Source organism: Pteronotus mesoamericanus, unplaced genomic scaffold (assembly GCF_021234165.1).
Source record: "Pteronotus mesoamericanus isolate MK-2021 breed Mesoamerican mustached bat unplaced genomic scaffold, CSHL_Meso_final contig_90, whole genome shotgun sequence".
NCBI classification, from domain to species: domain Eukaryota; kingdom Metazoa; phylum Chordata; class Mammalia; order Chiroptera; family Mormoopidae; genus Pteronotus; species Pteronotus mesoamericanus.
The window spans coordinates 1,184,728-1,473,085 of record NW_026555277.1 but is presented as its reverse complement, the minus strand read 5'-3'; the positions used below and the strand labels follow the sequence as shown (position 1 = coordinate 1,473,085).

Here is a 288,358-nt window from a genome sequence, read left to right as displayed (position 1 = left end):
CCCAGGAGCTAGATTGCTCCTTTTCAATCAGTCTCCGTCCTCTGCTCAAAACCTTCCATTGGCTTTGATTTTACCTAGAATAAAACCTGCATTACCAGTGACCTCCCAGGTGTGACTTGAACCTGCCAGGCCCACTCCTGCTTTACAGCCATTATGCTAGCACAAGGGGAGGATTTTTTTCCCCTAGATCTGCCTGGATAATTTCCTCACTTCTTTCAAGACATTGAAAGTATCACCTTCTTAGTGGGGCCTTGGTATCCAAACCTTGGTATCTCATTTACCTTTGCTTTGTGTTTTTATTTCCTTGTTTGCTTATTTTCCTCCTTGCAACAAATACTTTGACCAGAAAATGTCACCAACCAGGAAATGACGCATATGACTTCCTCTCCCATTGGTGAGAACTAACTCAGATGAGCACACCTAATTGCAAGGGCACCTGAAACATACAGCCCAGCTGTGTGTCCAGAAAGCTAGGAAAGAGAATTTTTGTGGACAGCTAAGTAGCAGTGCCATGATAGCTAGCTAGTTTCCTGGGTTTGTTGTTTAATATTTATTTCCCTTACTAAAATGCGATCTCCCTGAGGGTGGGAGATTTCATAGAGTTTATTGCTTTATCTCATGAACCTGAACTAGAATAGTCAATAGAGTAGTGACTGACCCAGAGTAATTACTCAACAATATTTGTGTAATAAATGAATGAATACCAGATGTTGTGTGGAATAAAAAAGAGAAATGCTAATCCATAAACTTGAAAGTATCTGTTCTCTTTTTTTTGAGGGGGGGCGCAGGGAACAAAACATTCCTATTAATATACAAATAAAAAAACAAAACTCAAAAGGTGACAAGTGGTGATAGGGCATACTGTGTACATAAGTGTTAGGAGAATTTATAGCCAAGGGAAAGGTCCAGCTTTGGTTTAGGTCAGAAAAGGGGTGTTGGATTTGGTTTAGATTTGCTGAATACTATAAATGCCATCTTGCGGTTTTCAAATTGATCCCAGAAACTCCAGGGCTCTTAGGAGCTATTTTATAAGTTCTTAAAATAACAAAATATTTCTATAAAAATGTCTTTAAAAGCTTCTCTTTTAAGTGATTGTTATGCAAAGAACAGTGTTAAATGAATACATGGCTTAATCCATAAAATAATCCTATAAAATTGATATATTTACTTCCTTTTTACCTAAGGATTTGAGAAAATAGTACTTTCAATTTCAACAATAAAGTTCTAGAATTTTCTCCATGAGGATTTCTGAGGATTTTTGCTAGACACCTCACTGTTTTTGTTGCTATTATAAATGAAATCTTTTTGTACTTTAGTTACATTTTTAATTTAGCTATAGAACTAAAAGGCATATAGGTGTTCTACATATATGTATTGATCTTGTATCCAGAAACCCTTTAAGCAAGTTTATGTATCATCTTAATTTGGCAATATATTCTCTAACATCATGCAGATGTTCACAATGTCACAAAAAAATAACATTTTTGTCTCTTTCTAGCCAATTCTTGCATTCCATTTCAAGTTCTTTTCATTTCATTTAAGATATATCATGAGGATATTCTTTTAAAATATTAAATACAAATGAAAAGAGCTGGCTGGCATCCTTGATTAGTTTCTGAATGTTAAAGAATAAGTTTTAAGATATTTAGGGTTTTGGAGGTTAGTTTGATCATGTTAATTTCCTTTCCCCTTTGCAATTTTTAAAGTGGTTTCATAGCTGTTGCTTTCACTCAGGACCGAATAGTGAAATTTCATCCATTGTTTTTACTATAACTATTAAATTGATTTCATATTTTCCTTTTCATGTGTCAACACTGCAAGCTGTACTCAAACCATTATTCCAGACCTACTCTACCAGAAAAAATGGATTTTGTTCAGGTAAAGGGAGATTATGCAGGCCATGAGCTGGACGATTCTCTAGCTCCTAGGGCGAATTTCAATTAGTCTTAAATTTGATTTTCTCTCTCAGTGATTGGTTTAAATGTGTATGAATGACAGGACCCTGGCCAATGACACATGCAGCATGTTCTGCTTGGGGGACTGGCACAAGAACATGGCAGGGACTCATGCTTTTTAAAAAATATATATTTTTGAATAGTTTAAGCATTCCTACTACTATCTTGCACTTATGTGAGGAATCATTCACACAATGGACACTGCAGTGAGGAAAGTGAGGAGAACCTGGTTCTTTGATGACATGGTGATGCTCTGGAATTAACCTAGAAAACATCTCCCCCTTGGGTTTCCTGTCTGTGGAATAATGATACTACTTTTTTGTTGGCTTCTCTCTTACTTGAAGCCAAGGCATCCTACAATGTGGTAGATTGCCCTTGTAAGTTTCCTAATGGTCAAACATTCTTGTATTCCACAACACACCCTACCTGAGCCTGGTATGTTATTTATTTTCTATCATCCAGGATTCAAACTGACCAAATTTTCCATACACATTTGTATCTACAGTCAGTAGTGAGATTGCCCTATCATTTCTCTTTTTTATATTGCCAATGTTCAAAGTCATAAAAGTGTCATAAAATGAGATGGAAAAATCTCCTGCTTGCTTTATTTCTTTGACATTTGTATCAAACTTGAATTGCTTATTCCTTGACTATCTGCTGTAACTTGGCTCACTGTCCACAGCTTGCATTCCTTTTATCTGTTATGGTAGTTTGGGTGTATATTTCCGTGTGTACTTTTTGCAGGAGGAGAGGTAGATGCTCTTTTGACTACCAATTTTATTTTTTAAAGGGTGAAAAGACTATTGGACATTCTATGTTCTAAATCACTTGTGGTAATGTGTGTTTTAATGATTTTTTTAAAGAAAAGTATTGATTTCTCCCAAATTCCAAATGTGTTAGAATAGAACTCTTTAGAATACATTTATGTATCAAAACATGGCTACATTTCTGCTTAAAATAATCTTTACATTACTAACATTCTTTTTTTCCTAGATCACGCCTGTCAGACATTTGTATATTTTATCCATATTTTAAATGCACCCACTTTGAACTTTGTTGATCCTCTCTGTTGTTTCTTTGTATGTATTTTATTAATTTTGGCTTTTATTTTCATTACTTTTTTTTCCTTTTTCCATAGCTTTGCTCTGTTATTTCTTGACTTGGATTCTTAGATAATTATTTTTTAAATCTCCTTTTTCTACTACATAAAGACTATAAGTTTCTGCCTAAATAGAAATTTGGCTATATCCAGTTCAATTTGATATGTGGTGTTTACATATACATTCATTTCTAAATATTTTCGAACATCTATTATGATGTCTAATTTGACCAATAAATCATTTAGAAGTTTGATTTGCTGTTGTTAACATTGGAGAAAGCCAGCAAATGGCAGTCAGGATTCAGACCCAGGTGTCTGGGCCTACAGATGGTCCCTGACCAGCAGACAACACCTCCCTTTTGCCATCCTAAGCCTGCCCTCCCTCCTTATCTACAGAACATCAGACCATCCATTTCTTCCCTTGAGATGAGATTTGCACATATTTTTTGTTGTATTTATCCAGCATTTCCACATGTGGGAGATAGGTTCCTATTAACTCAGTCACTGCGTGGCAGAAACTAGAGCTTTCCCCGACTTATATTTCACGTTAATTTTTCTATGACTGGCAGAACTTACTACAATTCTTGATAATCAGCTATTGTTAAAACCTTTTAATGCTGTTGTCTTGAGATAAATTGGATGGACTCAGTGGAAATGAAGTGGAAAACTTGAGGACATGGAGTCTTAAGAGAAAGATGGTCCAGATAAGGGTGGGTAGGCAAAAGCCAAGTGTGCAGGTCGAATACAACCAACTGGATCTACCAGCTTTTAAAATGCATCCATAAGCCAATTTCAGATGCATATTCTCTTCCTGCAGAAAATGAAAAACACATCCGCAGACCACCTCATTTCCCTCCAGGATTTCCCTGTTAAGCGAGCACTACAAAGACTTTCCTTTCCCCATTCTGTTTCTAGGGAATCTGGAGCACAGTATCTGAGGTCCATCCCCTGATGAATAATCTAGGGCACTGTTTAAAATGTACCTTCTTGTACAGGAAGTATCACTCCAATACTGGGTTTTCTTTATGAAACAAGACATTCTTCAGAAATGTAAAGAAACAGCATATTTTGGGAGTAAAACTTGAGCCTCCTTTGGGTTTTATTCCTTTTTCAAATGTGATGCAGATTTAGAGCAGGGCTAGGAAAATGTCACATTCTTTCATCTCAGTCTGTACCATATCTTTATGTAAATAGTTTTAAAAGACATTGTTGGAAGCCACAGAGTGTAGAATGTTGGGTATATATTTTGTCTCTTAAAGTTTTTTTCTTTTATTTTTACTGTGAGGATGATATATATCTTCAGCTACAAAACTGAACACTTGCATAGTCTTAGAGAAAGTAAAATAATGGCTTAAAGTCATTTTCAATATAGTAGAACCTCATTTATTTGACCTACAAATAATTAGAAAATTTGATGAAGAAACAGTATTCAGCCGAGTGTTTCTTATGCTCTATAGATCAGGAATAATTTTACTAAGTGACTTCAAGATGCAAACCATATATGGGGATAATATTTAAAATCTGTAGGAAGCACATTGCTTTCAGATGTTTAATATATACATAATCAATACTCTAATTATAAATATCTATCCAGAATGTACTCCTTTCAAACTATAGTGGTCTAGATTGAATTTAGTGGCTGAACCTAGAAACAAGTAATTGAGAATGTGTTGAACTCTATCACTCTTTAACAGGCCTATGAATTTAAGTTGATTATATTTTATTATATTTATACAATGTAAACTTATAAACTTGCAAGCTTACTTTGTATTAATTGACACCACTATACCCCTGCTGTCCAATTTCTTTAAGAAATGGTTATCCACTAATTTCTTGTTTTAACTCAGAAATTCGCTGTGGGGAAGCAGAAGAAAGCTTGGGCCTTTGCCCATCATCTTCCTCCAGGTCCTCTTGGTCTCTACACAGAATTCAGAATCAATACCTAATTAGATCTCGTCAAGTCAGCGAAATAGCAAACATCATTTCTGCCTTCCTGCATCAGAATGATTTTAAATGCTCTGTGAAAAAATAAGCCATCATCTTCTCCATTACTTTACAGATCGGTTCACAAAAAATCAATATATATTACTAAAAGCTTTACACTCATTTATCTTTTAATTACCTCTGGAATGTGTAAATACTCTTAAAACAATATCGCAATGCTTTGCTCAATGTGTATGTGTCTGCTAAGTCTCAAATGACTTTATTTTTGGCAGGGGTCTTTGGATTTTCAGAAGAATCTCACATAAAGAACAGTTTTTAAATATGAACCATTTGCAGCCTTTGCAAGGAATTTTACAAACCACAGATCTGCTGGGATCCGGGGGCGAGGTTTTATGATATAAGAAAATAGCAGAGCTTCTCATGCTAGTAGAGTGTTTGGACACATGGCTCATGCCAGGTGGTGCAGAATAAATGAAACAAGACTGTTGACAAGATAAAGATTATTGCAACTAAGGGAAGTGCTGTACCTCAACATGGTAGATTTAGTCTGTTCTGTAATAACAGTAATGTCTGTATTTCAGTCAAAATGAATCATATGTTTCTATCTTCAACCAATCTTTCAGGAATGACAAAAGAAACAGTTAGTGCATATGTTTATTGATCTGCTTCTGGCTCATTGGGGCATCTATTTATGAGACAATTGAAAGAAAAACCTCAGTCCTGACATCAAAGCATATCTGTATGCCACTTTGTGTTCTAATCATTTGTGTGACTGTTTTCTCCGTGTTAAATATGTAAAATGAAGGAACTGTACTCTAACTTAATAAATTTCTCCCCCCTTTAAAATATCCTTCTCTGTTCCCCTTTTTCTATTGGATTTGTATTTTCATAACTAAAGAGGAAACTCGTGATACTTGTGCGCACACCCTCGGTGGTATGCAACATGAGAAAGGCCCGACTTGACTCACTCATCCAGCCAAAGTAAGGGCTGCAATTGTCTGGAAAATGTATATTCCAGTGCATGAATAGGGTTGATTTCATGTGACATTTTTAGCATGACCACAGTCATGGGTAGATGAAGTTAAATAACTGTGGAAAGGGAAAGAACATGGGGGAAAACACCCTATTTTTGTATTACCTACCGTAGCACAGAAAAGTCAGTATTCTTTGTATTTACCCAAGGGAGAGCATGAGCATCAACCTGCATTATCCCATGGCCTGCTATTCCCACCAGACAAGGCAATGGTGGGGGGGAACCATTAGCTTTAGTGAACAAGTCACCCTTGCTCTGTGCAAAACGAAGGGGAAAAGCCACAAAATGAATCAGTGTGTAATATCTGTCTCCAGCAATCCACAGATTTGAAAACCCTTGTTGTTTAAAACTATACAAATGGAGAAGATAGAAATCATATAAAACAACATAAAAGGTTAAGAGGCATTGAAGTAAGTAAAAGCCATGTGGTAGTTGTGGTAAAAAAAAAAAAAAAAAAAAAAAAAAAAGGAGAAAGAGCTGTCCTGCCTCCTGCTGCACACAGAGCTCCAAATGTTAAGGAAAAGAACAATACTGAGCAGCAAAGCAGCATGGGAGTTGTGAGGCCAGATCCCAGAGATGCGCACTCTGCCATTTTCTAGCTGTGTGATCTTGGCTGAGTTGGATAGCCTGTCTAATTATTCGTTTCTTAGATTTGAAGTGGGGTAATACTAGTACCAGGGACTTTCTCCCCTGTCTCTCACTCCTCAACATGCCAAGTACCCCCCGTTTATGACTGTTGGGTTTCCACAGAACTTCATGCTTCACCCCCATATTTACTCCAATCCTGTTTCCTATATTCTCAATTTTATTTAATTACGGCATTATACATTTATTTTGGTTGCCTGCTTTCTCCACTAGAACAGAAGGTCTACATGGGCATAGATGTGCTATATTCACTGCTGGAGAACCCCCTGTGTGTATGGAAAATGTCTGCATGATGAATGAATGAAAGGCTAACAGATGAATGGATGGATGGATGAATGAATGAATGAATGAATGAATGAATATAGTGTTATGGAAGAGGAGATGGTAACTTCATTCAAGCCTACAGAAGTTAAACCAGACAGGTTGCGTAGGCTGGCTTAAGAAATTTGGCCTTCATCTCCCCAAAAAGAATGGATGACAGTCTCCAAGGGTTGAGAAGATTTAGTAATAGGAGGAAAGCAATTCTACCCAGAATCAATATCTTTACTCTGTCAATGTCAGTTACCACCATATTACTGATGAATAGCTCAATTAATCTGTTGCTCAATTGGGATCACCATTCAGGTATTTATGGATGATGCCACTTCCCTTTCCTAAACCTTAAAGTTTTCATAGGAACATGGGGTGTGGAGTCTTCAGGTCAATTGCCATATTCAAAACTGTTGTTCATACCCAGCCTTCTAGAGCAGTTTACTGGAATGATGGTTCTATATAATCTGATTTCCAGGGAGCCTAACACCTTATATGTTATGGTCAGTGAAAAGGAGAAGGGTTTTGCAGACATGAAGGGACTGTCACTTTATTCTCTCTCGATAAGAAAGGGACTCCAGTAGATTGAGTCACCATACTGGCTTTCATGCATGGCTCATTTACCAAGTGTCAGCACTGTGTCAAGAATTTATAAATAGTATTGGATCGGTGAATATAATCCTCACTAAGACCCTATGAGATAAGCACTATTTTTATCCCTGTGACTCAGAATCTGAAGGCCAAAGAGTCTCGAAGAAACAATGTGCCGCAGTGCCACAGTTCGACACGGTAAGTGGCAGAGCCAGGCTTCAAAGGCAGGCTGTCGGGTTTGAGAGCTAGTACTGATGAATTCTGTTATCCTGCTCTCTCCTCCAAGGGCAGTGAGAATCAGAGTAGCTAAGCAAACTGTCGACGTCACACAGCTGTGAGGAGATCCAGTCTGAATTTAAGCCCAAGTAGACCCCATCCAAGCCCATGTTACCAAATTGCCTCCTGACTATTCTTCTTTGTTCTTTATTAATCTTCAGTGATTTGGATGCATTGGCAGTCCCTCCCCTTAATACAAGTCAGGATGAATGGACTACCGGAGTTGGATGAAGTGAGATTCAGTCTACAGATGGGCCCTGGGGTTAGAAGCCTTATGCATAATCTTTTGGTTTACATAATATAGCAATATTTCAAGACACATGACATAGTGCCTGCACAGGCATTTGCAAGTAACCATGCAGCTTGTAAACACTCATTATTGGTTCTTCTTAAAGTAGCATTTCTGCCTTGAATATAATCATTGCAGTTAGTTCTCAGAACTTCTCTCTAAAATGAGAAAAGAGAGGAAAATGTCAATGTTGAGTGGCAGAAACAATTAACTCGAGTAGTGCTTTCACTTCTCGAATGAGAAAATTCAAACTTTATAGAGACTTACTTAAATGAGCTATATCATAACAGCATTTCTGATTTTTAAAGATCTAGGACAAGATGTTCATTTGGAACTTACTTATAAAAAGGGAAAAAAGCAAGGATCCCATTTCTTCAAGAAATTACTTAATCTGAGAATTGGCTCAAAAGCACGATAAGCATGGTTCTCTCTTTTGAAGCCAACAGAAATGGCTTATAATGTTAGTATCAGCTTCTCCAACACATGTTTCAGCTTGCTTTATCAGGCCCCATCTGGTCCCTATTGCTATAAGGTATATCCAGTTGCTACTGTTAAGCACCCTGGAGTTGGGAAAAGCAAAAATATTATAAACTCAAAAAGAAATGATTCTGGTCAGTTTTTTTTTTTAAATCATCTTCATTTGATAGGACTTTCTAGGTTCCCATCAGGAGTTACTAAGCCATTATCAAACCAAGCCAATGCCTCAGAACACTTCCCAGCCACATGCTAATGATTAAGAATGGATCCTCTCATTGCACACAACTGCCATTACCTCATCCTTGTCCTAAATAGGATTTTCTCTCCTCCTTTGATGAGAACAATGCCAAGTATCTTAGTGCAGCAAATAACATTGGGGGTTTTTTTTCACTCTGACAGTAGAGAGAACTCTCTATTAAACAGAGTTGTATTCAGATCCACAAAACCTTGATATATGGAGTCACCACTGTACCTCAAAGCCAAGATGCCATATTACATATTGAGCTAGAGAGAATCTCTAATCAAGAGTTGTCAACCTCTCATGTCTCAGTTCTTCCCATGACATTCCAAATACTGTGGCAGGCTCAGGTAGCTGACAGGAAGAAAATAAGGAGGCAGCCTTTATGCACGTAAGGACATGCTTTATTTTCTTGCAAAAGGATATTTCCACACTCTGAAAAAGAGGAATGTAAGCAAGAGAGCTGGGCTCTCATCTTTCTTTTCGGAAAAATCTGGAATTTGGTGCTGTCTTTTAAGGAATGGGCATTCCATCAACTCTAATTACTGTTGGAAACAATTCTATTGGAACTAGTTGGTAATCCAATACAGCATTCCTCTCCAGACCACCAATTCAGAATTGGCTCCAATGAGAAAGAATTCTGAGTTATTATCTGTGGCATGTACCTGCCAGAAGGAGATAGCTGGGAGAATTGACCAGTTTCTCCGTGCAGGGTGCAGCGCCATATGAGTCAAATGTCATTAGTGTCAACACTTTATATTCATCCCTTCCCTCCACCTCCCACTGTCCTCAGCGACACCAAAGCCCAGAAATGATTGAGATAAAGACTAACTCATTATTTTTGTTCCATGTGTGGTCCTATCTTTCGGAGATATATTCAAGTCCAAGAAAATGAGTATTAACATTTAATATTCATATGTAAATCCCGAGAACTTACTTCTGCCAAGCCAGTGTATCGGTACATACAAGGTCTGATGTTTAGATCTCTGGATCTTTAGAGAGACTAAGACTGAAAAATTTTTCAGTGCCACCCACGCACATAGCAATCAAAATCAAAACAGACAAAACTGTAAAACATGTATAGGAAGTTTAACAAAATGAAAAACTGAAAACTTTATAAATACCTATTAAATGTTTCTCTAATTTGTGGGGAACTTCTGCTTTGCCGATACCCCTAACATGTGCATAAACTGTGAGAGGTTCAGCATGTTGCAAAAGTTGACTAGGGACTCCAGAAACCTGTGTTCAAGGCTTGACTCAGTCAGCAGCTGGGGACCTTGGGCAAGCCAATGAATTTAATGGTCCCTCTCTTTTCTCATTCTTAAACTAGTGATAATATTTACTCCTTGAGATGTAGGAAGTATGATGTCACTTGCCATAAGGGCACATCTTTGTAAATAATACAGTACCATACAAATGTTAGGACTTAAAATGTTACTTAGAATTTAGGTCCTTTATATCTTATTTTGCAAAAACATAAAGAGGATTTTTTTCTGTGTTTTCCAGTTTAAGTATAAAATTACAAACAATGTTTAGCCATTTTTTCAATAAACTTTTGTTAGATTCATTTTAGTATACATTCATGGTAATATTAATGTTATTAATTAATGCATATTAATTTAATATATACTCTTACGATAAATACTGAGAGCTGACCAAGTGTCAGGAAGAATTCTCAGTGCATTACTTATGATAACTTATGCAACTCTCATTACAACCCTACGAACTATAATATCTGTTTTTTCAATATGAGGAAATCAAGGTTTAGGGGTGAATCTAAGATTGTACAGCTAGTAAATGGTAGAGCTGGGATTTAAACTGAAGCTACCTGCTTCAGAATATATATGAATTACTCAGTTAGGTTGACTTTCCAAGTGTTAATTTTGAAGAAAGGGCCAGGTCAAGGGGCCATGCCATTTTTGTTTTCCTTTTAATGTTTTTATTCATTTTCTCAGTCTTGCATTATGTTAGGCATCAAGAATTCAGTCATGTTGCTCTCTCTAGTGGGAGAGACAGACAAGGAATAAGAAAACAAATAAGCAAGAAAACAGAGAAGAGGTCTGTACCACCAGGAAAATGAACCTGGATTATACAGTAGAGAGTGCTTGTTTAGCTGGGGAAGACTCATTCAAGAAAATGATATTTGAACCAAAATTAGAATGTCAGGAACAATTCCACTATGTGAAGACCTGAGTATTCCAGGCAGAGGGAACTGCAAGGGCAAAGACCCTGAGTTGTAAATGAGCTTAGGAACTATTCCCCGATGTAAGTAGAAGCAGGTGGCTGCTATAGATTGAATGTCTGTGTCCCTGCCAAAATTCCCATGTTGAAAACTTAATCCCCAGTGTGATGGCGCTTTGGGGTGGGGCTCTTGGGAGGTGAAGAGATTGTGAGAACAGAGTCCTCATGAATAGAACTGTGCCCTTTTAAGAGTCCCCACAGAGCGCCCTCACCTCTTCCATCATGTCCGGCTGCAGTGGGGAGATGCTCTGCATGACGCAGCTGGTCTTCACCCGACACTGAATCTGCCTGGGCCTTGACTGGACTGTCCATTCTCCACGACTGTGGGGAATAAAATGCTGCAGTTTATGTGTCATCCAGTCTATGAAATTTTGTCACAGCAATGTGAATGGATTAAGATGGTTGGAAAAGAAAGAGAATGGAGGAAGACAAACAAGAAGCCCAATGTTTTTAAGGAACAAAGATGGTCAACGTAACAGGAAAGTGAGCAAGAGGCACTGCATCGGCACGACGCAGTAGACAAAGCAGGTCTTTGAAAGCCAAGCGCAGCACTGACGGTAAATGGACAGCCAAAGTAATGCTTTCGGCAGCTGCAAGATATGATCAGATATGTTTGACAGGTTTTGAAACTGACTTTGTATGCCAAGCAGATAAACAAATGGAAATCGTAAGAATGAAAGAAAAGAGAGTCGTCAGAAGGCTTTTGCAAATAGTGCAGGCGAGAGATGGTTTCCTTGACTAAGGTGGTGGTGATGGAAATTGTGAAACGTGGATAGATTTGAGATATATTTTGGATGTAAAATTGACAAGACTTGGCAGAAGTGAGAAAGAAGGATCTAAGTTTCTAGTTTTTATTACAGAATAAATATCTCATTCTAAGAATGTAATGCATTGCATTGAAAAATAATGAGTTTCACTGTGGACCATTAAGGTAAAAAATAAAGTGTATTAGTAAAGGATAAAAACTTTAAAAATTGAATAATGATTCAATAAGTACTTATTGAATAATTAAAATAGCTTCTCTCCATTTTTCTGACTGTGGATCACTATCAGTCACTCACATGCACTATTCAACACTGGAAATGGTGTGAACTGAATGTGTGTGTCTCCCACACTGCTCCCCCGCAAATGTATATACCTAAGACTTAAACCCCAGTTTGAAGGTATTTGGAGATAGGGCCTTTGGAAGGTAATAAGAGAAGAAAAGAGTGGGACCCTCATGATAGGACTGCTGCCCGCAAAGAGACACAGAGGCACCGGAGAGTGCTAGCGCGCTCCCCGTCCTCTCTGCATGCACACACAGACGAGGTCGCATGAGCACCCAAGCATGAGGCCAGTGGCCTAAAAGCCAAGAGAAAAGGCCTCAGAATAAAACCTGCCTTTCTGGCCCCTTGATCTTGGAATTCCAGTCTCCAGAACTACAATAAATAAACGTTTGTCGTTTAAGCTATCCAGTCTACCCTATTTTGTTAAGGTAGTCCATGCCGACTAAGATGCCAAGTTTACCAGTGAAGTGGAATTTAATAAACTGATAAATCCTAGATTCAATTTCAGCTCTGTTTCATTCCCAGATGACTTTATTAGTGATATCATATGAAACCCACGGTAGTATTTCTACATCCTTCGAATGTGGCACTATTCAGGAACTTCCTACTCCCAACCCACGGCTTCCTACTCTGGAAGTGTCAAAACAGATTTAGTGTCTGAGATAGGAAAGAAGAGAGAGACAGAAATTCACCCCAATACATTAATCTCAGTTTATCCAGACAAATCCAAAGGTAGTTGAGCTGTGAAATACTTTCCCACACTGATTACCTCTACTGTATCAGCAGACCAGACTAAGTAATCTTCTGCATCTTCCCTGTGCTGTTTATTGGTTAGAGATTATGCAACTGAATGAGAAAACCTTTCCAATATAAAAGCAGTTAGCAAACTTTTCCTGTAAAAGACCTAATAGTAAATATCTTCAGCTTTGCAGACCAAATGCTCTCTGACACAACTACTCACTTCTGTTGCTGCAGAGTGAAAGCAACCAGAGAAATAAAGGAATGGGGGGTGTCTGTGTTCCAATAGGACTTTATTACAAAAACAGGTAGAGAGTCAGATCTGGCCCATAAGCTACAGTTTGCCAACTCCTGTTATACTCATAGAACATTATTTTGGCCACATGTTATGTTTTCAGATAATCCACAATTACTTTATACATATCACATATACATAGGGCGAAAGCCGAAATCATAAGTGTCTTTGCAATCATTATATGTTAGAACATATTTATATAAATATGTGACTGTCTGTTAATGTCATTCCCACTGTCATTCACTATTCATCTGGTGAAAGTCCCCAGTGTGCCTTTGGGAAACCACTCCTTCCCATCCATGGACCCTGGTGTGGTTCTAGCAGTTGGCCTTCCCGTAATCTGTGAGTGACCTACACTGTGAGAGAACTTCCATTCTACTAGTCAAATATATATCAAGTCATATATATCAAGGGTAAGACCAAGTCACAGCACTCTAATTGCGTATGCATACTGGGAGAGAGAACTTTGTTCTTCTAAAATGTGAGGGAGGCGACAAAGATGACAAAGCGTGGCACTTAAAAATCATCTTCCAAGGCTGCATGAATGAAGTCATCTGTAGTATCAGTGAATAAGATCAATGAAATAGAGGAACAAAAAGAACATCCAGCCTCACAAGGACAGAATCAGAGGCCCAGGATCAAGCCACAAGTTAAAGAGCAATGATAAACTTCTCTTTTTAATATCTATTAGAAAGTGATTTTTTTTAATGCTTGAGAACAAAGGGGTTTGGGAAAATAAAATTTCACAGTGCATATGATAAAATCCCAATGAAATCAGGCAATTTCAAAAGGTAAGGCAGGCCATTATTATAATGGGACCAATGGCCAACTTGACGAAATAGGAGTAATTTGGGGGCACGGGCTTTTCAGAAAAATTACAGAATGCCAGGCTGCTTGGGAAAGCTTCAGTCTGTTGTGACATCATATTTGAATTAATATTTTAAAAGTGCAGAATATTTCATAGACACGATGGATGAGAGGCAAATGGATAATTCCCTTGTGTCGCATAACTCTACAGACAGGCGGAGAATGAAGTCTGTTGAAGTACTGAGGAATATATACATAAAGAAAAATGGGAGCGCAAATGAGCTTGAAGAATAAAGATGGTCCCCAGGTATGAAAGGCTTCAATGTAGGCTGATAGACTTTATGAACATGTCTAAGAGAAGAATGTTCTAATCAGCAGGGGAAGATGATCAGCCCAGGAAGCAGAGGAAATGAGAATTGCAGGGGAAACAGTCAGCTTCCCCTCAAGCATAGCACCAAGGGAAGGAAGGTTTAGCCTTGAATTTTCTATGGCCTAGTCCTTCTGGCAGGCAATGCCAATATTGAGATGATGATGTAGCCCAATGGACGGTGCAAAACCACCCTTACTATGAGATTATAAAATGAGATGCAACTGAGGCAACCATGCATTCTGCCCATCTCATTAATTCCATTCAACCACACATAATTTTCTTTGGAGCAGTGGTGGGAGAAGGATTTCAACTTTATAAGAATGAAACTGAGGGTCCTTATGATTCTGATAAGATTTAGTTTTAAATCCTGGTTCTAGAAATAATCTCTTTCTCTCTGTTTGTAGCTCTCAGAGACCTAGCATTTTCCCCAGGTAGTCAGCAAGTCCCAAGGCAACAGAAGACAGCAGCCTGGTCCTGACTAAGCTAAAGGCAACATATTGACCTAAAGTATGTTTCAGCTTCTGAGCACTACAGTAGAACCACCCAGTCTACTTTCCCATGAGACCAGACAGAGGAATGCTGGAAAAAATCTCAGGGCTGTCTCAAGGCCTAAAGAAATGATTCGGCACCCTTAACTCACCTCCAACCAATCAGCTCCCAGCACAAGCCTGAACCCCTAACCCAGTGTCTTCTCATTTTACTTTATAGAATCAATAACCTACACACTGTCAGGGAGTTGGAGCTTTTGAGCACTAGCTTCCCATTCTCCTGGTGGCACCTTTCTTAATAAAATAGCCAATATTTCTCCACCGCAGTTCTCGGTGTCTAGTATTTGACTCTGCCAGCGCCGGGTAAACAAACTCTGTTCTGTAAAAAGGAGACTTCAAATTATGTCTTATATCACTATGAGAAGGAGTTCACCAAAAGAGAGAGAGAGATTTCTGATTAGTGCAGTCTGAGTATTCAATTTCCAGGGACGGTGATTTCTCACTGTAAGTGGGTGAATTGAAATTCTGATTGTGTGAATCAGGAAAATGGGTTTGGCGAATGTCAGCCTGCCCCTGAAAAACGAAACTCTTCAGTGAGCTCCCAAAGTCCGGTTTCTGAGCATCTGGAGAGGAATAAGATCCAGACTCTGAAACCTGGTGAATCCTCTAAGCCAATAAATGTCTTCCTTCTATAGAGTCCCTGGTCCTTCCAAGCCACTGAATGGGGGTGAGCCTGCCCGGTCTATCAGGTGGAAACTTCCCAACACAAACACACCTTGTTCTGTCTATTCCTGTGTCTTATAGATCTGCCCTCTGGGATCTTGGTTCCAAGCTCTGGAAAATGGCTTGTATTTGGAGGATCTGTTTTCTCATCCTATTTCCTGCCTCTGGAAGTACAGATGTCAAAAACCCCTTTTATTTTGTACTGCCTCTGTCTCTTTTAGCCCAGGTTGGTGGTATTTCTGCTAGTATAACTTCTTTAAAATTTGTAGTGTTCTCATGATTTTTTTTTTGTTTAGGCCATTAAGAAAATGAGCCTCCACCAAAGTCCTTTTAATAGGCTTTATCTACTAATCCCTATTACTTAACAGAGACAGTCTGTGGGAAATATTCTCTACATGCTTTAAAGGTCTTTGTTCACCTGGAAAAAAAACAAAACTGAAACACCATCTTATGTCCTCCTTACCGTGTGTGAAGTGTTTGACAGTCACACTATTGCCCCTGTCTTTACCCTGAGTCTATATTTTTCAGACAGTGCTCCAGGTTTGATCTTTGTCCAAAGGTCTCTTCTGACTTTGAGACTCTTTTGCTATCTGGAAAGACTGGGAATGAGAATCCATTAAATTTTCCAAACCAGAAAGTTATGGTTTCATTATATTTGTACTAAATTTTGCTTGAAAACTAAAAATATTTTTTAACCTCATCTCTCTCTCTCTTTTATATCTTATGATGCATGACTAAGAGAATGAAGTTGGCACTTTGAATATTCTGCTTAGATATTTTAGTAGGAAAAGCACCAATTCCTTAGGCATTTTTTTCTATCTTCTATATCACCACACATAACTCTGCTGGTTGTCAAACTTCTTTTTTCTAATCTACCATAATTATTTCTAACTTTCGTTCCAGCCTTTGTCGGTAGCTCCTCCACCTTTTCCTAACAGAAGCCTCAAATCCCTTCATTTTCCACTTACAGCCTAATCCCAAAGACAATTACACATGGTTGAAGTTTTTGTTATGGGAACACCCTGCTCCTGGTACCAAATTCTGTTACAACAATCTATGGCTGCATTAAAACCACTCCTAAAACATTGTGACCTAAAGCAATGATTATTTACTATGTTCATGGGTTTTGTGGATCTAGAATTTAGGGAGGACACAGCAGAGATGGCTCCTCACCTCTTTTGATGTCTGGCCACAGCTGAGAATATTCACTTGGCAACAAGTGATTCAAATGGCTAGTCATGGAAATCATGTGGAAGCTAATTAGATGTTTGACAGGTAGGCAGGGGTGAGGTCACGCAGTGATGGACACAGTAGGGATTGTTTACTGAGATACCTACTGATGGTCTCTCCATGCACCTGGGGCTTCTTGCAACATAGAAGCTAGGTTTCAGAAAGGAGCATCAGGAGAGAGAATATTTCAAGAAATTCAGGTGAAAACTCCAAGATTTTCTGACGTAGCCTTAGGAGTCATGCAGTCTTACTTTCACCACATCCTACTGTCCATTGTAATCATGTATATTATATATTTTATTGATATTTACCTGTAAATGGAATTCAAACTGAGTCTTTGAGCCTAGCCCAATTTCAAGGGAAGAGAAATCAGATTTCACCCATTAATGTTAAAGGTGTTCATGTCACCAAAAATGTCAGATGTAGATATTATTGGACCACCTTTGGAAATATGTCATAGATCATTTAATTAAACTAGCAAATGAAAATAAAACATGAGAAAATTAATTTTAAATGCCATGAGCTTATGAAGAGAAGAAACCTACTATAGAAACTAAAATGAAGCTTAGGATTTTGGAGACTCATATTCCCTCTATCTTGCCACAATATTGCCTCCTTAGCAAGAACAAGATAAAATAACACAGTAGGGCCACCACATGATATCATTTGACACCCTGCTTCCAACAGGATTAGATGGATTTTACCTTTAGTAAGGTATAAGGAAATATAAATTAAACCGCAGTGGGTTGACTCCATGTCTACTCTCTTGCTATTGGTTTGATTAGAGAAGACATGCATGTCCTCCCTGGAAAATGCATACCGCACTTCCAAAACCAACTAAGATCAGGAGGAAGCCCTTGAAAAGGAGGAAAATAAAACTGGTTTATGAGGAATGTGTCTGATCAAAGATAAAATGATGCAGTGGTAGAGACCGGGGTAGTGTTGGGAATGATGGCCAATCATGGCAGCACTCAAGTCATAGAGTATGTAAACACATAGATGTTTGAGTCAAACATTGTCTCCAGTGTTTTCTTAGTTGGTACTCTTAAAAGCTCTAAGAAAACTAACCAGACGGCAAATGAGTGCAGCGGAGGGGCAAGGAGTTCCCAAGATTGGAGAAGTTTGCCTACATGTGCCTTTTGTTAACTGTAGTTCTCACTGAATTGTCCAATTGTTTATTCGACGTTTCCCAGCATGGCGTTTCTATTAAACATAAAGGACAAAAGCTAAGTTATACTGCTGAAGTCATATGGTTCGTCCAAATTTAGACCCACATTATATCTGAGGAAGAAAGTTTGAACAGCTTTTCAGTCCTTGAATTTTCTGTTTAGTAATTCTGATTAATGATCTCAGACTTCAGTCTCATAAGACTCTCTCTTGTGCCCCCTTGGTCACTTTCCCACCGGTAACTGGTTCTTCACTGGTTATCCTGCAGCCCAGCTCTCACCAAGAAGTGGATGACGATCATCGTCATCAGAGCAAAACCACAGGTGAGAGCAAATTGACCACTTCAGTCTGAAATTGTATGCTGTTTGTGGGTATTTACTTCTGTAACAAGAATTCCAAAGCCCTCCCTTGCCATAATATTGTTTTTTCTTTTCCATAGAGCATTGCATCTCTGAGATTACAACTGAGTTTTTGTTTTATTCCGATGCCAAAACTAAAATGCTAGATAGATAAGTTAGTGAGTTCACAAGTTTAAGCCCCATACAAGCATTACCATGCCAAAAAAGATGTTTAAAAAAAATATGTAGTATCCAAAAAGGCTATTATCCTCATAAATGTGTATAGTAGATCAAAAGCGTTCTTACCAATAAACTAATTATAAATAATCCATTTCCTCTTATGAGGGAAGGAAATGTTTTGTTTCTAACAGCATCAAACAGTCATCACAAATTTAAGATGGTTATTACTTCCACAAAGTGCTCATCACTATTTTTAGAATGCGTGTACTCCCATATGTACCAATGTTTATTGCAGTAAGTTGATACAGAAGAGCAAAAGGCATGGAAGAATGTACTCATACACACAGCGGCTATAAGCGCCACACCACCTGAGTACAGGCGATGCTGCGTCTCAAAGGCCACACAGATATCTGTCCTGGCTTGTGAATGGAATCCCATTCCAAGTCCCAGTATTCATAGCTGGTTTATGTGTGCTGCCCGCCTCAAACTCCATCTCCATTTTTTGCTCTTACTAAAAAAAAAGTCTCAATTAATGTTTTAATTATATAAAAAAAAAATCCTTCACCTCAGAAGGAACGATGAGAGTTTAAGGTTGTCAGTCCAGGTGTGGTTTCAGTGGAAATGCTTGTGAGCTTACTTGTCACCAATTCAAAGGTACAAAAGAATCAAATGTACAAAAAAGAAATGACCAAGGGCACTTTTTAAATTAGTCACAGGATACATATGTGTTCTAGATGTTTCCTTAAATACCTTTGATAAGGTGGTCAGAAATATCAATTTAAAAAGCAGCCAAGCCCAAAGTATAGTAAAACTTCCAGAACATCACTTTTGAAGATGAAGCAAAAGCAATGGTATTCCACCTAGTTTCCACTTAGACAGTTTTTAGTGGACCATAATTATTGTCTTAACTCTTCTGGGCCTGATTTTCTCTCTATTCACTCATTTTTTCTGTAAGTACTTATTGAATGTCCTCAATTTTTCATTTTCCTAGGTATATGCAATATAGTCAGTGATTGGAGCGTAGTTCTCTGCTGTCATTGAGTATCCATATTTGGATCAGGCTGAAATAAGGAAGCTATGCACTCAACATAAATATAATAGATAAGTCATGTGGTATGAGATGATGATAAGTGATGTGTAAAATAAGATGTCTAAAAATGCAGGGGTTAGAAGTTAACAGAAGTTTTAAATAAGATGTTCATGAGCGACCTCATTGAGAAGGTGAAATTAGAACAAAGGTCCCGAAGAGTCAGCAGTAAACTAAGTGTGCGTGAAAAGATGTTCACCATTATTAGCCATCAGGGAAATGCAAATCAAAACCACATGAGATTCTCCTTCACATCCGCTAGACAACAAATGTTAGCAAGGATGAGTAGAAATTGGAACCTTCGTTCACTGCTGGTGGACTATAACATTGTGCAGAAGCTTTGGAGAGCAGTCTGGAAGTTCCTCAAAAGTTAAGTACAGACACCACATGCCCCATCAATTTCCCTCTTAGAGAAATGAAAACCCAAGAGAAATGAAAACATGTGTCTACACAAAAATGTGTACATGGATGTTTATAGGAGCATTATACATCATTGTCAATAAATGGAAAGAACCTAAAAATGTTCATCAATTAATGAATTGAATAAACATCAATGAATTGAATGAATAAAATGTTGTATATCAAAACAGTGGAATATTGTTCAGTTATGAAAAGAAGTATTTACACAAGCTGTAGTGCAGATGAACCTTGAAAACATTATGCAAAGTGAAAGAAACCAGTCACAAAGGACCACATCTTGCATTATTCTACTTATAAATGTCCTTGATTGGCAAATTTATAAAGACGGAAAATAGAGCAGTAATTCACTAGGGTCGGAGGTGGGAAAAATGGTTATAAAATTTATTTTGTTGTGGTTATCGCACAATTTTGTGAATATACTAAACATCATTGAATTGTATACTGTAGATGGGTGAATTGTATGGTATGTGAATTATACAAATAGTTCAATAAAGCTGTTTTGTACATATGTACATATATACATATAAGAGTGTATACATAAAAATGATAATCGACTAGGTGCGTATTTGACAAGATGAGGAGAGTGCATTCTGGGCACATTGAGCAGCTACAAAAATGACCTGTGTTAGAGGAGGAGAGTGGCTGGTGAGGCTGGTGCAGAGAAAGCAGGGAAATGGAAGAGGACAGAGAGGGGCAGGGCTCTAGGCCAGGTAGGCCGGGCAGGTTTCAGTAAAGACTTTGGTACTTTCTCCGGATAAAATGGGGAGAACTGCACATTTTTTGAGAAGAGATATGCAGTTCTCTAAATCATGTTTTTAAAAGGATCTCCTTGGTTTCCCAAGGCCTTCCCAAGAAGAGTGAAGACTGTCGGGAGGTTATAAAATAATCTGAATGAAAAGGTCAAACCAATAGGATTTGCTGATGGATTTTATATGAGGCATGAGAGAATGAAAGGAGCCCAGGGTGACTCCAAGATTTTTAGTCTGGGCAAGTGGCAGGATGAAAGGGCCACAGTCACGTCAGGAAGGACATGGGCAGAGCGTGTGTGAGGGGACAGAAGCCAGGAATTAGTTTGGGGGTTGTTGAGTTCCCGTGCTAACATCCCGAGCAGGGATATGGAGTAGGCTGATACTGAATAAATTCAAATCTTCCTGCCTTTTTTCTTTTCACAATCACCTCAATACCCAGAAATTGTAAAATATCTTTAATAATACTTAAACTTCCTTAGGAGAAACAGTCAACTTAGGTTGCCCTCCTACTGCTAAATGACAGCATTGGGTAATTCCAATGGGAAACATTATCATAATAATAACGTTGGTACAAACAATAATAAGCATGATTTTTAAAGCACATGCTCTATATATTTCTTTGACATCACATCTAACTCAATAGCTCTTCCGGAAAGTATAAAGATGTGGAAGAGAAGTTACTAATCTTGCCCAAAAGCACAAAACTAAATGAATCATCAAACCATGGTTTGAACGCGGGTCTGACTGATGTTGTCCAAAGCTCCCATTCTTGTACAGAACAGCACTAAAATATAATTTGGGAGCCCTGAGTCCCAGACCTGAGTCCTCTACCACTCCCTTGAGAGGTCTTGGCCAAAAGTGACCTTTTAGGAATTGTAGTCTAAACACTGCCATGGATATAAAAACATCTAGTTTATTGATTTTTCTGGAGACTATGTACATTAAAATATAAGGAAGTGCTCCAAGTTACTTTTCACACTACATATGTCCAAACTATACTCACTGGGCCCATCAACCTCAACAGCATTGCCCTGGGTGATGCCAATAGTGAAATACCTCAGTGTGAAATATCTGTGTCTGCTGCCACAAGGACTTTGTGTTGTAAAGAGAACCTGCAGAATAGCAAGCTCCTTTTTGCTTTATTGAACAGAAAAGGGAGGTTTTTTTATAGTGAATGATGATGAAAAAGAGATGAATAGAAACCAGGGCAAAGTTTAGATGAAAGGGAACGCTTAACAAAAAGACGGAAGAAAACTGGATGGTTAAAGTAGAACATTAAATATAAAGTAATAATTCAGATTTCGGGGCAAATGCATTTATTTTCAGAGGAATATTTAAACCAATTTTTAAAATTAGCAAGGAAAATGTTTATGCTACTGGAGATTTGTACATTAAAGAAAACTGGAAGCTGAGTTTTATAAAGTTAGCATACTTTTTCTGTTACCTGTGGTAGAATACCTGAGAACAAACTTAAAAGCGGGGAACCAACAACCCAGAAGAAAATTAAGAAGATGCATGCAAAAGGAGGTTCTTAGCTTTGAAAAGAATATACAAAAGTAAAAAAGACAGGCTTTAAGTTCGAAAAGTATAAAAATAAAAAATTAAGAAGGTATTTATGGATATAATAATTATTGTTCCTCAAAGCATATGTGATAGTTTAAAGTATTACTTTAAATAATGATTTAAGAATGTGCTTCTTAAAAAGCTATTGGTGCTTATCTAGTGATTCTCTTTGGAAGGACTCCAACATGCCCACCAAAGGCTTTATCCACACACCTAGCTGCTGAACACATCCTCAGTGGGCACCTGGTCTCTGGGTGGCTTCCAAAAAGGATTCCTCTAATGTATTTTTGGTGTGATTTTCACATTTATTTATTTATTTATTTTTGCTAAGTAAAATACAAACAAATTCTCTCTTGAGCATGACAAGCCTGCTAAGAAAAATTGGGCCTATTATACACTTAATTGATTCAATTTGCCTTTGATTATGTGGCTGGCATTCTTACAGAAAACAAGGCTACTGCGCAGCTGACCCAGTTATGAAGAAATTCTTGCTACCTGATACAGAGCAAGCTGACAGAAACATGCTTACCAAGGGCTCCTGTCATGGTTAAGTGGTAGCAAACCTAGGAAATGGGGTGGTGTTGTCGTCAAACTCTCCTTTGATGATGATTGCGATGATCTTGATCATATCTGTTGTGCTGAACCATTTGCTTCCATTTAGCCCAATAATATGGTGTACAAATACTTTTTTCTGTTTGTCAATGGAGTTACCTGTCAGTTTCTATTGGCATCTCTATGAAAGATGGGCTAAATATCACAGCCAATCGATTTATTTATTTATTTATTTATTTATTTATTTATTTATTTATTTTAGCAATTCAGTGGCACACACACACAAAAAATGCTGGAATGGTCTTGCGTTACTCATTCAGTTAAACAGAATGCTGAACAATTAAGACTGATAAAGACAGGCCTCTCCCAGGGTTACCTAGAAAGTCATGGCTTCAGAAAGTCTGTAGAAAGAAGATGCGAAGAGCCAAAATTGCGTCGCATGCTCCACCTTGAGGGAGGAGGAGAGAGGAGAGAGAGTTCTGGGATGCCAGCAGAACAGCAGCGGAAGATGGTACCCGGTTCCTTTCCTCCAACACTTGCATTTTTTACCAACAACAAGTTCCGTCCTACCTCAGTGCTTTTACAACTTGCTGGTCTCCCTGCCTGGACTGAAGGTTTTAGCTCGGCTGGCTCCTTCACATCATTTAAGACTCAGCTAAACATCCCTTGTACAGAAGGTTCTTCCTTAAATATCCTGTCACAGGTCCCCTCACTGCCCACTAGCGCTTCCGCCCCCTGGTTCCTGCTTTACTTCCTTCGCTGTGCTTACCAACGTCCATCTTACTATTTACAGGGTGGGGCAAAAGCAGGTTCACAGCTGTTCATATGGAAAATAATACAATTAATAAACAATGGTATGAGAATAAACTTTGTATTTTACGTGCTCACAAATGTAAACCTGCTTTTGCCCCACCTATATTCCACGGAGCTACATCCTCCACAAGAGCAGAGGCAGCCCTGTAATCCAAGGTGAATGAATGCGTGTGAGACAATGAATTGTCAAGGTCACCGAATACGTTCGATTACAGCTTTTCTGACGTTTTAGTCGTCTTCTTTGTCCCTCTACCCCTATGGGCACACAGTGACGCTCGTAAGCCCATACTCTTTCCGTCTTCTCTGGAGACTATTTAATATGGGCAAAGCTTGCCTCTAGGGATTCTGTGCCAGGAGTCCATTTCAGGGGAATTGGGGCTGATGACGGGGTACGGCCCCAAGCTGGGGGACCTGAGCTTTGGCTCTACTTCCCTGTGTGTCCTGGGGAAGCTACTCAACCCCTCTGCAATACAATTGTCTCATTCTGAAGTGAGGCGTTGGAACCAGCCTAGTAACTCTCGGTTGGGGATCAGTACAGGCCACTAGGGAGTATTTTTGAGAAAATGCAGTAATATTGCTTTTTTTTTTTCCCAGTCTTCAAGCGTAGTCATTCCCAAGCAATCATAGGTTGAAATATACAATAGTGTGATTTAATTTTTCATTATGCCTACTTCAAGGTACAGCGAGGGCATTGTACTGATGTTAGAAATCATGCTTGCGTGTAGGTAGGTTACACAATCTATTATGTTAATTCAGGAGAGTAATGAAATGTTCTCAAAATATGTGTTTTAAAATGGAAAGCTTTGGGTCTAGTGACTGGATAACGAGGTAGCTTCAGGGCTGAAAAGACAAAACACACGGCTTCCTGCCTCCTCCTCTGCAAGGTGGCCTCGGTGTGGCACCATGATCTCATCTACTGCCACGTCTCAGACCAGACAGACCCACATGCAAAAACAAATGCAAGCAGGCCTCCCAGACAGGGGCACCAGCACCCTCCCCGGGGAGCTACAGCGCTAGGTGGGGGCCCCAGCCTTCCTGCTGCTCCTACAAGCACATCCTCCAAGACCCGGGGACCCTGGTTCCAGGAAGAGGAAGGGGAGGATGACAGCAGGACACGCTGTCCAGCTGATTGTGAAATCCTGCTGGGCAGCCTAACAGTCCCTCTGCCAGTCTAGACATCGGTCACACGTTCCCCGGCTCCCCCCTCCCCCGCTGAAATCCAGTCCACCCTCCAAATCAGTGGACTGCACAGCTGTGGACCGACCACTCATGGACTGAAAATATTCGGAAAAAAAAAAATCACACTGTTGCTGACATGCACCGTGTAGTTAGGCCTACGATGGTTGCGTGTGCACTAAACATGTATGAGCTTCTTTTCCTTGTCACTATTTCCTAAGCAACGCAGTATAACAACTATTAGCATTTACATTGTGTTACATATAGTAAGTAATCTAGAGATGACTCATAGTATACCTGAGGATGTTACATGCAAATATTACATTTTATATAAGGGACTAGAGCATCCTCGGATTTTGGTATCAGTGGAACCAACCCCTATGGATACTTAGAGACAACTATATGCCATTTACTCTGAATTTTATGTCCCATCAGGATGCTAATCAGCACTTTAGAGTTAGTACTTACAAACTCCTGGCATGTACCCTAAATAGGGTAAAACTTCTTGCTCTCCTCCAATTTATTCCTCAGTTACCGCTAAAATGTTCTTTCTGAACTGCAAATCTCATTTTGTCACTTTTTCAAAACCTTTGAAATGCCCCCAAAGTGAGCAGTCCAGCCTCCTGAGCACACGCAGGCCCTGCCCCCTGCCCTGACTCCACCTGCCCAGTATAAGACCTGAAGCCACGTGGAGCCTGAATTCTGCAGTGACTCATCTGAAATACACTCACGGAGATTTGCTATAGCAAAGGAGGAAAGGAGGCTGTGTTCATCGCGCTCTACCTCCTCTGCTGGTGTCAGACCCTGGGAGAGCCTCTATCCATCCCAAGGGCGCACCTTTCTCTCTGACAAGACAGTGGTAACCGCACAGACGAACCAGAGATTTGTGTTCCTTTTTGGCTCCTAGAAGTGGCTAATAAATAGTGAAATCACCCAAAGGGGGGACACTGAGGGAAAAGAAATGCATTTTACGGATCAGCCTCACATAGATTCCTTGCCCTGTACTGATCACAAAGATGAGCCGTGCTCTCGACCACTCTGAAGACGTACTGAACATCCCTGCACAATGTGTGCTTGCGGCTGGGGCCGGGGCCCTGCTGGTCAGGAGAGATGCGCGCGGTCTCGGCACGGGCTGTGCTGCGATGAGATCTGTGCTGTGTGTGGACAGGATTCCCAGGTTATGGAAATTGCCTGATCAAGTCTTGTTGACTACTGACTGATGTGAAGCAAATACGGTGTCTCATGCAGGATGATGCTCTTTTCTAAAATGTTCCCCAAATTAGTGACGTGTCCAAAACATCTTAGTGGGCCCCACTTATCACATATCCAATACCACACTTAGTCATAGGAAACAAAGGCTAGGCAGTGTCAGGCTCTTATCCTGCGTAAGTGCCAAATATTGGGGTCAAGTGCATTACTTAGCCTTTGTCTACCCCTTGGGGACTTTCCTTCTCCCCATTTCTGTTGTGCAGCTGTCAAAAAAATGATCCTGCAATCAGTCTCTCTCATCACAGGGCTAATCCATTTTAATCTAGGGTCATGTGTGGAAAGTTGGCCTGAGAATAATGTCAGCTAAGAGAAAAGCAGAGGCAAGAAGGAGAAAGAGAAACTGGTGGCCTTATTTAACCAATGGACTCAGGCCTTACCTGAAGCACATGGACTTTTTTACTTAAGTTAGTTTGATGTGAGGTTCTATCACTTGCAATCAAAAGTAAATATTAACTAATAAATACGGATTGAATGCTAACTAATAATTATGGAGAAATAACATTTACTTTAAATCCTCTCATTTTCACTCTTTATTCTCTTGTGATATGAAAAAGGGCTTACCATAACATAGGCACAGACCTAAGCATTTAGGGTATCAGTGAATCTTTAATATATGAAGGAAATATGAATATTTAATACATGGAGGAAATACCTTCTTACCCAACACACAGAGATTTACTGAACTGCACAATCTCCTACAACTAGTCATTTTCAGAGCTGTTATTCCTTCTTGTTCTTTACCATTATGCAAATGTTCCTTCCTGAATGTCATAAAAACACGAGCCTCTTTCCAGAAACTCAGCCTTCTGCGCTCCATGGCCAGAATTCTGCAAGCCTTCACAGCCGTGTTTCACAAAGGCATCCCTGCAGTACCCACAAGAGCGTGGGGGCATGGCTTGAAACGTGCTCTCAGGGTTAATAGGCCCAGGCTGAAATTCTAACTTTGCCCCTATTAACTGTGTGACTTGAACCCATATCTCACTTTCCTTTTTCTGAAAAAAAAAAAAAAAAAAGTCGTAAGACTACAACCTACCTCAAATAGTGGTTGTCAGAGCCAAATGAGCCAACGTACATAATGCAGGGTTCACCCAGTGGCCGGCACTCAGCAAGTGCTCAATAACGCGGCCGTGGGGACCAAGGCCTCCTGGTGTGGTAGCACAGCCCAGCTGCTCAGCACGGGCCACCGAAACTGCTGATGTGTCAGTAATGACTCTGGACCGGCACACAGTTACCTCTCTCTGAAGCATCCTCGCCCGTTTTTCTCCTCTCAGCCATCACGTAAAAACCCAGTCGCTGTGATTCCTGGAAGAATGCCCCAGAAGCCTGCCCTCCACTCCTCAGAGCCCATCCCTGGATCCTCAGAGTTGCTGAAATGAGGAGTTCCCCTACGTGATTTCTCACCCATGAAGAGCCCATGTGATTCCTCCTTCCAATGTTTATCACCTGAGATTCTGTTTCCCTTTGGCCAATTACCTCACACAGCCCCACTTAAACCATGACCATCTGACTTGGAAACATGCCAGGAAAGACTGCAGGAACCGAGCTTTTGCAGGGAACAGAAACTTAATAAGGTTTCCCAGCCATCATTTAACACCTTTGTAAGGTAGGTCAGACTCAACCTGACCAGTCTCTTCAAGTGTAGATCATAGAAACTGGACCAGGAGATTTTTATAAGGGCCTTCGTCTCTGTTTTAAGTTCAGGGAATTTCGGAAGAATTAAACTACAGAGTAATCAGCTCAGAATAAAATAATGCAACCTTGGCTGGATCTGTAACAGCCTGGGAGACGCACAAGGAAGGGACATGAGGTGCCAGCCTTCATCTTCCAGAGCTATATGCCGTGCCAGCCAACGCCCACAGATCCTTCTTCTGCTGCCGCCTGTGTGAGTCACTTATGGTTCACAGAAACTTGGCTCACTCAATGATTGTTGAATGCATCTTTGCAAAGACATGAAATGAGTGCCTCTTAGATCTTAGGGTTTACCTGCTTGCAGAGCTGTAACCCTTCTGAGGATGCATTGTGCAAACCTTGACCCTCCCAGCCTCAGTGCTCCTGGGGTCGATCGCCACCTCCCCTGGCTTCCGCCTGTCCTCAGTCTCTGAGACCACGCTGCGTGCCAAGGTTCAACAGACATCATCTCGCCATGAGAGTTACATATTTTTCCCAATTCATGTCAATGCTTCTAGAGTTCGAAACATCTAATTTGCATTAGATCTGTGAAAAACTGAAAATAAAGAGCCTGTGTTTCAATAATATATTAATCTTGTTACCTTAAAATATTTTATTACATATTTATATCATGTAATTATATAATGGTTATAATGTATAATATGTAAATATATTAAAGACTAAATATAAAATAATTATATTATATTAATGTGCAATAAATTTTTAAACATATATATTTATTGAAATTTCTAAAACTAATGTAATTTTCTATTTGATCCTTCCTATTAATTTCTATAATTAATACCAATATTAGTGACATATTCAAGATATTTATTTTATTTTCCTCTATACTTCAAAATGTTTGTAGTGCAATCCAGCTCTGGACTTGGGTGCTATTGACATTTGTAATGAATTGTGTTAGTGTTTATTATGCTGACTTAAAATATTTATGAGCAGAATAGATGCTGAAAGATTTATGGATGTGAGTTAATGAGTAAACACATGAACTAATGGTCAACTGAATGGATAAACAAATGGGTGAATAAACAAGTCAATGAAGCCAGTACCATCTCAATAGCAGCCCATACTGTGTGCCAGTCACTGCATTTATAGCTTAAGTGGATGTAATCGCAATCATTTTACACATCAACCTTATGAGGTGAGAGAATTTAATTATGTCTCAATTGATAAAGAACGGAGCCCCAGTTCATTTATGTTACTTGCAAAATGTCACTTGAAAATGGCCAAGTGACAAAATGTCACTTGAAAATGGCCAAGCTAGAAAATGGGCTTGGCCAAAAATTCATCTGACTCAGGAGTCCCTGTTTTTTCCACTACATTAGTGTTCTTCCCAGTGTTGAACCCAGATGCACCCCACACATCCACACACCAGCAGGGAATGACTGTGTGTCCCAAAGGCACTGGGGAGTAGCTCAAAGCAGCCAATGACAGGATCCATTGTTGTTATATTTTGTTTTAAAATCCACATGTTTTACTTATATTCCAAAATAAAATGTATTTTATTACTATCAAAAGAACGCAGGTTTGTGGTCACTATTGTTATTGCCACCCTCATACCAACAAGGTGCACTCCAGGTGGGGCAGCATGTGGTACACCTGACAAGTCCATTTTCATGGGTGTCCAAGGAACACGGTGGCATGTCCTGGGGATAACTGGCCCATGTGGGTGTCACACTCAAGGCTCTGTGTATCTGAGAGACAGCCCAAAAGCCCTGAGATCTTGAAAACAACAAAACAACACAAAAATGAGAGACAAAGATGGCCCATGTGAATGGGGGCAAAAAAAATTGTTTCATTCATCTGTTTTGCTGTTGGTAAGGGATGAGTATAGGTTGTCGCCAGGGAGCTCCTCCTTCAATGACTGAAGGGTCCCTCACTGGGGAGGGACCCCACCAGCATGACATCATTCCCTGTCTCCTCAAAGAAAGTTCTTATTGATGAGGTCAAGAGAGGACCTGGACAGGTATGACCAACCTCACCCCTGCCCCTCCCCTTGCTCTCCAGAGCCTGTGTCCAGCAAGCTGGATGTTGCCACAACAACAGTCCCCCTGGGTAAGGATATCTATAATGGTCCAGTGCTCCTGTGACGGGTGGATATATCGGTCTCACTCTGAGGTTCATTTGCTGCTGGATATCTGCCACTTTCTCCAAAATCAGCACTATTAAAATTAAGATAGTATTTTCATCTGCCATCTACTTTTTTTCCTGGTTGATTCCAAACTCAAATGAGCTTCTCTCAACCTCCGGCTTTTTTATGCAGGGCCAGAAACTTTGAGAAAGAAAGAACGGAATCGATGGATTAAAATAGCACACAGGGAGATGTGAGCGAACTCAAAGCATGTGATTTTCTTAGGTCCTTGAACTTCATTATGTAACGTATAAACCAATGTAATGTAATGTAAGGGCTGTTTAGACTTAGCAAATTGAAAAAATTATATCAGACCATGAGGCTAGATGGAACCTGAGTTTGCAACTTACCTTTACTCTTAAGACTTGGTACATGGGTGTAAGCTTAGTTATATATCATTCGGAATTCTCACCTTGGCGGATCAGTGCAGCTGAACGGTGGCTCTGTCCATGGGCACATGGCTGCCTGGAGAGAGTCAGAGCTGTGCACATTAGGCCTTAAGCAAGAGCCTTTCAGGCCTTAGCTGCTTTGAGCAAATTCAAACACTTCAGCAGAGGCTCAGAACCCTGATGTGGACTAGAAGGAAGGTGGTCTTTGCAAGAAATAAGCTAGACTATCACCTTATATAAATAAGAGATCTGTCTAGAAAATATCTGGCCATGTGATATGAAAAATAGGGACATTTATTGAAAAAGATAAAAGGTACAAAGAAAACATTGTGCATAGGACAATATGCCTCAGTTCCCTTCAAAGTAAACATGTTGGGACCTCACACACTTCTCCCAGTCGCCATCAGCTGCCTCATTGTATTTTCCTGAATTTCATCAATGGTCTGATATCACTTTCCTTTCAAAGGTGATTTTAGTTTTGGAAAAATACAAGATTCACAGGGCACCAATATGGATGGTAGGAGGGCTAAGTCACCTGGGTGATTTGATATTTTGCCAAAAATCTCTGCACAAGATGTGATGCATGAGCAGGCGCATTGTCATGATGAAGCTGCCAATCACCACTTGCCCATAGCTGTGGCCTTCTGAATCATCCAAAGACTTTCCATGGAGGAATGTTCAAGATTAATGCAAAATTTGATGCAGATTCATTGCTTTACTCATTCAGTCATTTTGAATGCAACTGCCACACAGTCCACATGCTCATTCAGCAGCATATATCATTCCCACTGACTAGTACAGCAAAGTTGTCATTGTTCACACATGTGCATTCCAGCCCGCTCTCGTTGGCTGCCAGCCTACATTGATGTCATGTAAACTGTTCTCATTATATTAATAATGGCTGGACTTTTTCCAGACAGACCTGGTATATGCAAGCATTTTCTTATACTTTTCATAAGATAGTATAACTGAGATAGGAGTCTATCATAGGGAAAAGTACCTTTCCATATGTGGGCTTTTCAGGCATTAGTGAACAGAAAAATAAGTGCCATTTCCAAAAGACAAGGCCACCAAGTTGTCTATGATCTACAAAACGTAAGTAGGGATGAAGTTAAAACTTTTAGCTCTGAGCTTAGAAAGACAGTGCTAAATCCCCCAAATTCCATTCTGTTTTTAGAATTAAGGAAAAAATTACGGCAAGACCAATCTTGGGTTCAGGTGCGGGAGCTGGGAAACACTCCAAATCAAAGAAAACACCTAAAGAATAAAAGAGGTGCCTTCTGGCAGACAGCACCTGTGTTAGAGAAGGCCATGGTAACAGCAGGTGAAATTATTGCCACTTCACCTGGATCACTTGGAAGGAAACAGGGAAAGAACAGAGGGAAAGCACACCTGAAAAGCATGTCCCACTAATGCACAAGAGGTGCGGCAGACAGAACAGCAGCAGGGCTTGGGGAGCACAGCCACCCTCGGCCCTGAATTTCAGAAGCATCCAGAGGAATTCGAGTTCAGGAATCAGGAAACCGCCAGTTCCCAGCTGAATCACTGGTGAGGGTGAGGGGAACCTTCCCTCGGAGGTAGGTGTCATGGCACTATCCTATGTCCTAGTGAGAGAAGCCTAGGACTGTAGATGCTCACTGGTGGGGGCTAAGTTGTGCTCCCCTGCAAATTCATACATTGAAGCCCCAAACCCCAGCACCTCGCAATGGGACCTTACTTGGAGACAGGCTCTTGACATGGGTAATCAAGTTAACCAATGAGATCATTAGGATGGGTCTTAATCCGATAAGACAGCTGGCCTTATAAAAGGAGACATTTGAAGGTGGGCAGGTGTGCAGTGCAAATGCCACAGAGACATGGAGACAGCCAGCAACAAGCCAAGAAAGAGGCTTGGAACAGATCCTTCTCTTACAGTCTTCTGAAGGAACCAAGCTCGTCAACATTTTGAGTTTAGGCGTTAGCCTCCAGAAACATGAGACAATACATTTCTGCTCTTTAAGCGCCCGGTTTGTAGTACATTGTTATGGCAACCCTGTAAAAACAATCCACTCACTCACAAGGATGTACGAACATTAGGCCACTGGAGGAAGCCTGCACTCCATCCAATGTTTGAGAACTGAGAAATGAAAATTAAGAGATTTTGGATTTTAAAAAGTTTAAATTAAAGCTTGTTATTGCAGCTTCCATCATTACAAATTTCAAAGTTTTCCAAGAAGGAGGCAAAGTTTCCAATGCTGTCTTGTGGGTACATTTGTGTGAAGAGATTCCTACGAGGTAAGTGCTGAGTGCCGAGGCTGCGCTCCAGCTGGCAAAGTTCTACCAGTTGATTGAGTTCACAGGTCATGGAGCCTGGCTGGGCACTAGATTAGACTGGCGACCATTGTGGAGAGCCAAAGACCAAGAATTTCTCCTCATTTTGAACTTCAAATATTATTATTTTTTTACTGTACATACAAGGTGACTTAAGGTTTCCATAGGAAATTAACAACAGAAGAGGACTTAGATTCTGGTTTGAAGCATCTAATGTTGGTATTTTTAACACTGGAACATGCTTATAACATGAGCTCTTTGACAATCCCTGATAGGCTCATTCGCAGGTGTCTATACGTAATTTGGGATCAGAAATATAATGGGGAGTAAAATTTAGTATTGGAAAACACATAGCCATGGTATTGGATTAAATTAATACCCTGTTCTGACTTATCCCAAAACTTTCTGGTGGGGGGAATCTTTACTAGCTCCCAGAGGATCTAGGAGAACAACCAAGAGCAGGGATGGGTATTGGGAAACAGATTTGTGGGACCAGCCTCACTTTTCAGACCACACAACACTAGGACTAAGCCAGCCTGTCTAGATTATTCAAAAGGCTCTATTTAAAAAGCCAGGAACGAAATCCCATAAGAGGAGGCTGTCTTAAAGCAACTCCATTACTGGGAGACAATTAGATTAGACATGCTTCTCTAATCTCCTCCTTGAAACAATGGTAACACTCTTCACAAGAAGCCAAATTGACTCTGTCACCTTCCAGTGTGTGCAGCAGCTGCTTCAATTCGCAGGCGGTTTGTAAAGGAGAGTTATAAGATACTCAGAATTGCCTGTGATCAATCAAAGGCAGGGATGAGCTACATCTCTGCAATGGCTATACCCAAATTGAAGCACACCTTGAGAAACATGTGAAACATCACAAGTCAAGCATCCTCACCGCTCACGGAACCCATTTTCTTCTGGTTACAAGTGTTTGTCTCAAGGAGACGTGCTTAAGCTCTGCGTGCTGATATGAAAAGCTCTCTGTTTGCATCAGCAGACAAAGGGAAGTCTGACAACCCACCCAAAGTGAAAAATGACACAGAACTGTCCTTGGATCCAAATGTGGCCAATACTGCTCAGCAGAGCTGTCAGGGGACCCATAGGAAGTACTTCTGAAAAGCTGTCTCTGTCCCTGCACTGGCTCACCCTCCATGGAAATGACCAAAGCTAAATGCATGTGTCTTTCACCAAGCTCCCTCCCAGAGCAGGGCAGAGCAGAACCTGCATCTGAGAAGCACTCTAAGTGTGGATGGGTAGTATCTGAACAGTTGGTGGGATTGAACATGTTTACAAAGATGGAAGAATTTGGTAAAAGACATCAGCTTCCAGCATGGCCAGTCTAATTCACTTTCCTTCGTGGAGTGAGAGCAAACATGTGTGGGAATAAAAGTGGCAAAAAGTTTTTTTCAAAAATGAGTCAGCAAAAGCTTGCAACCATGTGTAATTCAATTATGACAATATAACAGAAAATAAATGGAACGTATTTGCCAGAAATTTTTATGGTCATGCCAAGCTGATTCTGCTGCTATGGTCCAGCGCTAGTCTAATCACTCAAAGAAATAAAATAATGATTTCACTACCTCTGAATTCTGATCTCAATTCTCTTCTGATCATTTTAATCATCTCACAGAGAGAAAGGTAATAAAAAAATGGAAGGTCTAAGAAAATACCCTTTTTTCACCTTGATTGAAACGATTGTGAGGCACTCAATCTAAACATCTTATTTTAAAAATGAAATACTTGAGTTTTTTAATTCAAAAAGGATAACTTTAATAAATAAAAAGAGAACTTAAGTAATGAGTAAACAAATCACTCATTTTTAATACTTAATATTTGTATAAACTTCCATTTTTTTCATATACTTAGAAATCCAGAATATATAACAGAAGTAGTATAATATACATTATCATTTGTGTTCTTGGGTTTTTTTAAGGGAAAGAATTTTTTTAAAGATTTTATTTATTTATTTTTAGAGAAAGGGGAAAGGAGGGAGAAAGAGAGGGAGAGAAACATCAATGTGTGGTTGCCTTTTGTGTGCCCCCTTCTGGGAACCTGGCCCAGTAGGTTCCCCGGTATGTGCCCTATACTGAGAATCAAACCAGTGGCCCTTTAGTTCACAGGCTGGCACTCAGTCCACTGAGCCACATCGGCCAGGGATGCATTCTTATTTTTATATTTAACATTTTTAATATTGTTTTCTTAGCCATCATTTTAAATGGCAGCCTAGCATTCCTTTTGTAGATAAGCTTTAATTACCCTCTTATAAGATCGAATGCCTCACGATCTTTCTAATCAAGGTGGAAAAAGGGCATTTTGTTAGACCCTTCATTTTTTTTATTACCTCTCTCTCTGTGAGAAGATTAAAATGATTGAAAGAGAATTGAGATCAGAATTCAGTGTTAGTGAAATCATTATTTTATTTCGTTTCGAGTGATTAGACTAGCGCTGGACCATAGCAGCAGAATCAGCTTGGCATGACCATCAAGATTTTTGGCAAATACATTCCATTTATTTTCTGTTATATTGTCATAATTGAATTACACATGGTTGCAAGCTTTCGCTGACTCATTTTTGAATCTTTTTTGCCACTTTTATTCCCACGTATGTTTGATCTCACTCTGCTAAGTAAAGTGGATTGCACTAGCCTGCTGGAAGCTTTTGTCAATTCTTCCATCTTTGAAAACATGTTCAATCCCACCAACTGTTCATATTATAATATGAAAGTTACTTTTTCTTTATTGTTTTCCCATTAATATTAACACTGTTGATAAAGTTAATAATAGCAAGCACATAACTACTTATAAGTATGTGAGATGCCCAGTTCTAAGCGCTTTACATACATTAACTCATTTAATTTGAAGGGCAGGAGCTTTGTCAAGTTCTTGCTTTTTATCCTCCTCATAAAGATGAAGGAACTAAGGCACAGAAATCTCATTTTTCACATTTAACCTCTCAGTCTCTTATAAATTTGTCTCTGGTAAGCAGCATGTAATTGCTATACTTTGATCTGAGAGCCTTTGACTTTTAATTAGGAGATTTAATCAGTTTACTTTTGTTATTATAATCATTTAGTTCTAAGTTTTTCTCTTTTCGTTTAATAGCTCATTGATAGCTCCTTTATCTGTTCTTTAATATATACTTTTTCTTGTTTTGGATTTTGTTGCTGGTTGTTTTACTTAAATGTTTTTAAAGGTCTATATTACCAGTGATAATTCTAACAGTTATCTTTAAGTTATTCAGAAGCACTTCTTGACTTACCTTTATCTAAATATCAAAAGACCAAATTAAAATGTTCAACTTTGGTCCTCTTTCTCTAAGATGGATAACTAGTGTATTTTGACTTTTCTTCATCTGTTAATCTATTTGAAGTTTTACATCACGTATGTTACATTTCTTTCATGACATGGAACAAGACTGTGCCGTGGGATGAAGGCTTCAGAAGTTCATCTTTCTAGGTAGGTATCTACCCGGCCCTCCTCTGCTCTCTTCACTCTCCGCCCCATTGCAGCTCCTCCGGTTCTCAGCAGGTAACCCGTCTCCTCTTTCACGGAGGACACAGAAATCATCGGACAGCATGATTGCCCACTGTTGCCTGTGACGATGTCAATCTTTTTGTTTTCTTATGGTTCCTTTTAATTCTACATTGTAATAAAGTGATGTTTTGTTTACATTTGTTTTCTGCAAAAAAAATTGAAAGAGTAAATTTCTACTGATATATACATAATATGTATGTATTACATAAAACAAATGTAACATCCATTCCCTAATAAAACAAATTCACTGTGTTTGCACTTCTAACTTGCACTTACCTAGTCCTATCATGTGTAAAATAAAAATAATTCCTCTCAAATGTGCATACCACTTAGATATTAGATAAGGTTAAGGGATTTCTTTTTTATATGTTGCTGTGATTATGCTATTGTGGATACGTTTGCCTTAGAAGTTCTTATCTTTTTAGGGATGCACATTGAAATACTTATTAATGAAAGTATACGGCCTTGGATTTTCTTCTAAATAATCCAATGTTGGGGAATGGGTGCTGGAAAAAGTGGGTTGAATAGGGAAGAAATAAAATTGGACTTGTGTTGATAATTTTTTGAAGCTGAATGATGTGTATATGGGAGTTCATTATCCTATTTTTCTTCTTTTGTATATATTTGAAATCTTCCACAATGAAAAGTTCAAATAATCACATTAACAACATTTCAAACTAGCAAATGCCTACAATTATATAAGCACATATGAAATTGATTTTAACACTTACTGCACATCTCTTCCTGTTACAATTTCTTCTATTTTAAGTCTCTAATCATTTGGTAAACAAGTTCAGCTCTTTGGAAAATCTTTTTCAGGAATTACTATGGGCAGTATGTTTTTCCAGAGGGCTGAATACAAGCTATTTAGGAAAACTTAATATGAAAACATGTCTGATGTTTTCATCATGTGACCTGGATTTTCTCGAATGCAGGAAAACCTTACACTGGAATCTGGCTTACTTATATCAGCTGCCAGTGACTCGATAAAATCTCCTTGACTTAGAAATGACAGGGAGAAGATCTGATGACTGTTTTGAACAGTGGTACCCACTCAGGATTCTAGGTCAAGTCTTTTGAGTCACAGAAGCATAAGCAGTGTGTCCTAGAGTAGTTGGGGGAGTTATTCACATGTTCTGCTTGCTGTATTAAAACAAGTTGACATTTTTATCCTGTGATATTACTAAGATTTTCTCTGGCTGACTCACAAATCCTAATATTTTGATTGACTGGACCAACACAAAGAGTGGGACATTTCTGTGAAAAGCAGTATTACTAAACTACACGTTTTAATCATCTAATTCTATAAAATCTTAGAAGTTATACGGTTTTAATTTTTCTCACTGTTCTACATTAGTTTTGATTTTATAACAAAAGGTATAGGAGTTAGAGGTATGTGTGTGTTGGTGGTGTCATTATAGATTTAATAGGAAAACTTGCATTGGGTTCTACTGCATTCAAACACCCATTAATCTGTTCTCTTATTTAAACAGGTTTACTGAGTATATAGCTCACTCCAGGCAAAGTGCTCAGCTTAGGGGTACCCTCCATACATGCCTCCATCAAGTTTCCACCTCAGTGTTAAGGGTTCCTTTGGGCAAGAATAAAAACCCTAAGAGGTGAGGAAGAAATTAGGATCTAATGTTCACATGTCCATGGAGGGAAACCCAAGCTTGTTACTTGCCATGACTTCCTCTTTAGAAACAGCAAATGACTTAGCCTAGTCACTTGTAATGGGGGATTCATAGACCAGCTATGGATCTTGCAAGGACCCATAGAGCCAGTTAGAGATTTGAGTATTCCTTCTGGGAAACAGTCTATCCATAGAGTTCTTCAAAGTCTCAGAATAGTTTGTGATATTAAGAAGGTCGAGAACCACTGCCTTGCCAGTCTATGTTCATAATGCATGAATAATAACGATTCATTAATGGTGATAAATCAACTCCTCTCTTCTACACTTCAGGGGGAATGCTGATGCTCTCTAGTAGCAGCATACAAGGAGATCCATCTACAATGACAGATGACTGAGTAAGACAATGGTTTTTAATCAGTCCTTTCTTGGCATGGCTCACTTTCTCCTGAGGTTTGCCCTTAATTATTAGAATTATTGATATTCATAGAATATGAAAGAGATTGTGCTTGTTAAAAAATAGTGAAAAATTTATTTTGATTGAAATGTTGATAGTTTAGTGCAATGATCCCAGAGGTTAATGGCTGATATTTTTCTCTCTTTAAATTTAAAATTGACATCTATTTGATATTTATTAAACTTAGTTTCTTTAACTGGATTTGGTATTATACAACACATTCTTAATGATACAGGAGAGATCTTTAAGAAAGATCTTGATTGCTTTGTAAAAGATCTTTACAAATGGAAATTTGATGCCTTTGTCTCTAAAAATTGATATTTTCATGGCCACAAATCTGCTTTTACTATAACATTAAATGCATGCTTGACAATCTAAATTTTGTGTAATACCAATACCACAAACTATGTAAACTCTATGATGCAGATGTGGAAAAATCTAGTTAGTATATAAAATAACACTTGGCACCATTAGCAGTTTTATGGCATGAAATGTACATGTTAACTTAAAAATCTGACTTTTGAGCCCTAACATTGCCTTTGAAATATCATTGTATTGCTAATAAAATTTACAATCTATAATAGAAGTTTTTGAGAATATCGTCTGCCTAGTATTGGGCTATAACCCAAAGCATAAAATAATTATCCTGAGGTCCGTACAGATGTAAATAAAGTTTGCATAAATAAATAAATGAGGGAGAAGAGATAAATTTCTCATGTAGAAGAATTTCAAATAACTTATCTAGATATTTCATCATTGAGGAAGGGAGCACAACTCCCCACTCAAGTGTGGTCTAGCATAGTGGCTTCCCTCCAGAGAGGACAGTATGGGAAGAGGGAAAATAAAAGAGTGGCCTTACAGTGGAGAAAGCTGACCTCAAAAAAATCCATAACCTCAGTCTAGTCATGGGAAAACATCAGGCAAATTCTAGTTGAGTCAAAATACCTCAAAAGTAGAAAAGGTATCAAAACCAAGGAAAGTCTGGGAAACTGTACCAGTCAAGAGAAGACATAATGACTGAATGGAATATAGTATCCTGAATGGAATCCCAGAACCAACAAAGGACACTAGGTAAACCAAACTCTAATGCCTTCATAACTATGACCAAATGTCACAGAAAGAACAGTTCTGATATTCTTTCCATTCATTTTCCTGGAGATAGCAAATTCTTTTAAAGGAAACACAGTTATTCTCATCAGAGTGGTTTTTGGGGTTTCATTTTCTTTGGTCTTTTGACTGCTGTTATTTTTTTAATTATATTTTATTGATTACACTACTACATTTGTCCCAGTTTTCCCTCTTTGGCCCCCCTCCACTCAGCACCCCCCACTCCCTCCAGAAATCTCCACCTTGTTGTCCATGTCCATGGGTCATGCATATATGTTCTTTGACTACATTATTTCCTCTGCTGTATGTTACATCCCCATGACTATTCTGTAACTACTATTTTGTACTTCTTAATCCCTTCAACATTTTTGCACACCCCCCCCCCACACACACACACCCCAATCTGGCAAACACCAAAATGTTCTCTGTCTCTATGATTCTGTTTCTGTTCTGCTTGTTTGTTTGTTTTGCTTTTTTAGATTCAATTGTTGATAGATATGTATTTTTTGCCAATTTATTGGGTCTTTTTTAAAATTTTTTTCTTATTTTTTTAAAGAAGACCCTTTAACATTTCATATAATGCTGGTTTGGTGATGATAAACTCCTTTAGTTTTTTTCTTGTCTAGGAAGCTCTTTATCTGTCCTTTGATTATAAATGACAACTTTGCTGGAAAGAGTAATCTTGGTTGCAGGTCCTTCTTTTCCTCACTTTGGATATTTCTTGCCACTCCCTTCTAGCCTGCAAAATTTCTTTTAGAAATCAGCATATAGTCCTATGGGACTCCCTTGTAGGTAACTAACTGCTTTTCTAGGTAACTAACTGCTTTTCTCTTGCTGCTTTTAAGATTTCCTTTCTGTCTTTAGCCTTTGGCATTTTAAATATGGTGTGTCTAGGGATGTGTGTGTCTAGGGGTGTGTCTAAATATGGTGTCTCTTTGGGTTCATCTTGTTTGAGACTCTGTCCAATTTCTTGCCCTCTCTTTTTTGCTTCCAGCACTCCCATGGTGCAAATGTTGGTATGCCTGAAGTTATCCCAGAGTCTCCTTACACTAGCCTCATTTTTTTTTTTTTTTGGATTCTTTTTCCTTCATGTTGATCTAATTGGCTGATTTTTGCTTCCTTAAATTCCAAATTGCTGATTTGATTCACAGCTTCATCCACTCTGCTGTTGATTCCCTGTAAATTGTTCTTCATTTCAGTAGTGTATCCTTCTTTTCTAACTGGCTCTTTTTTATGGTTTCCATGTCTTCTTTATGTTTTTGAAGTTAGTCCTCTATGAGTTCATCTGTTCTTCCCCTAAATTCATTGAGCATCCTTATAACCAATGTTTTAAACTCTGCATCTAGCAGCTTGTTTGTCTCTTCTTTGTTTAATTCTTTTTCTGGAGTTTTGTTCTGTTCTTTCATTTGGGCCATGTTTCTTTGCCTCCTCATTTTGACAGCCTCCATGGTTTGTTTCTATGTTTAGGTAGAATTGCTACATCTCACACGCTTGGTAGAGTAGCCTTATATAGTAGGTGTCCTATAGGGTCCAGTAGCACAGCCTCCCCTATCATCCAAACTGGTTTTCAAGGTGCACCCACTGTGTGGGATATGTACATTCTCCCATTGTAGTTAAGCCTTGATTGCTGTTGGCAGGTCCAAGGTCAGCCACCACCTGTGTTCTGTCCAGGGTCACACAGGATAAGCAATAAAGCTATCTGCAAATGGTTGCTAATGATACTCAGCTTGGAGGTGCCCAGGTGAGGCTGAACTATGAACCAAGGCTGGCTGCTACTAGTTTGTTTTCCACAGTCTCGATCCCCATGATTTTTACAGCCAGAAGTTATGGTGACTTCTCTTCTTTACACTGGAACCCTGGGCTGGGGGACTGTTGTGGGGTTAGGACCCTTCATCCTGACATATTCCTACCAATTTTTATCTGTGCCATACACAGGTGTGTGACCAGCCCATTCTATGTCTCTGCTCCCCCTACCAGTCTCAAGGTAGTTTGTTCCTTAATTCTATAGCTGTAAGACTTCCATTCAGCTCAAATTCTGACATTTCTGAAAGCTGGTTGCTCTATAACTTAGTTGTAATCTTGATGTCGTTGTGTGAGAAGGCAAGCCATGTTTACCTATGCCACCATCTTCCATTCTTGTGAGAGTTTATAAGACCACCATCCACTACTAACTATTAATAACTTACTTCTTATCATTTGGCTGTAGGGTCCAAAGGTCTTGTCTGAGTTTCTCCATTAGCAAAGATTGTGAAAGATGTACATACTCAAAAATATGATCAATTTGGCCTCTTGTCAAAATATTCTAAGTTCACTCAAAATATAATTATTTCATCTCTAATTCATTTTACAAAAACAATCTTACATGTACAATATTATTTCTTGAGAGAACCTCCCTGTCCAACACGTTAAGCTGAAATAAAATCATATTTTCACATAATGAAGGGATTTGACTTATAGGGATCTATCAGAATAAGAACTTCTCTATTCCCTAACTTACCTGGCTGAGTTCCATTTAACTCATTCTCCATAACCATGGAGAGAGATAAAGATAAAGATGAAGTGAGATAGAGACAAAGAGAGGGAGAGAGAAGATCAGAATGTAAGGGGAGAAAAGAAGGAGGGAGAGGGAAAGGAAGGGAGGGGAGAGGGATGATGACAGGAGGGAGAGCAGAGAGAGAGAGGCAGGAAGGTGTGAGCATGGAACATGGAAAGCAAGCAGGGAGAGAGAAGTTATTGTGCAACTATTATAGAATGAATTTCTTTGCAAAGTTATTCAAGTCAAAAAATAAACAAACAAATACCCTCTCTCATAAGAATTCTTCTATGTCAGCTTCAGGAATCAACATAATGTCATTTACTCTTATGACATAACTCATTTAAAAAGAATGATCTTGCAATATCCTGCATTCTGACTTCAGATGCAAATACTTCAAATTGCAAATACTCTACCAGAGTCTGATTACTCAGTTCAGTTTCAAAATATATGGCCACCATATATACAACCCCTTTGGGGAAGAATGTACAAGGAGAATTCCTGATTTAAAAATTAGATTTACTGTGCAGAAGCTTTTTAGTTCCATTCATTTATTTTTGCCTTCACTTCTCTTATCTTTAGGGTCAAATTCATAAAATCTTCTCTAAGACCAAGGTCTGTAAGTTAACTATCTATGTTTCCTTCTTTGTAATTTATTGTTTCAGATCTTACATTTAGGTCTTTGATCTATTATGAATTAATTTTTGTACATGGGGACAAACTGTGGTCTTGTTTGATTCTTTTGTATGTGGCTTTCCAATTTCCCCACCACCATTTATTGAAGAGGCTTTCTTTTCTCCATTGTATGTTTTTGGCTCCTTTGACAAAATTGATTTACCCATGTACTTGTGTTTTTATTTCTGGGCTCTCAATTCTGTTTCATTTATCTGTGTGGCTGTTTTACTGCCAATCCCATGTGTTTTGATTATGGTTGCCCTGTAGTATAATTTAAAGTCAATAGCATGATACCTCTGGCTTCCTTCTTTTTCCTCAGGATTGCTTTGGCTATTCAGAGTCTTTTGTGTTTCCATATAAATCTGATAATTTTTTGTTATATTTCTTTAAAAAAATTACATTGGGATTTTTATGGGAATTATTAAATCTGTACATTACTTTGGGTAATGCGGACATTTTAACTATATTTTTTCTTCCAATCCATAAATATGGAATATCTTTCCATTCATTTTGGTTTTTTAATCTCTTTTAATAACACTTTGTAGTTTTCAGTATATAGGTCCTTCATATCCTTTGTTAAGTTTATTTCTAGGTATTTTATTCTTTTTGTTGCAATTGCAATTGCAATTGTAAATTTCATTAAGGGCAGGGTTTTATAACCAAATTCATTGGTGGGATTTTTTTTAAAAAAGAAGAGTTAAAAGAAAACTTTTTTCTTTTTTTTTTAATTTATTTCTGAAATTTTATTGTTAGTATGTAGTAATGCAGTGGATTTTTGTACATTGATTTTGCATTCTGCAAATTTACTGCATTTGTTTATTGGGTAAAGAAGACATAGTGCATATATACAATGGGCAGAATACTACTCAGGCATAAGAAAAGATTAAATACTGCTCTTTGTGACAACATGGATGGATCAGAATAATATCATGCTTAGTGAAAAAGGCCAATCATAAAAAGCTAAAAACCACATGATTTCACTCCTATGTGGGATATAAAATTGCAACTCGCAGACAATAGTATGGTGGTTACCAGAGGGAAAAGGAGTGGGGGCAGATAGTTAAGGGTAAAGGGGTCCGAACATATGGTGATGGAAGACGATTTGACTTTGGGTGGTGGGCACACAATGCAATACACAGATCATGCATCATAGGAAGGTACACTTGAAACCTATATAACCTTATTAATCAATGTCACCCCAATAAGTGTAATAAAACAAAAATAAATGAATAAAAATTAGCTATATATATTAGAGAACTTGACTCGGTAATAGATGATAAAATATCCAATAAAAATTCATCAGAGATCACCTGAAATCTTTCAACTCTTCTTTTTTTAAAAAATTCCACCAATAAACTTGGTTATAAAACCCTGTCATTAATGAAATTTACAAATTCTATGAAGTTAAATCATGAGAACATGTGAGAGGTTTAAGTTCCAGAAGTTTAAATTTCAAAGGACTTCATATTATTTTACCCTCGTCTTTTAAAACAAAAACACCAAGGACTTTTCCTAGGGGTAACAATTTCTTGGCTATTCTTTACAAAATTTCAAGAAACCAACCAAAAACCTTTAGCAATAGACAATCTATCTACCCTTAAGGAGCATTCACTGTGTCAGCCATCCAAGAAAAGCTCAACGTATTCATGCTTCTGTGCCCTTGTATGTTTTTTTAATAACCTAATTTCATGCCATATCAGGCAGACATTCTTCTAAAACCAGTTTTCTCAGCCACAGAATGGCAACATCACAATAAAATACCAACAGACCATTTTTCAATTAAAAGATTTCACAGTAAGACTTCTCCTGTGAGCACACGTATGCGGTCAAAGCACGGGTTGTACTGACCAGCAGCCTGACGCCCTTTTCCTTCACAACCCTCCTGCTTGAGAGCCAAAGCAGTGACGTGCAGGTGGAGGGAGATGCGAGCTGAGCCTATGAACCTCACGGTTCCATTTTAGAGTGGGATCAATGGAATGAAAGACTCGGTTCCAGTGTGGAACTGGGAGGCACCATCTGGCAAACTGCACTAAGAGAGCTGGAGCAGACCAGGGGAGGCTCATTGCTGGAAATATGTGCAAGAATGACTTACCATAACCAATGGCCACTAGGATGAAAATGCTGTCATTTTGTTCTTGCCCTCCGTACAATTCCTTAAATAATCTAATGACTGTGACATTCTGTCTAGTCGACCAAAGCATGGGAGCAAGGGCACATGGGCACACACACACAGACCCTCACCCGCACAGCACCACACACGCAGGCAACTTGTAATTCTCCAGGCCCCACAGAAGTCTTCAGTTGCCCTGCCTGAGGATGAGCCTCTACAGTAAGAAGGGAGGCCAGGGTCAACTTATGGGTGAGGGTGTCAAATCAAAATAAAATGTTTTTCAAATAAATATCTTAGTAAATGTTTAATTAATACCTTCAAATTTTTCACTCCATTCTATACTAGTACTCTCCCCAGTCCCTCGTTTTTAATAATCTGAGCAAATATTTAAGAAAGCTGCAGTGGTTGGTTGGCCTGCTTTGGCTTATCTCACCCAGTTTTGTACTTTCAAAACACGTATGCACGCAAGTGTGTGCTCTGCCTGTTTGCAGTCGCCTTCTTGTTCCAGTTACGTGATTTCCTAACGCCTCCTCGTTTCCACTCTTTTATTAATTGCAATTCTCCTTTTTTACTCTCCTTGTATTAGGTTTTGTTTTCATTTAACTTACACCTTTTAAATTTTAATCCATTTTAACTCTCTTTAGAAATAGGCATGAAATGCATAGTATCTGTGTGCCTGAGCAAAGGGAGGCAAACAGGGAAGAACAAAGAATATGTCTTGTTTTAAATAAGCACTCATTATTAAAGAAGAGTCTGGTCTCTCCTTTCATATTTTATTCTAATATTTAGTAATGCTCCATGAACTGGAGACTTCCTCACACTGCTGTATTATGAAAAATCAAATTTTTGGAAAACAGAGTCATCTTTTAAGTGCATTGGCAATACTCACCAAGGTTAAATGAAGTGCTAAGGAATATTTAAGTATTGATCCTACCTCCTTGCAAAAACAGATTCATAATTTCAAATATTTGCACAGAAAGTTTAAGTTAAAACAACTATAAGGAGACTATACTATTTGGCAGGCAGGGGGAGGGCGCTTTGGTTGTAAACAGCAGCAATTATTACATCCAAATGTGACACAGCATTATAGTTACCCCCTAGGATCTAGTGTCGTCTTCTTGCTTTAACAATAGACCCCTGTCCTGAGATGTATTAAGGAGTAAAACATCCTAGCCTGTGACTATTTCCTGCCCTCCCTTGTAGCAGAATGGTCATACGACTAATTCTCAGGAATCACATGCAAAAAAAAATAATGATCCCTGAAATGTCTACCTCCTTTCTTTACAAAGAAATTTCTTGCCTTTCACTATACTCTCTTCCCCCTTCCACAGGGCAGATACGGACACGGTGGCGGTGACCCAGCTCCAAATATGGAGACTAGAACAAGACGTGAACATGGAGATAGGATTCTGATTTCCCCGCAAGAGGTCTGGAGATGAGTTGACTGACAGTTCTGAGTTATGTACATCTTAACTCTTACCTGACCAAAATAAACTGTATTTGTAAGACTCTTTGTCTTACAGTAGCTTAATTTGTATTTATACCTGTTAATTTAATAAGATTTATTGAATAGATTTATTGAAATTACATTGGGCAATTTATAAAATTATTAGTAATGTTCAAAACGGGTTTGGGAAATAGGGATTAAAAGACATAGGACACAACCAAAATTCCCCCACAGGCTGGTGAGGCCATTCCTTGCCTCTGAACACTCGAAACTGTGGCGGCCAACCACAAACGCTCCCCAAATAACCTCAGGTTTTAATCACCCTTCTCCAATCCACAGTTTAGATGCTAGGCAGACAAGAATGACAAATGTCCCCCCCCCAGTCTCCCTTTAGACATGAAAGAGTCCCACGCATCATTTTCCTCATTCTTATGCTTAAAAAACATATCACACTAATACAGCCATCACTCATAAAACTGAAAATCTCATCTTTTTCTCGAGAAGAGGAGGATAAAGCTCTGTGAGCCTCTGCCTCTTATACAAATTCCAGCAGCCTTTTCTGCTTTAGAGCAGATGACCATTTCTTTTCTCCATAGGGGGCAATTCCCTCATGTCATGAACTATGAACAAAGGGGTCACATTATTTTTAATAGTAAATCTGATATTAATAGAAGGAGTTGAATGAAAAAGGAAATTAGTGAAGTGTATAAATACGTACTTAGCACTCTAAGGAAGGAAATGGAGGTTGATGTTTTAGTCCCCATTATCTGCAATTACCCTAAGGCCACAGCGGCTATAAAAACTTCCACCCTCCGGTACCCATCCCATATCCCCATTGATTTAAAACAACATGTCTGATGGTCAGAACGCTTACCCAGGACAGAGCTGGATGGTTTACATTACCTCAAGGAAAGGTTGTCATTCATTCTCTGATCTCTAGTAGCTGTTCTTCAGCAGCACTGGAAAAAAAAGTCATTAGCTGCACGCCATGCCCCAAGGGCTTTATTGACTTGTTCTAATAAGGAGACCACGTATGGAGTGGCAGCTTTAATTGGTGTCATCTCCTGATTAAACTTACAGTTACTAATGGGCTCTGAAGGGCCACTCCACCTCCTCCGCTGGTCAAGCTGGAAAGGTAGATGGGCACACGGATGTGATTCCCACACACGCAGCTTTCAGGTTCTGCATTATGGGGCCTCCCTCAGCATCTGGACCATAAGCATTTCTTCCCATCGAAAAAGTTTATTTTTGCTTCTATGTTTCACGTATTTTTAAATCTCACATAAAAGTTGTAAAAGAGCACAAAAATCCTCTGATGCTCTTCACTGGCATCATTTTATTCTTTCTTCCCTTTCCTTCTTTCTCCTCCTTATTATATTCTGTCCCTTACTGTTATTTTTTTTCTTAACCATTTAAAAGGAAATGGCACCCCTAGATACTACAGTGTACATTTTCTTAAAATATGGAATTTTGTTAAATATCCATGGAAAAATATATCAAAATTGAGAAATTAACATGAATGAGACATTGTCTAACTTCACAGACATCACCAGATGTTGCCAGTTCTACAATCAAGTCCTCCGTAGTAAAAGCAAACAGATAACAATAGCACAGACAGTTACTTCATAGACCACAATTCGTGTGTGTTTGATGGTTCCTTATGGTTAGATTCAAGTTATGCTTTGCTGGCAGGAAAACAATAGAAACGAGATTGCCTTTTTAGTGCCTAACATCAGGAGGTACATGCTGTTGATTAGTCCAATTACGGGCAATGTTAACTTTTTTAGAACAATAAACACCTTTATTACATGCGCTAAGACAGGAGGGAGGAGGATTGATCTGTTTTCTGGGCCTTGATTTTCCTCAGCTGCGACCCCAGCTCCTTGCCCCCAGCACACGGCCATCTGCGTGGCCACACAGGCCTAGCCTGAAGCGAGGCATGCGAGATGCTTGCCCTGCTGGAAGTGTTCCTCTAGAAGACTGCTGATCTCGGTATTGCTTTTTCTTTCATCATATTTCTGAATTTTCTTTGATCTTCTCTTTGTTTAAAATCTCTCCCTCCTCAGGATTCAGCTTGGTCCCTGCCTTATGGCCCCAGGCAGCGCCTAGTGGGACTCACACCACCATTGGCGTGGTGTGCTGTCAATGAGCACAATGCAGCGCTCGACCAGGGGCTGGTGTGGACCAGTTCATTGTCAAATGCATATAGACAATGTTGACAATCCTTGTTTTGCTTGTACCACCCTGGGGGCCCCAGGAGAAGCTGCATCTTTCAGCCTCAAAGCTCAGTACGTATTGCTGTCTCCCCTGCATGTGGTATATGGTGAGGGCCAGTCTCAGCGTCAGAAGAGCGTATCCCAGTTTATATTTTGCTTCGTGTGCTAGGGTTTTGTCTTGCCCTGGTCTCATGGTGCTTGCGCATGGTTGTCCTGAGAGATGCCTGTATGTGGGAGTTGGGGACAGAATTTTGAGCCACTTGGATGCAGAACTTGCCTCCCCAGCTCGAGAACCCCACACCAGGTGGGCAGCATGCCCAGATCTTCCAGGCTGGCTTCCCCGCTGAGCGCTCAGGAGTTTACAGCAGCACTAAGGTGCTATCATACACCTGTGGCCCAGCCCACGCCCCTTCCTGCCACAGCCATGTTGCTGCCCCTCGCAGCCCTGTCAGTCAGCAGCCCAACAGCAATGTTCATTTTGACTATTTGGTCCTAACATATGAGCTATCCTGGAAAGTGTTTCATGTGTGCTTGGGATGAATGTGTGCTCTGTTGCTGCTGGACAGAATGTTTGTAAACGTCTATTAAGTCCAGTCACTCTGACGTGTATTTTGATTCCTATTTTTTTTAATTGATTTTTGTCTGAATGATCTATACATTGTTCAAAGTGGGATATTGAATCCCTTACTATTATTGAAATGTTGTCAATTTCTCCCTTCAGGTCAGCTACTATTTGCTTTATATATTTAGGTGTTCCTACGTTAGATGCATAAATGTTTATAAATGCTATATCCTCTTGTTGGATTGACCTTTTAATCATTTTATAACGACTTTCTTTGTCTCTCATTATGGTCTTTGGCTTAAAGTTTATTTTGTCTGATGTAAGGATAGCTACCCCTGCTTTCTTTTAAAAAAAATTTTTATTGTTGTTAATTATAGTTGTCCCACATTTTCCCCGTTGCTCTCCCCTGCCCTCCCACAGGCAATCCCCGCCCTGTTGTCCGTGCCCATGGGTCCTCTATACATGCTCCTTGACTTGCCCCTTCCCTATTTTCCCCCATTTTTCCCCTCCCTCCTCCCCTCTAGTCACTGTCAGTTTGTCCTTTATTTCCATGTCTCTGGTTCTATTGTGCTCACTTGTTTGTTTTGTTGATTAGGTTCCACTTACAGGAGAGATCATATGGTATTTGTCACAATCCCTGCTTCTGTCACTTAGCATAATGCTCTCCAGTTCCATCCATGCTGTCATGAAGGGTAGGAGTTCCTTCTTTCTTTCTGCTGTGTAGTATTCCATTTAGAATATCTTTTTCTATCTGTTTACTTTTCGTCCCTATGTGTCTTTTGATTCATTGAAAGCATATTTTCGTTTCCATTATTGAGGACATTATTATCTTCCTTAAAATACTTTCTTGCTAATTCTAAATTCTGAGTCATCTCAAGTTTGGTCTTCATTGTTTTTCTTTGGACAATGAGCTTTATTTTCCTAGTTCTTCATAATGTCAGCTAATTCTGGGCATTAGCTATTCCTTTAAGGAGATTCTGGGTGGTTATTTTTTGCTGATGAGTGCTGGTTTTTTAGGTTTATTTGTTTGTTTGTTTTAGCAGATATTTAACTTGGTTAGATTTCAACTGCAAATTCACTCTTGGGAGTTAGCTCTAATCTCAGATAAACCTTTTTTGGCTGAGCTTTCTTGAGCCTACTTCAACAATGCACTGCACCTAAATCCTCAGAGGTAGAGGCAGACATGAATCAAATATTCCCTCTCTGGCTCATTCTTATTTGGAAATATTTCTCCTTCTCCAGTGCCTATGTTTTTCCCAGTCTACATTTGCCTGTTTCTATAGCCAAAAAGACTGTAATTTTTCCACCAGTGCCCCTAGCAAGTGCACCCTCCCCAGATTTAAAAAAAAAAAATCATAGACATCTCACAGCATATACAACTCTTGCTCTTGCTTCCAAGCATGGACTCCATAAAATCTGCCTGCTTCTGTTCTCTCTCCAGCAGCCGCCTTTCATATTTCTTTCAGGTTTTATAGTTGTCCACAGAAGAGTTCATCTGGTTGAGCTTTCTTAGTCATTACTGAAAGTAGAAATAACAAATTATACTTTTAAATACTGTTTTTGTTCCATTATTCTTGTTTTTTTAAAATCTTCTTTAGAACTCCAATTACACATATGTTCTTTTTCTTTGCTTGTCTTTCATTTTCACCACTTTCTTTCTGACCCTTTCTAATGTTTTTTTCATCTAATGTTTATTATTTCTTTGTTTTCCTGTTTTTCTTACATGCCCCTCATGCTGTTTTCAACTATACTTATTCTTTCTTAGGCAACTTGTAATTTAATCTCCATTTCTGATACTATATTATCTTTTTAAATTTCCTGAATTACAACACTCTAATTTATTAGGAGAATGTTCATCTGTTGATCTAGTTGGGCTTTAATTTTCTAGGTTTTTTAAAAGTAAATAGATAGTTAGAGAGGCAGACAAGCTGGCTGTTTTTGCCTCTCCGCATTCTGTGGACAGGGCTGGTGGTTGGGTGGTTTATGAGATTCCAGGTTCAAAAGCCCATCTTCAGCCAGTGTAGCAAAGCGTGGTCTCTTTACCAATTTGGGAGGAGGGAGCAAGGTGAGAGAAAAGCCAAGCTAGTTTCTGTGTACCTTTTTATTTTTACTTTTTTAATCTTGAAACTTACTAAGTTTTCTCCTTTTGCTTATTTTTCTCTTTTCTGGTCGGTTTCCAAAAGCCCCATCCATTCCCTCTAACCCTCATTTTCCCTTGAAATATTTTCCCAAGACTGACCCCATAGGTCCTAAATCACTTTGAACCTTTTCCTATAGACTGAGCTCTAAAACAAAAATTCAAATATTTTTGTATTTGCGTGGACTTCCTTTTAGGTAGTGTTATTTTTAAATCAATTTTAGAGATGCCATAAAATCCCATATACTCTCTTTAGTGCAATTTTTCCAGAACCATCTTTGTATTACTCAAATTATGTGACAGGAACAGTGAGTAACAGCTTGGTAGGATTTGGTGTTTACTTTTCTACTGACAAGTAATTTAAAGTTTGGATCTTCTATGTCTTCTAATTATGCTGGAAGTATGGGTTTTATGTAATGTTTTGTTTATTTGTTTGAGAAGTTAGGAGTGGTGCATCTATGTGCTCACCACTGCCTCCCCTACATAAAATTTTATATTTACTATAGTGCTATGAAATGAGAGCCTTTATTACAAACACAGTGCTTACTGTATGGATCAGAAAATGAGTGTGAGAACTCTTACTGTTGCTGAATATTTGTGTATCAACATTTAGCAACTAGGAAAATAACTTCTGGATGAGCTCAGAGGTGGAGCTACTGTGAGGTAGACTCTTGTCAAATTTCCATGTGTCACTTGACCCTTTAACCTCCAAATATAACTGAAGTGTCTTTATGGGTTTCTTTAAGGCTGTGATAAATACCCCCAAACCTCTAAGTGTTATCCTGTTAAATGGCTGCAAGTCCCTTTAAGGAAGATGGAATGCAGATGCACATGCTCATGACGATGTTGAAAGATTCTTCTTCACGGCTCCCTTGGCGTCCACTTCACTACAGTTTTGGAACCAACTCACATCTGGGAGTTGGATAAGGAGCTATGTCTATGAATCAAGGAGGTCTCAAATTCTTTCTTGCTTATATTTTGTTTGAGTTAAACAAATCAAATAGCAGTTTAGTGAGTTACCCCTAACGTCAGTCCCCGGATTCAATGATCAGAAAGTCATAATCAAAGCTCACTCTGGGTCAGGACATTTCATACCTTCTCGATGATGCTTCTGGTGAGTAGATGCCCTTTCCTGTGTCTGACGTCCTGCATACTTACAGCACTGAAACCAGAGAGCCTGTCTCCACATCACCAGCTTCCACCAGCATCATCAGCCTACAGAGAGTGCAACAGTCGCTCCTGATCCACGGTTTCTCCTTCCGCAGCTTCAGTCATCCTTGCTCAACCTCAGCCCAAAAAATATTAAATGGGAAACTCCAGAAACAAACAATTCCTAAGTTTAAAATCATGCACCATTATGAGGAGCGGGAGGAAACCTCACGCTCTCCCACTCCATCCTGCCCTGGACGCGAACCATCCCTTTGTCCAGTGTCTCTACTCTGTCTGTGCCTCCTGCTCATTAGTCACTTAGCAGCTGCCCACTTATCAGGTCAGCTGTTGAGGGATTGCAGTGCTTGTCTTCAAGTCAACCTTATTTTACCTAAGGAAGCGCAAGAGAGCAGAAAACTGCTATGATGGCAATACAGATATTCCAAAGGGAAACCAGTATGTGCTTCCTTTACATAAAAATGTATGTATGTATAGAAAAAAAATTATTCATGAGGTTCAGTAATACCTGCAGTTTTAGGCATCCATGTGCACCCCATGGCTAACGGTGGGCTACTGTTCCATGAAGATATTATTCAGAAATGCTAGTGTTTCCTTCACAAGTGACATTTGAAGGCCTTATGAAGGGCAACTCTTCTCTGCCTTCTGCTACACTATAGGTGGAAAGTGAGTGGTGACTGGATAGCACACAGTAGGTTCACTCCATCACAGCACCCTCTTTGTTATGCAGAAGAATATATCGCCTCTCAAGTTACATTCAAAACTTCCTCTGCTATTCCAGCATATTGAATCCAGAATCTCTTCTGCCTCCCAGATTTTAAAATAAATGAGCCTGATCTATATTTATATTTTTTCCTATTTGTTCTCACATCCTTGGAATCCTTTCCCACACAGACTGCTCAGATTTTTTGTGATACAAATTAACAACGAACTATAATTTTCTTTGTATGTGAGAATCCTTCAGATCCATGGGAAGATGCAGTCTGATTCTACCTAAAGTTCTGCACAAAACAAGAGGTTAGAGGGGAATGAGGAAAATTGACATCCTTCTGCAAAATAGGCAAGGGAGACATGGTATCTTTAAGCCAAGCTGGAACAGTCTTTTTAGGAAAATGAACTTGTTTCAGGTGGCAAGGCAGACATAGCCAAGTTGGGAAGCTTGGGGAGGTTCATTTCTTTCAAATGTTACCACATGAACAGCCGTTCTTATTCTCAAACACCCAGATTCTTTCTCCATCAGTGTTCCCAGAGATTTGGAAACATTGCACATTTAACTAATGTTGTAATGTGGCATAGCATAGAATCCTCTGCGTTTTTGCTTTTCAGCTATGACCTCAGCACTGCAGGTAGAAATGTATAAAACATATTATTTTAGCAGTCATATAAAGTTTTTTGGTTTTTAATGTGTGTCTTGAGACAAAAATGTAAGGACTTGAGCTGCTGCTTCTTCTTGAAGTTCTCCAGTGTTATTGGATGTGAACACCCCACGCTGCATTCTTTGAATAATGCACATTCTTTATACTACTCTACAGTAGTAGTCACTTCATGGCCTTCAATGGGGATTCCATTCTAGGTCAGACAGACAAACAACAAATCGTGTTGCAACTATATGTCATAGGCTGTCAGGTTCCTGTTGTTTAACATACAGGAAGACACTAGATTTCCATTGCCTTCAGCTCTGTCCAGGCCAGATGACAATCTGAGATTTCCCCAAACTCTGTAACAAAACACAACTCACTCCCTAAATAGTCTCTGAAGCAAGGTACTTCATTACCAAAAAGAATTAAATAAATAAATAAACACTAATTTAAACAGAAGAGACTTCAGTTGGAAAGATATAGAGGAACTCATATGCGGTCCATTTCTTCATGGTTCTCAATTCTTCAGCCTTCTCTGAATACGTAGCCTTAGACTGCACGATCCACTTCCTGTGACTCTGCTATTCCTTCCACAAGAGGCAGTGTATATTTTCCTGCCCTGCTGATACTGGACTTAACCATGTGACTTGTTTTGGCCAATGGCATGTTAGCAGATGCTTGCGATGGGCTTGCCCCAGCTGGGCCTGCAGTTGCACATTCTTCTCTTTCGTCATCAGATGCAAATGTCTCCAATGGCCGCCTGTTCGATGGAGATGAGGAAAATGTGGAGCAGACTTGCACATCAACACAGCTTGGATCCACGGCCCATTAAGTCCAGCCTAGAAGAGCCAACCCCCTATCAACCAACATGCATAGGAATTTGAAACAATGTTTATGTTAAATACCATTGAGAGGTGTTTCTTTTTTCGAGGGGCAGGGGGTGGCAGTGGGCAGGGTGGAGAATTGTCGTGCAGAATTAGTGTATTTTGCCCTGTATAATGCACACTTTTTTGCCCAAATTTTTGAAGTAAAAATAGGAATGTGCATTATACATGAGTAGTACTAATTCCATATCTATATAAATGTTTTTAATTCTTTTATTTATGCATTAAAAGTGTATCTAGAAAGCAATAACAATATCTGTATGCAAAATGATACCCTGAAATACGATAATCAGTTTTGTTTCTAAGTACAAATAAATAAAAATTGAATTAAAACAAAGGATTTTTTTTTCCTGAAAATTCGGGCCAAAAAATGTGGGTGCGCATTATATACGGCAAAATACGGTATTGTGGATATAGTTGATAGATACATCATAGAGCTATTAGAATGACTAGAAAATCAAGTTTGGGAATAGAGACAAGGGCCAAAGGAAGCTAGGAATGGCCAAGATGCCACTGCAGAAACAGCCTATTTAGGATGCTACTATTGATGCCGTTATCACTGGAGACTGGCTGCTGTCCCGCCATATCCCATAGTCCCCAGGCACACACTAAGAGTCTACTCAACTGTCTTCCTATCACAGCCCCAGAAAATAATCTCTAGTGACCTCTGCTCTCATTCACCGCTTCACTCAGGCACATTCAAAACCCAAGCTGGAGCATTTAATCAGCCAACCAAGGTCCCGTCTCCCCTTTAATGCCAAGAAGTTCAGAGGAGAAATAACTCCCGCCATGTGGCTTGTCCCAACTTTGTGATTCCTGCCAAATATAAAAGCCATTTAAATTCTGGGTAGCCAGAACATGACAAATGTTCACTGCATGTCTTTCTGCCTGAAGGGAAATGGAAATTCAATGGAACCCTCAGTTCCACTTTCCGTCCAGACTATATCTAAATACAAAAGCAACAGTAATAGCTAAGATGCATTAACTATGTGTCAAACACTGCATCAAAAGCATGATGTTCACTTTTATTACGGATAGCATATCCATCTATAGAAATGAGAAAAATGAGGTTTCCCAAGGTTAAGTAACCTACTCAAGTTCACATGGCTCTGAATTGTGGTAGAGCCAAGACATCAGCCAGGCCGGTCAGGTTACTATGGTAGTGCACTCTTTCTCCAGTGTTAGAGAAGCATTTCCAGGAAACAATGAGCTCTCTATTTATTTAAGACTAAGAGATTTAGTGACTCCATATACATCATCAATATCCTACCCTAAGTCTTAATTCACAGCTAATTATTCGTTTTTAATTGCCTTCATGCTGTAGTCTAAGCCAAGGGTTTTTTGTTGTTGTTGTTCTGTTCACAGAGGAATTAGGAAATACCGGGTTTTTCCCAAGTATCTGAAAACTTTATATTAAGCTTCCTATGTGCTTCTCTTATCCAAAATCTCACAACTTTTCTCTGTCTTAACTAAAATATGATATTTCTTCATTGCATTTCCTTTAATTAACTTGAAAGAGTTAGGTTTTTAATGGTTTTGTAAAGAGAGGAATACATTTCCATCTTACCCGTGCCTTGACTGCCCGTGGAAGTTTCTTGAGGTGGGTACTCTGCATGTGACACCCTATTGTTGCTATTGCTCTTGTTAATAGTCTCTGAGAAGCCTGCCCATTAGTTAAAAGTGTCTTCTCTGTTGTTACCTTGACACTCTACGGAGGAAAAGGAGTCACGATAGAGAGGAGCGTGGACCAGCGGACCAGCGCCACGTGACTAAAATGCTCTCGTGGCCCTTAACTAGCCTTGTGTCATTAGCAATGCACTCAAATTATGTGACATTTACTCCATTGTTTACATAATGGGATAAAAAAGAAGTAGTCCTGAATATACCTCAGAGCCTATTTCAAAGTGGGCACTCAGTGGTAGCAACTCTCATTAGAATTGCTGTTGCTTTGGTATTTTTATAGTTGTTGCTATTTTCATCACCATGAAAATAGCTGTGGGTATTCCAGACATGCACACTGGAACACACTCCTCAGACTTTGTTTCTCTGAACAATGAACAGCAATAACATTGAACATAAAAATATACAAATATTTTTTCATGCAGTTAAGATTCTACTGAAGAATAATAGCCATATCTATTGCCAAATTTTGAAACTCATTGCCCTATGAAATCATTCTTAGGGAAACTTTAGGAGTTAGATATTAATGTGAGCATTATCTGAGTTATCTATGCTGTAGTTCTCACGTTACCATCAAACAGCTGAGTGGGTTAAACCACTAACCAACTACCTGGAATCTAGTAAAAGCCAGGTCCAGGATTTAAAAACTTCTCATCCTATCTTCCTACTTGCCTCACCTCTGTAATCTTTACTGCCCTTAAAGTAGGAGCTCTATTTTAAAGGAGTCCTTGTAATATAACCACTGAAGTATGGGCCATGTGAGTCAGGAATGTGTTTACAATGCTTGGGCAAGAACATGTGAGAAGAAACCAGCAAGGAAGCATTCACATGTGTTGGCCAGACTATTTTCACATGATTATTTTCATTTTCTTTAACACTTGAAGCATGAAAAATATGGTGGCTTCAGGACCTGAAGTCAATATATTTTCAACAACTCTATAAATTATCGTTCAGACAACACATCAAATTAAATAACAGAATTACTAAGTAAATAAGGAGCCAGATGAGTCAAAATGTTTTATAGTTGAGGGAACATCGTGTCATATCATGGAAATATAGAAAGTCAACTTTATGTAAGGTTGGGATTTCTCCTTTTTAAGTTATTACCTTACACCCTGACTGCCAAGTCTCAAAGAGGCAAGAAATTAATGATGTCAGTTTGAATCGAGGAATGGTTTTCCTTTGAATTTTATAACCCCCTCATCAGCTGCACAGCAGGAAGTGAGATAATTTGTATTCATGGAGACAGGCAGGATACCATGTAGACAGGATGCCATGTTGTAGGCAGGGAGAAAAATTACCATGACCTGGTTATACTCACAAAGGTTACTAGGGGACTTGATCCATTTTAGAAGTAGGATAAACATCTCTAATACTATAAAAAGCAAAGTGCATTAGGAACCATAGCTAAGTAATGTCACTAAGTAATACTAACATATTTGGGTAGGATAGGGATGGGGACCAAAAGAAAATTTTATTATTGAATGATAAATAAGCCAATCGGCTGAAGAACTTCAAAAAGGGTCTAGGTGATTCACACCCCAAAAATAACCAAGGAGAGGGTTATGTAAATAGAGGAAGTTTTTGCCTGGATAACATTTTTACTTTAATCACATATTACTATATATTTTCTACTCCTATTTTTAATGTCAAGTGATGTAGAGGAGGAAAGATGCTCCCAGATCCCATTTGTTTGTTTTCTTCTCTAATATAAGTAACAAAGCTGAACTGTGCACCAAACAAAATAAAGTTATTTTCCTCCAATACACATTCCATTAGGCATCTGGAAAACATTTGAGGTCATGCTCCATGATCCTCAGATGAAAGAATTGATAATAATGAGAAATGATAGTGTTCCTCGAAGGAATGAAAAGATTTGAAAATGCATTTTTATCTTCTTTCCTAGATACATTTTCCACTCCTTATTGAAGGCCAAGCAAATGGGCTCAGGACTCAACAACAGAGCACACACATACATGAGGTGGGCTTGGACCATGCAAATCAATCAGGTAATCACAATTCTCCAGGTACTTCAAAAGAGCGTCCTAGATGCTTCCCTTACTCATGGCATGTCACTCCCAGTTCTTCAGTATCACCTTTCAGGAGGCAACTTTGGTCCTCCCATTACCACCTGGAATTAGGGGACCAGATATCAATGAACTAACAGCCCTTCCTACTATGACCAGACCTATCAGTCAAGTGTTCCGTTGCACCTGGAGCAAGAGGAGGATGAGGTGGGACTGCCCATGCCTGTCTATCACAGGATTATGTCTTGCATAGTCACTAATGGAAAGTTCTCAACTCCCAGTTGTCCCCGGATAAATTACATTAATTCAAAAGGCCAAAATGGTCCCTTTATTTTTTGCTACCTTCTATTTAAAAATTAGCAAACCCTTCTATTTTATTTTCACCTTAAAATATTGTTCTGAAGATTTCAGAAAAAGAAGTGTTGTCTTCTACCCCAATTTATTTTTATTCTCTGTATTACTTTTCTCTTCATTTTTAATCATATAATGTTAGCCAAACTGAGGGAATCCAGCCACTTATTAATTCAAATTTCTTTTGCATTTTTTAAAAACAATTGAAATTCCAAAGCTTCAGAGTCACATCCATTTAAAAGGACTTTCAGTATAAAGACTGTTTTTTATTAGCTCAAATAAGAACACTATACTGTAGAATGATTTTGACTAAACTATATCCAAACATTGATCAACACCTGATTATAGATAGAATGTACTGGAATGCACTGGAGACAGTTGCATCACCAATGTGATGACATTTGACTGAGCCGTTTGGTGGAGGAGGAGTACTGAGCACAGAATAACCTGATAATTGACTAGTGACTAGTTACCTTGTACAAGAATCCGTAGAGAAAATTGTGATGATATCATGCATTGCAGAGAGGCATATTTTAAAAATGACTGCACAAAATGTACTAAATCTACTAACTATTATTCTGAAAGGAGGTCAGTAGGATTTACTGGGCTCCCAAAGGAGTCCAGGGAACATAAATGGTTAAGAATTCCTGCTCTAAACCACAGACAGTGGTGTGTCCTATGCTTTTCTTTGGGGAGATGATGGAAGGGCTGGTGAGGGCCAGGGTACCCCTGGAGCGGAGCCAGCATCTTGGGCATGTGACCAGTGCTGTGCCACATGAGCCCATGCTCAAAAGGGGACCTTGTGCTTGGGGTTCATGTTCTGCAGTCACCACCTTGAAATTCTTAATAACTTTATGTTTGAATTTTGCTTTTGTAAATGAAATCCATGGGGAGAATGGGGCAAGCACCAAGTTCTTGAGGTCTTGGCTCATGCTGGGTTCATTTTCTACCCTCTTTGCCTGCCTACCCCCCAAGACAGGTTTGTGCCCATCCATTCCCCTAACCCTGCCCTGCTTTTGGATCAATGGGTATCACATTTTTAAATAAGCGTTTTATTGTAGAATAGTTTTATATTTGAAACAGAAATCTGTGAAGATGGTCCAGAGAGGTCTCATATACCTAACATTTTTAGGTAATGAGTGGCAGAGGTGGGATTCAGGTAAGATAAATGATAGCATATCAAGTGTATGAGGTCCCAAGGCTCACAGTCACATAAGCTGATGAAACCATCCTTTTACCCTGGCCACAGGCCTTGGGAGGGCATGGTATAGGCCAGCTAGTTCTCACGGAAGTTCCTATAACTCAGCTTCCTTCCCCATCTAATATCACTTGACAGCACTCTCTCCCTTCACGCCTCCCTTTGAAGGTTTTGCTTTGTTTTGTTTCCCATAGCCACCTTTCCATAGCAACACTGGATTCCAATACATGCAGTGGCCAAGTCCCTAAAAAATTTGCACATCGAATTGCCTAATATCACTTTTTGGAAATCCAGAAGCCTTCTGTAGTTTTTTCAGAGAAGGAATGTGGCAGGTGACTTCAAAGCAGGAGCAAAAAGAAGGCTCAGGCCTCAGAGGACCCTTACAGAGAAATGATCCAGCTGGTTGCTGTCAAGATCTAACTTGCCCAATCAAACCATTTTTTTTCTGGCAGGAAATTCTCCTTTTTCAGCTATCTGAAGTGTTGACACTATTATTTATCTTAATACCTATAGCAATAGTGTTGGCCATCAGGCTCATATTTGTGCCTAGTTGACGTCTGCTCCAATTAAAAAGTCAATCCAGCACTGCCCTCAGCAGTCCCCAGGATCTCTCTCTTGCTTCAACAATGTTTGGACAGAAGAGACCCAGGGACGCCCCTTCTTCCAGCCTGCGACCACCCTCCAACCTCTTTCCAGTCACCACCTTCAGAACTACCTCAGCCATCCTCAGCCTACAAGACCAGCCAACACCACTTTATAACATTAACTCCTCATTGCCAAACAACCATGAGCTCTCAAATTCATCAGAATTATTCCACCGAGGTGGAGGCCCTGTCGACCACCGGGCCACCCTGCATCGGCGGGCCTCCTACACCTACCTCTCTCAGGGCTTCTATTTTGACTGTGGTGAGGAGGCGCTGGCGGGCATGGGCCACTGCCTCCACACGTTGGCCAAGAGGAAGCTCGAGGGCAGCAGGCATCTCTTAAAACTGCAAAACCAGAGCAGGGGTCTGCGTTCTCTTCCAGGACAAGCTGAAGCTGTGCCAAGACGAGTGGAAGGAAACCCAGGACACCACAGAAGCTGCCACAGTCCTGGAGAAGAACCTGAACCAGGCCTCTGTGCACCTGCAGGCTTTGGGTTCTGCCCGCACAGGCCCTCAGCTCTGTGACTTCCTGGAGAACCACGTCCTGGATGACCAGGTGAAACTCATCAAGAAGATGGCCAAGCACCTGACTCACACCTGCGGGCTGGCCTGCGCCCAGGCTGGGCTGGGTGAATATCTCTTGCAAGGCTCCCCCTCAAACAAGACAAGAAGCCTTTGGAGCCCCAAGGCCGTTGGGGGGCCCCTCTGCATTGTCCTGGTATCTGGCTTCTTCCTGAGTCGCTCCCTGCGACCAATAGCCATCTTTTTAATAACACTGGAGCCCTCTCCCATGCATTGGACTAAATGGAAACAATAAAAAAGCTTTTTGCAGCAAAAAAAAAAAACAAACAAAAACCAAATCCTGACTCATCATAGCTGACAACCTCTCCTGAACTCCCACCACTGATCAGGAGTAAGAAGCATGAACAAGTCTGTCCACAGAAGCCTCCAGCCCTGCCTATTCCGTCTCTCACAGACCTGCAGCCAGCCCCACCCCCCACCACCACAGGAAGAAAATAGCAATTAAACAATACGATTGAAACTCAGTGTGGCACCCATTCTGCATCCAGCATAAAATAGTCATTAATCACCTTCTAGCTCTAGAGCTGTGGGAGGGGAGGTAAAAAGCAACCAGCTCCAAGTATAGCGGTGAAAAAGTATTTGGCTAGATTAACTATCCATTTTTCACCTGTTTCTATGGTTAAGTAAGGCTGACCTCTCTCATAGTTAGAAAAATAGCCAAGAGAGCTCACAATGTGAATTTGAGCATTTCTTCTTCAAGGCTGGCTTTGAAGTTTGTCTAACATTTCATTATCCTCCAGGGCTCTGAAATATCTCGTGTTTCTTGAAGCTGCACTGAATCTGGAATCCATTACGTAGTCTTTTTTTTTTTTTCCTTTGGTGGAAAAAAATCATTTAATAGCAGGTAGTTAAAATCATGTTTGCTAAGTCTGAGACACCAGAGAAAAGCGAAGGTGTATCATCACGTGAAACTATTCCGATTAAATACCCTTCTCAAAATCATCCAATTTTTTTCCCCTTTTAAATGCTTCCAAATCATTTCTTTATTTCTTTTCCATCCTTCATACCTGTCTTGCTGGGGGAGACCTGGCTGAGGTCAGATGAATGATGTGATTTCTGGGAAAGAAAAGGAGACGTACAACATGGAACTCACACTAGGTAACCTTGGAGTGAGGATTAGGAGAACTTCCCAAAAATGACTCCTTTAGACGAATATGTTTGCTCTGCTTTTCTGTTTCCACAGGGCACACGTGACCGGGTCTGGAGGGCAGCGACCAGGCTGAGCCCACCTCAGGTTGTGCATTATCCTTAGTTTGGTGAGAGACTAGGATCGAGCCACAAACACCATTTAATAATAACAAAAAATATTTATATCACTCTTCTCCTGTGGTTTCTTTCTTTCCAGCAGTTCAAAACACAGATTCAGGAGGTGAAGAGAAAAGGTATGCCAATGAGCTCTGTTAACCCAGAATTCGCTAATATTAAAACAGGTGGTTAGTCTTACATGTGGATTCAGGGTTTGTCTGTCTCAAATTTTCTTCTTGAAAATGTCCCCGAAGTGGTAAGAAAGTGAGAGAATGAGTATTAAAGTGAAATTTAAAACCGTCACCTCGATGAACCAGGTAGAATTGCCAGCTGCGGGAATATGAAGGGCAGCGCTGCCCGATTCGGTGGACAGGGAGAGGACTGCGCGGCGTGGCTGCACCAGGACCCTCAGGGCAGGGGAGCCAGAGGGCTCAGTCCCTCAAAGCAAGCGGCAAAGCCAAACCCTCCTCTAGGGCACAGCAGGTGCAGTCACACAGGCTGGCAGCGGCAGCTCCCTTGAGCCCTCGCGGCACACAGTTCGGGGAGGCGAAAGTGGTTATGAACGCAGAATTGTGCAGCAAGCCAAACAATCCCTAGGCGCTTAGCCAAGGGAGTTGGGGGAGAAGCCTGCAGCAGCTCACCTCCGCGAGCTGGGAAGGAGCAAATCCTGGGAACGCACATGTATCGCCTTGACTTATAAGAATTCCCACTGGCTATGGCATGACCCTTGCTCCTCCTTTATGACAATGCATGAAATAACTGTTCAAGATAATAGCTTCACTCAACTCTGAGTAAAAATGATAGGATTATTAGCATGATGTAGCTCATGGTATGTTCCAAGCAATATGCCAAGCATGTTACTCATGGTTAATTGTCACAGCAACTCTGAATAAGGTGCTTGTCTTATCCCCATTTGACAGGTGAGGAAACTGGAGCACAGAGAGGTTAAATAACCAGGTGGGGTTAGGGAAGTTGCCTGTGGTTGTGGAACTAGAAGGAGTAGTCAGGGTTCTGGCACAGACCATCTGGCCCCAAAGTTCATGTTCTTAGCCGCCACATCCACAGATCTCCAAGTCTCAGGACCTTGTCGCGCTTTGAAAATTACTGAGGGTCCCAAATAGCCTCTGTTCTTGTGGGCTACATCTACTAATACTGACCATGTTAGAAATAAAAACCAAGGGATTTTAAAAATGAGTAAGTCATTTAAAAATGAATAATAAACCTATAAAATTCTAACATCGATAAGAAGTTTTTAATGAAATATAATTGTATTACTGAAGCCAAAACAATAATTAGTGAGAAGAGCAACATTGTTTTACATTTTTTCAAATCTTTTAGCATCTGGTTTAATGGAAAAAAATTTAGATTCTAATATCTGCTTCTACATTTCATCTGTTGAGATATGTTATTTTGGTTGAAGTATATGAAAAAGTTTGGCTTTCCACAATAGGTAGTTGGAAAAAGAGCAATATTTTAATATAAGCCTTTTCAAAAGTTGTGGAAAAATACTTTTTTAACCTGACAAAACCTGCAAAGTTGTAGTTTCTTATAGGATAGTTGCAGTGTGGAATATGAAACAATAGCAGTGACCTTTTCTAACTCTTACATTAAAATCCACTGGTTCAACTTGTATTTTGAATAAATCTTTTACACATGCATCATTTGTAACATCATGCATTGGTAATTTGGTTCACTGAGTCACGCAGAGATTTTAAATGTTCAGACTTTATTGTGCAATATTGAGAACTTATGTTGTTAATAGACTACTGAACTTACCAGAAAAGTTAAGTTTTTAGAAGATGTCAAGCTCAGAATGCTGAATAAATGTTTCCCAAAATTCTAATTTTTTTTTGCTTGAAAGTTTGATTCTTTTTATGGGCAACAAACATTGTCACTTGTCTTCTTTGATGTGACAGGTTCACTTGCTTCATTTTCAAAAATAAAAAAATATCTTCCAAATGCTCAAATCTCAAAAACTTTAGCTTCTCTGTCAGTTATTCTTTTATGTAAAGATGGTATTCCGTGAACAAGGAACCCATTTTCTCTGAGACAACCATCACACTTTCACATTCAGCAGAAGTGCTTTATGTGTTAGTCCTACTTCATTGTGCAGAATGTTATAAAGATGGAATCACAGGACAAGATTTAAGTGAAATCAACAATGATTTCTGCTTTACTAAGAACATCTTTACAGAAAACTAACGTGAAATCTTTTTAAAATGTGAGTTTGTGCTGTGAAGGTGGCAATGATGCCCACATACTTTGGTGCTGCGGCCTTACCTCATGCCAAGGCACTGGCAGACTAAGTTATCATTGCTTCTGCACCATGGGTACAAAGAGCAAATCAATGAAACAACAAATAAGCCTTTAGCATTGTTTTCAAAATAGTTTTGGCCTTGCAGGCCCCCTATAAAAGTTCTCAGGGACCAACCACCAGGATTTTGCAAACCACACTGAGACACATTATACTCCCTATAAAGTTAAAAATATACAGGTACAGTATATACACAAAGATAGTACAAAAGAAAAGAAGGAAAGGGTTATGGACTGAATGTCAGTTCCCACTGCCCCCAGATTTATTTATATGTTAAAGCCCTAACTCTCCATGTGATGGGTTTTGGAGATGGAGCACTTAGGAGGTAATTAGCTTTAGATGAGATCAAGATGAGGGACCCTCATGGTGAGATTAGTGCCCTTATCAAAGACCCCAGAGCTCTCCGTCTCCCTTCACATCGTCTGTGTACAGGGAGAAGGTGGCCTCTGCAAGCCAGGAAGACAGTTCTCACTAGAACACAGTCCTCGCGAGAACCCTGCTGGCACTCTGATCTCAGACTTCCAGCTTCCAGAACTGTGAGAAAGTAGATTTCTGAAGAAAAAAAATGACAGATGCATGTACACTCAGCAGGATAACATTGCCAAAGAACAGATCAAAACCATAACTAAACATATTTTCATGAATTTTTAAAAAGCATGCTATCACCTCTATAAAACAAGAATTCAAGGCTGAGATAACAGAGTTGAGGAAAAATATAGGAAGATAAAAAATTTTTTGAAAGATGAAGTAAAACTCAAGAAAAAGACGACAACAGAAGAACAAAACTAATTCTAAAAGGAAGTCCATCCTAGAACATGAAGGAAAATACAGTAAAACACAGAGAACAAAGGACTGAGATAAAACAAGGAAAGCAAAATTAGGGTACAAAGTTGAAAAAATGTAATTGATGTCCCGAAAGTAGAGAACGAATATCATGAAAGAAAAATTGTTTAAAGATGTATTTTTTAAAAATTCAAGAAATATAAGAAACTATGTCTCTACAGATTGAAGGGGTTGACTATGTTCCAGTAACCAACAAAATAGAAAGTCGCAATTGAAATTAAGGGTATTGAGGACAAGTTATTTATCCTTGTGGTAAATATTTACACAGCTAATTAAAAAAAAATCACATCAGCCTAAGGGTAGAAACCTGGCTGGCCACACTCCATGCGGTTGTTTCACGTCAGGTCTAGAAGATTTTCAGCGTAAGAAAGCAGTTGAGAACTCTCTCCAGAGTCCAAAGGAAAGAAAACATTAAATACAAACTATGTACCAAGATACAAAAGTACGGGTAAAAAAATGCTGGACATGTAAAAACTCAGGGGATAAAACACTCATTAGCTCTTCTTAAAGAAATTTCTTGATTAAAAATAAAAACACCTCAGGCAAATAAGGACTCCTATCCTTCGCAACAGCACAGATGGAACTGGAGTGCATTATGCTAAGTGAAATAAGCCAGGAAGTGAATGACAAATATCATATGATCTCACCTATAAGTGGAACCTAACCAACAAGTGAGCAAAACAGAACCAGAGACATGGAAATAAAGAACAAACTGAGAGTGACCAGAGGGGAGGCGGGAGGAGGGCAATGGAGGAAAGAAGGGGAAGGGTCATCAAGGAACATGTATAAGGGACCCTTGGACAAAGGCAATGGGGAGGGGAGAAGAGCAAGGGAGAGTGATGGGGGGACATGGGGACAGCTGTAATTGAACAACAATAAAAAAATCATTAAAAAATAAACAAAATTGACAGAAGAGGGATTGAAAGTGAGCTTTAATTTATACTGAACTGCAGAACTTTGCTAAAGACTAATATGAATGTATAACAATGTTTACATATAACAAACCTTAACAATACAGAATTAAAATATTAGAAGCTAAGAGAGAAAATTGGAGAGAAGGTAGGACAGGTACATGAATACGCTGCTTTCCAATTATTTCTCAGCTGTAGTCAAAAGGGAGTATTTAAAACCAATAAATCAAGTAATAGAGGTGTAAGTATAGATTTAAAGATATGAAGGTAAACACTGAGAAAAATAATATATTTAGTTAAAATTAGATGGCAAAAGAGAAGGGAAGAAAAGGAGGAAGAACTAAATATTTACAAATTTCATTATTATTCAAAATAAGGAATGAATAGATTTTGTGTAACAAAATAGAAAATTAAATGTTACATAATATTATATTTAATAAAGAAACCAATAGAAGGAAAATATAAATGCGTATTACAAAAATATGCAGAAATAAAATTTTAAAAACTGGCATATTGTATATCTGATAACATTTCAAATCAGTAGGCAAAAATAGGATTTAGATTGGTGGGTTAACTACTAGCCACATAGAAAAAATTAAAATGGCTCCCTACCTCATATCTCACACAAAAATGTAATCTGATAAAAAAAAACTTTATGTATAAAAAATAGTAGTACGGAAAGCACAGATCTTAGGGAATTTTTAGATTATTATTTTCACTCAGGATGACCCTGCAAGGAAAAAGACAGCAGAATGAGTACGCAGACATGTTCCTCACCCGCTCTCCAGTCTCTGGCCAGTGTGGCTCCCCGTTAGCAGAAACCCCGGGCTGCCCAAGGACAAGGGGCCAGATGGAGGCGGCCCTTCACCGTGGAGACACTGGGGAGCGGGTCCCGGACGAGAGCACTGAGAATGCACAGGGGGAGAAAGGCAGTCGCTTCAACAAACGGTGTGAGAGAACGATGTACCCACGTACAAAAGGATGAAATTAAACCCTCATCTCATACCACACACAAAAATCCACTCAAAATAGATTAAAGACTTAAACATAGGAGACAAATCTGTAAAGTAGCTAGAAGAGAACATAGGAAAAAACGCTTGATTTCCTTGGTCTGGGCAATGATTCCATGGACATGAAACCCAAAGCGCAGGCAGCAAAAACAAAAACAAGTGGGAGTAACCAGGGGTGGGTAAAAGTAGATTTGCCGTTGTAAGTGAGATTCTTTTGAGTTAATAAAGATTTGTAATAATCATAGCCTGCATGTCTTTTTCCAGATGAACAACGGTAAACCTTTTGCGTATCCCTGTATAAACTTAAAAACCTATGCAGCAAAGGAAACAATAAAAAAAAAATGAAAACAACGTAGGGAGTGGGAGAAATATTTGTAACCAATATATCTGATAAGGGAATAATCTCAAAATGTATAACAAACTTCTACAATTCAATGAAGAGTCTCAAAAATAGTTTTTTCAAATCCTGTCTCAGATGGATGGAGGGAATTGTGTGTGTGTGTGCACGCGCGCACGCGTGCATGTGTGTGAGGGGTTGTTGTCTGTTTTTTTGTTTGTATTCACTACCAGGACACCCAAAGCCTCAGGCCAAGCCTACATTTAATAAGATTTTTGGTATTGTCCTTACCCATTGATTTTCCTTCCCCCTTATTTATTCATGTATTTTGTATGTGCTATCATGGGTACATCTGCAAGGTACTTCGGATTCATTTGGAAAGAGGAGGAACAAACAAATAAGTGCAGAAGCTGAGTCCACTCTGCACAGACAGTTGTCTGTAAACCAAGTCAGCACACATGCTGGAGTCTGCCTGTCTGAGTTCAAATACTAGCCCTGTCACTTAGCATCTACAAAGCCATGGGTCTGACATGGAAGATTTTGTGCATCAATTTCCCCATATGTAAAATGGGAGCAAATAATTCATAGTGTTTCCAATTAGGTATCACACTTTGTAGTATAGGGCTTGGGCTGAGAAGTGGTACCCAAGGAAACACAATTTTGGAAGAGCAGAGGGTTGGTGAAAATAAGAAGTGATCTGCAATTCAAGGTACTTTTGGTATTATTTAGCATGGCTCATCATTCTACATGTCGGAATTCAAAGCTTGAGATCACAAAAGGTTAAGTGGTTTGCCCGGCCTCCCCCTCTTCTAAGTGGCAAAGCGTAGGAGTGAGTGGCCCCCAGTGTCTAAGGAGCAGACGTGCTACCGTAAGAAGCAGAAGTCTAGCTGGATGGAAAGAACGCGGCACTTCAGACCTGACCCTGTCACTGGTCCAGGAATTGTGGGCAAGTGACTGGGTTTCTGTAGGTCTCCATCTGGGAAAAAAGTGTTAAACCGTTTTCTAAGACCCTTCGTAGTTCTTGAAACTTGTAATTCCAGTCATTACTGTTCTCTTTGGGCACATGCCTGTAGCTAAACTGGAAACATTTGCAGCATCGTAGAAACAGAGCTTCATAAAGTCAGAATAGAAGATTTAACGTTTCCTACATCCAGGCTTTGACCCTCCTCTGTACTCTTGCCCAATCTTTCCCAGGAAGAAATCTCTTTGAAGTCGTTCTGGCTCTGTTGATTAAGGAATCCGTTGTTCTAATCCCCCCGACTTTGATCCCCACGCAACCCAGACAGTTTCAAACAGATGAAACCTCTGTTCCACTCTCACGGACCATGCTCGAATGCAGCCAGCAAAGCATGCCGCCCAGCAGCCCAGCCACTGCTGCTTAGTGAAACTAGCGGTGAACCTCAGGGAGATGCTCCAAGGCCACAGTTATCACTATCCTAAAGCCAAGTCCTTAGTTCACCCAGAAACTATTCACGGGTCCCGTCTAAAAGGCAGGCATGTGGTAGGTACTTAGGAAACTTACAGTCTAGCAGAGGATTGGCAACTGTGGTTTATAGAGCACACCAACGAAAGCACAATGACAGCTACGATAAGTGCTAGGCTGAAAAGACCCATGGTGCTACTCAATGGTTGAACACATGTTATCTATGTCATAGGGGTGGGGCTTAAGACTGGGGGACTGAGGGCAGGAAGTGGGCACTGCTCCAGGCAGAGAGAACAACATGTACAAACAAAGGCCAGGGGCTTGAGCATATGAGGGACCAGAAGATGACCAAGACTCTGAGGCACAGAGAGCAGAAGGACTGCGACTAGGTCTACATGGGTTTCTTTCAAGAAACCTCTGACTGTCTTCTCAGTTATATTAAACTCAATGCTCCCTTGATCCCTCTGCCTGCATTTTATTCAGCAAGTGGAAACAGTGGCACAGGCTTGGTTCAGGCTCTCGGCAGGAAGCCATTGCCAAAACATGTAACCAAAGGCTATTCACAACGGCTCTCCAAATGCTCTTCCATTTCCTACTAGAAAACTGCTTTGATGATGCAGTTACCATCACCATTAACCTAGGATAACACAATCATACTGAAATGCATTTTCACAAATTGTTTTTTTCCCAGATGGTATATTTTCCAGTAGAAATGGCTTTGTATATTACCTGCTGTTCGTAAATATCTCATACCATATTGTGTCTTCTGGGAAGAATTTTCACCAGGGAACCCAGTGTTTTGTACTTTTTTCAGAAATTAAAGAGCAAACAGAAGCAATTCTTAAATGAAATATATGTATATATGTATGTGTGTATTATTATATATTATATATTATACACACACACACATATACATATATTTCATTTAAGAATGAAATATATACACACATATATATATATGACATGACATGTTCATTAACAAACATGACAAAAATTATGTTTGTTTTAAAAAAGAGAAACCAAAAGTAAATTACTAAAGAGGATATAACAGTTAAGAACCAGAGGGTATTCTCAGGTTGGTAAGTACAAAAATGGTGATGGCACATAAAAATAACAGGTCCTGAAACTGTAGGGTTTTGAAAACAGCATTTTTAATGAAATTATGAAAATGTGTGTCATACCACTCAAGGTTCATTAGAGTAAATGGTGTATGTTTGATTAAATGGTAGTGCACAAAATGACACATTTATGATAATGAGAGAGTCTGGGAAACAATAAAAAAGATCCAATTATTAAGATGCAACTATGCTCGGTACAGTTTTGGTACTTTTTCTTCTTTTTTATAATCTAATTATTTGGCGAGCAGCACTAGACTAGACACAGTATACATCTTTAAGCTCCCTACCCCTAGAGCTCTTGACTCATGATGGATTCTGCATTTCCACTGTTGACCTCCCAGATGAGAAATGAACATTTTAAGGAAGCACAAAAACAATGGTGTATTTAGACGCCCCTAACCCCAACAATTCAGAGGTGGTCTGCAACGACACAGAAGATGCCTTCTGTAAAAGTAATTGAGAGGAGCGCCTTGGGTTTAGCCTCACTTTGTGTGAAGTCAGAGAAATCATTTAATCTCTCTGGGTCTTGCTATTTTTATCTGAAAAATTTTAACACCACCTAGAATTACAATAGGTACTATGTAATTCTATACGTAAATTCTATATGTAATAGGTACTTCTTGATCTTTGGTCCTCTAGGAATAAAAGCTATGCCTTGGTTCCCAAGGTATAATTTATTTTACCAAGAAGAAAGGTGCCAGTTTAGCAGGAGTGGCTCAGGAGAGGGCAAAGCTGCAGACACACCTTTGGAACTTCGTTGGACTGAGCATGCCCAGTGCCAGACATGGGGCCCAAGGCCTTTACTCACCTATGATGTTGGCGAAGACGTGTAGAGTCAGGAGTCAATCCACCTTCCTAGGACAGTGACTTTCAGCAAGTACTTCACTTAACTTCCCTCAACTATAAAATAAGAATAATAGTTCTCTTTGCCTATGGGTTTTGTAAAGCCCATAAAATTAGGAAATGACAGTAAGAAACTTAAAGTATGACACATGGTAAACACCCAATAAAGGTTTGCTTCATTTTTATCTCACTTAAATCTCACGTGATTCGGGCTCAAGGTCCAGATTCCTGGTGTGCACAGAGGAAAAGGAGGACTGAAGTGTATTTTCCGATGGGACTAGGGAAATTCATTTAGGTGCCAGGACAGGGGCCAAAATGGACAAAGTTGTCCAGGAGAAGTTCAGCATTTCACATTTGTGAAAAAGGGCCCTGCTGGGCATAAGCCATTCTGGAGGATTCTGGGGGTTCGCAGGCCACACAAGTGTTGGGGTGAGGCTGTGAAAAGTCACTAATGGCCGGTCTATGAACAGCTGTAAGAAAGAGACACTAGGTTTCCAGGTCTGAGCTGGATCTAAGCATGAGGCATTCTCGTCTGTTGGAAAAGTTAGGGTCCCAACCTGGGAGACCCAACCACCATGCAGTGGGACTGCTACGGGCTGGGAGTGACTTGGGAGCTTCCTTGGTGCAGGGAGGTAAATCATAGGTGTCGGGATCAGAGTGTCCTGAGTTCAGTTCTAGCGCTGCTTCCTGGTAGTTGTGGGATGACTTCCTGAAGCTTTTTCAAAATCAACCCTCCATCCATAATAAGGGAATAACAATTTTAACCACATATGGTTCTACGAGGATTAAATGAGATACTGTATTTAAAGTGCCTTGCACCTCATTTATGCTCAAAAGTATGAGTTATTATTTGGATTCCTTCAAAACACCTTTCTGTCTTTGACCTCCACCTTCAGCCCCTACCCTTGGCAAAGTGCATGGAGCAGCCAATGGGCAGGGTTGAGCATTAATAAAATGGCTTTTTATCACCATCTTGCACATTACTCCCTCCCCAACAACAAATTCAGGAAAAGCCTGCAAACATGCTCTCCTGAGACACTTTTCTAGGATAGTTTTGAGTCTAAAACAGAAATCCTGGACCATATTACTTCAAACCCCATGGCCTGATGCTTAAATATCTCCTGAGACAGTCACCGAGAGAGTGGATACTCTATGGTGTCAGTTGGAGTTGCCTAAAAACAAACAACAACAACAACAACTTTAGCACTACCCAAACTATTAAGTTGAAAGGAATAGGGCAAGGCTCACTGATTTTTCAGAGAAAAGGACGAAAAAGAGTTTTCCAAGTCCTCTGATGGGAACCCATCGTGGAGAGAAACGCAGTTTATAAAAAGGAAACTTTAATCATACTATAACAAAGACTGACCTTTAGAAGAAAGAATTGAATAATCAGCCTGGAAAATAATTTTTAGTAATAAATTCTCCCAGCTACACAGAAGTCCTTTGGTTGCTGGCCGGTCGAATACTGGTACGGGCTTATCCTAACAGAGTGGCATTGAAGATGCTATTTAAATGCTAGGGAAAGATGTGCCTCCACAATAAGGCAGAGGAATCCGATTTTTCAGCGTGGCACAAAGAACAAAGGAGACAAAGCAAGAGACACAACCACATGACCTGGATATGTAGACGCAGCCACACACCACAATCCCTGCCTCATTGGCAAATCCCAACTTCTGGCATTCAAAGGCTTCTTCTGTTTGTGATGTGGGGATTTTAGTTGGATCACACTGAGGTGCCTGGAAAACACCAATTCCCAATGAAAAGAACAAGAGGCTCCATGAGGGGACTTGTGGGCACTGGCTTAGACCAGTGTCGGCCCAGCCTGGGAAACTTGGACTTAAGAGTTGGCTAATGCTGTCCCACACAGAAAGGGCCCTCCTGCCTGCTTTGAACTTTCATATTTCTTTAGTTGTCAAGCTGTTTGTCCCTCACAATCTCATCTCCCTCAGCAGACAGACGAAACCTGTGATTACCAGACACCAATGCAATAAAGGGAACAATTACAATGGAGAAATGAAAGATGCAAAAGGGCAACTTCAGGGGAATTGTATCTCCCTGAAACGCATGTGTATGTAAGAACCATGTTACTTTTATTTCACCAGGAAATTCAAGACATTTAAATGAAAACATACTTCAAAGAACGATCTGTCCTGTCCTTGATAACCCAACCGCAACCCAGGCTGGCCAAGAACAACCAAGCCCAGACACAGAGAAATTTCCACAGGGGCAGCAGCCGAGAACGTGTTGAATTTGGAATTAAACAATTTGAAGTGATGCCCTGCTCTGCCCCTGCAAGCCAGGAGCCCTGAAGCATGACTCAATATCACCACCCATCTTATCATTATGGGTTGAATTGTGTCCCCCCTCAAATTCGTATGTCGAGGGTCTAGCCCCCAGTGTCTCAGCGTATGACTTTATATGGAAGTAGGGTCATTGCACATGTAATTAGTTAAGAAGGTCCTAATCCAATACGACCCATGTCATTATAAAAGGGGGAATTTTGGAGACAGACAGACATACACCCACAAGAGAAGGCCTTGTGAACATGAAGACAGAAAGCAAAGTGATTGCGTAGGAGCCAAGGAACACTAAAGATTGCTGGCAAACCACAGGAAGCTGTGAAGAGGCTTCAATCAGATTTTCCTCACAGCCTCAGAAGAAGTCAACCCTGCCAATACCTTGACCTCAGCCTTCTGGTTTCCAGGGCTATGAGGTCCCGGTTGTTTAAACCACCCAGTTTGCGGTGCTCTGTTATAACATCCCTAACCAACTAATATGCTTGCATACCAGACGGAGTTAACAGTCTCCATTTTGCTCATCGCACAAGCATTTACAAGTCCCTCCTACGTGTCAGTCACTAGATGGGCTGTGGATGCAAAGAGAATCAGGCCATGCTTCTCAGCGCTTAGGCCGTGCATTCTGGTACAAGAGCACTCGTCAGATGTGGCTACTGAGTATTTAACGTGCTGTAGAGTCTATAACATGTACTAGATAACAAAGACTTTCTATAAGAAGATGAACTATCTTATTAATGCATTTTTATATTGTTGTGTTGAAACGATAATATTTTAGATTTGGGGGTTAAATAATGTACCTTGTTAAAGTTAGTTTCTTCTGTTTCTTTTTTAATTTTTTAATTTGGATGCTAGCACATTTAATATTACACATGGGGCTGGTGGGATAGGTCTGCAAGCTCTCAGACCAGGGACAGGAGACAAAGAAACAAGTGTCAAGGTGGTAATGGCAGCGCCCTCCCGAGTCTGTTCGAGCCTGGAAGAAGGAGGCAGATCAGCCAAGAGGGGACCGTTACATGGCATAGAAGCAGGGCAGACAAAGCCCAGAGTCTGGGCCTTTTGGGGAACTGCAAAGAACTCTTCAGGCTATCTGGCAGGTCCCTGTGAAGGAGAGGAGACAGCAAAAACCCAATACTGGCAGCATTAACTGAGCCATACAAGGTGCCAGTCCTGGGCTAAGGGCTTTCCATACACTCCCTTGGTTCGTTTTCATGGCAGCTCTATGATTTAGCACCTTTTCTTTTCATTTTACAGATGAGGGAACTGCAGCAAGACACGTGAAGTTCTTTGCCCAGAACAATGTGGGGTAAGTTTAAACCTGAGCCTGGAGTCATCAGTGAACACTAGCTTGTAAAGAGGCATGTCTATTATACTAACATATGAAATTAAAGAAGAAGAGCAGGAGGGGAGGGAGGGAGGACATGGCAAAGTTTGTCTTGCATGCAATAAGGAAGCCATGGAAAGATTTTAAGCAAGAGGCTGCCATAATTAAATTTTAGTTTTAGAGCAATAGGAGCTCCGAGGCCATGTAGAGGGGTGGGCTGGATGGAGACTCTGCATTCCCGTGAGAAGCTGATGCTCTTTATCTGCCCAGAAATAGACACGTAAATGGGAGAACTTCCTGTTACTATGGTATTTGATGGATGTAGCAGTGTCAGGAGGCCACAGAGCTGGTCTGACCGAAACGAAATTGTGGTGATGCCGGGTGGGTTCTTCCCTCCCTTCCTCAGGATCTGCTGTTCTCTGACATCAGACCACTCCCGCCATGACGCTTCTGGGCATGAGAACAGCTTGTATCAATGGCATGATTGATGTAGCAGAACAAATGAATAAGACTTCCACCTTGGAGGTCCACCTCAGGGATGAAAGTGATACCTGGTTTCACCTTCAGGCATCCTTGAAGTCCTCCATAATGATATTTTCCATTTTCTGAGGCTGCCTAATGTGTGGAGTGCATCACACCTTCCCTTCAAGATTATAGAGAAGAAATAGCTCTAATGAAACAGTGATTTTGATTCTTTAAAACACTTTTTTTTTTCCAAACACAAAAGCACTTAGAATGTGACAATTCAAAGCTCACAAGATGTTTTAAATCTGAGTCTAAAAGTGAGGCAACTTTATATTAAATAGCTCTTCTCCAGAATATGATCTTAGAGGTATTAGTGGTCCCTAGGTCCCTGGTGGTCCTCAGATGCCCTCTTTTAGTTTATGAAACGTGTGGCATAGCATCTGTCATTTCATAGTTCATGTGTCTGGAAAAAGTATGGGTAAAACTCATAGCTGGTATTTTAAGATGAATTGTGAAAGAAGTTTCTACCCTGAGAGAAAAACTATCTACATTCTAGGAATCCATCTCTTGGCTGATGGATCGAAAAATGGTGCCTCGTCCTCTGCGCTGACAGCCCTCCCCGGGCCAAGAGACGTGCCCTGCCGGCAGAACCCGGGCTGGTGCCAACGCGGCCCCCCGGTCGGCTCTACCAGGCGCGCTTGCGCAGCGCACAGGCTCCGCCCTGGGTCCAGTCACCCTCACAATCTCCTGCACCATCCAGGTGGAGCGAGCCTGATGGTCAGATTGGTAGTGGATCAATGCAAATTGTAAACACAGTCACAGGTCTAAGAAATTATACAATGCAGACCTTCAAATACACACCAGACCACTAAATATAATGGGCCATAATTGACTCGTTATGTGATTTTGATGAATCACGGAGGTTCACAGAGTGAACCACAATCACTTTGTGTCTTGATAATTTTGGAAAAAAATACTAGTAGCAATGAGAAATTTATTAAAGCTGGATGATCAGAAAAATAATTTTAAATACTTTTATTGCTATGTTTCTATGAGAAATAGGAGTTATTAAAGTTTTTTGGGGGAGGAGGGAGGGATTGATTAACGAGACCAAACATTTATATAATACTAACTGAAGGGAGAAATATATGTAAATAATAAGTGTTTTTAAAGGAATTTTTTTACTTTCAAGGGCTCTGAATCCAAGGATTGCATTAACCATCTGTTGCTTGTCAAAGAAGCCACTTTAATAAATAAAGAAGAATGTCTTGAAACCAGCACATCAAAGCCTCAATTACAGTTGTACCAGCTTCTAGTTATACTGAAATTAAAATATGTCTAGTAAATTGTTATTTTAATATGCAGAAGAAGTGTTTTCCCTAGGAGGCAAACATTTACAATAACATTATTCATCCTATTTATTTGCTTACTAAAAATAAGTGTGAAACTTGAGCTTTTCAGGGCCAAACCCACAAGCTCCTAATTAGTTTTATCTAAATTAATGAGGTTTTACTGTACTAATTTCTAAAAGTGCAATACTAAATTGTAGGAAAGGCTCTTGCAATTAAATGGAGAAAGGCAAATAAAATATTTGGCAAACAGCTAACTTGAAGGTCTAATTCCATCCTAAGCTCCAATTAAAATATTTTTACACCCATAATATCATCTATATGAAGATATTCCAATTATGAACATAACAAAATTTATTATCAGCTTTTGTTTCCTGTGCAAAACTGGAATCGGAACCACTATGTTCATATATGAGATGCGCTTTGGTTTTGGTTGATTCCAAATTTACATAAAAAACTGACCCTGGACTGGAGTCAGCTCTTGGCTCTTCCTTGCAAGTTGGTATTTCCTTAAAAGTATCCCTTAAAATTTTCCCCCAAAGGACAAAGAATATTCTGGAATGGCAATCAGGATACATAATGACAGGTTTGAAATCAAGCAAATCCCATGTAGCAACATGTCTTACTTCACAAATTTCATAATGCTTTCAAATGACTCAACCTCACCCTAATATGCATGTTTAGATAAAGGAATGAAAATATTTTTATTTAGACAATAGTTCTTATATAAAGTTATAGGCATGAAAGCATTGATAATTATTGGTAATTTGTTATGAAGGGGTTGAAAATGTGTGTAATACTTCAGTAATTCCATTTTCAGATTACATCAGTACCTCCTGAGAGTAGCCTCCCATCCAACCTACTGAAAACTTAGTAGGAACTTGAGAATGTTTTTAAGTGCAAGCCGTTAAGTTTCCTAAGCAAAAACTCTTCAAATGCTTTCTGAATGACCAACTTTGGGTGTGTAAGCAAAACCTAAATAATCTTACTAGGGCATTCCAATAGGAACATCTTCCCCAAACCTCTTTGTGAATGTCATCTTTGCTCCTGTGTACAAGACCATATCTTAGATTCATTTTCAACAAATACAATTTTCTTGGAAATGTTCAAAATAAGATGATTTAGATTTTCTTCTCTTAGCAATTTGCTTAAACCCATTTCATTGTCTTGCATTCTAAGCTTGGGTTTTTGCATAGTTCTGTTTTGGTGACAACATATTATCAACTGGCATCTCTTTAGAAGGAGCACCCCAAGTTCTTAGGTTGAGCAATGTGTCCCATAAAATTACTCCAAAAGCTAAATCTTAATAACCAATTAGAAAGCTTCTTGAAGATAAATATGAATTTGACAGTTATTGAGATTTTCACCTTCACTCCAGTTCAGTCTAGGGTTTATCTAGGATAAGAGAAGATAGCACATTTTTGGAATGCTAAAAAATAGTAAGTTATGAAAAATTAAACTATCACCATGCCCATGACTGAAAAATAATAACAAATAAGAGCAATTTAGGATAATCTGCAGTGTTCGACAGTCTCCTTAAATTCTGCATCATGAGTCAAACATGTCGTCTCAGATTCAGAGCGCAGATGCCCTTCCCTGCTAAAATCAGAGAAAGTATGCAATGGTGTCATGTAAACAGTTAAATCGTTAAGGTAGGAAGGGATGGAGGGGAGGAAAAAAGAAAAAAAAGCAAAAAAAAACAGAAGACAGAAAATATTGTCTAAGGTATACATTTTGGGGAAAAGCCAGTTAAACTCATATACTTCACATGGTCAGAAAATAAAAATGCCCTCACCCATCTCTCTCTCTCTCTCTTTCTCTCTCTCTCTCTCTCTCTCTCTGTCTTCTCTTTCAGCAATAGAAATAAACAGAAACAAACATATGACAAGGATTCTGTAATCTAATACATGCAGGTGTCTGAAAGTACATTATCTGCCTGCCGCCTTGGGATATCATGTGTTCTGTTTCAGTCGTGTAACCGGCATTGAACATTAGTCTTCTACCTACAAGCAGCCACTGACTTTTCCTGCAATTAGGAGGAAGGTGATGTTTTTCTTCAGTAAAAAGCCATTTGCTCACCTTTCAAGAAAGGGGGCAAGAGAGCCTTTGCAGTGCCTTCCTGGGTCCCAGGATTCTGTGCCAGAACTTGCGAATCAAAGGCTCACAGATTGATTTTTACTTTCATCCATCTATCCTTCCATGCATCCTGCTAACAGAAACGTATTGTGTTTTCCCTACGTGACTGGTCCTGCCTTAGGAGCTGGGGATAAAATGTGAACAAAAAGGGCAAAGTCCCCATCTTCGAGATGCTTACATCCCAGGGGCTTAAACAAATATTTACGTAATTATATAAATAAATATGTAATTGAAAACTGCAATGAATGACATGAAGGGAAATTACAGGATGCTATAGAATCCTGTAATGAAAGGATTTGATTCAGAGTTTTCACATGTCCTGAGAAAAACAAAACAAAACATGCATCTTGGCTTTTTAGGGGTGGTGAGAGTATTTTGTCTGTTAAGCACAGCCAATAAAATACTTAAGCAAAATCTCAAATGACGTGATTTGTGCCTACATAAAACTTCTTGGCCCTTTGTTTGCTTTTAAAACTTTCTATGGCTATCAAAAAGATTTCAGAAGTGAATAGCAAACAAATAAAGTTTGTTTATAGTGGTTTAAGTACGTCAATTTAAAATAAGCTAGAGGGTTTTAAGAGGAATGGAAATAAAAGATTCAGAAGTAGTGGATCTTACCGAAACAGAGCAACAGCATCGGATCAGAAGGAATTCAGAGGATTCTAGTCGCCTTCCGACACATCCTAGCTGTGCTGTCTTGGCCAGAGCTGGAAGCTCGCTGCACCACAGCTCCCTTGTCTCTAAAGTAAATGCCATACTCACCTACACGGTCCTTCTGAGGGGCAAGTGAGTTAAGGTGTACGGCAGCGCTTTGTGAGGGCCAGTACAGAAAGTGCAGTACAGGACGAGAGAGAATACCACATTAAAAAATATTAATGCCAGTGTGAATTGCCTCTCTCGGGGGAATTAGCAGTGCCTCTCCCAAAGCACTTTCTTAGCTCTTTCAAAGATGTCATTGTATCTTTATCCTTAAATTCCGTATTAATCATCTCAGGCGAAAGCTCCTGCCGATATTATCAGAGCCAATTACTTAGCATGTCACACGTATTACCCTGAAAAAACCCCAGCAAATACTTTCTGCAATAAATAATTATATGTGCACTCGGGATTAAGTTTGTACTGAGAGAGATAAGTGGCATTGTTCTGAAATACATACTGACCAGCTCCTTTCTTTCTTTTTTTTTTCCCGCACCCTCTTAGATGCATATTCAAGGATGACAGAGTAAACCCCAAATTGAAATAAGTTCAAACTGAGAAAATAATGCCGTTTTATTCAGAGGAATTAGTAGTAATTCTTACTCCAGTTCATCTCCTCAGCAGACACCCATATTTTCACTGCAGAGGGCTTATGTTACTGATTCCAGAAGGGTGTTGCTCAAGATGCAGGGGCCCCGGGGCCACCTACCTTGCTGGAAAAATGGGTCGCTCTGAGAAACCACGGCCTGGCGGGGACGTTTATAACCAGTGCTGTCGGAAGGAATCCCTCCACGTTTACCTCCCGGGGTTTCACTGCAGGCTCCAAGGGTGTCGGATAGATTTTATACATTCTAATCATTTGCAAACAGTTCTAGAAGGCTCTCTTCTGAAATCAGTTCGGCAACTAAACTAAAGAATGGAAACTAAATAACTGTTTCCATTGTTGACATGTTGCCATCTTGGTTAAGGGGCAGTAATTAAATATAAATCAAGAATTAGAACACAAGATGAAATGTTTTAAATACAATCAAGGAATGAGTTATTTGTGACCAAGTTTGAACAAGAGCTTAAACTGAATTCCCTTGACTCAATTTGCTCTAATTTTTTGCATAAAAAAGAAAGACAAAGTAGAAAATGCCTCAGCTTTATTAATGCAAACATATTTTTATTAAAGAATGGATGCATTTATGCTAAAGAATAGTTTACATGTGTCGGAAAGCAGCAAGCATATCTCCAAGAGGCGGGTTCTCCTCAATATGACTCCATGCTAATTCTACATGCCTTAAACCCAGACCCACACACAGGGGCACATGGACACAAAACAGACGTGTACAGGGACACACACATACACAGACCAAAACGCCAACACCATTGCTCTCCAGCTGCGATCAGCTCTCATTTAAGGCTTCTGTAAGGTGCCCCAGTGCCCCTAACAATACCGGGATTAACAGAACTTTCCTAAAGGAGCAGCATTACCTGGGAAACTAGCCATTTGCTCTGGGCCTTAAATGTATGTATTTTAACAAATACTTTCAATTTCATTCAATATTGACCCTAGGCATTTATGACATCAAAAGACCCATGAGACTGAACAATCTCAGGCTTAGTGAGAACTTCTCATTAGAAACAGTGACCGCCCTGGCGATCCCGACCCTGAGGTGTTACCAATCTGAAGAGAGCAGGGTCAGGTTTCCCCTTAGATCAAGACGGACAGAGGTTCTCTAGACAGGCCGAGTTTATAGACCTCATTGGAGCGCAATGTTGAGTGACGGCAGCAGGCTTCCTTGGTGACACCAAATCAGACTGGAAGCCTGCCAGGCAGGATGCCTCGAACAGGCCCTTCAACTAAACAAGTCACCAGACATCCTGGTTGAGAAAAGGACAGCTTCCATGGAGTTGGTTCACTTTTTGTTCACTCATTCCCTTTCTCCAAGGTCTCTGCGGTGGTAGTGGTGGTGGTGGTTTTAAACGCCTGACTGCCTTGAAGGCTGATTTCATCCGCTCGGTTATTTTCTTCGCATGTGATGTCCTGCAGCGTAGGCTGAGCATCGCCCCGGTGGGGCCGCTGGCATGGGTGGGAAGGGGGAAGGCGGTGGACAGGGCAGGAGGAGGGAAGGGTTATTAGTCGTTGCAAGGATTCTAAGAAAATAGATGAAGTGAATACAATAAGAGGGTACTACTTGATATATTTATGTAAATAAAAGCATTATCTTTAACTGTGAAGTAACTGCCGACTATCAGGCTGTTAGCTGTAAAGCTCAGGGAAGGCTGTGCTGATTGGCTTACTGAGAGGAGACTGAAACGGGCCACGGGGGAGGCGTCTCAGGATTGAATCCACCCGACCCTTTCCTTTTGGCCCTGCGACTTCCACACCAGCATCAGCACTCACCCCTCGCCCCCACCGAGAACTAGGGATCTGACAAGCGCATCTAACGTTCTTGCTGGGTTTCATAAGGCAAACTGGAATGGTCCATCAAATAACAGCCTCAGTGTATTTGCCTGAGAATGGTGAAAATCAGCATGGAGCTCTTCTACCGGGAGGCACTGGGGAATGAGAAGAAAAAAGGGAGAGAGAGAGAGAGAGAAAGAGAGAGAAAGAGTCTAGCACTCCCAACATCCATACTCCCACCCTCCTCATAGTCACAGCAGTAGCAGATTTCAACATAACGTAATTACTTTAATAATACATTTCTTTAGATTTAGAATTGCTCTTCTGAATTTAAAAAGCTTGGTCGGCCAATAGTTTGGCAGTCTCTCATCTGAAATGTGAATCGTTGCTTATTCATCTATGGTCTGGAATTCCTGGACCAATACTGCCTTTGCTGAAGCTCCCTAAGTTCCTTCAGCCGTCGTCGGATTCCAATTCCTGGGAAACCTCCTCGGATGAGCTGTTCCTGTGGATCCGGCCATCACTCTTCATACTGTGGAAAGTCTTCTTGAAAGCCTCCATCATGGCATGGGCCAGCTTCTTGGCCTCCAGCTTGCTCTCGCACTCAACAGCGTGGCAGTCCATCTGGTAGGACAGGTCGTCGTTGATCTCCCTGTAGACCCAGGCAAAGATGTTGGGGCTCACGTTGTGGTCGGCGGTGCAGTAGGCAATGCGGGCCACCTGGAAGGTATCCATGTGGACCGTGGCCTCCCCTTTGTGGTCGAGGTGATGGAGACACACTTGAAATGGTCGGATTTCCAAAAGAGCATTGGCCGGAAAGATGTCTTCTCGGGCTAGTGTGTGCTTCTTCCAGAGCTCAATGACGGGTTTTTCTGTGCAGCCTGGAAAAAACTGCATGCCTGTGGTGGGGACTTTACCGAGATAGGTAACCTGCAGAGGAGAGAGAGGGAGAAACAGGGAGAGGTTCATTCTTGTTTGTTTCAGAGTTCTCTGTCACAGTGTCACAGTGGGAAGGTAGAAAAGCAGCTTTCTTGCTCCCTAAATGAATAACTGTCATCAGAACTTTTACCTTTCTCCCTAACAAAAGATCTGCTTGGCAAAGATATTGAAATTCTTTAAATAGAGTTGGATGTTAGAAACCTGTTTTCTAGAGAACTACTCTCCCTCTCTCTACTCTTCTTCTAAGCTTAAAGTGAAAATTAAGATCTTTTACATAATTTGGCATTTCTTTAAAATCATAGAGCCACTTGGAGTTTACTTTCAACTAAACACAAGCAGAGTCTAATGATAGGAAAGAGTCAAAAGGATAGTACATCTGAAAAACAAAATCCTCATTAAACATCTCCTAGTATGGTTCTCTTTCCAAATCTGTCAATGTTCAAGCCCACTTAAGATACTTGCTTCTAGAAAATGCCAAGGACACACACACACACACACACACACACACACACAAATGTTCTGTTTAAATTATGGCCTAAAACATTATTGTTTTCTCTCCAAGATAATTTTTGAAAATATAGCAATACAGTTGTGTTTCAACCTAAATAGTTTTGAACTGATGGGCACCATCTGGTTATAGTGATAATAAACGAAAGATCTACAGATGGCTGGAGACTTAGAATGCATACTTATCAAATAGCTAGATGGGCAGTACAAAAACAAAGAAAAATAATTCCAAGTGGTTCATATAGTGCCTTCCTAAAAACCTGTTTATGAATACCAAGAATGGATTTTCATTCTTTCATTTCTTATTCATCAATATAGATAGAACTGTTACCATTATGGAAATACATAACACTGAAGAAATCACTTAGGAAATAATACAAAATAGTATATAGTTTGGTGCAAAATTAGTGGCACAGATATAAATACTATGGAATTGGGGAGAAAAAGGCCAGGAAAAAAAAGGTACATGGAAATGGTGAGAGCTAAGAGAGAACATTTGGCCACAGTGATTCCAAATCAATGTTGACATTTAGTGGGACTATAAAGGCCATATACAAAAATTTCAGAACACAGAAGCACTGTTACAACTTCTCATTCTTTATCTCTTAAGCAAGAGTTTATTGGACACTCCCTTTAAAAACATAGCTCCTTAGTAAAGAGGCATAAGTGCTGCACATTCTAGAGGTATTTATTCAGAACCTATTATTCATAATGGCAACCTGCCAGGCAGGCTTGGAGGAGGGGGGCAGCGAAGATGGGGTGTCCCCAAAACCAATAGGAAACAATTGGATATTTGTTCAGAGGCAGGCAAAGTCAAGATTTAAATCCTAGCTCCACCGTACACCAGGTGGATGGTTCTGGGCACACTGCTAGCCCTCGGCACATGCATAGACGTAATTATGATGTAAGGACGACCTTGAAAAGGGCAGCAAGGGGAACTACAAACACCCGGAACAGTCAGTGGAGGGAGCCGTGGTGCCCTGGTGGCAGGAGGCCTCCGAGAGGAGGGTCATGGGATTTCAAGGTATCCAGGACCTCAGCCAGGTCAGAGCCCAGCAAGTCAACCTGGTGAGAGAAGAAGGAGCAGGAAGATAAAAGCTGTAGGGAAAGCCCCAAGTTGGACAACAAGCGGCTTTGAAGTGACCACATATTAGGTTGTGGCATAGGACAGCCTTAGAGAAGAGACAGAAGGTCCGGGACCAGTAGACAGAAGCAGGCGGACCTTGGGGGATGACCCTGTGCCAGTCTGGGGAGTAGGGACTCCTCCGCTCTGAATGGAAGGCCACTAAAAACCTACCACCCAAGGAGCGCCTGGATTTGATCGAGGTTGTAAACTTGGAAGCCTGATGATGCCCCGAAGGAAAACGGATGGGGAGGGCTGACTAATGGCAGGGCGCTCAGGCAAGGGGCTGCCACAGCAGCACAGCCGGGAGCGTCAGTAGTGAGAGAGGACAGAGGAGGCGGACAGGGACGCTACTACAGAGAGAACGCTGACAATATGCTGGACACTGCGAGTGTCCGTGCTCCCCAAAGGGGCCACTGGTTGAAGGGCTCCTTGTCACTCTGGATTGGAGTCACATAATAAAGACTGCTTTGTGAGCAAATGCACAATACAGGGCTCTTGAATACCATTTACTGAAAATGTACTTTCTATATATGATACTTCATAATATCCTTATTATTTTTAACAGCTTTGTTGTTTTTTTTATTGAGGTGAAATTCACATCCCATAAAAGTTACCATTTTAAAGTATATGATTCAGTGGCATGTAGTAGTCAAAATACTGTACAACCATCAGCTCTAACTAGTTCCAAGATATTTTCATCACCCCCAAAGGTGATATAATACCCATTAGGCTTCTCTCCCAAAGCCCTGGCAACCACCAGTCTGCTTTCTGTCTCTATGGGATTTACTATTCTTCATATATCTTTTAAGTGGGATCATATAATACGTGACCTTTCATGTCTGGCTTCTTTCACTTAAGCATAATGTTTTCAAGGTTCATCCAAAATGTACCATGTATCAGTACCTCATTCCCTTCTATGACATCTTTACTTTTGGAAGTTTAAAAGCAAATGGGAAAAACAAGTGTCAGTGCTTGAAGTGAAAACATCTTTTTTAGTATCCACTGAAACTAGACATAACTTTATATTTGATACAACAATCCTTCATAGGGATAGAATCTCCTTTGATTTGCTCTAAGCTTGTACATACCTCCCCCTATCACAAAGGCAATTCAAAAAATAATTACACAGTGACTTCTATTGAGATACACTGTATTTTGCTGTGTACAATGTGCACGTTTTTGCCCAAATATTTGAGGGAAAAATAAGAATGCACATTATACATGGGCAGTACCTGAAGTACCTTGTATCTCTTCTTATGTTTTCTAATTGTTTATTACGTAAAATTCCTTGTACCATAGTATGTTCAAAAAGAAATGCTAAAATTCCTTTATAATACAAAAAAACAAGTATCTAAATATGAATAAATAACTGAATTAAAAAATTAAAATGAAAGGATTTTTTTCTGAAAATTTGGACCAAAAATGTGGGTGTGCATTATACACAGCAAAACAGACTAATTAAAGGATGAGTTTAAAATCTTCATTAGAAGTTGTAAATGACTCACTCCAATGGAAAGCAATTACATAGTAGTAAAATTTTGACAATGAAGATAAAATGTATTTCTCGCTTACAAATATTTAATACTTAAAAACTAAAGATTTTAAGGGACATAAAATTTTATTTTGGACGTGTGCTTCAGGGAAGAATGGAGCAGAGATTAGTAGCTCAAAAAGTTTAATAGGACAATAATGAAAGCTACAAATAATATATAGACATTTATAAAAAGCAATTTTAAAACACTGAGGCACAACATAGATGCAATCTCTTGAAATTAAATTTATCACGAAAGTGTCTTTCTTTAGTGGTCCCATTTCACAAGGCCACCTGCCTAGCACACTATACATCAACCAGAAGGTCCCCATTTTTACCTACATCCTCAGTCAAATCAAGCCACACAGACACTGAATAGTAGTAATGAATATTTGTATCACACTTCAGGTGAAAAGCACTCAGTATTGGCTGACAACACTGTGGTTCCGGATGCAATATTATCATCTCTAAGCCACTTTAAAAGACAAGAATCTCAGATTAGGTGGTAGCACTGCGAGACATCATTTATACAGACAGGTGTTGGGATTTCAGAAATATTTTGATTATTTGTGAAGAAAATTGCACAGAAAAGACGGCCTCAAAAGACATGTGTTGAATTCCTGGACCATTTTGCCAGCAGATGAGAGCCATTTACAACTGATTTCACTTTGAGGCATTTATTCATTATTCCCATCTTTGGACTATCAGAGAAATTTTGGATTTATATGAGCATCCAAATACAGTAGGTCCATCCATAAAATGAACAACATTCTTTTGTTTGATGCTTTTGCCAATGACATCCTTCTCCATGACAGTATAGGCCTGGGCATTTCTCTAAACTTGTACTCTGTTTTGTAACTGCAGAAAGGAAGATTCAGAAACCTTCTAAAAGTGTCAGGTAAAATGTGGCACAAATAATTAAATAATGCACATATATAATATTGTTACATGTATTTAACATAATACATAATCTGGTTATAATACATAAAATCTATTTTCTAAAACTCAAAAAGATGTAAAGATGTATAATATATTTAAAATAAAACCAAAGAAAATAAAACTTCATCTCAAGAACTCCAGACTTTTGGCCTTCCTCCAAAAGCAAAAAGAGAAGCATAATCGTGTTCTGCTGCACTAACCCTGAACATTCATTCCATCAGCTTCACCTTGTGCAGCACTACCAACAGCACAGATGGAGGAAGGCTCTGAGTGGATCACGTGACGACTGTTCTCCACTGCAAGACTGACAAGGGCCAACGATTACACTAAACGTTACCCAGACCGGCAATTGAAGTCTGCTCTCAACTGGGATCAGCAACGGAGGCCACAGAGGCTGTGAGGGACAGACACACCCTTCCTATGAGCATAGGATAAGCACAAATGTTCTTGCAGTTCCAGGAAATGGCCAATTCTCTAGTGAAGGCGGCACCTCCTGCTTCAAAAGAGGGGCGTCTCCTCACCTCAGGCCTTGGCAAAGCTCCTGGCTGAGTCTTCTCTTGATCCAAAGGACCTAACGCTGCCCAAACCAGTGATGCACTGCTTCCTGCAGGATCTGGTCACCACAAAGCAGGAGTCAGAGGGTCTAACTTATGCCATGGGGTGAACCTTGGGAAGTCTTGTTCTGTTGTCTTTGTGGGGTTGATAACATTGTCTGAAATCCCATAAGATTACAGAAATACAAAGACATAGTGCCAACAAGTTGGCACTTCTTAAAGAAATACAGGAAAAGAATGATCTAAATACAGTTTTCCTAGAAATGGAATAAAAAGAATTACCTAAACAGAGTTTCCATTAAACTGGAATGCACAGTGATAAAATGATGTACCAACATAGCCTCTCCTTAGAATAACCTCTTTAAATCAGCCCTGCTATCATCCATAATGGCCCACGTTCTAGAATCCTGACTTTGCCTGTGCGCTTTCCCCTGCTTAGTCAATTATTTACTACCTGCCTGCATATTTCCTAAATCTCCCATTAAATTCTCCAGAGTTTGGAATTAGGCCATATAGCTGATTCTGTTACTGAAGAAAAAAGTGAGTATGAATATATATAGTTTATATATATTATATATATATATATATATATATATAGTTTAGGAAAAATATAGCTTATGGCTCTGCTTTTCAAGGGAAATAGAGCAAAAACTTTTTAAGTTAGTTGTCTCAAAATAACAACAATTTGTTTATGCTGTGCATGCAGCCATGCCCTCTGAGGATGAGGAACCACAGTGCACATGTGTCTCAATAAACAGAATCGCCAAGATGCCAGTGTTATCCCTGTATCCTCCTAAGCCAACACCGTTGCAGGGATTTTCTCTGAATCTATAGAGAGATCATTTCTTGCCTCCATATCCCTCCTGTGGAAGACCTTCTTGCATACCCTCCTATGGGCACTTCCTCCTTGTGAGCACAAACCCAGGACTCAATGTGCAAGGCCGGGCACACACTGATGTCACGTGTGGTTAATGAAAATCTTGCTCTCCTGCCCACCTATGAAAGAGGTGAATGTTTTCTAGATGAAAGAGTCCCTTCTGAGCCTCATCCTTAAGAGCTGCCATCTGTCAGAGCCACAAAGTAGACAAGAAACACCGAGTCAAAAAATTGGTCACTGAGTGTCCACAAGGGTAGACAGATTTGTTTTTTTAGCTGTCACCTCCCAGGGTGCTGGAACAAAGACACCTGGAAGAGGACAAGAAGACTCTTCAGCGGCAAGAATCAGGTGGAAATATGCAGTAAACACTGGCATCTTTTCTTTCGTCGCAAAAACAGGCATCAGGCAAGAAACACATTAAAAATGAATCATTCTGAAGAGAAATAAACAGAGCAAAAAAGAAAGTTTTTCCCTATGTTGTCATTCAATGGCATAAAACGATGCCCCAGATACAGATGTTTGCAGTATGGGTGAATGGGCTCAGCCCAACCCCAACTGAAAAAGTTTTGAGCATATTCACAGCATGTGAAAATACAAGGGGGCCATGGAACCAACGGGCCCGCCAGAGTGTCTGTGGCATTCATGGCATCAGCTCAGGAGAGACCAGTGTCCTCAGAACCCCCCTTCTCACCCATGAGTTTTCCGACGCCCTGGCCAGCTCTCCATTCCTGAGTCACCACTCCCTGCTCATGTGTGGCAAAGCAAGCCCTGGTTGCCCAACATATGTCCTTCTGGCTGTGCGGGCACCATTCCGTTCCTTCCTCTTGGTGGCAGTCCATATTTCATTCTAACCTGAAAAACCCTTGTGTAGGACCCTGACTCACCTCACCCTAAAAAGGACAGTCGGATGCAGTGGATAATGACAAAGGCCCCCAAACAAGAATGTGAGATGGGTGATCACAGAAGACCCCAAGCACTTGGTGGCCCGGGCATCTTCCACTTTCCAGGCTGGATAGACCCAGCTTCATCACTCGCTCGCCCGGCTTTAGGTCAGCTTACTGTGGGGTTTCTCTGGACATGTCAACAACATGTCAAGAACAAAGACTCTCCAGAGGTCTTCCATGGGACATGAAAGGTCTCGGTGTTCTTTCCCTGTCCCAGTAGGAGACTTCCTTTCCCCAGCAGACATAAAATCACATGATATAAACACAGGATGATTACAACTTCACTGAGAATCTTAATAGCCTTTGGGTTATAAGACAAAAGATGAGAAAAAGGAGCGCTACTCTTAACCTGCGGCCAAATACGAGAGTCAAGCTCTTGGTTTCCACATCAATTCCCACCTCCACATCTCAGAGAAAAGGGAAGAAACAAAACCCTGAGATTTACAATCGCAGCTTGAATCACCTCCTCCCTTGCCAGCCACAGAGGAGCACAAATTCGCTAGGCACTTTGAAGAGTGAAAAGGGATCCATCTGCCAATTACATATCCACAATGCAAACACAAATGCAGTGTTAACCATGACCTTGAACCTGTATTACACATTTTAAGCTATGAAGAAGGTATTGAAGGATAAATGATATAGTGAAATCAATGAAGTTATTGTGAGAAATATAAAAGTGATAAGCTTTGGGCTTGACAATTAAATTTCTTTAGCTGTACATTGATTTCACAAGTCTGTGTTGAGCACCTACTAGGAACCAGGTATATCAGTGAAAAAAATGGAGAAAATGCTGTTGTCTTGGGACTTACATTCCCAACACACTGACACCGCTTAGCACTAAGTTTACAGAACTGAACATTCTGTAGGCAAGGCTGGCCCTCAGAGAAAGAGCACCCACGTGCCACCGTGAATACGTCAATGAATTTAAAAACTTTTCTTGGGTTCAATGAGGTCTTTCCTGTTACATGACACATTAAAACAAAATACTCCCCATTTGAAGTTCATTTGTTGGATCAAGCTGTGTCCCATGAAGGGTGGTTAGTCTGGACTCTCACTGTGCTTTGGCTTCCTGAGGTGCTGCTGAAGTGAAAAACGAGGCAGGGGAGGCCTTGGGAAGAATGCCAGGGGGGAGGGGATGGCGTGCGGGACCAAGGAGGACATGAAGGTGGGAGGCAAAGGCAGACTTTGACTCCCACACAAAACAGACTGGCAGCTAGAATGCCATCGGTGACTTTCCATTTGTCCTGGTGACTGGACAGTTGGGGTACTGGGCCATACTTGATACCTGCAATTTTATTCTTAGGATGTTCCAGGCAAACCAACTTGTCTTCACTGTTGTCTTGTAGCAAAATTATAAGTTGTTTTAGGCTGCTCACCATCTGTTCTGTTTTTCTTTGGACTCTTCTTTCTTTACTTAAGATACTTAACTAGCAAATTTCTCCAAATTTTAAACACAAAATACTGACAGTTATGTTGCAATTAATTACTGATGATTATTATATCCAAGGAGATGAGGACACTTGCCCCAAATCACCTTGCTCAAAGAGCAAGACACAGAACACAGGCCCCCCAGCCCAAGGCCAAGGCCCTTTCCACCACTCCAACTTCTTTCACTGAAAGGTCCACAGGTTCCTTATTTTTTCATTTTATACTATCTACTTTCTCTCTGGACATTTCTTCAAATGTCCACCTGAGACAGAGTCCTCGTCAGGGACATGAAAAGGTGACAGACTCTACCGGGTCTTGTTAAACACTCTGAAAAGGATTTGGAGTCAAGAATTAAAAGTGTCCTTAACCTGAGATGTGTTTGCTTTGCCCAGAGATTTAAATTATGATGCTAGCATCAATAATAGTAAGAACGAGATAAGAATGCATACTGAATATTCCGATATCACATTCCTAAAGAACTCTGAAACGGTGCTTTGCAAAGCAAACAGTCCTCACTTCAAAGAATAATTCCAAAGAGCAAATATCAAACATGTGCTAAGTTGGCCCCAACCCTGCTGTTGCGCATCGTGTACCAACAGGCCAGACAGCATGTGATGTAGGATTGCTCTGGGCGCCTAACACCATGCTGGGCAGGCCTTTGCACATTCCTCGAGGCAGCTGAGAGCCTGGAAGGCCAGCCAGAGAGGCCTGGGCTCAGCTCAGAGAAGACCTGGGCATCCTTTGTGGTTGCTACAGCTTTGGGGTCCTCCTCAACCGCTCAGGCTTCTGTGGTCATACACAAGAAGCCCAGACGATTCTGAAACAAGGCGGGGTATTTTTTTCTCCCAAGTGAGCTGTGGGTACCATTCTGGGGCCTATTTTTTGGCAGATCTACCTAAACCTCACCAGTGTAAGAGTAGACCCAGCTGTCCTGTGGCTGGACTGGGATGAAGACCAATTGTTACTGTTCCCCATAAGGCTGCCCTTCAAAGTCTTCTGCCTCGCATCTGCGTGGCCTGGCTTGGTTGGCTGGCCAAGAGGCAGCAAGTGACCCTGACTGTCTGGAGTAAGCCTGCCTTGAACTTGAACAGCATACTTTTGTTAACCCCAAGGTTAATAAAGGTGATGACCCAGAAAGGCTTACAGTCTTCTTTTTAATGTTTTTCTTTCCTTTTTTTAAATAGTAGCAACAATGTTGGCAGTAGAATGCAGGTTTTTCTAAAGTACATATTTTGTGGAGCACATTTACACATATGCCTTTGTTTAGTGATTTTTTTAAAAAAAATTTCCAGTAACTTTCCTACGGTCACAGATATTGAGAGTACTTTTTTATTGTTTAGCAGTTCTTTCCAAGTATCTGTATGGGTTACCTTGCTTGAATCTATGAAAATATTAATAGAAATATAACTGGGGAATGTATTTTCTTTTTATTATGTAAATGGATACCATGGTGGGCAGTGGGGAACAAGTTTACTGAGACCCAGAATCGAGGAATCATTAAGTTCTATTTCTGTACCCTAGCAGAGATGAGCATTGCTTCCGCTGTTAAATACAGCATGTGTTTCACAATTAGGCATTTAAGTAACAGATTTATTTCTGTTATTCATAGTATAACTCAGTTCCAATGATGCAGAGTGATTTGAAATATTGTGTCCCATCTTGTGCTCATCAAAGCAGTCCCAATGTGTAATTTCTCCTCCTGTCAATTGGCTCTTAGATATGTGAAGAAAGACGTTGATTTATCTGAAAGGCACCCCAGTCTGCCCTCGAGGACAAAGTCACTTAATAAAAATGACACCACAATGAAACATCCATTCCCTCATCTGGCTGCTTCCGATGAGCTGACCCAATGACGGTCAAACCTGGCACCATCCCACCCAGTGGCACAAGAACGATTTATTTCACTACAAGTCTGATATCTCCCCTCCTTCTTTCTAATCAGCTGTATGCACTGTAAAGGGACAGAAATTCCGTAGAGCTCCCTCTAGTCCACAAATGTTCACAATGAGAGTATTCTCTAAAGGATGGGTTGATATCAAGCACACTGACAAACAGATTCAAGGGGCAAAGAACATGGCAGGTGAGGAATGTTACCAATTTTTGCCTCTGTAGCACTTTATCAATTAATTTTCCTTAGTGTACAACTTATTAGGAGTGGACCCGTGAAGGTACTGAACATTTAGAGAGAATAATGTTGAGACAACGTTTGGTTAGAGGTGATAAAATAAACACACCCATCTATTGGCTACTAGTCTATAGCTCTTAATAGAAGGCCAACAGGGGTCTGAAACAAGAGTAGTCACATGGAGGCCAACTAAACATGGAATTACCACATATTCCAAAGAAATGAAGACTTATGTTCAAACAAAAACCTTTACATGAATGTTCACAGCAGCTTCCTTTGTTACAGCCAAGAATTGGAATCAGCGGCTCAGATGCCTTCCAGCAGCTGAACAGTTAAGAAACTGTGATACATCAATTCCATGGAATATTATTCAGCAATAAAAAGAAATGAACTCCTGACACAAGGAACAACTTGGATGAATCTCCAGGGACTACTGCTGAGTAAAAAATAAAGAAACAATAATAACAAAGAAAGACAATCCTAAAGTGTCACATACCATTTGATTCAATTTATACATCATTTTTGAAATGACAAAATTTTGGACATTGAGAAGAGATTAGTGGTTGCGAGGGGTTAGGGATGGGAGAGAGGTAGGTATGGTTATAAAAGGTCAACAGGTAGAGCCATTGTTGTAAGGAACATTTGTAGTATCTCAGTGTCACCTGTAGGGGTGGAAACATGAATCCACAAGTGTGAAAATTGTACAGAACTAGATTACACACATGATTAAACAAGTGCAAGTAAAATTGGATAATTTTAATAAGATGGTAGATTGTATAAATGTGCTTTTATATTACAGTTTTGCAAAGTGCTCTCATTGGAGAAAGTTGGTTCAAGTGTGTATGGTATCTTTCTGCATTATTTCTTAGCCACTACAAGTGAATGAATTTATCTCAATAAAAATTTCAATTTAAAAAAATCTCATCCATCTCATTCAGAGTTATTTTCTAACAAAACTACCTTTATTTATAACTATCAAATTTTAAATATACTTATGTTGTTCTGATTGATGGGTGTTCATACTAATTATGACGATTACTCAAACATTTAAAGAACTATGGTCAAAAAGAAAATAATTTTTGAAAACTTCAATTATTTATACTGTTTTCTTATACAGGAAATATGATAAGGTGGGAAATAGATGATTAAGCAACAGTTCTGAAATCTGTGAGTGCAGAACGGGGAGGTGACCCAGAAAATAATGAAATGACCTAGTCTAATCTCCTAGTCAACTTGTTAATGGCAGACTGTTTGCTCTTTGCAGGCAACCACGTCCTTATTTACAGAATGCCTTTTGCACAATGTATCTGCTTGCCTAAAACTGCTGATGGTCAACAAACCTGAACTCTGGGACTTATGGAACTTGGCTGCCAGGCAAATGTTTTATAGGTTATATAACTAAGTATGAAGATTTTAACCACTGAAAGGGCTCTCTTCTACATAATAATTAAGTATGTGCGGTATTAGGTATCTTCTGTATTAATGTGGGCTGGACAATTTATGAAGTTGAAGTTAAGTACTGAAAGAGCAACATTGATGTTTGGCTTGTGCCTCCTGATTATTTGTTTTCCTGAAATTATTGGTAAAGTTTGGTACCTTATATTGCTGGCTGGATTGCAAATTGATACAAATTTTTTTTGCAAGGGACTTGTCGATATATAATAAAACTAGGCATGCCTTTGGACACAGCAATGCCCTGTTTAGGAATTTACCCTGCAACTACCCTCCATTAATATAAAAATATATAATCACAAGTTTATCCATTATGGTATTATTTGTTATTATAAAATACACAAAAGCAATCTAAATGCTCATACAAAAGTGAACAGTTGAATAAATTGTAGTACATCCATCTAATGTACTATTACAAATGTGTAAAAAAGAATGATAAAAAGCTTATGTACTTATACGGAGTGAAGTATAGTACGAGGTCTGTCAGGAAAATATCCAGCTGTTGTTAATATAACAAGAATGATTTACACTATATCAATGTAACCTGGCAGCCAAGGCAAGTGGAATGGAATGCACATGTGTAAACAATGACGACTTCACTATACTAGTCAGTGAGGGTAGGAGACGCCATTGAGAGAGCACGTGTACTGTGTGGCCATCACATTCAAAATAACTGAGCATGTTGAACAAAAAATCTTCATTAAGTTTCGCATTAAGCTTGAACATTCCTCTGCAGAAAGTATTCAGACGATTCAGAAGGCTTTCAGGGGTGATCCAATGAGTGCAGCACAAATCAAAGTGTGGAACAAAGGCTTCAAAGATGGTTGAGAATCTGCTGAAAGTGATCCCATATTGGAAGGCCTGCAACAAGCAGAGCACTTGACCATGTTGAACATGTACTGGCTGCAATCAGCAAAGATTGGCAACTGATAGTGTCAGAACTAGAAACTGATTTGGGGAATTCCAAAAAGTACTGTTTCTGAGATTTTGATGCAGGATCTTAGCATGAAACGTGTCATGGCAAAATTCATTCTGCAGCTTCTGCTACCAGAGCAGAAGGAACAACGTGCTGCAGTTGCTAATGACTTGATTCAAACTACTACCAATGAACCAGATTTCCTCAAGAAGGCCATAACTGCAGATGAACGGTGGGTCTACAGCTATGATCCAGAAACAAAGGCCCAGTCGTCCCAATGGAAGTCACCTGGTTCTCCATGCCTGAATAAGGCATGGCAAAGTCACAGCAAGATCAAGACCACGTTCACTGTGTTTTTGATTGAGAAGGCATTGTCCATCACAAGCACACACCTCCAGGACAAACAAGAAGTGCTACCTCAAAGTTGTTCCTCAGCTGAGAGATGCAATACAATGAAAATGGCTGTAGCTATGGGCAACTGGTTACTGACCGCTTTGTCATGACAATGTGCCTGCTCAGGTATCACATCTTGTGTAGTTTTTTTGCACAATATCAAGTCACCCAGTTGACTCAGCCCCCCTACAGCCCAGATTTGGCACCCTGCGACTTCTGGCTTTTTCCCAAAACCCAAGTCACCTTTGAAAGGGAAGATATTTCAGACCATTGATGAGAATCAGGAAAATACAACAGGGCAGCTGATGGAGATTCCAAAAAAGTATTTTGCAGAGTGTTTTGAACAGTGGAATTGATGCTGGGAGAACTGTGTGAGGTCCCAAGGTGCCTACTTTGAATGAGACTGAGGCATCATTTTTTTTTACGTCTTGTATCTTCTTCAATAAAGGTCTCTATTTTTCATGTTATATGGCTGAATACTTTCTGGGCAGACCTTGTATATTGTTATGTGAAAAGAAGCAAAGTGAAAAAACTGTCTGTTTTATGTAAGCAAAAAGGGAAAGTAAAACCACATTTTTCTGTCTGCTCACTTGTGCAAAAAGAAACACAGCAAGGAAAACCAGAGATTGGTTACCAACAGTAGGTGGTTAGGGATGAGTTTGAAGTGATGGGAGTGTGGGAGTAGGGTAGAAGGAACAGAGAATGATATTCTTCACCTATATCTTTTGTATAGTTATGACTTAGAATAATATCAACAAAAATAATGCAATCAAGAGAGACAGAAAGAAAATTCAAAATGGAACAAAAATAAAATGAGTAAATCTAACCTAATGTAAATGAAAAACATAACTACGGTGAAGAGAGGAAGAACATACCCAAGAAACATCTTAACAGAACATTTTGACTATATGCTCTCCGGTTAAAGACAGACAGGACTCTAAACCAACACTGAGATTTAGTTAGTTCGTAAGCCTGTTTTCCAAAGTGCTGTCTATAGCAAATCTGAACCTATGTCATGTGTATTAAAGGGTTAAGCTAAAAGCAGCCATATTGCAAATATTGAGAACCAGGTTTCTCATTGTTGGAGATGGGTGTTACAAATATAAAAAGGGGGAAGTCGAGAAAGAACCTTGTGGCATCAGATTGGAATTGGAGTAATCCATCCAAATTATGGTTTCCACTGTATGCAGACAGGCGGCCATCGACACTGACAGAGAGGCATGTTTGTGTATAAGTGCATCGTCACCCACCTGCATACATTTCATAGAAGTGTGCACAGAAGGGCTCTGTAAGCGGTGACATGTCACTAGTAATGAGCATATCTAAAGCCCAAATCCTGGTTTCTAAATGTCAGTCTCTACTGAAAGGAACCAGCCCTTCATGGAGAAATAGTTCATTCCAGGGCTGGCACATGAAAAGTATGAGATGATTCTGAAATGTCATGCTGTGGTAGAAAGAAGGAAAGTGTGCAAAGAATGATAAAATCTTGTCCAAAGGACAGAGAGTTACCTTGAAGGAGTTCCTGCTGGCAGATGGGGACAATTTGACCATCAAAACAAATAATAATAATAATAATAGTGGTGATGATTCAAACCCACAATATAAGAAAGAACCCATGAGTTAATATTGATGTAAATAGGTTAAAAGTATATTAATGGAAAGAAAAGTTCTTATAAGGGTAGAAGAGGTGATGAGATTAGAAAATGGCCCTTTGGCAAATACCACAGTAACAGGTGTTCGGGGCAAGAAGAAGCATCAATGAATGCTAAGACTGGGAACTACATGTTTGATGAGAAACTGGATATTTATGTAGCTTCAAAGTATCTCCCCACAAGACACCTGTTTATTACAAATTGAGAGTAATCCCTAGGAGACCCTGTCACAAAAAAAGTGACAGAGCAGTGTGCACTGTGAAGGACATAGCATGACCTCCCTGCCTGAACCTAATCATAGGAATGTTGGACACACCCAATTGGAGGGGCATTGATTAACCTTCAAAAATATAAAGGACAAAATAATAAGGATCTGCTGTGCATTAAGAGACACTTAAAGAGACCAGTCATGTAATCCTCAACTGGATCTTGGACCATCATTTCATTTTCTTTTGATATATATTACATTAGTTCACAATTGTCAAAATATGATTAAGGTGCATGGATTAGATACTAGTAATGTATAAATGTTCATTTTCTGAGTTCTGTAATTATATAGAATATTCTTATATATACGGAGATATACACATATATAGACATATATAGACATAGACACAGCTATAAGGATATATCACAATGGTTATTTAAGAGAATATCCTAGTTTGTAACAACTACACTCCAAAAATACAGGGGCATAATCATGTCTTACCATGAGAGGGAGAGAACGAAGGAGAGAGAGAGAACACATGAATAATCAACTAAATACTTGGGGGATATAGGTGAGAAGTACACCTGGAAATATTTTATGATAACTTTTCAGCATTTTTGTATCTGAAATTATTCCATGCCAGTAAATTAAAAAGACAATCAATGACTACATCTGCCCCGGCTCAATGTTAATTTAAATGGAAAATAAAAACATTTTTTATGAGTATATGTAGTTGACTAAACAATAGTCATATCCTGAAGCGTAAACTTAGTTTTAATACACATCCAGCTAAGGACTTGTTTGTGACCAAAGTCTACCCCCTCAAGCTGACTGGATCATCTATTTCAGTGATATGTGGCAAATTCTAGTCAAAGTGTCCTGTACACCTATATACAAGAATTGAAGTGGACATATGACAGGTTAAATTATCTTCCATAAGCAAGCAGCAGCTCTTACGAAATAACACCGTTAGCAATCAAATCTGTAATCACTCAAGAGCTTTAAATGTCATATTTACTTTCTGTTTTCAAATGCAAAACCAATGCATAATGTGAAAGTAATTTTTAATGACTAGCTTCGTCATGCTTTTATATTCTTAGTTAAAAGTCATCTTGGAACCATAGCTTTTTTTTTTTTTTTTTTTTTTTTTTTTTGCTAAATACTGAGTTTGGCCCACGGAAAGAGTGTTACTATCTGTCTCCATACCAGAATTATCCCAATGAAAAAATCCTACAGGATTCTCCTACTAGATTTAAGAAAGGAGAGTGATGCCAAATATTTAGAAATACAGAAGCAAGTACTTAAAATATAGAGGCTTACGTAGTGTGGCTTTGAAGGACACCTGGTTAAAGTCGCTGCTGATGAATGTGTTTTTAAAAGAAGAAACAAGAAGGAAAGTTGCGTTCTTTTAGAATGCTGGGAAAATAAGAATGAGGGATGAAGCAGACTCAGGATATTTTTGAGATGAATGACCACTTGAGCGAGCACATTTATTTTTAGTAAGAGTGCACTTGCACTGGAGCAGAGGTTTCAAATGCTGATGGATGAAGAAGCAGCAAGAAGCTCTTCAGTTATTTTTCATGCAGCACCTGCTCCGCAGTTGAGAGCCTGTACCAGTCCCAGTAGATCACTACTAGCCATGACAGGTGTGCAGTCACTGTCCAGGAGACAGATTCAGAATCGTCCCCTCCGATTTGCTCTACAAAGAGCCATGGAGGCCATCAGCCCAGGTAAGCAGAAAATGCAGCCCAGCAAAGCAAGGCGGAGACCTGTGAACAGCATCTGAGGGAAGTCTGTGTAGCCATCCAAGGAAAGACAAGGACAAGGACAATGTCCGGTCTGTGTCCTCTGAAACCCTGTGAAGGGTGACTGCCTGGAACCTCATACACCTTAAAGCAAAGATACAGAAACTGTGACTCACAAACTCAGGCCAGGAAAGCAGACCATGTTTTTAAAAAAGGAACTTATTCTCATTGTTTTAAGAACTGTCTCCTTATAATGGTGCAAAATGTCCCTGTAAATTCACTAGTTCTTACATACGGGTGATTGTACATTGACTTTTTGATCGAGCTCTGACACCATTCTTAACAGGGGCATCTGGTTACTCCCATGCTCTCACTTTCTCTCCATCCCCAGCCTCACAGGGAGGCTGAAATGCTACGTGTGATGAGATCTCCAAGGACTAAAGGATATGGACCTGCAGGCGTGCAAAGTGCTGTCACAGACAGAGATGGTGCTGGCTCAGCTCATTCCTCCTCATTCTACCAGGAAAGTGGTGAGACGGTTACATTTCGTGTTATCTGACTGAGCCGTGGAGTGTCTAGATATTAATTCCAACATTATTTGGGGCATGATTATGAGGGGGTTTCTGGATGAGATGAACGTTTCAATCCTTAGACTGAATAAAGTAGGTTGCCCTGACTGATGGGGGAGGGCCCCATCCATTTGAGGGCCTGAGTAGATTAAAAGGTGGAACAAGGGAGAATTTGCTCTTTCTGTCTGATCGTCTTCAAGCTGGGGCATTGGTCTTCTCCCGCCTTTGGACTTAGACTCAGGCTGGAACCACACAGATGACACCGGCCCACACCGAGACAGCTGCAGTGCTGGCCGCCAGCATTCTGTTCTCCCCCATGGGTTAGCTCTTCTGGCCACTGTGTTCTCTGTCTGTCACAGTCCCTGTGTCTCACGTCAACAGCAGCAACCTCCTGCACTGTCGCTTCACGCACCTTTTGCGGCATTTCAGCACTGGCAGACGAGGCCCCTTCTGGGGCAGGGAGGTCTGCCTCAAGCGCGCACAGCCCAGATCAAACCTGATACTGTCCTTCTCTGCCTGGCGGCAATTCAAGCCAGTAGCTAAAGGCAAAAAAAATAAGGCTCTCAGAGCTTCTCACCAATTCCATCGAAGAACCCACCCACCCACCCTACCAGGAACCACACTGCAGCAAGACAGTATTTTCTTCCATTGAACAGACAGATTCAGTTAAAAAGTATACAAGCTGGGAGAGATGCTACATTCTCCCAACAGTCAAACCTGAGTCCTAATACATAGACACACACACTTCACCAATTTTGTAAAACTCTTTTCCTGCCAAGTTTGTGTGTGTGTGAATGCTAAAAGAATTAGAAATGTGCGGAGTGAGTGTGCGTGTGCACACACGAAAGGGAGGGAGGGAGGAAGAGAGGGGACGGAGGGGCTGGAGGTGGTGGGGGAGAGAGAGAGAGAGGCATGTACTTTGCGGCACAAGGAAACATGCCCCAGCTTTTCTTAATAGACCTGGCTATATCGTACAGAAGACACATCTTATTTCTCCTCTTTCATCTTCTTTCAGAAAAAGAAAATGTGAAATAAAAACATAATGTAAGCCTCAGATAATGAAAAACTATTCCTCAGCTGATTAAACTCACCACTACCCGCCACGCATCCTCCAAAAGCAGAAGTCATATGAGATTTTATTCTTTGAATGCTGGGGAGCTAGAAGGCAACAGGAAAAGAGGAAGACCAAACAGGAGATGGATTGACTCCATAAAGAAGTTCCAAGCATGAGTCTGCAGGAGCTGAGCAGTGTCACTGAGGACAGGACAGTGTGGATGTCACTCATCCGTAGAGTTTGCACTCTAAGATTAGGGACGTAAAGAAGCCCAAAGGTCTCTCATGATATATACTGTTAACCTAACAGTAGTGGCAGCCTACATTCTGCTAGTGGCACCAGGAATAATCATCACTCCACAGTTCTAAGACAGTCTCTTCCTGGGTGTGAATAAATGTGCTGAAGCCTTTGTAGACCAGGATCTAATGACTTCTCTCCTCTTTCAAAAGAGCCCCGTAATTGCCTTCCGTCATGGAGAGTCCCCTCCCCGGAGAGCCCCTTTCGAAAGAGCACCATCAACATATCTCAACTCTCTTCACTGCCAAGCTTTGCTTCTCCCTGAGTCATGTGGCCAATCCTCACGGCAGCCCCCGCTCCCAAGAAAATTAATAAAAAGCTGCACCTGGCCCTGACGGAAGGCATCCCCTGAGGGGGGCCGGTCTCGCCAATACCAAGGGACTTGGAATCCTCCGAAGACTGCCCTTTATTCTCTCACACATACTTCTGCTCGATTGCAAAGAGGGAATGAGAAAAACTTGGAAATGAAAGGCACTGGCCAGCACAGAGCAGTGACCCACAGATCATTCCTGAAAGCTCAGGGGCCCTAACCAGGGCAGGAAGGGGCAGCCGCTGTGGTGGGGAGGACATCAAGGGACGAGCTGCGGTGACAGCTATGATGATGGATATTCAAACTGATAACGTACGCTGTGCTAGTTTTAATCTTTGTAAAGATAAGATTTTACTCCATGCTTAATTTTGGTAATTTTCTCCATGTACTATATTAACTATGGAGTTTCACAGGCTTTATTTTACTAAGTCTTTACCATGTTTAAGAATTTGGGTGTTAACGCAAAATTAATACTGCAATATAAGGTATTGTCATTTTGCTGGAATTTGGCAGTCACCACATGACCAGAGAAATTCAATGCAAACCTGATTGTACATTTGCATTTTTTCCAAGAGGAGGTATCACTTCCCTCAGATTTTTCAAAGGGATTAGCAATGCAAAGAAGAAAAGAGCCGTTGCCCACAGTAAAGTCTTAGAAGTAGAACTATGAACTATGAAAGCAATGAATTTGCACATTTTGAAAGATTTTAATGTATGTTTTAAAATTGCCTTTTAGAAACATTTTGCCAACTATTATTTCCAATAGCTACTTATGAGAATTTTTCTACATGCTAGGCATTTTCAACAATAGCGATCATCATTTCTAACATCCTTCCCAACTTGACAGATGAAAAATATTATCTTGTTATTTTTGATTGCTAGTAATATTAAATTGTTTCATATGCTTAATGGAAATCTTTATTTCTTCCTTGGTAAATGACCTGTTGAATTACTTTGCCCCTTTTTGTTTCAGCAGAGAGTTGTTTATCTTCTTTCCAATATCTGTATCTCACTTCATTTTGCATCGCACTCCACGGGCCAAAACGTCCAGAACAATGACAGCTAGTACAAGTGATAATGGCAGTTCTGGTCTGTAGCCTCAATTCATTCGAAATGGAGGGCAATTCCAGAACATCAGAAACACACCTATGAGCATATATAAGCAGCCAAATGCATTTTACCAACTTCTGTGTTGCCTACTGATTGATGATGAGTAGCTCAGATAACTGATAACCAAGAGCTTACAATTCAGGAGGCATATTTTCATTTCTTTCCCAAGTTTAACATCTCAGAAATCCTGAGATTCATTTTCTAGCACTCAGAAGATCATAAGAAACTTTCCCACTGTATTTACGCTTTTAAAATTCAACCAGAGGGGAAAATCAGGAAAAGCCATCTATGACACTGGGAATATTTTGCTGCATTGGAAGTCATGATATTGAACATTTTTTCCCAGAAGCACTTAATTCTCTAACAATCAACTTAGTTTATCACTATCTTAGGATAAACTTATATTTATAAATTTATATTTAATTATATAAATATAATTTTTATATAAATATATATTTATTTAGGTATATATATGTTTATGTATATACACACGCACACATATATATACATGTTCATAACTAAATGCACACATTTATGTTTCATTAACCTTGTGCAGTCAAAACTCTGTAAATATTGATTATGGAAGCAGAAAAATATAATAGAATGCCAAAGCACTAAATCCCGTGGCTAGAGAACTTCTCCCAAATGAAGACTCCAATTCTGGAGGTCACCGTTTTGCGAATCTCAACTGACGCGCATTTCCTGAAGCACGAGCGACTGTGAAAATGTAGCCAACCCCACAAAAGGCACCGCCGCCTGGTCTGTGAAATCCCCCACAGGAGTAGCGGCCACGTGCTTCCCCTCCCCGTCACGTCCCGACGCAAAACGAGGGTCAGGCAGATGGAAATCTCGGAGCCTTCTGCAACTGTCCCACGTGCCGCCCCTCCAGGGAGCCCCTCCACTCCAGGCTCAGGGCTGCCTGGCGGCCCGTTTACAATGCCCAGGCAAGACAGACTGTACGCACCTGGAGGGGTTCGAGGTTATGCTGAATGAGTCAGAGGTCCTTAACAATATTTTATTTTTCAAAAGTCCATCTTTCCAAATAGGTACATGATAAGTATATTCTCAGTTCGCAGCCAAATAATGGTGGATTTGGAAAAGTCCCAGGAAGCCACAGCCACCGTAGATAAGTGCTGTGTGTATGCTGGTGTAGACACAGAGTACACAGATTCTTCTAGACTCATGATGGGGTTATGTCCTGATAAACCCATCATGAGTTGAAAATATCTTAAGTCAAAAATGAATTTAATACACCCCACCTACTGAACATTATATCTTCACCTAGTCTACCTTAAATATGCCTAGAACACAATATCCAAAATCCACCGGCAACATAGTCTACTGTGTATAATATATGCTGTTAACGCTTGTGGGGGGTGGGGAAAGAGACACCAATAGCCCATTATATAATAAAACTATCCATACTTACGGTATCACAAGCAAGTACCACCAGCCTAGGAAAAGATCAAAACTCAAAATGCAGTTTCTACTGAAGGCACATCACTTTCACACCATTGTAAAGTCAAAAAATCGTAAGTCAAACCATTGTAAGCCAGAAACCATGTGCACAAGTACTTTGAGACATACCTATTCTGCCATTAGCCATCTAGCCCTTCCGTGTTACCTGTCAAACTTGCCGTGAAGCTGGACGCAGGTCACTGTGGACCCACTAATGAGCAAGCCATGATGCCACTATCAGCTCGGCATTGGCTTAAGTGGCATAATGTCAATCACTGTTCTTCACACAATAAGTCTTTGAGCACCTCCTAAGGTTTGTTACGAAGAAAATAATTACTTGTTACCCATAATAGATTAGTAGCTGTCAGGCCAGCAATGCATACGATGTAAGAGAAAAGTCTGGACAGAAATTATCAGGAGGGACAATTGAAAAAGTGGCCTGACTCCAGTGGCCTGATTCCTGTGCACTCCAAACCACCCCCCAATTCCCGGGCACCTCAGGAACTCTAGTTGCATTGAGTGACTATTTCAAGTGCAAACCACGCTTCCTTTTTCCTGGTGCATGGGGGAAATAAAATCAAACAGTCTGTAGAATTTTATAAAAAAGAAAGGAACAGAAAGAAAATTTTAATCCATTTAAACAGGTAAATATGCAAAATACAATAGCCTTTGGATTCTAAGATATCTCTCTGAACCCTTATCATTATCTGAATCATGGACTTTGTTTAGCAAGTAGTTGGGCTAATTAACTGATCCACAGTCTTGGGCAAATTGCTCAGTCTTGGCTTATCTACAAAATGAAGATTCATGCAATAAATGTTCAAATGTCTGCCTTCTGCCAGACTCTAAGAATGCAGCAGTGGGGAAAAAGAAAGATACCAATAGTCCATTACATAATAAAAATACCCATACTTATGGTATTGGATTGTCACAGGAAGAAAATTAAATGAGAGGATGTGAATAAGTGTCCTGCATACTATAAAGTCTCAAAAGGAACAACTAAAATGAAAGCAGCTGTCTTTATGACTTTTACACATTGACGTGGCCCAGCTTGCTGTCCAACTCGAATTCTTCTCCTCTACATCCCAAAGCTTCCTCCTTCCTGCCTTCTAGGCCATTCGGTGGGCAACGTCTGCCTCCTGTAACACTAGTCTAAACCCTTCCCGTCCTGTCTGCAGCAGACCTGGGTTAGAGCGCTTCCCGGGTGCGGTACCGCACCAGATGGCAGGGGCGCCCTTCGGTCTCCAACTCGCCTGGAGGACAGAGAGATGCAAGCTGGGCCCCACAAAGACCCGAAACCCCCCTGGCTCAGGGTCTTGCTGCTGATCAAGTCTGCAGGACCCTGGTCAGTCCCTACCCTCCACTCCCTACCTCCAAAAGATCGTTTTGCTCAAGTGGTTTGACCATATTATAATGCCAAATATTCAGTAATAGAATGCTGGATATGGGGGAAAACCCTCCAGTTAAATGTTCTGTTTTTAACATAGTTCTATTTCAACCGATAGGTTTAGCAATAAGATTCTACATTAAGTCTGGGCTCCTCTCAGAGGCTAATTAACCATTTCTGCTTGTGCCCAATACCCTTCCCTCCCAACTGCTGCATTAGTTGGAGTTGGGTTTAGAGAGCCCCTTTTTCAACAAATGGGGATCAATAAAGCGCTTGTTCCTTCAAAGACAAATTTGTGTCTGGGGCCCTTTTCTCCTCCAAAAGGCCTGATACATGAAATAAATTCACTTGGCTACCCATTGTCTAATTTGATCTGTGGGGAATGCTCATTTCAAGCAGGAAGACAAAATACTGGCGCGAGAAGTACCTGGAGGCTCCCCGGCATCTAGCTGACACAAAAGAGAAAAGTCCTCAGCAGTAAGTCCAGCAGCGGGTGCCGGCTGGATATGCACAGAGGACTAAGAATAAGAAATCACAGAATTTTATTTTAAGCCACCTGAAAAGTTGCCTTTATAGTAGGAACTGTATTCAATAAAAGAATCTAATACTAAAACACATCTTTGTCTCAAACAATGTTTATTCTCCTATATGTGCCAAATATAATTAGTGTGAAAACTGTATACAATAAGTAAATGATTTTAAGTGATATTTTAGCCAACTATAATAAGAGGAAATAAAAGCCTCTGTCACTGTGAATATAAATATAATATAACCCCTTCTAGGAAGAACAGAGATTTCTATCAATTAAAACATCTGTAGGCATAAAAATGTATGGAAATGTGTAATACACACATGCCACATTTTGGTTCAAATCATATTAACTTCTTTTTTTCTTGTCTGGACGTTTGTCATAAAACTGTAATTCTTATCTGAGTTTCTGTGTCTAAGAGGGGAAATGGTTTAATCTGAACGCCATCAAAACAGGATTTTCAAAAACTGTAAATTCAGAAACTATAAATACGTTACACTGATTAGAGAATGAAAAGCAAACATTTGTTCATTCAACATCAAACAATTTCTTAGCGTCTATGATAATGTGCCAGAGGCTGTTGTAGGCACGTGGAGACACAAGTGAATAACACAGACAAAAATTTCTGCCTTAAAGGAAGAAAAAAACGGGACATTCTGACTTGCTGTGGTCCAGACTAGAACCGGTGGCACCTGCCACTTCGTGGGCGGCAGCAGCCTGGAAGGCAGGTCTCCCACCATGAGCCCGGAGAGCAGAGCCTCCACACGCCATTCGGTGCCAATCAAAGCCAACTTTTTACCCTACACATTGGACGATCACTTTTAAACATAATAGAAAATGCCATTTTGTGGATATAGTTACCTTGAGCAGCTGCTCTGATAATGAAATATCAAGTGACTGCTCCCCAAAAATACTTTCTAAGGTCAAACCACTAGTGAAACCCAAGCAAAAGGTCAAAGGCAGACCCATGACAACAGTTTCAGGATCTCCTAAGAGAAGGTTTAGGGATTAAGATTCAGGAAACATCCTTTGAATCTAAAGTTGTTCTTAGGAGGAACAACTTTAAGAAATTAAAAATTTCTCCATCTCTCTCTACTTATTCAATTCTTGTTTTAATCATACAAATGAATGGTAAGCAGGGACCAAGAAGTATGTAACATATGGTTTTATATGCTCATACTAGGCAGGGTGGGATATAATCAATGAAAGAAAAGAGCTGGCAATTGAGTTCAAATTGACAAACCTGAAGGGATCCCCGGCAATACAAGCCAGCAGGTGGTTGGTTGTTCCTTACAACCCTCGTGGCCAACAGGAGGCCAGAAAAGACAAAGTTTAACAAGGTTGAAGTAAACTAGCCTTGAACGAGGGGGTTGAGTCAGTTATAAAGGAAAGATTCCATATAAGGCTTGGCTGAGAAATTAGAGGGCAGAAGGCCATCGGACTACAGCAGGGTTTGCGTTTCAGAGAAAACTTGCATGTGATGACGACATGTAAATGACTATAAAGAACTTGATGACTGGTAAGGATTCAGACTAGATAGAATCCATGACAAGGAGCCAAGGAAAATTTGATGGGGGTCAGTCAAATGATGAAAGCAGTGTGCACGGACATTTAATCTGGTAAAAGTGGTCAAAGTCAACCACAATGCGACCAGGCAGGCCTAGAGAAAAATGCTGTTCCTCAGTGGAAAACTATGCATTTTCTAGACTCTAGAAACTGGCACTCTGAGTTATCAGATTCCGGCTTTGTGGGAAGTACTTCACAATTCTGTGAGTTGTAAAAAGGCGATAGCAGTGCAAAGTAATTCTTCTACATTCATGTGTACATCCTGTCCTGCCCAGGAACAGTTGGAGTAACTTGTCATGCCCCCTTCCATCTCCACCCCGGGGGGGGGAACTATTTTGCTTCCATTTGTACTTTCATTTCAATAGCCCTAATCCACCAAAGAGCCTGCTCTTTCGATTCTCTTCTGAACTGGCTATAACATCTGCCGGGTTCCCACAATGATTCGTGAGTAGAACAAAATCTGGATACCTGTGCATTTTATGTCTGAATGGAAGTCAAGATTTTGCTTTTTGTGCGAAGTTCTACTGGAGGATGAAGTCACAGCTCGGTCCTGGGCACTGTGATAGAGGTCAGTGTCATTGTCGATGAGAGGACAGAAACCAGACTCTTCAAAGAAAATGGCCGACAAAACATGGCGCCTGAATGGGCGCCATGAAGAATCCCAACTCGTCATCTTGGTCTATTAGGCTTTTGATTCATGATGGGTGCTTATGTGCACAAAATTGACAAATCTTGATGCTTGATGTCCAGAGAGAGGCAAAGCTGGTCAAGCACATTAGCTTCCTAACTTGTGCTGCCTCCCAACTCCTACCTGCTCCTCAGCTCCTCCTAAGATTGAGTTCAAACACCAGTCTCCACCTGTGACTTATTTCTCTGCCTCAACCTACCCCAAGAAAGAAGAGGGTAAGAAAAACAAGGGTAATTTAACATGTCTAAAAGGCTTTCCTTTTGTCCGGCTACGCCATTATTTAAAAGAGGGAATTAAAATATAAGCAGAGGAGAAAATATTGTCAAGAAAAAGATAAAAAAAAAAGTTGCCTCAGGTATTGTACATCCTCATTTGATTAATCTACATGTGAATAATTAAAAATCAACTCAGATCATCACTATGGCTTCTCCTGATCATAGTCAAACTAAAAAAAAATTTGTGACTTTTGAGTTCTCTGCAAATATAATGAATTTTGTTTCAATAGCAAAAATACAGCATGTAATAAATTGAAGACAACATTGTACTTATATCTAAACAAACTTATGAATGTATCCACCAGTTTTGTTCTAAAACCCAAGATGAAGCCTGAGAATATAGCCATAGAGGCTGATTTCAAACTTTTATAAGCACACAGTCTGATTTCAATAATGATAACTCATTTGTAGCACTATAAAAGTTTGCAAAGCATTTCCACAGAGGGTATCGCAACACAAATCTAATCTTATGAGTCCCAGCTCCCATTTCACAGACAAGCGGGTTAAGGCTGAGAGCTTGTGTGGCTTGCCCAAGTGGTCACAACTAACAGTGTCCAGAAAAATCTAAATTCCAGGGAACCCGTAATTCACCAGAAAAGGCAGGTTATCTTTGTACTGCACATAATTGTGAGTGGTAGGGCACTTCTATTGATAGATATTGTTTCTTATCCTCAAATGGAATCTCAGTCGCTGCTCTCAGGAATCCCTTTCAAAGCTCTTGAATCCAGATTAGTCGAAGGATGTTGTAAAAATATGAAAGCCACAGAAAGACCACCCTGTGGGAGACTGACTGATTCCTGGCCCCAGCTAATGGCCAAACCCTGTGCCATGTATGTCCACAATATTGCTGCCTAACCAGCCGCCAAGTTTTGAGTGATTCCTTATGCATTGTGGCCATAGATTACTGATCTACTCTGCCTTTTGTTAAAACATACTACCTACTTGTCTTTGACCTTTGATCATCTCTCTCTGGGAATAAAGAATAATTTGATAACTAATTGGTTTCTCTTTAGGAAACTGGACTCTAATGTTAAATGTAGCACATTAAAGCTAAATGTAGCACATTAATAATGCCTTAGAATAATATAAATGAATCTTTTCTCAAAAATAACACTCTACCTCTGACTACAGCCCAGAATCAAATTAATTCTTTTCATCTGATTTGCTTCTTTTTTTTTCCTTTCCTAGTAAAACGAACATGCAATCTGATAGTCAAAAGATGTTCACAGGCTTCTTGCTAAAATCAATTTCCAGGCTAATAAATTGCATTGCTGGCATGATTAAAATGAATTCACATCAGCGTCCCTAGTGATCTGTCCTCTAATATACTCTAATATTAGAGACCCTTATTTCCCCGGATGTTCAACATTACCTGAAAGGAACAAAAGAAAGATAGAATTGCCTGCTGTCTATGTGGCAAAAGGGTAGCTGTTCCTTCCTTCGATTCAGCTGAAGGATGGCCAGATTTACTGGACACAGTATTTTTCCAAGATTTTTTTTTCCAAATAAAAAGTCATACACACAACTTTAACACAACAGACAGAAATGATTATTTCTGTTGACCTCATGATGTGCCAAACACCACTGTGGCCACACCAGAGGCAGAGAAACAAATACAAACAAGCCAGAAGAACACAGAAGTTAATACAAACGTCTAGTGTCCCTTCCTTCTGTGTACAAGCTGCTGCTTTTTGCTTCATCTAAATAAAGCTAAATACTGAAAACAATTAAATCTGAATAAGAACATGCCCAACATCACAACAGCTAAAATTATCTATGAAAAAAATCAGAATTTAGCAAGTAAAATTCCTAAACATTATATTGGAAATATCACCTGTGAATGAGAGTCTGGTTAAAATAATATTGCAGATTCAGCTAGTTGGTAGAATTGGTCAGCCTTAAGAACTACCTGTGGGCCTTTATTGTAACTTTCCAGAGAGAGATTGTAAAGGCACACAAAGAATAATGCTCATCTTAAAATGATCACTGCACAGAAAAAGATCAGAGCCTTTGCTATGCACATTCTTGAGAATTGGATAGGAACAGAAGATATTTTTAATTAGTATTCAAAATGCACTGGAAATGGGACAGTGATATTTTGCTGACCAAAATGTTTGCAAAAGAGTTAAAAGGCGATTAGAAATGCAGGGCCTTTCTCCCCGCTGAGGCAGATACAATGAGCAAGGTCAATTACGCCGTGGTGAATGGCTATGTGTCCCCTTGGTAAAGAGCTGCCAGAATAAATACAATCTCCATGGGCTTGTCAGGGGTCCTTCTTTGCATGGGCACCTGAATGTGAGAGAACCATTTCCCAATCCTCTCCATTACGTCATCCCGGGATGAATACACAATAGGCTATTGTTGAATGTCTCCCTAGGAAATCAACAAAAACACATCCCGCATCTTTAGCCACTGCCTTTAAAGTGCTCTCTTTCTTTAGTGGAAAATACCACACTCTGAAAAGAAGAAAAATAAGTAAGTTCAGAGCAGAAACGCTCCAACCGTCTTCCTTGGTCTGCTTCGGTTTCCGGCAATAGCTGGTCGTTTTCCCGCTGAGAAGTATTATCAATACTGACTCTAGGTGACTGCTAAGGTGGAGAAACAGGTTCTCTTCTGGTTAAATGAATGTTTAAGTTTGTGAACTATGTATACTAGACCTCCTGCTGACATGCCTTCCAGAACTCTTCAGGTGGTTCTCTTGAGTGCTTATTCTATTCTATTCTATTCTATTCTAGGCATAAATTTTATTTACTTCTTTATTTTCTGTCTCCTCTAATTAAAATATAAGCTACACGAGGGCAGACACATTGTCTCTTTTCTTTCCCCAGTATTACCAGGACCAGAACAAGGTGCGGTGTATAGTAGGCATTCAAAAAATATCTGTTGAAGGAATAAAGACAGTAAGTATGAAAACAGAGCCAGGCAGGCCATCACTGGTCTGCTCAGAATGATACCTCTTCGCCAGCCACTTGTCTTCTTCCAACCTTAGAGTCACTGCCCTTTCAAAGATGCCTGAGAAGAATGACAACCCAAAAGATGTGCCTTTGGTTCTATGCATGAAGTTAATGAAATTGAGAGTAAATTTTGTTCTTTTTTAAAGAGAGCTCAATGAGGGTGGAGACAGAATCTGTTTCTCCCACCGTTGATGGGATCACGTCTGTACGACAGATCTATGGTACCCTGATACATCTGTCAACCATGAAATATGCTACACAGAAGCTCCATTATCAGTGTTTCAAACACTCATGAAAGGCAATGTAGTTTTAAAAAAATGTGATAAATACTTTAAAAAAGAGACGGTGCTTGTGAAATTACCTGTAGGGAAATAAAACTAATTTCTTTCTCCAGTGTCAATATAGTGTTTAAATATAAGTTTGAGTTATTTCAAGATTCCTTAGCTCAAAAGTAAACAAAGCTAACTTGGAGGGGAGTCATTCCTCTCCTTGAGGCTAAGCTGTGCATTTTTTATAGGAGAAGATACCGAGGGAGAAAGGGTGAGAAATGAGGAAATGGGTAAGAAACAATCGAACTGAAGAAAATGGTGGGTGCTGTGTGTGCATCTGTGCTTGGTTGTGTGTGTTTGGTTAAGCTGATTAAACTTGTATTATTAGTTTTCAAATGAAAATGGGTACATTTAAGAGACGATTGGTAAATTATGTCACACAGTGACTTGAATTCATGTAATAAATACTAAAACATCTTGACTAACATGAAATGCATTTCTTAGCTCTCACTCATCATGATATGTGAAACTAACATTTACTGAATATCTACTTTGTTCTAGGCACCAGGTGAGGTGTTTTCACATTTGAGCACACATGTAAATTTCAGGATCATTATCACTTCCACTTAACAAAGGGGAAAACTGAGTCTCAGAGGCATCAGTTGATCTGCCCTGTCCCATGGTCTAAGGGCTATCACTAGGGTTTGAACCCACGCATTCTCTGAGTCTAATTTCAGCCTGCTTTATAACCAACCATGCTAAAGGATTTAAGAACCGAACACTAAAATCAAGCAGTCCTAGCTAGCAAGTTCACTATGTATGTGCCAGGGTGCCTTCACTTTACATGGGGGCTCCAGCAATTACAATTCAATAAACCAACTGCAAAATCTGTTGAGTGACATTTTAGTCTCACCTTGTGACATCCCCCAAAAGTGAGAAACTTCCCTCATTCAACAGCTATTTACTGAGTGAATACTAAGCAGCAGGCATTTTCTCAAGTGCTGGGAATGTAACAGGACGCAGAGTCCCTGGTTTCATGAAGCTTTCAGCCTAGTGGGTGACACAGGGACACAAACACACACTTTTGATTAGCGTGTTAGCTGCTGTGTTCCGGGAAACACTGGGGGCCACTGGGCTCAGAGGAGGGCTCCACAGCCAAACTGAGGGGAACTGGGAGGCATCCTGGAGGAAGAGGTCAAAGGTGAGACCCAGAGAACTGAAAGGGGTGAGAGAAAATGTTGAGGCTGGAGGAGAAACGGTTACGTGAAACGGTTACGTGAAGAGGTTTGCAATCTGTCCTGAGCTCAGTGGTGCAGCTGCACAGGAGTCTCAAGCAGGCAAACAGCATTCACAGACCTTTTTATTTGAGAAGTGCCTTCTGACTGCAGTGGGGTGAATGGACTGGGAGACTGGCAGCAGGCGGGTGGGGTAAGAGTCTATCCAGGTCATTCGAGTAGAAGAGAACGGTGATAAGAATTAGGGAGGTGAGGCTGAGAAGCAGGCAGGAAGTGAAGTCAAGCTGATTTATGACTGACTAGATGTGTTGATCATGGGGGTGATGCCATAGGGTGAGATGTCCTCTCAGGCACTTGACCGAGTGTGAGGCAGTACCACTCACAAAAGAAAGAGCAATTTAGGAAAGGAAACGATGATTTCGGTTGTGTATCAGCTGACTCTCTGGATCTCATAGACAGGCTAGAGAGGACAGGGCGGTGGTCGCGGCTGCAGGTAAATGGTTATGCTTTGCACGGAACTCTTCTGAATGGCAGCAAGCATTGCACTTTCTTACAACTTCTTCAAAACATGTGTAATAAACTGTCTCAGGATTAATTCTTTAAATCTGTAAATTCTCCAATTTTTGACAAAGACACATTGCATGTCAGAGAGAGTAGGGCAGGGGGAAGCTTACTTAACTATTGTTTTTTTTTTTAAGAGCCACATTGTGACTGCCTACTACATTTAATGGCTTAAAATTATTTAGACTGTAGCCATTCTCTCTTTAATGAAGAGAAATTTTGGAAAGTCACAGGACAATCAGACTAGAATCTTCTATACTAATCTTTTACTTCTTGGATTAAAAGTGTAATTAAAGAGAAATTAAGCCTACTTGACTTGGATGTTGATTGCAAGAGAGCCAATAGCATGATGTAGACTTTATAAAGGCAGCATAACCGAAAATGTGGAGGAGTCATGGAATGCTATGGCAATTCCATGCAGTGAACAGATGGTGACTATAGAAACTGAAATGCAATGAGCCTAGAGGAGCCTTTGAAGGGGGCCAGGTCTAGATGCCAATCACTGGCCCCCTATCAATAGTTCTTTACTTTAACAGCTTGCACAGATGAACAGCACATCCCTCAAGGTGCTCAGAAATAAAGACCTTGGCTAAATCCCTGGGACTTTCAGAAACTGGTTTCAATTGGAATTACTATTTGAGTGCCCTGAGAGGAAGTCTTCTGCACCAGAAAGAATCCAGGGTTCTAGAGTTCCCATCTTGTGACAAACAGTATTAAGTTCCAAAACAGTCTTTAGGTGAGTCAGGGGGAAAAAAAACCTTTTTTCCAAAGCAGATTAAATATAACATACATGAGCAGTAATGTTGGTGACTATTTTTCTCACTTTCGTGATCAATGAGATCTTGTACAAACATCCCACATAAAGTAGAAATGGTTGGCTTTGTTCTGTGCTGGTAGTATCTGCCATCATGAGGAATATTAACTCCATATGTGTTGCAATTTCTTAAATCCTTCCTTACTTTATACCCCCAGCCAAGTAAAATGCAAAGATACACGCACATTGCATACACACAGACACACGCGTGCGTAGCAATTTTTAAATTAAAAGAATGGAAACCATAAGAAGATTTTTCCAAGGTTTATTGAGGTCATAATATCCTCTTGAGAAATGATTCTTTTCATTATATTTCTTTGTAAATGAAGCTACAAATGGACCTTTTGTGATAAAAAAATAAAGCAGCAAAAGTTAGAAAAATCATAGAATTGCATACAGGCATTAACCTGGATATTAAATTCAGCAGACTATAGCTACCTTCTTGACCACTTCATAATCTCTTCCAGCACATTTCCAAGAATTCTGTTCCAGGGGTCACATGGTTGATGAAAGTAATTTATATGCTTGACAGTAAGCTATTAACGTAAGTATAGGCCTCAACTAAAATATTTCATGAGTACAGAAACAGCATAATTTGCATTTTTTCATGTAACCCAAGAAAATCCACATGCTTCACAAGCCAACTTACTACCTTTAACTCCACTGCAGCTCAAGGAAAACAAGCATATAAAACTATGTTTTAAGTCACACACACAAACACGGGGGAAAAAAGCACATTATCATAAATAATCAAAATGAGCACAATAGCAGCTGGCAGATGGTAGAATCAAATATTATATTCATTTGTTCATTCATTCATTCATTCATTCATTCATTTATCAAGTGCCTGAATATGCCACACATTATCTAGGTGACAAAAGAACAAAAATTAAACACTCCCTGACTTTGGATCCCTTGTGGTCTCTCAGAAAGACAGATCAACTCCAGTTCAATCTGCCAAGTGTTATGGGACAGGGGAATCGTTCCAGTAGGACTGGAGAGGTCAAAGGAAGTCACTCAGAGAGGGTAACACCTGCACTGAAATTTGAAGGATACACAGCAGCTAACCAAGGATTTAGAACAGTTGCTTCTCGACAGCCATTTCCCTATTTTATGTTTGGAAGAACGCTCTGAAACATAGGCAGAATTCAAATGGCCCTGGTATCGTGGCCAGAGGTAGAGGCATGGTGGCTGCTTCATTACGCTGAGCCCTTTTCACAAAATGATGGCACTTTAGCTGGTCTTGAACACACTCAGAATTTTCCATCCCTGATCCTCTGGTCCTTCGGAGACAGACATTTGAAAATGAGCAAGTTTCTAGATGTGGGCTACATGTATACTCAGGATTCTTTTCTGAATATTGAACAGTAATCCCTTCTCCATGAAGTCATCAAAAGGTGAGTGTTTCTTCACAGTCACACTGTGGGAAAATCAAGGTCTTATATCCAGTGTGGCTTGCCGGACCCACTCACGTTAGGCCCCCTGACGCCCACAAACCTCTCTATAAGGGCTCCTTGAACTTTGCAGGAACTGATTGTGAAGAATAAATGATGGCCCATTAGAGGAAGCCCTTGTTTTATTTCCAAACATCATTTCCCAGTGAATGGAAACATTTACCATACTGTTCTTGCAAAAGTAATTTAATTTCTATAACAGTTGTAATATTGAAATTTTTCCTTTGATATTCCCAAATGACCAGGATCACTCTCTATTGCTTTGACCACCCCCCCCCCATGGCATTATGTACGAATCTATACAAATAATGGCTACATTATCCTCTTCTCAGCAGGACTGGCATTTTCAAAGGCACAACAGGACTAAGTACCTCGATATAGCACTAGGAACACCAAGGAATCAAATAATGCCAACTCTCTATTTCATTTATGAATCAAACATATTTCTATTCCCTTACAAGTTCATAAACAAGAACACGCTAAGAGCAAATGATATATAAGTGGAAATGGGAGTCTTAAGAAGTCTTACAAGTTTTATAAGTACTCTAATACCTCTTAGAAGCTCCTTATTTTCCCAGAAATAAGTTACTGTAAATATTAGCCCTTATTGGTGAGGCTCAGTGAATTGAGCACCAGCCGGCAAACCAAAGGGTCGCTGGTTCAATTCCCAGTGTAGGGCACATTCCTGGGTTGCGGGTCAGGTCCACCGCAGGGGGGACGCGAGAGGCAACCACACATTGATATTGCTCTCCTTCTCTCCCTCCCTTCCCCTCTCGAAAAATAAATAAATAACATTTTTTACAAAACTACTCTATTATACTTTTAGTATCTGGATGCCTACTAACTTTGTGCAGACCCATAAATGTGGGCTCTGATCTAGCAACAGACTTTCAGGCTCATTGATGTTTTAGCTGGGGCTTTCCTTTAAAGGTGCCCTATAGAAAACAGGTGTTCTCACGGATTTGGTCATTGGGCTTCTGCTATTTCCAAATGAATGTACTTGCCAAGCTCCATGTTGGCTTTGCACACACTTCCTGCCTGGAGATGGGAGGTGAATCAGGTGGGAAAGATCAGGACAGGGTGCAAAAGGATGTGCTGGGAAAATAAGGAGCTTCTAAAGGGTATCAGAGAACTTTCAAAACCAGAACCCAAGCTCATAAGCGCCCCGACCACCGCAGTGCCGCCACAGGACAGCAGTCCTCAGCAGGGGGCTCCCACCCAGTTCCAGGGCCTGCAGTGGGGTTGTGGTCACACACTGGGTGAGCGCGGCCATCTTCAAGCTGGCATTGGGCTAAATAACTACAGGAGGCTTCAAAGACAATTTATTATGAAAATTAAGCTTCATCCAAAAGTGGGAGGATTAGATTGTGGCTTCCTGCACAGCCCTCCTCTGTGCTGCCAGCGTTGGGAGTAAGCGTGTCTCCTCATGACACCAATACACTTGTGTCTCACACAGGACTACCACCTGCCGCTCACGGAAGGCAGAGGACGGGCCTGTCCTAACGTGTAAATATCCAATGGAAGTCCAGATGTCACGGAGTACAGAGAGACCAGAATCCCACTTTTTAAAGAAATCCACACCAGCCTCTGCTGGGTTTAAGCAAAATTCAAGTTAACATTACTCGCCCCGAGCTGGCAAATAGATTTTTATCATATAAGGCAATTTTGAAGGAAGCTATACATTTGTCTCCTTAAAGACATTGGCTATCGGGAATAAAGCTGAAAGAAAATAAGTTTATATAAAAACAAACCTTATTTTCTTATTTCAGGGGGAATCAGTACATGTGAGTACACGTAAACATTATCATTCAGAAACTATTGTAAGAGAGCATGCATTCCCCCATCAGGGGACTATATGAGCTCCCTGCATCAACCAAATTAAATGTAGAGTTGTTAGGTCTCCTCCAACATAGAAATCATTAAAGCATAAATCAATGGCTACACACTGACAAACTAAGATTCTCATTTATGTCTTATAGGACTTACAAATGGCAAATAGGATGGTGAAACCTGTTTACAAAAACAGGACAAGACGCTTCGGCAAATGCTGCGGTCTCTCCAGTAAATGATGCTTATGATACTTGATTTCTATCAGCAGCTACCCATTCTCTATGTTTTCTGGGACACAGGCCCATTCCTGAAAATCCAGAGCAAAGAAGACCTCAAGGGATTACTTAGAAGAGAATAACAAAGGAAGGGCGGAACAGTGGCAATCGGATGGGCTTAACACTGGAGACAAGTGCAAAGTCAGAAGAAAGGAGAGGAAGGGGGGAAAGGGAGAGAGCCCGAGAAGCTGGCAACACCAAACCCATGGCCATGGGTGCATTTCATAATATTTTTTTAAAAAAATACAGTAGTGTTTATTAGTAAAATTAATATATATTTATAGAAAACTAATTAACTTAAATGATAATTTATACATTAACTTCAATCTCATGATTTTTTCATAATTCCTCAGTGAAGTAAGCCTAGAGAGGCCCCAAGGATTAGAAGGCATCTTTCCATTGTTAATTAGCTGGAATACAAGTGATTAGCCTAGTCTATGTTCTGGATATCAAATAGCTTTCAGAAATATAATTTTGATGATAAAGTATGTAAATCCACTACGAAAAAAACAATTCCATTTTCCATAAATGACCAAAGCCTCTAAACAGATGGCAAAATACACACTGAGATTTCAAGGTGCTTTAAGCTTACGGTTGAAGAAATCTCAAAAAAAAAACTATTTCAACCACTATTTACTTATTTTTTTAAAAATTTTCTGCCCATGTAGCTAAGTACAGAATTTGTAATTATATAATGCATATGCACTGAGAGATTTAATCTACATTAGTATGCAGGTAAAATAAACTAGTATAATTTTTTGTCACTTTCATATTTTTCGCAAAAGTCTGCCCCATCTGTCATGCCTACCACACATTAGTGAACAGTGGATGGATTGCTTTTCTAGAAAATGAATCCCATAACTTTAAAAGTTTGATTTTTCTGGTATGAAGGCACTGACATCTAAGAAGTGACCTGAATCACATCTGCAATCAAGATAGCCACAAGGCTGTGCAAAATGGGCAAAGAGGAAGAGAGCCTGAACACCTGCTGTGTGCAGACTGAGGCTGCAGAGGCAACAGTCACAGACAGGTGGGTCACTCTCCGCTATGGCCTCGACACCCTTCTCCATCACTGTCATGGGAGCGGGGCACCGAGCCTCCCCAAAGGTCAACTCAGCTCATCAGCCCCCCCTCATTCCTGAGACGTATCTCAAGGACTCAGACTTGTCCCTGCCCTCCCTGGCATCCTCCTTGCCTTCCACCCCTGTTTGTGTTTAAATCAGAAACCTTCCCCCCGGCTGGAGTGGGGATGGGGATGGTGACTGCATCCTTGTATCACCTGGATGTGACTTCTACCCCCTCACCTTGCTGCTACTTCCCCCCACCACTCTGTTTCTTGCCTTAAGCAGCAGGATCACTGGTTGCCTCTGCTGTCACCTTTCTCAAAAAGGGGGTCGGCAGACCACCTGCAATCCACAGTCAGGAGGGACCCTTAGTTAAAAATGCAGCTTCAGAAGACTGGACTTGGGGTGGTGAGCATACAATGCAATATACCGATAATGTATCATAGAACTGTACACTTGAAACCCATATAATTTTATTAACTAAAGTCACCTTGATAAATTTAGTTAAAATACATAAATCAATATCATAACCAAAAAAAAAATGCAGCTTCATTAACCCATACCAGTCCTGCTGAAGCAGAGCTTCCCTGAGTAAAGCCCAGGAACCTGTATTTTTAACCAGTTCCGAAGTCCATGTTGAGAACCATGGCTCTTTACTCAGCTCTCCCAAACACATCTTAATCCTTCCAGGTGTGGCTTCTGCTTTTGAAAACTCTTTGACTCTTCTCCCTGATCCTTAACATCTTTCCCCTATCAAATCCCAAGGCATTTTTCCCATGCACTCCCTTGGACCACTTTGCTGCCCTTGCTGAAACTCTGTCCCTATTTTTACAGAAGATGCCATCCTCCTGTTACTTCCCACCTCTCAGAACCTTCTTTCTTTTCTGCCTTTGATTCCAACTTGTCCTTCCACTATGGGTCTTCTCTGTGGCTGTATCCAGCATCTTCTTCATCTTCTTTCCCATTTTTCTTTGTCATCTAAAACTCCTTTCTCAAGGAATTCATGCTCTTGTGACTTCTGAGACTTTCACGTTGCCAACTCACAAATGTGTACCTCCCATACCTATGTCTCTTTCCCTTCTTTCTAGTCCTAATCCCAAATGACCTATCTGACGTCTACTACTTGCCCCGATTTACCTGCCAGTCCCTCCCACTTTATATATCCAAGATATACAGTAACTCCCTTCTTCCTTAAGCCAGTTTCTCCTCTGCTGTAATTGAGAAATAGGCATATGCAATTCTGGGAAAATACCTTTATGAATTCCTCAAAGCAGTATCCCTAAGTACCTGCTTAACACAAGGTACCATGCTGAGTGCAACCAGGTCCCCAGGCAGCCTTAGATCTTGCTCGTGAAGACATAAGGCTAGAGCAGCAGTTGGAGGTGTAAATATGAAGACAACATAGATAGTGGGACATACTCTAAGACCACTGCAAACACAATGCTATGATTTCCAGAGGCAAAATAGGACAGAGCCAATCAAATAGTTGTGGTCATGTGGTATAATACAAAACGTAATAGTAAACTGAAGTTTTTCCAGGGAGGTAAAACTTAAAAATCCAACCTTTCAGCCAGTTGACAAATTGAATGTACATTGATATCAGGTCATAATGAATTTTTACTCTTCTTCCCCAGATTCTTTGCAAAGGAAAAAAAATCATGTTATAGAGAATAATGAGGAAAATTGGCAAAAATGCTGAGGTGAGTATAGTTTAAATAAAAATACCTTTATAACATCGATTAAACAAAACAAGCAATGCTCAGTTTCCAAGGTGAAATTGTTTGCAATATCAAGTACCCCTGGGAATGGGCTGTTTAAAATATAAAGGGGAAAAATTGAAAATAACAAAAAGAAATTTATGGGAAAGACCTACTTCTGCTATTCTTTCAAGTTATTGTAAATCAGAAACCAAAACAAATACATGAATCCAAGCCCAGGATGAACATGAGCCATGAGCCTGTGTGAAGGACAACAGGGCCAGCCCTCGATTCCATTTTAGCTCCAGAAAGGCTTCTTGGGAACATTTTCTATTTGTCATGATGGCTATAAAGTTTGTTTTATTCAAAATATTTATTCATTGCCCCCATTTTTTCTTACTTAACAGGACTGTTCAAAGATTAAAGGTTGTTTTTCTTTCAATAAAATAAACATCTCCATTAAGTAGTTTTTCATCTCCTCAAAAGTATATCCTCAAAGGAACAAAAGATGAAGCTCCATGAAGGTTTCATGAAAGCCTGTCCTTCGAACCCCCTTCCTTCCGTCGCCCTTCTATCCATCGTGTCATCCTCTCTAGTTCCATTCTGGGGTTGATAATTTGTTCACCGAGTTCTCCGTCCAGGTTCAGGCCCAGGTAGTTACGAAGTGCCACCCCTGGCCGACATTCAGGTACGTGAATGAAGGCTGAGGACTAGATGTTTCTTGACCTTCCCTGAGGTTCAAGGACTGGATTTCCAGCATCCCAAGTTAATTCTTTTAGAGATGAATAGTGGCATGGAAGCAAATAAGATGCAACAAATCTTTCTCAGAGTTCTTTCAAGAATCAATAAATCTTTAAGTTGAAAGAACAGAGCCTGGGGATCAAGTGACTGAATCTATCACTTGTTCCCCAAATGGACTCCAAGGGAAAAATGAGACTTTTAAGCAGAAACAGAATTAGAGACTCTGGAGCAGGGCAGTGAAGTTGAAACCACAAGGAGGCAGAGAGCAGGAAGGTGGTTAAGGAGCAACCGGCCCAGCAGCTGTGAGGTGGGTCCAAGCAGGCGGCTTGTGGAGGATTCTCCTGGCCCAAGGGATGGAGAGAGGGGGCAGAGATCCAGATGTGCAGCCCGAAGACAGGTGGGGACAAGGCAGGACGGGTCATGACACCAGCCCTGCGCTCTCCTGCCTCCAACTCCTCCAGTCCACCCTTCCTCGGACAGGCTGCAGGGACACCAAGAAGCACAGGTGCTTCCCGTGGGCCCGTAGCAGAGGCAGGCACGTTCTTGTCTTCCCGTGGTCCATGGGAAAGAATACAAAACAGGAAGATGAAATACTAGTCTGATCATGTCACTTCCTGAAAACTCTGTCATGGTGGCCCACTGTGTCCTGGACGAAGCTCCGGGCATTTGAGGCACTTTACACCCCTGCCTCTGCCTTCCCTGGAGATATTATCCACGCCCCCGACTCTCAGGTCCTGATACATTTTATACGTTACCTCGATCTCACCATGCCCTCACACACATTCTGTGTCCCTGTCTGGGAATGGCTCTCCCATCCTCCATCGCAGCTTTGACAGTGGCTCTGTGCATGGCCTCTCATGCTGACGCCAGCCAGACATAACCTCCTCCAAGGGGCTCACCCAGCCTTCCCCAAGCCCACCAGGGGGAACCAGGTGCTTTGACATCTGTGCGCATAACTCACACACATAGAATTATCTAATCCATGTCATTCTCCAGTGCCTAGGATCTTCTTAAGGCCAAAGTCAGTCTATTCATTGCACAATTTCCTGCCATTAATTAGCACTGTGCAGGAACACAGCAGGGACTCGATATTTTTTAAATAACTTTCAATGCATTCGAGAGAGTTTACCAATGTTTTCTGAGTACTTCCCACAAGACAGACCTATGCAAACCCTAAAGCTACAAAGAGAGGTAAGATGTGGTCACTATGCCTTTAGGCCTTGCAGGGAAGAACAAATATGCAAAAGCAGAATAATGCAACGTAAGATGTACAATGCCAAGGTAGATAACAGAGTCAAAAGAGTACAGGAGAGAAAATTTTGAGATATAACCCGACTATAGCAGAAGCTTTAGTCTACGAAACAGGGAGAAGTGCATGTGGCCAGCAGGCTTTGGGCTGCATTAGCAGCCAGCAGAGACCCACTGAGGAGCCTAGGCGGGGAGCAGCATGCTGATCTCAGTGGGATTTTGCAAGAACTGCTTGGCAGCAGCATGAGGAAACCACTGGAGCAGAGAGGAGGTACAATTAGATCCCCTAAGCTTCCTAGTCCTGAATTATTAAATGAGATTTTCTACTTTATGAAGCTACCTCGGTTCCTGCTACTAACAGTGTTTATATCGTCAAGGGCAGGCACGAAGTCCACTGCTGGACAAACAGAAGGCGGCGGTGAATGCAGAAGGTGGTGCATGCAGCTAAACACAGAATAATTTGCCAAAGGACTTGGGAAAAATACCCTCGAATTCTCAAAGCCAGAAGACATCGGTGAGAGCAAAGTGCGCCGGAAGCCTGTCCAGCCTCTAGTTTCATCTGGTTTTTCAGAGGAACTGTGTAATCTCAGCAGTACTTAAGGCAAAGACACAAAATTATAAGGTTAGCCTAACAGAAAATGTGCATGAAACCTCAGTATTCTTTAAGGCACCTCAAAATTATATTTTCAAAATTATATTTCTGCCACAGAGCCAAGGCCAGGGGTTCCTGAAATGTCGCCATGGACCCTTGAGCAGATTCTGCTGTCTGTAATTCAGAGCCTCTTTTGGACTCTGGAAGTAAAGACTACATGAGTTGTTTGTGTCAAAAAGGAGGAGAAAACTTGCACCACTGCCAGAGAGTTAAAAAGAAAGACCTTCTGTGCACAGATAATCTGGTATGCACTGCTCCGTGCCTCCTGTGATAAGCAAAATTCTAATTCTAAGATGGACCTTCTGACTTCACTCCCTTGTGATCAGACTATATTACAGGGCAAAAGGGATTCTGCCAATGTCATTAACATTATTTACCAGCTGACCTTAAGAAAGGGAAATTATCTTTAAAATTCCCTCTAGCAGAGAATTTTCTGCCATGTGGACGAGAGAAAAGTCAGAGACCTGAAGCATGAGAAGACTTTTAATGTTGCTTGCTGGTTTGTAGATGAAGGAATATAAGTGGCCTGCAGGAGCAGAGGGTGACCTTGGTTGATAGCCAGAGAGGAAACAAGAATCACAGTCCTACAACCATAAGGAACTGAACTCTGCCAACAACTTGAATGATCTTTAAGTGGATTCTTCTTCAACCTTCCAGATGAGACTGCAGCTCAGCAGACATGTTGATTTCAGGTTTGTAAACCTTAAGCGGAGGGCCCAGCCGAGTCCACCAAAACTTCTGACCCATCAAACTGTGAGATAATTAGTGGCTCTTGTTTTAAGCCACGAAGTGTATGCTTATTTGTTATAGCAGCAATAGAAAACTAATTATTATAAAATTGGTACCTGTTAAATGATGCACATGAGGTCTTGGAAATGAACAAATACACTATCCGATAGCAATTCCATAAAGCAGGTAAATGGTACAGGAAACAAAAGCCATGAAGAGAAGAAAGGGCATGGAGGATGGTACGTTTGGGAAAAGTACATAAGAGGAAATGTGGTCCCATAGGCATAATCTTTGCCCTGCTGTCCAGAGAACCCATTCCTTTCCACAGCCCAATTTAATACCTTATTTTCTCATACTATGGGCCCCGTTCATCCCATCAGTCATTCATGCAACATCCATGTGAGTGGCTACTTTCTACCAAGTGATACTGTGATCATCACACCCACGCCAAGAAGTCAAGGTCATGGAAACTTACTTTGCTATGCTGCGATTGGTCACTGCCCAGGCCAGGTAAAGAAAAATGAGATTCAATGTTACCAGCAAACAGGATGTTAAATTAGGTAAAGGAAAGGAGTCTCAGAGCCTGCCCAAAAGCTGAATCAATATTGGCATAAACACTAGTATGACGGCAGAGAACCTGAGGCAATGAAAATTAAAATGAAGGGCAAATGTTTATTATTTAAAATCAGTCAAAATATGTGGGTGTTTTGTCATCCCGTGGTGATTGTCAGAAATGATTCTGCTATGAAAAGATCTTCTGGTCCAATGAAAGTTAAATCAACCCGGGGAAGCTATTGGGATCCAAAGGTTATCTGTTCAAAGCCAACGTGGTTCTTCTAAGCATAATCACTGCCTATAAGCCCAAGCAAGCTGTCAAAGGTATTTCAGATTGCAACACCCTCTGTCACATGCATTAGCTCAAAAAAGCCAACACCACATGGGACCTGCCACGGGGGCAGCTCTTGTGGCAGAAAGATGTGAAGGGTTGGCTGGATATTGAAAAAGAAGTTCAGCGGCTGCCAGATTTTTACATTCTTCATGTTACTCTAGCCAGGCAGTGAAGTTCAGTAACCTACCACATGCTGTCTGTATAATAGGAAACATTTACTTCAGTGAATGATTATAAACAGAAGGCTCTTGAAACAGCTCACTGCCAATCGGACCCTTTAAATATTTACATTCTGCCGGCTGACACAGGCCCAGTGTTTATTGCTGTGGTTGCTCCAAGCAAGCTCCAAACTAGATCTACACACAACAAGGGCGCCTGGTTGTGCCACTGGTGATTCCGGGGTTAAGAGGGCACAAGGTCAGACCTAAAGCCAAAGAAGACTCGTCTGCCTGCTACTGATCACCTCTTGTATTATTTATCATTATTTTTATTTATTAAATGTCCACACGGTCATCCTTGCATACAAACTGGAAATATGCTCTCGAAATATCTGTATGGGTCATTTTCACTGTTCATCACGCCAATAAGTGGGGGGAAAAATATTTTCTTTCTAACTGATAGTGGTGTTGACAGTTCTGTGTTTCGCCTCCAGGTTAACCCAAAATGATGGAGCTGGCAAGAACGATCTGACTCAGCTGGTGGGTGTTCGGTCCTATGAATTGGGACTGTCTCCTTCTGGCCTGCCACGATAAATGATTTCTTTTCCTTGTGCCTAATAGAATTATGTTCCTGATTAATAACAAATGTGTAGACACAGACTCCGAAGCAAGGCTAAGGCGACCAATTTTCAACCACTACATTTGTTTTATAACCATTAAAAAATGGTTCACCCAACTCAGAGCGAAGAGGGCAAAGCGTGCAACAACAAAGGCTAAGCTGGGGAGCTGGCAGCAAACTCTGACGTCACGTAACATAGCATTGCCTGTGAGATGAAATGCGAAGCGTGGACTCACAAGTTGCCTTGAGAAAAGTGCATACTCTCATCTAGTGCATTAAAACTGCATAATTCACCGCTAACAAGCAGTTCATTCGCTCTTAGGATATATCCCAAGAAAAATATTGCTGTATTTTCCTTAGTAGTTCAAAGGAGATGGTTCATGCCAGGAGGAAATCAAGCCTCCTCTTTCTAAAAAGATGTTTTCTTCTTCCACTTTCCTCTTTCCCTATCATTTCTGGGTTCTGAATATCCCTCTCTTTAAAGAACTCAAGACACAGTTCTCTAACTAGTAAAATAAATTAAAATAGCATACCATATTTTATCTGTAAATACGCTATGGTATTTTCATCTATTTTATTTGAATGACACAGGTGCCTTCGAAAAAACAACATAATAAGCCTATTGCATACACATTTCTCTCATCCTCACATTCCTTATGAGACAGAGTGAATATTGTCCTCATGCAAATGAGGGATCCTTAATCACACAATTTTGAAGTGATTTCCTTAGTCCTTCCAGGAGTTCAGGAAAGATCTTATGAATTAAGTCTGGCCTCCACAGGAGCATCAGTCTTTAAAGTCGGGAAAGCTATCTCATCCCTCTCTGCATTCTTGGCATCGAATGCATGCCATGTCCTTTAAAGAGGTGCCCAGCTGAAGTTTGTCAGATTGAGTTACACCAAGAGAGAGCTGATGGGCCAAACCAATTGCGGCATTCAACTTCGGAAACATTTAGAATCTTTAGGATCCGGTGATTGGCTATCATGGGAACAGCAGCCAAATGGTAGTTGGGAGATACCCATAACAACCATTACTTAAAATATGTATTGGGGAAATCTTGATAACACAAGTGACCTGTGACATAAATGGAAAAGCAAATTTCACCAATGAACATGCTCCTGTGCCCCTCAGTTAGTCAACTCAATAAATCGTTCATCAGATCACAAAGTGTCATTTCAATGTCATTTGATCTGAATCATATCAAATCATTTTAATCCATATGATAACTATAAATCGAGTAAACTTGAAACTACTAGGAGCATGTGGAGGCCTTCAAAAGAGAGCTGATTATAGCTTCTGAAAAAATCAGTTAAAGGAACAATAGCCTTTTATTTCAAATACATACCATTATATTCAGATCAACAACATTAAAAATAAGAGACAATATTTTATCGACTTTATAACTCATACACTTTTTTAAACTGCTGAATTTTCTTTAAATTCAGGACCTATTTAAAAATATAGTGCTCTGTAGAGCAATGGATAGTACACTGGACTTCTAAAAATATAGTGGACATCAGAAAAACAACACATTTATATTTTTAAAGATAATTAGTTTTAGATGATTTCTATTATTTTTAAAGATTTTGTAAAAATAAAACAGAATTTAAATGACATAATTGCTAATGCAACAGAAACTCATATTTCACCTTTGAGGGGTGGGAGTTCCCTTAACTGAGGTGCTAGGAATGAGGAAGAAGTCTAGGTAAGTGTAGCTAAAGATGCCAATTAAAGTCTCCTGGTACAAATGGCAAGACAGAGATAGTGGTTTATACATAGTATTTGTAAAGCTCACTCTTTGAAACAGAAATACCATTTTTCAGGGCAGCATGCTTAACATTTGCAGACTATCTGTGTGCACCACTCTTATTATCACAACACCAACACACACACATGCACGTACACACACATACACACATGCTGAGATGGCCAATGACTATAACGCAATTCCCAACCACAAACTAATCTCAGACTGAATACTGTGTCTTAGCTTTCCAGATAACTACAAGTAATACCAGGTAGGGGTGGCTCAGTGGATTGAGCGCCGGACTATGAAGCAAAGGGTCGCTGGTTCGGTACCCAGTTGGGGCATGTGCTTGGGTTGCGGGCCAGGTCCCCAGTAGGGGGCTCACATGAGGCAAACACACATTGATGTCTCCCTATCTTTCTCCCTCCTTTTCCCCTCTCTAAAAATTAAAATAAAATAAAATCTTTTTTAAAGTAAAGAAGACAGGTGACGCAGGTAACATTTCACAGTTTTGAGGCATATCCATTGCACGCTACACTGACCAAATTCACTAGAAAACTGCTTATCAAATTACATGTGGTGTTTTGCCCCTGTGGGAAGAGTCAAAGATCATGATATGGTTATTACACCAGGTATTTGCTACCAAAAAAAAAATCCATCATGATGTAAAGAATGCATGCATCCTTCAAATCAGGTGCAGTAGGACTCAGCATAATTTTATGAGTCACCCTTCAGGGCATGATGCTAAATGAAAGAAAAAAGACCCAGAAGAGTTCTTGCTATGGGGTTCCATTGACATGTAGTTCAAAAACAAGCAACACCAATCTCTGCTGTGAGAAATCGGGACAGTGCCTAGACTCCGTATGTTCTCAACGAGCAGAGACTAAAGACAGTGAGTACCAAGGGGTTTTGTCCTTGATGTGCAGGAACTGCAGACCGGAAGCTGCAGAGGGGTCTTCTTCCATGAGGTCTATGAGAATGGCCAAGAGTGGAAACACATCCCTGAGAAACACAGCTGAGCGCCTCTCACTAACTGCTTCTTGCCATCAGTTTTGGGAGTTTCTAAACATCACATATCTGAAGGTCACAAAGATTCTTAATGAAACAGGTGGCTCTCTAAGGCATCTGGGGAAGGTCAGTGATGTTTTTTGTTTGTTTGTTTTTGCTTTTACACGTCTTCATTATGAAAACATTTCTTGAACAACTACCACATACCAGGCCCTGGTGAAAATGTGGAACGAGGCAACATCATGGCCACAAGGAATCCTCCTTAGTAAGGAGAGGACAGGAATATAAAGAAATGAGACAATGGAGCGCTCGTGATGAAATAGAGGTGTGGGCAGAATGTAGAAACGAGAGTCCTTGATCAATGAGATACTATCTCCTCGACTTTCTACCGTTAGAGAAAGGAGTTTGGTGCCATGAAGCTGAAATGGAGCCTAAATATACAGAGTGTCAATGGCAAAATACACAGGCATTGGACTATAGTTTTCGAAGTCACATGGAGCCCTTAATTCCAGTTGTGTTTTATTATCATAGACACCAAAGAACATGTGCATAATAACTCTCCAGGTCCACTCATGCTGTCGCAAAAAGGATAAGCCAGTCAGAGAAAGACAGTACCATATGAATTCACTTATATGTGGAATCTAATGAAGAAAATAAACTAACAAAGTGGAGACAGACACATGGATACAGAGAACAGACTGACAGCTGTCAGAGGGGAGAAGGTTGCGGGCTGGGTGAGAAGGATGGAAGGATTAAGCAAAGAAAAAAGAGACTCATGGACACAGACTATAGTATGGTGACTGCCAGAGGGAAGAGGGGTTGGGGGGAGGAAGAAGAGGGTAAAGGGGGATAAGTGGTGATAAAAGGAGACTTGACCAGGGGTGGTGAACATACAACACAATATGCAGATGATGTATTGTAGAATTTTATACCTGAAACCTATATAATTTTATTAACCAATATCACCCACAATAAATTCAATTAAAAATACATTTAAAAAACACTGCAAAGGAACAAAAAAATCAGGGGCAGTAAATAAACTGAAGGCCCATGCTTCCACCCTCCTGAGTCATTACTAAAGGCCAGTTCACTGTTTCCCACGAATGCTATTCAAGATTGTTTTCTTGTCTTTGTAGGAATTTATCTTTGTTCAGGTTCTCTTCCATTCATATTTATAAGCCAATACATATTTATACTTAGTAGCTGACAATATTAGAGCCACCAAAATAGATTCTTTTGCCTTTAAGATCAAAGTATTGTTGGCATTGGCAACTTCCGTAATTTCCTCTGGAGATTCTTAATCTCTACTCTTGAAAGTCCGTTCGCTATCTCAATTCTAACTTCAAATTGGCAGATGGAAGACAGATAGAAAAGAAAGAGCCTTAATTTTCATACTAGACCACATGCAGAGGTAAAATAAAGGTGAAGGGGAGAGAGAAGAGATTGCCTGGTTGTTCATCCTTTTCTGTTCCATCATCAGCAATAGCTGGTCATCAATGCCTCTGCTGGCTGTTTCCCTTCAACTATTCCTTGACCGGAAGTGGCAAAGCTCTACATATTTAAAGATGTCTGAAAGCACCAGCTCATTTACATACTTTGAAAGGCACTGGTTAAAATGTATTTGGTGTCTCCTTCACTTCAGAGTTACATTTAGTCCTCGATCATTTCAGCCCTATGGGTTTAGTCTCTACAAAGATCTTATTTGTATCAACCTTGAATAGACTGGGCTCCTTTAGAAAGAAAAGGTAATAATTGTGCCTTGATCTCTAGACTTACATTTCCCTCAAGTGAGCAATGCTTATTGTCACACTAATTAAGTAAAAACACAAAGGCTTCCCCAGTGCTTTACATGAGGGGATTCTTCTTGCAGATATTATTTTATGAAATCTGGAAAGCACTAGAAGGAATATTAATTAACAGCAGTAATGGTAAACATACGTGGAATGCATAATTAATTAACAAATAGGATGTACTTAATACTTGAAACACTACAGAGCTACTTCTCCATATCTGTCTAGGAAAGGAGCTTTTGTGTCTAAAGAGAGGCAATACAGATTAGAGACCACAGTGTGATTTCTGCTTTGCCAGCTGGAAAGTATCAGTTATCAGCAACTAAAAGGTGTATTTCTGTGTGGATTGCAGTAAAACACTCCACGGTGGATAAACGGGGGCAGAGGGTAAAAAGAAGGAAAATAAATGTGAGGGAAGGAGACTGAAATTGAGACTGATTGTAGCCTGTGGTTCTCTAAGAAAGTAAAATACCAATTTGATAGAACCAATTTTGCACCCCAAATATGGAACATGCGTGAGTAGTTCCCATTGCTATCTCCTGGTCAAAGATCATTATTTAATTTACCCCAGTTAAATCGGAGTTCAGCTGTAATTACCATGCAAAGCTCCAGTTCAATCCAGACCCTTCAGTGCGAATCTCCCTACAGTAAAGACAACGACCCCCAAATAATGCCCTCATGCAGTCCCGAATCAGAACACCTGACTGGCAGCCTACTAGTCATGCATTCCCCATTGTTATTTTATGTCTAATCACATAAGCCCATCAACTTAGCAATAAAAGAACAGGATCTGTAATATACATTCAAGTAAGACAAACTTGGAATCTGGGGAATAACAGCCGAATTTAATTAAATTCGTTTTAACCAATTTTTACTGAATACTTGAATACATTCAAGGCACTGGTCCGGCTGCCTGGGAATTGGGTCCTGTCACTCTCTCCTCTCTTGTGGCATGTGGACAGTGGCGGAGATCACTGCCCGGCTCCTTGTCTCCACCTCCCGGGAGGCAGGTGGTTGTCAAGGGGCAGTGACGGTGTCCGTGGCTTACGCTTCCACCCCCCTGATCCCCACATCCGAGTTCTTGAGCTCAAGAGTACGAGTAGCCCTCTCAATCCTAACCTTCTGGCCACTCCAGCAGTTTCTAAGTACCCAGTCCTCTGCATGAGATCCTCTCCCACTTAAACACGTAATGCTTTTGTTTTCTGCAATTAATCCTAACTGATACACGAGTGCTGTATTTCAGTCAGCTAAGGATGAAATGGAAGCCAGGCAAGAAATGAGCGCGAAAAGTCAGTTGATGTGTTGTCTTCATTCACTTACTCGTGCGTGCATTCATACCGTGATTTAGCCATACAAATATTTATCAAGCAGGTACTATGTGCCGCGCACTGTGTTACTACCAAACAGCTTTGACCTCCGAAGGAACCAGGGTGGTGATGGGGGTAAAAGAGAGAACTGGGAGCATCCATTCGTGTTACACCCTGTGGCTAAGGCTCCTCTGTTGGGTGCCAGGTTTGAAAGCTCTGAGAACAGGCGTATCTTGTACGTACTCTCTCTGCTACCTATTACAGTTTCTCCTGTGAAACACTTTACACAAAAGAAAGCCCTGGGTAGGGCTTTCAAAGAGATTTTTTTTCTTTCCTGCACTGAGTGTCCATAAATAATTCCTTATACTGTATATCTAATAATATAAAAATAAACATACTCCCATTTTAACACAATTAACATAATATTATTACTCATTAGGGATAACATAGATTCTTGATTCTAGAAAATAATTGTTATTCTCTAAAAATATGTGCCCTAAATTCACATAATGATTACTAGCAAGAAGGGCATGCAATTCCCTTTAAAAAACAGCAAGGTGTTTTGGCTGACATGAATAACTAAGAGAATCTATTCAAAGTAAGGATCACAAAAGCTCCCTCTGCTAAAAAAAGATGATGCGTTCCTACATTTTCAGGAAATATCAACACACTCTCCATAACTTACCAGACAGTCACATTGATCGCACAGCTTGAATATCAGCCTTGGTATTTGCAGTGAGTGGCAATGGTATAGCCTTTGCAGAGAACCCATTTGGATTGGTCATTGGCACCTGTGAGCAGCAAGCATTTGTTGCCCAGGAACTGTGCTTATCCTGCTGATTTGCTCTGCCTTTCCTGAACCGGTCACTCCTGGTACAAACAAATACTGAAGACGCATTCCTCCGAATTGCACAGGAACCTCGCCGTGAAAGCCCCATGCTCAGCCGACCTCTTCTTGGAATGAATGCCACCTGCCCGGAGTCATGCTGATCTCTTGTTGTTATCAATGACTATGGCATTCATAGACAGATCTAACAAGTTTACCAGCAAGCTCCTTTCCTACTTGTTTCAAGTATGGGCTTATAGCCCTCAAACTAATGTTTTAACATTTAAGCACTTATTTAATGTCTAGTCATCCACTGCAAGCTAATGGTACAGTGCCGCAACCTAAAATGTCTACTGTCTGGTAAGACAGTCACACAGGCCAGCACAGAGTATCTGCCTAAAACAAGTGAAACACAAGGATGAGAGAGGTTTAGGCAATTCAGGGAACTACCAACCCTTATGTTTTCACATTGCAAAAAGGGAAAACATTAATGAGGTGAAACTTGTTGAAAAGAAGAGAGAGCCACCGCTGACTCGGGTGACCTTCACTGAAGTGTCCCACATGCCTTCTCTCTCTACTTCCTGTAAAAGGGGAGCCCTCTCCCCATGGTCCAAGCTGAGAGGCAGAGCATCCAATCTCTGACTCAACTGAACTACGAGGCGCTATGTGCACTGGGGAAGACCCAAGTGTGCTGTCAACGAACATTTCAGCCTCTTTTCTCCCCGTGCCACCTGGAGCTCCTGGGCTCACGCGCACCTTCATCTCATGACTCTGAAGCTAACATGGTCCCCAACAGTGCTCCTGGGGAGGCCCTGAAAAACAAATCCGTTACACTTGTGCCGCAATATGTCCTTGGAAAAATAAAAATCAAATACACTGCTCATGACACCATTTCAACTCTAGAAACATTTTTCAGTGTCTATCTTTCTGAAACCTTTCCTTCCTTGTCAAACTCTGGGTGAGAAAAGTCTACAAATCCTGTTTAAACTTCTTCACCACTGGTTCACTCTCTTATAACTTGATTTTTGCTCCAATCCCAGTGCCCAACTCCATTGGAAATGTTCTGCATCGAGGTTAAAAAGGACGCCCAGAACACGCACTGCAGGTCTTCTCCTCATTACCAGCCCCTGTCTCATGGTTGGCCATGTTTTCCCTCCCCTGGTCCTCCTTTCTAAATCCTGTTTCTCACTCTGTTTTTGTGGTCTCTCGTCTTCCCTCTCTGTATCAGCCCATTTTAGCTCTGGATTGAAAAAGTCAGAAGCACCAGTGAACTGCAACAAGAAATTTTATTCCTTACACATCTACTCATTGGGGTTCAAAAGGGTCAGTGGATCTCCATTGAACTCATTCATGTATGTACGTATCACCTGGGACTGTGCTTTAAGCTGGGCCTCACTAAGGCACCTTAGCAGGGCAGCCCTTTGTCTTGCTGTGTTATGTCGGTCACGGCCTTGTCATGGCGATGGCAACAATGTGAGAGGGCAAGGGAACCATGCATGGCCTCTTGAGGCGGAGAGGCTGAATGTGCAATCACACAGATGAGCCCAGGTTCCAAGTGGAATGTAGATGGCTCTGTCTCTTCAGTGAGGGAAACTGTAACATGACATGGGGAAAGAATTGGAGACAAAGGCTAACAATACAATCTACCCTCTCTCCTCCCAATAATTTATATGCACATGCATTTGTGTATATATGCTCACCACACACACACACACACACACACACATATGCATATTCACATTCATACACACACACAGAGTGGTGGATCTCCACCCAGGGCAGTTCCCCACCCCCTCCCACCCCACCTGAGGACATTTGGCAAAGTCTGGAAACATTTTTGGTTATCAGGATATTGGTGGTAGTGGTAAGGATGCTACTGGCATATAATATGTAGAGGCCAGGGATGCTGTTAGACATCCTATAATGCACAGGACAGCTCTCCCAACAAAGCAGGATCCAGGCCAAAGTATGCTTAGTGCCAACAACCCCTGAAACGTGCATGTACACATAAGCACACACACAGAAAGAGACAGGAAGTAAGAGAGGTTTTTGTAAGTCTGAAAGTGATTCTCAGCTACTCCCTCAGCCACTATGATCAGTGGGTATGGGAATGGTCCCTAAATCATATCTCTCAGAGCCGATCCAACTGCCATCTGGCCAATTCCACTATAATAGCTCCTCAAGTCTACCAGAAAAATTGACTCAAATTGAATTTATCTCTAAACTCAAGTCTAGAATCCTGGTTTTCCTGTTTCTGTGAATGGCACGATCATTGTCCTGGTCACCTCAGCATGGCCTAAGGAAAGCACGTGGGTTTGGAGTAGTGGGTCCCAGAGGCAGCTAAGTGTCTATCAGTTACTGGCTGTGTCCGTTAGCCAAGTATTTGGCCTCGTTCAGCCTCGGCTACTTTATTGGTAACACTGCCTTTCCCAAGGTGGACACAATCACTACATGGATTGAAATGCATGAAATTCAATAGATATTAGTTCCTTCCCAGATATAAAACTTGGGCTCATCTTTGGTCCAATTATTTGCCGATGTCAAGAAAATCAAGCACTATTGCTCTTGAAGTCTTCTCATCTTTGCATCCACCACACTCTGGGCACTCTCTACAACTTGAAAGAATATCTTGTTCTGCCAGTCATTTTGGGTTATTTGTTTGTACCTGCTTCGCAAGATTGCTGCCACATAAAACAAAATGGTAGAAGAGCAAAGAGCCTGGTATGAGGTAAACACAATAAATGTGAAATGCTATTGTGTTTTTCAGACATTATTATTTGTTGGTATTACAAATGAAAAGGCACCTATAAAGTTACTTTTTACCTCAAACTTTTCCAAGTATTATCCTTTAAAGATTTTAGTTGCACCACCATTGACTACAGAGCAGGTATATGTTATATATTACATTACATGTATCATCTGATCAAAACCCCATGGCACTCTGATGGTAGAGAGCACCCTGCAGATGGAGTCAGTGACAACTGAGTAATGAAGTAACGTGGCAAAGCCATACGGCTAGTGAATCACAGAGCTGGGCTTCCCTGTCCTTTCCCGCCTCAAAGGACAGGGAAGCTACACTTCCTGTCCTTCCCCAATCCCTAAACTAGACAACACAGGGAGACCCTGATTTCTCCTCTTAGAGTGAAATGCAAGTGAAAAACATTTAGGGAGACTGAGGAATTAAAGGTTGAGTACATTACCACTATCTTGTGTTTTCTGCACCTCAAAACCAAGGTGAGAGAAAAATGCTTGACACCAAGGGATGAAACTTCGAATTCTCTAATGGTAAAGTTTAAAGCATCACTGAGGGTTACCTGTTGCAGTGGATAAGCCTCCCTCAAACTATAGCACTTGGGGAAAATTGTCCATTTTGCATTTTGGGACACAGGCCATGTGTCTTCATTTTTACTGCACAAATTTGGAGGAATTTCTGATTAACAGATTCCTTTTAAATTACTTTCTAGGCATGTTCCTTCAGAAATCCAATTACAATTCCATTATTGAGGAGTAAGTTAAAAAATGAAAAGATGCTTGCATAAAATTAACATACACCAGTGATTTTCCTTGCATTTATAAGCAAATTTCTTTTCATATCAGAAAACATTCATACAGAGATGCTCATTGCAGACATTAGAATCCATCAGTACATCACACACTGCACACCCCTGGCGTGCCCAGCATTTGCCCAGTTCCAGGTAGACTCATCAAGTCTTTCACTGAAGGCTCTAGACTGAAAAATGCTTCTTGTGGGTATAGGCATAGTCATAAAACATCTTTGATTTATCATCATAAAATTACCCCTCACCCTTAAATATGTAATAATTACAGGGCTTTTTTGATCTATTCGTTTCTACTTGATTTGATGTCCAAGTTTTGAAGAATAAGACGTATTTTTTTTGCATCAGTCCAATATGAAGGAAAATTACAAGAGCCTTATAGTACATGTGACTCTTAACACATGGGAAATCTGGAAGCATGTCAAATGATGTGGAGAATATTCACATAAGTAATAAAGATATGTCTATAAACAAAGTCTATAATTTTGTTTATAAGCTTGTCTAATTACCTATATGCCAAGTAGCCACATGTGTATTAGAATTACTCTTACAAGCTAAAGCAGACATTCATTTAGTTACTGGACCTAAAGAAAAAATTGTGCTTTTATTTCTTTTGCTTTACAAACACTAATTAATTTGAATTAGGGAAGGAAATCACAATGCCAGCATTAGCTAATATATTCCTTTATATTCTCATTTTATTGAGTCAAGGGGTATGACACTTTTTCGACAAAGTCAGCATTCGTCTAAATAATCAGCTTTGGAGACAATATCCCCGCTAAATGGAGTGAAGATAATTTGTAGTCTTCACTCAAAATAAGACTCTTTACTCAGCAACAGACCCTTACCCTATCATCAATAAAGACCTCTCACTCCACTCACTTAAGATCCATGTCATGGGGTAATGTCACTAAAAGTTGACCACATGGCATAAAGAAGACAGCTTTACGACCACACATATGACTCATGACTGCATTATAGTTCTTGGTTTAAGCTTTAGAATTCTTTATCCCCTACACCTAGAGGTTCAGCTGGAAGATACTGATGCAAAAAAGAGCGCGAGGCTGGTAATATCAAAAGTACCGATGTCCTGAGTATGCAAAGCTTTCAGAAATTCAAGTCTGGGTTATATCTCCGTGGGAGGAAAATACCGTGCATGTGTTTGATCATAAAATAATTTCTGAACCGTGTCTCTTAACCCCTCACTAAGGATCCCTGTAACGAGCCCTTGTACTAATAACCCCACAGTTGGATCTCAAGAAGAGGGTCCTGCTTACATGAAGACATGTGCCGTGAAAAATAAACAAGTCAAGAGTAGAGAGCTAAGTAAGAACATATGAAACACACCGTAAATCTCCAGCGCTGGGAACTCAGCTGTGAAAATAGCTTGTTCAAATTCTTGTGTTTGATTAAAAAATAAAACATTTTTACAAAAACAGCCATATTTGAAGTCTACCACTGCTACGAGATAAAATAAAGCCCTTTAAGGAACTTTCAAGATAGAAATACATGAAGTATTTCTGAAAACAAAGTTCTGTTGACTGTATATATGAAATCTCACTTGATGCTAGACTTACTGGGGGGAATCACTTCGTAAATTATATAAATGTCTAAGCACTATGCTGTACACCTGAAATTAACAAAAGGATATTGAATATCAACCTCAATTGACAAACAAAATATTTTTAATTAAAATGAAAAAGAAAAAGCCCTGGCTTGGGTAGCTCAGTTGTTTCAGAGTGTCCTTCCGATACGCCAAGGTTGCAGGTTCAATCCCCAGTCAGAGCACATACAATAACCAACCAATGAATGCATAAATAAGTGGAACAACAAATTGGCATTTCTTTCTCTCTCCCCATTCTTCTCTCTCTGTAAAATCAATAAAATAAAAATAAAAACGTTTACAAAAAGAAGAGCCTTACTGAAAGTCTCACATTGAAGAAGTTTGACGTAGTGGGGACACCACAGATGTAACAAGTGCCCTCGCCTTATGTAGCACCCAATGTTCTCTATTCAAAAGGGATACACTGAGCTTCAAACGCATTGAAGAAGAGTCAGACTAGATACAAACAATGGTCTCTAGAACATTTTGACTAAAAACCTGAGCATTTAAACTCAGGCTCTCATAGCTAACATAGCAATCTCAGGTTGTCCTTGCTGTTAGGAAGAAAAATGGATGCCTTTAATTAGAAGTTGCCAGGTTTCATCCTTTCCCAATTACCTTCATTGTAAGTATGAGAATCAGATATTATATGGACCCTACAACGTCAAATACATTTCTGAAAAAATAAAACAGCATCTTAAGTGGGAAGCATAATTAAGAATCGTTTCCTCCTGATCGATAGAGCCACTTAGGCTACACCAGGTCATCCTGTAGAAGCACTTTCTAATCATCATTTTCCCCTATTAGTACTATTTATAAGCTCTTCTTTCCTTTCTTAACCTTGCAAGCCTACAGCTTTCCTCTTTATTCTTCCTTAAGGGGTAATGAATGGGACTTGCAATGAAATCATAATGGTCTGATTTTACAGAAAAGAGAAGCAATAGGAAGTCCTGCTTTCAATAAGCTAAAACTGCCGCAAGTTCGATGGAACGTACTATTTATCTGAATTGTTCTGAAATGAAAGCTAGAAATTCTGTGAGGTCAAGCTCTTGTTATACCACCAGGGTTTCTTGGGTCTCTTACCACAGGCTTGAGCTTTGGATCCAACAGAAGTTTTACTCAGTGCAAAACCATCCTTCAAGGGCCCACGGACACATGAATCTACATGGCACGACATCCAAAGAGTGTCCCGTTGGGGGCTGGGACTCAGAGCACTCTCACAGGCCAAGAGCTAACAAAGGCTCGGTTCCGTACTAAACTGAGATTCTAATCTGCGTTCACTTCTTCCAGAACAAGAAACCCTGGACGATGACATTTCCTTCTGGCCCCTTCCCTCCTTTGTAAAATGACATAGACAAGCATTCCCTCTACAGTTGTTTCACCAACCAGTGCCTCTGTGAAAAGCGAAAGATCAAAGGAGGGAAAAGCGGTATCACGGTTAAATAGAGTTGGAAACTGTTGCAAAGGGGAACTGGTCCTTCAGGACAAGCCTTCTCAGCATCCTTCCGTGATGTTCGTCAGTGGGCTCTGTATAAACCACGTTAACGCATTCTTAAGCAGCTTCCACTTGTTAAAGTTTTAAGTGGCCGCTATGTGCCCCAAATAGAGTATGTGTAAACATACAGTAAATGTTCTTTCCTGAAAATGTCAGGGAAGAAATTGGGATGATAATATATCTCAAGAAAATGTAATATGCAAGAGTGAAGTTCTGTCTCCATTCAGTGTCTACTCCTACAGCCACCTTGATCTCGCAAGTCGTCTGCTTTCTGAGATCGAGTTCACTTGGCCTTTCCAAAGCTCCCCTCTCTTCCTTCTGTCTGAGGCAGCAGCTCTCCCGCTATTGGAAACACAGATTTCCTACTCAGAGAGGGTAGGAGTTAACAGACTGTTTGCTTTGGCAGCCTCGAGCAATTTGCTCTCACCGTGCTCATGCTTTCTTCCAGTTTTCTTTATTCCCTTTCCCTCGACTGAATCTCATCATCATATTTTGGCTTTCTGCTCCACTGCGTTTCTCTGAGGCTAAAGGGATGCTGAGGACTTGCTTTCTTTCTGCCAGAACAAACAGCCGGAGGACCAGGCCCTGCCCGGTGCACCGTGCTGCCCTGGGGAAGGTGGGGCATGCCTGGGACCTTTCAGGAACCAGAAAATGCTTGCCCAACAATTTTAGCATCGTTCAACTGTGGACACAATTGAAAAGATCAAACTCCCCCCACGCTCTCCCACACGCCAACTCTTGCACTATATAATCAGTAAGTTAGAAACCAGCTGAGGAATTGTTAGAATATGTGTCTATAAAAGAATAGAAATTCAGATTTAATTCAAAGAGAAGTAAGGGACCGGGTGAGGGAGAGGGGGTGGGGGTGGAAACATAGAACTGACTCCCACTTTATTCCCTACTTTCCTGCGTATGTGGCAGCAGATGTGGTTTTTATTAACCACTTTACATGGGCAGATTTGCACCCACTGGCTTTGACACAGACCACTTTGAGGCAGGAAATTCAATACCAGGAGGCAGGGTACCAATACTTAACTTATTGCAGGATTCCATGAATGCTGTAGTGAGCATGTACAAAGAAAGATACACAAGAAGTTCCGAGAAGTGGAAGAGTTCATTTGGTTAGAAACCTGGAGTAGGCACATTCATGTAAAATTTAAATCCCCTTTTAGAATGGCACTCTGATTGAACAGGACTGTTCAACGTGAGTGGAAATTCGGCCTGAGAGCCAGCGGCAATGAGAGGCACACCATTTGACCAGAACTTGAAATGTTCAGTTCCTTTCTAGACCTGCCTCTTGGTTAACAGACCCTCCTGTTGCCAAAAAGATCAAATTGAAAGAAATATAAAACGATTGGAGGAAAAGACTTCATAGATTTCACCCACATTTGAAAGTATATAATCATCCCTTTTCTTCTTTGTAGAAGTTTTTCTTCTTATACTGTAAAGTGAGAACATCATACCCTCATATTTATTTTATACCCTAAACTCAATTTCAATAAGACTATAATTGCTTACAGTAAGATCATATATGTTAACAGTTTAACGAAGTGGTTATATGTGCTAGTTTACAATTTACAGTAAAACAGGTTCTTTTGAAAACATCAAGCAACATTTCAAGTAAAGGGAATTAGAAAACTGCAAAGGAAGTGATGACTCAATGATCCAGCACATTTTTTTTTTTTTTTTTGAGGATAAAAACCAGGCTTCTTCATGTATCAACAATGCTACTCAAGTTAAAAAGATATATACATATAGCCTCCTTCTTACTTCTGGCACAAGCAACAATTTAATAATGTCACCCAGACCCCAGATTCTCTCCTCTTCTATCAGCTACTTCTAGAGAATTTAGAGAAATCACTCTCCATGCCCAGTCATAAAGAGGTAAATCCAAGATCCTCTGACTTCCCCATGATGGTTTATTCTACTAAAAACCCTCCTAGTTAGGAAAGATCTTCCAGAGACCTGCTTTGGCAACAGGCAACTGAAAACTGAAGCCACAGTCAGGGACCCTGTGCCAGAAATGACTAGCAATAAAAAGTCCCAGGTCAGAAGCCCTTCCCTGCTCTTACCTGCTCCTTGCTGACCAGGTGCACAGGGAAGTCTGACATCACAGAATAAGGTCTGGCATCTAGAGAGCCCTTCGTTCTATCAAATAGACTCTCTGCACTATCCACATTTCTCATAAAATACAACTGATGTGTTCCTACTGAATAAGTCCTCAAGCGGTCTGTTACCCGAGAGAATCTGTGTTTTGCACAACCCACGCAATTGGTGAAACTGGGTAACAAGGGCTTCCTTCTCACAGAGGAATTTGGGGGAGGATGGAGAAGAGATCTCCACTGTGCTGTGTACACAGGATACTGGATACGGGATGAAAAACATCACTATGCAGGGTAGAAAATACAGAGTTTCTACTTCTAAAAGGACGTTCATGCTTCCAAAAAGCAGCTGTGCCTCCACGCAGAGAATGCAAAAGCCCAAGCAGGCGTATGCAGTAACTGAGCTTTGCAGAACACAGCCATGCCCTGGGCAATCAACAAAATTAATTCAACAACATATCGACAATAATAATTACTAACAGCTAATGTATTAGCTCTCGCTATGGCCCCAAGGCTGTGCAAACTGTTTGTGTGTATTATCCTACTTAAAACCACAGTGACTCTGTGAGGGCGGCCCTATGATCATGCCCATTTTATAATTCAAAGAACAGTGGCCCAGAGAAGCTAGCATTTGCCTAAGGTCACAAAGATAGTACTTTATGAAGGCAAGAAACCCCAAGCCCTCTGATGCCAGATCCCCAGCTTCAAATGCCTCCTCTTAGTCTCAAACTGGTGCATCTAAGATGCAAGGGGTTTGTGGAGCCTGTGGTTGGCAAAAAATGGTCTCCCAAAGATGTTCATGTCTTACCCCCTGGGGTCTTTAACACCGCTTTACCATGTAATGTAACATCGGCACTGGTTCCAGATTCACTAGTTGCCAATCATCCAACCTTGAAATGCGGAGATTATCCTGAGGTATCCAGGTGGGTCAGAGGTGACCATAAGGATCCTTCAGTGTGGAAGAAGGAGACAGAAAAGTGAGTGTCAGAGTGATGTGCTTTGGGAAGGATCTGACTGGCCATTGCTGGCTTTAGAAGAGATGGAGGAAGGGGCCACACACCAAGGGGTACAGGTGGCCTTACAAACTGGAAAAGGTGAGGACATGGGTAGTCCCCTAGATCCCCTAGAAAGGGGCGTAGCCATGCTGAAACCTCCATTTCAGCACACTGAAAACCGTCTCAGACCTACAGAGCTATGCTGTAAAAACTGTTATTTTAAGCCTTTAAGTTTATAGCCATTTGACACAGCAGCAGTAGGAAACTAATATAGAGCCTGAGACTCAGTAATTAAAGTCCTGAAGCAAGAAGTTAATCAACAGGAAGAACCATGTGGGCCCACAGGTAAGGAGGAAGGTAAGTTCTGGGCAGAGACAGTTCCTCCCCAAACTAGTGCGGAGCTGCACCTTTCTGCAGGGAAGAGAACCCGAGGATGCACGGGAGGAGCTGCTCTGCCTCGTCTGCAGGGCTGACTGTACCAGGCAGGGAGACACGTGCCGTTCCCATCACTGACTGAGCGCTCAGTTGTTCCCATCAAACCCCTGGGTCCTTGGACTGGAATAGACAGGAAGAAAACCCTAGTTATTGTTATATATGTGTGTGTATTATATTATATATTTTATATATATAACATCCGTTCTGGGAGGCCTCTACCTGACAATTAGAGTTAAAGCTGATGCTCCGACTGGGCAAAACTAGGCACAGAAAACTCTGGAAGGGCTGAGACCAGCAAAACTGATTTCTGCCTGTCAGGCAGCATGTAACACAGGATGGTTTTCCATGCAGCCTTCAATAAGAGAACGAAGAAATGTCATCTCTCAGGGACCGGAGCCTCGGGGTTCCTCACTGTTTTAGCAGAGGTTTTATTTTATCCAATCTCTCGGGACCCAGGAACCAAATGAAGAGGGAGTAACCCAAATGTTCAAACTTCAGATCTGACAGCCAGGTGGAATAACCCTTGTTCATCAAACAGTAACAGAGTTTAACCTCTTCAGAGAAATGATAAAATTAAGAATTTACCTTCCGCCCACCATCTCACCCCCTTTAAAACTAGCTAGCCAAGGAGATAGGCGGTGAAATACGAAATTCATTTGATGCCAGGGGAATACATCATGCTGTGTACAATCTGCTGACCCTGAACAACTGTATAAACTGAATTTTTGATCAATCGAGTGATCTTTTCCAACTGCCTTGGAAATAACTTTACCTTCCCATTAATCAGTGTTGGCTACTACATTATTTTTATTATCCAAATAAATGAACAACAAATCAAGACCTACAAGCATTTATAATCCAGATTTGTGAAAAATGCCTTTGTACTTTCCAGAATGAGATGGGGTAAAAAATAGCTAAAGAGAGCAGTCGTCAGCTGGGTGGACAGCTAGGGAGCTGGTTGGTCGGTGGCAAGGGAGGAGAGAAGAGGAAAGCAGAAGCTGGCACAGGGGTAGGGAATTCGATTTATTTTAAAAAGGGGAAAAGATGAAGAAATGAATAAACACAGTCTAATAATTACCTAAAGGGAACTTCTTATAAATGAAGAAATCAGTCTATAATACCTCAGTCACAAAGATTAAATAAAAAGTTTTAAAATCCTTTGCCTGGGCTCTGTCACATATAAAAATCTAATACCTGTTTACTGCTGTTTCTCTAATTGTCCTTAAAGTTACTTGGAGGGCTGGAATGACGGCATAGGCACCTTCCTAACCCCCAACACACAAGAGCAAAGCACATCCCACTCTGCCCTGCACAGAATAGTATTTGCATGAATCCCTCTCTTGCACCAACCTTGATATCTTGGACTCACAATGGAGTCAGGAAAGTAGAGTACAGTGGATTAAACAGTATCCCCCCCAAAAAATATGTCCTAGTCCCAACCCCCAGTACCAATGAATATGATCTTATTTGGAAATAGGGTCTTTGCAGATGTAATTAGAGATGTAGGGATAAAATCATTCTGAATTTAGGATGTGTCCTACACCCAGTGTTTGGTGTCTTTATTAGAGACATGAGAGGGGAATCTAAGACACGGAGTCACACGGGGAGGACGGCCATGTGAAGACAGAGGCAGAGACTCCAGCAACGCTGCCACAAGCCAAGGACTTCAGGCGCCACCAGAAGCAGGGAGGGGTGAACAAGGGCTCTCCCTGTGGCCTTGAGGGAACACGGCCACATGGCCCTGCCAGCCCCTTGATGTTGACGGCTGGCTTTCAGAACTGTGAGAGAATCGATTTTTGTTGTTGGAAAGCCACCAAGTTTGCAGCATTTTGTTATGGCAGCCCTAGGACACTGATGCCCATGGATTTACGGGACCAGTAAAGATACCCTCATCTGGGGATACAAGGATATTCTCCTGCGAGGATAGTCTACTCCACACCCAGTGGGAATGGGAGACAATGAATCGGTTTGGGAAATGCCACGAGATGACCAGAGACACTTAGTAAAATTTTACTAAGGAGCATGGTGAGATGTCCCTCCTTTCAATCTAAAGCTGACCACCAGGAAAAAGAGGCGAAAGTAATTAGAATGCCTCACGTGTTGTTTGTGACGAGCGAGACTCCAAAACTTCCCTAGACAGACAATAGGAGTTTTGCTGAGCTTTGCCGTAATTAAGTCATCTGCGGTGTTTTTTTATTTGAGCATTTTGAAACAGAAGGAAGCAATTTTGCTTTAAAAGTCTCAATGGATGAAAATACTGAGACACCATCTGAATGCACTGCCTCATCTCCCTCAACGTGGCCCGTGGCCTGGTGGCACCGATGTCCCCTGAGAGCTTATTAGAAATGCATGGTCACAGGTCCCCTGCCAGACCTCCTGAGTCTGAATCTGCATCCTTAAAAGGGGCCGCAGATGTTTGGTTGACACATTCAAACCCGAGATGTTCTCCTCTACAGTATTTACTCCACAACTCTTTCAACGGCTGTGAAATTATGTCATCTTAAAACAAGAATGACAAGAAACTCATGAAACATGCACATGCACACACACAAATGCTTTACTCTTCTCAGCTTTTTTACTTTGGCCAGAACCGACAAACGAAATAGAAACAGAGGCATGGACCCAGGGAACAGACCGACAGCTGTCAGAGGGTTGGGGTGAGGGGACACTGGGCGAAATAAGGTAAATGGATCAGCCAAAGAGCACATATGCATGACCCACAGACACACACAACAGTGCGGCGATGGCCGGAGGGGGAAGGGAGGTGGGGGCGGGGTGGACGTGGGCAGGTGAGGGGAATGGGGACATCTGTAATAGCGTCAACTATAAGCATAAAGTAAAAGAGGTTTAAAAAAAGAAAGAAAAGTGGAAAGGAATATTTTATGTATTTCACTGTATTTATTGAATGCAATACTTTCTAACTGAGTTAGACTCCTAGGAAAGGGTTAGACCCCAAATTCCAAGGGATCAGAAACAGTACATTTTGTAATTATCTTTTCAGCTGTAGCTTTGATCTGTTATTAACTTGGTTTATCAGGAAGGCCCAGTGCTCCCACAACAGCTCAGCTGGTGATCGCCCACGCCACCCCCGAGGTGCGCACGGCACTGCGAGACAGACGGCGCCCATGCACTGACGAGCAAATGGTGACCTGACCCTGCACAAGGCAGAGGCGAAAGGGCTGCGGTCTGTTTCCGCACAAGGAGGAAGTGCTGTAATACAGAGAGGCTCTGAGGACCCGTGTGGGGGCGGCGGGGGCTGGGGGGCTGGGGGCCACTTCCTAGCGGAAATGCTGTCTACTGAGAGTTTTAAAGAATGACCCAAAGGAGACTTGGCAAAGAAAGTAGGGAAAGGCAGTTGAGGGGGAAGGAACAGCATAAGCAAAGGCACAGAGGCATGGAAGAATTTGGGGTTCTGGCAACTATGAAGCACAGAGTAGGAGTCAGAGAGTGGTGGAAATGAAAGTGGAGGGGCAGGTGGCAGCCAGTCCCTGGGGAGAGCCGTGTGGTCCATGCCAAGGAGCCAGGACACTGTTGTATGAATGACGGTAGCTCACCTTCCTGCTACTGCAGTGGGAAATAAAAAGCCCAAATCTCTCTTCCTGGAGTATCTCGCAAATCAGGCTCAAAATAGAGTAGCGGAAATTGTATTATTAATGTACCATTTGCAAAAGGTGGGACACCTCTAAAAGGGACACCTCATAGTAAATGTTATGATGACAAGGTATAAAACACAGGACATGTTTAGGTCATATCACATGGTTAATTCCGTGAAATAACAATAATAGTAATAATAATAATTCAGTGGAATAAAATGTTCAGAGAGGAAGCCCACTCATACCAAGATTTGTAGATCTTGGTGACTGTGTAGGAATAAAAGCAGGCAGTGGATTTCCACCCTCCAAACCATTTTCTACTACAAAATCAAGACAATCCCTGCAGTAATTTGGCATCCAGGTCACCTCTTTGAGGAGGCTCTTTGAGGCTTTTTAACATCCAGCACTGGAGGCCCTTGGGGGCCTGTGCAAACTTAGCTTCTTCAGACTGCAAAGCCCTGCACCCTGGCCCAGCCTGTACTTGTGCGTCCACAGCGGGAGAGTACCAAGGGGTTTTCCAGGCAATCGGGGCAGTGAAAAGCCTGTGTGTCAGCTGCACACGAGTTGGCACGTGAAGGCAGCGAAGGCTGTGGTGCCGGACCCCACGTGGGCCAGTCCACTATCACAAACGGCACCCCGCCCGCCCCCGGGCTGCCCAGAGAGTGCTGCTGTCCATCACAGGAGACATCAGGCTAGAGACGATGGGTGGCTCAGCCTCTCCCTCAGTGTCAACCCCCAAATCAGCACGGCGGGTGAGGACTGGGCGGGGCCGGTGCAATGGTCCTCGTGAACTGAAAACTGAAGGCTGGTCTATGTCTGCTATGGCTGTCTGACACGATCGTAGTTTACATTTACTTAGAACATGTGCTTTCCAAAGGCATGGATGTGATACTTGGGTCTGCTGCGCCATGGCAAGGCTTCGCATCCTGGGTGGGTTAAGGAACCTGAAAAACCACCCAACTGATCTGTATCTGCATCTATTGCCAGCCCGCGCTGCAGGGCATGGGCGCAAGCAAGTTCAGTCACTGCAGCTGTCCTATGTCATCTACCAAATGCTTTTCCTTTAAATACCCAAGCTGTTCACGGTTCTCCACCTCATCATGCAGATCTTCCTGACCAGGACTCCAGCTAGTTGCCCTATAATTGGTGGAGTTGCTCCACCATTTTCTGTTGCCTGGAAAGATCTGCTGGAGTGTCTGGCTCACCCACTGAGCAGACACCTGGATTCTCACCCTGCAGGACAACCTCAGACACAAGCACCCTGGCCACCCAGCAATGCTCTTAGGTTGATTTTAAAGGCTCATTAAGCATGGGAACGACCCTTTCGGTTTTATGTGCGCTGTGTCCTTGTTCCTTGTCTCATGGCATGTGCCAGGGATGTCCCAGCACCGTTCTGGCCGTGGGAGTGTGTTTGGGCTCAGCTGGGCTGGGGATCTGGGAGCCGAGGTGTGTGTGGGAAGGGTGAGCTGCCAGGAGCCAAACTCAAGAGAGGTGACAACAAGGATGAGAGTCCCACCTAAGAGGAAGGGTCTGTACTAGGGGAAGGAAAGGTCAGGTGAGGATGGAGGAGGAGGAGAGGCTCCCTGACGAGGTAGGGGCAGAGGCAAGGAGCGGCTCTGCGGGTACAGCTGTGGGGAAGGCATTGTTATGGGACCCAGACAGGTAGGAACAGCTCTGCTCACTGGAAAAAGCCATAAAGCCTGACATCGAGAAGCTGCAAAATCTTTTTTAAAAATTTATTTATCAAAGATGACAACGGAGGAGAAAATTATTAACTCTACGGGATAAATAAGGACCCCTAAACTTCTAAATGAAAACAGTTATATATTATAATTATTATAAACTATACATATAATGTAGATATAATAATGGAATTGTTAAGTTCTATAAAGGTTGAACGTTCTCAAAAAAAATTCCTAACTATGATACCGTGTTTACTCTCACTGGGAATTTTTTTAAAAAAGAAAACCTCACATACGCTCTAGCCTTTCTTTGGGGATGGTGGGGTCCTTGCAGGGGTGAAGAAGTAACACCAGTGGACACTGAGGCGGGCTGGTCGATGCAAAACAACCGACTCCTCCTCTCTGCGCCGGCCCCTTCTCCCCCGCCCCAGGTGCCCTATGACTCACCTGGACAGACAGGAGGAAGCCCAAGACAGCGAGGAAAGGTGGCAGAACAGCAGAGGCCGGCAGTGGGGCAGAGCCACCTCATCCACATATTGGCACTGATGGGGTTCAAATAAAAGTACTGAGGCATCTCCCATCGATCTCCATTACAAGACCGACATCAGATTCGACTGCAGTTATACTTTCGCAGAAATTAAATCGTAAGAGATATAGTGAAAGAGTGGTATTTGCTGTCCCAGGCAGCCTCAATTAAAGTGGTATATTTGAAATCTACCTTTTTAAAATAAAAAAGGATGAAGGAAAAATACGGGATTAAGGCAAAGAATTCACAGCCACTTCTGACTCCCTATGTCCCCGTTTAAGTAATGGGAAAGGAATTCTTTTTCTTATCTTTTTTCTTCTGCACAAATTGAATACTCCATGCCAATGAAACATCAGAAACAATATTCCAAAATGAAACCGAGGCTTAAAAAATTTAATGGACTTATTTTAATCCTTTTAAGCCACTTAATAATGAATATGTTGATTGAGGAGTAAAATAGATTTAAAACAGCCTTCCAAGGGCAGCAGTGAGCATGAAGTCCTGATTATGTGATAAATTAAATGACATCAAAATAAGAGCGAAAGTAATTTAAAATAACTTTAAAATGATCTCCCAAAAATTGTCTCAAAATGTCAGAGACGAAACTCCAGTGAGCTCAGCATGGAAAGAGAAAAGCTGGCCAAAGATTTCAAATTGAATGTCATGTCTGAATTGCTGTGATTGAGGGAGAAGATTAGCGTCTGATGCCCTAAATCTTTAGACCTGCGACATTAAACTGCACATTGCTCCAACTATTCGATGGCACGTGACAACTAATTCAAAAATGTCCACTAGCTGTGTTAAGAGTGTCTCTTCTATTATTTCAATACTAAAACTATGTCATTCATACAAAGCTCTCAGCCCACACTAGTTCAAGTACACATTTTGGAATCAGAACTAAAAATCTCACCCCAGACAGGTAGGAAAAAACCGAGAAAGCTTCAAGTCAGTGAGACGTTTTCCTAGTGTCTCTGCTAACTAGAAGATGCTTCCAATGGCTATGTTTTCATTAATTGATGTGAGGATTCACAACTAAAACTGTATCTGTGCACTTCACATCTAAAAACACTGCCCTCAAATAGATGGGGTAAAGTGTTTTTAACACATTTTTAAGGAAAGGGAGCCTTTCTATCTTTCTAAAAGCCTACCACCTGGAGGGAAGCAACGGAACCCCAAAATCAGCTCACAGATGCCCTGCTGTGTGAGAAACTCCCATCCCCAGAACTGGTTAATTCAGCCTCATAACATGAGCAATATGTCTTGGAAAACTCTCTCCATGCCAAGGATGTCTACCACACAAAATTCCAATAATGTATGCTAATATCTGAATTCCCACCAGAACCTATGTGAAGAATCTTTTAAGTAGGAAAGCTTCTTAGCATGTTTCAAACATGACTTCAGCTATAAAAATTTGATTTCATGCACTCTGGCAGAACTCATCTACTGCATCCTGAAATAAGAGCAATGGAGTCACTTACTTATATGAATTAAGCCAAGCACCCAACCTCCTCATATATTATATGAATGTGTTTGCATAGATGCCAAAGGAGGCTTGTGGATCTCAAATTCTAGAATCTCAAAATAAATTAGGCAAATGCCCAATCTTAATTCCATGGCAAAGAAAGGATAAAAGTATTCTTGTTCAAAGCCAGGGTGGATCTTTGATGATATCTAGCCCGATGCCATCATTTTCACATGAGGAAGCTGGGAGGGGACCCAGAAATTGAAAGTAATTTGCCTAAGGTAACTAAGCCTTTAGTTGTTATGTTGGTTAATTTATGTGTCAGTTTGGCTGGGCCAGATATTTGGTAGAACACTTTTCTGGATATTTCTGTGAAGGTATTTTTTAGATAAGATTAACATTTAGATTAGTAGACTTTAAGTAAAGCAGATTGCCCTCCGCCATGTGGGTGGGCTGCATGTGATCAGTTGAAGGCCTTAACAGAGCAAAGGATGACATCCTCCCCTGACCCCAATCAAGAAGGAATTCCGCCCGCAGACTGCCGTTGGGCTCAAACTGCAACATCACCTCTTCCTTCCTGCCAGACCACCCTGAAGATTTGGGATTCGCCAACCTGCATGATCATGTCAATCAATTCCTTTCAGAAAATTTCTCTGGAGTTATAGAACTGAAATGCAAATGCAGACCTTTTTTCTTGCTCTTTATGCTTGCTCCTGAGAGAGGCAGCCATCTTTTCACTGCTCATTTCCTCTTGTATTGGCTGCTCTGTATTGCATCTCGATCTCTATAACAGCATCGTTTACAGCCCCCGTCTCCAAACCCGCTGCCCACTGTAAGCTTCGCCGTGGACGGCCTCCCATCATGCATGAATCACCTATCAAGCAACTGCTTGAAACTCTGCACTAGCCTCCTAACTTGGCTTGCTGGTCCTTCATAATCTGGGTCCTCTCCAACTCGATGTTTACCTCCAATCCACCAGATGCAACTTCTGCTAAACCTGCCAAATGACTCCTTCCTTTGGGTCTTTGCTCTTCATGTTGACTATACAATGCGACTTGGTTCACATTGTTACATTTTCTGTATTCCTCCCTTTACCATTCATTCCATGTTCAGCCTCAGGTTCCAAAGACACATCTTTGTAATAAAAATTAAGTCCTTGCTTTATAACTACTTGTGTACACTTATCTACTCCGATTCATCTGTGAGCTCCCTGAAACCAGGGTCTGGGTCTTTGAATTTCTAGAAACTTACACAGTAGATTTTCCATAAAGCTTTGTTTGTTCTATAAAAACCAAGTATCCTGAGTCTTAGTCAATGAAAGACCTAATTTAACTTGAAAGGTAAAATTTGGTTACTTCCTTCCTTATTATATTTATGTTATTGAAAGATTTAAAAACGTCAGCTTAGATTTGTAGCCATCTTAATTTTTGAAAGAATAATAGACTGTCTGGAATTTACAGCCAATGGAGAATCGTTTCTTATTTTATGTTACACTTTTACGTGAGGAACTCAACTCATCAACCGAAACAAAGAGCTACACTCTTTATTCAGTGTGTGGTACTTAAGAATTAAAGGAGGTCTTATAAAACCCACCAAAAATTTGATCATTTTATTTTACTTTTTTAAGATTTTATTTCCCTATCTTTTTTTTTTTTTTTTTAGAAAGAGAAGAATGGAAGGAGGAAGACAGGAAGAGCAGTAACAATTGATCAGTTGCCTCTCAGAGAATGAACCCACATCCCAAGCATGTGCTCTGACCAGTAATTGAACTGATGACGCCTTGCTCTGCAGGACAATGCCCAACCAACTCAGCCAAACCAGCCAGAGCAAAAACTTGATCATTTCAAAAAATGTACTGTAAATTACACATTTTGAAGCAGAATTCAAAGAGAGAAAATGCATTGTATAAATCCTTCAAGTAATATTGTTCTTAATCTGTATTTTTCATACCTTTCACCTAAATCTTGTCCTTTAGACTCTACCTTATTCACAGTCAGAACTCAAAAGTCTATTGGGAAACCATGGGAACATCAGTTCACAATAATGACACACCACACATGCCCCGCATCATACAATAAAACTGGAAAGGCTATTTTCAATGTTTTATTTTGTCAAAGCCTTCAACGTAGCAATCCAGAAACAGCATTTATAAAGAGTTACCACCTAGCTTTTCTGCTGGCCCCCAGGCCAGCAAGTGCATCAACTAAATCATTCTTTTTTAAACTTTACGTTTATAGTCATTTGATTTCTTTATTGTTATATATTGCAGTTTTCCCAATTTTTCCCCCTTTGTTCTCATCCACCATCCCACCCCCTGCTCCCATCAATCATTTTTTAATTACTTCACTTGTTTCTAAATTTAAAAAAAAATCATTTTAATCATTAGAAATACTATGTGTGGGGCGTTCTACATAGCCTAATAATAAGCCATTGAGTTGCTGGAGAAAAATCAAGTCCTTAGACTTCATGCTTTCGTGTTTAACCCAGTTTGCGTTGGTTCCTCCACTATCCTAAGGGCACCACATCCTCCCGTTGCCTCCCACAATAACACATTCTCCTGGCTTTTCACCTGCCACGCGGGCTGCCTGTTCTCACTTCCCCTCTGAAGCTCTCCTTCTGATCTCTAAAGGTCGCCTTCAGCTTTGTTGCCTTGTCCTGCCCTGGGCCTTCATCTCTTCTCACCTGCCTTTTATCTTTGCTGACCTCCCCTTCCTGCATGGATTTATACAGCATCTATAAGTGGACAGCTCAGATATGCATAAATTCATCCCATTTCTCTATTCTGAACCCTGGGTCAATACAGCCAAGATTGGCACCTCTGTTTTGATAGCCACATGTAAAACTTAGTACATTCAAAAGATAACTCGCATATCAATCCCCTGCACTTCAAAAATGTGTTCTCCTTCTAAGCATCCCTCCACCAGTAAACGGAATTGGGCCCTGCCTCCTCTATCCCACGCCCCGATCCAGGGACTTATGACCTAAATCTTCCTCTTCCTCAGGCCTCACCTCCAATCAAGTCTGTCTTCATAATATGGTCAGACCCCTCATCCCCCTCTCCACTGCCACCTCCCCGGTCAAAGCCAACATGATTACCTGCCTGGATCGCTGTGCAAACCCCCTAACAGACCTCTCGTGCAACCCTGCCTTTCTCCATCCTTTCTCTCTCTCTGCAGCCAAAGCATGGACGCCCGCATCGGTCGGGGCTCTTTAGTATTTTCCCGTTATTCTACAACAAAGACCAAAATCTTCTACAATTAAATTTACTTCATCCCCACGGCTCTCCCAAGACCAAGACCAAAGATTGTCAGTGGTTCTTACCTGCTTAATTAAATCCACTATTTCCTTCCACTTGCTCTCTCCCTTCAAACCTGTCTGTGTTTCAAATATGCCAAGATCCTTGCTACCTCAGGGCCTTTTCTCACACTCATCTCTGCCTGGGCTCTTCCTGCCGCCCCTGCCACCCAAGCCTCCACCACCTGCCCCACTCCTGCTCAGGTTTCTAATCGCCGGTAAATGGTACGCCTTCAGGGAACTTCCCTGAACTCCCGTGCTCGGCTGAGAGGCGCTGTTGAAGGACCCATGGTTTCCTGTACTTGTCTGCCATGCATTTCTCCTCTCGGCAGTCACAGAGTGCATTTGGCCTCGCTGCAATCGTTGCTATTGAATGTTAACGACACACTGCTTGTCTGTCTCTCTCGACACACTGACAATTCCATGAGGCCGGGACAATTTCTTTTTCCTTTTCCTCTGGACCTTCAGTGACTCAAACCAAACCTAGCACATAGGCAGCACTCAGGAAATGCTTGGTAAGTAGGTCAATGAATAGATGAATCAATAGGAACACGGTAAGATTTGTTCAATATCTTTTTCTGTTTTCTTCTGCATGCAAACCACCTATTTTTACTCTCCCAGTGCAGACCCAGACTGACAAAAGGGAAAGGAAAGTGGTGGAAAGTGCCCCCCTCCCAGGATTGGTTATGATAAACAGTAATATTCTAGGGGAGCACTAGAATATTAATCTGCGTTTCTCTGGACTTAAAAAATTTGTTGTTTCTACTTATTCGCATGCCTGTGTGTCAGAAGAATCATGAAAGGATATCATTATTATAACAAGAAAGAAAAAAGTCCTAGCTCTGTCACCACCCAGCTCTGAGACTAAGGGTAAGACACTTAATAGCTTCATGTCCCAATAGTTCTTCTACAAAGGGGTAAGACAATCCTATTGATCCCAATTTTGAGACACTATTGCACAGTGCTTTCTAATGACAGAGAATAGGGGAGAGAAACCACCAACCACCCTCTACAAATGAGAAAGGAGACCAGAACCACCCTATATGTTTGCTGGCCTATTCCAAAAATGTTAACATGTTGCTTGTTTGGGGGCAAGTAGTGCACATAAAGGGATTTTAAGTAAAATACATCTAGAAGGCAACAAACATTAGTTCTACTAAGAAGGGCAGGATCTTGGCCCATGAAATGCTGTCTGTTTAAGTCAGTAAGATACTAGGATCTTGACCAGTGTAACTATGAAAAGAAATCTGGGATATCTCAGGGGCAAGAGTCTTGAACACAAGCATTAGCCAATTTTATGAAACTACACTTATCTGCTCAAAAAAAAATTCAATTGGAGCAGACTATTTCTCAAGTTGCTTTCTAACTTATTACACATAATTCATTTTCTTTACCTGAACTGCCTTTTCCATTCCAAAAGGAATATCATTTTCAGAGTATTAGCTAGCAAGAAATGTCCTTGGACAGGAAGCTTGGTGAATTCATGTAGTCATTTTCTAAAGAACTAAAACTATCATAAAAAGTGTGTGTTATAGCAATTATTTGTATATAGCCTTCTTTAACAAAGCACTTTTACATATAATACCTCATTTAATTCTTATCGCCCTGTGAAGTGTTACTTTTTCCATTTTACAATCAAGAAAACTATGGCTTAGAGAAATCAATTCATTTGTCTAAAATTATATTGTTAGTACTAGGCAAGGCCAAGATCCTTACCAAAGTCTGTGTGCTCTGCATTGTACTATTCATTGTTACAGGAGCAACATGTTATTTTATCAGGATAATGGCTGAAGAATTTAGCACCTGAAAATAGCACCCTACAGGACCAGTAGTCAATGAGTGAAAAGAATTCAAATGCTTAACTTTATGTTATTTATTTCTTATTTAAAGCCATCACTGATGGAAGCCACTCATTTCCTAAGGCAGTGATATAATTTCTCCTTTGGTTTAGTAAAATACTATATAGACAGGCCACGTGGGAACAAGGTGAGGTGGCAAAGGAACAGTATATACAAGATAGGGCAATGACCTTTGAACTTATTGGGAAGAAGTAGGAATACAGAGCCTCCTCTTCCTATACTTCCAGATCTCTGAAGAGTACCACTTAGGAATTGGGATCTCAGCCAGATATTCTTGAATCTAAATAGAGCAAGATTTCCCACTGACATTTGGGTTGTTATTATAATGTCATTTTATCACCTCAAAGAGAAATCCCATACCCATTAGCAGTCTCTCCCCACTACCCGCCCACCCACCCAGCCCCAGGCAAACATTAATCTATTGTACTAGCTGTCTCTACAGGTTTGCCCATCAAAAACTTTCATATAAATTGAATCATATAATATATGGTCTTTATGACTGGCTCTTCACTTAGCATGATATTTTCGAGGTTCGCCCATGTTGTAGCATGTATCAATGCTTTGTTTCTTTATTGCCAAATAATTTCCCATTTTATAGATATACTACATTTTGTTTATTCATCAGTTGGTGGATGTTAGGGTTGTTGGCTTTTTTGGGCTATCGTGAATAATGCTCCTATAAACATCCGTGTACGAAGGGAAGTTTTCCTTTCTTTTGGACTCTTTCTCTTGTGCATACATTGCCAGGAGCCCAATTGCTAGTTTCACTTTCTAAGGAACTGTCAAAGTGGTTTTCCAAAGTAGTTGTACCATTTTACATTCCCACCAGCAGTGCATGAGAGGCTCACACTCTCCAGCTTCTCACTGACATTCATTATTATCTGTCTTCTTGGTTCTAGCCAACCTCGTGGGTGTGAAGTGCTACCCCGTGGTGGTTTTGACTTGCATGTCCCCAGAGTTCATTTTGAGTATCTTTTAATTTGCATTGACCATTTATATATTTTCTTGGGAGAAATATCTATTTAAATTATTTCCCCATTTTTTAAATGGGGCACTTGTCGCTTTTATTATGGAGTTATAAGGTTTCTTCATAGACTGTGAACACAAATCCTTTATCGGCTACATGATTTGCACAAATTTGTAAAGCAATGCCAGGTAATGAACTTCCCTTAGGGACTGCGACCTTGGAGGTCAGAATTCTGTCAGGCTCTGCTATGCATTAAATAAAATACCACCAGGCTTGATGGTAGCATGAGAGACTGTCTCAGTGTGAGTTTGATAAATTAAAACCTGGGGCAAAGACAAAATAAAATTGAAATGTTTGCTCTTCGGTCATCACGCTGAGTTCATTTTATTATTTTTTTTTCCTTTGACCTAATTAGGAGTTTGAAAGAGAAGTGTGCAGGTTTGCTTTTGCTGGTGGCTGCATTAGGTCGATAGGAGCTAATTAATCTTCCTCATCACAATCTATCCGTCTGCCGTGGCTTCCTTCAACCCTGTTATGTGGCTGTGGTGTTCCTTTTGCCTTCTCTCAGGCAACTGGCATTTTGCTTATTGGGGTTAAAGATAAATTTTTTTAAAAGAACTGTAACAAAAAGAATGAATAAAAAATATTCAGAAGAGATTATCTTAATGCTTTATGCAGTTACAAACAAGAAAGAACGGAGGTTGTATCTGCGGCAATGAGTTCTGATAACGTCACTTTAATACTCTACGCTCACATGTTTAAGGTCTTTTCTCATGATTTATATTTGCCTTTAGTCTGTTCAACAGACCTTGAAAATTTGATTTAGTGAAAATATCTCACATCTGTGGATTTATTTCTCACTGAGATTTGGTCTGCTGCTTACAACCAAAATTAAAAGAAAAATCAAAATTTAGTCTAAGCTGTACTTATGGTTTTTTGTTGTGTGAAGCCATTATGATTTTTATTGTATTTTTTCCATTACCATTTTCCCCCTTATACTCTCTCCCACCTCCACACACACCCATCCTCCCTGCAATCACCACACTGTCGGACCTGAATTTATGTTTTAAAACAAGATGACCAAATTAAATATTTTCAGGTAAGAGCTTATGCAGTGCGGCTTATAACTGATTATAAGGTGGAGGGGTAGCCCCTAAAGGAAACTGCCTTTCCACGACCTACTGACTGAAGATTCTTAAGTCAGGAGAAGAATGTAGTATTTTGTGTGTCTCCTATCCTGAGCTTCATTTCCAAAATTGCCCTCAATGAGACTTCTTCATTTTCTCTTGGGGGCCAATTTCCTAATTAGGCTTAGGGTGAAATGTCTATATATGTGTGAGTTGTCTCCTGGGGTAGAACATGAAGTAAATATACTGATACCCAGTTTCTATTTTGGTATTCCGGACAATCACACTTCTCCCTCTCTTTGAAGTTGGATTTGCCTATAAGCCTGGCTCTGGCCAATAAAATTAAGCAAAAGGGATATGTATCTCCTTTGGGCTGGAGTGCTGCAGAACCCGTGCGTGGTTCCCCATTTGCCGTGCCATGTGAAATTTGATATGGAGGAGCCTCCCTTAGCCTGGGTCTCAGTCAAGGTCACAGGAATCAGAGCTCTCCATTCGTGGGTACTTAATATAAGAAATAAGCCTGCATTGTTTTTGATTATTGGCACTTCGGGAGTATTTGTTACTGCACCATAACATTCCCTCCTGACTGATACAGGCAGCAGAAAGAGCTACTTTCATTTTTGGTCCAGTTCTTCTTCACACACTTAAAAAGTTCTCTATTAATTACTGAGGCAACTGTCAATCTGAACGCAGCTGGATCTGACCACATTGGAGAATCTGCCTCTTGTAGCATGAAGAAAACATGAAGAAAAAGTGCCTAGAATACAGGTTCTAGACACTGAAGTTCCCTTACCTCCTATGTTCTAAAAACATACTGAAGCTTTGTGTGCCCGAAAATAAAATAAACCGTGAAAGTAGACAATCTTGCTGACAATCATCCCACTCCTTAAATATTTCCATACGGGATGCTGAGGGTTTACCATAATTGATAGGCACACCGCCGGCACCTTTCCTCTTGTGCCTCATACATGCCTGGGGGAGGCTGGCTGGTCTTCACGCAGGCAGCTGGTACACCACTGAAGGCTTTCTCCGTTGAAGTATATTGAGCACATTGAGCAGAATTTAAACTTTCGGCTTCTTGGCAGCAAAGCTCCTCGGTTCTGAAATGGCCACGGACGGCACATTCTTCAAGTGCTATTTAGGGAGCAATAGAGGATAATCTACCTATAATGTGTTTACCAGGTCAATTTTCTGCATAGTTATAAAGCCTAATTTCTCCTTACAGCCTTCCTGCAAAGATTTTTAAATGTGACTACATCACGAGTTTGAAAGCCACACCACCTGCCAGAGGCAACGGCAAATGTCTCTCAAAAAAAAAAAAAAAAAAAAACAAAAAAAAAAAAACAAAGCAAACACAAAAAGTTTGCATTAAAAGATGCTCTTGCCCAAAGTTTCCATGAAATAATGACAATGCGTCCCCAGAGGAGGCAGGGTTTTGGAGAGAGAAAAATAAAAGAGAAACACATTTGGAGCCAAAGCACCGAGTTTTCCCCATTGTGTTACATGAAAAAGATGGGTCTGGAGGCAATTTAACAAGTTTAAATTACAAGTTGGAGAGTAATAAGCTTTGGCTCCTGAGATGCGCAACCAACTGGGAATGGTCTGGCAAAAGAAACTTTGTATTCCACATTTCTCAGCTGAATCCTAGACTCACATGCAACATTTAGCATTTAAGGGGTAACATGTTCATTTATTTATCTTTATGCTAGGTTTAGGAGCTTGAAGTCAGTAAAATGACTGCCTGAGATAGAAGTAAGTTTTCTCCCTCCATGTAAAAATACTGATAAAGGGGTTTTAACTTGAAAACATGCTTCAGATGACAGCATGAACAGACATAAACACCAAATTATAAGGAACTGTCATTGATTTTTGTACCTTTGCACATTTGGTGGAGGTGAATGTCTCTACATACCCCCAGACAAACGGCCACAGGCCAAGGGTCCCCTCATGTTTGCACTTGTCTACTTCATTGTTTTATTAGCCAGAGCTGGCTAACAACTTAAACTTTAACTAATTCTCAACACTTCAGTGATTTAACAAAACAAAGCCTTATTTTTTATTGATGCAACAGCCCAAGGCTAAGCTCCCTGGTCAGACAGTGGTCCTCCAAGCAGCGGGTCAAACGCCAAGGTCTCCGGGGCTATGGCTCTGCCGTCCTCTCGGAATGTGCAACCTTCCCCATGGATGGCAGGGGAAGGGGAACAGAAGGCCACCTGCACATTTAATGGGCCAGGCGTGGACACAGAAAATGTCACTTCTCCCCACATCTCAGAGGTCAGGACTCAGTTATATGGGACACCTACCTGCCACTGGGACACTGGGAGAGGTAACTTAGCTGTGTGTCCAGGAAGAAAAGAGAAAAGTTTTGCTGACTCCTTCACTCTCTTGCTTGCTAAGACATAACCTGTCTTTTTTCTGTTCTATAAGACAGACATAAAAATCCTACCTAGTTATTATTATTCCTACTTCTTTTTACTTATTTATTATTTCTACTTTTTTTTAAGGGTCTGAAACTCACCAGACTCAGAACCGAGTTGAATTTTAAGAGACTTATGAGTGAGCAACATTGCCAGTTTATTTCCATTGGATACTAGAATTTTCCAGTCACCAACCAGGACACCCCGTTAAGGGCTGAATGTTTGTGTCCCCCAAAGTTCATATGCTGAAATCCCCAGTGTGATGGTACTTGGAAGTGAGGCTTTTGGGAGGTGATTAGGTCATGAGGAGGAAGCCTCCATGAATGGGATTAGTGCCCTTATAAAAGGAAGCTAAAGAGCTCTGACTGATGTGGCTCAGTGGATTGAGCACTGGCCTGCAAACCAAAGGGTCGCCAGTTTGATTCCCAGTCAGGAAGCAACCCTGGGTTGCTGGCCAGGTCCCCACTAGGGGATGTGCAAGAGGCAACCACACATGGATGTTTCTGTCCTTCCCTTCCCCTCTCTAAAAATAAATAAATAAAATCTTTAAAAATAAGAAGAAGCAGCTACAGAGTGAGTCAGCTCTTTACACTAAGTGCTGACACAGCAAGAAGGCACCGTTCTACAACCAGGGAGCTCTCATTTGACATCAAATGGACTTCACCCCTGGAGTTTGGGTTTCTCATCCTCCAGAACTATGAGAAATTTCTGTTGAGAATGAGCCATCTCTCAGTTTATGATATGTTTTAATAGCAGTCCCAGCTACCTAAGACAACTTCTTTCTTGAGTCAAAGAGTCTAAAATGTAAAAATAAAAGAAGCATTCTGAGGAGTAAGAGAGAAAAGGACACACGCTAATATGAAAGTGCGCATTTTGTCTAGATCATGTGACCGGAGTTTCTCAAGCTTGGCCCTAGTGACATTTTGGGCTGCACAGTTCTCAAGGTTGTCCCATGCACCAAAGGATGCTCAACATCTCTGGTCCCTACCCACTGGATGCCATTAACACTTCCCCCGTCGTAAAGACCAACACTGTCTCCAGACATGGCCAAATGTCCCCTGGGGGACCAGAGTGTGCCCCTCATCTCTGAGAACCACTGTTCCAGATTATGAAAAAGTGTCATGAACTAACACAATCCACTTTGTGGCTGGAAAACTCCTCTATGCTGAAGATAATACCTGTCTGCCTGTCTCTTTCTCTCTCTATCTCCTGGACAGTGTGGGAAAACACAGCCATGTACCCGCACGTCGGTTTCCCTCCGTCGAGCCTCAGTGCAGGTCACCCTCCTTGGAGGACACATGCCCCTTTCAGGTGAGTCGGCGCAACCACAGAGACCACAAGCCCTCCCTGCACAGTGGGAGCTCTCAGGCGCGGTCTGTGGCTCCCATTCACCCAAGACACACATTGTGTTGGGGGCCGGGGGGATGACTAAGCCAGCTTCTAACAAAAAGTGAACAGACGGGGACTTACACCAGGGTCTCCCAAGCCTCCTGCATTCTCCAACAGCTAAAGGGTTTCCGAGGAGGCAGCAGAGAGAGGCGACCTTGCAGCCTCATCACAAGGCACTTATTCCCAGCATAATCCAGCCTAAGAAAATGCATCCTCCTTAAATTCCCCTCTAAAAACTCAAATAGAAAGGTATTTTAAAATCTTGGTCCAAATGGCAGCCCGGTGTTCTCTGCCTTTCACTGGCTGTTGCATGTCGGCAGCCAGGGAACCGCTCTCCAATGTTGGGCGGAACTGAACACAGTTCCAACTATCAAGCTGAAAGGTGCAAAGAGACTTATTTATTACTTTCATTGCTAAAAGGAGAATCTTTGATAAGGAAAAAAAAAAAAGCTGTCCAAAGCCAAAGAATCCTTTTATTTGAATATAGTGGACTTATTCCATGATAATACTACTCGGGAAACCCAAGCTACTTAATGAATATAACACTGACATTGCAGTAAGAACTTTGAGCTTTTGTTCAATTAATTTGTAATAATAATAATCACCACCAGGCAGTGTTTATTATTCAATCCCAGATCACCTATGTTCATTTTCTCTAATGCTTACAGACACCCTGTAAATAGGTCATCATATCGTATTTGTAAATGGTAAACAAATTGAGGCTTAGAAAATGGGAGCAATCTACCTGCGAACGCGAAGCTAGGTGAGCCCGGCGCTGACTGGACCCCAGACCCCCCGACCCCACGCTTGCGCTCTTTCCGCCAAGCCATGATGTCTCCCCAGCAACTCCAATTCTTGACAATTCTATCCTGGCAATTGCAAGCACTCGTACACACCAAAATCTAAATGTCACTACAACAAGAGGCATTTTAATCTTTGTTTCATTGCCCTAACGTTCTTCTCAATGGGGTAACATTAAGTTGTGCAAAAAAGCATATTAAATCCCAGCTATCTAAACGGTATCTCTTCATTGCTATGTTGGAGTTGTAGCTTACGCAAACGGTATCACCGAGAAGCACATTTCTAACAACAATCTGAATTGTCTTTATCTCCCAAGTTGGGCATGGCCTCTTCCCCCAGAGTGTTCATGGCGGGAACAGGACGAAATGGAATACTTGTCTGTCTCAGGTCACCCCGTGCAGCAACTGCATGAGCTAATGAGGGAGGTGGCTCTGCAGCACCCATGGCTGGGCCGCGGCATTCACACTAATTACAATGAAAATCTGTCCTGCTGCCCAGTGGGCTCTGGTAACCATGGCAACCTTCCAGCAACATCGCTCACACAAATTACCGCAAAGGAGCAATGGTCGGCTCCACCCAGAAACTGAAGTGGTCACACAAAGAAGGAACTATTTCTCAAGGATACTTCCCTCTGAGGTTGCCATTGGGATTCCTGCATCTGTTTCCCTTTATCACCAAAATAAATGTCAGTTCACTGTTACCAACGGGTGTTACAAAGTTGTTAAACCTAATAAACTCGAACCTTAGCCACCACAAGACTGAATGAAGCTCTGAATAACGATGTCACAAGGGGGCAGGAAAAGGAGTCGTCTCCATGGCTTTCTAGCCCTCAGCCCGTGCGGGATTCTGCAGACACACATGCGCCCTTGTGCCCTGCCGCGGGCAGAACTTCCACTGCTGTGTTCAAGTACCCCCGCTGCTCCCCAGGGGTGAGATGCTCGACACCACAATGACAAGGGGCAAAGGGACACTTGTCTGATGTTGACAACAGAAAAAGGAAACTATGTCCATTGGAAAATCTCTGTCTTCTTCCTTTAAAGAAAATAATATCAAAGTATTTAAAAAGATAATCACTTAAGAAATATCACATGAGCGGTAGTAGAAAGTCATTTGTTGGGTGCCCATGAGGACAGTGGGGACTTGAAAGGTCACTGGAGAATGCAGTTAAGTAGAGAACCAGTAGGTTTCTTAGGTCATTTCATGTCTCCATTGAAAGCGGGTGACCATGGGCTTAGAGGGACTTGAAGCTTCCCAATGCATTTCTGTCTACCTCTCCTACCAGGCAAGGTTCCTGGAAGGCTGAATTCATTCTGTGTCATTGGCACGTAGCTCAGCTTCTGGCACAAAACAGATTCTCAGAAATGCCCATGGAACTTAACTAGAAATGGCAACATTCGTAATGTCTGATGGGTTCCTTTCCTGGAGCTGCTGTGTGAAATATCACCAACTGAGTAGCTTAAGCAACAGAAGTTTATTATCCCACATGGAGAAGGCCAGAAGTCTGCAATCAAGGTGTCCAGATGGCCCATCTGGGGAAGGATCTGGTCCAGGTCTCTCTCCCAGCTGCTGGAATGCCCTTGGCTCGTGGCAGCAGAGCTCTAAGAGTTACAAGGCACTCTCCCTGCGTCTGTGCCCAAGTTCTCCCTTTGTGTAAGGAGACTAGTCGTGTTTGATCGGAGGCTCTCCTTACACCATCAGAACCTCACCTTAGCCTAACTAATCACACTGACAACAACCTGTTTCCACACAGGGCCACATTATGAGGTACTGGAGGTGAGGGCTTCAACATACTAATTTTGGGGAGGGACATAATTCAACCCGTACATAGATAAACTTTAAATAATACTTCATTGTTCTGGCAAAGAAAAAAAAATGTGAAAAGAGTAAAGAAATCCCATTTGTGCACAGAAATTACCGTGACAGCCTGGCTTCAGGAGTGATTTATTTCCTCAGAGACTATAGGTCAGGCAACATGTCCATTCTCCCAAAAGGCATGCCAGCCATTTCACTAATTAATCCTATTTCACAATTAAAAGCCAAGGTCTCAGGAGCTGATGTCATTCTAAATAAACCACAAAGGTCAATCAAGCAAAATTTCGTTTTTAAAGGGGCTCAACGTTTTCTGAAAGAGGCAACAAGCCTCAGCCTAGGTTGAAAGGAGCCCTAAGTATTTATCTCAATTAATAATCGCTGTCCAACTCCTTTGATGAGAGAAGGGGGAGGGTCAGTTGTGATCTAGTAATATCATCTTTGGGGCTGGGAGCAAACCCTCTCTGGTGGGGGATGGAGCTGTCTTTGAAAAGAGCAATTCAGACAGTGATGTCTGTGTTGTTCTAACACTCAGTATCAACTTCTGTGTTTCCGGGAAGTCCAGATGGTGGCCTGCTGTTCACTTATTTAACGGCACTTAGTAGGATCATCCCCGTTTAAAGGCACATAGACTGCTCATTGCCTGGAGAAGGCAGGCTTAACGCCGGCTACAGAAAAGGAAGGGCAGATACACTTATCAGAGGATAAACGATTAGAAGATGAGTGTGGCCCTTTCCCATCTTCCCAAAGTCATGTCTTTAATAATCTTCTGAGGACCACAGCCCCGGTGTTCCGAGTACGATGACATCAGGACGAGGGACCCCCTTCACACTCTGGCCCTGTCTGCGCTCACGTGACAGGCAGCCACCATTCCAGAGCAATCAAGGAAACAGTCAACCTTATAAAACTGACTTTCAAACTAAGTCAGTATAAGTAAATAAACGGCCAGGAGAAATCCAGTTTTTGCCACCGTTATCACTGGATGCTTTCCTGGCCTTGAAAACTGTTGCAAACCCTCCTGTTTACTGTTGGCCTAAAACTGGAAACAAAAAGCTAGAAAGTCTTAGTTTCTCTCTGATATGTATCATTTTGAATTTTGTATGAATGAGCTTTTAGATTCATGTTACAAATTAATCCAAGCTCGTTATACAATTAAATGTTCGATTAGGAGCAAGAACTAACATTATTACAGAGAGGGATATAATTTTATGAGACAAATTATTTTAATCCCAATAAATATATTCACCATGGTAACAAATTGTCCAACCCATTTCATTCAAAATGTAGTTCAAAATGATTTTTTGAGCTCTGGCCGGTGTGGCTCAGTTCGCTGGAGCATCACCCCATAACCCAAAAGTTGAGGATTTGAGTCCCAGTCGGGGCACATATCTAGGCTATAGGTTTGATCCCTGGTCAGGGCACAGGCACATGAGTTGGGGCATATACAGGAGGCAACCAATCGATGCTTCTCTCTTGCATCAATATTTCTCTCTCTCTCTCCCTCTCTCTCCCTAAAAACAAAGAAAAAATGTCCTCAGGTGAGGATAAAAAAAAGAATGATTTTTGTAGTTATCTAAAATTGCAGTCATTATTAAATAAACATATTAAAAATGTATGCACTGCAATGTAGAAATTTTTAAAAATACTTAGGAAAAGATGAGGGCATTTAAAATGTACAAAGAGTAAAGATCAAAGCTGAAATTCAGAAGAAAAAAAAAGGAGGCAATGTGGACAATTTTGTTATGTGCTTTAATTTCTTTTTTCTTTTTCTTTTAACCCAGCGATATTTGGAAATGGGGCATCTAATGCATTTTTAATCTTTCTGGTTCCCTTGGTAAAATGGGACTGGCTGGTAGCACTGAAACTGGAGACATCTGTTTTTACTGCCAGATACAATCTCTATGAATCTCTCCGAGGTCTTCAAGTGCAAGCACTTCAGGAGCTGGATGGCACACAATGCTCACAGCTGTTTCCAATTACACTTTGATCCAATAGCAACTAAATATCGTTTAAAGGACTGCTGGTACCTGCTTAAGAAAATGTGCGAGATCAATAACTGAGAGTAGCACTTCCAGGCCTAAACCTGCGCATCCTGGGACCTGAGAGAACACAAACACAATGCAGTAGGTGGCACTCTTTGCTAAGTCAGAGCCCTCCGTCACCAGGCACGACCTGAGGCCTCTGGGTGGCGGTTCCCTCTATTCATTTCTTCCATAGAAACCCGTGACCTAAATCAGTAGCAACATACTAACCTCAAATATACTACCCGGACCCTTCTCTTCGAGACACACTGACCAGATAAAAAAAACATCAAGCAGGCGGCAGGTATGAGTAGAAAAACAGCCTGATCTCACCTCAAGTCTTAGAGAATTAGGTCAACATAGTGTTGCTTGAAAGTAAATGAATTCTTTGTACCCACTAGCAACAACCCAAGGGATTTGACCTCTTTCATTGACATTATGCAATGAGCTAATTTAAAATATTTAAAGGGGCCAATAAGCAGGTTTCTCACTTTAGCACTACTGACATTTGGGCTGGAAAAACCTTTGCTGGGGGTAGGGAGGAAACGTTTGGTAGCAAGCCTGGCCTCTACCCCCTAGATGCCCGTAAGTAGCACCTCCCAATGTCTCCAGACATCATCAAATGTCCCCTGGGGACAAAACAAAATCATCCCATTTAGAGCCCCCAGTCAAGGAGAGTTCCTCCTTTATACGGAAGACAGGTCTCTGGCCTCATGGTCAAGGCCTGAGCTGGGCCATTAGCGTACTTTCAAATAACAATGTTTACTATCTTTTTTATCTGATTCCAAAGGTGATTGTCTGTACATTTTTGAAAATTTCAAAGCTAGAGAAAGCACAAAGCCACCAGTAACTATCCTGTACTATAAGACTACTGTCATTTTAAGCATATCGCCTTGGTTTTTCTGCATAAAGATGCACATAGAGTATGTGTAATACTTCGTTGAGCTATTAAAATATGAGGACCGTTCAGCAGTGCTATTTTGTAAAAAGGTCTTTTCATCTCTAAATACATACTCTGTCGTGAAAGATGAAATAAACCATGATTTTTCATGGCTATATAGTACTCCTTCCAAGAGATATATTATCCTTTTTTTAAATCATTTTTTTTATATTGGGCTTTTTATGTGGTCCCAAAGGCTAATGTAAATTACTTTTGCTGTGTCTTTGGGAAAAACCCCCACATACAGAAATTCAGAGTACTAACCTCTTGTAGTTCTGCCTAACACAAAGAGAACAAAAGAGGGAATAAAGGAACAACTGAGGATAAATAAAGAGGGAGAAATAAAGAATGGAAATAAGAGAGAGAGAAAAGGGGGAAATATGAAGAGAAGGGGGAGAAAGGGAGCCAGGGAGATTCAAGAGGGGAAGGGGGTCAGTGTGTGGAAGGAGCAGGAGTGTTAAGAGAAGGGAAGCAGTTTCAGTAGAAGCTCATTTAGAGATAAACGTTCTCGTCTGTTTTCTACTCTTATTTCCTCTCCGTCCTCGTGTGGCTCAGGCGGTCTGTCCTTCTACAAAGATGACGCTGCTCGGGCCCGCCCTTGGGAGAGGACCCGCTCTGCAGTATTCCCCCTCGCCCAGCCCATCCTGTGGCTACCCCACCCTGGTGACACCACCGCGTAGGTTAAAAGTGAGAAGCCTGGAAAATGTCATGCTCAGTGGAAGAAGCCAGGCACCAAAGGCCACACATGGTATGATTCCTTTTGTGTGAAGTATCCAGAAAAGGCAAATCCAGAGGGACAGAAAGTAGATTAGGTGTTGGGGGTGGCGGGAGGGTGGATGGGGTAGCGGGAATGGGGAGTGGCTGCTTAGCTGGTATGAACTTTCCTTCGGGGTGAGGAAATGTTCTGGACCTAGACGGCAATGATGGCCCCACAACACTGAACGCACGCCACGCCACTGGCGCCGATACGCTCTAACATGGCTGAAGTGGTGAGCGTTATGATACATGCTTTTAAAAAGTCATGAGTGAAATTAGTCATGGAAGAACCTCCTTTTTAAAAAGCTTTTGAGTTGAGGGGATTTCAAAACTGAGTAAAAATAAAAGTGAGGAAAGTACCACCTATCTTACTGAACACATGTTACCTGTCACAGCCTTACTCAGTCTTCACCTCAGTCTTGCCAAGGGTGCGTTGTTCCCATTTTACAGATGATGTAAGAGAGGCTTGGAAGACTAAGCCGCTCAAGCACAGGCAACGACCAAAAGGTGGATTTAGAATCTGCACCTGACTCCAAAATCTGACGGCCGGGGAACAAGCGCAGATTAACCAGCTGGGTAATATCCCTGACTATGGCCTTACACATGCGTTAGCCTAACAAGTGGACTAGTCACAGGTGGTCCACACAGCCCCTCAGGAAGGAGAAAAGTCCCTACACTGCCCACCTGATTGAAATCTCTCATCTCCCATCCAAGTACTAACCAGGCCCAACCCTGCTTAATTCCCGAGATCAGACGAGATCTGGCGCGTTGAGGGTGGTGTGGCTGTAGGCTGAAATTTCTCATCTCAAAGCAGGCACTGTTTCTCAGCAGAAAAGAAACAGGTTAATAAAGACACATACTCGCTATTCTAAATCCTTCACCCACAACAATCTTATGAGTATAGTAAAATCTTAATCTCCCACTTCTGCCAAATGAGACATAATCAACCAAATAATCTAGCTGTGTCATCAGGGCTGGGAGAGAACATCATAAAAAAAAAAGTGTTTTGTGCATATATGACTGACTTCAGAAATCATCTTTTCTCTTTTCATCTTTCCAGCTTTATTAATATATAAGTAACACATAACATTGAACATAACAGTGCTGTGTCATGATTTGGTAAACATATATATTGTAAAATGTTTACTGCAATAAGGTTGATTAACACATCCTTCACCTCACATAATTACCATTTTGTCATTGTTGTTATAGTGAGAAGATTTAAAATCTACTAACATAGCAACTTTCAGATTTACAATATAATGTTAACTAGTCACCATACTAGATCCCCAAAACTTATTTTCTAGATGAACGTTTGTACCCTCTGACCAACACCTCCCCATTTCTTCCATGCACAGTTCCTGGGAACCATCAGTTTGCTCTGTTTTTATGTATTTTTGGTTTTTTAGATTCCACATGTAAGTGCGAACATATAGTATCTGTCTTTTTCTGTTTGACTCTTTTAACTTAGCATAATGCCCTCCAGGAACATTCGTGTTGCTACAAATGGCAGGATTCCCTTCCTTTGATGGCTGTATAACATAGCATTGCATATACATATAGACCACATCTTCTTTACCCACATCTTCTTTAGCCAATACACAAGTAAGTTGTTCCTACGTCATAGCTATTGTGAATAATACTGCAATGAACATGAGAGTGCAGATGTCTCTTCATGATTGTGAAGAAATCATATTTTCTCCTGATGTTCATTGCCAAATGACAGACAAAACAAGAATGGTTGATAAACCAACACACCTCACAGAACTTTCATTAACCTTTCATGAATACTTCATTAACTCACAATGGGTCAACACTTTAGTCAATTGCCTATTGTTTCTCTCTGTTACACAGACAAAAAAGTAATCCAGCCAATGCCTCCAGCATTGACTTTCTAATTATATATATACACCAACATCTACTTCTCCTGATTTTGACAGGGCTCTCCAACGTGGGTCCTACTGGGTTCAGTCAATCATCAAACACACTGGCACTGTCTCCTAACTCTGATGGGAATGATGGGAGCTCCACATGCAGAAAAACACCAGTACATCAAAGCTTCAGAATGTGAGCTGTGTGGTCTGCAAATTTAAACCAGATAGACTGTCTTATGAAGGGGTGGCATCTTCCCTGGAGGCACCTGATGCAAAAGTACTCTACAAAAATGCTTATAATAATAGTAAAACCTAGGGCTACAGAAAGACCAGTCCCTAGCATATCCAGCTATTCAAAACAACACTGAACTGGAGCAGAAGTTGGAAGGGTGCAGGGAGACTGATACACAGCATAAAAGCATTTCATTGAGTCAAGAAGGAAGCTCAGAGTAGCAAGGAAGCCCTGCTGTTAAGGATGGGCGCGTTTTAAGGAGGGAGAAGAGCAATCATGTGAAAGGCATAACTCAGATTTTTAGGCTGTGAGCAACAAGCTCAATTCATGCTTGTTGATTAAGTAATGGAAAGAGGTCTGAAAAAGTAGTTAGCAAAATGGAGCTCAATTTCTAAGATGCCCCCAACAATCCTCATCTCCTAGTATTCATGCCCTTGTATACTCTTCGCCCTTTGAGTGTGGTCTGCACCTTGTCATGACTGACTTCTGAGACATCACTTCCAAGGTTAGGTTACAAAAAGATCTCGACTTCTGCCTTGCTCCCCCTCCCTTGCTTGTTCAGAGGGAAGCCAGCTTCCATGTGGAGAGGCTCTTGCAGCAAGGATTTGAGAAGGTCTCCTGCAGATAGCCAGCGAGGAACTGAAGCCCTCAGTCCAATCACCTTCATGGAACTGAGTGAGCCTGGAAATGGGACCCACCTCCTTTGAGCTTTCAGATGAGAATGGAGCCCCAGCCAAAGGCCTGATAGCAACCACAGGAAAGACACAGAAGCACAGGCAGCCAGTGAAGGAAGCCACAGTCGGATTTCTGACCCACAAAAATTGTGCGACATAAAGTCTGTTGCACTAAGCCACTGATTTTCAGTTTTTTCATCCCATGGCACATATAAACTTATACTAAAATCCTACAGCACACCGAAAACATATTTTTTGCTGATCTGACCACACCACAGGTATAACTTTGATTCATTCATGCCCGATGGCTATTGTTGTGTTGGTTGTTGTCAATTTTTTTATAGGCAAACTAAGGGAAGAGGTCAGTACCCCTGACTAAATAGTCAGATATTGCATGTTTTAAAAATTCTTGTGGCACACCTGTTGGAAATTGCTGCACTAAGCCACTAATTTGGGGGTCATTTTAATACAGCAATAGATGACTAGTACAATGAAGTTTTCTGATTACTCACTAGTTAATAAAAAGAATCATTTCAAAACTGTAATATTCCTCCCTCTTGGACTTAGCCAAACTTCAATGCCCCCAAACAAGTTTCCTATATATAAAAATAGTTCATTCTGCCTCTTTATGTGAATTACAGATAATGGACTGTTTGCCCTCCATTAAAAAATCAATTAAGGACCGGTAATTTCTCTCTTTCATTTAAATCTATTGGCTGGCTATCCTGAACTTCAGTGACATAAATTGACCAAGGAAACTATTAGTACTATCTGACCCCTAGAGCAAATTCAGACAAATGTTCCCTCAAAACTCGCAGCCCTGCCTTAACCTGAAAGCGTGCCCTGCAGTAATGGAGAACACTGCAATGATGGAAAAGATTAGGTAGCAGGTCCGTACCTCCTGTTCTAGAACTCATCATAGAGCTTTATGGTAAACATGTTTCTCTTGAAGAAATGAGCCATAAACTAAAGTCTATGCAGCAGAAAAATTCAACTCCCTTAAGGCAAATGGGTATTTCCTACTACTAAGCTTTGCTCGTAACTGTGGTGGAAAAATGCAGAGAAGATAAGGGTTTTTTGTTTTTTTTTACATTTAAGAGCTTTAATAAATTAGGTTCATGATTTTTTCTAAAATAACAAACCATTGCATATGTCATCAACTTCAAGTAAAATAAACTATACAAGGCAATGACTGTTCCTGATTCCTCATTTAAAAAAAAAAAAAAGTTGCTCTCTTTAATGTACTTGAGGAAGTCCCAGGAACAAAAAGGCAGAGAGAATAGAATGATTTCTATTCAAATACATTATGCAGGTTTGTACGGGTAAGTAGCTTAACTGTGACAAATGTGTTTTAATGAAAAGAACCAGAGGCCCTGAGTGTGAGGAAAATAAAGAGCATTATTGTCATTTATCCTTTTATCATTCTTTACCATAAAATGTATTTAAGTTAATTTCTAACAGAAAAGATGACATTCATCTCTTACCAGAGGAATAAATTTCCAATCAAGCATACTAAATTTAGTCTCATGCTTCTAATTGAGCATTAATGATTTAGCTGTATTTCCTGAATCTACGCAGAGAAATGAACAAAGGCTTGAACTCAATACACTGCATCATTTATCAATATTCAAGGGCTGAAAGACAATCAGTGGTAAACAAAGTAACAATAAAGACAAGCAGGCGCTTCCATGCAGGAAGGGATGGAATTGGAAGATTTATGTCAAATGCCATGGCCTCAATTATGCAGGTAACTGAAGCTTCACAAACCAGCACGAGCTTCACAAACCAGCATGAAGAGATCCGCCTCCTATAAAGGAAGCACTTTGCTTGGTCAACCCATAAAAATATATGCACATCAAGGCCACTAAAAGCTGGATGGGCCCCTATTGTTCTGTTTGAGGAACCGGAATGTAGCAAGGGAGAGGCCGTCCTGGAGCACAAGGAAACGCCTCAGCTGCTTGCTGCGTAGAGCAGACAAAGCTTTTCCTTTGTGCAGAGGACCACGTGCAAATAAAGGGGTGCAGGTCTCCCTCAGGCGACATTCCTCAGGAATCACTGGACCTCAGGCCGGTGGAAGGAAGACACCACGTGTTTGGAGGGAGGCAAACAAGGTCTCAGCACCCTGGATGGTAAAGGAGAGTGAATGGCCTGCTGCCTCCATTGTCACAACAGTGCAGAAAGCAGCCCCGCCTTCAGTCCTGGGCCCTCGGAAGGAGGGAGGGAGCTGTGGCGATGTTCCTGTCAGCAGGGGCGAAGACTGGAGTAACTGGTGCGCCAGCCGTCTTCTAAAGCACCCCAGAACTTAGAAAAGTGGTATTAAACTGTGAGTGAGCTTTACTGAGGCATCCTGGACAAATAAAAATGGCATCTATTTAAGGTGAACAACTCGATGCTTTGATATATGTATATAATGTGAAATGATCACCTCAGGGATGCTAATCAGCATATCCATCACCTTACATGGGTTGTATTTTGTGTGTGTGCTGAGAACCCTTAAGATCTTCCTTTGTAGCAAATTTCAAGTTAGCACTACAACCCCATTGCATAGAGTCACGACGCTGTGCAACAGATCTCCAGAACTTACTCTGGCACCGAGGAAACTCTGCACCCTTGACCAGCTTCTGCTCATTTCTCCCACCCACCCCCCAGCCCCTGGTAATGATCACGGCACTCTCTGCTTTAATGATTTCGACTATTTTAGATTCCACTTATAAATGAGATCATGCCATGTTTGTCTTCTTGTGCCTGGCTGATTTCATTTACCATAATATCCTCCGGGTCCATCCCTGTTGTTGGAAATTTCTCAGGCTTTCTCGTGTGGCTTCTCTCCCGTACCTGTCCGTCACCAGGAACCCAGTGGACATCCCTACTCTTCAAAATGGGTTCCAAGAGCCTCTTGTAAAGTTCCCTGCACGCCATCTCCACGTTCACTAAAACACCCATTTGACTCTTGGATAATCAAGGAACCAAAACTGGGGAGGAAACAAGACACTCTGCAGCCTAAAATCTAATGTTCTACATGGTCTTTTCACAGCATGTAATCAGATAAAGAATCTCTTCCTCAGGAAAACAAAGATGCCAGTTGCTGTAGACATTTCCTTGATGTTCCGTCATGTGCGTTTCCTCTTCCACAGTCCCAGCAGATCTCAGTTCCCTTAGGGAGTCCGGGTGGCCCTGCCCTGTGCCCAGGAAGCCTATTCCACCCCTGGGCCAAAATGATCCTATTAGGCCGGGCAGGTGAGCCAAGCCTATCTAACCAGAGGAGCTTCATGCTTTTGTTGGGCAGATGAGACCCAGAGTGTAGAGTAGGAAAGGAAGCAGGAAGTGGAAGAAAAAAAAGGGTTCAAGGGGAATAATGGGAAGTGGGAAGAAAGAGGAAGGACAGAAAAGAGACAGAATGAAAGGGTGAAGTAGAGAGAAAAGAGGAGGGCAAGAAAAAGAAGGGGGAGGAGAAAATACAGCTTCCCTATACCAAGCACTCTCTCAGAATACACGTATTCTTTTTTTGTAATTTTTATTGTATTTTCTTTCCATTACCATTTATCCCCCTTATACCCTCTTCTACCTCTACCCATCCCCCCCCACAATCATCACACTGTTGTCCATGTCCATGAGTCCTTTTTCTTTCTTGCTTGGTCCTTCCATACCCTCAGCCTCTCCTCCCAAGCTGTCAGCCTGCTCTGGATCTATGAATCTGTCTCGATTTTGCTTGTTAGTTCAGTTTGTTCACTGGATTCCACATATGAGTGAAATCATATGGTATTTGTCTTTCTCTATACGGCTTATTTCACTTAGCATGATGTTCCCCAGGTCCATCAACGTTATCGCAAAGGGTAAAACTGTCTTTTTCATGGCCAAGTAGTATTCCATTGTTTAAATGTACCATAATTTTTCTATCCACTCATCTACTGATGGACACTAGGCGACTTTCAAATCTTGGCGATTGTAAATAGCACTGCAATGAACACAAGGGTGCTTATATTCTTTCAAATTAGTGTTTCAGGTTTCTCTGGATAAATTCCCAGAAGTGGAATTGCTGGGTCGTAAGGCAGTTCCATTTTTCATTTTCTGAGGTAACAACATACTACTTTCCATGGTGGCCACACCAACCTGCATTCCCACCAACAGTGCAAAAGGGTTCCCCTTTCTCCACATCCTCATAAGTACTTGTTGTTTGCTGACTTATTGATGATAGTCATTCTGACAGATGTGAGCTGATGTCTCATTGTAGTTTTAATTTGCATTCCTCTGGTGATGAGCAATATGGAGCATGTTTTCGTATGTCCGTTGGTCATCTGTATGTCCTTTTGGAGAAGTGTCTATTCAGGCCCTTTGCCCATTTTTTAATTGAACTGTCTGTTGTTTTTAGTGTTGAATTTAATAAGTTCTTTACGAATTTTGGCTATTAACTCCTCGTCAGATGTATCGGTAAATCCGTTCTCTCATTCTGTGGGTTGTCTTTTTATTGTGTTGATGTTTTCCTTTCCTATGCAAGCACTTTTTAGTTTAACGTAGTCCCATTTTTTTTAATCTTTTCTTTTGTTTCCCTTGCCTGAGGAGATAATATCAGAAAAAATATTGCTACGAGCAATGTTTGAGATTTTGCTGCCTATGTTTTCTTCTGGGATTTTTAGGGTTTCGGGTCTAACATTTAAGTCCTTAATCCATTTTGAATTTATTCTTATGGTGTAAGAAGGTGGTCTAGCTTCATTTTTCTGCCCCTATGTGTCCAATTTTCCCAATACCATTTATTAGGTATACTATCTTTAGCCCATTGTATGTGCTTGCTTCTTCTGTTAAGCATTAGTTGACCATAAAGGTGTGGGTCTATGCCTGAACTCTCTATTCTGCTCCATTGATCTATGTGTCTGTTTTTATGCCACTATTATGCTGTTAGGATTACTATGGCCTAAAGGCCCTGAAGAACAAAAGCGATCTTGAGAAAGCAAGGCAGAGTTGGAGGAATAACGCTGCCTACTGTCAAAGAATGCATGTATTCTCCATCTTGTTTCCACATCATTGTCAAGGCACTTCGCCTGTCTTTAGCCATACTGCAAAGAAACAAAAAAGGATACAGTGTCCCAAACACCTCCTCCTTCACAGGAACAACATAATCATTAGTTATTGAGTCAAACGCTGAAGCCCAAAGACAAAGCACCAGGGATTAATGAGCTAAGTGAAGAATCTATTTATCCTGCAGATAGAATGAAAATAACATTCTACTCCTTTCCTAAAGGGGAATTTTCCATATTTCAGAAAGTGCTGACCTCAGCACCTTTCCCCTCCAGGAACATATGTTGTGACCTATTGAACAAGAATTTAAAAAATAAAAAACAATGAAACACAAAACACCTAAGTCTGAATACCCCAGCACTGAGAAAGTCTCTTGTACTTTCTGCAAAGAAATCTTGGTCTACAAACGTGGAGGGTGCCCTAGCAAATGAACCATCTTGGCTTTGACAACTGGCATCTAATTGTTATTAAACTCAGTGTTTGCCCAAAGCTAGATGAATTGCATTTCATTTTGAGGCTTTAACATTCACACAAGTGATAATCATTTCTTTCCTTCTCTCTCCCACAATCTAGTAAGAAGAAGCAGTGTCACTGGAAGAATGGTCCAGAAAGACAGCTAAATGGTAACTCTGATCATCCATCGATCTGTTCAGGAGAGCATGCAGCCTAACAGGTCTAGGTTTCCTCGCCCTGCCTTCTGGAGTCCAAGAGAGGAATTTGGTCTAGATCTAAACATCTGACGCTGGCCCAGCACTTCTCTTCTCGAAACAACAGCTCACATCAATGACTAATCTTGGCACACTCTTCTGCAGAGCCAAGGAGCAGACTCAATGTCTTCATCACATTTCTCTAGGTCCTTCATTGCCAAGGTCCACTGTGTACACGCAGAGAATGTGCAAGAGAATCGCCCGGGTTATGGATTAGAATTTCTCTTTACAGTTATCTTTATCTTCAAATAAATAAATTCAGCATTACTTATGTTTAATATACAGACGGGCACCATCAACCCCAGCCGGACCACCTGTCCGATGAGTCTCCCGAGGGTGGGAGTTCTACGGTAGAAGGATGCTGACAGGGTACCCAGCTCACATGACTGCCCTGAGCACTATGGTCCCTGTTTGCCCGTCTCCATGGATTTATGGGTTACATAATCTGGTTTCAACAAAAGCCAACTGAGACTCTTGCAAATAAATGACAGATTTCAGATAACAGAAAGAATGTCACACAAATAGACAACAAGAAATGGGGGAGCTGATACATCTTCTCCTGGCATGTGATCTGTTCTACCTCATTCTGGGGTGAAAACTAAAGATCCAATCAGATCTCCAGGGATCAGCTAAATGATATGGAAATTACCAAAGACACTTGAAATTTGGTTTTACATCCACTATTATTAAAGATCCTTGCCTACACTAATGATAAAATGAAGCCATCACAATTAACAATATATACATACAATATAATTTATTTCAGGTTTGGTTCATTCTTCTAACATTTCCATTGTATGTATTTAAACTAGTTATCTATGTTATTATCCAGTATATAAATTTAATCTTTATATTAATAAGGTTATAGTATTGGTAATGAATGTTTATTTTGTTTAAAAGGATATGTAATTTAAAAAGAAAAAAAATCTATAAAGTCATTAGTAGGGAATTTTAGTGACCATGAACAAATGAACTAATTTTTCCTTGTCCTAATGGGTCCCTAAACCCCCTTCTTTGACTCTTTTTCTCAGAAGGACTCTAGTATGCAAATGCTCTTTCCTCTGAGAAGTGACCCTTGTTAAGAAGGAGGAATGGAAATCAAGCTTCTATTGAGCAAATCCAGGTTTTGCTATAGGAAGGACTCCACTGGATCATTAAGATAAAGACTTGTCTGCATTATAGATCTATGTGGAGGGCCCCAAATCCTTCGTGGCTTCCCCTGCCCTGCTGGCCATGGCTCTTACTGGGTGGGACTGCAAGGAAGAGCCAAGGAAGGAAAGGGTTTCAGAGAACCTTTGGAATGAGGACAAGGAAAGCAAAACAGCAGAAAAGACTTTTCCATACAAGCAGGATGGGCTCTGAACAAACTGGTGAGTTCCCTGATGAGAAAAGTAAACACCTGTTTTGCACCATCCCATGAACTAACAGTAAAATGTCTTTACAGTAATGGACAGCACCTTTCCTGCCCTAACAAATATTACAGGCATAGCTAGATGATGACATGGAATTCTAGCACTGTTCATGAGTGTCACAAAAACAAATGTTAAAGAGAATGAATTAATCCTTCAATGTGACAGGGGTTGGCGGGGGGGAATAATTTCAGTAGGATCTTTAGCTCACGAGGTAGCTTCCCTGTTTCCCAGGATAATAAACCTCATTTATCCCCATTACTTCCTTAGTAAATTATTTTATAATTCCTGGATTTGGCTTATGAAGATGGCTGGTGACTCATAAACACCAATCTGACTAATGTCTCATTTAGAGAACTCAGTACACACAGAAGTCCAGACGTCATTTTTCTTGCCAAGAAATGAATGTATAATATTTTCAATAAAAATAAAGAAATGAACACTCAGTACACCAAGGCACACATCTGCACCTGTTGTCAGAGTGTTTTATATCATTTACTTGCTGGGTAGTCAAGGGTTGAAATACTCAGAGATGTAGTAAGAATAGCTATTCATAGTTAAGGAAAATGTTTATGACCTTTTAATGATGTGGGTTATTTATTGCCACTTTAACATCCATACCTCATTTACTACCATTTGGTCTATAGTCCATTGACCTTTTCCATCCAAACCAAAGGGAGCTATATTTGAATAACAAAAGTATTTTATTTATAAAGTTCTGCTCTTCTAAAAGTTCAGAATATTTTATAAATATCTCTCTATACGTGAAGGTAAGTTAAGGATCACTGTTTCCATCTTAGATAAAGATTTAAAACAAGGAAAGTTCAAACAGCTAAAATTAGCAACTTAGAGAAGGTTTAACAATTCAGAGAGGATTTACCCCACAAAAAAACAAACTGAATGGAAGAGAAAACAGTAACATACTAGAGGCTTCAACAAAAATTTGAAAACTTTAGAAAATCCAGTGAGTCTATGCCTCTAAGCTGCATCCTCCGTAGCAAGTTTTATAACACTGATACCTTTATTTCATCTATCTCTGTCACATTTCTTATTTGTTTTTTTTTTTAAGATTTCATTTATTTTCTTTTTAGAGAGAGTGGAAGGGAGGGAGAAAGAGAGGGAGAAAGACAGGGAGAGAAACATCAATGTGTGATTGCCTCTCATGTGTCCCCTCTCATATGTCAGGCATATGGCCTGACTGGGAATCAAACCAATGACCCTTAGGTTCCCAGGCCAGTACTCAATCCACTGAACCACTCCAGCCAGGGTTCTTATTTCTTAAATGGTTCCAAAATTGGGGGGAATGTAGGAATTTTACTAAGGGTTTCCTAAAACACCTAGAAATAAGAGTCTTCAAATTGAAAAAAACCTACCATGTTCCAAGTGGATAAATTCGGGAGAAAATTCACATGAAGACACAGAAGTCAATGGGCAGTGCCTTCAAAATTTTGAGTAGAAATTACTTCCAGTCTATCTGTCTATACCAGGCCAAACTTTCCAAAAAATGAAGGTAGAATTAAGAAATTTTTAGACATACAAGGACCACAATTTTTACTTCTTGAACAAGTACTCCAGCCAAACAAAACTTTTCTAAAAGGCTCCATTTAGAATAGAGTTTCTTATAGATATCTTTCCATGCAAACTTCTCTCCAAAGGAAGTATTTTTCTTCAATAATTACTTTTTTAAAAACTAATTACAAAAGTAGTGCTTGTTCATTGATGAAAATTTAGGAAATGCAAAAAATAAGAAAATCCAAAGTTTTACCTGTAACTCTACTATCTATACATCACTTCTGTCCACATTTAAGTGTGAGCCTCCTCTTACTAATGTTCGCATATATTTTAGTTTTATTTTATTTTACAAAAATAGGGTCCTGATAACATTTTTCAACCTGCTTTTTTATTCATTTAATATGAACATTTTCCACATTAGTATGATTTCTACAGCAGAATTTGTAATGACTGCATGTTTCCCATAGGATTGCGGAGCAAAAATATTAGATCTCTTTTAGACGTTTGGAATGTTTTCCCATTTTTCACTAATAAATCCTTGCTGATCTCCCAAGAGTTTTCAAAGGCAAAAAGTAGGCTAAAGTAGACAGTGACATCACAACTTTGAAGATACAGGAAGATAGAGTCTTTGACGTTAGTCCAAAGCTTAAGCTTCGATGCCAAATCTGGTTCCCTGGAGCAAGATGACCATTTTGAGCCACCGCCCTCATGCTGTGTGGGCGCTGAGAAATAAATAGTTTGGAGGTGTCAGGGATCCCCAGATAATTCCTCAATGGGAAAAACAGCTCTAGTACACCCATCAATCATGGGAAAGAGTGACCCTGGAAAGAAGCTGGCGTTCCAAGCATGCAGGCAGAGTAATAATCAACACTCTACGGAGTTTTGTCAGATGAAATAAAGACACTTCCCATATGAAAAGATTTTTAGTCATCAAATAACAAAAGTGAGCTCGTGAAGGACAAACAGTTTTGCTGCGGCCACCATGGCTCTCAATGGGGAAGACCAAAGCATAGAATTCAAAGTCCTGGATTGGGACTCACGGCGGAGTTGTTTACATTACAACACAAATAAAAGACGCTTCTATGCTAGGCACCACGGCGGTGCCATAAGTCGTCTGTATCTCATGTATATAAAGACCAGTCCTAAAACAATACACTGGGGCTCCGGCTGTCCCTGGCGTTCCATCCTTTTTCTCTGCTCGACCAGCCTCTGAGAGGAGAACAGGGTGGTCCCGAGAGTGAGCACTGAGAGCAGGATGAAGCGGGAGCAGCAGCCTGAGGACAGTTTCAGCGCCTGGTGGGGAGGAAGAACTTCAAGTTTTCATAAGCTCCTTTTCCAATGATTCTTCTTTCTCTCTCTGATCCTTAGACACCAGAGGTGGGTGCATATTTATACATGTAAGTTTCTGTGTGCATGTGCGTATGTGTGTCCTTCTCACGGCCCATTCCAGACACCTATGAAGCTCCAAATGCACACAGTGAGGTGCCCATTGGGTGTTGTCCACTCACAGTCCAACGGACATCTCAAATTTTGCAGGCATGAACTGATTCCCTCTTCTGAAATCGTGCTTCTTTTGCTCTGTCCTGACCTTGAACGGTGAGTTGTCAGGGTGGAGACCCAGAATGAAAAGTCTGGGAAGCAGGGTTCAGGGCTTCTCCAGTGAACGGGCGCACCGGGTTTACTCAGGACTGCCCATGCAGGGATGCGAGAGACAGAAGCCTGCCCCAGATCCCGGCTCAGCTCCTCCGGGCAACAGCATCCTCCCTAAGTGCTCCGGGGGATGGGCTGGGGCCCGGGCTGCAACGATGAAGGAATGGGTACCCTCTGCTCAGCAATCTGAGAACATTCCGCATTTTCCCCCACGGCCGCCGCGCTCCCTGCAGGGTGACCTGTCCTTCCAGGCCACGAGGCCGATAGTTTTTGTAGTGGACACTGTTTTGTTGTCTGTCTAGCACCTCTTTCCCTCATCCTTCCTGTTGGATTTGCAGATTTGAAAGCAAATAAATTTCAATGATTTAAGTTAATTCAGGTTAGGTTTTCTGTTATTTCAAGGCGAAAGCATCTAAACCCATTACCTTTGTGTTCCTATCAACACCTGAAACATCCTGAAGGTGTACAATATATTTTTATGGATAAAGAAAAAAATGAAAAAAAAAGGAAATTAGGAAGAAAAGAAGAGAGGGAGGGAGGGAGTCAGAAATTTATAAATCAACAAAGAACAAAAATTGTAAAACAATAAAAGCTTGTCTCTTAAACTCCTACCAACTTTTACCTTTCTATATTTGGGAAACAAGCAGAAATGATGTGCTTTAATGTTTACAAGGAAGTCTGAGAGAGAATGAAGAGAAAATACATGAGAATTAAATATCATCCAGTCTGAATTTAGAGGAAAATAACCAATAAAGACCATGGGACTGAATCTTATTTTATATATTATCTTATAAATCCATAATATGTATTCTGCCTTGATATCAAAATCAGAAATTTATCTTTTTTCAGGGAACAAGGTATGTATAATTGGCATAATTGGGTTCATGCCATGACCAAAATGGCCGACACCAAGGTAGGGCTGCAGAGGCGTCTTCAATGAGCGTGACAACATGACATAATTAGTGTTTCTCCCTTCTGTTAATGGGTTAGAAAAAACTGAGGCTTTGGCTAAAATGAGAAAATAAAATTTTATTTCTAATTAGATATATAACTGATCCAATAAACACAAAAATATAAGTATAGAAAGAAGGAGCATGCAATGCTAATTCTCAACCTATGTAAATAAAAATTGGGAGCTCTCGCTGTAAAAGCCGGGGGAATTCTGGGATCCACTTCTAAACTGGCCATGTGGCACACGCGTGGAATGGTAGGATTTGACAGCTGCCTGGCAAGCCTTCAGCTCCGCAACGTCCCTTCTCCATCCCACGGGACTGTAAACCAACCACATCCTCTCCGAGAGTCAGGGACCACCTGTCACTCCTGATGGCAAAGAATCTCAAAGTCATACAAAAACTGTTACGGTTTAAGAATCAGGAAGCCCTTCTCAGGAACTAGATTGTTCGATTTTTTTCTGCCCTTACAAACGGGAGGAGGACAGCAGGGCCTCAGAGGGGCTTCTCAGGGCGCCAAGCCCCGTGCCTCACTCAGGAGGAGGCGAGGTTTGGCAGCCGGCGCTTCGCCCCAGGTGACGTCAGGCCCTAAGGGCCTCGCTTAGACATCAGCCTCCTGGTCAGCTGCGTGGCAAACCCATCCTAGCCCTACAAGAGCCAGCCAGCCCCCCGCACGCCATCCCCACCCCAGCTCCCACCGAACGGGGGCTGCGCTCACCTATGTCACTTACATTGCTTCTGTCACCCACCACCCTGTGGTTCAGGCCCTCGAGCTCCAAGCAAGGTCAGGTGTCACTTCAGGTAAATTACATGTTTGGTTTTTAAGTGCGGGCTCTCATTCGCCACCACTAAGCTGAGTGCCTGAATCAAACTCTCTGGGGGGAAAAGGTCCAGAAATCTTCCCCTAGGGGTTTCTGATACCCACAGGAATCTCCAAAGCCCTGGCGATTTGGGGGGTGGGGCACACCTCCCTTATTGGCTCTACTTGGCTGTAAGTCACATTACCCACAATACCTATTCTGACTCCTTTCTCCACAATTCCATGTACACAGCAGTCTTTCAATGACTATTAATTAAATGAATGTTTGCTAACAAGCGGAAGCCGCCTAGGATTGCACTGAGCTGGGCAGCAGAAGACAGGAATGACAAGCCATTGTTGTCGCTGTAAAATCAGACGCAGCATCTGAAGCTGTGAACGGCTCCAGCATGGGTTCTGGTGGGAGCATCCTAATGGTATGCAGTGAGCAGTACAGTTAAAGAACTCCACTGCAGGAAAAAGAAAAAAAGAGTGGCAGCAATAGAGAAGAACACACAAAGACCCAGCTGCCCGCGACATGAATAGCCTGGCAAGGCAACCCCGCCAGGACCCACGGAGAATACAGATCAGAGGGAAATAGGGAATCCGAGAGGAGCTGGGACCATAATCCATCTTCAGCTCCCTTTTCCTTTGCTTCCTCCTGCCTCTCTCTCTTCCCCAAACCTAAAGGGATGCAAGCACAACTCGAGAGCTGTTAGGCAAGAACTAGTGCTGTGTGACCATGGGGTCCCCGGCCCCGTACACTGGCCCTGCAGCCGGGCCCGAGCTACCCCACATTCATTATTCCTGGCAGGCGAGAGCCCCCAGGGAGAGTTCCTTCTGCAGCTGGCATTTTGTGAGCTAAGTTATTCGCAAGAATCAGAGAGGAAACATTGCACTTTGTTCCAAGGGATGATCAGGAAAAAAAATCAGGGGAGGTCTAGAGATTTTAAATAGAACTATCAAGGCTCAAAATCTAACCTTTTTTTTTTTTTTTTAAACAAAAGAATGACTCTGGACACAAATACAGCATCATCCTTGAAAATTAAAAGCTGTAACTCCAGTACATTTCCAGTTAAAATTTAAATGTATAAAGTGTATTATAGTACACACGTGGAAGGATGATACATTGGAGGTTTTCTCCCTTCAAATAAAATCACAAAGCTGGGAAGCAACTCAAGGGGTGTTGGCCCAGGTCCCCGATTCCAGGATTACAGTTATCTAGGTCTGGAGTCTCCTCTTCAAGATGTCTAGGGATGGAGAGTTCATAAATTTTTTCTGGCCCAGTGGGGTGTGTTTTTCACTTTGAAAGCAGAAGTTCTTCCCTGTGCCCAGCTGAATTCATTGCAGCTCCCCTTTGTCCGCTAGCCCCTCAGCAGATGCCAGGGCAACCCTCGCTCTCTGTGGCTGTTCTTCTCATCTCCTTCTATCGATTTCAACATCCTTTTAGAAGCAAACTAAATGGCCATGACCTGAGGCAGTACACAGAAGATAAAATCACACCATGAATCTTGAACCGTATATTCCTTTTTAGAACAATGATAGTGTTTATTCTCCTACCAAATTTCTTTCTCTCTCATAAAGAATGTGTATGCATGTATGTATATACTCATATATGTAAACACACACACACACACCTCTTTCATATCTGGATTGGATTCTTAAATCTTTTGACTCTGTAACTGCATTTTCCCCTCCCATTTAAACATACTCTGTAGACTTTATCAAAGCAAGCCCTTCTCCTGAGACTCGTCCCTAGCTACTTCATCCTGCTTTAGAGAGGCTCCTTTTTCCTCACCTGGAACAGAATTGGAAATGACTTTAGGGAATCTCTAAAGGATATAAAACCCAATTTGATCTCATATCACTTCTAAATTTAGTGAGTATTTTTATAATTCCTTTAAGTCATCAATTCACCAAAAGCACTACATCCGACGTGACCTGAGGCCAGCTCCGTGGATCCACTCTTCCCAGCTGAGCTAGAGTCAATCATGGCTGCACCAATCTGCAACGGTGCCCAAGAAAAAGGCTGCAGTACATACATGTGCAACGGGATATTCCTCAGCCGTAAGAGAACGAAATCTTACCATTTGAGACAGCACGGATGGACCGAGAGGGTATTATACTCAGTGAAATAAGTCAGACAGAGAAAGACAAATATCATGTGTTTTAACTTACACGTGGAGCCTAAAGAACAAATTAAATGAACAAACAAAATGGAAACCCACTCATAAATACAGAGAACAGAGTGATGGTTGACAAAGGGGAGGAGTGTTGAGGCACTGAGTGAAAAGGTGAAGGAAGAAGGACAGGTCGGTACTTAACTTACAAAACAGTCAAGGGGATATAAAGTACGGCATAATATTACAACAATATTGTAATAACTGTGTCTGGTGCCAGCTGGGTACTGGAAATATTGGGAGAAGACTTTGCAAAGTATATGATGGGCTAATCACTATGCTGCACACCTGAAATTAACACAAAGTGATACGGAAAGGAATGGATATGGGACAGAATTGAAAAATAAAATCTAATAAAAATAAAATCACTTTTTTAAATAGATTCCCATAATTTGCTTGCCCTTAATCCCTCTGAACGGCTCCTCGTAGTAATGAGAACAAAAACTCTTTGCCGTGACAACCAGACTCTTACTATACTCGAACCCGCACCCAACTAGAACACTCACCATGGCGTCCTCAACTTGCCAGCTATGCTGGCCCCTTGCTTTCCATTCCAAAGCACACAGACCATGTCCACCTCAGAGAACCAGCACGCCCTGATCCTTCGGCCTACCAGGCCCTTCCACCAGCTCTTCACAGGCTGGCTTTCTCACCAGCCGAGACTTGTTTCCCCGTGCTTTCTCCTCCCTCCTCTTCCAACCAGCAGTTAAGCCCATAAAGCTGTTGCTGGTGTTGCTCACACCGCCCCCAGTGTCGGGCAGCCAGAGAGCACCCAGTGAGCATTTCGGGAATGAATGGAGGTGTATGAGGCTTTGTGCACCTCGCCACTGCTCCAGATTGCTGTCGGCCCCAACCTGATCACAGCTATGCAAGGACCAGGGAAGGGACTGAACACCCCGACAAGAAAGATCAATGGATCTTTGCTTCCCCAACCTGGAAGGCAGTAAGGGAAGGAGTGGGTCTCCAAGGTTATACAAGAAATCCCCATGCAAACAAGCATTTTCCGGCCCCTCAACACTCAAGACAAATTTCTGGTGACAAAATATGCGTAATATATTTTCTTTGTTGCCTCTAAATAGACTTCTATGTTCATCAACTCAGGTAAAAAAGAATATCATAAGAAAGAGTCCAAAAGTGTACCGAAGTTACACACTTCACTTTCGGTTTTCTTTCTGTGTTGGCATTACAGTCCATATAAACAAAAATGTTGTCAATGGATTCTAAGACAGGAATATTAGTATAAATGTTGAGAGCTAAAGAAAAACAAAAAAACAAAATTACCCCCCAAAGGACTCACAGGATACAACTGTTGAGAAACTTGTTTTGTTTTTCACTTGGTAAGCCATGTATTATTCAGATGGCAAATACAAAGAGACGAATTAAATCATCATTATGGACAGAACTTTCATATAAAGTTCCACAGGGCTATAAAAATATGGCAAGAACACTATTTTTTTTAACATATCCTTAAACTTATGTCTTTAATGTTACGCCCAAATTATGAAGAGCGCTATATCATTAAGAAAAATAAAGCAGGATATGAATTCATACTATCATCACTCAGTGAGTTTGTTAGTTGTTTGACATTTTCATTCTTTAAAAATGTTACTGTTGTGAAACAGGCATGTTAAGGCTGCACGTCCTTTCATCTGTCCCACAAGAGAGTCTCTGCTGGCCACGTGCCACATACCTTGCAGCCGCCGTGAGTCCTGCTCTTCATCAGGGGCGTGGTGGTGCACAGCTCGATGGCCTCGGGCTCATGGAAGATGACGGCTGGCAGAGGCTCCTTTTTCAGTGTTAGGACATTCAACTTCGACTTCAGCATGGTCTGAAAGTGCTGAAAAGCAGGGAAAAGAAATAAGCGAAATACAGTTAAATCATTCAGAATTGCCCATGGTGCAATGGCACATAAAACCCAGTAGCAGACTCTTCATTTCATTACCTCTGTCTTAACTGAGGAGGCCAAGAGATAGTGGGTAAAGCAGAGCACGGAAAAATTGTCAGGACATTGCTGAAGTGAGAATGTGGGAGACAGCCACCCCCCGCCCCTGCAGCCATCACGAGAACACGGGGTAGTGGTGGAGTCAACCGTGACCTTGCTCTGACCTTGGTCTTCCCAAGGGATATATACCAATGAAATCCTAGAGGTGGAATCCCTGCTGAATTTAACGAAAGAAGCGAAGATGTTCAAAAGAGGATGCTAAAGAACAATTTGGAGGGAAGTTTAGAGATAATGGAAAAGGAAAAAAAATTGGTGAAAAGAACACAAGACTTCTGCCTCCTTTAGCTTTGCTATGCCTTGGCTCTAGAACGTTGGGAAATGCAGTATTTCTCAATGAAGTAAATATCAAGTCTCTGTGCAACTGCTGTTGGCACTAGTTCTGAAATATATGCAGAATCTAAGCATATTTCCTCAGCACTATCTCTACACCCAGTCCAGTCTCCATCTTGGTTTGGTCTAGCAGCTTCCAAACTGGTCCAAACTTCCCACCTTGCCCCTGTGCTGAGGATGGCCACACAGCAGCTGGGGGGCGGGGGGAGGGTCCTTCTAAAATCTAATTATGACATGTCATCCCTCTGCTCAATCTCTCCCAAGTCTTCCCCTCTTCTCATGGAGAAAGTCCAAGTCTGGCCTTCGAGCCCCTATGAGGTTCAGGGATGGACCCGCAGCCTCTCTAACCTCATCCCCCACGCCTCACCTTCTCACTTGCTCAGACCCAGCCTCAGTGGCTGCTTTACCTCCTGAGAACAAGCCAGATACACATGTCTTGGAACCTCTGAATGTGCTACTTGTGCCCTAGGTATCCGCACGCCTTGCTCCCTCACCTTCTTGGGGACCCTGACCAAATGTCACCCTATGAGACAGGTCCTTCCTTATTAACATCAGCTAAAATAACATGCATATACACACACAAATATACACATAAACATACATACACATACTTCATGGGCATGCAACCTGTACAATCACATCTGAGGGCCTCACGCGCAGTAGGGCTCTATGTTTGGTCTAATGCTCTAGGTTTAAAATCCACCATGACTGTTTCAGAGGGAGATTCAGAGAAGGAATCCTTGATCACTTTCTCCCTGATTTTGTGTTTTGTAAACTAAGTCTGATGGAACAGTTGGAATCTCTCATGAGCAGAAGGATGTGCACAACGTGTGCGTTCCCCGGCGTATAAAATTCAGCAAGATGCAAAGTGAGTGCAAGGTGAGCAAGTTAAGCCTGTGAGTCAGTATGCTCTGCTTCAGATGCAGAAAGAAGTCAGTTGTGTTGCAAGAGTGACCGAGGAACCCTACCATATCCTTTTCATTTGTACAACTTTCCTATATTAGGCAACCACTTATGCTGAAAATGGTAACACAGAAGGACAGGGGCAGCCAGGGCAACCACAGCTCCTCTTCCTCCCAGTCCTGCCTCACTAATCAGTAAATGAAAGGTAGTGGCAGTAGAGTGTCCACGTATTAGAAGTGAAACAAAAACAGGAGAGTTAGTTTTGAGGAGTGTTCGCACTGCTCTGGTAAGAACAAAACATAGGAGAGCTAGGAAATGAAAATTGTGTAATTTCAATAATTCAGCTCTTATATTTGCATTTAAAGTGGGGATTTTGCAATGTAATGATGAATGGTAAATTCATGGTAATAACTTTAAATTTTTCTTTACTTAGAAGAGCATTAAGTAGAAAAAAAACACAAAACCATGACTATTCCAGAGAGAGATTCATAAAAGAAAGAAAAAGCTTTTGATTTTAGTACCTTTAATGACATTTTTTCCCTACTTTTTGAATAGAAGACACTAAATTTTCATTTTGCACTAAACCCCACAAATTATGTAGCTATATATACTCATCATTGTCTATTCCCTTCCCAATTTATTATTCTTATGACTATATACTGCCACTATAAATTTATATATTCTGTTTATTTTATGGTCTGTTATCTTCCACTAGAATATGAGCACCACAGGAGCAGAAACTGTTTTATTCAATGAAATATCCCAAGAGCTTACAGCAGTTTACAAGTCTGCAGAATTTACTAGAACTCCAACTGGCCACTCTGATGGTCAGTTTTACGTGTTGACTTGGCTAGATTACCATGCTTAGTTATTCAATCAAATGTTAATCTTGGCATTGCTGTGAAGGTATATTTGCAGATATGATTGAAGGCCACAATAAGCTGGAATGAAGTGTGGGAGGTTATCCTAAATAATGTGGGTGGGCTTCATTCACTCAATGGAAGGACCTTAACAGGGAAGCTGAAGCTTCCATGAAGAAGAAATTCTACCCTTGGACAGGAGCTTTGGTCCATGCCCAAGAGTTCAGCCCACTCTTCCTGACAGTGTCTCCTCAGGATTTGACACTTGCCTAACCTGCCTCTTCAAATTCCATGAGCCAATTCCTTGAATAAATCTCAATATATATCTCCCACTAGATCTGCCTCTCTGATTTAACCCTGATTGATATGGCCACCTTTTAGGATACCAAGTTATTGGCCCTGATACATTTTTAAATAGGAGAGAGACTTGCCCTTACATTTCCCAATGAGTATTGATTTGTATTTTTTTAAGATTTTATTTATTTTTAGAGAGAGAGGAAGGGAGGGAGAGAGAGTGGGAAATAAATATCAATGTGTGAGAGATGCATCAATCAATCAGTTGTCTCGCACACGTCTCCAGCTATGGGGACCTGGCCTGCAACCTAGGCACATGCCTTAACTGGGAATCAAACCAAGGCCTTTCGGTTCACAGGCCAGCACTCAATCCACTGAGCCACACCAGCCAGAGCTGATTTGTATTTTTTAAACAATGTAATGCAAGTTTACATATTAATCTGGAATTCTGTCCTTGTTCTTAATTGACTCCAGTCTAACAGAGGGAATGGGGCTTAGGAGAAGAAACATGGACCACTGAGAGCAAGAGTCAAAGTTGGTTTGCTATGGAAGATAAAGGGGAGAGAAACCCAGAAGATGAGGTAAGAAGCTGCTGAGGGCACTGTCCCTGTCTGCCATTTTGCCGGAACTCTGCAAGAAGTCATGAAACCACAGCTCAACTCAGCCTGACTTCTTCTACACAGGAAGTTCCCGAAGATGGCACTAGAAGTGACTGTTCTCAAAGGACTGGACAGCCACACTGCTCAGAAATGCTGAGACTCTTCCTGTCCCTATTGTGGGACCCAACGTCTTCATTATTGGATCAGTCACTACACACACACAGGGACTGAAAGTTCCAGACTGGCACACATATGGCCCCATTGGTGACTTGTTTTGGGAGCCTGTTAAAAGAAATAAACAAACATTTTAGCCCTGACGGGTGTAGCTCAGTGGGTTGCGCATCATCCTGCAAACCGAAAGGTCACTGGTTTGATTCCCAGTCAGGGCATATGCCTGGATGGCGGGCCAGATCTCCTCTCTGGGGTGCTCACGCGAGACAACTGACTGATGTTTCTCTCCCTCTCTTTCTACCTCCCTTCCCTTCTCTCTAAAGTTTTAAAAATCTTTTAGAAAAATTTTTAAACGCTAAATTGGGCTAGGAAGATACCAGAGCTCCAATTCCAACTTCGACAAAATGAGCAGTGAAATCCCAGATCCCTCGCTCTTCAAAGCCTTGGCACCTTCAGACAGGCAGGTGCGTTCCATGCACTCGCTCGCCAGCTTGTTCCACACGCCTTTACCGAACACCTACTTTCAGCCAGACACTGTGTAAGTACAGCTGGATCAGAGACAGAGTGTTAGTCTCAGCTTAAAAGGGCTGCTCACAGCAGGTGGAGACTGTGAAACCAAATGACAACTGCAAATTTTTGTGACAAGTTTGTTAGAAAAGCTAAAGAGGTGGTAAGAATATTTAAAAGTGAAATAGAGAAAATGATTCAATTTTTTTTCTTTAATGGTTTTGTCCTTTTGCCCACTGCGAAAGGACAGAGGTAAAGGAGGAAACAAAACATGAATTATTTGGTGAATGAGTCTCCAATGATACATCTTTTTAGGGGAAATTAACATTTTTATGTCATTTTAACTCTGAGTGGCTCTTGCAGATTTTTGGGTGGTGGAAATGAGACAGCAATAGCTATTTCTGTTAAGAACATTCTTCTGCCTCTTTCCTTGAGTTGCCGGTCACATTCTCTGCCCCTTGACGCTGGGAAAGAATATGTGACCCAGGCTGACCATTTGAGTCCACACGTCCCCAGTCAAAGGCATTGATTCGGAGGAAACTCGAGACTGGCTGACCACACTCTTCTGAAAGATGGACATACAGGCTGGCTAAACCGGCAGGCTGTGAGTCTAGAGCTGCTGCTAACCTTCTTACCTGCCAAGGTCAGCCTGAGAATGAGAACACACGGAGACAGGGAGAGCTGAGAAGTGGAGCGTCACAGGCTTGGTGTCGCCGAGCCCTTGGATCCAGCTGCATCTGACTCAGATCCCTCCATGGTCTTACTGAGGATATGAACCAATACACCCCCCTGCCTGCTGTAAGCGAGCTTGGGTGAGGTGTCCAACCCTTGCAGCTAAAGGAGCCTCACCAATACAAATTACTTGTTAATAAAAGTCATCGGTGAAAATAAAATGGAGCCACTAATGAAAAGTTTAGAAAGCATTCTTACATGTTAAACTGCAGAAATGAAATACAACATTATATTTTTTTAAAATAGTGAATCTTTCACTTAGTTATTTGAACAGGCTGAGCCTTACTGATAAAGCTGCAAATGATAATCTAAAGAAGGTATTACTGTCCCCAGGTTATTCATGTCTGTGATGAAGCTCTCTGAGCTACTGCCAAAATGAGAGAAATTCCAAGTCTCAAGGACAGCCACAGAGTGCCCCTGCCATGCCACCCAGTCTGGGTGGCAAGCTCTCCTCCCGGGTACAAAGACCCAGAGCCGTAACCAGCTCTGTCAGGACTGCATGCCCTTCTCCGTCCTGGGCCTCAGTTTACTCCTCTGCCAACTTTAAAATGTTGTGTTACGTGGTGTCAAAAATGGTATCACTTGTTCTTTGCATGAACAAGCAAAAAAAAAAAAAAAAAAAAAAAAGAGGCCATGAAAAAGGAACCTCAGAGAGGAGCTTGGAACAGCAACTGCTCCCAAATGAAAGATGCAGAGTGTTTCATAGAGAAGATGGGTTATTCATTGTTCAAGAAGGGAAGTGAACAGTGCTGTGGAAAATTAGGGCACTGCCCCCGACAAATTAAACAAAGCTCGGCTTTCTGCACTTGGTGGGTTTATGTGTGACTTGAAAATACAGCCTCTACATTGAGCCCCATTAGGCAGACGGGGTAACCGCCACCCTGCCCTGTGTAATTTTACAGTTGGCTTGTCCTACTCCTATTCAGACATTCATCTCTGACAGTTGAGCAGGCAAGGATTTACATATCTCATCAATCAAATCAGGTGGATCCCGCCTTTGCATTGATTCTGTATCTAATACATAAAGCATCTTTGCTTCTTCCTCTTCCTCTGAGATAACTGGACCACAATCCTCACTCAAGCTGAAGGGAAGGCATCAAAGTTTCCATCCCTGGTTTCTCCTTGCACTTTGAAGGCTGGTTACAGTGGTCAGTTTCAACTTGCAAACTACTGAGTCAGTAATACCCTCATCAAACTTCAACAGTATTGCAAATGCTCTCCTTAAGAGAAGCACAAGGAACAAGTGGGTGAATCAAATTAATGGAAAACCTCAGGACCCCACGCAGCTGCTAACATGCACAGGTGGAAGAAAACCAGCAGGACTTCAACATCTGCTAGGATCACATTTCAGTTTATTACTTTGTGGGGTAGGTAAGAATGCACTCAGTTGTACTTGCCTAACTTTGCATGTGTTCAAGCCCCACACGTGAGAAAAGAAACAACTGTAATACTAAAAAAGGTACTTTTGTGATCTTTAGAAAGGTCTTTCGCTGACCATTGTAATGTAAATTCTTAGATTTTTTTGCTTTTAAATAGTCATTCTAGCATTTTCACACATACAGAGCAAAAAATAAAAAATAAAAGTAAGAAAAATATTTCTCTGTTAAATAGACAGTGAGAGTGAATGAACGAGGGACTTCCAGTCAAGGCGGCAGCTTTGCCTCTGCATTGTGCTCACCTCCTCTCTCAACCAGATCGTCATAAAGACAACAAAACTACAGAACCACCACCATTCAGAAACTGCCTGAAATCTGGCTGAAGAGAAGTCCCAGGACTAAGGATGCACAGCAGAAGCCATATGAGACCGGTGCGGGAGTAGAGGACAAGGACGGGGCTGCTCCCACACCCACCTGTGGCTTTTAAAAATCAGGAGTGACATCTCCACTGCCGAGGGCGCCCCTGAGGAGTGAGGGGTCCTAGCCAAAGGCTCCAGTGCCAGGAAGAGAAGTTGTCATAACTTGTGGTTGTAAAAACCATTGGGATTGTGGCTGAGTGAGACAGAAGCTTCTGTAGCCCTCCCCGTTCCTCTGAAAAGGCTTAAAAGGCCCGCAGGCGCAGGCGGAGGCACTTGCTGATGGACTCATTAGCACTGAGCTCCAGAGCTGGGGCCGCAGCTTGAAAGGCCCCAGGGCTACAAGAGGAGGAAATGAATTGTCTGGCCTCAGGGCCCAAGGGCAGGACCGGCAGCTCTCGGCCAGACAAAGGTGAGGGCACGTTCCTTTCATGAGCCCACCTCCCACGCCAGCCTGCAGGCCCCACATCTGAGTCTCCTTCAACCTGGCTACTGCCGCTCCCCTCACGGAGACCCGCCTCCCTCAGGCACCCCCAAGCCACTTCCGCAGGATTTATCATACAAAGAGCCCATCTTGGTTCATTTTACTTCACTAAATTCACCTTTTGTTTAATGTTTTAATGCAAAGGGTTTTGTTTGTTTTTGTCATTTTTAAAGGTAAAACTGGGTTGAATAGTCTCCCCAAATCTAGCAGGCATACACAAAATTGCGCTACTTGATTTAGAGGATTAATTTTGAATGTAGTTCATGTTGACCTAGTATTACAAGAAAAGAAAGACCGACACCAACTCTGCATTTGCCTCGTGGCCGCTGATTATTCTAGTGACCATCTTATTCAAAAAGTTGCAGCTTCATTTTAAAAGCTTACACCCAGACACTTACAAGTTTAACAGACTGCCTATATCTATTAAAGTGAGAGCTATTATTAAACCAACTGAAAATACTCGTGATCACACATCCATACTTATTCATGTAGTTTTAATTATGGAAACATTTCTTTTGGATATCACAGATTCCCTCAAAAGATTATGTGGGAAGGGCACAAAATAGCTCCATGCCCACAGAGTATGCAAAAAGCCCACAAAGATTGTGAAAGGCTCCCTCGGGGGAGTGTGTGCCTGTATATAGTCATTTTTGTGTGTGACTGATCTGAAATATACACACACATGCTATATTCCTAGTGTAATTTGTTTCTGTCATCTTCTAAACTTTTCTGTAAGTTAACTGTTAAACTATTGTAAAGCACAGATGACAAACCCTCCGCTCACAGGCACACTTGGCCTGTAAATGTTTTATCTGATTTGTAGCACACTTATATTTGAAGAATATTTCAATATTGGGGTATATATGATTAAAATATCCATTTCCACTTCTCTTCATAGGTCAGAAGGTCTGCAAAGGCAACTTGCATGCCGCCATGGCAACAGTTAGCTCCAGCTGGCCATGCAATTGCCCTTATTTGCTTAGATATTTTCCGCTGCAACTCGCCAGGGTCCCTCCTTCCCTCATGGCAGCGTTCTTTTCTCTACTAAAGTATAAGCGACTATTTTTACAGTCATTTCATGAGTTACCACCTTCACACCTATACCCCACTTGTTTGACCCTCCTAGGCCTTTGAATTCCAACGCTGATGAAAAATGACAAATGCTAGAAACACAGGACAAAAATTTCACCCACTCATGGAAAAAAAAAAAGGTTATATACCACTGAATTCACACCTATATTTATATATTTATTTTTTGAATTTATTGGGTGACATTTGTTAATAAAACCATACGAGTTTCAAATATACAACTCTCGAACACATGATCTGCATACTGCATTGTGCATTCACTACCCAAATTCACACCTATCTTTGAGTTATGAAAATGCAACTAAAAGAGCGTGAGTGAATGAATAATAGAGAGAAGTAATAATACAGATAGGCCGCCATGTTTGTCTTTCCTTCCGCACAGCTAGTCTGGGCCAGGAATTACGAATCTATCCCTCTCTGCGTAAGGTATTCCCACACAACCTTGGTGGTATATCTTGTTCCACTGCGTATCGTTAAACTGTTAAACGTCAATATTTTTGACTTCCACTCTCAATTGAGATGGAGTAACAGGGACCAAATTGACACTGACACTTATAGCAACCAAAGAAGCTGAAAAAAAGCTACGAAACAACAGTTCGTGAGACACTGGTTATCTCTGAAAAAGGAGACAGGTAGGGTAAGCTGCACAACTGTCCATCTTAGGACCTTGAGAGAGTTTGCAGCCTGCAGTTCAGGGAGGAGAAATACAGAAAGGACCCCGTGGAGCCCCAGAGCTGGGGAGACAGTGATGCAAGCCTGGGGAGACAAGAGAGAAAAGGGATCCACACACAGAGAGAACTCTGGAAATCTGCAGAGGGTCTCCTTAAATATTCAGCTGCGTATTAATCAGAGTATGCATGAAAGAAAACTAACCAGTGATGTGGTTAGAGATTAAAGTGCCGGTTCACACAGGGCCAGTAATATTCCTGGTCCTACCAGCCCAACTGGAAAATCTCATGAGTTATAGGGCACTGGATTGAGTACTCAAGGTCTACTCTCAGTGGTGGGCAATAATTAGCACTAGAATAAGTGCAACTCTGGTTCAACCTGCAATTCTTTAAAAGAAGACCCAAAAGGATCTAAGCACTTTGAAATAATTTAACTGAATTCCACACAAAAACAGTTGAAGAATACTTTTAGGAATACAAGAATATCCAGCAACCAACAAGATAAAAGTCAAAATGTCTCACATCCAATCAAAACTCCCCAGACATACAAATAAGCAGGAAAATAGAATCCATAAAAATAAAGAGATAAATAAATTAATCAAAACCTACCTAGAACTGACACAGACATTATGATTTCCAGGCAATGGCATGAAAACCCAAAGTGAACAGAAGAAACCAAATAATAAAGATCAGAGGAGAAACCAATGAAATATAACACAAAATCAACACAATCAATAGTCTATCTTCAAGTTCACTTACTCTTCCTTGGCTGCATTTAGTCTACTGATGAGCTCATTAAAGACTTTACCCCTTCTACTTATTGTTGCTGTCTTTGCTTCCCTTGCAGTTTCATCTGATTCTTTCTTACAGTTTCCATTTCTTTCCTGAAATTCCCCATTTATTCATGCATGCTCTCCACTGTTTCCCACTAGAACCATTAATATGTTAATCAAAATTATTTTTTCAATTCCATATTTGAGTAATCTCCAAGTCTGGTTCTCTTAATGGCTTCATCACCTCATAATGAACTGTTTTTCCCTTAATTTATTTTGTGCGGCCAGACAACAAATGAGGGCACAGAGCGGGGAATAAAAACCGAACAGTGTGCACACACTTTTAAAAGAATGAAAAGAAGTCAGACAAAACAATGCGATACTTGGAAACCAAATAGAATGTTATGAGGCTAAGATTCCAAAGACTGTTTCTCACATTCCTGTCCAGGACTTCCTTCAGTTCCTGAGCTTAGTCCCAAGGGCGGCCTCACGTTCCCATTGCAAGTGCTTGGCTTCATGGTGCCAGTGAACACCCAGCTCATCAGAGCACAGCAGATACATGCTATAAACACACATGTATTTACACCCCCACACATTTGGTTTTATTTTCACTTCCTTTTTGCTACACAAAATTCCTCTGCAGGATGATGTTTTGCTTGATACAGGATTGAACATTATCTTGGCAGGTTGGAAGGAAACTAAAAATAATTTTGTCCCCAGGCTTCAAGTGCTCAGAAAGGTGACATGCCAGAGCTCGGGCAAGCCAGAGTTTGCTCTGATCAGGGCTCAGCAGAGAGTGCTGTGTTGCAAAGTCATCCACGGAGGGCAGGGAATTCATTTGCTAGACATGCTACCTTCAAGGGAGTTTATAAAGAAAAGGTGGGGGGAGGGGAAGGGAGAGAGAGAAAGAGAGAGAAAAGTCGTCCCTGTTGAGGGAAACAGCAACTAATATTTGGATGACATTCCTCTCAATAATGATCACACCTATAAAGGTTTTGCTGAAACTCCTCACCTCCCCACTCTGACTGCTTTATGCTGGAACTGTACCTTGGACAAAAATCGGTATTTTCATACCACCTATAACACCTGAATGTATTATTTACATGTTGCCTCTTCTTCGTATCCCTAGTGTTCGGCAGAGCTCCTGCCACGGAATAGTCTCTAGCTGGCTGTTTAATGAATAAACAAATGAGTAAGTGAGTGAAGAAAAACAACAGGACCAGAATGAAAAGACAATAGCTTCAAACTAAACACACACCCGGGTCACGCTGCTCTTCTCCGACCTCACTCCTTCCCAGCCCTTGCCTGCACATCGCCACCAGCTAGCACCAGCTAACTTAACGGCTCACAGTTCCGAAAACTACCTGGGCAATGCACCCTGGCCCACGTGCACAACCAGACAAAGCTCCAGGCTCACTAGCAGGAGGCTGACAACTCCCAGGCATGGAGACTGTGACGAGTGGCCTCACTAGGGTTCACGGAGACCACACACGTGTCCTTGCAAAGGACACGCTCTGCCGGCAATGCCCCAGAAGCCCCCTGTGGGAGGTATGGGCTATCTCCCTGGCCAGTCGCACCCAGCTGCTACAGCAGCAGAGGCTCATTGTCACCGGATGCGGGCAGAGACGGCAAACCATTTCAGTGAGGAAAACGACTCCCTTTACAGTAACAGCCAAGTGTCTGAAGAAGGACTTCTCTGTCCTCTCAGTGGCTTGTCCCTCCTAACCCGAGGGAACCCACAGGTAAATGTCGAATATGAATCAATGCAGCACACATAAGAAAGCAAGCAAAAAGGAGGAAGAAAAGAGGGAAGAAACAACCATTTGGAAGTGTATTGGTCAAAAATAAAACAAGAAAACAAAGGGTACTACTTTCCTCAGGCTACTGTAGCAAAGCACCAAAAACTGGGTGGCGAGAAACAGCAGAAATTTCTTGTCTACCAGTTCTGGCACCTAGAACTCCAAATTGAAGAGGGCAGCAGAGCCATGATCTCTGGGACAACCCTAGTAGAGATGGCTTCCTTTCCCCATCTAGCTTTTGGCGTCTCCTAGCAAGCCCTGGTGTTCGTTGGCTTATAGGTACATCATTCCAGGCACGTGGCTATCTTCTCTCTGTGTGTCCTCAAATCATCTTCCTTCCGTGTATGTCTGTCTCTGAGTTCAGGGTCCTTTTTCTGTAAGGACACCATACTGGATTAGGTCTCACCCTAATAACCTCATTTTAACTTCATTACCTCTGCAAAGACCCTGTTGCTAAATAAGGTCACATTCAAACACACTGGGGGTTAGGATTTCAACATACTGGAGGGGCAATTCAGCCAATAACAGAAAGACGAGGTTCCCACCATGTGGACTCTTCATGTGCATAGATGTTTCACTGGCTACCCCAGTCAATATTGGTTATTTTTGCTGCACTTGAACCCAGGATAATGTTAAACACATCAGGAGTAGACACCAAAGCATGTGGGCAGGACCTGGCCTGCGCCTGTCTGAATTCCGTGGGCTGAATCTGACTCTAGGCTACTCAGTCACAAAAATGTCAATGACTCAACAAGCTGCGCAGGCCATCACCAGGAAAAAATCTACCTTGTGGTTAGTTTGTTTGTTCTCTAAGAGTCGGTGAAGGAAAACAGCACCTGACATTTGTCCGGTTTCATTACCAGCTGTCTTAGCTGCTCCGACCTCCCTGGAATTAGAACACAAAGAACTCGCTTCATAATGCCTAGTGCTGGTTTATTCAGCATTTATTCGTCAATTCTCTTATTTATTGAGTCAGGGACTCTGCTGGGTACACAGTGTTGACAGGCATGTTTCCTGTCTTCATGGAGCTGAACTTCAAGGTCAGGAGATGGACAATGAAAAAGGAAGAGTCCCCCATTTCAAGCAAAGACCACTCATCTGACCATTTTAGCCACACTGTTCTCAGGAAGGCCACAGCTGACGCTATGGGCACCCTGCCCTTTGTCCTCCGGCCTCCCCACTCTCGGGCCCCCCAGGACCTTCCACCGTCAGCATCTGCTTCTCTCTGTCAGGGGCTTTTTCCAAAACTGCAGAAGCAAAGTTTAATAGATGAACACCCCCCGGGCGGCCTCCATCAATGAATGACAGAGAGTGAGAGTGAAGACACCCCAGCCCCTCTCCCCGGCAAGTGGTGTAACTCTGAGCTGTGGAGCTTTTGAGTTTCCTTGGGTTTGATGGTGGTGTCAGTTTTTTACATTTCTGAGGATTTCCCCGCAGGATTAAGCTCCACTCAGATGTGGTGACCAGCTCGATAGCGCCCCCTTTGTCAGCTCTTTCTCCTTCCCTGCCCCACCTCCCTGCTCCCTGCCACTGTTTCCTGCTCCTTCCAAAGGCTACTTGCACTTAAATCCTCACCAAACTAAGATAAAACTTGATGTCCCTTAAGACCATTTTAATTCAATTCACCAAATAATGATTAAAGGCATTCTGGAGATTCATGGTAGAGGCATCTCAGAAGCTCACAGTCAGGCAAGAAAGAGGCGTCGTGAGGCCAGCTTAAATATGTCACAGATATGCAAATAAAATGGCTACAAATGTGTAAAACAGGAGCAATTAAGTTTGCTGGGATTAGGTTAGGACAGGTTTTAGGGAAGTGAGGATAACAGATTTGAGCTGGAAGTAAAGCAGTGTTTCTTAAAGTCTTTTACACTATTACCCCCCAGGGAGCCTTTTTAGATGGTTTTCCTAACTGCCTCCCCAGCCCCATGAAGTTTTAATACCACACACAGACAGTATGTATGTCTATGTTCCGTGGTGTAGTTCTTTCCATTGCGATATCTAAGTTTTTTGCCTCCTCTTAAAGAATCCTCTTTTGCCCCTGTTGGAAATGCATGAAGGAAAAAAAAAAAAGGAACAGGGGCAGGGCAGGAGGGCAATAAAGGTATAGATATACCTTGAGAAATGCCCAAAGTTATGAAAGTGAACAGCGTACAAAGGTAAGTGGTCCAATTTGGTCTGCGGTACCTTAAAGATGGCTGCAGGTTTTTGACACTTCTCACCTCAACAGCAAGGGTCTAGGGTCCTGCTAGATCCACCTTTAAGAAACTGGCAGCTTCCAGCTGCTGACTCTCAAAACATTGTGTTGGAATCCAGCCACCATGTTGTGAGGAAGCTCACACAGCCCCAAGGAGAGGGGCACGTGGAGAAGAAACAGGACAACCCTGCTCAGCAACAGGCTGACCACCGGCACCCGCCTGCCAGGCACAGGAATAAGCCACCTTGAAGGGGATCCTTCAACCCCAGTGGAGCTGCCTCAGCCGACCCCACAGAGCCCTGGCCGGAGTGCAGATTTGTGAGTAAAATAAATGTTATTGTTTTACACAGATAATTTCAAAGGTGATTTGCAATATAGCAATTATTAACCAGAACGTGATGCTTGTAGACACTACTCAAAGCTCTGAAATCTCACAGCGAAGTCATTACAAATTCAGAAGTCCCCCTGGTCTTTTTTTTTTTGTTTTCTTTTTATTGTTTATGCTGTTACAGTTCTTCCCACTTTTCTCCTTTTCCCCACCTCCACCCAGCCCATCCCTCTCCTCTCCCGAAGCCAGCCCCCCAATTGTTGTCTGTGTCTATGGGTTGTACATAAATATGCGTTGGTTAATCCCTTGACCATCCAGTCTTAACCAGGCTTTACTCATTGCTTTTGACGGTGTTGCATTCTAAGAAACTCAAGCCAACACTGGGTAAACAAGTTCTTATGGGACTGATTCGTTATGAGGATCCGAGGTCATACTTTGTCAAATATGTATCTATTTTTTTTTAAGTAAAGTTGTTCTTCTGTATGAGTCAATTAGCTTGTCAATTAAGAACTACCACAAGTCTCTGTGAACAACAGCATTACTGTATTTCCAAGAGCCAGAAAGACATTCGACAAATACTTTCAAGTAAAGAAAATAAATAGCCAGCCCAAAGAGTCGTTCAGAACAGGACAGAACCAAGTGGAAAATATTTCCAAGTACACATGGTGGGCAAACTGTCCCTTCTCGCGTCCTGGAGAACATCAGAATGAGGGATGAGGGGAGGGGTAAACCCACTCCCATTCCCATGTTACACAAATCCCTCTGTGAGGACCACTGGTCTTAAGTTATCTTTTGATTAAAACAAGGCCATTTCTCATCATTGCTTCCACTTAGCACCTTCAATCAAATATTGACCTAAACACAGGCCGCTCAATAGTATGATTCACTGTTATTAGAAAAGATATTTTTACAGTACTAATGGAAATCACCACAGTATTACAGCTGCATGCTACAAATGGCACACATTTCATTCATTTCCTCTCCCAGGAAACAGACTTAAATGGGCTTTTCTGTATTTGCAGCCACAAAAGTCAGTTTGAGAAAGCCGGGTGCAATTTCTCTCATAAAACCTCCTATTGGTGAACTGGACTTTCAGGGGGAATTCTGGGATTGCCTACGATGGATCTCACTATCCCCACGCCTGCCGCCTCCCATCATCTGCTTCAAGTACAACATGGGCCCCCTGAACTTATTCCAAAAAGTAATATCAATCAGAGCTAACAAATTCAAAACAGGTGCACATTGAGCATGTAAATTTAGAACAACTTTATATTTCCTTAGTTGCATTCAACATGCTCATAAAATCTGGATTTTTACAGTTTAGTCCCAAGTTCCTACAACCTCCTTCTTTTTTTCTTAAAGACAATTAGTAAATCAAATTACAAACAAGAAGGATAAAGAAACTTGACTCTCCACCAGTGAATGGGCTCGGTAAACAACCTCGGGTCCACATCCCAGCCTCCATTAATTGGTTCCATTCCGCTCACAGCTCCCCTGTCTTGCCTCAGCTCCTAGTAACACGCCCAGGCGAATCTGCCCTGGGGGCATATAACTTTTAGATCTTGGATTCAGCACACATTCCCAATACAGTGTGTGCTATATATTGTTTTTATTAGGTAACGAGGCCCCCAAATTCGAAAGCCTATATTCCGGTAACTTTAGAAAACTCTAGTTGACACTGATAGCTCTGATGATACTTCCTAATGCAAGATCTTTTCCTCTAACATACAGTCTGCAGATCAGTCGTGCCTGACTTCAACACAGGAGTCTAGAGCTACCAAGTCATCCGTTGCCATCAATGTTTTATTCCACCCTACCATGAAAAGGAGGAATTGTATAAGCCCTAAGCACCCACATATTTCATTAATATGACAGATATTTTCATGTGCCTTCTTCCTAATCATGCAGTTAACGAAAAGAAGCAAATTAGTTTATGGTGGGCTAGGAAGAATCCACCAGTAGGTCAAGAACGCCTCTGAGAAGCTCCTTTATTCCACAAAACTGAGAGGGTTACCTGAATTTGAATGACAGTTCGATCTCTTATGAGATGCATGAACTCGGGAGGTCATTTCCCCTCCCAGGTGCAGTGTGCTAGTCTGGGAATGAGAGCAGCTACGGCACCTGCGCTTCACAGGGCGGCGTAGGTATTAACTGGGTGAGCCCAGCAGGCAGAGCGGCTGGCACAAGTCCACACACACGGCAAGAGGTGGGACGCTGGCCATAACTGGAAAGCAAATCACTCCTCCACAATCAATGACTTTCATTACTAGGATGGTTATTTTCTTCTTTCCTTCCTTTGATTTTTGTTTTGTTTTTTGGCTTTTGCTTTTCTCATTCTCCATCGTGTTACTTTTTTTCTCTTTACGGAACACTGACTTCAATATTTCCTCTTTGCATCTCTGTGGAACACCAAGTGACTTACTTCCATTAGAGAATTATGTATTGATGGGTGAATTCTGCAGGCTGCTGTTTTTGACCTCTGATAAGGAAAGGATCAAGGTAAAAAGATGTTGATCAGACAGGCTAGGGAGAATCACCACCCAGTCGAACCCCGGACATCTTACATCATCATCATCATCATCATCACCATCATCACCATCATTACCATTGTCTTGCCTAACATTGGGCTGTGTCTTAGGTGCTATTTTAGATGTAATGACTCAAGAAAGGCTGACAACAACCCTCTGAAGTGAAAACTACAGTTACATCCAATTTGCAGAGCTCAGAACCAAGGAACAAAGAGGTTAAATAACATAGCCAATATGTAGCCCAAAGTCAAAATGCCCAAAAATGCGCTATTTGCCTCCTCCAGGGATGACCCTCCCTCCATGAACCTTCTCCTCTCTCTACGGTGCCCAACGCAGCCCCAGACACAGAGGCCGAAAGCCAGAAACGAGGGCTGAATTTGTACTTCTCGCTCTTTCTTAAACTGCATATTCCCTGAATCAAAATATCCAACCAATTATCTTTATCAAATCCCTCCACGACTGAGTTTCTATACTGTCAGAGGCTAAGGGGGAAAGGGAGAACCTCTCCTCTGTGAGGTGGTCACAGATTTATGTTGTGAGTCCCCCGTCAGGGTCCTCCATCCTCAGACAGTGACCGCAACAGACCCAGTCATCAGAGGGGGGAGGCCACCTCTGAGCCACGCTGCTTCTCGCTCAAACCAGCTGAGCGGATGATCTCCAAGGCATCTTGATTAAACAGCGGTATAAAAAGATGTTAGCATGTTTACTTCCATTTGTCTCTATGTTTTTTTAAAGAAAAATGCTGGCAATGATTTTTATTTTTTTGGTTGGCGATCATTCTACTTTCTTGTTTTTAATTTTCATTGTACACTTTCTCACTTACTCAACCCTCCTTGAAATCATGCCATAAGTTCCACGGTTCGTTTTCTATAATTGGTCGTGATAAAAAAATCTTTTGTTTATTTCTTGTGTATGTTTATTAATTACATTCAATTACGTGTATTTTGTTACGTATAAAGACAAGTGACTTGCCCAAATTGAAATTAATTTTTGCCATTTCAGTTTCAATTACAAAGAACCAAACTATGGGCTTGGGACTATGCATGTCTAAACAGAGGAGGGAAGGCTCTCCTGTGGTTTGGAGGCATCAGGAAAAGCAGTAGAAGAGGAAATGGGACCATCCCTGCGCCTGGGGCAGGAGCCAGGAGGGGGAGGAGGAGCAGGAAATGTGCACTGACAAGGCAAAGGGACAAGCCAACTGAGTGGGGGAGGCTCAGTTTAATTTGCAGAGACTCAGGGCCCAACCCAAAGCTAGACCCTCTCTGTAAAGGTCAGAGACAAAAGCTCCGTCCAAAGAAAGTGCATGTAAACCTGTGTAACCACTGGCTCTTTTACACGTGCACCTTCTGGGTTCCACGTGCTCGGAGAAAGTGAAACTTCACTCCCCGCTTGGTTCCAAAGCCTCCAGCAACTCCTGCCACCCCTGAGTTCAATTCTGCCTCTCCTCAGGCGAGGGCTCCGTGCCCCACCCCACCGCCACAGGAAAGGTTTCCAAGTCCTGCGCCTGCCACAGGCCAAGGCAGAAGGGAAGAGAACCGGCCAGAGGACGGTTGGTTCTCGAGGACAGAGCCAGCAGACTGGGACCCTCCTGGCGCCGATCGGCCCCCAGTGCATCTTAAGAAACAGAGTTAATTCATTTCCTTCACTCCTAAGACATTAGCAGAAGTCTGGGCTCCAGAGGCTGCAGATTTGTGTGTCTGTGCGCCCCATTAGGAAAATGCTTCCCTTTCAAAGCTGTAATGGCAAACTGTTCAAGTGGAGTGATGAAAAGGAAACATCAAGAAGAGAGAAGTTGGGGGAGACAAATGACTCAAAAGAAGTCTGCAGGAAGAGATACCCTTCAATTTTTACACCATTTACATACGGATGATAGCATTTCTTTGAAAAACCAAACCATTCTCATCACTAATCTATCCGAAATTGTATTTTCCCTTTAATGCAACATTATTATAAAACTCAATCATGCAAGATTCCCAGCTTTTTTTTTTTTTTAACTCTACTAAAAGCAAAAGTCGATAGATACAAAGTAAAATGCCAGATTTTATCTGGCTTATGAAAACACAATCTGCTGAGCTGATTTAGGCAAAGGCAGCTGCAGGGAGGTCACTTGTCTGTCCTGGAGTTGGTCGTGAATGGAGTAATACAAAGCCACAAAGGAGGATGGACCCTTCTTGACCACAAAGACTTTTGCTCAGAAACGGTCCAATGAGTATGGATTCACCTCATCCCTTCCTTCCTCAGCAGAGCCGCTCACAGGACATGGTCCCACCCAGCGCAAGCCCATTCTGCCCCAAACACAAGAGCCGGCTCCAAAGGACCAGCTAACTCTCCTGTATTGCTAACAAATGCCAACAATTGCATCCACGTGCACTTCATATACAAATTCCGAATCTGAAGTCTCTACCTTTTAAATCTCTGGTTTATCAGCTTTTGCAAAAAGTTCAAGTGACCTAATTTTTTCTAGAGCACCATAAAATTGTGATTGACATTCCTAATGATACTCTTTAGGCAACACATAGAACAGAGGCGCCTGTTGACTCATCCGAGATTAAACTCCATTCAATGTAATTTCAGTGCTGTAAATATTGTGTGTGTGGGGGGGGGGGGTTGGCATGAGTAATCCATCCAACATGCATAATCTGTGTGCACATAGAAGACATGTGATAAATAATTATTGCTTGGTAACTATTTGCTAATATTATGTTTGCAGTGTGACAGAATGCAGCTTTAGCGGGAGTCTCAAAAATGTCAATGTAACTGATAAAAAGACTTCAGGCCTCTAGCATGGTAGTTCTCAAAGTATGGCATCCAGACTCAGCATCAGCATCACCTGGGAACTGTCTGGAATTGCAGGATGTCAAGTCCCACCTCAGAAGCTGCTGAATCAGAACATCTGGGCACAGGGCTGGGTCATCGGCCCTCTAGCAGTTCCTGCAGGAGATTCTGTCCTGTGCTAATGTTTGAGAATCACAAGACTGAGGGGAAGCTTCTTAGAGAGTTGTCTCTTTGATCAGGGCCTTGAGGATCAGGTGACAAAAAAAGAATGTCAATAAACAAGGCCAAGGACAGGAAGAGGTAAAACCCAGCAGCAAGAAGCACACCTTATTATTTGGGAACTGGCAGGTAGTCTAGTTTGGCTGAAATACACAGGTCAAAGAGGTGAACAGTAGAGGACAATGCTCGGAAAATAGATGTGGGTCAGGTGAGAAAAGACTCTACTAGATTCTGCAGGCCATGAAAAGTCTATGAGAATTTGGGGAAAGGCTATGACAAGGTCAACGGTATCCATCAATAAATGTCTTCGGAAGTTAGATTTGCTACCGCATTACGAATAACAAAAGATGACAGCGAAGCCCAGAAGTCCCACTCATCTCCAAATATTCCTTCGAGGAAGGAATCACCACTGATAATCAAAGGACTCCAGTTCATAATTACATATCTTTAGCATTTTAATTTTAGATTTAGAAGTCACAAATCATTAAACTGCAACAGAGCAGCTGAGAAATGACATTCTACTTTCCTTCTCTCTGTGAACAGCACCAGAGCTCACTTAAGTGATAAAGACAAGAAATAGAGCTAGCATCACCACCAGGAACAGATTACTGTTTTGTAATGAAAATTAATAAGCCTCTGAATTTGCCTAGACCAAGAATTGAATGTGACAGTTAACAGTGCTAAAAGAAGCTCCCTAAACAACAGTGGAATGATTCTAGGAAGTTTATTTAAAACCTTCAGTACTTAGAGGCCACTAGTTCTCAGCTCCATTTTAAGCCTCCAACTCTTGGGCCAAAATCTCCTATTTTCAGCTAACTCCCATAAATATCTTGGTTTCCCACCATCTTCAACAAGACAGAAATATCAACCCATTTTATCTACCACCTGTTCCCGTGACCCATCCTCTCATGTCCTCACGGCCTTCCTCACCCACCTTAATATCCAAGGTCAGCCATCATCACCAATCCCTTTCATACCCTTTTAATAACCACTTCATCAAACGCCCTTGAAAAACCAACTTTCTGCTCGAGTCATGCTGCATTCACAGAGATGCACGTGGCTGGAAAAAGCCCACACAACCAAGCTGGCTGGTCTCACAAGCAGTTCATGACCATGAAGCCCAAGCAGGCAGTTCAGGTGGCTCGGCATTCTCTCTCCACATCATTATTAGATGGACGTACTCTCCCACTCTCTTATAGTTTGTTATATTTGTTACCTTTCCTTGTCTTCCCCATCGTTGCCCTCAGTGAGCATCTTGCTTCCTATTATGGGTTGAACTGTGTCCTCTGAAAAGATATATTTGAAGTCTTAAACCCTGGAACCTGTGGATGTGATTTCATTTGAAAATAGGGTCCTTGCAACTATAACCACGTTAAAGTGAGGTTATACTGGATTAGGGTGGGCCTTAATCCAATGTGTTCTTTTAAGTAAAAGGAAATGCAAGCACAGTCACACACGGGCATATGTATGCCAAGCCACCGCCAAGGCAGAGCTCGGAGTGGTTTGTCTAAAAAGCCAAAGAACGCCACGGATGGCCAGCAACCATCAGAAGGCAAGGACAAGGCAGGGAACAGATTCTCCCTCAGAATCCTCAGAAGAAACCAACCTGCTGACACCTGGATTTTAGCCTCTGGCCCCCAGAACTGGGAGAGAATAAACTTCTATTGTTTTAAGCCATTGTGATGGTTAGTCTGATATGTCAACTTGATTGGGCCATCGGGTACCCAGATATGTGGTCAAGTATTATTCTGGGTGTTTTCTGGCAGAGTGCTTCTGGATGGGGTTTACACTTACACCGGCAGACACTGAGTAAAGCAGATTGTCCTCCCTGGGGTGGATGGGCACTGTCCATTCAGTGGAAGGCCTGCATGTAACAAAAAGGCTGACCTGCTTCAAGGAGGAGGGAATTCCTCCTGTCTGGCTGTCTTGAACTGGGATACCCATCTTTTCCTGCCTTTGGACTCAGACTGAAGCATCAGCTCTTCTTGGGTCCCGGGCCTGCCGACATTCAGAATGGCACTCACGCCCTCAGCTCTCAGGCCTGCGACGCAATAAAACTACACCGTCTGCTCTCCTGAGTCTCCAGTGCGCCAACTGCAGATTCTGGGACTCCTCAGCCTCTGAAATCGCAGGCACCAACTCCTTATAATAGACCTTTCTGTATCTATAGACGCCCCAGTGCTTCTGTTTCCCAGGAGACCCTGACTAGTCCAGCCACCTGGCGCCTTGGTGCGGCAGCGCCGAGGAGGCAAATGCACTTGGTATTTCTCTGAGGAAGTCAGAGCATAGAGGAGAGAGCCGCTCTGCGCTCACATCCCTCCTCTCCGGCCTCCGAGACCCCGCCCGGTCTCACCTTTGTATAGATGCCCCCCACACGCCACTGGGTGTCGCTTCTCAGTCCACTTGCACACGGATACCAGCCTCCCTCCACTAAGAGGCATCATTCCAGCAACTTTCCCCCTTACGTCATTTACATTCCCCTCTCCAGAGGATCACTTTCATAAGCTTAAAACACGCTATAATTTCCCACGGCCAAAAACAAAAACAAAAAAAAAAAACAAAACCTGTCTTGAACCCACCCCTCTCGACCCCACCCCCAACAGCTTTTCCCCCACTTCTCTTACCCCCGCCGCAGCCAAACACGGTTTGCTCAGTTTTGTTCACCCTCTTGTTTGTTCCAACCCTCCACGCTTTCAGAACCCCCCTCTAATCAGGCTTGCGCCCCTGCTCACTCCACTGATCTGGCTCAAAAATATTTGCTGAGTAACAAAGTGTCCTCTTCCTCCGTCACTGGGACCTTTTTCACCCTCAAATCCCTCTGCCTACTACGCCTATTGGCTTTTGGAGCCATAGTTCCTTCATCAATCATGATACACACTGAAAATAATGGTCACAAAATAACACACGAGGAAAACCACACAAGCTGTGTCACTGAAGCCTTTTAACCTCCCTGTTTCTTCATCTTGACTCTGAACCAATCCTGCTGTAACTTTCTGTGAACGGCCAACATTCATTCCCTGGGGCTTGGCTACAGGCTATCAGCACCAAACACAAAAGGAAAAATTTTGCATTCCCATGATTGGAGGCTTTGAAAGAAGAAAGGAGCCCCGACTGGTGTAGGTCAGTGGGTTTGGCACCGTCTGCGGACCAACAGGTCACTGGTTTGATTCCCAGACAGGGCACAGGCCTGGGTTGCAGGCCACCCAGGTCCCCAGTGCAGGATGTGCAAGAGGCAACTGATAAATGTTTCTCTCCTTCTCTTTCTCCCTCCCTTCCCTTCCCTGTCTCTCTAAAAATAAATAAATAACATTTTTAAAGAAGAAAAGGGAAACAGGAGAGGGAGAGGGAAGAGAAAAGCTGGGGAGAGATGAGAGAAGAAGAAGGAATAAAGAGGAAGGAAGGAAAGGAAGAAAAAAAGGAAGGTAGCACCATTCCAAAGATGATTATACAAAATTACTGCTTCTTAAATCACCTTGGTCTTTCATAAGCATATTTTGAAATATTTATGCCAAGTTCCTTTTCCTGCTATATTAACCTTCAGTGACAATGACTGGTAACTGCTCCTGGAATGCTCCTCAGAACAGAGCGAATCCATCGAAGGCATACCTGAAAAGCTGAGCTTCTCCCTCAGCTTTCACCCCTCAGTCACAAGGAGCATCTGCAAAAGTCCTCCCCTCACCTACGTATGAACCCACAGGTCCCTTACCTTTACACAGAGCAGCTGGGTGTGGTTGGGTAGGCTGCTCTTGCACAAGGTGCCTCTCAGCCAACGGCAGGAGAAGGCTGAAATCCTCCCCAGGCCTCGCCCACCACCCTGCACCCATGAAGCTGCATCCAACCCTGATTCACACCGTGGCGACCTATGGACCACCCGGGGCCCTGCACACGTGATCAGTGAGGACACATCTTCAACCAACTAAGCAAGTGACATGAAAACAGCAGGCTACTGCTCTGTGCCAGACACAGCACTTGGCAGCAGGGATTCAAAGGGGGAAATAAGAAACCTCAAATGATTGTAGCTGACTCTTGATGAGGCCACATGAGGCAGACAGTCAAAGGGCGAAAACGGGAGCAGCACACAGTTCATTCAGCACAGCCTGGTTCAGTGTTCTCAAAATGTACCCCTGCAGTACATGAGATGGTGTTAGGTGGTACACGGGTCCAGCATTACACGGTATCCCGTCACCTCTTGAGAGAGCTATGCCCATTCAATTCTCTCTCTAAGAACATCAGGGAGAAAGTCCCAGTAGATCTTGAATACCTTTCTTGAACTTTAATTTCCTTTTAAGCCCAAAGGATACTGGCTCCAAGCTCACAGCCTTCAGAAAGCAATAATATCTCATGCACTTTTTCTCACTTTATTTTTATTGTTTTCTTGTAGAGATGGCCAGTGGCAAGGCACGGTTTCCCATGCAAGGCAACAACATAAATATTTCTTTTTAAATAAATGTATTACCTAATAAGGTGTGCCAACTTAATGACAACAGAGCAAACATTTCACCTAGCCCACAGTTACACAAACATTGTAGAGGTGGCAGAGGTATCAAAATGTCACTGATTATATTGTGCCAATAACTAGAGTTGGACCAGGGCGACATCACAGGCTGCAGGAGGGGCAGGTCTTTGTCTGCTACCCCAGTGGCATTCCCAGCGCTTGGCTCACTGTCACACACATGACAGATGTCACGAAGTACTGTTCAAGGGAACTGTGGAAAACAGAGATGCTCACTCCTTGACCAACTACAGGGGCGGTGGGCACGTAGAGAGGATATGAAGCCCTGTCTACTGGTTGTGTGGAAGGCGGACTTGGGGGGCTTTCGCTGCCTATTGAGAGGCAGGAGAAAGAGAATGCGAGAATCTTTTTTATCCACCTCCCTACGACTCAGAGTTAGCTGGCTGTTGACACTGCTGTGAGCTGACCTTGTCCTTCCAGGCATTCTCCTGAACGTCCTAGGCCTTGCCACTCTTCCTGAGTTGTCCTTGTGTCTCGTGCAAGCACATACTGTGGCCTGTGTTCTTTGCACGCCCCTCACTTCCCAAGGATGTTCCCTGGGGAACTCACTCTCAGTGGAGGCCACCTCACCCCCAAGGGGGCAAAGTGGCTGGAAAAAAAAGGGCTTTCCTTTTTATGTATTAAGTACAGATGCAATACAGTTCACAAACCATTATATAAGATATTAAAACTCACTAGGAAAGGTGTTATTAGGGGGAAATGTCTAAAAAGACTCTTTAGGGGGACGACAATGAAAAGAAGTTTGAAAAGCAAGACTACGGTTTCTCAGCCTTACCACTACTAACACTTGGGTCTCATCCTTCTTGGCTGTGGGGCTGTCCTTGAGTTGCTAGGTGTTTGGCAGCACACCTGGCCTCAGCCCTCTAGATAATACTTGGATCTCTCAGTTGTCTCCCGAAGTTGCCAAATGCCTCCTGGGAGGAGGGCAGAATTGCTCCATTTGAGAACAACTAGGGTACAGAAAACAGGTATCATATAAAGGTAGCCAGCAACTCAGCCACGTGACCCAGTGCTCTGAGAAAAGGGTTTCCAAGGATGAGAACATCCTCTCTCAAGAGAATGGAAGGGAATTCTTATATAAACAGGTTGCTCTCCCAGGGCCTATTTGGCATGGTGCAGAGCCCAGCTCCACCTAGAAAGCCACCCCACTAAATCACCATCAGTGCTTTGAAGAGATCTTCACCATGAATAAATGTGAATTCAACAGTTAATACACACCCTCCCGCAAACGCCTAAAAGGCTTAGGGGTATTTTTCAATCCACTCAGCAAGTTCATTCATGAGCTTATATTTAGACACTCAATATTTCAACTGAAATTAATAGGTTCAGAGCACCAGGGAATGCTATGCAATATGTGAATCAGTACCCTTAAATTGGATTAAGATTTTTTAAAGAACTGGTAAGTCAAATGTAAGTAAAGTAAATCTTGTCAACTAAAGAACAGGCTTATGAGAGATAGTCAGGTCTATTGTGTATCAGAAACAGGGATTTAGAGGATGGATTTAAAATCCACTTCCACATTTCACTAGCCATGTGGATTTGGAAGAGCAAATCAATCTCAAAAATGTAAATGTATGTATGTCTTAAAATTTAAACCTGAAACATATATGTTACGCTAATAGCAGGTGCTAGCATCCAGCAAAATGACCCAATGAATCAATGATTATTGGTGGTTTCCCTTCCTTCCTTCCCTCCATCCTTCCTTCTTTAAATGAGCATGACACATACTCTTTATAACTACGAGTATAAAGAGAAAGAAAAGAGTATCAGAAGAAAATGGGGACATAAAAAAACCATAACAGGAAAAAATATTAAAAGTATAGGAGCAATTGATTTTTTACTGATAATTACAATGAAGATATAGTTCTTTCTCTACACAAAACAGTTGGCCAGTTGTTGTTGCAGTACCTTTTCTAACCTTTCTGCCCAGATCCATTTCTATGAACTATGTGCAAACTGCCATAACTGGTACGTTTCTGTTTATAAGGTGTGCCCCACGCTTTCTAGCGTGATTTCCTTACAACATGACTGAAGACCAAAGAAGAACCATTTGAGGTTTCCATCCTTTCTCTTATCCCAATATAACAGCAGAACTAGGATAAATTGTGTGGAAGACTCTTGCAGTCCCTTTACATGACTAATTTTGTACTATTTTAAAACTACTAACTATAAAGATTATTTTTGTACAATGAAAAGATATTCTTGAACTATCACAAATAGAAAACTAATTCACAAGCAATAATTCAAAGAATCTTAGAAATAGAATATAGGAGACTAGAGGTTAAAAAAATATGCTCCAGAACACATAAGAGCAGGCCCCTCATTCTTCTAAGCCTGTTTCCCATCTGTAAACTGGCAATAACAATAATAATAATAATAATAATACCACCTACAATTTACCAGGTTGGTATGCAGCTTAAATTAGATAATGATTAAAACAGTGCCTTGCACATCTGCATTCAATAAGTATTTGCTTTTATTACATTGACATTTTTTGCTCTTGTTTTTGTTGTTATTTAGGTCAATTTTCTTGTTTTATACCTAAAAAAATAAAGCTTAAAGGGGTCAGGTAACTTGCTCATCACCACACAGGTTATTAGGAACAAAACCAGAACTTAGACCTACCTCTCCCAGCTCCTCATTCCATGCTGCCTTCTCAACATGTCATTTATCACAATATTTAAACTGCATTTATGAGATTAGTGTGCATATGTTCTTCCAGTTATCTTCAAAATGTAGTGGCTTAAAAAACATCTTTCTTTTTTTTTGTACTGAATTTCACAATTTAGTTGCTGAGGAATTTAGGCAGAGTTCAGCTGGGTGACTGTCATCTCCTAGAAGACACAGATGGATGCCTCAGTGGCATTCAGCTGAAGCACAGGCGAATGGAGATGGCTTCACTCACATCTGGTGCCCTGGCAGGGGTGGCTGGAGGGCTGGCTTCAAGGGGGACCTTCGGCTACAATCCTTGGACATGACTCCTCCAGGATGGACCCAGGGTAGTCATGCTCCTTACCTGTGACTCAGAGCTGCCAGACACCATGTTGCAAAAGCCTGGGGGGACACGGATGCAAGGCACTAACCCAGCCTCGGAAGTCTCAGAGAGTCACCTCTGCCACATCCTGTCGGCCAGATTACTGAAGCCAACCCAGATTCCAGGGGAGCGAAATTAGACTCCATCCCCCAGTGGGAGAAGTAGCAACTCATTTCCAGCCATTGTTAGTCTGCCACACGGGGCCCACGTCAACACACCGAGTACTATTGCTGCTCTTGTGAGTCAGGTCTCCAAGGCCTTACAAAAAAGGGATGTTTCATCATGTGTCATGTCATGTGCAAGTAAGTAAATGTCTGAGTATGAAAAGAACTTAACTAATATGTAATAAATAAAGAGTAGCCACTTAATAAAATTATATCGTAGCCTTATTGGAAAACAGCCTTTCGGAGTACTTTTTCCAGAAACAAAAACAAGCAAAACTGCTGTCAAGTACAACTTGCTCACAGCCAAATTAAACATCAGTTTCACAAAATCGAAGGGAAGCCATATGTTATTTTCAAAATGGCTTCCCAGGAGGGCGAGCAATGCTGTGAGGATGCACTGAAGTTGCGAAATGGAAAGACACTGTCAGAGAGGACTTATTACCTCCGCGCACAACAAGGATAATCTGCAGTCCCTTGCCACCGAGCGATGGTCCAGAAAACCTAATGAAAATTCTAGGAGGAAATTAAATTTAATTTGTTGTGCTGGGCTTACAGCAGACCCACAGCTCTTCCAACAGGATACTGAACTTTCTGAGTTTTTGAAAAACAATTTCAAAATGTCTAGTTAATCTCAGGTCAGAGGAAGGAAAAATGATACCAAAAAGACTAAGTAATTCAATTAAAGTAGAAGACCTAAGATTTATTACTAGCTCAATTTTTATGAACTTAGGCATTTCTTTTAAAAAAAAGAAAAAGAAACCAACACAGCCTTTGAAAAATATCCTAGAACAAGAGAAAGAGAATGTGATTCCAAGCACTAAGATAAAGAGACATTTACACAGATTGTTTACTATAGAAGAAAAAAATTTTAGAAAACCATTTTGCAGATTCAATAGTATATATATAAGAAACAGAAAATTTAAAATCCAAGGAGAATGTGAATTGAAATGAAATGACAATAGGATTGCAATTTAAATTTAGAATCATAGGGCTTAACTTTAATTCTTGGAATGCATATTTACTAAACTTTTGGTTCCTGTTAGTGGCATTAACATGATAATTGATTTGCTTTATCTTACAATGGATACAAAATATATATAATAGAATATAATATATATCCTACGACATATTTGTCAGTGTGTGTGACTGTGTGTGTATGAACACACAGGATAAAATAAATAATACAGAACATGATACTGTACAGTAGAATATATTAGAATAAAACAATAAATATTTATATATGCATTATGAATATATGCATATACATATATACTATGCAAATATTATTCCCTCATATACACATAAATAGGCTCAGAATAACAATGCCAATGTCATTACTATAAAAAGATCAGTAAAACAAATTATTATTACCAGAAATATTTTAAGATATCTTTGCAGAGTTTTTTCTTTGTTTTTCAATTTATCTCACTAGATGAATGTGCTTTATGGTCATTTGGAATAATTCTTCTCCATGGGGTTAAATCATTAACCTTATGTGAAGCTACCTTCATTGTTTAAACTTTCCTTTAAGTTTTTAGAGATTACACATTTTCTTTTGCTTTAATTTTATCTATAGTTATGTAAAGATATTTACATGGTTCTAAAAATTTTTTCTACATTTAGAAATTTCTAGTTTCTATCCCTGGTCCCTACACTTGTTCCTCCCTTCCTCATAGCAATCCAATGTTTTTAGTTCTTTGCTTTATCATATATATATATATACACACACACATATATATATAGGGAATGTATGTATATTCTGCACATATACATTCTACACGTATACAAATATGTATAAACATACAACATGCATATATTCATATATGTATACATGCTACTATACACACATATTCACATTTATCCATTCTTTTCTTAAACGATAGAATACTATACACAATCCTACCCATGTCAGGTATTTTTAACTTGGCAATATGCCCTAGAGGTAATTCTTAATTTCTTTTCATAACAGCATGGAACTGAGAGTATAAGTATTCCACAGTTTATTAGACTGGTCCCTTCCTTGTGGATTTTGAGTTATTCCCAGTCTTTTGCTGATGCAGTATTGCAAAAAATAGCCCTGGGATTATATCACTTTATATTTTCAATCAGAGCATTACAGAATTTTGATGAAACAATAAAGAATCCATATAAGAGGTCATTTACACAGATAGCAAGCGATATGTATATTTCACCCACATTCCCTTCTTTTCTTATAAATGCACTAAAAGATGCAAACTAAAAGAAGTGACAAAATTAAGAACCCAAGGATAGTACAAGTATGCTATAGAAGGGCAGATTACTAAAACAATTCAACACTAAGGTTAATCTAAAGATAGATCATAGATAGATAGATGATATACACACACATAACATTAAAGATCAAAGTCAAAACTATTTCGCAAACATGAAGATGTATAGTGCAAAAACAAGAATTCAATAATGACATTCTACATATAAGTCCCTTTGATTATATTTTCAAAGACTGAAAAGTTGAGGGAGAAAAGAAAATAGAAGTTTGCTGAATTTCATTTTATACTTGGAGTAACAACATACAATTTCATTGTTAACTTTGATAAGAAAAGAAATACAAGTTAAACTTTTCTAAAACTTTCTTCAAAGATAACCCAAAGATCTGTATCTTCAAAGATTGAAAGTTTCTGTACTTTTAAAACCACTGGAGGAAACAAAATTGAAAGTAATCAATTTTGTGCAGTATTAGAAAGCATGTAAAAAAATCTCAGAATAAGATGACCAAAATGGTTATGAGTATATCAGTTGTAACAATAAACCTACATGGGTCAAAGTCTCTTGTTCAAGTTTCCCAGACAGGGCTACATACAACCCAAAGTCAAACTGCTTATAAAACTGCCTGCAGACACAATGCAGGGTAAGCTTCAAGGTCAGACAGACCTGGCTTAAAAGCCTCACACCACCAGTATTCATTATGTAATGCTGTACAGGCCATGGTATGCTCTAGGTTTCACTTCCTTTGCACATATAATGTAATACCTAGCTCCCAAAGTTTTGTGAGGATTAGAAAGGATGTACATCGGCTGGAGGCTTCTTTCAGCCAACAAGAAGCAAGAAACCAAAGCCTCAAGTCAGCCTGCATGCAAGGAACTGGATGCTGCCAACAACCCCGTGAGCTCAGAAGCACATCCTTGACCGCTTGAGCCTCTGAATGAGAACGCAGCCCAGCTGACACCTTAAATTATAGCCCCATGTCCCCATGAGACTCTAAGCAGAGAACCCAGCTAAGCCATGCCTGGACTCCTGACCCATAGAAATAGCACTCTAATAACTGTGTTGGAAGAAAAGGAGGGAGGGAGGGAGGGAGAGAGGGAGGGAGGGAGGGAAAGAGGGTGGGAAGGAGGGAGAGAGGGAAGGTAGAAGGGATGGATTTAGGTGCTTTCTTTAGGGCCAAGTTAGATCTTTTATTGAATCCTTATCATTAGAACAGTAAAGTAAGTAACAGCCATACACTGTTATACAAGTGAGTTAAAAATAAAAGAATGAGAAAACAGACAAAAAATAATATCAATTGCAGAATACAAGACGAAAACACTTAACTGTATATTGACAAAAAGCACAATTTTCAATGAAACAAGAATGATCCTGTATCTTTCTGTGTCAAATATTATAATACACAATTGAAAGATATAACACAAAATACTCTAGAATGCAAAGGAAAATAACAGACAAAATAATGAGACACTAACAAACCGCTTTCAGAAATTGAGGAATCAAGTAGGAAAAAGTATACAAAGAATTTGAATTATATAAATAATAGTGCTGATTTAATTATTATAAATCAAAATTGGTACCCTTCAATGGTACATCACAACTTTGCAAACAAATTATAATAAAATTACTAAGGTTAAAAAAGAAGCTTTTTGGACATTACTTTTTGTTTTAAAGCTCCCTGGAAATTACATCCACTATCCAGTGAAAAATCATTAGGTATCAATATATTAATCTTACTCTACCAGTTTGAAAAGAGAGGATACATTATAAGAATGTGGCAGCATCTGGCAATAGTAATTAGGGGTTATACTTTGCCTATATTATGTAATCATATACTATAAATCATATTTCCTTTTTTCATGGCACAGATAAAACAAAATTTGTTATCATACAGGTCAAATATAATTAAAACTATAGAAACAGTGCACATTTAGTGTTAAACATACCATGGTGGAGAGTAAACAGTTACAGTCTGGTACCATGACAAGATAAAACCATAACAGAGGACAGCTAATGTAATTCATCTTGCTTTTATTTCTAAGATTCACAGAGGAGGAACATGAGAATATCAATGTCTTGCGTAAGCTGTACATTTTCTTTGTAATTCTTCAAACACTGGAATGTTGCTATTTATTAAATAATTTTTCCTTTTATGACTGTTTTACAACCATTTCAAATAAATTTCATTCTTTTATTAAAAAACAAAAATACAACTATGAAAAACTCAATTCAGCATCTAGTATTATGGCTCAAAATCCATACGGTGGTGGCACTGAACAACTAAAATGAAATTTTCTTAGTCTTTGGTGCAAATCCAACCAATTACAAATGAAAATCCTAATAGCTTCCAGATTTAAAGTAACAGGAGGCTATAAAATATTGGCACGCTGAAAAAGCAATCTCATCTTTTCAAATGAATATCTCTTGGAAACTATATACACAAATCCTCCCCCAATTTATTATCCTTCCCATTGCGTTAAGAAGATACAAAATAAAGCACGTGAGGTTTTTGCATAAAAGTTTAAAAATTGGTTAGGGATTTATATATGCAGCACAAGCAGCTTTCAAACATTCACAAAAGTAGGGCGATAATAATCTGTTCTCCACATCTGTCCGCAGCAGTAGTCGACACGCTGGCACAATGTTTCAAGGTCTCGGGCAGGAGCAGCCAGCAAAGGACCTGTGCTACCAGACCCCTCTCTGTCCACCCTCCGTCCACTGTAATCTCTTTCTGCTCTGTGGTTTTCAATCTCAGCCACATTCTAATCACTCAGCCCTCAAACATAGATGCGTGGACCTCTCTGTGATCTAGATTTGTATATGCTACTCGCCTTTTCAGTATCTTTAACTTGATATCTGAACCAGTCCCTCAAAATTAACAGGGTCAAAACAGAATGCACAGTTCCTTCTCCAAAAATATGCCATCACCTCCGCTCCAGAACCCTTCCCATCTCAGCGAGTGGTACCACCACTCTCCTATTCGTTTAAGCTAAGAAACCCTCTTGATTTCTCTTGTTCTCTGAGAGTCCACTCTTTATCTGCTGATAATTCCGTTGGCCCTATATTCGAAGTAGATCCCAAACCCAACCATTGCTCACCATCTCCCCTGATAGAGCACCTTCTCGCCTCTAGACTTACTGCAACGGCCTCATGACTGGCCTCCTGCTTCCGCTTTTGTTTGCTCCAACCCATCCTCCAAAACCACATTCAGGAAATGCTCTTTCTGAAAGAATAGATCATATGTCATCTCTGTGTTTAAGACCCACCACCAACTCACAGGATAACATTCCAAACTCCCGACCACAGCTGGCAAGGTCTAACTCCTGACTATTTTCCAACCTCATTTCCTGCTTCTGTCCTGTTCCTCACAATGTTCTTGACACTGTGCAAGCTTGTTCCCAACCTAAGGCCCTTGCTGGTGCTGTTTCCTCCATCTGCAAGGTACCCCCCTAAATATTCATGAGACAACATCCTTTCAAAGGGCCCCTTCTCACAGAGGCCTTGCGTCTCCTGAGATAAACAGTCCCCACCAAGTATCACGTCACCTCATTTTATCTTGTATGTACTACTAGCACTACTTGGTGTTGGCTCACATTATAGTATTATACTACATTCTATCACATTTTCGATTCTTGTTAGTACACTTACTGTATGTCTCCCAACATGGAAACATCTGCTCTGGAGAGCAGGGTTCTCCATCACAATTCTACTGGGCCCATTTTTCTGGTACCTAGAATAGTGCCTGGTTCATGATAGACTAATAATAAATATGCGTTTTTGTGGCTGACTATAATAAAACAAAAAATTTTTCAAATAACAAGCGTACAGATGGTAAAGCAAAAACTAAGGTTAATCAGGGTATGCTTCCCTAAGCAGGAATGTTTTTTGGATTTATTAAAATCTATAAACTAACTCCATGACTGAATTTACAAAGAGCTGCTTAACGTTCCAAGGAATATATCTGTTTGACATGAACAGGATAGTTCTAATGAAAAATAAGCAAATATAAAAATATTTCTCCATCAAAGCCAATCAATTCTAATAGTATTTCAACAATATTTCAGTATCCTGCAAGTCAGAGCTTGATTGTATGATTAAACACATACCATGCATCAAAGAAATTTACTTTTTTTATCAAATGAAAAAATATTCCTACGTAGGCTACACACACAGTTTTAAGGGAATTATACCGTTGCGAACACTTTTAGGAGGTCAGCTTGAAACTCAGGCCCACTTTTTCCCATTCTGGCAGGAGGCAGAGATGCTACCACTAGGGAGAACCTGGAGACGGAAATTTGGTTCATTTGTGAAGCTATTGAGCTAAGCGGTCACTCTGCTGCTTCACTCCCCATACTCATTCTGGGTTCGGCAGGAAGGCAGGCCATAGCTATTATGAAGCTACTATAAGTCCTTCTACCTTAAGCAAAACTGCTTATACCTCCCTTCATGACAGGGGCCGAATAACCGAGGGGACATACACAAAAGGCACTTTCAGGCAAGTTTATCCCAAAGTTTGCTTTGGGGTTGTTGGTTTTCTTTTTTGGTTTGGTTTGGTTTTGTTTTGTTTTTGTCTTTTTTAAGCAAAAAAGACACTGAAAGAATAATAGATGGCTGAATTAACATCAGTATGGGCCCTGTACCATAGCAACACTATAAAGAAACTATATCCTGTCTGAGGTCTATATCATCTGTTGAGTTAGCTGTTGAGAAGCTGATCTAATTCTCTCTATATATATTGTATATTCCACTGTAGCATAATTATGAGCATAACTGTATATGCCTCCACTGCTATCCCCAGAAGCTCTCCTTGGAAAAGGAAAAGATTTTTTCAACCCAGTATTACCAGAAATAACACACTATTTAGCACATGTTAGGCACTCAAAGGCTCACTTGTCAAGTGAATAAACAATTCGGAACCAGACTGTCTTATTAGGCTCAGCATTCGAGAATGTAAGGCCTCTGCTAGGTCTCCTGTCCCCAAATTCCCCATGTTAATCAGCTGCCACCGCCTCTGCTTATCAGCCTGAGCTCCAACACCCACCACAGAGCTCCCACTCTGGTGTGTGTCTATCTAGCACCTCACTCACTCTCTTTGCATTCCAACCACGTTGCTTTTCTGCATGACTTAATTTATTTCCTACATTAGAATGATATGATGTTCACGCAAACATCTAACAATCTTTTAAGTTGTTTCCCAGCCATTAAAAATGCAAGCAGAGAATTAATCATATCGTCATGGATTTATATCAAATGATATGTATTCATCCAAATAAGCAGGTCACATAGCAGAATTCATCAATTGTTTCCTGTTTTGTAAATAAATGTGTATCTATATATGTACATATGAAAAAAGAAAACATAGAATAGATGCTAAAGCATTAACAGTAGAGCTTTAATGAATTTTATTTTTTATATCTTTCTATACCATGAAATCTCCTACTATGAAAATACAACTGTTGTCAAACAAACAAACAACAACCAAAAAAAAAACCCAGAAAACTAAGACTATTTCATTATTTGGGTAAAAAAGGCATCTTTAATCTGGTAGAACTATCCAGTTCAAAAAGAAGAAGAAATGCATCTGGTTTTGAGCTCAACCTCATTTACACTCATCCACACTTGAGCCAACACCCAGTGTACTGGAACTTAGAACAGATATTCGTTCAATAAATGCAGTAACCTTTCTCTAAGCGGAATGCTCACTGAAGCGCCATCACTGGCAGACCCCAGCCTGACCTGAGTCTCTCCTCTCTGCAGTCTCATTTAAAAGGGGTTTCTGGCCCACAAGAGACAAAGAACTAAGAAAGACTTTTTTTTTTTTAATTGTGTGAAAACATCTTTAAATCATTTTCTTCCTTTTCCAATCTTTCCTATTATGGTAAGACACACGTAACATAAAATTTACCATCTTAACCATTTAAGCTCAGTGGCATTACGTGCAGTCATGTTGCTGTGCAACCATCACTACCATCCAAAACCAGCACTCTTTTCATCCTGCAAAAGTGAAACTTTGGACCCATTCAACAATAGCTCTCCCTTTCCCCTTCCACAGCCTCTATTCCACTTTCTGGCTCTATGACTGTGGCTATCCTGAGTACCTTATGTAAGTAGAAGCATACAGTATTCGTCTTTCTGTGACTGACTTCACTTAGCATACATCCTCATGGCCCATCCATGTTATAGCATGTGTCAGAATTTCCTTCCCTTATAAAGCTGAATATATATGAAACATTTTTGTTTATCCATCCATCCATCCATCAATGGACCCTTGGGTGGCTTCCCTGTTTTAGCTGTTGTGAATAATGCAGCAATAAATATGGATGCACAAATATCTCTTTGAGACTCTACTTTGAATACTTTGGGGTATACATCCAGAAGTGGAATTGCTAGATAATATGTAATCCTATTTTTAATTTTTTGAGGAACTGCCATACTCTTTTCCACAATAGCTATATTGTTTTACATCCCCTATCAACTGGGCACAAAGGTTTCAATTTTTCTGTCTCCTCGCCAACACTTGTTCATTTCCGTGTTAAGTTTTGTTGTTGTTGTTGTTGTTGTTGTTGTTGTTTTTGACAGTAGCCATCCTAATAGGTGTGAGGTGCTAGATATCTCATTGAACTCTTGATTTGCATTTCCCTAATGATAAATCATATTCCCTTTTGCTTCAATGGCATTTTTATCTGACTGTGAAGATGAAAAATATTTCCTGCTTAACTAGCCAAAGCCACATTGCTGCAGCTCCCACAGTATTTTTAGACCTGCGTTTCCCTCCCTGCCACCTGTGATTATGTGAAAAGGCACAGAAGTGAAGCTAGTACTTAAATTATTTGTATCTTTACTCACAGAGAGTACTCTGACAATTCCAGGAAACAACTGTCAAATATTTTTAAAAGAGAAAAGCACACCTAACCCCTAAAGAAAAACTACCTATTAATTTCACTGTCTGGAAGTATAGAAAACATGTCTGAAGAATATAAGGTTCTTATCACTGCTCTGCAAAAAAGCCCCTATTACCAAGAAGTTTTAGAGAACTGAGGAAGCTACGAATCCAGGGCAGGCATCAATTTGGCTTTTATTCACTTCCCTCTTTGAATCTCCAAGTAGAATTGTTCTTTGAATTCCGTCAATTCCTTCAATAACATTATTATTTCATCTATACGAGCATGTCTCTGCCCTCAGTTATTAATGCCTTAGTATCATTCTATTCCTATGAAAAGGAGTGGCAGATGACTGGTTTGGCAAGAGCTGGAAACTGCCAGGGGTGTTGAGCTGGGATGGTGGATTGTCTGGGAGGCTGTTCAGGCAGCCTGCCCTAACAAGGGAACATAAGGTGTCTGCACGTTCCACCACATCCGGCTCAGGGACAGTATTTCTAATGCACTTCCGCATCTATAACACCAGCTTGATCTTTCTATGAATGTCACCTGGGCACCAACTTTTATGACATTTTAAGTGCTATTAACAAAGTACATAAAAGAGTATTCCAAAAGTATATGTTTTCGTTTAGTTAGAAAGTAAAAATGGTTTATTTTAATAGTGTTTCAATTACAATATGATTTCATCACACTGCCTGTGAATTCAATCAATTTGCCTCCTGAGCTCTAAAAATAACAGGTGTATGGTTACAATTAATGTTCTTCATTCCAGCCACAAGAACAATAGCTCATAAACTCTTTTTGCATTTCCGACCCCTTTTAGAATGGAAATAAAACTATGAGTTGTGTCCACCCCCGCCCCCCACCAAAAAAAAATGATCAGAAGCCAAATTGAAAAAATAGTTTCCGGGGCTTGTGGTCATTCCTCTACAAAGCCCGTGTGCCGAGCCCATTCTGCACCAGAATCCCCTGTGGTGCCCGTTAGGCTAGAAGATTCCTGAAGAGAAGAAAGGCATCTCCACTTTTAACAAAAGCCCTGGTGATTCTAATGAACACCAGTATCTGAGACCCGGGTCCTGGAGGGTCACAGACCTTGAGGTTAACAGAGTATGGGAAAGACTGGTACAGACAGTGGGGCTTTGGGGGAAAGAGACACGTTTTTATCTCCACAGCATCAGCCTCATTATAATCATACCTATGGAGCAAAGGGAGGAAGAAAATCCCAAAGCCGAGATAGATGAAAATAAGAAAAATAAGTAACCAAGTAGCCATAAATAAACACTGTAAGTACATAACCAGTCTATGACACAAATAGTATACTATATTACTACCATTTAGCTTTTCTAATGTCTTCTTACCTTGAAATGTATAGCGTGCTAACATTTAAGGGATGGAAATGTGAGCAGTGGGAAAAGGAGGAGCCCCACACCCAGGTGAATCGCGGTCACGGTCCCTGCATCGGCGGACATACTCAGCCCCCTGGGCACCCTGCCAGGCCCCGTACACCTTCTCCTCCCCAAGCATGGCAGATAACTCCTTGTTCTCGGTGGATGCTCAACATGTGCCCTTCAGATTTAATTTTACATCTCTACTAACAACTTTATTCCAAATCCAACCATTTGCCTAATGATAACAGACTTTACTGAGGTCCATTACAGTATTAAAATGGAATTTAATAAAGTTGAAAAGTTGATAAACCACAGTCGTTCTTATCTTAATTCTGGAAGAGCCCTGATCAATACACACTTGCCTGTACCCAGTCACTTCTAAGGTGATGAAGTTTAATTACTGATTGACTGATTGATTGAGAAGAGAGAGACATTGATTTGTTGTTCCTTTTATTTATGCATTTATTGGTTGGTTCTTGTATGTGTCCTGACCAGGGCTTGAACCCATAACCTTGGTATATTGGGATGATGCTCTAGGCAAACCGAGCTAACCAGCCAGGACTAAGGTGATGAACTTTAGAATGATCAGAAGAGGTCAAGTTTATACATCCGATGCTTATTGCCAGAGCTGTTGGTTAGGGGTGGAGTAGAGGTTACATAAAGTATGACAAAGTATGAAAGCATCTGGTAAAGGACTACTTAGAAAGATCAGTTTCTCAATTTCAGAATCACATTTACTACTCAAAAAAAAGAAAATGATGATACTGAAAAATAACACAGGTTCATCCACTCCAGTACGATTAGACATGCACTGAGTTAATAACTTGACACATGGAAACATGATCTTCAGGGAGATCATGCCCCGTTGAAGAATCAGATAAAACCCAAGGAATGCAAGATTTATGCAAGATTGCCACCCTGGGTCAGGGAGTTCTCTGATTCCTAGAAGACCGCCTGTGCCCACCATTTCTTTTCCACCATCATTCAGTAAGTTCATCCACCTATCTTGGCAATTACAATGGCAATACAGAGGACAAAGGGGGACACACGGGGTGAGGTCACATGGGCTTGGATCCTGTGATATTGTGTAGCAGAAAGAACACAAGAGCTGGACCCGACTGGTCCTGATTTGAAGGTTGACTCCACAACTGCATAACCACAGAACAGCCAGGACTGTTGCAAGGATGACATGAACTACGGGTGCTCTCTAGTAAAGGCAGAGGCCACTTTTATTACACAAACGCTATACATTTTTTCTGATGATACAGGAGCCTAGATGTTCATATCCTTTCATTCACATTTGTGGTATGAAATCTCTCAGATTCCAATTAGAACTTGATATAAATTTTCTTTGGTACTTACGTTATTAAGACCCTTTGAATGGAAGTCAAGAAAAACTGGACTGTACCAATTTAACCCAAAGTAAAAAGAAGTTAATGTTCTTTACATAAATAGAATAACATGTAACTTTATATTACTTAAGAGAAAGCCAATATCATCATACGTAAGAAGGTAAATGTTTAAAAAGTAGCTAGAATACACATCATTAAATTCCATCATAAAAGTTCACACTGCAAGCCCTAGACATGCACACTCACACACATCCCACATACATGCTGTATACACACATATAAACACATGTACACATATGCTTATGTCAATCTAATTGTGTAAATATGAATCATTAGATAACTTAATTTAGTTTCATTTCTTGTACTCTACCTGGCAATAATTGACCTCCATATACCTATTAAAATCTGCAAATTCATGTCTTCCACAGATTTACATACACTTCAAAACTAAATAAAAAACAGTGTGGGAGGGGTGGTATGTTCTCAATGACAGATTTAATTAAATCATTATTTTCTCACAACCTTTTACAAAAATACTTTAGACTCAATGCTAAAAATATATTGTATCCAGAGTTACAAGGCCAGGAATAATGAGCACGGGATTTCATAAGGTAAATGCCACCCCTTTCAAATCCGCAAGTCAATTCACAGTAGCGATTTAAGAGATGCAGAAGGCCTGGCAAGAGCACTTATTTCCTCCAGGATCCTCTGCAAGCAAACTGTCCATTCAGCAATTCTGCAGGCTACTGTTTCACCATGCGACAGGCTCACTTATTCATAAACAAATCATTAACATTCTTGACATAAATCCATAGTGGACCACTAATCCCAGCTATGATAATGTTTTAGTACATTCGCTCTGCTCATCGTGAATGGGAGTGTTGTTTCCCAGGACCCATCCCTGACAAATAAGAGACAAATTATGCCCCGTGAGAAAACTTGGAGAATGAACGGCTTACACACCAATTACTGTCTCATTAACAGGCTGATGCCAAAATAGATCCTGTGTGCTGTGGGTGAAATGGAGATTTTGCTTACTGAGACCCAAAAATACGAGGCTATACAGAACCATTTGCCAAGGTGATTTCCATTGCTCAGATTCAAGAGCAAGCCAAACTCTAGAGACACTCCTCATAAAAGCAAATTTAAAATTATTGCATAAAAAATAATTATTACTACCAAGTTATAGCTGGCATAACTACAAAATATTCCAAAGGTCCTAACAACCATAATGACCAATGATTAATACGGATTTCTATTCGGTGTTCATTATATCCTGCCTAAGAGTTATCAGGAAAAGGATCTGAGTCACAGAGAAACAATAATCAGGGCATGAGAAACTTATTTTAATTAAATATGCCCTGTGATCTGACAAGTCTCTTAAGTTTAATGGAACTTCAACCGTAAACCTCTTCATGATCAAAAAGCCCTGGATACACACCCGTGCATAAAAAGTACTCTGCTATATGTTTGTACGTTCCAAGTTCAATGAATCCAATTCTGGGCCTTTAACCCTGACGCCGTAAGTTAAATAAATCTGCTGACAACTCTACAAACATGACCAAATCAAACATTTTATTTTCTATGTCAGTACCCCTACTTCTACCTAGAAAACTGTCTGCTGGGCTAAAGCCCAGGCCTATGCTTCGACAGCCATCTCTTTACACATCAGTCCTGGCTGGACCGAGACAGGGCCTACTTACGTCTTCCTGAGGCAGCTGGCTCCCCACAGCTTTGGGGTGGCACAGCGCTTGTCAAATTCTATGTGTATAAGTATCACATGGGAGTTGTGTTAGAATGAAGATGCTGGGTGGCACTTAATCACCCCACATGTCTATCAAGCGCTCAGGGCTGCTGACACCTGGCACCATGGGCCACTCTTTGAGAAGCAAGGTGCGCAATGGCCACATTGGGATTAGGTCTCGGTACCTCATAAGCTTGGTTCTCTTTAGGCACGAAATGGAAATGCTTCTGTTTAATTTTGCTTTCCCTGTGACTAACACAATTACTAATTTAAATCAGTAAACATCAAAGTGTAGGCCATGTTTTATATGGCTTAATCTAGAGAAAGATTTATAGTACAGAAATCTAGAGAAATAATGGCCTGGCGCTGTTACGGGGTCACCTGGCCTTGGATCTTATTCTGTTCTTCCATTAAACAAAACCACGGGGTTGTGAATGCGGTGCTGAGCTTCTCTCAGCCGCAGTGTGTTGACCTGCAAAATGGGAATGGAAAATACTCCCTTGTGATGTAAGCACAGGATGAAATGAAAACATGTGAGTAGTGCTTCAACTCAGGAGGTCCTCAACAAATAGAAGTTTCTTTTCTTGCTGCCTTTGATTGTCATCAGACACTACCAAGCAGTTTAAGACTGGCTCCATCAGAAGGAACTCAATCTGTCGTAAAAGACGCAGCTGGGTTTGGACTTGGCTCTGTTCTTAGCTATTGATCCTTAAGCAAATCACTCCCTCTGGAATTTCTCAGATGTGGGTTGCCAGACCTTCACCAAGTTGGCCATGTAATCATCACCTGATAAAAATTCAGATTCCTCTGGCTGGCTGGTTCGCAAGTCTGAGATGGAACCTTGGAATTTGGCATTATTAGAAACTTCCCGAGTCATTCTGATCTGCAGAGAAGTCTGGAAACCACTGCCTCATCTTCAGGACCTCACCTCCAGCGAGCACGTCAGGGATGCCCCACCCCTACCACGGTGGGGGGCCTCTTACAGCAGGGCTTAAGAAACAGCAAACTGCCACCAGATAGGAGATTGTGGCCACTCCTACCCTCACAGAGAGGCTCAGGGACGACCCCAAAATGACTCCCCAGAGCTGGGGTTCCACTTCCCCTGACAGATCCTCCACCTCATTAGCCCTGTCTGGCTCCAAAGCAATGGCAAGTTCCAGTTCCTGAGGTTTCTCTCTTTTCGTCACCACCACAAACTGGGTTGTAATGGACAGGGCTTCGCTGGGTCCGAGCGCAGTGAGTGAATGCCTGTCAGCTGACTTCTGGACTCTGGCTTCTGGAGCGCGTCTCTGCGAAGTAGGACAAGTGCCCCATCACTGCCCAGGCACTCAGTGCGCATCTAGTGCGGCGGCCTCATCGAGGCCTGTGAACAGCCTTTTCAGTAAAAATGAAAGAATCTCCTCTCCACTCACCACTGTGTCTTGTCTTTTACCACTTCCCACGTGTGTATGTAATTGGTCCAGAGAACAACTGTCACCAAAAAACGACTGTATATTCCTACACTCTGATGTCAGAGATAAACTATCCCATTTCAATTACAAATCTTAGACAGATTAGAATAAGTTGATTGCCTTTTCTAGATTCCCATTTCCTAAATTCTTGCTTCTTGCCCTTCCTTCCACTTGAGAGGACCTACCAGAAAATGCAGTATCAAAAAGGGAATTAATGAACTTTTGAAAAGAGATAAACTATGTAAAGACATTGGGAAGATGAACATTGTAGACTGGAAGGAAGAGTTCACCACAAAAAAAACCCAGAGTGGGAGAAGTCAGGAGACTTTATCACACTTTTCTCAACACAAAACTCAAAGACTACAGCTTTCAGCTTCACCATGTCTGTATGTGCAGATCATTTGCTGGGAAGGCGAGAAAAGGGGCCAGGCGCGATGCGGCAGTGTGGTGCTAGGAGCCAGCGGCAGGCCCTGGTCACTGGGGACCGAAGCTCCATCCCTCCAGAGGGGCCCTGTGTCTGCCAGTGGCAGCGGCCCCTCCAGGCAGGGCACCTGAAAGCTTTGGCAAAAACAGTTAACGAGGGTTAATCACTTTTTCCATTTACTTTCCACCAATAGGATTTAATTAAGTATAGTTTAATTAAAATTTAATCACGCTTTTAGTGGCAGCAGACAGCCTCTGCTGAAAATTTCATTAACTAGTATTTTCTAAAGCCCTTTTCCAAACAAAGCTGTCTTATAATGAAGAAATATTTAATGCGGTGATGTTGTCTTTCTCTTCAAAAGTGGGAAGGGGAGATAGAAGGGGCACAGTGAAACAATTATAGAAAAGAGATTATATAACAAAATGTGTGAATAAAATAGGGGGCTGGGGAGGGAGAGTTATCAATAAATCAGAGAATTTAGGGAAGGAACATTCGCTAGACTCAAAATTATTGTAACATTTCGTTTAGGCAAGTACCGAGGTGTTCTCTGTAATCTAACATCTATACTCCTTCTGTTCGTCACTCATTTATTCATTCAGTACATTTATGGGCAGGAATTGATCTGGGGGCAGTAAGTCTAATACCAAGCTCATGTCTCCAAGCACCAAATGTTCAGTCAACCATGGTGAACCAATCTTTATTTTGGTACTCATCATTTTCTTAGCGTGTTCTATTAAAATATAGCTGTTTATTGATCACACTTACTACCGATGTGACCATCAATCACATTACTAAGCTTAAGTGAAGACATGTTCTTGTGGGCCACTGAGAAATGTATGACTCTCTGTCCCTAAGCTAATGGTACCACCCTATATTTTCAACACACATTTGTGAGCTCTCTAACCATCTTCAATTAAAAGTAAAAAAACTGAAATATAGAGGTAAGGTGGTCATGTCTGTGAACATAATACGAAAGAACAATATCTGATGTGATTAGGACTGTGTTCCAGACTCCCGTCTAAGTGTTTTGTAAGTAGTATGATTTCCACATAGTATGATGCATGAGCATTGTGCCAGCGGTTTGAGTCTTGAGGGTTCTTACCTGCTTCTGCATAGACCCTGGTTATGTTCTGGATGAATGACATTGTCATAAAAGCAAGTTTTCAAGAAAGTTGGCATCATTATACAACATTATACACACCATTTGGCATTATTACCAAATTTTAGTTAATCAGAATTTTAAGAAAATTATATTTTAAGCAACTTGAGGTTGAGTAAAATTTGGAAAGTAACAGAAGATTTCTCTAAGGAATAAAAAAACTCAGCAGGGCTCAGAAATCAATTTTAACGTTATAGTTTCTCTAGTATACAAGGTGTCAGACTGGCTTAATGTGTAACAACCGCAGACCCACTAAGTTTGCATTTTACAGTTAGACATTTATTATGCCCTGTTTTTCTTAGAGTTTGCATTTTCTGGGGAAAAAATAGAAAACAAAGAAAGAGTGCCTGGTTAAGAGTTCTAGCTATTTGTTTTGGTGGGTTTTTTTCCTATAACAGTGAGCTTCCTAGGGCATATTTAAAATACATTTATCCTCACACCCTTGAATCAAGTGTTCAAAGTTTCTTCTGAAGAAATTTTGAATTCTCTTTCAAAAAACAACTTTATAAAATTTTCCTAAAGATTATACAGGACGCTATCACTGAAAGATCTGTTATAACTGTCAAATATTATGTGATATTTATTTTTCCCTCCTCTGTCAAAAGAAACACATCCCAGGTTCCCTTGGAACAGAAAGAGGAAGCTCCTATAGAACTGAAGACAAGTCTTATGCAGCTCTCTATTCTAGCTAGAGATGGATAGGGGACGAAATTGGGAGAAGTATGCTTTCTAACATGTTATTTTAAGTCCATTTCCATGCCAAGATATCCTTGCCAAAATGCTAATGAGAATAGACCACAAAGAGATACCAAAAGGTTTCTTTTTCAAAGGCTGGGTCTCCTGGTTGTTGCTGCCACATGAAGGTTTAAAAAGCAGAGTAGGGACAAGGGATTTGGGCAGATACTACATGGGGCATTTTACAGATAATGTTATTCTCATTTTACAGATGAGAAGACTGAGGCTTCATTATTTGCCCCAAAGACCCACAAGGCAGGTGGATGAGACAGAACCCGAAGGCAGGACTCCTAACCCCTGGATCACAGGCATTCCCTGTGCCTGTGCTTCGCAGCTGACCCACCATCGAGCACGCACTTAACTCTCCCCCACACCCGCTCCGTGATCCTGAGCTCCTTTTCCAAACCCCCTCTCAAAACCAAACCCCTTTGTAACCAACAGTACAAATTAATGACGTCAGGAGAAGGGATTAAGTGTATACTCTGTGGTTCATGAAATAAAACAAAATGAACCAAGGAGACGAGAGGGAGAGAGAAAAAAAATAAATGAGTTAATGAGTAGGTCAGAGTTGGGCTCCATCCACTCCAGGCTCTGCGACTTCCCAACTGTGTAACTTTGGGCAAGTAAAGTAAATGAATCCCCTAGGCCTCTCCTCTTCATGGCTAACGTGCCCAACTTCCAGTGTATCTGTGAGTATTAAGTGAGATAAATACGCCATACTCGGAGACCAGCATACAGGGGCAGCCTTTCCCCATCCTCAACACCTGACCCAACCACAGCCTTCACTCAACTCCTCAGGCTTTCTGGCCATTTCCAGCGTCATCTCTCTCAAGGGATATGTCTGCCCACACCATCCATCTGCCTGCAGGGTTGGCTTTTTTCAACTAGGAAAATTAAATTCAGAGGGTCTGAGCCAAACACAAAGGCAAAACATAAAGTCCAGAAAGGTAGTGAAAGTGTTGGTCCAGGGAAGGAGACTCTCCGCATCTTAAGCTCCAGGGCTCCTGCAAGAGTAACAAATTACTCATAGTTTCCTCTAAACAATGTTGCAGTCAATACCGTGTTGACGGACATAGTCCATTTTATGGCCAGTACCCCCAAACTCTACAAGCTATATTCCCCATGCCTTCAAGGGCAGACTCTCCATATGTTTTTCCATTCTTAATCCTCAACACAACATATACTTGACAGTACTAGGTACAGAACCTATATGTTTTCTGTCAATAACAAAAAACCCATAAGTCATATAAGCTAGCCAAGGACCCTTGATCACAAAATCAAGGCAGTAAATTCACTATCAAGCATAACAACTAGACTTAATCTTAAGCCACGTAGAACTTAATGAAGAGTATGGCAGAAATATGGATATTAAATCATTTAATTTTTCACTGGAAAAGACAATTCCACTTTATCTTGTCTAACCATCTTCAATTAAAAGTAAAAATAACCCTGAAATATAGAGGTGAGGTGGTCATGTCTATGAACATTAAATGAAAGAATAACACCTGATGTGATTAGGGCTGTTTCAGACTCCCTTCAAAGCATTTCATAAGTAATATGACTTTTCATTCATGCAGCCAAGTGCAGTTGCAAAACAGAGGCTGGAAGGAGGTAAATGATCTGCCCAATGGCGCATCTCCAACAACCAGTAGAGCCAACACTTAAACCCAATTCATCTGACTCATCTGACCCAAAAGTCCACTTTCATGACCATATCTCGGGACCACGAACCTGCAGCATGGATTCTCTCGCTGGGAACAACCCTGAGGACCTTGTCCTCTGACCAACCCTGTTACAGAGAACCCAGTGAGCTGTCAGGACTAGCCAGTCAAAACGTAATTACTTCTTCAGTAAGCACATCCAAAGGCTACTGAAGCCTTGGTCCATCAAAGACAAATCTACAAGCACTTAGTGTTAAAAAAATTAAAATTCTAGAATCAGATACAAGGAAGAATTAGGGCATTATTAATGAATGATTGAGAAGGAATGGAGGGCTTTTTTATTAAATAGTTTCCTATCACTGGAGACCCACACACTCGGTGTAAAAAAGGAAACTGCATTACCAAAGGGCACACAGTGAACTATCAAAGACCCCCCCCATTCTCTGAATTTCAATGTCAAATCCCAGAGTCAATCACTCTCAGCAGGGTTTGTGTTGTTGCGTTGTTTTCTTTTGCATTTCTCTCCTGAAATTTTCAATTCGGTCAATCAGCATAAGGATAGTTTTCCTTTGTTTCCATTTCTATATAAATACAGTCACATCAGATGACTATTTTACAGCTTACCTTTTTCTCCTACTATATATAGAGAGAGAGAGTCAACACTTTTCCCCTCGCAGCAGCAGCACAGTAACACACCATGTCGCTCATTCATCCTCCCTCCCCCGCTCTCCCTCCATCCCGCCCTGTCTTCTCTAAGCTCTTTAGCGTCACATTAAATCGTGGCACCATAAATTCACTAAACAGATACTGGTATTTAGGTTGTTCCTAGCAGTTTGAGTACACTGTTGTTATTACAAACATGAAGAACACTTATTTGGGTCAAATGTGAAATGAATGTATAAAAGGGAAAAGACTGTATCGAAAGTGTGTGCCTTAGTTGTCACACTGATATGTATCACTCAAACCCTCCAAAAACAGATTGCAGAAGCAATGGTCAAGCCTACAAACGACAATAACATATGGGAGTGATGATTATCCCTTAATAAAGCTTAGACCAACGGTCATGGGTTGTATCTCACTTTGTAACCACCACCTAGCTGACAGTGAAATTCCTCCTATCATTTCATTTTTCAGTTCTTCAACTGAATGAGGCTGAACATTGTTTTTCATATTTATGGGAAATTTGTACTTTCTTTTTTTTATCTCTATTTAAGTCTTTTGCCCATTTTTCTACTAGATCACTTGTCTTTTTCATATTGATGGTGAAATTACTTTGAATATTAACAAAATAGACCCTTCACCGGTCAAATCTTTTGCACGACACTTTCCCTAATGTGTCATTTATCTTTTGGTAACTCTGCACTACAGGTTTAAATGCTTACTTAACCAAGTGTACCAGATTACAGCATGCTTATTTATTCTCACAAAATCACTTGGCCCTGGGCAGAGCATGGACCAGGCAGGGGCACCTGGCCCGTCTGAACGTTCAGTGCAGCCCTTGATCATGACACAGTCAGGTGTTCCCATGACAAGGTTATGTACACAGCAGGTGCAAGCTGGAATCCAAAAACAACTGTGTAGTGCTAACTCCTAGTCAGGGAGTCATCCGAATATGTGTACAGACATGACAGACCAAACCTTATGGTAAAATCAGGAAATTAAATTAAATTAAAAACTTGAACTTCTATTCATGGTATCCATTCAATGTACTGGTGGTCTCCAACCTGTTAAAATGTAACCCACAACCCAACCATTTGTACTGCCCTGTTATTACAGTTTCTAAGCAGTGAAAATATACTTTAAAAATAAAACCCAAATCGAAATCATTTGGGGGACACCTGAATCAACTCCGCAAAACATGGTTTGGAAATCACTGAACACCAGGAACAGGCCAGCAGAACACCACTGGGATTGAAGAAGAAGAGCTCTCAAAAGGTGAAATCTTTAAAACTTGGCCTTGTCACCCTGGCTACAGGATCCTAGGCAGCAGCAGAACAAACACAGAGATAGCTTTTACAAAAGGCTAACAGCAGATGTGCTGCCTGTCACGCAGTCCCCTCAACATGCTCCGGGGCCACAAGTGTAGGCAGTTGTAACGGAGAAGCAGGTGCTCATATGCATCTAAGGGTTTCTACTCCAAGTTCAGGGCATGATACTGCCTGTCTTCTCCCCAAGCCCAACATCTTGCATCCCTGTGCCTTACAGACCCTTGTGGTGTTAGCTCCCAAAATGATAGGGCAAGAAAGCAATGCTGGCACTCAAGAAAGAAAACTATCCCATCAACAGGATAGCCAGCATCAACTAACCACACCACCCAGAGAAGAGATCAGAAAACTGGTGGAGACATTATAAATTAAAGTTAGTAGATTAAGGCCTTGGATTTTGATCTTTCAAAAAATGTGTGGGTAATCTTTGAGTTAGCGAGTTCTTAAAAAGTAAATAACTATAACTCTTGCTGCTGTTGACACATTAAGCTGTTTTATATAAAATATTTCCTAAACGTGATTCTACTATGGAGGAAAAGTACCAGAAACAAGACTCAAAAGTAAAACTAAAAACCTAGCATAACTTTTCAAATGAAGAAACTGATAAACAGAAAGTACAAGTAACTGACCCAAAGCTACAAATGATATTAGTATCATCATTGTCTCTGATTTTCAAAGTCCTCTCTTGAAAAGGGCACCTGGAAGTTCCCATATAAATTTTTTAAAAATTTTAAATACACTACTTTTCCTTAGAATTTCTGTTGAGTTATAATTTACATAGAGCAAAATATACAGCTCTCATGTACAAATAGATTCAACTTACAAATAGATAAAAAGCACTATACAACCAGAGCCCAGGGGTCTATATTCCAGTCTCCTGGGATAGGCTGGCCACAAATGTCCCCTAGTTTTCCATTAGCCTCTCTGCTGGAACAGCCTCCTGGGGACAGGGCTCATTTCTATCCAGCATCTACAGGGAGACCTGTCAGTGCTCTGGGATGACTGCGGAAAACACTCTTCTAGGCAGTAAAGAGAAGCCCGGAACACTCCATCAAAATGAACATCTGCACTAGCTAAGCTCCGACTTTAATTTATTTTATGCTGATGAGGTGTAGGAGTCTTTAAAAATACAAAGCTCAGCTGTTTAGGATTAGCTTTGTTTGTTGGCGCTTTAATTAATGATAGTGCCTTTCTGGAGAGAAAACAACACGTAGAAGAAACACACAGTCAGAAATTATCTATTCAAAGCCTCTCCTTTGGCCTCTGTTCTGAAGTAAACAAGATTTGTTAATCTCCCTCGGAGTCCAAGAAGGGGGAGGAGGCAGCAGGTGGACAGGTGGCTCCCCCTGAAGATGGGGAGGCTGCCAAAGGAACGATGGGCCCCAGGCCGAGTGCCCGGCCAGAGGGAGAAAATCAATGCATGGCTGACGACTATGGAGAGAAGCCAAGTGACTGGCCTTATAAACAAGACCTTCAAAAGCTTCAGATAACACTGAGACACGAACATGAAACTACAAATAGTTATGTCCCAAGCTCCTCACAGTCAAATCTCATTTCTTGAGACTTAACGCATTCAGATTCCGTACTAATTCCCTATCACCGCCGATCTCTTTATCGCAGTATTCCTGGATCCCTGTAAACATGGTCCTGTCTCTGAAGCTTCACCTTCTACTTCTCTTCATACACCCTCTAGTCACCCCAAACCTGTTCCTTTTCTAAACATGCCAGGCAGACTTTCACTCCCCCAAGCCTTTGATGTCCTGGATCTAGGATAGAATAGATGGGTCCTGTCTCAAAGCAGATTCATAAAAAGAGGAAGCCTGGGACTCAGGGGGAAGAGAGGGGTAGGCACAGGGCCAAACCCTCATGTAGAAATGGAGGAGGAGTTACAGCAATAAATGGAAAGATGGACAGCCGGGATGCAAGCAAGAAAGCCCCACATTCGCCCAATGTAATGTTTTGCTGAACAGACACTCACTGCATGGATCTTTGTAAGGTCAGATTAACTTATCTTGATCCATGCTCCCTTCTTTGTAGTCTTCTTAAAGTCCTTCTTCCTCCACTAAATTCTCATTTTCAAATGTCAAGATGTGTTAAACTGAAACTTCCTCTTGAAGTCAGTCTCCCAAATCACCATACAACTCCACAAATATCAATTCTCGGTTCAAGCTTCAAACACTAAGAAAAATGCACTACTCAAGAACTGGACAGAAGAGCTACAGATCACCTAGTTCAGACCATTTTTTGTAGATTTAAAAAAAAAAAAGGCGGTGAAAGGACTTGTCTGAGGTCATGCACCTGCTAAGTGATTGGGCCACAACTAACAACAGTAAAAACAGACACTGTGCTAATCACTTCACACACAATCGACTTTAAACCCCCTGACATCATGAAACTTCTTCCGCAGGAGAACTGAGGTCCTGAAACACTGAGTGATTTGGAGTAAGTGACAAGAAGCCAGGTGAAAGAGCCCTAGACACAGGGTCATCTTTGCTTCACAGACATTGTATTTAATTCTAACAAAAGCATTGTACAACCAATGAGGAAACTGAGTCACAGAGAGCCAGAAGTCAGGACTCCAGTGTCCCACACTCTCCTTTGAACCAACAGGCAACGAGGTTGGGGATCCGAACCAAGGTCTGCAAGTCCAGGAGGTGGCAGCAGTCAGGGCCGGGTCTGACAACAATGATTCCATGGGAACCTGGGGACCCCGCAGAGGACCTGGGTCTTTTCTATGGCCGAGGGTCTATTAGCACTCTATGTCTTTAAACTCAACACTTCCTCTTATCAAACAGCCTGCTACTTCCCCTTTAATGCAAATTAATGAGGTGCTGTTACTGGTTTTTTTATTCCCCTTGGTGTAAAATTAAAACCAAATAAATAGAGCAGTAATTGGAAAACTCAGATAACGAAGCCGTTTAGTTTAAAACTGTCAATGTTTACACCAGTGCTTCACTTCCTACAGTTTTATTATGCCACTCTGACTTGATTTTTTTTAACTAAAAATTTAAAAAGAAAACACCTTTCTTCCCTCCAAATTTTACCAGATTGCTTTGACCCAAAAATGTTTTCAAAAGTATTCCCAAACTCTCCATCCCACTAAATTGGCAGTGCGGCATGGACTTGTTCCTTTGTGTTGTTACTTAACTGCATTATTTATGTATCTATAAATCTATGTAGATATATATTTATACTTATATATTTATATTTATATATTTATAGCTAAATATATTTGTGTGTATTTATGTGTGTGTGTGTGTATGTATATGATATCCTCATCCAACTTCAATGTCTCCTAGAGAACAATATTTTAGCTTATACAGTTTTGTGTAAGTAGGGTGACCAGCTTGTCCTGGGTGACCCAGGACTTTCCTGATTGCGGCATCGAAAGTTCTGCATCCTTGGAGTGCCCCCAAATCCCATGCAAATGGCGACAGTTGGTCACTCTATCTTTGAGCCTCTTCAAGTCTTGAGCACTTCAGAGTCATGTATCCACCTTGTACCTCCCTTTAGCTTCTCACCTCCCCATAGTCACCTGGGTTCTGTCCCCCGCCTTCCCCACTCCACGCTCCACAGGAATCTGTACTGTTTGAGGTCCAATGGCCTCATAAAGGCCATCCTGGGACTGTAGCCTTCTGGACCCACAGGCCTGCTCAGCTCCACTGTCCACTCCCTCCTTCTTAAAACCTTCCAAGTTCCATTTCTAATTTACCTCCAAGGGCTCTTTCTCCAACTGTTTCATCAATTCTTCTTTCCATCCATCTCTAAACCTTGGACCTTCCCAGGGTTTTGTCCTTGGTCATCTTCTTCCTGAGACACACATTCCCTGGATAGCTTCCACTCTCCCAGTTTCCACTATGCCCACAAACCAACCATTCCCTCTCTGCCAAAGACAAGACTGACAATTCCAACTATCTATGGACAGCTCATAAAGACCCTGCTTCCAACACATTCAAGATGGACCCCATAATCTTGCCTCGCATTCCTTTGATAGCAGTCCCCTGGGCTGCCTGATTGAGGCTCTCAGCACCTCTTCCGAGGCCATTAAAAGCCCTCTTGAGTGGCTCCCTCCCACTTGGAAGCTCTCGGAGCTGAGTTCCCAAAACATAAAAGTCATTACAAAATTTTAAATGGCTTTCCAATGCCTCTAAGGACAAAGTTCAAACTCTTTAGGCTAGTGACTGAAATTTTTTCTAACTTGGCTTCAACTTACCTCCTCAGCCTGATTTGGGGACCCTACCCCTCACGCAACCGAAACCCCGCATGCCAGAGCCGTGACATCCCACATGGTCACAGGTCTCAGATGAGCCACTAACCTCCCGATCATGTTACATCCATTCTTTTAATTTGTCTGTGTTTGCTCTCAGAGCTAATCCCTATGTGGACTTTTTGCAGTTAAGGCACAGTATAAATATAATTTTCATTCTTTTTTGAATTAACACCATTAGTATATAGCATCATTAATATATTGCTATATAGCTTCCATAATTAATTTGATGGCTATAAAGACCCATAATTTACTGAATCATTTCCCTATTGTGGACTGTGGAGTGGCTTCCAATTTTTTACTGTTATAAACATGACTGCAGTGAATATTTTCTTACACATGGCTTTCGTTGTGTTTTTAATAATTGCCTCAGGATAAATTCCCAGGAGTGGGACTGCTGGGTCAAAGGGTGTGGAAATTTTACGATTCTTTATAATTGTTGCCAAATTGCTCTCCCAAAGAGGCCACACAAATTCCACTGCTGCCACACCAACAGTTTTGTATGTTCCCGAGCTTTGGTCTTAAAAAACAAACAAACAAACAATCCTATTATTCATTTGAAACATGTAAACTACCCACTCGTTATTATTTTAATTTGCATTTCTTTTATTATTAATAAGCTTAATTTTTTTCAACTTTGTTTACTAAGCATATTCTAATGTTTATTCATACCCTTTATCCATTTATCTACATGGTGTTTCTTATGCCTCGGTTAAAATATTTGTTATAAAATTTAACCCTTTTTTATATTGGATGCAAGTATTTTCCCAGTTTGTTTTACCATTGGCTTGCATCATTGCTCATTTTATGGAACTCTAACAGGTTTTCTAGAAAATAAATGGCCAGTGTCTCCCTCCGTGGCATCCTACCGGTCAGAATGGGAATGACCCCGAGACCCCACAGTGGTTAGTGCACTGAATCTGCAGTCAGACCGATGGAGGCTCCGGGCTGACCGCTGTCGGCCACAGGGCCACAGGGCCGCCGGCGGGCTGCTGGGCCTCGGTGTTCTCATCTGTGAAGTGGACAGCAACCTCCTGACCACGGCTGTAGGGAGCCTTGGAAGAGAAAGCCTTGCAAAGCCCCGGCCTACACGGCCCCTCGCCAGTGGCAAGCACCGCACCCCGCAGCGTCGACAGGTGGCCGCCCTGCGTTGCTTTCACGTCACTCTGGCGCTCTCCGGAATTAATGTTGGTGTTTGATATATTAGACAAAGTTTAAACTCTCTCTCCTTAGAAAGCCCTACTCATTTATGCAACGACTATTTTCCTTCTCTCATTGTTTACATTTGTTTCTTTGTAGCGTTTATACTGTTACAGGTGTTGCTGCTTTCTCTCCCTTTCCCCGCCTCCCGCCAGCCTCCCTCCCCGCTCCGACAGCCCCTACCGTCGTCCGCGTCCCCGGGCTGCGCACACACCTTCTTTCGTTACTCCTTCCTCTTGCTTTTGGTTCACGCGCTATTTAGGCACCAGCTTTCGGATGGGCCGCTGCTGCCGGTGGGCTTCTCAGCGTGGGCACAACGAAAGAGGGATCCATACGGCAAAATGGAGACGGGTACGTAAGCAGAATATCTGTACAACATGGTTTTGGATTTGTTTTGCTTTGTTTCTTGGCTTAATTTAATTAAGCTGTGCTGTTGCCAACATTTCCTAATGAGCAGTGTGGTATGCCTGCCTCACCGATGGATTAGGAATCACAAAACCTGTATTCAAATGCCAGCTCTGAGGGGCTGTTTTGTAGCAAGTCATTTGGCCTGAACCTTGAACATATTTTATTAGCCAAGTGAGGATGATAATACCTAACCTTGTTAACTCGCAAGAATATTATGAAGGTCTAGTGTGACAATGTCTGGAAGTGGAAGGCAGGGGCATCCTTCCCGTTATTATGAATACTCTGTAACCATAGCTTTTGTTTCCATATTTCTTCAGCTCCTGCTACGTCACAGTCCCTCTCACAGCATCGAAGTTACGAGCTCGGGTGCCAGAGTATGACTTGACCAACTACTGGATTTGAAGAAATTTGCATAGCTTCCCTGAGCTTCACTCCTCTCATTAGTAAAATGAAGGCTGCGGTGAGGGCGCACTTAGCTAAAGCACGTGGGAGGACTGACCGGCCTGGGCCATCCTTCACCGCCCACGGGCTTCTGAGCAGTGCCTGGCAGTGGAAGGCATGGGAAGCAACCGGGGACAGCTAGAAAGGTCTGTTTACCTTTTCTCTAACTCTTTTTCCAGGGCCAGGTTTCCACAGTGGCCACTCTCCCCAGGGACAAAGCTCTTGTTGGGTGGCATTTCTTCCAAGGCCCGGGCTCCACTGGGCCCTTTTCGGACCTAGAGGCTATAACAGCCTCCTACCAATGCCAGTCTCTCCTGTTTCATCGTTTCTCATGCTCCCCCTTAGCCCTGCCCCCGCGTCACAGAGAGTTTGTTCTTAAAGTCACCTCTGTTAATCCTCCGCCACCTGTTTGTCAGTGGGGACGCTGAAACAAATCTTGGTCCTTGTTTGAATCGATGAGCAAGTTCGTCATAGCATGCCAAGCACTCTAGGTTTGACGTTTCAGTGGGTGGGCTCACGTCCCACCTCAGTCTGTACCCCTTTGAAAAGTAACCACGTCTCCCCTTTCCCAACTTTCTAGGCTTAGTTTAAGGATTGATTTTAAGGGTACAGAATTTCACATTTGAGAATGTCAACACTTTTGTCCTGAGTATCACAGAAGGCAAAGGACAAATCGTTGTTAAACCTAAAAGTAGCATGAACAGTCTAGCTTGGAGGATGAACCAACTTGTTGCTGTCAGATTGCCTGACAAAACTTAGCACCAGATGACACCTCCCCAATCCACATGACCCCACCCGAGATTCTGGACCTCCAAGCTCCAGGGATGTTTCCCATTAGCACATGTGCATACTGTTCCAGCACAGACATGTTCGTTCCATCAGAGCCTTGGCCGCCAGAGCCTGGGCCACGCAGCACTGCCAGAACGCTCACCATCACCCGCGTGGACCGGGGGATCGGAGCCGGGAGGACTCCAGCACCGAAAACTCCCTGGTCTTCTCTACGATTTTTCTCATGCAATGTGCCAGGAATAAAATTAAATCCAAAGTAAACTCACACGTTTCAACAATTGGGGCCATTTCATGATGGGGAGGGGGGAGTACATTTAAAGTTTATATAATAGCAGACATCAAGGAGCCAAACTGTTAGAATGACCCCCTTTAGGGATCATTTTGCTCCACTGTTACTGAAATACAGCTGACAGGGATGAAAACAGGGTGTTTAAAATTTACTCTTTTAATTGGCAAGGGTGTCATAGTTTCTCTACTATAAAAGAGCAACCTCCAGGATAGAAATTTGCTATCAAAGAAAGCTGTGCTTGGACACAGACACTGATCTTTGGGCTAACTTTATACAGCACAAATAAATAGAGACAAACTAAAGACATGCGCATGAGGAAATAACTATTTTGCAACACGTATTTTTATAAAATCACACTTAACCACAAAAGGACTTGATCTTCCAAATGTCAACACTGCCCCCCAAAATTATTCAAATAGATTCAACGGTCAAACTTGTGTTGCTCACTATGGCAGCTGCCAACCTACCCACATATGACTACTTAAATTTAAATTCACTGAAGTTAAATACATTTTAAAAATCAGTTCCTCAGTCAAAATAGCCACATCACAAGTGCTCAATAGCCACAGGTGGCCAGCTGCTACCCTACTGGACAGAACAGATGACTAAAGATTTCATCATCACAGGAAGTTCTACCAGTCAGCACTGGGTCCAACTGCTCCATTGTATGCACTATGTCCATCGACATATTCCCTGGTGGCAAAGCAGGAGCAGCAACTGCAATTTATTAATGTTGCAAATCCTGTTGGTAGGAGCAGCCTTCCTCTCCCCCTCGGCCTTCCTCTTCCGAGGTTGGAAATGCTAAATGGGCTTGGTAGGCCTGTGATACAATGCCAGCCAAGGAGGTGGAAAGAGACTTCTACTGGGGACTCCTGGGAAACTTTGGTTTCCCTGGTAAAGGTACTGTGCCTTGCTCCTTCTTCATCTTTAAACCTAAGTATGGTGACAGGAGTCACAGCAGCCATCTCACAAAGCACAAGGACGAAGGTCAACACATCAAGTTCAACAGAAGAGAAAGACAGACAGCACCTGCCATTCTGGTGGCAGCGGAGGAGCCAGCACTCACTTGTCACCACACTTGTTCCCTGAGGAGCTGCACCCCTATCTGTGAAACCACTGTCAGAAGCAGTTCATTCAGAAGCAGTCATATTCCTGTTACAATCATCAATCTGCGATGGTGAGGTTCTAAAAACTTAATCTATTCTAAGATCTGAAATAACTCAAATCATTGGAATCATTAAGTACAGAACATTCAAACTGCTAATAAGAATTTATACAGAGAGAGATATAGAGGTATTTATTGACCTATATTCCTCAAATGAGGGCATGTTTTCATTGATTTGAAAGAGAGAGGAAGGGAGAGAGAGAGAAACATAAATGAGAGAGAGGGACATTGATCAATTGCCTCCCATATACTCTCCGACCAGGGATCGAACCCACAACTCAGGTATGTGCTGTGAGTGGGGACTGTTCAAACCTGCAACCTTTTGGTGTGCAGGATGATACTCCAACCAACTGACCACACAGGCCAGGGCAAGAATTTACATTTATGTTTACTTTCCTGTCAAGGCTCACATATCTTTAAGAAGATAACATAATCACACAAAAAATTAAATTTTACATTTACTATTTAATACGTGCATATACATAACAAATATATACTTGCATTTTTTTTCAAAAGTATGATGAGAAATTATAGAGCAAATGGCAACACCCCAAAGAGTTTTAACAAATATCTTTGAGGCAAATGTGTGGATAAGTTGTCTGCTTTAAAAATGTTCCTTAATGAACACATGTTCCTTCTGTGTGTTTGTGTGTGTGCATGTAATTTATAAACACCCAAGGAAAGTATGTGGATAGACATTTTCAAACTCTTTCATATTTAAGCAAGAAGGTATCTGTTAAAACCATGTTGGTAGTCATTTTCCTGAAGCGATCTTAATTAAAGATTAAAGGAAAGGTTCCTTTATACATAGAAATACCCTTTGTCGGTGCCTGAAATCTCACAAGAGGTATCTTTGGCTTTATGTAGTGCTGGAAACAGCCTAAGTGCCCATCAGTAGATGAGTGGATCAAAAAACTGTGATACATTTACACAATGGAATATTACGCAGCAGAAAGAAAGAAGGAACTCCTACCTTTTGCGACAGCATGAAAGGAATTGGAGAATAGTATGCTAAGTGAAATAAGCCAGTTGGTGGAAGACAAACACCATATGATCTCACTTATAAGAGGTAGCTAATGGACAAAATAAATTAATGAGTAAAATAGAACCAGAAACATGGAAACATACAACATGCTGACAGCAGCCAGAAGGGAGGAGGAAGAGGGATAATGGTGGAAGGAAGGGGAAGGGACCAAACAACATGTAAGAATGACCCATGGACATGGACAATGGTGTGGGGATTGACTGTGGGAGCGGGCGGCGGGGGGCTGGGCAGAGGAGGGCAAAGGGGGAAAAACTGGGACAACTGTGGCAGAATAACAATAAAAAAAAGAAGTATCTTTGGCTTTGGCAAAACAGTTTTGAAGCCCGTTAAAAATGTAATTCTCATAGACGGTAACTGAAAAATAAAAAAATGATTTAAATTAAAAAAAAAATAGAAAACAATGTGTTTTTGAGGACAGAACACCTCTTGTTGGTCCTTTCCATTATTTGATGTGAGAAATACCCCTTATCTTAAAGAAACGTCCCGATGTCCTTCCGGGGGCTAGTGCATGGCGCCGCATCACAGCGAGATGGTGGAGAAACGGTCTCCTGGCTCCCCTTTTCAGCCTAGGCTCGCCGTCGCCGAGCAGAGCCTAGGACTATCACTAGGTCTGTGCGTTTAGCAAAGACTGGCTCACAGTGGGAGCTGAGTGAGGACTAGTGAGTGAATGAGTGAACGAGCAGACCCTTTGCCCTGCAGCACAGACTCTCCCCAGCTGTACCGCTTCCTCTCAGAAATGCTGCCCGAGGCCGCTGTCGCCGCCTGGACACCACACATGCATTTCCTGAAATGCATCATGTTTATTTTTACCCCAAATTGCAAAATGATTAGATGTGCCCACACGGTCCCAAATAAAGGGAATGTTTAAAAGCGATGTTATGATCAGCTATGATCGATAAATTTGTATATAATTTTCCTCATAGCAAAATGATCCACCATGCAGACAACTCGGATGTAGAATATCCACAGATTTTCAGGTGGGTATCTCATATCTACCACCTGGCTTCTCCCATAGGTGCCTCTTTCTTGGTGGGGCTACATTTCGTCTTCAAAATACCCAAAATAAGAACCCATCTTTGCTTCATGGGGGCTACACCACGACATGCTAATTCTACCAAGCGCACATCTGAACTTGGCTTAAAGCAGATGTTTCATTCAATAACTTCACCCAGGTGATCTATTAAGTTTTATTTAGCTCTTCTATTTACACATATGGTACATGTTAAGATTTTTATGAAGACACAAGGCATGCTGGGAGAAAGTGCTGCTAAGACGCCGTAGAGTAAAACCACTGTCTGTCTCAGTGCGCCCAATCATTTGATAGTTTTCCCTGACATTTTAATTCATTGCTTATCTACTTCTCCGAGTAATTGCAATGTTTAACCTTGGCCTGGAAAGGGTGCCGCCCTAAAAATAATCATTTCTAATATATGGTGGTCAAGGCGTTTAGATATAGCTGTAGGTAAATTGAAGGTGTTTGAAATTATAATTTGGTGCCAAAATCAGGTACCACACTGTACTCCACCACCAAAAAAAAGGAGGAAGAGAAAGGCACAAAGGAGGTGTGAATAGAAAAAGGGCCACGTCCTAAACCTGAGAAGCTCAGGGGTGGCCTGCACAGCAGGCCCTACACACTCAGAGGCCCAAAGCGACACACAAGACGTTCTGAACATAAAAATTCCTAACCAGAAGCAGATCACGGTGGGAAGTCATACCCCAGGCCTGTGGCTTCCTTGACAAAAGTCAATCTTTACCTCAAGCGAGCCTGCCTTTTGTCTTTTGCATCTAAGGTGACCTGCCTTTGACCTTTCACAGCAATCTCCTTCCCCACACCTCTCAGGACACAACCTGGACACCAGAGCACGGGCCCACAGAACCCCTCATCGTCATGCTGTGGTCCGCACACATCTCTACGTGCTGTAAGTGTTAACTGTCCCGTGGCCTCCCATGAAAAAGAACTCTGTGTCTCTCTGTTTTGCTTTTTCTCTAATCCCAGAGATTCCCCGGCTTTGCTTTCTCCCGCCCCTTACACCTACCACCAACGGATTTCACGTAGCCCTCCTTATGTCTGCTCCTTTATTCCACTAAAGACTATAAGATGCAATACTGCCATTCTCCAGAGCATTATCTCCATCCGTGGAGATTTTGCTTCCTGGCAATTGTCATCAGTTTGGCTCAAATAAGCCCATAAAAATTCTCTACAGGTTTGGAGTTTCTTCCATCGACAGGAGAAAGGGAGAAAGAAAACAATGATAAACTTGGTCAGTGAAGCGGAAACCGCTGGGGTTTTAAAGGGCTGGGACTCTTTACTGAGTCCTGCATTTGCCACGTGAACCCTGCTTGGCCCCGATTGCATGCTCAGATTAGACGCCACTCAGATCCAAAGCGTGCTTATCTCTTGTACAATACTGAGTTTTTCTCTGAATAACTTCCATAAGCCCCTTTGCTATACAGCCCCCTTAAGTCATCTGGTTTGTCAGCTGTACAGTTTCAACATTTGTTTCACAAGCTTGAACCCTAATGGGATTTAAATCAACAAGGGAAATTTATTGCTGCCTTCAGGCCTTTGTAATATCTGCTCACGAAGCCTTGTGTGAGTTACTCAGGATGAAAAAGTTCATATTTTCAGTTTTTATATCAAATCACAGTCTTCTTTTCAAAATGCAGCTATCACCTCCAAAAGGGTTATACTTTACACACACAAATATACACTCTAGAAACAGAACTAAATATATACATATACTTTCTTGGTCATATACATATGTATAATATACTGTCGTTTCTCTTGATTTGTTTCTCTTCATTTCATATAACACTTGGCAATGTTTATTACAATGAAAAGTCTCACCAATACCTACTCACAAGACAAACACGGACATCAGTAAATCACCCTTTTTAACAAGGGCCACCCACAGCAGGGAAACCACAGGCACGAGAGTCACTGAGTTCTTACCCCTCAACAAGCTCTCTAGTAAAAAGCCAGCCATCAGGAATCAGGAACGATGCAGAGCCTTGCACCTCAGCCCACCTGTCTGTCTAGAAAGCACATTCGAGGGCAAACTCTCAGTCCTCTGGCAGCCAATGAGGCCAAGCCCTGAGCAAACAAGGTCTAATTCAAATTAATCTCCTAATCCCATTAAGGGACCCAGCTGTCCCTTTGGTGTCCCCCAGGCCCCAAATGTGGCCTTCTGTGTAATTTAGACACTCGGATGCTCCCACCCTCCTTAGGGTGGATCTCTTTGCACAGTCAGTTGTTCTTGGATATAGCATCACAGGACTATGTCACATCAGCCTTCAGACAATCACTTAATATCTACCATTTTCCAGGTATTGAACCTCGACTCAACCCTTCAAGGCAAGGATGACTTAGCCCCGTTTTACAGATGAGGACAGTGGAGCTCAGGCATTCTGAAAACCCACCCAAAAGCACTCGGCTGATCAAATAGCAAAGCCAGAAATCAACCCATATGCATGTGGCTGAAAAGCAGAACACTCTCAACTGTATCAGAGTGCCCCAACTTTTGCTGGTTCTCTCCCAGGATCATGTTTGTATAACAGGCGTTGCCACCATTGCATCTCAGCGTTCCAGATGTGAGATGCCATTTTACATAACCTGTTTCCCATACCTCTTCTGTTGCTCCACCTACATGCAGAGACGGATATCGAAAGGCGTTGCCCCCTAACCTCTCCCACCCATGTTTAACCTCACCCACGTACACTCCACCAGAGACATATAAATGTGTGTATTTATCATCTCACACTGACACTTATAAGAAAGAAACGTCTGGCAAAAGTAGGTGAAGTTGGAAATGCAAACTAAAGCAGCAGGAAATCACGCTGAATTGAGATCAGAGGATATATTTATTAAGTCTTCTTTTTAATATCATCATACGGCCACTAAAACAAATGTGTGCCCTACTTATCAATAAATCTGAGCCATTAGTGTTCAGATGGAAAGTGTCAAGATCCTTCCAAGAAGAGGAAGGACAAGAAACATTTCCTCACCAACCACAACCCAGTTTAGATTTTTAAAATAAGATTTTGCTACAAAACAAAAAACCAGAATGATTGGAATTTCCTCTCAGTTTTTCATTATGTATAAACTATTTTATTTTCATCGGATTTCTTGTTCAAAGATGGAATGAGGGACTTTTGGTGTGCAGGGAGAGAGAGTGTGAGAATAATAAATTTTGTTGTGCAGGAACTTTCAGAGGGTGACAGACCAACCGGCATACCCCCACAAGGGTTCTGAACCTCTTAGTAGCTTTAGATGTACACGGGCGGGGTGGGTGTGGGGGTAACAGAGAGGGGGACCAAGATGAGAAAAAGTTACAGAAACTGAAGGTCTTAAAGTCCCAGTAACAAAAAACCCAGTGCGTGAGATTTTTGATGGCTGCGATGCACTGAGGAAACCTCTACTACCAAATATGTCTCACTTAGTTTTATAGCGAACATTTATTTGCGTATTAATTGTGGCACATCATACTGGAAGATGCAGGAAGAAATGACTTTACTCTCAACATTCATTCACCCTGGAGGGCAAAGACTTATGCAAGAAATACCCAAAGAATAATGCATGATGCTTAATAAATAAGTTAAACACTGTATGTCAGATTATGAATACTGTGGCGAGAAATGGGCACATTGGCTGGAGTTGCCAGAGCTTCATGGGTAAGGTGAGCCTTGAGTTTAACTTTGAAAGATAAAGAGGAATTGGAGACATTGAGGCAGGACAGCTCTTGAAGGCAGAGAATACAGGAGAGCACGCAGGAGAGAAACACAGGGAGCTAGACTTCAGCTACAGGACCCAAAGCTTCACAGAGGCGCTCTGACTGCTAGACTCAGAAGTGGTACTTTGAGCTTGAGGGAAAAATAAGGTTCACTGCAGTCTCTGGGCAAAAACGAGATGGAATGAAAGCAAATTCAGAAAGGTTCACGCAGCAGCACTGTGCGAGGCGAACCATTCACCACCTTCCCTGCTGCCGCATCTCTCTGACACCAGCCTGGGAAAGTTCTCTGCTTGTTAGGGCTCATTCAATTCATCTGGCCCCATCTGGATGATCCAGGATAACCCCCCTAATTTAAGATTCACAACCTTAATTAGATCTGCAAAGTTCCTTTTGTTTTGTAATGCGGTGGGCAGGATAATGGCCCCAAAGATGTACACGTCCTACTCCCCAGGAGCTGTCAGCGTGTCATGTTTTAAGGCACAGAAGAATTAAGGCTGCAGACGGCACTCAGGTTGCCCATTGGGACCTTAACATAGGGACAGTAGCCGGGGTTACCCGGGGGGTCCAAGGTAAGTCCAGGGGTCCTTACAAGGGAAGGGGGCACAGAAGGATCAGAGCCAGAGCGATGCACAGTGAGAAAGACTCAGCCAGCCGCGAAGAGAGAAAGGAGTCGTGAGACAAGAAACACAGGCAGCCCCTAGAAGCTGGAAAAGCCAGAAGTGAATTCTCCTCTTGAGCATCCAGGAGAAAGTCCTATGAACACCTTCATTTGAGCCCAGTGACACCAATTTTGGACGTCTGATCTTCAAAACAGTTAGCTAATTACTCTGCTCTTTTAAGCCACTAAAGGTGTAATAACATTACAGCAGCAAGAGCAAGGTCCTAACACACAGGACCTTCTTAAGTTTTGGGTATTAGAGGGTGGACATTTGAGGGAGGGAGCTGGGCACACTACAGATGTGTGCTCATCTTTTACTGAACAGCAAACTCCAGGACCAGGTAGGCAAACCCGGAATTCCTGAGGGCCACGCAATTGTCAAACAAGAACCTACCTTGAAAGGCCATTATTATATAACAGGTCGGGAATGTCGAGTGCCTAGCATGGTGTCTGACTTGTAACAACCCTCAATAAATAATCACTATTGACTTTCATGTCGTCAGTGACTGCAAAGTCCAATTTTCTGCATCCTGGTCATCCAGTAGGTCATGCTTTATTTTAGGTGCTGAAATGCTCGTTGTGGTACTATTAGTTCAGACTCTGACCAACCACTTCCGCCCACCCCATGGCCCCACCCCTGCTCCCTTGGCGCGCTCCAGGCTCCCCTCCTCCCTCCCCCCCCAAACCTTCTCTACTCCTCTTCACCACTCGGCTCCTATAGGCGCAGTTCCCCACCCCCCAACCCCTCATCACCAAAACACGGACACCTATGGCAGGAGGAAACTTTCAAAGCAGTGAGTCTCTCCACTGGAGAGGAAAAAAAAAGTAAGACCCAGTTCAGGAGGAGAAATATATCAAAACTAACACAACTCTACCCAGAGAGCGGCAGGCAGAGCAGAGGAGCTGCCCAGAGGTTGTGGTCCTGAAAGTTCCACTCCAGGGAGCCAAACAGCAGGCAGCCCTGAAGCAGCCTGAACAAGACAGCGAGGCCGCAGCAGCGCCGGGGAGACAAGGCGGGAGGGCAGGGCGCGGAGAGGCGGATAGGCCGACAGCAGCCAGATCGGTATCTTCCCATATGGTCTTCCATTTCTGTTTGAAATTTCAGATTCTTTTCACTGATTTTACCTGACTTTTGAATACTTCTCTCTCTCTTTGTATTTTTATTTTCTTCATTTTTATTATTGACACTCTTGTAGATGTCCCCATTATCCCATCTTTTGCCCCCCTAGCCCCTGCCCCTCTTCCCTCTGGCCATCTCCTCACTGTTGTCTGTGTCCATGGGTTGTACATGTATGTTCTTTGGCTACTCCCTTCCCCTTCTTTCATTCACCTGTCTGTTTCTTTTAACGCTGACATTAATCACTGAAGTAGCCACTGGCACACTGGCATTGTCTTCCTCCACTTTTGCAATAACTGATCAGTATGATACAATGATAATCATTTTTCTTGAGCAAGGGAATAAGGTCATAAGAGTGACAATGGAATCCTATTAAGTCTTCGAACAGATGGGCTGGAGGCATGAGAGGGTAGAATCATTCCAGCAAAGCAGTTACTAGCCATTCCGGTTTGAAGCGAGGAGACCTGAACCAGGGAGAGGTCTCTGAAAAGGCAGTCACTGATACGGCTGCCAGGCATCCTCGGGGCAAGGGAAGGGACACCTGGTTAGCTGGACACATGAATCAGCTTATAGCAAAGTTGGCAAAACCAAGACATTTCTGCCCTGGCTGGGTGGCCCAGGTGGTTGGAGCATCATCCCGTACACACCAGAAGGTTGCAGGTTCAACTCCTGGTCAGGGCACATACGTGATTGTGGGTTTAATACCTGGACAGGGCACTCACAGGAGGCAATCAACTGATGTTTCTCTTTCTCTCTCTCTCTCTCCCCTCCCTTCCCCTTTCCTTCCCTCCCTAAAATCAAGAAACATACCCTCCGGTAATGATTTTTTAAAAAAATAAAATACATGACATTTATTCTTCAGGAGTTCTTTGATGGAGTAGAAAACCAAAGCCTGGTTTTGGAGAAAAAGGGATGAACTTCATCTTGGAGCAACACTCCATGAGATCTGGTGACAACAGATCACCCCAAAGATGACCTGTGCAGTTCACTTTATGACCATATCGGTAAGGGGTGTCAGCTTTCCAGAAAATGGTATACATGTAGACAGTCACTGAAGGGGGTGATTCGGGCACTAACTTTTAAGAAAGAGTCCCTTAATTAGGAACAGAGGTCCCCACTAACATAAACTCAGCCCAAAGAAAAGCAGGCAACAGAAGGAAGAGGAGGGAGAAGCAGGAAGCACCCCGTGATGGTAGATCCAAAAACCTCTAGGGGAATCGGAAGGGCAGTGGCGCGGGCGGCAGGGGGGGGCGCATTTCCAGGTGGAGTGATCAGCCAGAGCTTCCTGGAGCTGGTTCTCCTCTAAGCCCTGCTGGGCAATGGGGCGAAGTCGCCACTTCCCCGGTACCAAGAAACAGCCTCCTTTATCTGAGAAGGCCACGCTGCCCCACCAGGCGTGCAACTTCAGGGGGGACCTTCCTGGGATGGGAAGGAGGAAGGAGAAGCCCCGTGGAGATGGCTGGACCAACTGAATAAACCCTGGTTGTCACCGGGAACAGAGGCTGCCGCCATGTCACCTTCACATCCTCAGAGCCCTCAGGAGCTGCGTTGCGCTTGAACAGGTAAGAAAGGAGTCTAAGGCGGGAGGAGCAGCTTGAGCGAAGATGGGGAACCAGGAAAGCCCACAATCCTCCTTAAGGGGATGAAAGGAGCCAACAGGTTGAAATGGAGGAAGAACAGGTGAGTCCACAGCTATCACCATAGAACAGGAGTCGGCGAACTACAGCCTGGGCCATTTCAACCTACCGTCTGTTTTGATACGTGAAGATTTTTTGCAACACAGCCACGTCCATTCCTTTATGCATTGTCTAGGGTTTCACACATCAGCGTACAGTTATGGCAGAGAACGTTCCACAAAGCCTGATAAACTTAACGCTCAGCCCCTCTCGCCTGCGCAAACACACACAGACATCCTGCTGACTTCTGATATAGATGGTGATCTAATGGTTTTAAAATATTGTAAAACCTCACCCTAATATGAATAAATTAGAGCAAATTGAAGAACTCAGTGGTAGGTCATGTGTAAGACAATTATCCACTTTGGAAACTAAGAAATCCCTTTACATCCAGAGAATAATAATAAAACTCAAGCCAAACTTTTATTCATTCTGCAAACGCATTAAAAGAACTTAGGAGAAAATATGCAGCCATCACACTTCTCAGTGCCGCAGAGTGAACAGCTGACCCATAAAAAGAACACCACAGTGCTGACTGACTTGGGTGGAAAAGAAGTAAAGCGATGTCACACGAACACTTCCACTTATCATTCATATTTGTTTAAGAGTATCCTCTAAAAATACTGCCATACCGAACTAACCTAAGAAACGTTATTCTCTAGGTAGCATGCAATTTTGATTGGAGATGAAGCAATAATTTGCAATGACCCACTTTGCACAATGAGGAAAAAAAAAAACAATCTTTAAATTTCAGGCAAGTGCAAAGCTGTTCATTTGTTTCCACGTGTATGTGTGGTGTGAGAAAGAGAGAGGAACGGACATAAATACAAAGGGAAAGGGAGAAGGGGAAAGAGAAGAAATTCCCATCCTTCTTACAGGGTACTCTGCTTAAAATTGAAGGCCACCCCAACAGATATAAGAAATGGAGTACAAGTGACATTTCTTAAGTAACTGCACATTTTTATGCCCTCTGCCTCTCTTCTCCTCCAAATACACAAAGGCCCTTCTTGAATTCTTAGGAATGCCTGATCAACTCTCGGTTACTGAAGCAAACCATGGGAAGGAGGTCTGTGGCATTATTAACACCGCAGTTAATTTATACTGACATTGGAATTAATTTATTCTGACTTACACATAATAAAATTAATCGTTCCAATTTTAATTAATGTCCTTCTTTTAGACTCCTCTGCTAAAAGGAATCTACATGTTGGGAGAGGTGGGGCTAGCATTCAATTAATTAGTAACTTTGAAGGTTCATTTAAGTTTTTACTTTCATGTTAAAAATTGATGATATTAAATTTCAATTTAAAGAACCTTTTTCTCTCCACTTAATATGGCTTGTCTTATTTCTTTAAAACATTCTATTTCCTTGTTGGTCAAGAAGAGAAAAATATCTTGGAGGTAAAATAAATCCCTCAATTACCAGGAATGGTATTTGAAAGCTCGCCTCTAATAACTCAATAAAGTTTCTTTTAAAGGGAGGCATCGTAACTCATTAGGATAAAGACTTCATTCAAACATTAATTACTTTCAAAATCATCCAGCTTGATACTGTTATTAACTGCTTAAAATGCCAAAATACATCATTGTTCAGTTGATCTTGGAAAGCTTCAAAAGCTACAAACTAGAGCCCAAAGATAAAAGGTCAATGAATTGGTTACTTCCAGAATGAGATAAACTTTTCAAAGAAAACAGGCTATAAAAATTTGTTTGCACAGGGCATAGAGGAGAAGATCCATTCTACTTGATCAAAGTAGCTTTGAATATTCATTTGGGAGGGGGTAAGTCGCAAATGAGTAAGGAAGACATGAGCTCATCTGCACAGATGTGAACTTTAGCTCCACTTCTTGAATTTGCAAATGGGTCTCTAGCTTCACAGGGGAGGTGTGAGTGGGGATGGGAGGAGCTAGGCGCTGTCTGAAGCCTCGCAGAGCATTACCAGTGGGTCATGGCCTTGCTGCTAGTACACGTCTGACCAGCATCGTAATCCCGGCTGCCCCACGAAATATCTTGACCTTGGCCAACATTTTCTCTAAACCTGTTTCCTCCCTGTAAAGGGCCATCACATTGGTACTGACCTCAGGGATATTACAAGAATCGTTGGAGACAAGACATGCAAGGGCTTGGCCCACAGAAAAATGTACTCTAAATATTAAGTCCCATTATTTCTTGATGATCACCTCTAATTATTGTTATTGTTTAAAATATTTCATTTGGTTTGAAAGGGACTCATCCAGCACCCTCCAATACCACCACCAAAGATTCTCGGGTTCTGCTTTCCCTTTGCTATTGAAAACCCAACAGGAGGGGGAAACTATTCAAAAGTATTTCTTTATTTAGGGCAGTCATTCTCAAACTTGAGTGAGGCTCCAAATCACGGAGACAGTTTGCTAACGCATAGATTGCTGGGCCTACTCTCAGAGTTTCATATCCAGTGTCAATGGGAGGGGCCAATAATTTGCATTTCAAATAAGTTTCCAAGTGATTGATCATTCCAAGTGAAGGTCTGGGGATCACCAATTACAGAGCCACTGCTAGACAAGAAGTTTGTGGTCTCTAGTTAGGGATCTTTGGTGTAAAGGGAAAATAAAATATTCCTAGTGAAAATGAGAGAGAAAGAGAGACAACAGGAGATGAATTTCCATCATACCAACACAGCCACAAGCAAGAAGACAAAAAAGCACAACTCATCTGTCAATCACTGTTAATGTAACGGAAGCCTCCATGTGCTCCTTGTGGAAAGAGAGTAAGTTAGACGTCTAGGGGAGCTATAACTGGGCTTAAAAATGGGAAGTGAGCACAACAAATTCAAAAGAAACCTTATTTTAATGATGATTTCTTAAGCTCCATTTTCTAATGCACCAGAGAAGGTCATGTTGGTCAGTAACAATGAAATTTAAGTCAATCCTTTGCTAAATTACTTCGAGAAGTCGGAATTTTGTTATAACTAGATGGCTTAAGTCATTTACAACATAGTTCTGGACTACCTTTATGACTTGTTTTTTATAGCATCAATTTACAACACTTCATTTTTAAACTCCACATAGAAGCGCACATAAAGACTCATAAGGCAGAGACACAGCAGATAATGATTTCATTGTAACCCAAACCAACTAACATTCCTGACGCTGTTATACCCATAAAGTATGCACTGAGGACTCAAGGTGGCAGTTCTACATCTATTTCGTCTATATCTAAGCCGTCTGAAGAGGCAACCCTGAACAACTTAGCCCTGCTGGAAAATATTTCACCTGGCAACAACCCAAAACCACGCAACCCTAAAAATGTGCTATTGAAAAGAGGAAGATGCAGCATACGTAAAACTTCATTTACATTTTCATTATTACAGATACAAACAGATATATTGCCAATTATTTCCAAAATGGCTTCGTCCTGAGATACCAGGAACATAAAAATAAAGAACAAATAAAAATCAAATTTCATTCCCAGAGTTTAGTATTTCCAGAAGTGTTTAACAAATAAAACTAATCCCCTGAGACATTCGGCATATAAACGTTTTATGGTATAAAGAAAAAAAGAAAGAAAATCTTGAAAATTGGCAAATGTGATATGTGATGTTCTTTTTATAGAACTCCATTTACCAAGAAATTATAAAGTACAGAAACCTGTTCAACTTTTTTTAATTCAGAGTTTCCCAAACTAAGTAAGCAGAAAGTCCTGTTCTCAGGTAAATGGATATAGAATTCCGGGTTAACAGATTGTTCTTTTCTTTCTGCACGTATAAGCAGTCTTTCCCACTGTCTCCCGATCGCCATCACTTCTGATGAGTGGTAGTGATAATTCACATCGCTGCCACCTTGAATGTAATAGACTATTGTCCTCTGGCTGTTTTGTAACTTTTCTCAATTTTTCTCTGATTTTTAGCATTTTGATGACAATTAGCCAAAGTGTAGTTTCCTTTGGGTTTCTTCAACTTGGGGTTTTCTAAGGTTCTCATCTCTGTAAGTTGATATTTTTCAATAAATTTAGGGAATTTTAAACATTTTTTGTCATTGTTTTCTGCCCAGTCTCTCTCTTCTCTCTTAGGGACCACAGTGACAGGTGTCTTACACTGCTTGGGTTGATGTGTCCCACAAGTTGCTGAGGTTCTGCTCATTTTTTTCGATCTTTTGCTCCTTCTGTTCTTTAATCATATTGCTTTCTGTTGATCTGCTTTCAAGTTCACTGCCCTGTTCTTCTTCAATCTGCTGATAAGTCCACATTTTACATATTCATTTTTTATTTTAGATATTTTACTTTCCAGTTCTAGAGTTTCTATTTGATTCTTTTGTACAGTTTCTATTTCTCTATTGAGATTTTCCATTTTTTCCACTCATAAAAACTTTAGTTCATTAAACACATTTTTAATAGCTGCTTCAAAGTCTTGTTTTTTGCTTTTTTTTTTTTTTTTGCTATTCCAACATCTATGTCCTCTTACAGTCTGTTTTTATTGATTCCTTTTTCTCTTGGCTATATGTTCTATTTTCTGCTATAATTTTTTTTTTACACTGATCATGGTGGATGATATAACTGAGGACTCTGGAGTCTACTGTCATTCTAAGCAACAGGAATGTTGATTTTTGCTTGTAAGTACTACAAAAATCACAAAAGGCATAAATCAAGTTTTATTTCCCCATATGGGCAGAAAAGTTGTAGTGGCCAGCCTAAATGGCCGAATAAGAACCAAGACACCTTACAATTTAGCTGCTGCTGTTAAAACAGAATCTCTTTTTATTTTTTCAATAATTTTCCCATAGAAGTTATCATGTTTTAAGGATTAGATATAAAACTGTGTTTACATTTAATACAGGCATGATTTGATTCCACCTTCATCGCTTCTAGCAAATTTGTTAACCTCCATAAGCATCCGTTTCCTCACCTGTAAAATACCATATTTGCAACAACAGGTACCTCTTAAGCATAATAGCAGGTATAGAGCCATTGCTCAGTAAATAGTTATTTCAAAAGGCAGAGATTTCTGCCTTTAGAGCATGAGGTGGAAAAAAATGTAATCCAACAACTAAAATATAGTTTTCCTGTTCTGCCTAATTACAGGCCAGCTAAAATCAAAACTCACGATGCTTGCTATGACTCAGCATACCCCACATAACAACTAGAAGTCCATGCCCACAAGCTAAAATAGTTAGTTATAGGTCCAAAAAGAAAACTTGGGATTCTGAGCCCACCTGTCCCACCTGAAATCTGCTCCTTCTACCAGCAAACCGGGCAGGCTCTACTCAGCTGCCCAGACTAGGAACCTCAATACCATCCTCCACCTTTCCTCTCCCTCCTGGCTGCTGTCAGCCCATTCAGCCTCTAACTCCCTCCTCCCTCTGCCTCCCCCTTACCCCAGCAGTCACTGCTTTAGATGGCATCTCTGTCCTCTTTTTTCAGCACCAACAGCCTCCTCATTTCACTGCTTTTAATTCATCTTCTATGCCACCCTGGAATGACCATTCTAAGACCACTGTATCTGAGTCCTCTGTCTCCTATCAGCCACCAGTAGTTCCCCAGTGCCTGAAAGATGAAGTTCATGCTCAGAAATACCGTACACAGGTCCCCTCCCAATCGTGCCACATCTAGATTTTAGCTTCTCCATTCCTTCACCCCAGTCCCTCTCCCACCCTCCAGCCTCACACGGTGCACACACTCTTGTTTGGAGGAGCCTGAATTCACAGCCCTACACACATTCTTCCTAACACCTAAAGTAATCTTCTCTCCCTAGAAAATGCCTACTCAACCTTGAATGGTTGACACCCGCTGCCCTGTAAGGGGTCCCTGTCTAGGAACAGCGTCCATAACTCTTAGCCACTGCACTGTAACGACATGGTTATATGCCTACTACATTCTTCAGACGAGGAGCTCCCAGAAGGCAAAGACAATGTTCAGCATAGGCTCGTAGGAGGTGCTGAATATACCTGTGTTGAACTAATAAATAAATATGTGGCATTTGAGTATTAAAGCTCAGAGATGAAAAACAAAAATGAAATAAAATATTTGCCTCACAGCAAATAAACAAGGAACAAGTAGGCTTAGTGCTAATCACATCTTCATTACCTGTACTTCTCCAATACCAAGAGGAGTAAAAATGTCTTCTTTTCACGAGGTCAAGGTCATACCTATATTGGTCAAAGCCCAATTTGTTAACCCTCAACATTTCCTAGCTCAGACATCTTAGTTATAATGCTTTCTTTTTACATCATAAAAAGTAAAAAAAAAAAATCATAATTGGGTTTTTGTCAAGCGAGGATTAATATTGGATAGTTTAATCACAAAACTCATGTTTGGCACTAGGTCTTGGCAGAAAGCCCCACGTGTATTTTCTCTGGGACTAAATTACTCATTTCTAATACAAACATAAGAATAAAGCAAAAACCAGCATTGTGTAAACAAAATATGTTTCTTTTTAGTTCTCAACAGAAAATTAGTGCAACCTCATGTAACCACTATTTCCATTGAGACTTGGGGTTTTCACGTAAGGCAGAGCAACCAGGGTCTCTTGTTTGGTGCTCAGCACCATCCAAAAGCACCTCACACTCAGCAGCCTTTCTCCAGGCCCATTTGTAAGCAGCCAAGCATCACTTTTTCCAAAAACAGGACCGAATGTCCCTGATTCCTACCCTCATCCAAGCAACTGCAACCAGCTGAGAAAACTAGAACTGGGGGGTCAAGTCTGCCTGCAGGGAGTCCCCTCAAAGCTACCACGCGTGACTGTTTCATCAACAAATATGCATGACCCTCTTTCCCAAATTCCAACTCGGAACCTCATAAGAATCTTTTTCAAATCAGTCCTTCAAAATTCTTTCATTTTTCTTCATTTTCACTCAGTTAAAATTACATAACTGCTCCTATGAAAGCTGCTTGCTTATCTTCCCTCCCTTTTGGTTTGTATTTTTCATTTCCCAAATAATGTGTTTGTCACAAATGCGAAATATCCCTTTTCATCCCAATAGTCTGAACATATTGCCTAAGCAGTTCTCCATTCTTTCAGAATTGAAACTACGTAGTCTTCCTTTCCCTCTTCTCCTAAGCGCCTCACCTGCCAGACATGCCCTCTGAATAATTCTCATCAGAAGGTTCCTACACAATTCCCCCCAACCCGTGTGCTACTTCTGGTGGCATTAGGTACGACACCCGCTGTGGCATGAGTCACTTTGGTGCTCAAAGAAATAGGGACACCATCCTGGGGAACGTTAAAGCTCCATACCCGGAAGTTTCAGGTTCTATAAATGTAATGTTATTTGCTTTTCAATGGTCTAAGATCAAAATCCCACAAGTAGGTTTGTTCTATAACAAAGCCCATCTCTTGCGAGTAGGCAGGTATTTCTTTACACCTAAGAGAGCTGTTCAACCTAATTGTGGCTTTGGCACCTTCTCCTTGATGACACTCTTAAAAACCTACCTGTTGTTTAAAACTCCTCCGCATGACTAGGTTTCTCACATCCCACCTTCCTCTGTGTTGCTCAGAACACACAGCCTCATCAAGTTTCTCTCCTGGACACTTGCCCCGCTATTCCAAGCAGGGCCAACATGGAGTGAAGTTGTCTGTGACACCCCAAGGCTCCTGGTAGCCCCAGTTGTCTATCCATTTTCAGGTGCAAGGGGAGAAAATGACTTTGTTTTACTTTGCCTAAGTTCTCTCATAAGCTTTCACTAACAGTAATAATCCTGGGAGTATAGAAATGCTACTCATTTTAATCAGAATATAGTTTTGCACATTGTATACAAATTTTGACAAATCCTTAACAATTAGTATTACCTAAGAGCACAAAGGACAGGGAAATTAGCAGTGGAGGCCTGGGGGAAGGGCGTTCCAATCCCATAATGAGCTGACTGCTAAAAAATGTTTGAACATATTTTACGGTTCACAAAACATTTTGACATATATGATCTCATTTCACACTCAGAACTCTGTTATTGGACTCATTTTACTATATGGGGAAACTGAGTCTCTGAGGTTGGTGTACGGTGCCCAGGGTCATACACAGACAACCTCAGGGGGATGGAACTGAATGAAAATTTCCTGATTCCTAGTTCTGCCCCGTTCCTATTATACCAAAATCACTGAGGCAGGGCAATTTTAAGCCATTCTTACCATATATCCCCCCTACAATTTGGCTTTAGCTTGTTTGCTTGTTGGTTTCCTTCGATCTTTTGTTTTTGTTTTGCAGACCAAACCGTGAGAGGGACTTCTTCAGTTGACTCCAGGAAAATAAGTTATTTGCTCTTTTTTTCCTTCTATGGGAACACAAATCAAAATTGGCATACGGCAGCAATTCCTGATTCCTGTCTAAGCTAGTTGGAGTTTAAAGAGCTGAGAGGCTTCCCCCATGGCAACTCCAAGTGCCATCCTTTACATTCAAGTCATTCACCGTTACCTTTCAGGGACTGTGGGCCAGGACACCAGTAATCAACACAGCCCATCGGAGGACAGGTACGCGCCAACCACAGAGCCCTTAGGTCATGAACTAACATTACAGTGGGAATTATGCAAGTGTATGCAACCTTGGTTCACGTAACATTTAAAGAATAAATACAATCAAAGGAAACAACAGAACAGCATGCATCATCCCTACAAGGTCCATTTTAGAGTTCCCGGATTTCACTGCGCGGAAACACACACACACACATAATTGCGGTGTTCAGCCCGTTGCTTACATACCAGCCGAACAATAAACAAGCTGGGAGTCAGCTCCTCCATTTATGTTGTTCTGTGGGCACGCACACCCATTTATTATCTGGGGGACCGAACGCACCGCAAACCTTAGTGGCAATAAATAGCTCCAAAGGAAGCAGCATCCACTGAACAAGTAAAAACATGAGTGGATTCCAATGAGTACAAAGGTTTGCTAAACAAAACTCCCCGGGCCAGAAGGAGCTCTTTAAAAACCTGCTCTGACTCCTTCAACTGAAGTAAAATGTTTTTGACAACTGGAAATAGTTAAAACTTCCTATTTTCTGACCATTCCGAGGGCTTACCTCGGCGCATCCGGTCTCTGGCTGGCTCTGCCAGGACAAGAACTCTCCCAGGGAAGGCCGGTTCTCACAGTCTTTTCAGACCACGTTAGCAATTTGCAAAATGGAGAAGGTCTGCCGGGACAGAGGAAAGGGAAGGGCGCTTTTCACCAAACACAAATGCTAACCCACTGACTCAAGGACAGAAACGCCATCCCTATCACAATGAGAAAACTGCTCCTCCAGGAAGACATAAAGAAGAAGAAGAATTTTTTGGAAGCTCCGAGAATTTCTATAGTTCATGTGTATATGGAACAAACGGAATCCAAAGCTCAGAGAGGAACAAAAATTCAATGGTGATGTTTTTTTGAAAATACAGTGTATCATTTAGGATTAGCTTCAGTTGCAAATGAAAGAAAAATCAAAACAACAGTGGTTTAAAGAAAATAGGCATTTATTTCTTACACACACACACACACACACACACACACACACACACACACACAGGAAGTCTGGGTAAGCAGCCCAGGGCTACTGCGGCAGCTTCCTGGCATCAAGGACCGACCGCCTCGCTTCCTGCTCCACCGTCCTTTGCCCGGGGCTCCCCCAGGACAGTCCAGGAGAGCCTTCTGCCCTCAGCCCTTCAGCTGGGGCATTCCCATCCCCACCTGAAGAGAGGAAGTGGGACGGAGAAGCAGGCCTCCTACCTCTAAGATCCTATCTGCTTACATCCCGCTGCCCACCACGAACTTGCTATGTGGCCATCACTAGCTACAACAGCACCTGAAAATAGCAGAAAATGGCACTGGCAATTGTGTGAAGATCAATACTCCCTGCCTCCAAAGACTTCAGGGCCCTGGGGTCCATGTAACCATCAAGCACTTAGGAACTGCCTACTCTGGCCAGGCACTGGGTACGGCGCTGGGAGCTTTATAGCACAACAAGTGATGTGTGTGGTGGCCCCAGAACCCTCCAGGTGTCTTGCTGATGCCCAGCTGCAGTTCAGTTGCTCTTACATAAGGAAAAATGACCTAAAAAGTTCTCCCATCTAAAACTCCAGCATAATCAATGACCAAGAAGCAGATGTAACCCTAAACAAGCCAGATTCTAGATTTTGTATTTTAATCAATCACACTTTATTATAAATAGCTCTGACTGTTCACGTCTCTTGCATTCCTGAAATTAAATACAACCAAGATAATATCCCCACCAGAAGCAGAAAATAGCTTGGGTACAAGATAGATACAATGTATGATATTTTAACTTAAATGTCAAGGAGACCCAGGACATGTTACAAAGAGCTTAATATGGGCACATAGAACTGTGTGCACTCCCATTAATAGCTGGCTCTAAAGATAAATGGAGAATCTCTTTCTCCCTCTCTACCTCTCTCTCTACCTCTCTCTCTCTCTCTCTCAATACAAAAATCAACCTCTATTCTTACATCCTTACTGATTTACAGAAGTATGTATGCCATACTACCTCTCGCTTTTCCTTCCACAGACATTAAGAGAGACGGCAAATAATTATAAAATATCACTAGTTTACTGGAGCACCATCTAAGTAAATATATTTCATGGGCTTGTCTTCTGTTCCCAGCTTTACGCTCCAAGCTTTGTGCCAACTGCAGTGAGACACAAAATGAGAAATAAAGACCCAGGCTCTTTCCCCTACAGCTTAGGGACTTTCAAGATGGAAGTCCACAAATAATTGCAATAATCAGAACAACTAGTGGTATAATGAGCTAAGCGGTACAATTGCAACATAAGATCAAAGTGTGGACACCCCTAAAAAGGGGTAACGGATGGCAATTGGAGGTCAGGAAAAGCAGAAGAGGGACCTTTCATCTGCTTCAGCAGGATTATGGTCCCCTGGCCAGAACATGTGGGTAATGAAGAATATCTCAACTAAGGAAACAACACAGCAAAGGCATCAAACATCAACACACAAAAGTGTGGACAATGGTCCAGGGTGTGTGAAAAAATGTAGAGAGAGAGATGAGGATGGTGTATGAGTTCGAACCCAAGCACCAAAGCAACTCCCTACCATCTGATAAGGACACTTCTTCACATACACTGACCCCAGAAGGGAGGAGAGAAAAGGTTCTGCTTAATCACCAACATTTTAATTCATTGGCCTTATTCCATACAATCATCTCACATCCAATATGCAAAAGGCTGCAGAAAGAAGAGGGGGAAAAAAACAAACAAGAGATATAAACTAAACATGTATTCCCAAATAAGAAACTAGCCAAATAGCATCTGTCCAAACAAACATAAAAATTCTAAACTTCTGAACATTCAAGATGCGATTTTTATTTTAACCACAAAGTCTCCTCTTTCAGTCCTCTCGGCAATTCTCGACACACGCCCTTGGACAAAATGCATTTACTGAAAGATGGGCTAGAAAACCATGTGATGCCACATCAGACCAGCAGCGCTCACTGCTCATGTCTAGGTCTGTGTCAAGTTTCAATGTAATTGCCCCAAACCAAGGGGAGAAAGTGCCCGGGTTCTGAGGCAGACAGAGAAGCTCACAGGTGCCGGGGAGGCGCTGCTGCCCGCATCTGCCATAATTTTCAAGTGAGCAGCTGTGGTGGGGATGACGCCATGCCTGCCATTTTCCCCCTTGTCCTTACTAACAGAACTCTGACTCAACGGCGGGCCAACATGTGCCCCGTTAAATACAGCGCGTGTTTCCCCGGGCAACATATGCCCAGGTGGCAGAGTCCTCATCTCCGAGTTGTTAGAAGCGTCCTTGGGTAAGACTTGAGGGGAAGCTTTTGTGTTCTTAACAAAAAGGCCCTCCCTCGTCCTTCCCCATTCACTGCGTCTTCGGATGGAAGTTCCCCGCCCCGTCACAACAGTCGGCGTTATATTTAACCCGCTGAAACCTTCTCCAGCATGCGCAGTTCCTGTAACCACTTCTTCAGACCCACCTTATAATTTAGCTTGGCTCCTCACCACCAAATAAAAGATCAATAAACATTTGTTGAAAGGCAAGCCTGGGAGAAACGGACATGGGAAGACGCATCAAGACAAATGTCAACCAAATTCGCTGTGGTTTCACCGCCCTGTACCGGCATTAACCAAATCTGCGTGCCCAGCTCTTTCAAGTGCCACAGTCCCTGTTCCGTTCAAACCCAAAAGGCTGCTGACCCACTCCCAGCGTTTTGGCACTCGCTCACTGCGGATATGCCTGCAGTCCAAAACCCACCCCGGATCAGTGAATTTAAATATTTCTTTTAATAAAACACATAGGATTTGAAACGTGATGGACATACTTGTAAAGAATATGTTTTTGGTTTATAGGACATGTATATATAATGCACAGAGGGTGCACAGAGGTCTTGAAATAATTCCATGACCCTCCTGAGTGCCAAGATCCATAGGTGAAGAATTACTAACCCCGAATAGGAGCATGTTAGTTGAGTCTACTCCACTGTCAGGACACTACCCCGAGCCCCAGGGCTGAGTTGTGACAGCGCTCTGTGTCTGCCTTCCGCTCTGGCCAACTGTAATCTAGTTTTACATTTCTGAGGCAGGCTTCTGCTCGTATGTACAATGGGAAGCTTTAAAAAAAAAACATTAACACTTATAAAATTGTTATGCTACATAAAAATTCCCCTGAGCCTGAGATGCCCACAGAAGTGCAAGAGATGAGAAGTAATTTGCCCTACCACACGTTTTTCTATTTACCAGTAGGCATTGAGAGCTTCCAAGCAAAGTTGAATGTCTCACTTAGAGGGGCCAATGATTGAAATAAAAAAGATAAACAGTATCAGGCCCTTCGGATACCAAAAACAGGCATCTGATAAGCTCCAAGACAGACTTTTTCAAGTGCATGTTACAAGAAATCAACAATATATCCATATCTTCCGGTCCTAGGATCAAAATGAATCCATTTGTTTTCTCATCCACAACCCAAGAAATGAGTTTTGATGACCACCTAACACAAAGATGAATGCTCTCTTAATCATAAGCCAAAAGAAAAAGAAAAAGAATTTTTTAATAGCCCCAAAAAGCAACGGCTTTGAAGCAACAGGCAAATTTGTTTTTGTTCAGTTCAGCTGGGACTTTAAGCCCACCCAGAACCCAGAGCCACTGACAGGAAGATGGGAGAAGAGAGGTGGTGAGCGCCCCTTGGGAAAGCTATTAAAAAAATGTCTACAAGACTCAGCAGTTAGCAAGAGAGTTCAAAGAAAATTCAGGAATGAAAAGAACGTCCCTCTCATTAATTGTGAGAAAGAGAGAAGCAAGCAAGAAAGAGGGTCAAAAAAAAAAAAAAAAAGAAAACACAGGAAAAACACAGATGTTGCCCCAAATCACAGAGTAAGCCTATCCTCCATGTAGAGTTGGGATCCTTGCAAATTAAGTTTTATTTCCAAAAGACCCCCTCCAAGCTTTCCTTGAACACTTGCCCCTCTCCTGGGTACGCTGCCAGCACCTGTCCCCTCCTCTTCAGAGCACACACATCTCTCACGGGTCAGCCCCCATTCAACAAGGGCATTAAATTACCTTATGAAGAAAAACGCCAGTTCCCTGGGCCAAGGAGTGAAGGCATCTGCACTGAGCCCGTGCTATTCACCGTGAACACAGCAGAGAGACGGAAACACCAATCAGTAGGTTTTTAGACTCGATTCATTCTCTAGACCGCCTTACTTCCAGAAAAGCATTGAGCTGTATCATTCAGACAGTCTGTCAACATCCTAACACAGATACCGGCTGTAGTCTATGTGGGACTATTTCAATACAATAGTTCAATATTTCAATGAAATATTTCAATTTCCCCAAGAGGATGCCCACAGGGGGGAAACTAATTTGAATTTTCTTGGGTTGTACAACCCTCTCCCAAATGTGCACTTCTGCCGAGCCATTCGCTTGCCACAAAGCATTGAGCTCCTGGCGAAAAGACCAGGGAGTGGAGGCAGGGGCGATGCCCAAGAGAACCGATGCCAGGAGCACTCTCCTGGATCCAGAGAGCTTTGTTTCGAAGATGCCCGCCTTGTATTAAACCAAAGTGGCAAAGCAGGTCTTGAAGACTAACTAGGGAACGACATTCTCTCCCCAGAAGGTCGGGACTGCCAAGGTTGGAGGTATTTAACTTTCTGGGCTGAAAAAACTCACATTGTCCCAGAGTGAACTTACGGAGCCATTCACATTTTTAACCAACAACTACAAATGTTTCTTAAGATCTAAGGCTCAGAAAACCCAAGACTGTGTCTTTTCAGCTATTTTGGCCAAAACAGCTGTTTGCATCCCTGAAACCACTTCTACCCCAGACTCAGAGACGAGAAGGATTCATTTTATAATGTGTACCGAAATTACTTTATTTATTTTGGATGCAGTGAAAGCATCATTACTTAAAATGACACTCTGCTTTTTCAGTACAGATATTTGGCAGGAAGGTAAGAGTGACATCCAAGTTATAAAAACCTTAAGATTTATAGCAGATGCCAAAGGAGGGCTACACCCTTATAAACAACGAAGACAAAAATCTTCCTTCAACGATGGGCCGGAACATGGGAGGTATGGGCCAGGGCTATAGGATAATTAGGATTATTTTTGCTCCGTGGCACTTACTAAAGGAAGGATAGATGCATTAAAAAGGCCAAGAGGGGAAAAAAATTGTTTGCAGCCTTTCTTCATCCTCCCAGTTAAACATGCAGCTTTTTACAAGCCAAGTGGACGCATCAGGAGAGACGGGCGCATCCCTGGGTTTCCAGCTGGTCTCTTAGAGACCCCACAGGCGTGACTCCCTCACTTGTCTCCACACACGTGCTCTGCTGCACACATCGCATTGTGTGGATCAGAATCTCACGGCTGCATATCGATGGTTCATGGAAAATTCCACCTGCAGAGCAATCAGAGTCGGTGCTTGCAAGCAATGGACACCAATGCCGGCCCGCTCGAGCAGAAAACAGAAAGAAACAATCTCAGTGACACTGAAGCGAAAGGAGGGCACAAGGACCAAGCTCTGAAAGGGCGGGTCAAGCGGCTCCTGGGTCTGTGCAGCAGGACAGTGGAGTTTCTGCAGATCGTGGGGGTCAAAATGACCATTTGGGGGGTACTTTCAGCCCTTTTGTCATCCTGCTCAGGATTCCAACTCCTGAGAAAAGTGGTCTGATTCATCTAGACATTCGGGCCATACCTTGACCCCCCAGCTAAAGGAGGACACATTGATTGACAGCCCTGCCTTGAACCGAATGAAGTCTTCTCCCCCCACCCCCCAAACTGGAGTGGCAGAGGAACAGTCCCCAAAAGCAAAATCAGGGTGCTGTTACCAGGAGATGGGAAATGAAGCTGGGCAAAAAAACAAAACAAAACAAAACAGAGATGTCCACTTCTGCTTCTACATCCACTTCTACTTCTACATAAACACTCTTAGCATTCCTACTGACTTGTTTATTTTTTTCAATTTCTAGGGACAACTTAGGCAAAAACTACAATTAACGTTATTGCCCCATGTTCTGTGTTACGATGTTCCACATGAAGAACCACATGATAATTTCCAGGGTCTTCAAATTAGGGAAACGTTTGGGGCTCCAGAAGAGCTGGCATACATTCTTCTAGGAGATAATGAGAACTAAGTAACTCATCATGTTTCTTTTCTTACTTGGGCTGCTAGGAAGCTCAGAGCTGCAAGATTCAAGCTCAGTTACAGTAGCTATCCTTTATCTAGGTTTTCAGGCACAACTAAATCCCTCCCTTCCTGATACCACGGGTACTTGAAGGTTTTATTTCAGTCTTATTTTAATGCTTCGATACATCTATATTTAATTTTTAAGCCTTTGAAAGCACTTGAATATTTTTTTTTCTTACTAACCAACAGCCAACCTCTTCAGAACTATACAAGCAGCTAATATACGGCTGCATTTTTCTGAACTGTTAGGTTGGCCAGGACCCTTGCATTCAGCATCATCTCTCCCTTTTCTTGCTACTGAGAGTGAAATTTGTGCAGCAGAAAGTCATTCAGGTGAATCTCTCACCTTAAAAGGTGCTGTAGGCGGGGCGGGGGTGGGGGTGGAGATTAGACAATATTAGATTAGATAGAGGAATGGATAGACCTAACTCTGAGTCCAGTTAGAGGGTGCAATACCTCTTAGAAGAGTTATCAATAAAGTTTATAAACTTTTATTGGAAGGGGCCCACGTGGGAGAGCAACAGGCAACTTTGTCGAAACTATAGTTTAGACAGCCTTACAGGGAGTGACGTGGGCAAGCTGGGAACTGGGGAACGCACAGCTTTGTGCTTTTGGAACTGAGCAGACTGGCAGAGGGTAGGAGGTCCCATTGTTTGACAGTTCAAGCCACTTCCTGGTTAGCTTCCCTGTACCTTTAATGCTAAAATCAGACCCCCGCATTTCTGCAGGACATGGGCAGAGTTCAGGAGAATGGCGGCTCAGCCAGGAAAGTAAGCAAAAGCGCCTGCAGGTCTGCTCCCAGGACGATCAGGAAACATCGGCTAAGTGCTTTGGAGTGTTTTTTGGGTGGAAATGGGAATTCGTAAACATAAAAGGGGTTGCCACCATTGCAGATGTCTTTCAGTTTGGGTTTCCTGAAATAGCATTTGAATGGTTCTTCGTAGGCTGATAATCAGTGAGGATGAAAAACTACTCTCCACCCTCTAAACTTCCCCGTTTTTGGAAGCAATCTGTTCCAATGTTTGGCAGTAACAAGGCCCCAAATGAGCCAATACTCTAACAGTGAGAAACTGCAGTGGCCTGGCATGGGATATGAAGGAAACAGAGATTAGCAGTTAGTGACAAGTAGGTGAAGCTTCCCACCTCTGCCTGGAAGCCCTCTGAGATGCTCAAGATCAGAAAACAGGATGGGCAATGGCACTGCCAATCCCCTGGCATGCCGTCCCGGGAGAGAAGAGATAGGGGCATCTCCCCACTCCACGCGCCCAAACTCCAACACACGGCTCCCAAAAAAAGGGGGAGAGAAATTGGACTCTAGATCCTACAGGTGAAATCCAGAGCTGTGCTTGGAGAGCCATGAATGGTGCCAAACAAATAAACTTAGTCACACAATTATTTAGCACCTTGGTTTATAAGAGTCAGAAGACGAAGAATCTGATCCTGATTTCACCACCACATGAACTTGGGATTCAGTTCTCCCATCAGCCAAGAGAAGGGCCTGACCTGGCCTTGGGCCCCAGGCTCAAGCACCCAACGCAGACTGCGAGTCAGCGAGATGTGCTCTGCAAGGCCTGGGACGAGCCAGACGCACGTCCCAGCCCAGAGGAACACCAGCTGGTCAGTGGTCACCACGTGAGAATCCAGGCCCATGCAGCTGAGAGCCTCCCAATTTTGGAGAGAATCAGCAAGCCCAAATTGTCTTATAAATTCCTCTAATTTTTCAATCCTGGAGACTAATTTGTAAAGTTTTTATATACACTGAAGGGGGCCAAAGAAAACATTTTTCTAAACTAGAGCCAAACCTCAGGCGCAGTTTGTCAACTTGAAGGAGTTCAGATTCCGCGTTGCAGTGCCCTGGACTGGCGGGAAGCTCCTTTGCAAGGGACTGGGATTACCCTGTCCCCCACGTGGAAATTCACAGGCATGGCATCTTAATGGCCGTGAGAAGTCCCGCTGTAAACCAGACTCGCTTTGTTTCACCCAGTGCTTCCGAAAGTCATGTAAAGCCCGAACCCTTTACATGAATGCGGCAAGATTCGCATGAGCAGCTCACTGAACGGGTGCTCCGTGGAACCTACTTTGGGAAGCGCCAAATCTCACTTATCTGCCTGGCTCTAAAATGTTGCGCGGCACTGCCCTTGGGCCTGAGATAGGGGGAGAAACTAGAATTTACTCCTTCCCACAAACTGCCAGATACCTTACCGAGCACTTTGCACTCATCTCAGTGAACAGTCAGGAGCTAATGCTGTTACTCCCATTTTAAAGTTCAGACAACACAAATCGGAGGCCTGAGGTAACCCCTATGTAAGGAAATGGCCAAAATTCACATCCATGCAGCCTGACTCAAAACCGCATGCTCTTTCCATCCCGTGGTAGCCCGCGTGGGCCACACACAGGTGGCCTGGCCCGTCGCCTCCAGAAGTGGTCTCATCACCTCCCCATCCCCCAGCAGCCCAACCCACTGGCTTCGGACGTGCTCTATGTCTCCCCTCGAAGTTTCCAAGCTCTTCAGCTAGAAAACAGGGCCTTTCCAAGAGAACCAGAGAGTCCACCAAAGCGCTCGGGACAGGCAGCAGATGCGAGCGCTGACGCCTTTGCTGGAAGGAACGATGTATCCAACAGCCAGCAGCTGTAGCGAACGTATGACACACAAGCTCACTTTGCGGGGCCTGCACACGTGCCAGGGGGCTGAGTCCCCATGTGACTCCCTCCACCCTGTCGTCCCCGCCTCACTGTTGTCTTTCAGCCCCTCGATATTCCCCAGTGTCCCCTCCTTCTAGCTTTCTAGCCCAACCTATTTCACCTCGACCTGTTTCATTTCTTTCCCCCACTCCAAAGCAAATACAGTTAGGAAAAGAAGTGGAGCACCTTACCTGCCAAACATGGGGGCGATCCTCAACCTACACCTGCTGTTCAAATTCCCTCCTCCCATCCCAGACCCAGGCACCTACTAATCTGCTGTCAATCATTTTCCATCTCCACCAGCAGAGAGTAAGAGTTCCGCTTCCTCCTCATCTTCACCGACACTGGGTACCATCAAAGCCTTTTTAATTTAAGCTAATCTATACTTGTGGAGCGGTATCTCATTGTAGTTTTCATTTGCATTTTCCTACTGTCTACGGATGCTGAATAACTTTTCATGTGTTTGCTTCCTATCCCTATAACTTCTTTGTTCGAATCATTGGCTCATTTTGAAAAATTATCAGGTTACTTTATTACTGAGCTTTGACAGTTTTTCCTATAGTCTGGGTATATGTCCTTCATTATAGATACATGATTTGCAAGTATTTCCTCCAAGTCTTTGTTTTATATTTTCATACACCTCCTAAAAATATTTTTGGAACACCAGAACTTTTTATTTTGGATGAAGTTTAATTTACCCAAGTTCTCTTTTATTGAATGTGTTTTTGTTTTTGGTCTAAGAAATCTTTGCCCAAACTAAAGAAACTTCGGAGTATGATGGATCTGTTCATTTTCTTGGTTGTTTACACAGATTTATACAAAGTCACAAGTAGTTTCTGCTGTTTTTGTCTAGAGGTTTTGTGACTTCAGGTGTTACATGTATGTTTCTGATGCCTTTTGAGTGAATTTTTGTATCCAGTCGAGGTGAGCTACGGACTAAAGTTTCAGGTTTGTTGTTGGTGATGTTGTTTTTGTTGTTTCGCAAGTGGAGAGCCAATTGTTCTAGCATAATTTTGTTGAAAAAATGACTATCCTTTTCCCAGCGAACTATCTTCTTTGCACCTTCGTCAAAATCACATACACTTGACCAAAAAAGCAGAACTCTCATAAAAGGTCCTTGTTGACGGCCGCTAAAATTTAAAACACGCATAGTCTTTGATTCAGCAACTCCAATTTTAGCAGTTCCGTCTAAAGGAACACGAGTACAAGGATAAGGCTCAGCTCCTTGTGAACAGTACTATTTACAGGGAAAAACAAAAGAAACATGGACACAACCAAAATATTCCCCAAATGAGGGAGGACTGAATAAATTACAGTCTAGCTCCACCACAGAACTCTGTGCAGGTACTAAAAGGAATGAGTTGGAGCTACACGTACTGGCCAGAAGAGAGACCCTTGAAACATTTTCATGGATTAAGTATAAAGGAAAAAAAAAGGGTTGCAGAGTGATGTGTGTGTGTGTGTATATATATTTCTTGAGCTATGTACTAAAGCCTACACATGAATCTACATACTTACATCTGTTTGCCAAAACCTGGGGCAAGTTTTGGAAAAACAGCTACCAGACAGATCACATGGGTGCCCTACATCGGCAGAACTGAGAATGAGGGCGCGGACGACGCTATGAACTTCTTTATCCACTTCTAAACTGTCGGATTTATTCCCTTCTTACTCTAGGTAGACATTATTTTGTACTTTTTAATCAAGTGGAAAATCCTAGTCATGACCTCATGACATGTAACAGATGAGGCACTCCATCCATTTGATGTCAGTGCACGACATGGAAAACATTCTCAGTGCTTTTTTGAGGGGAGGGGGGCCGGGGAATGGGTGATTTGAGTGAGGAGAAATATATTGGTGAGTGGAGGATACTCAAAAGACAATGCCACACTGTGTCATGGGTTGAAGAGTGTCCCTCAAAAATTCATGTATATTATAGAAGCCTTAACCCCCAGAATGTGACGTTATTTGGAAACAGGGTATTGCAAACGTAATTAATTAAATTAAAATGAGATCACACTGGGGGAGGGTGGACCACAATCTACAGGACTTATGTCTTTCTTATAAAAACGGGGAATTCGGACACAAGGGGGAATGCCATGTAAAACCTGGAGTGATGCTGCCACAAGCCAGGGAGCGCCCAAAGCGGCCGGCAAACTGCTGGAAGCTGCGCGGCAGGCATGGGAAAGATCCTCCCCACAGCCCTCAGAAGGAATCAATCCTCCTTACCCCTTGATCTCACGCATCCAGCTTCCAGGACTGCGAGACGATACATCTCTGCGGCTTCGGCCACCCTGTGGCACTCTGTTATAGCAACCCTCAGACACTCATCTGCTCAGCCACCAAGAAGTCAAGTTAGAAGCAAAATAGCTACCCGTCAGTCCCGTGGCCCTTGCTCAGTTCCTGGGGCACATCCGCAGGAGGCTTAGAGAGTAAACAGCGGTTTCCAGGACCCCACAGTACAGGTGGCCCCTACGCCAGGATGTCACACACACCTGAGGATGAGCTGGCCCGTCCTGCGGTAAAGCCATCAAAGCTTGTGGTGGGCAGAAGGCGCTTCGGAATCTGTGTGCTGATCCCCAGCCCCACAATTACAGAGAAACTGTGAGGGAAGGCTGGTCATGAAAGGATTAGTGGGGCTCTATCCTTGATCAAGGACAGCAATTACAGAGCCCTCTCTCCCGGCGGCTCCCCCCTCAGCTCCTGTCCCACACACGCATGCAGTATTCGTGCCCTACCAAGGAGGGGAATGAGAAGTAAAACAGCGTTTGGACGTGTGAGTGCCTCCGCTCTGAGAAGCGTGACCCCAAAGAGCTGCTTGGCTGTGGGCCAGGCCCCTCGCCCTCATGGAGGCTGGAAACGTCTGTGCCATCATGGCTGCTGCATGTCAGAGCAGAGTTTTTCCAGGCCAGTCAGTGTTCCGACTCCTCAAGACACTAATTTTTTGTCTTGTAAGTGAGTCCCAGAATAGGAATGCATTCTTCATTAAAATAATTTATACCGTTACTAAGTGAAAACGAAAACAAAACATTCAACCAGATACAAATAATCAACATCCAGACACACTCTGAGGCTATCTTGGAGGCCGACTTGAAGTGGACTCTAAAGTCAACCTATACATCTTCCCAGCTGGGAAGCACACACCCCAGAGCCTGCTACCCGGAGGCCCTGCACGAACTGGCCTGTTTTGAGGTAAAACTCCAGCCCTCCCTTGCAGTGTCACTGAGACCCACCTTGCATGACTATTTTTCACATCCCAGCCACGACGTTTTTAAAAATTGTATTGATTGATATGAGAGAGAGAACAAGGGAGGGAGGGAGGGAGGGAGGGAAGGAGAGAAAGAGAGACACTGTTTCATTGTGCCACTCATTTATGCTTCCATTGGTTGACTCTTGTACGTGACCTGACTGGGGATCGAACCCCCAACCTTGGCATATCGGTATGATGCTCTAACCAACTGAGCTACCTGGGTACCAGCCATAATTTTAATTACCAAAGTCAACTATTTCTTGAAGCAGGTATCTACTGCACTTTCCAGAGGCCCTTCGTTTGCTGCCTTCTCCTAGGATGTTGACCAGAACTTGATCGGGGTAAGAAAAGTATTTCAGTTGTGCTCTAGTGTCTGTTTTCATTTCTTTTCGAACCCGCTATAAATCCATTCACACTCAGCATTACAAAGCGCACACTATACGCACACGTTCCTTTTGTCTCAGTGCATAAACACTGGAGACACCTAGTCCTCTAGGGACACAGAGAACAGTCTAAGGCAATACGGTTTCATTCGTGTCTTAAGTTTCCCAGGGCTTCTCTAACAAGTTACCACAGACTGAGTAGCTTTCAACAACAGAAGTGTTTTCTTTCACAGCTCGAAAGACTGGAAGTCCAAAATCAAGAGGTTGATAGGACCGTGCTCCCCCCAAAGGCTCTGGGAAAGAATGGGCCCTTGACTTCTCGCTCCTGGTGGTTGCCAGCGACCCTTGGCGTTTCTTGGCTTACGGTAGCATAACTGCATGCTCTGACTCCACCTTCAAATGGCCTTCCATCCTGTGTGCCCTCTGAGTCTTCAAATCTCTCCTAACGAGGACACTAGTCACTGAACTCAGGGCTCACTCTAATCCAGTATGGCGTCATCTTAATTCTATCACACCTGCATAGGTCCTATTTCCAAACGCGGCTACATTCAGGGGTCCTATCTTTTGGGGGGACCTAAGTCAACCCACAACTATGAGTAAGACTAGGGTTTGAATCTGAATCTTGGTCCCATAGTAGCCATGTGAATATAAATGCCACAGGTAATTAAAGACCCAACTAATATACAGGCTTCATTCAACAAGCAGGAGGTGGTATTTCTCTCAGGACTGACACCTCCCTTATCAAAGTGAGACATCAGGTGCCACAAGTGAGGGATGAGGGAGGAGGCCGTGGAACCTCCGCATGAGAAAGAGACCTGGGAGGACGAGCAGCCCAGGCAGCTTCTGCACCAGCTGAGGGGGCTCAGCTCCTGAGACTTCGGCAGCACCGACATTCACCGAAGGCACAAAGTGAGCCTGTGGCTGATCCCTGACGCTGTCCTTTTCCAGTTCACGGCCTGAAGGTTTGGACCTGGGGAATATGCTGATGCTTTATCACTGGTTAGCTACTAAACTGGGATGAAAACTTTTTCTTACAGCTAACATAAAACGATAGTAGCTAATTCCACTAAACTCTAAGGAGGTCTGTGGACAAACACCTCAACTATTTCTTCTTGCTCTACTTAAACAAAGCCTCCGTTTAGATGTGTGCCCAAGGGGGCTGAGGGAAGCACACTGTAGTCATTGAGGGTTTCTGGGCTAGTTTTCCTTGCGGACCACCACCGAGTCCCTGGACCGCTGCTGTATGGAGTCAGACAGTTCTGTGGGAAGGAGCCATTCTCCAGAGGCCCTGGGGGTGTCCAGGGCCGGCTGCTCCAGGATCCACCTTCTAGGATGAAGAGTTGACGTGGCAGAGTGGAGTCAATGCAGAGGGAAGGGGGGAGGAGAGAGCTAACGTGGAACATCAAAGAAAACGCCAAAGTTGCCTAACACCCCAAGATAACCCAGCAGGGTCAACATTAGGCAATGTAACAAGGGGCAGAGAATTTTCCCCAAGGTTAGCATTTTGAAAGTCACTTCCTAGAGATTTTGCTGACAAACTCAGAGAAAGACCCAATGAGGTAAGACAGCATTTTAGCTCTAAGAGAAGTAAATGAATGATAACTCCAAGTTTTCCTTACGAACAATAAGACCCAATGCTTGATGCTTACTCAACTACAAAGGATGAAGAAAGACAACAAACTCTGCAATGGATTTAGTGAGAAACCCACGTCCCTGTACAAGCAATTGCTCCTGAACTCTCCTGCTTCCCCCAACTTTTGGTCTAAACAAGGCATGACTGCCACCAGATCAGGTTTGATTACCAGCTTTCAAGGTCTCTGGTTTGACTATCTGCCACATGCTGCCATTGAAGACAGTCTTCGACGGCACTTGGGGAATTCAGCTTAAGTATGGCACAGCAGCGTACTTCCCTCAGCGATCTGGGCCACCAAAAAGAAGGTGTCCCTGGTCAACATAGGCAACCACACTGCTTCATCAAGAAATGTGGAAACAGACTCTCTGAGCCAACAAGACCGCCATTATTCTAATTCTGTTTATTAATAGCAACAGCAGCAGCGTGGGGAGAGACCCTGCTTTGATTTTTCCTTCCATACTGGAGAAAAGTGGTTAAGGAGCAAGCTCTGGTTCAAGTTCCCACTCAGTTCCTTTCCAGCCACCTGACCTTGGCCACATCACATCAATGCTTTAGCCTTCGGCCTCTTTATCGAGAACATGGGGATAAAGTGGGTATGGGAGGTAACTGAGCTGGACAATTCAAATAAAACTCCACAGCACAGTGCCCCACACACGTGCTCCATAAAAGCGGCCATTGTCATTATCTTCCTTGCTCTGCATTCCTTTTGTCACCTTGGTCTGCCTAGAAATGTGTCCTATCTACCAAGGTGTTCTCTCTGCCTGGTGGGCCAGGTCTGATGGTCCCCAGCTGACGTTCTGGAGGGTTCTTTGATCTTGCTTCTCAGGGGAAAAGCAGACGCGGCGTAATAGTAGGGAAGTAAACTTGAAACAACCCACACTCCGAGCCAAGGTGAGATCTACCAGATATGACCGGGCAGAGCAAGGGCAGGAGAATCCTGGGGAAAGAAGGACTCTCCCCTCCTAATACATCCCAGCTTTATTTTGTTAAAAACATCGCCCTCTTTATCAGCCAAAAGTTTAACAAGGAATCAAAAGAAAGGGTCTTCAGGCTCTGGTTTTCTCACAATGCTTCCTCTTTTCACCCTCTTTTGGAGGTTCTAGCATCCAGCCATCGGCCAAAATGAGAGGGGAAAAGAAAGTGGTGGGGCAGAAAAAACAGCCCAGGCTGAGCAGCCAAAATCTGGCTTTATGGATAAAAGTTTTGTATTCTCTGGATCTACCATGGAGAATTTTAATCTCAGGGAAGAGAGACAAATGATTAAATTGGAACCTTTATGGAATGCTTCATGAGAAGATGATTAGACACAGACTCTGAAATTAGAAATTGCTAGGATTTATTCCCCATACTTTCTTACAGTCCTATTCCAGCCCACCCTCGTGATATCACCACAGACAGGGACGTGTTGGCCTCCTCTGTTTTGTTTTCTTTTAATCCTCACCCAAGGATACGTTTTTATTGATTTTAATGAGAGAAGAAGGGATAGTGAGAGAGAAAAACATCGATGAGAGAGAGAAACATCCATCAGTGGCCTCCCACACGCACCCCAACCGAAGATGGAACCCACAACCTTTTTTGGTGTGTGGACAATGCTCCAACCACCTGAGCCACCCGGCAAGGGCTGGCCTCCTTTGTTCCCAGCGGTCTCCATTCATCTTTCTCGAGCTCCCCTCCTTTCCTGACTTAAAGGAAAATGCATCTGATAGGTCAGGGAAATACACATTCCTGGGGGCGAAGTGAGGCCACCTTCAGGCGCGGGGGAGTCTGTCACTCCTCACGGACCCGCTCAGCCCAATAATCAAGACAATCAGGATATTCATGCAAATTTTAAACAATGAGGCCAGAAGTAATCTCATCTCTATTTTTAAACTACCATACTTAGCCTTTTTCTACTGAAAAGTCCCCTTGACATCTCTGAGCACAACCTGTTTCAAATCTCTTTAAAAATGTATAACTTTCCCCAGTTCCTCCCAGAACAAAAGTCTGCTGCTCAGAGGAGAAGGTAAAAGGGAAGAATTCAGATTTATTCATTTTTAAAACTTGGGGTGGTCATGTAAACCTCCACATCCCTTTTGATCCTATTATGTTTTTCATGGCAGAAGCTCCCAGCGAGGGCTCGAGTGGGATGCGGCAGAAGTTTTAACATTCAAGGCAGCAGATGAACTTGCCGCGGTTTGTGTGACTGAATGAGAAATAACCCAGCTCCGGCCTGCTCGGGGCAACTGGTCGCTTCTGCGCCTGTACTAGATTTGGGTCAAACAGCAAAAACGCAGATCAGAAAATATCAGCATCGTTTTGTCTGGCAAAACAGTGAGTATTGATCATGATAATCCAACCAGATCAAAGATGCCATTTGTGCCATTCTAATTAGTTAGAGAGTAACTGTCTGCCCTCCGCAAAGTTCTGCCACACTCCCTGGTCTACGGACCCTTTGAATGGGCCTCATCAAATAGGAACGAATAAAACCAACTAAGAAAAGGTGTCATTCTCTGCCTTCTGCGCCTCTTCTGTTTCTAGGTATCTGGACGATAAATGGACTCCTCAGTCCTAACAGGAAGCTCTGGGAAAAGCATCCTTGGAGCGTTTTCTTCATGCCAGTTCATCTAAATTAGAATGTATGCATGAACACGTAATAAAAAATATTAATGAGGTTACATGAGAAGGTCAGAAAGATTGGTGCGAGAAGGGTGGGGCTTCGTGAAAGAATGCGCTCATCATTTATGTCCCCTGTGGAACACGACTGATTTCCACAGCCACAGACACCGGGCGAGCAAACGCAGCCCACTCACTGAGGAATCGGAAACCAACGTTCCTATACCGCGGTGCCCTGAGGGCAAAAAGGGGAAGAAAAAATCTCAGACATCAGAGACCCTGACAAAGATAACCGCAAGGAATGTAAATAAAATATTATTACAAGCGGCTCACTCACCACCTCACACTCAACATTTCCCTCCCCCAGAGGAAAAAGTAAAAACATACAGAGTATGTGTGTTTTAAACAGTGTTGAGCTGCTCTTTGGGAAGAAGCCATGAGTATGAAGCTGTTTTTTTCCTCCATTTGGCTCGCTTTGATAATCATAAGGCTTGAGATGGACTTTTTAAAGAGCACCAGACTGTTTACTAATTCAAATTGGAGGAGCATGAGGTTGAGCCCCATATGGATAAGTACCTTCCAACAGTGACTTGATCTTCGTCAATGATAAGCCATGTTTACTTGAGCTTTTGAAAGCCAAAGCCCAGGCTCTCTCAACATGACACCTCTAAATGAAATAAATGCATTGCAAACACAAACTGTAATAAACCGGACTCTTGCCAACTGTACATGTGTACATTTCACAGGAGAGCCAGGAGGACATTTCTCGCAAGGAACGACCGCCATGCGGAATGCAAGCCAGAGCGCTCTCCGCCAAGGGTCACGGGCTCTGGAGCACACAGGAGTCCCTACAGGAAACGGGCCAGTAGGAATAACTTCAAGGGACAAAGTCCATAAACTCTGCCAAGGCACTGACCACCGGGCCACAAGAACTGCCTTAAAGAACTGTGGCCTCCACTCTCTAAGGACTTCCAAGAGATACCCCCCTCCCCTGATGGGGAGCCCTCCACCCTCCACCCCTCGGTTACCCACTCCTTTAGAGCAGAATCCACACCCCGGACTGAAGGAGGAATTCATATGCACAATTGGTAACCGCTGCCACTGCCAAAATGCATTGACATCACCTTTGGTCAATCAGTCATTCAGAGCCCAGCGTCCATACTCTCTTACTAAGACAAGGAGGGAGTTAGAGACTGTTCACCCACCACCCCATTTCCAAGACAACGGGTACCTTTTCTTGTTTAGTCTGACACCCCGGGGGGACTGGCCTGATAGCTCCAATTCTGTTCCTATGAACCCACTCTCTGCTGATCTCAGGCCCAGAGAGGCGCAGACAGGGGCTGTGGGCCATTCTGCGAAAAGCCGGGATCTAAGCAGGTGACTCCTCAGGATGACAGGGCAGGCTGGAGCTTTGCGTTTTCATTGAGAAAACTTCCAAGCCAGCCAGGACCCCTGGCCTTCGCCATCCTCACTCCTCAGACACACCCGGCCTCCAACTGTGCTATATTTTACCACTTAAACACTTCTCCAAACTTTGCTACGGAGCAATGTAGCTCTGAGCCTGCCAAAAGTTAACTGCAGGGCTCCGTGGATTTTATCTGGCAGAGCAGCCACCCTCCCTCTTGAGAATATCTTCGGGCAAAAGGAAGTCATCAAACCTCAAGTCAGGGAGACTCCAGGGTCCCAAGTGTCCCCTCTGCAAAAGCAGCTCTTCCTCACTTTGACCCCCTTGCCAACTCCATAGCCTCAGAACCCAAATGAAAGGGATTTCAGTAGACAACTATGAAAAACTTTGGATGGGATGACCCAGGACATAATTATTCCTGGCTTAACTAAACTTTTGATTTTCAAATATCTGGGGGAGCTTAGGTTCAAGGGAGATGAGGGAGAGCGCCAACGAATGCAGGGGGCGGAGAGGGCGGAGGGGGGGCGAGCAAGAAGTAGCATACCGTGACCATGCCAAACCAAGCTTGGTATTTCCAAATTACACTGGCAAATGGATGTTTTCACAAATCATTTGTTCTGTCTTTCCTGGAGACAAAAAGAAGAAAAATATCTGGATGCAAAAGCCCTAATCCCAGACCAGTAAATTTGTGTCAGTGGAATGCAATCTAAAATTGCTGGTCAGAAAGTCCAACCTTATATATTCCAACACGCGCACAAGCACCCCCAAGCCGAAAGTTGTGATGCCCAAAGCGCTGCGTTCATCAGTGTATCACCCCCTCGCCCCCGCCGGGTGCCTGGCGCTAGGTGCAGCCGACAGCATCACGTTCCTATCCGCGCGTCTTACACGGTCGTTTTGGGCAAATCCCTGCAAGTGGGCAAAGGCGCCAGCTCGGCTCCTCTGGCCCGGGCACCTCCTCCTCCAGGCTGGCCCCCGGCTGCCGGGGTGCCCCTTACCTGCAGGCGCTCCGTCGCCGGTTGCCACATCTTCCAGCCGCGGGGTTTGGCAGAGGAGACAGACGCTGGCGAGACTCAGTGGATGCGCCTGGGGGCGAGGGGCTGCGGTCCCGCTTTACATCTGGGGTGCGTGTCCGCGGGATGTGCGTCCTCAAGCGGGCCACCGCCGAGGGGTGGGCGCCGGGGGCTGCGAGCAGGAGGGGGCGGCGCCGCGCTCAGCTGCCGGCAACTTGTGGGCACGGCCGCCGCGCCGGCTGTCCTGGCGCAGCTGCGAGAAGACTGCGCAGCTCCGCCCGGGCCCGCGAGCGCACGGCGGCGACCGCTCCCTCCTCCTCCCCCACCGCCGCCGCCTCCGGACCTGCGCGCTCTGAGCATGCCCGGGGCTGGCGCCCGCCCGACAGCCGGCACCTCGGGGCTGCGGGGGTCGCGGGGGTCGCGGGACGGAGCGCGACGTCTCCCCGGTCCCAGCGAGGGGAGCGTGTGGAGGCCAGGGCCGGCGGCCCTCTTCCCCGCGGGAACCTCGGGTGGGATGGAGCCTGGGAGAGGGGACAGACTGGCTGGGGAGGGCAGGGCCTGGAGAGGGGGGGCTTCCTGAAGAGAGAAACCGTAGGCCCCGGGGTCCCAGGCTTCTGGGCAGCAGGGATCTCTGAATTGCCTGTGACTTGCCTGGCGCTGTGCTGGGCCGCAAACTTCCATTCATTCTTCCCACTCCGGTTAACTGAGCACCTATTATATGCTCCAGCCCTCGAGCTCGGGTCTGAGATAGAGCCTCACGGAATAGAAGACAACAATCTCCGTTGCAGTTGGGGTTACAGTCACCCCCGAGAAAACATGAGAACAGGTGTTGGGCCAGGTCGCGATAAATGTTGGGCGGGAAACCAATCAGGGCCTACGTGGGAAGAGGAGGAAGGCAGAGCTTGTGAGGTGGGGCCCCGAGAATGTCTGGAGTTAAGACCCAGAACATGTAGTGAGGGATGACATGGGGGCCAAGACTGGGCCATAAATAGCAGGAGGAGGAGGACAACCCAGGATCCTCCGTCCTTCATCCCTGGGACCTGCCAGGCGCTGCAGGAGGCTCTGCGAACACCGAGATAAGCTAGGCGCCACCCTGAGTCCCCAGTGAAGAAGGTAGTGCTGCCCTCCCCGCAAATAACTGCCTTTCCTAAAATGGCCTGGCTCGGCGGGTCCTCTTGACAACTGGGCAAGAGAAGTATTGCGATTCCCATCCATAGACAGAACAAACAGGCTTCTGGAGTGCGCACCGGGGTGACTTCCAGGCCAGAGTTCTGGCCGTGAAGCTCTAAGTCCTAGGACCATGGAAACACCTGGAGAAGAGAGGCGCCACCTGGGCCCCGGGGAGGAGAAACTGGGCAGGACCGGGGTGCCCAGCTGCCTCTGGAGGGCTGACTAAAGGGGTGTGGGAGGAGACGGTGGTGGGACAGAGGGGCTGGAGCGGGGCAAGGAGAACACAGCGCATGGGGGGCCCAAGGCTCTTGAGAGGAGGGGTCCTGAGCCTTGGGAGTGGCAGAAGAAGGGCCACCCTGGGACATGTGCACGCCTGTACATTGTCAAAATTAACCCCCCAGGTCTGGAGGGCTCTGCCCATGATCATGTGCACATAGAGTGATCGCAGAGCGCTCCGGAATCCAGCGCTCAGCTCCTCAGACCCTCCCCGCAGCAGTCGGAGGGACCGAAGCCCAGGGTCCCCCAGGGCTGGCACAGCAAGGATCCACGGAGTCGCCCATGGAGAGTCACTCACGGGAGAGTCGCCCGGTGGGGCTTCTGATCCAGGGCTCCGACCCCCATGATGCTCCTTTCCAGGGACGCCCCCAGCAGCGCCTTCCAGACCACATAGTTGTTTGTCGGTGCCACCCACCCAGGCAGGGCCAGGAGCCCTGGGCCCCAGGAGCCTGTGGCAAAGCCACAGAGATGCTTCTGAAAGGCTCGTTCTCTGTGATGGCCACAGGACTCCCCGCTCATGCACGCACACCCCTCCACTTCCCCAAGCTCCCCCAGATGCCCCTCCTGCCTGCAGACCACGGGGACTCACTTTCTCAGCTCCTTCCCCAATCCCTGCCACTGGCTCTGGACCCATCGATACATCCCTGGTGATGAGTTGTGGGTATGTCAGCCCTACGTGGACGTGCATCTCAGAAGCCTGGTCACGTGGTCTCTGTTTTAGGACAATATTTTTTTCTTCTCCAATAACTCTTCTTGCACAACTCCCACACCTGAAAAATTCCTGATAACAATAATAGACCTTCCCAGCCTCTCGATCTCTTTTATCAAATCCCAAAGCGGAAAGAGATGCCCTTCACGACAAAAATCTAAAAAATCCAAATATGCATATTAAACCACTCAGGGAGCTAAAACAGGAATATTCGGTTGCCAGGGATGTCTTCAGACTTAAGCTTTGAAACCTTCCTCAGTCGCAGATGCCTCGGAGGAAAAGTGATTTTGTTTTAAATAGCAGTAGGATGAGCTAACGGGCCTAACCTCACATCCCATTAGAGCGTTAAATCCTGTCTTCTCACCTCCTAGTGTAATTAATTGTTATGACTCAGTAATACAGCTTTTAGTTCTGAATGTGGCGCTATTTAAAGAGAACAGTCTTCGGCTCTGTAGAGATTTTGCTTTCAGTTACCAGCCCCACTGCAAACAGATTTGGTCAAGTAGGGAACGTGTTGAAACGCAAACGACACTTCTGCTTCAATTACCTTTATGCCACCAATCAGAAAACTGGGGGAAGGGTGAGAGTGGAGGTGGGGGCTGGGGAAAGGTGACAAAAAGGGATGGGACAACCTCCCACCCTTCGGGGTTGCTCCCAAGTCTTCCCATTCAGGAAGGACCCGCCGGAGAGGGTGAATGAAAGAGAGACATCTACTGGCTAGAGGCGGACATGCATTCGGATCTCTGAGGTTCTGCTGGGGGACAGCACCTCATGGTGAGCCTGAAGGGGCTGCTTTACCACACAGACTGATTTGTTCTGAGCAAAGAATCATTCTTCATATAAGCAGGAGGTGTTTGGATGCAATGAGTAGAAATGTTTGGCACATAATCCCAACAGTTACCTCTGCAGATCTAATCTTAATAAATACCATTTCAAGGAAGAATGACAAAAAATAAAAATAGAAGACTGACAAGGCCCACATGGATTACAAAAATAGTACTTTGTCCAGGAAAAGAATTACAACCATCCCCAAAAAGCTTGGTAAGCCAGATTAAATCTTGTCCATGATTCTGGGCCCTGAGCAACCTACATATCTAAATAAGGAGAAAGGTGAAGTAAATTATGGTCCAACATATCAAAGAAATGTTAAATAGCATGCAGCTATGAAGGGGGGTAATTATAAAGCTGTGTTGTAGCTGAAAATGCTTACAGCATAATTACAGATTCATAAGAGTAGGCTACAATGTGCCTAATTTGAATATAAGTATAAAATACATATCAATCTCGACACATGTTAGAAAGGAGCTAGGACAATGGGGAGACTCGGGCTGAGTCCCAGCATTCAGATTATCTGGGTGATTACTTTTAGCAAATCATTTCCCTTGTGGGACCTCAGATTTTTCACCTGTAAAAAGGGTGATAATAATAGTTAACATTTAGAATTATTGGGAGCCATGATGGCGTGAATGTATGCAACATGCCTGGCACATAGTAGGTGTGCAGAAAACATTCGTTTTCATCCCGTTACTTCCCTCCCCCTTTTTATGATTGAAATGATCGAATTCTCACAAAGTGGCCCATGTTCCTTGTGGCTAAGTCATTTCCATTTGGAATATTTGTGGATTTCAATTATCTGCTTTAGTTCCTCAAACAAAAGTGATACACCATATTTAAGCTCATTTACATTTCTAATTTAATCAGATGGCCAGGAAAATTTATTATGGTTGTATATTTAGCAAAGCAAGCGTAAGAAAGTGCTTCTTGTGATATCATTAACCTTATTTCAAAATCACCAAAACAGCTGTAGATGAGTAATCTTTTAAAAGTCTTGAGAAGGTATTAAACCATTTAAATCTTCCTGTAGGGATGGAGCCACTGGCTCTTGTCCCTCTATAGTGATGGGTGTTTATTAGGGCTTTCAGAGAACCCTTTTCCTCCCTTAAAGGAAACCTTAACAGTTCATCTGCAAATGTGGTTAAATTAGGCAAATGGCACAAGACTGGTTAATGCCCAGGATACATGTTGCAGTTCTCCTATCTGACGCTTCCTCATACTTTCACCCACCTGGGAAGTGCCGTGGGTTAATTTCAAAGACGGCCACAAACACCCCTCCCCCAGAAGTCACGCCCTCCTTGCCTGCTCTCCCATCATGAGATGGAATTTATCTGCACCTCTTGAAGCTGTGCTGGACGTTGGTTTGTAAACTGGCCCCCATACACCGAGGGCCCGGAGAGACGGAAGAAGGAGGGGGACCCCTCCAAATTGGTAAGTGGCAGGTATAATAAACCTGGGAATTTAAAGACAGGCTTGTCTTGGGCAGCTGCAGGAAAAGCAGATCTCTGCACCCCTACCCCACCCCCGGCCAGAATCTTAAAAGTTTATATAGAGGCCTTAATGGAGCGCAGTCTGGTATTCAGTCCAGCCGGTCTCAGCCACACAGTACTCGCTCAAAGGTGCATCCTTGAAGCTGCTCCCACTGTGGGAAGAGTGGGCAAAGTGTACATTCCAAAGACAGGGACTGGGGTGAGAGGCTCCTATTGCCCTGTCTGGTCCAGCTCCAGAGTCAACTGGCAGTCATGTCTGCCCCTGACCTTCTCCGATAGAAATGTGCCCTGTTTCGATCAATACAATGTAACACATATGCCATTGTGGAAGTTCCAAGCTTGGGCCACAAAAGACCTTGCATCTTCTTCCGTCACCATCCTGGAACCTAAGGTCATCACAGGAAGTCGCTGGTCTAGGCTTCTTGAGAGGAGGACCGTGCAGAGGGAGGCCAAGCTGACGTCAGGTGAGTGAGCTCCCCTCGGAATACCCCGCTCAGTCACAGCCACCCGGGCCCCCAGGTGAGGTCGGCAGAAGAGCCACTCCGCTGAGACCAGCCCTGATTGCTAACCCACGGAACTGTGAGCAAATAATGCAGCTGGGATTTTTCTAATCCCTGAGGTTTGGAGTGACATGTTAGGCAGTGGTAGATCCCTGATCCAGAAAACAATGCCAAGTATTAGTCTTTCCCACTAAATCTCACATCCTTCTCAGTACTTCCTAATGACTAATTTATCAGAGCTGGCATCAAAGTGAAGATTAAGAGTCAAGCATAAAAACATTTCCCTTTGTTTGTTTGTTTGTTTGTTTGTTTGATTCTTGCTTCCCACTTCTCTCATGCCCACCTCTATCCTAGTCTCAGATTGTGGTCCACCCTTCCACGTCCTGCCGCCTATATTTTCTAGTAAGTCCTTCTGAAAGGAAGACGGGAAAGGGACTATGCCCCAGATATATAATGATTAAGGTAGGTGTTTTCCTAGCACAATTAGCCATGGACGTGAAGGTATTTCCTTGGTTGCAGCCCTTCTCATTCTCTGAGACACTGTCTCTGTAAACAACACTCTAGCCATCCTTTGGGAGGGGCAAATACAGCTCCCAGTTCAACTCCAGCCTGGGAAGTGAGACCAGAATAGAGTGTGGAGCAGGGATCTGCTTCTCCACCTTCAGTCAGAGAGTGGCAACAATGTTCTTGACAAAGAGATTTCTCAGGACCCTTTTCGGCGCTCTCTACCAATAGTCCCGACTAAATGATTAGCACCAGGAGGCCCCACGCACCCTCACAGGGGCTGGTGGGAAGCCACGCCTTAGGGCCCACCTCCTCACTTCTCCATCTGAGCTGATTTCATATAAAACCCTTTCTCTGGGCACTGTCCTCCTGCCTAAGGTTATGCCCCCGACCCCTCCATGGCGGGGCAGCCCACTTCCGATGCCTGGTCAATGTGACCTGCAAGCGCCTCAGTGGGTAGGGGACAACGGTCAGGGCCATCCCAGCTGAAGCCTTGGTGACAGCTGAGTAACAGTTCCGCTTTCCCTTCTTGCCCAAACCCCCGTCCCTTACGTCCTTTCAGACTCTTTCAGATTTCAGATTTGGGAGCTGGACCACCTACTGGATGGCAGTAGATGAAGTACTGATCATCTCTGGAACTGTGTAGCAAGGCAATTGTTAAAATTTTCCCAGATGATGAACTGAAATGGATACAAACGGAGGCGACGCAGTGACTGACGGGTGCAGTGTCTCGGGCATGAGCCAGGTTTAGGGGAAGCTAATTATAAGGATGATGGAATCAGACGGCTGTTGCTGAGTGCTGTGGATGCCCTGGAGAAAGACAGAATTCAGCTGGTGACGATAGCAAGGTGGGAGAGCCGGAGGCCTCCTTCCCGGCATATAAACAGACTCCCATCTCCTGCATTTAAATGTGGAGAAAGCTTAGGATAGGGCCCCAGAATTAGTTGGGGAGTGGAGCTCCAAAGAAGATTGAGTTCCCACTTCAGAAAGTGCAGTGCCAAGTTCAGGACCCCGAGGGGAAGGAGTGAGACCCTGCGAATGGGCTGGGAACACAGATCGATGCCCGTGGAGACCATGAATTCCCAGATTCTGTGACCCCTCTGAACCGAGAAATTGCCGCTCTCTTTGCCCAGAAAAGATGCATTGAACTCTGCTTTGCAAAATAACTAACGTAATTGCTTTCTCTGGAACACTGCATGCAACAAAAGCAGATTCACATTCTTTTTTAAGCGTACATGAATATTCACCCATATAAACCATACATTGCTCCACAAGTCTTTATAACTTTAAAATAATTTAAATCACCCAGAATGTATTCTCTGACAACAACAGAATTAACTCATGCATCAATAACAGAGAAATGCCTAAAAAAATCTACTAATATTTGGAAACGAAATAAGACATTGCTAAATAACCCATGGATAAAGAAGAAATCATCAAGAAAGTATGAAAATATTTTAATTAAATAATAAGAAACATCAGCCTATCAAAATTTGTTGCATGTAGCTAAAACAGTTTTTATATTTTTTTGCTCATCTGACCAAAAAAAAAAGTTATAATTTTGATTCATTCACACAGATGGCTATTGTTGTGTTGGCTCTTGTCATGTTTTTATTTGGCAATCTAAAGGAAAAGAGGTCAATAGTCAGGTATTGCATGTTTTAAAAATCCTTACAGCACACTGGTTGAAAAACTGCTGCTCCAGATGTTTGGGGGCTAGGGATGGTCACCATGTCATGGCACCATTTTTGAGCACATGTACATACATATGATTGTGGTAGATTTGAATTATAAAAGAACCTTTCTGGTGTTTGCCCTTGAGACAGGCAGAGAAATCGTGAGAGTGCTGTCCAATCACACCGGAAAATTGTCAAAGTCCAGCTGTTTCACCAACTAACTCACGGGGCCCCGGGACAGTGGACACCCTGTGGCCACGGGCTCCTCAGGGAGTAACGCCCTCTTTTGCCAGTGCAGAGGGCTGGTCCGTTATTGCCACTCTCGGCCTGTGCCCAAATGGACATGCAGAGAAATGTTACAATGCTTTCAAGATTAACTGTGAGGATTTCCTTTTCTTATAAACCACCAGAGCAATGAAGCACTAACATCTAAAAAGTCATTGAAAAAACCCATCTCTTTGTTCCTGATTATAAGAAGTGATACGTGTAGCATTCTTACAAGTTGGGAAAAGCAGAATATTATCAGGAAGAACATAAATATTTCATATAACCCAGTCTCCATTTTTAAACTCCATTTTTAAAAACATTTTGGTGTATGGTTTAGGCATTGGGATAGTTAAACAGATAGAAAAATCATTCACATCAATATTTACATAGTTTAGCTTATGTTATGTATGCAACTCTCTGAACCCTGCCCTTTTCCCTTAACGCTACAGGCTACGCATGAGTAAACACCCTTCAGCTGAAGCCCCCCGGGGGCTGAGCCTTCGCAGGTCAACCAGGAAGCCACACCGCTTACAGAGCTTACGCTGGAGGTGCAAGTTTACTTCTGGATGCCCCGGACCATGGACCAGCGTAGCAGCAGAATTTTAACTTATGATAATGTTTTCCCAATATTATTCTTCCTGTCTTCCCTAAAATGTTTGTGTTTATTTCTCATAGCTGAAACTAAAGCCACACTCAATGCGGGAGAGAGAAAAAACAAAACTGAACGCACCGTAGCATCTCCATTGGCTTGGAATGCAGCCTGTCTCTGGCTGCTGGGGGCAGGTAGGGGGATGGGAGTGAGGTCAGGGCTAGTTTCCGTTCCCGGTGTTCAGAAAAGACACAGGAAACGAGGCAGTATGCTTCCACTACCCTCTCTGACCACTTCGGTTTCTCTAGTTCCCCTAACTCAGGGTTTTCACCTCAGTT

At 41.9% G+C, this 288,358-nt stretch overlaps 1 protein-coding gene, 1 non-coding gene and 1 pseudogene across 3 annotated transcripts; 1 reads left to right on the top strand and 2 right to left on the bottom strand.

Annotated features, from left to right (window-relative positions):
- Nucleotides 1-48,639: 48,639 nt before the first annotated feature.
- LOC129080828 (small nucleolar RNA SNORD55/SNORD39) lies at nucleotides 48,640-48,719 on the bottom strand. Its single transcript, XR_008530226.1, has one exon. It is a non-coding gene; the product is annotated as a small nucleolar RNA SNORD55/SNORD39 (small nucleolar RNA).
- An 11,760-nt stretch (nucleotides 48,720-60,479) lies between these two features.
- Nucleotides 60,480-61,154, top strand: LOC129080581 (ferritin light chain-like; annotated as a pseudogene).
- Nucleotides 61,155-80,405: 19,251 nt separating this feature from the next.
- Nucleotides 80,406-280,265, bottom strand: PID1 (phosphotyrosine interaction domain containing 1). 2 transcript variants are annotated; one of them, XM_054585577.1, is made up of 3 exons: nucleotides 279,991-280,265; nucleotides 185,580-185,726; nucleotides 80,406-82,546 (listed from the first exon to the last, which is right to left on the bottom strand). In XM_054585577.1, exons 1-3 carry the CDS (start codon nucleotides 280,018-280,020, stop codon nucleotides 82,070-82,072), a joined length of 654 nt encoding a protein of 217 aa, XP_054441552.1. In that variant the 5' UTR covers nucleotides 280,021-280,265; the 3' UTR covers nucleotides 80,406-82,069. The 2 variants fall into 2 exon arrangements, with proteins under 2 accessions (XP_054441552.1, XP_054441553.1); XM_054585578.1 differs by lacking the exon at nucleotides 279,991-280,265 and adding an exon at nucleotides 279,540-279,632.
- Between the last annotated feature and the right edge of the window lie 8,093 nt (nucleotides 280,266-288,358).

Bases quoted from the DNA above. Each gene is read 5' to 3' on its own strand.
- PID1 (XM_054585577.1), bottom strand. From the start codon at position 280,020: ATGTGGCAACCGGCGACGGAGCGCCTGCAG. The intron at 185,727-279,990 runs GTAAGGGGCACC...CCTGCTTTTCAG, and splicing joins CGGCGACGGAGCGCCTGCAG to CACTTTCAGACCATGCTGAA. The intron at 82,547-185,579 runs GTATGTGGCACG...TCTCCTCTGCAG, and splicing joins GGACTCACGGCGGCTGCAAG to GTTACCTATCTCGGTAAAGT.